The sequence below is a fragment of the Elephas maximus genome, chromosome 16 (assembly GCF_024166365.1).
Source record: "Elephas maximus indicus isolate mEleMax1 chromosome 16, mEleMax1 primary haplotype, whole genome shotgun sequence".
In the NCBI taxonomy this organism is placed as follows: domain Eukaryota; kingdom Metazoa; phylum Chordata; class Mammalia; order Proboscidea; family Elephantidae; genus Elephas; species Elephas maximus.
The window spans coordinates 17,247,707-17,482,999 of record NC_064834.1 but is presented as its reverse complement, the minus strand read 5'-3'; the positions used below and the strand labels follow the sequence as shown (position 1 = coordinate 17,482,999).

The 235,293-nt window shown below is 47.4% G+C and overlaps 3 protein-coding genes and 1 pseudogene across 10 annotated transcripts; 3 read left to right on the top strand and 1 right to left on the bottom strand.

Moving 5' to 3' along the window:
* Positions 1-31,769: 31,769 nt before the first annotated feature.
* On the top strand, positions 31,770-52,848 carry EIF4EBP2 (eukaryotic translation initiation factor 4E binding protein 2). Its single transcript, XM_049855833.1, has 3 exons — positions 31,770-32,222; positions 49,297-49,482; positions 50,725-52,848. Exons 1-3 carry the CDS (start codon positions 32,078-32,080, stop codon positions 50,754-50,756), a joined length of 363 nt encoding a protein of 120 aa, XP_049711790.1. The 5' UTR covers positions 31,770-32,077; the 3' UTR covers positions 50,757-52,848.
* Positions 52,849-61,291: 8,443 nt separating this feature from the next.
* Positions 61,292-69,075, bottom strand: NODAL (nodal growth differentiation factor). Its single transcript, XM_049855820.1, has 3 exons — positions 68,880-69,075; positions 62,994-63,691; positions 61,292-61,444 (listed from the first exon to the last, which is right to left on the bottom strand). The coding sequence occupies exons 1-3, from the start codon at positions 69,073-69,075 to the stop codon at positions 61,292-61,294; spliced, it is 1,047 nt and encodes a 348-aa protein (XP_049711777.1).
* Positions 69,076-82,600: 13,525 nt separating this feature from the next.
* On the top strand, positions 82,601-201,569 carry PALD1 (phosphatase domain containing paladin 1). 8 transcript variants are annotated; one of them, XM_049855797.1, is made up of 21 exons: positions 111,418-111,464; positions 147,508-147,625; positions 150,119-150,332; positions 154,513-154,615; positions 155,950-156,129; positions 157,411-157,575; positions 158,431-158,591; positions 158,823-158,898; positions 160,190-160,341; positions 160,689-160,788; positions 160,972-161,076; positions 164,016-164,111; positions 164,517-164,645; positions 165,168-165,284; positions 165,378-165,533; positions 165,811-165,993; positions 167,349-167,489; positions 167,844-167,915; positions 168,734-168,874; positions 196,875-197,030; positions 199,719-201,569. In XM_049855797.1, exons 3-21 carry the CDS (start codon positions 150,148-150,150, stop codon positions 199,866-199,868), a joined length of 2,568 nt encoding a protein of 855 aa, XP_049711754.1. In that variant the 5' UTR covers positions 111,418-111,464; positions 147,508-147,625; positions 150,119-150,147; the 3' UTR covers positions 199,869-201,569. The 8 variants fall into 8 exon arrangements, with proteins under 8 accessions (XP_049711757.1, XP_049711753.1, XP_049711754.1 ...); XM_049855795.1 differs by lacking the exon at positions 111,418-111,464 and adding an exon at positions 111,588-111,876; XM_049855800.1 differs by lacking the exons at positions 111,418-111,464; positions 147,508-147,625 and adding an exon at positions 82,601-82,620.
* LOC126059832 (60S ribosomal protein L9-like) lies at positions 125,436-127,431 on the top strand (annotated as a pseudogene).
* Positions 201,570-235,293: the final 33,724 nt, after the last annotated feature.

The following is a 235,293-nucleotide window of genomic DNA, read 5'->3' as shown; positions in this document are numbered from 1 at the left end:
GTAGCTGCTCAGCAGGCCTTGCTTATGGAAGGCTCACCATCTGCCCTTTACTGGGCACTCTGGGCGAAACAAAAGGTCGGCAGTTCGAATCCACCAGCTGCTCCTTGGAACCCCTATGGGACAGTTCTACTCGGTTCTATAAAGTCACTGTGAGTCAGAACTGACTGTATGGCACATAACAACATGGGGAAGACCACTGGAGGCAGGGAACACAGTGATTAAAGAGCGTGGCAGCTAACCAAAAGGTCAGTGGTTTGAGCCCACCAACCATCCCATGGGGCAGTCTGCTTCCATAAATATTACAGACTTGGAAACCGTACTCTGTCGATAGGGTCACAATAAGACGGAATTGACTCCCAAAGGGTTTGGGTTTGGATGCGGAAGACCACCATCATCTGTCAGTTTGTGATACTGTGGTGGCTTATGTATGGCTGTAATGCTGGAAGCTATGCCTCTGATATTTCAAATATCATCAGGGTGACCCCTGGGGGACAGGTTTTCAGCAGAGCCGCTAAACTAAGACAGACTAGGAAGAAAAACCTGGTGATTTACTTCCAAAAATCATCCAATGAAAATCCTATGGATCACAACAGAATATTTTCCGATATAGTGCTGGAAGATGAGCCCCCTAGGTTGAAAGTTACTCAAAATACACACTGGCTGCAACAATGGGCTTGAATATACCAAGGATTATGAAGGTGGCACAGGACTGGGCAACATTCTATTCTGTTGTATGTGGGGTTACCATGAGTCAGAGCTGACTAGACAGCACCTAACAACAACATGGGGAAGACAAAGGAGAATGCGGCCTCCACCTCGACCACTGACCATGATGTTGGAGCATGTGTCAAATGCACCAATAAATAGAAGTCGGTGTTAAATGCAGTGGGAATCCTAACGAAAGAACATTTAATGCCACCTCTGGGGTTTGGGCAGTCAGGTGAGGAGCACACATTCCCGTAGGCCTTGACAGGTGAGTAGGAGTGAGAATTGTCTCCAAAGTTATTCCTTCAAAACTGAGTGCCTTATGCCCAAAGCCCTACATCTTGGGGCATACCAAGATGAATCAGACACAGCCTGTCTTAGTTATCTAGTGCTGCTGTAACAGAAATACTACAAATGGATGGATTTAACAAAGAGAAGATTATTCTCTCACAGTCTGGTAGGTTAGAAGTCCAAATTCAGGTCATTAGCTCCAGGGAAAGGCTTTCTCTCTCTGTCGACTCTAGAGGAAGGGCCTCGTCATCAGTCTTCCCTTGGTCTAGGAGCTTCTCTGAGCAGGAACCTCCGGTCCAAAGGACCCACTCCTGGCACTGCTTTCTTAGCGGTATGAGGTACCCCTGTCTCTCTGCTTACTTCTCTATTATGCTCAAAAGAAATTGGCTTAAGACAATCTAGTCTTGTAGATTGAGTCCTGCCTCATTAACGCAACAGCCACTAATCATCCCATCTCATTAATGTCATAGAGATAGGATTTACAACACACAGGAAAATCACATCAGAAGACAATGGTATGGTTTCAGGGGATATCTAAGTCAATTGGCATAATAAAATCCATTAAGAAAACATTCTGCATCCCACTTTGAAGAGTGGCGTCTGGGGTCTTAAACGCTAGCAAGCAGCCATCTAAGATGCATCAATGAGTCTCAACCCACCTGGCTCAAAGGAGAATGAACACCAAGGACACAAGGTAATCACGAGCCCAAGAGACAGAAAGGGCTACATGAACCAGAGACTACATCATCCCAAGACCAGAAGAACTAGATGGTGCCTGGCTACAACTGATGACTGCCCTGACAGGGAACACAGAGAACCCCTGAGGGAGCAGGAGAGCAATGGGATACAGACCCCAAATTCTCATAAAAAGATCAGATGTAATGGTCTGACTGAGGCTAGAGGGACCCTGGTGGTCATGGCCCCCAGACCTTCTGTTGGCCCAGGACAGGAACCATTCCCAAAGCCAATTCTTCGGACATGGATTGGAGTGGACAGTGGGTTAGAGAGGGATGCTAGTGAGGAGTGAGCTTCTTGGATCAGGTGGACACTTGAGACTATGTTGGCATCTCCTGCCTGGAGGGGAGATGAGAAGGTAGAGGGGTTAGAAGCTGGCAAAATGGACATGAAAAGAGAGTGGAGGGAATGAGCGGGCTGTCTCAATGGGGGAGAGTAATTGGGAGTATGTGGCAAGGTGTACATAAGTTTTTGTGTGAAGAGACTGAATTGTAAACTTAAAGCACAATAAAATTATTTAAAAAAAAAAAAGGCAATGGTAGATAATCACACAATACTGAGAATCATGGCCTAGCTAAATCGATCACATATCTTTGCAGGACACAATTCAATCTATGACACAACCCCTGCCCTAAAGGTGTTACCAGTTAAGTGGACACCTGAGCAGCCATGTTTTCTGACCCCTTGTACCTTCTCAGGAAGACTCTGGGGACCTCACCCCAACCTAATCCCTCATCACCACCCTTACCTGCCACGTATATACCAGGTACCAAATATGAATAATAAATGGATGGAGTCCTGTTTTGCCTAGGCTGAGATGCTTTGTACTCTGAATAAAGCAGATGCTGCCACTTCTGACTTAAAACCAGCCTTACATTTATGGCCAACTTCCACACGTGGACGTCTTCTCTCCACAACTAGGTGATACGCAGCCCTGAGATAGACCCCACAATGCTTCTGTGCGCATAGTAAGGACTCAGTAAATACTGACACCGCCCTGATTTCCCAACATTCCTGACTTACCTCACTCAGTCCCCTCCCTGAAATTTCATTCTAGACCCCGCATGGACAAGACCCCTCCCCAGCTCAAATGCCACCTCCTCTATTCCCACTGTGTTTGCTTTATACCCAGTATTATACCATCCCTGTTTAAGTCTTCTCTACCTGGTTTCACTTACCAGAGCCTGGCACATGGTAAGTACTTGTATCAGTTAGCTTTTGCTGCATAACAAGCCACCCCAAAACCTAGTGGCTTAAAACAACAACCATTTATTTAGCTCATGATTTTATGGTTAAGCAATTTAGGCTGGGCTTAGCTGGGCAGCTCTTCTGGTCTCAGCTGGACTCCATTGCATTGGCAGTCAGTTGTCAGGCAGCCAGGAGCCTCTCCTTCTGGGGGGTGACTAGCTGTCAATTGAGGCAATGGGGGGCAACTGGGCCTCCAGCAAGCTAGTCCAGATTTGTTCACATGAAGCTGCAGTATTCCAAGAGCAAGAGTGGAATCACGCAAGATCTCTCAAAGCCTAGGCTTAAAATGCATTATGTCACTTCTGCAATTGTGTTGACCAAACCAAGTCCCAGGCCAGCACACATTCAATAGGTGGGGAAATAGACTCCATTGCCTAAGAAAGGAGCAGCAAAATCACATTGCAAGGAACAGAGAAGGGTGAGAACGGGCACTAGCTTTGTAATCTACCACAGCCCTCAATAAATATTCCCATGATACCTAGCACATAGTGGTACTCAGTAAATATTTATCAACAGTGCTAAGACTTTCAGTCATAATGTTTACAGACTTCATTCAATGGATTCAGTTGGAGACATTTTATCCCCCACCACTGGACTCTATAACCATCCATCAGCACCTGCAGTTTCAATAAAAAAAAATAAGGGGATCAGGAAGGTGGGGCAGTGCAGAGAGAAGCCCCACTGAAACTCCTCAGTGGAGAAGCTCGGCTGGTCTCAAACAGACTCCTCTGAAGAGACCCAGAGCATCTTCGGATACCTGAGCCCCTTAGAGACCGGGCCCAAGCCTGGCCATGTGAGTTGGAAACCACTCCACCTTAACCTTTGAACATAAAGAGACTTGGGTATCTGTCAGGGCTTAGAGATAGTCCCTGTTGATGGCTTGAAAGCCTTGTGGGCTAACTGTCAAATGGGAAACCTCTTGTGCAATGACAAATATTATCTGACTGTTTCTGGAGGGCCTGCCCCTCACTGAACAGAACAAATGCTTAGGGCGTTTGTGGAAGCAACACTGTTCTCTAGACAGCCAGCAGTCCAACTCCTATGACTGAAAGCCCTAATGGGGACCACTTCCCATCAAAGAATTTCCAGAAGCTGTCTCAAGGCCTTAAACCTCTCCTTTCCCACTCTACTCGTATTTGTCCTCATCTCACACCTCTTGAGTGAAAAGTACATTCGAATGGAAACAAAATTGAAGTTACACCCAACATGCGACATGCGTGAGCCAGGCACCCATGCATCATCCTACTCCTTCCTGGGGCCACACCTGCCTGGAGCTGAGTCACCAATAGCCAGGAACTCAGGTCACTCCAAGTCACTACCATCCTAAGGCAGAAAAGCAGTTCACCCAGTTCCTCTTCCAGAAAGTTCTGCCTGGTGAAGTGTGTCCACCATGAAACCCCTGCCAGGTACTGCAGGATTTGCAAAGATAAGCAAGAAGCAGTAAGTACTCTCAAGGCACTTGCACTCTAATGTGGGAAATAAGATTCAAACAAAAAGTGAATGAGCAACCAAGATGCCCTTCAATACGTGAGCAGATAAACTGTCATACATCCATACAATGGAGTATTATTCAGTGATTAAAAAAAAGACATGAGCAATCAAATTACAAAAAAGACGTGGAGGAGTGTTAAATTCATATTACTAAGTGAAAGAAGCCAGTCTGGAAAAGCTACATACTCTGATTCCATACAGTATGATTCTAACTACATGACATTCAGAAAAAGACAAAACTATAGAGACAATAAAAAGATGAGTGGTTGCTATTCTCAAAGCCAACTGTTCACACAAAGATTAGGCTGGACTATAAGACATAAAATGATACTTGCGAAGGGAGCACTTCTTAGCTCAAATAGCTGCATGCGACTAGCTGGGCAGCTCCTGTCCAGAGGCGAGATGAAAAGGCAAAAAGGGACAGGAGCTGGGTGAATGGACACAGGAAATCTGGGGTAGGAAGGAGGAGTGCGCTGTCACATTATAGAGACAGCAACTAGGATCACAAAATAATGTGTATACATTTTTGTATGAGAAACTAACTTAAAATGTAGACTTTCACTTAAAGCACAATAAAAAATAATAATAAAAAGATGAGCAGTTGCCAGGGGTTTGAGAGGAAAGAAAGGGTGAATAGGTGGAGCGTGGAGCATTTGAAGGGGTAATAAAGCTATTCTGTATGATACTGTAATGGTAGACACATGACATTATGCATTTCTCAAAACCCATAGGACTGTACAACACAAAGAGTGAACTCTAATGTAAATAATGGGCTTTAGTTAATAATGCATCAATATGCGGTCATCAGTTTTAACAAATATACCATAGGAATGCAAGAAGTTAATAGGAAAACCACTGTGCAAAGGGTAGAAGCGGCATATGAGAACTCTGTATTTTCTGCACAATTTTTCTATAAACATAAAGCTACTCTAAAAATTAAAGTCTATGATTTTAAAATGTGAATATAATAACCCCCCACATGTCTGTCACTTTGTCCTACTGTGGGGGTTGTGTTTTGCTGTGATGCTGGAAGCTATGCCACCAGTATTCAAGTGCCAGCAGGGTTAAGTGCCATGGAGGACAGGTTTCAGCTGAGCTTCCAGACTAAGACATACTAGGAAAAAGAGTCAGATGGTCTATTTCTGAAAAGAATTAGCCAGTGAAAATCTTATGAATAGCAATGGAACATTGTCTGATATAGCGCTGGAAGATGGGCCCCTCAGGTTGGAAGGCGCTCAAAATACAACTGGGGAAGAGCAGCCTCCTCAATCTAGAGTCGACCTTGATGACATGGATGGAGTCAAGCTTTCCGGACCTTCATTTCCTGAAGTGGCATGATTCAAAATGAGAAGAAATAGCTACAAATATCCATTAATAATCAGAGTGTGTTATGTACAAAGTATGAACATAGGAAAATTGGGAATCATCAAAAATGAAATGAAATGCGTAAACATCAATATCCTACGCATTAAAAAAATAAAATAGCATTAGTGAGCTGAAAGGACTGGTACTGGACATTTTGAATCAGACAGTCATACGGTCAAATATGTCAAGAATGACAAATTGAAGAGGAATGGCATTGCACTCTTCATCAAAAAGAACATTTCAAGATCTCTCCTGAAGTACAACACAGTCAGTGATAGGATAATATTAATTTGCCTACATAGAAGACCAGTTAATACGACTATTATTCAAATTTACCCATTAGCCACTAGGGCCAAAGATGAAGAAACTGAAGATTTTTACCACCTTCTGCAGTCTGAAATTGATCAAACATGCAATCCAGATGCATTGATAATTGCTAGTAATTGGCATGTGAAAATTGGAGACAAAGAAGAAGGATTGGTAATTGGAAAATATGGCCTTAGTGATAGAAATGATACTGGACATCACATGACAGAATTTTGCAACACCAATGACTACTTCATTGCAAATACCTTTTTTCACTAACATAAATGGCATCTATACATGTGGACCTCACCAGAAGGAATACACAGGATTCACATCAAATACATCTGTGGAAAGAGACGATGGTAAAGCTCAATATCATCAGTCAGAACAAGGCCAGAGGCCGACCATGGAACAGACCATCAATTGCTCACGTGCAAGTTCAAGTTGAAACTGAAGAAAATTAGAACAACTCCACGACAGGCAAAGTACAACCTTGAGAATATACTACCTGAATTTAGAGACCATCTCAAGAACAGATTTGACACGTTGAATGCTAATGTCTGAAGGCCAGATGAGTTGTGGGATGACATCAAAGACATCATACATGAAGAAACCAAGAGGTAATTAAAAAGACAGGAAGGAAAGAAAAGGCCAAAATGGATGTCAGAAGAAACTCTGAAACTTGCTCTTGAACATCGAGCAGCTAAAGCAAAACGAAAAAATGATGAAGTAAAAGAGCTGAATAGAAGATTTCAAAGGGCAGCTCGAGAAGACAAAGTAAAGTATCATAATGGCATGTGCAAAGACCTGGAGGTAGAAAAAGAAAACGGAAGAACAAGCTCAGCATTTCTCAAGCTGAAAGAACTGGAGAAAAAAATCGAAGCCTCGAGTTGCAATATTGGAGGGTTCTACAGGGAAAATATTTTTAAGAAGTAGGAAGCATTAAAAGATGGAAGGAATACACAGAGTCACCATACCAAAAAGAACTAATTGACACTCAGTCATTTTAAGAGGTAGCATATGATCAGGAACCGATGGTACTGAAGGAAAAAGTTCAAGCTGCACTGAGGGCATTGGCAAAAAACAAGGCTCCAGGAATTGATGGACTACCACTTCAGATGTTTCAACAAACCAATGTGACATTGGAAGTACTCACTTGGCTATGCTGAGAAATTGGGAAGACAACTACCTGGCAAACTGGAAAAGATCCGTATTTATGCCAATTCCCAAGAATGTTGATCCCACTGAATGTGAAAATTATCAAACAATATTGTTAACATCACATGCAAGTAAAATTTTGCTGAAGACCATTCAAAAGCAGCTGCAGCAGTATATCAACTGGTAACTTCCAGAAATTCAAGCTGGATTCAGAAGAGGACATGGAATGAGGAATATCATTGCTGATGTCAGACAGATCCTGGCTGAAAGCAGAGAATACCAGAAAGATGTTTACCTGTGTTTTATCAACATTGCATTAGGCCATGTGGATCATAACAAATTATGGATAACATTTTGAAGAACCTGTACATAGATTAAGAGGCAGTCATTCAACAGAACCAGGGGACACTGTGTGGTTCAAAGTCAGGGAAAGTGTGCATCAGCATTGTATCTTTTCACCATACTTATTCAATCTACATGCTGAACACATAATCCAAGAAGCTGGACTATGTGAAGAAGAATAGGGCATCAGGATTGGAGGAAGAATCATTGACAACCTGCATTATGCAGATGACACAACCTTACTTGCTGAAAGTGAAGAGGACTCGAAGCACTTACTGATGAAGATCAAAGACCACAGCCTTCAGTATGGATTACACCTCAACATAAAGAACACAAAAATCCTCACAACTGAACCAATAAGCAACATCATGATAAATGGAAAGAAGATTCCATTTGTCAAGGATTTCATTTTACTTGGATCCACAATCAACACCCATGGAAGCAGCAATCAAGAAATCAAATGAGGAGGCAGGGCCAAGATGGCCGAGTAGTCAGATGCTTCTGATGATACCTCTTATGACAAAGACCTGAAAAAACAAGTGAAACGACTATATTTATGACAAACTAGGAACCCTGAACATCAAAGGCAAAGTTAGAAAATAGACCGAGCAGCAGGGGGAGGGAGAGACGATTCAGAAGCAGCAACCAGTTGCCAGACCTGAATTGCTGGGAACCCTCAGGCACCATTCCTGGGAGTGACTGCAGTGGGCCGGTGGTAATGTTCGACCGCAGTTTCCTCAGGGAGAAACAGTCACCTGCACAGCCTACACACACCACCAAAACCAGAGAAGAACAGTGCTTTTGGCAAAAGCTGTTAACGTATATTTTACCGTGCCCCCAGGCCCTAAGCTGGGTTCAGTGGCTGTCGATTTCTCTGGGCCTGAGATAGGTTCTGCTTAGCATCCTGAGCCATTCTCCTAGCCTTGGAGAAGGAATAAATTCACAATTAGGGGAAAAGATAATCTGCCAGCTCCACTAACCTGCGGAGCTCAGGACAGAAGAGGCTCCTGTCCAGGCATAAACGGTCAGTGGATTTTGAATACCTCTCCCCCCTGGCATGGACCTGTGTGGGCCTATTTTAGGAACATAGGCCCTTGTCAGCAGACTGCAACTGTTTCAGCTGTGCAGTGGAGAGGTAGGTGTTTGATGTTTGACACCGCATTGTCTATTAAGCAGAGTCCTCACCTACCGACATCAGGGGCCTAAGGACTGGTGGTTCCACTCAGGTCACCCAGCCACCCGCAACAGGTATCCAAGGATAATTGGTACCTGCCAGTCTTTACAACCAAAAGCATTCAGTGCCCGTGGTCCATCTGCAGAACCCACCCACCTGTGCGCTGTAGGGAACAGGGATGCACTTTCCTCACAGACACTTGGGGAACAGTTGTCAACCCCTGCCTTGTTCAGAGCATGACCCTCTGCTGCAACCAGATACCTGTACCTACATCAAATCACCCCTGCCCCTCTAAGACTGTAGGACAGTGCCTGTACCACACACTAGATGACTAAATACCTGGACACCTGAGCTGAATCCATATAAGAAAAGTGAACAGACTCCTAGGCTCATATACATGATAACATCTCTAGCCATCTGGTGACAGGACATTAGAGCTTCAAAGGTGAAAATAATCAAGTTAGCTCACTCAGGCAACTTATTTGGGCATATCAAAACAAAACAAAGCAAGAAGTTAGGATACAGTAAGCAAACATAAAATTAACAAATACAATAACTTATAAAGGGCTCAGAGAGAATAGTCAATGTCAATCACATAAAGAAACAGATCATGATCACTTCAACAAGCTCTCAAAACAAAGAATCCAGGGATCTTCTGGATGAAGGTGCCTTCCTGGAATTACCAGATGCAGAATACAAAAGATTAATATACAGAACTATTCAAGACATCAGGAACAAGATCAGGAAGGAGATCAGGCAATACGCAGAACAAGGCAAGGAACACACAGATAAAGCAGTTGAAGAAATTGAATAGGTTATTCAAGAACATAATGAAAAATTTAATAAGCTGCAAGAATCCATAAAGAGACAGCAATCAGAAATTCAGAAGATTAACAATAAAATTACAGAATTAGACAACGCAATAGAAAGTCAGAGGAGCAGAATCATGGATGTGGAAGGCAGGATTAGTGAAACTGAAGAACTTGGCATGAATATATTTGAAGAAAAATCAGATAAAATAATTTTTTTTAAATGAAGAAACCCTAACAATCATGTGGCACTCTGTCAAGAGAAATAATGTATGAGTGTTTGGAGTACCAGAACAGGGAGGGATAATAGAAAATACAGAGAGAATTGTTGAAGATTTTTTGGCGGAAAACTTCCCTGATGTCGTGAAAGATGAGAAGATACCTATCCAAGATACTCATTGAACTCCACATAACATAGATCTTGAAAGAAAGTCACCAAGACATGTTATAACCAAGCTTGCCAAAACCAAAGATAAAGAGAGAATTTTAGGAGTGGGTAGGGATAACCGAAAAGCCACCTACGAAGAAGAGTCAATAAGAATAAGCTCGGACTACTCAGCAGAAGCCATGCATTCAAGAAGGCAATGGGATGACTTATATAAAGCACTGAGGGAAGAAAATTGCAAGCCAAGAATCATATATCCAGCAAAACTGTCTCTTAAATATGAAGGCGAAATTAGGACATTTCCAGATAAACAAAACTTTACAGAATTCATAAAAACCAAACCAAAACTACAAGAAATAGTAAAGCAAACTCTTTGGTTAGAAAATCAATAATATCAGATATCAACCCAAGACTAGAACACAGGACAGAGCAACCAGATGTCAACTCAGATAGGGAAGTCACAAAAATAAATCAAGGTATTAAAAATGCTCAAAACGGAGACAGCAATGTCAATATGTAAAAGAAAGCAGCATTAAAACAATAAAGAGGAACTAAGAAATGTAGTCATAGATCTTCCATATGGTGAGGAAGACAAGGCAATATAAAGAAATAAAAGTTAGGTTCAAATTTAGAAAAATAGGGGTAAATATTAAGGTAAGCACAAAAGAGACTAACAATCCTACTTGTTGAAATAAAATACAAGAAAAAAATAGAGACTCAGCAAAAACAAAATCAATTAAAAAACGAATAAGAGGAAAAGACAATATATAAACTACTCAGCACAAAAAATTAAGTGGGAAAAAGAAACTGTCAACGACACACAAAAAAAGGCATCAAAGTGACAGCACTAAACTCATAAAAAAAAAAAACTCATACCTATCCATAATTATGCTGAATGTAAATGGACTAAATGCACCAATAAAGAGACAGAAAGTGGCAGAATGGATACAAGAACACATTCCATCTATATGCTGCCTACAAGAGACGTACCTTAGACTTAGAGACACAAACAAACGAAAACTCAAAGAATAGGGAAAAAAAAATATCAAGCAAACAACAATCAAAAAAGAGCAGGAGTGGCAATATTAATCTCTGACAAAATAGACTTTAAAGTTACATCCACCACAAAGGATAAGGAAGGACACTATATAATGATTAAAGGAACAATATACCAGAAGGATATAAGCATATTAAATATTTATGCACCCAATGACAGGGCTGCAAGATATATAAAACAAACTCTACCAGCATTGAAAAGTGAGATAGACAGCGTCACAATTATAGTAGGAGACTTCAACATACCACTCCCGGTGAAGGACAGGACATCCAGAAAGAAGCTCAGTAAAAAACACAGAAGATCTAAACACCACAATCAACCAACTTGACTTCATAGACGTATACAGAACTCTCCACCCAACAGCAGCCAAGTATATTTTCTTTTCTAATGCACATGGAACATTCTCTAGAATAGACCACATATTAGGTCATAAAGCAAGACTTAGCAGAATCCAAAACATCAAAATATTGCAAAGCATCTTCTCTGACCGTAAGGCCATAAAAGTAGAAATCAACAATAGAAAAAGTATGGAAAAGAAATCAAACACTTGGAAACTGAACAATACCCTGCTTGGAAATGGCTGGGTTATAGAAGACATTAAGGATGGAACAAAGAAATTCATAGAATCCAATAAGAATGAAAACACTTCCCATCAGAACCTTTGGGACACAGCGAAAGCAGTGCTCGGGGTCAGTTTATATCAATAAATGCACACATATAAAAAAAAAGAAAGGGCCAAAATCAAAGAATTATCCCTACAACTTGAACAAATAGAAAGAGAGCAAGAAAAGAAACACTTAGGCACCAAAAGAAAGCAAATAATAAAAATAAGAGCAGGATTAAATGAAATAGAGCACAGAATAACAATTGAAAGAGTTAACAAGACCAAAAGCTGGTTCTTTGAAAAAATTAACAAAATTGATAAACCATTAGCCAAACTGACAAAAGAAAAACAGGAGAGGAAGCAAATAACCCAGATAAGAAATGAGATGGGCAGTATCACAACAGACACAAGTGAAATTAAAAGAATCATATCAGATTACTATGAAAAATTGTACTCTAACAAATTTTAAATCCTAGAAGAAATGGATGAATTTCTAGAAACATACTACCTACCTCAACTAAAACAAACAGAGGTAGAACAACTAAATAAACCCATAACAAAAGAAGACATTGAAAAGGTAATCAAAAACTCCCAACAAAAAAAAAAAAACCTGGCCTGGATGGCTTCACAGCAGTTCTACCAAACATTCAGAGAAGAGTTCACACCACTGCTACTAAAAGTATTTCAGAGCATAGAAAAGGATGGAATACTCCCAGACTCATTCTATGAAGCCAGCGTATCCCTGATACCAAAACCAGGTAAAGACACCACAAAAAAAGAGAAAATTACAGACCTATATCCCTCATGAACCTAGATGCAATGATCCTCAACAAAACTCTAGCCAATAGAATTCAACAACATATCAAAAAAAAAAATTCTCCATGACCAAGTGGGATTCATACCAGGTATGCAGGGATGGTTCAACATTAGAAAAACAATTAGTGCGATCCATCACATAAATAAAACAAAAGACAGAACCACATGATCCTATCAATTGATACAAAAAAGGCATTTGACAAAGTTCAACACCCACTCATGATAAAAACTCTCAGCAAAATAGGAATAGAAGGAAAATTCCTCAACATACTAAAGGGCAATTATACAAAGCCAACAGCCAACATCATCCTAAATGGATAGAGTCTGAAAGCATCAACCTTGAGATCGGGGACCACACAAGGATGCCCTTTATCACCACTCTTATTCAACATTGTGTTGGAGGTCCTAGCCAGAGCAATTAGGCTCAATAAAGAAATAAAGGGCATCCAGATTGGTGAGGAATAAGTAAAAGTATCTCCATTTGCAGATGACATGATCGTATACACAGAAAACCCTTAAGGATCCTCAAGAAAACTACTGAAACTAATAGAAGAGTTCAGCAGAGTATCAAGATACAGGATAAACATACAAAAATCAGTTGGATTCCTCTACACCAATAAAAAGAACATTGAAGAGGAAATCACCAAATCAATACCATTTACAGGAGCCCCCAAGAAGATAAAATGCTTAGCAATAAATTTTACCAGAGATGTAAAAGACCTATACAAAGAAAACTACAAGATACTACTCCAAGAAACCAAAAGAGACCTATGTTAAGTGGAAAAACATACCTTGCTCATGGATAGGAAGACTTTCTGTTCTACCAAAAGCGATCTACAGATACAATGCAATTCGGATCCAAATTCCAACAACATTTTTTAATGAGATGGAGAAACAAATCACCAACTTCATATGGAAGGGAAAGAGGCCCCAGATAAGTACAGCATTACTGAACAGAAGAACAAAGTGGGAGGCCTCACTCTACCCGATTTTAGAAACTATTTTACCACCACAGTAGTCAAAACAGCCTGGTACTGGTACAACAACAGATACATAGACCAATGGAACAGAATTGAGAACCCAGACATAAATCCATCCACTTATGAGCAGCTGACATTTGACAAAGGCCCAAAGTCAGTTAAATGGGGAAAAGACAGTCCCTTTAACAAATGATGCTGGCATAACTGGATATCCAACTGCAAAAAAATGAAACAAGACCCATACCTCGCAGCATGCACAAAAACTAACTCAAAAATGGATCGAAGACCTAAATATCAAATCTAAAACGATAAAGATCATGGAAGAAAAATAGGGACAACACTAGGAGCGCTAATACATGGCATAAACGGTGTACAAAACATTGCTAACAATGCACAAACACCAGAAGAGAAACTAGATAACTGGGAGCTCCTAAAAATCAAACATCTATGCTCATCCAAAGACTTCACCGAAAGAGTAAAAAGATTACCTACAGACTGGGAAAAAGTTTTTAGCTATGACATTTGCAATCAGCATCTAATCTCTAAAATCTACATGATACTGCAAAAACGCAACTACAAAGAGACAAATAACCCAATTAAAAAATGAGTAAAGGATCTGAACAGGCAATTCACTAAAGAAGACATTCAGGTAGCTAACAGATACACAAGGAAATGCTCACGATCGTTAGCCATTAGAGAAATGCAAATCAAAACTACAATAAGAAAAAACACAAAATAATAAACGTTGGAGACATTGTGGAGAGACGGGAACACTTATACACTGCTGGTGTATGTAAAATGGTATAACCGCTTTGGAAATCTTTTTGGCGCTTCCTTAAAAAGCTAGAAATAGAACTACTATACGATCCAGCAATCCCACTCCTTGGAATATATCCTAGAGAAATAAGAGCTTCTACACGAACAGATATATGCACACCCATGTTCACTGCAGCACTGCTTACAATAGCAAAAAGATGGAAGCAACCAAGGTGCCCATCATTGGATAAATGGATAAATAAATTATGGTATATTCACACAAGGGAATACTACGCATCGATAAGGAACAGTGATGAATCCCTGAAACATTTCATAACATGGAGGAATCTGGAAGGCGTTATGCTGAGTGAAATTAGTCAGTTGCAAAAGGACAAATATTGTATGAGACCACTATTGTAAGAACTGGAGAAATAGTATAAACAGAGAAGAAAATATTCTTTCATGGTTATGAGAGTGAGGAGGGAGATAGGGAGAGGGGTGTTCACTGACTAGATAGTAGATAAGAACTATTTTAGGTGAAGGGAAAGACAACACACAATATAGGAGAGGTCACCACAACTGGACTAAGCCAAAAGCAAAGAAGTTTCCTGAATAAACTGAACGCTTCAAAGGCCAGCGTAACAGGGCCGCGGGTATGGGGGCCATGGTTTCAGGGGACATCTAGGTCAATTTGTGTAATAAAATCTATTAAGAAAACATTCTGCAACCCACTTTGGAGAGTGGTGTCTGGGGTCTTAAACTCTAGCAAGCGGCCATCTAAGATGCATCAATTGGTCTCACCCCATCTGGAGCAAAGGAGAATGAAGAACACCAAAGTCGAAAGGTAATTATGAGCCCAAGAGACAGAAAAGTCCACATAAACCAGAGACTACATCAGCCTGAGACCAGAAGAACTAGATGATGCCTGGTCACAACCTATGGCTGCCCTAACAGGGAACACAACAGAGAACCCCTGAGGGAGCAGGAGAGCAGTGGGATGCAGACCTTAAATTCTTGTAAAAACAGACTAGAAAGACCCCGGAGGTCATGGTCCCCAGACCTTCTGTTAGCACAGACAGGAACCATTTTCAAAGCCAACTCTTCAGACAGGGATTAGACTGGACTATGGGGTGGAAAATGATACTGGTGAGGGATGAGCTTCTTGGATCAAGTAGACACATGAGACTATGTGGACAGCTCCTGTCTGGAGAGGAGATGAGAGAGCTGACGGGGTCAGAAGCTGGCCAGATGGACATGAAAATAGAGAGTGGAGAGAAGGAGTGTGCTGTCTCATTGGGGGAGAGCAACTAGGAGTATACAGCAAAGTGTATATAAATTTTTGTATGAGAGACCGACTTGATTTGTGAACTTTCACTTAAAGCACAATGAAAATTAAAAAAAGGGGAGAAATCAAATGACACATGGCATTGGGCAAATCTGCTGCAAAAGACCTCTTTAAAGTGTTAAAAAGCAGAGATGTCACCTTGAAGACTAAGGTGCGCCTGACCCAAGCCATAGTGTTTTCAATCACCTCATATGCACACAAAAGCTGGACAATGAGTAAGGAAGACCAAGGAAGAATTGACATCTTTGAAGTGTGGTGTTGGCTAAGAATATTGAACATACCATGGACTGCCAAAAGAACGAACAAATTTGTCTTGGAAGAAGTACAACCAGAATGCTCTTTACAAGCAGGGATGGCGAGACCACATCTCACATATCAGGAGGGATCAGTCCCTGGAGAAGGACATCATGCTTGGTAAAGTAGAGGGCTGGTGAAAAAGAGGAAGACCCTCAACAAGATGGATTGCCACAGTGGCTGCAACAATGAGTTCGAGCATAATAATGTTTGTGAGGATGGCACAGGACCAGGCAGTGTTTCATTCTGTTGTACGTAGAGTTTCTATGAGTCAGAACCAGCTGGATGGCACCAAACAACAGTAATAAAGTGTTTCTCAAGTTTTAGCCATTGCCATACTACCTTCCTGATTTTTGCTGACTCCGAGCCCCACCCAGCGGTGAGTTGCAGTGATTGTAATGGCTCCACAAGCTGAACCTGCATGTCTTTTCCCAACTCTCCACTTAGCGACATCACCTTGGTTGCTTGAAATAGGCCACGGTGGGAAAATTTACACCATGGAGATCAACAAACACTACAAACCAGTACCGTTTTGTTTGGAGAGCTTGTTTACCAGCACATCATACTACTATTTACTCCTTTTTTCCTTTAAATTGACTCATGTTTTCACTGGAAAACATTTATTTTTAAAAGGAAACTTTATATCATTACCACAAATGGAAAGGAGTATCATTTGCCATAAATAAAAAGTAACCTTAAAATAACTATAATGAGAATGAAATAATTATTAAATTCTAGCAAATCTGCTAAAGACTGTATTTGAGGCCAGCTCTCTTTGTTACAAAAGCAGTCTAGCAAGTATTGGGAGACAGTAAAGACACACCAGTGTCCTCTATTCAAAATAATAAAAAAAATTTTTTGAAAAAAAGAAAAAAGATTACAGCCAAGAAAACCCTATGGAGCAGGTCTACTCTGTATCACAAGAGGTCACCATTGGTCAGAATCTGCTCAATGGCAACCAACAACAGCGTATATATACATGTGGCACAATGATTAAGCAGCTTGACCACTAACCAAAAGATCTGCAATTTGAACCCACAAGCATCTCTGTGGGAGAAAAGACCTGGTGATCTGCTCCCATAAAGATTCTAGCTTAGGAAACCATATAGAGCAGTTCTGTCCCATAAAAAACGTATAATACGCATTTATTACTTAAAAAAAAAATTTTAAGGGAATAATGCTCTCACATCAGTGCTCCATTACCACCAAGAATATAGCTCCCACCTTGAGAAAGACTGTTCTATTGCAAAAAAGACAACTTGGGGAAGAAAGACTCAAATAAGAAACTACTCTACAGGACTAATAGCCCACACGAACCACAGCCTCATCTATCCTGAGACCGGAGGAACTAGATAGTGCCCAGCTACCACTGCCAACTGTTCTGACCAGGGACACAATAGATGGTCCCAGACAGAATGGGAGAAAAATGTAGATCAAAACTAAAATTCTTAAAAAAAAAAAAAATGGGATTCTTGGTAGAATTCTCACCTTCCACACAGGAGACCCAGATTCAATTCCTGGCCAAGGCACCTCAAACACAGCCACCATATGTCATCTGTCAGTGGAGGCTTGTGTGTTGCTATGATGCTGAACAGGTTCCAGTGGAGCTTCCAGACTAACATGGACTAGAAAGAAAGGCCTGGAAATCTACTTTTGAAAATCAGCCAATGAAAACCCTATGGATCACAACAGTCTGATCCCATTGTGCATAGGGTCACCATGTGGTGGGGACTGACTGAAAGGCAGCTATCAACAATGTTGTTGTTGTTGTTAGGTGCCCTTGAGTTGATTCTAACTCACAGTGACCCTATGTTGAACAGAACAAAACACTGCCCGGTCCTGCACATTCCTCATGATAGCTGTTATGCTTAAGTCCATTGTTGCAGCCACTGTGTCAATGCATCTCGTTGAGGGTCTTCCTCTTTTTCGCTGACCCTCCACTTTGCCAAGCATGACGTCCTTCTCCAGGGATTCATCCCTCCTGATAACACGTCCAGAGTATATGAGACGAAGTCTCATCATCCTCGCTTCTGAGGAACATTCTGGCTGTACTTCCTCCAAGACAAATTCGTTCATTCTTTTGGCAGTCCATGATATATTCTATATTCCTCACTAACACCACAACTCAAAGGCATCAGTTCTTCTTCAGTCTTCCTTATTCATTGTCCAGCTTTCATGTGTGAGGCAATTGAAAAGACCATGGCCTGGGTCAGGCACACCTTAGTCCTCAAAGTGACATCTTGGTTTTTAACATTGCAACGAGGTCTTTTGCAGCAGATTTGCCCAATGCAATGTGTCACGTGCCGAGTTCTTCACACAGTCCAGCTCCTTGGGTTATTCGCTCAGCATACAGATTGAATAAATATGGTGAAAAGATACAACTTTGACGCACACCCATCCTGACTTTGAGCCATGCAGTATCCCCTTGTTCTGTTTGAACGACTGCCTCTTGATCTATGTACAGGTTCTTTGTGAGCATTATTAAGTGTTCTGCAATTCCCATTCTTTGCAACGTGTCTTAGCCATCTAGTGCTGCTGTAACAGAAAATACCACAACTGGATGGCTTTAACAAAGAGAAATTGATTCTCCCACCGTCTAGTAAACTACAAGTCCAAATTCAGGGTGTCAGCCCCAGAGGAAGGCTTTCTCTCTCTGTCAGCTCTGGAGGAAGGTCCTTGTCATCAATCTTCCTCTGGTCTAGGAGCCTCTTCACACAGGAACCCCAGGTCCAATGGACCCACTCTGCCCTGGCACTGCTTTCTTGGGGGTATGAGGTCCACCTGTCTGCTCACTTCTCTCTTTTGTATCTTGACAGAGATTGGCTCAAGACACAATCTAATCTTGTAGATTTCATCAACATAACTGCTGCTAATCCCATCTCATTAACATCACAGTGATAGGATTTACAACACATAGGAAAATCCCATCAGATGATAAAATGGTGGACAATCACACAATACTGGGAATCACGGCCTAGCCAACTTGATACCCATATACTTGGGGGACACAATTCAATCCATAACATAATGTTATCCATAATTTATTACGATCTACACAGTCGAATGTCTTTGCATAGTCAATAAAACACAGGTAAGCATCTTCCTGGCCAGGATCCATCCGACATCAGCAATGATATCCCTCATTCCACATCTTCTTCTGGACCCTGGTTGAATTTCTGGCAGCTCCCTGTTGATGTGCTGCTACAACCACTTTTAAAAGATCTTCAGCAAAATTTTACTTGCAGGTGATATTAATGATACTGTTCGATAATTTCCACATTTGGTTGGATCACCTTTGTTTGGAATAGGCATAAATATGGATCAATGATAGTACCAAGTATAGGATTCAAGAACAGGTTGCTCCAATTTGCTCACCTACTAGAGGAAAAGATGATATTTGAATAAGCCTTAAAGAATGAGTTGAAGTTCAATAGCCATGGACAGCCCAGAAGGGGAGAGAGTGGTAAAGGAGTAGAGAAATTCAGTGTTCAAATCCTATCAGTCAGACTGCATTCACAATGGTGTCAAGTAGACTGAGCCTGTTAGCTGCCATCAAGTCTATTCAGACTCATGGCACTTCCATATGCGCAGAGTAGAACTATGCTCTCCCTGAGGTTTTCAAAGCTGTGACCTTTTGGAAGCAGATCACCAGGCCTGTCTTCCTGGTGCCTCCCTCTGAGTAGGTTTGAACCACTAACCTTTCTGTTAGTAGGCCAGCGCTTAACCTTTATGCCACCCAGGGACTCCTAGTCTGAGCTATGCCTAGGAATAAGTCCTGGGGAAGAAGTGGGAAGAGAAGGGTCTCTAGCACTGCACCGTGCCTTTTTTTTTTTAATAATATTTTATTTTGTTTTTGATGAAAATTTACACCAAAAATTAGGTTCCCTTTTAACAATTTCTATACATATTGTTTAGTGACATTGGTTATATTTTTCAATGTGTCAACATTCTCATTATTTCCATTCTGGTTGTTCTGTTTCCATTAATCTGGTTTCCCTGCCTCACCGCTTTAATTTCTCATCTTTGCTTTAGGGTAAATGTGGACCATTTGGTCTCACATACATGATTTTTTTAAAGGAGTGCAGTACTTATGGGTGATACTGTTTATTTCTGTATACAGGTTATTTCAGCCATCTGTTATTTAGCTGGAAACCCTGGTGGCATAGTGGTTAAGTGCTATGGCTGCTAACCAAAAGGTTGGCAGTTCAAATCTGCCAGGCGCTCCTTGGAAACTCTACGGAGCAGTTATACTCTGTCCTATAGGCTCGCTATGAGTCGGAACTGACTCAACAGCAGTGGGTTTTTGGTTTTGGGTTATTTAGCTGAAAGGTGACCTCCAGGAGGGGTTTCAGTTCAAAGTTTCAAGAGTATCTCAAGGTGAGAATCTCCAGATTTCCTCTAGCCTCTACTGGTCCAGTAAGTCTGGCCTTTCTTTAAGAATTTGAATTTTGTTTAACATTTTTCTCTCATTCTATCAGAGACCATCTATTGTGTCTTGGTCAGAACAATCTGCGCCTTGCCTTTAATCGTTTCCCGCCCCACAGTGCCCTCTGAGCACCTGAGGAACAGAGAAGACAGCACCCCCTACTGGCTTGTTCCAGCCTGTCTGTAGATTCTGGCAAGTCTGGGCTTGTCTGAGAGGTATGTGGGCTGAAACCCTGTGGGGCTATTTGCATAAGGGATCAGAGAGCCTTCTGGGAAGGTGCTTACCAGAAGGGAAGATGACAGCTAGGTGCTTAGTCCAAGCATAATAGTCACTTTTAGAAGAGAGAGACACTTTAAAAAGATTTTTATAACATTTTTTTCCTCTAGCTACAAAAGCCCCATTTGTAGAGTGCAAAAAATTTGCAAAACAAACAAACAAAAAACCACAATGGAAAAAAACCACTGGTAACCAGGGGCAGATTATCCAACAAGCAAGGTAAGCAGAGGCTTACTTGTGCTTACTTACTCATCTGTAGTGAATAATTTCACATGAGTCATTGTTCACTACAGATGAGTAAGTAAGCACAAGTAAGCCTCTTCTTACCTTGCTGACTGGGTCATTCATCCCTGTCCAAAACCAAAACCAAACCCATTGCCATCGAGTCGATTCCAACTCATAGAGACCCTATAGGACAGAGTAGAACTGCCCTATAGAGTTCCCAAGAAGCACCTGGTGGATTCGAACTGCTGACCTCTTGGTTAGCAGCTATAGTGCTTAACCACTATGCCACCAGGGTTTCCTCATCCCTGTCAGGGGTTTTAAATTTGAAAAGAGGCTTCGATTCTGAAGGAAGTTGCTGTGGGGTTGCAAGAGAGACAGATACCAGCCATACCTAGAAGCAGAATCTTTGATGTGGTGAAAAAATGTGAAATTTTTCACTACAGATGATCTGATAAGCAAAGTAAGCACTGTGTTTACCTGGCCTATTATATAATCCACAGCTGCTGTAACCCTACCTCCCAAAGGTAATTACTGCTATCATTTGTATAGCCTTTCAGCCTTTTTTTTTTTTCAAGAAAACTATCATTTTGTAAATATGGTTTAGAAACCCATTTGTTTATTTCCAGGGGAAAGACTCCCAGCAGAGAAATTCTAGCAGTTAGGTCAAAGAGCAAGCATATTTTAAAATCTTTTAATGAAAGTGCTATGACTTCTGGCAGGGCTGGGACTAGAGTAAGGTAGTAAGCAAGGTGTCTGTCGTTGTTAGGTGCCGTTGAGTGGGTTCCAACTCATAGCGACCCTATGTACAACAGAACAAAACACTTCCCGGGGCCCGCGCCATCCTCACAATTGTTGTTATGTTTGACTCCATTGTTGCAGCCACTGTATCAATCCATCTTGTTGCGGGTCTTCCTCTTTTTCACTGGCCCTCTACTTTACCAAGCATGATGTCCTTCTCTAGGGACTGATCCCTCCTGATAACATGCCCAAAGTATGTGACAAGTAGTCTCGCCATCCTGTCTTCTAAGGAGCATTCTGGTCGCACTTCTTTCAAGACAGATTGTTGGTTCTTTTGGCAGTCCATGGTATATTCAATGTTCTCTGCCAACACCACAATTCAAAGGTGTTAATTCTCCTTCCATCTTTCTTATTTATTGTCTAGCTTTTGCACGCATATGAGGCGACTGAAAACACCATGGCTTGGGTCAGGTGCACCTTAGTCTTCAAGGTGACATCTTTGCTTTTCGACACTTTAAAGAGGTCTTTTGCCTCTTTGCCCCATACAATCCGCTTTTTTATATTTTTTATTGAACTTTAGATGAAGGTTTACAGAACGAACTAGTTTCTCATCAAACAGTACACACATTGTTGTATGTCGTCGGTTAACAACCCCACAACATGGCAGCATTCTTCCTTCTCAACCCTGGGTTCCCTATTACCAGCTGTCCTGTTTCCTCCTACCTTCCAGTCCCTGCCACAGGGCTGGTGCACCCCTTTAGTCTTGTTTTGTTCCATGGGACTGTTCTATCTTTGGCTGGAGGGTGAACCTCAGGAGTGACCTCATTACTGAGCTGGAATGGTGTTCGGGAGCCATAATCTTCGGGTTTGTCCAGTGTCTGTCAGGCCAGCAAGTCTAGTCTTTTCTTTTTGAGTTAGAATTTTGTTCTACATTTTGTTTTTTTATTTCTTGACTGCTGCTTCCATGGCTGTTGATTGTGGATGCAAGTAAAATGAAATCCTTGACAAGCAAGGTGCCTAGGTTACAAAATTTAAGAAGGCACTCATTCGCTGGTGCCAACCCAACACTTGTATGAATCTAAAAATGAATGCCTCCTTAAATTTTGCTCCTGGGTGCCTTGTTTGCCTCATCCTAGTCCTGCCCCTAGTTTCTGGGTCCTAGTGAGAAACTGAAAGCCAGAGAAAAGACTGTACTTACGAGATACATCAGCTTGAACGGTATTCCCCTTGACAGTGGTAGAGAAGAACTGTGTTTGCAAGCACACATGGGACACCCTGACTTTATTCTCAGGGAGTATATTAATTAGGTGTAGTTAAGCTGCTGTAACAAAGACTTGAAAATTCTGCAACTGACATAAAATTGTTTGTTTCTGCCTCATAAAACAGGTGATCTAGGGAAGGTTAACAGCTCTGCTCCAAAGGGTCATCCAAAAACCAAGATGGCTTACTCTATCATCTTCAACATATTGGTTCTATCTCTGGGCCCAAGGCTACTACAGCAGTTAAGGGGGAAAAAAATGTTCAAGGCAAGCCACTTTGCCCTTAAGGAGTTGACCCAGATGTTGCACACTTCACTTCCATTGACATCCCATAGCCCTAACTTACTCACATGACCACACCTAGCTGCCTGGGAGGCTGGGAACGTAGTCGGTGGCTGGCTGACCATGCACCCATCTACAGCTAGGGGATATTGTTGCTAAAAGGAAAAAGGGGAAAATGGATACTGAGGAACATTTAGCAGTCTCTGCCAAAGGGAGGGGTTTGAGGTAGGGGTTCTTGCAATTCAGCAAGTAGGGACTGAGGCAAAGGGGGGAAGGAACTATTTTTCAGGCTCAGGTTACTGGTACCAGGAAATGAAGTTTATGACTATAGTTCTTGTGTTTCCATCCTACTTATGAGCTCCTTGGGGGTAGTACTAAGACTGATTCTGAAAGCTTCTTCCATGGGGCACAGGACTGGAGATTTTACATGCTTAGCAAGTGTTTACTGATCAATTGTTTAGTCATCAACAGACCAGAGAATCATTAATTCATTCATCCTCTGTGCCCTTTCTTATAGATCAGTCTTTTTTGCTCCTGACTTGCCAGGATGTTAACAGATACTATTGGTGTCTATTCCAATTACCACCTCCCTCCTCTTTTTCCTTGCTAATAAAACCAAACCAAACCCATTGTTGTCGAGTCGATTCTGACTCATAGCACCCTTATAGGACAGAGTAGAACTGCCCCATATGGTTTCCAAGGAGCGCCTGGTGGATTTGAACTGCCAACCTTTTGGTTAACAGTTGAACTCTTAACCACTACGCCATTAGGGTTTCCTCCTTGCTAATAGAATCCTTATTTTGTTTGGGACAGCAATATGCCAATTAAATACTCACTTTCCCTGCTTCTCTTGAAACCATAGGACACCGTGTGTTGTGGTCTGGCCAATGAAATAAAAACAGAAGTCAGCTGGTGGTTTCTGAGCAAGTGTTTGCTTTCCTGATAAAATGGGACAACTTTCTTCCTGCCTTGAATGTAACTTGATAGCTGCAACCTCAGCAGCCATCTTCTGGCCATGAGAGAGAGGCCCGGAACCAAACGTGTGGACATCTGGTTCAAGCCACTGAAAGAGAGTTTATTCAAGCCACTGAAAGAGAGTTTTCTGTTACCTGCAGCTGATAGCATTCCTAACTGACCCAGTCTTTCCCTGAACTGTCTCTAGTTTATCTAAATCTGCTAGGAGATGCTCAGTACCTTACATAATAACATCCCGATCATGTGTCTTCTGATGTCTCGTTTTAAAAAGTCATGCAAACTCCCAGAGTTTGGCAAGACACAGGTATACATGCTCTGCTAAAATACCTGAGAAAAAGAAAGTAACGCAACAGTCCGGGCTCTGAGGCGACACAGTATCGGAATCAAGTGGGCCTCAAAGAGAGCTGAAGACCTGAGCTAGAGGAGTATTAAAACAGGAAGATGGCTAGGTCAGAGCTGCTAAGTCTGGTTTTTTCAAGAGATGCTAGAAATCTATTTTTACATAGAAATCTCTAGGTTTTTTAGTGTTGGCAATTCATTAAATAATTTTGAACAATATGTGAGCCAAATAAAATGCATTTGTGGCTTCGATATGGTCACCAAAATGCCACCTCTGACCTAGTCCCACCTCATGCCCAAAGCGGGAGTCCACACTACAATCTCCTATACAAGGATCTGACCATACCCCCGACCTTTCCTTGAATGTCTCCAATGCCAGAGAGCTCTCTAACTAAGTCCACTAAACCCTACAACTCCAGACATTAACTCACTTTTCTGCCACAGCTCTAGAAGGGAGAAAAGACCAGTTCCTCGGTGTATCCTTTGCCCTTTTCCCTTTTCCCTGTGTTTTGTTTTGTTTTAATGCCATACAGAAGCAACAGGTACATCATAGTCCTTCAGCCTTTCCATACGTAAATAAGAGGCAGAAAAGACAGAAACAGGTAGATGCATGTGGATATTTAAGAGGCAGAAAGAACAGATCATTGTGACTGATTAGATTCGAGGGGCAAGGGAGAAGAGGAATAGAGGTTGACCTTCTGTTCTGGCTGGAGTAACCAGGTGGATGATGGTGCTATGTGCTCAGAGAGGACATGGAGGAGGGCAGGCTCTATTTAAGAGACAACAGTTAGATGTGCTTGAGGGACACCCACGGACAATTAGGTATATGAGTCTGGAGCACAGTAGGAAATCTGGGCTGAAGCTATAGATTTGGAAGCCATTGGCAGAATCTGCAGCAGTGGGAATGGAGGAGCTTACCTGAGGGTAATGTGGAGTAGAGAGGAAAGAGGGCCAAGGACAAAACCTGGGGAACATTGACGTTGATGTGAGGGGCAGAAGAGTAGCAGATGGTGGATGAAGCCAAGAGGGAGACACCAGGAAGGAATGAAGAAAAGCAGAAGAGACCAGTGTCCAGAAATCCGAGAGAGGAAAGAAGGTCAAGAAAAAGAACCATCAAATGGTGACCAAATATTTTCCACTGGATTTGGACATCCAGGCAGTTTCTGTGCCATGGCAGGGTAGAGGCCAAAACAAAGTGATTGAGGAAAGAATGAATGGAAATAAGAAAAAGATTGGCAAGTGTAAACAACTCTTTCAAGAAGCTTGGCTGGAAAGAAAGGAGAAAAACGTAGTTATATCGAGGAAGGGCCTTAGGACCTAGGGAGGGAAGTTTAAAGCTGCCCAGAGTTAATTGCTGACACCAAAAAAGCCAAGGAGACAGAAAAAGCCCAGATGGGGGTACAGGAGAATGCGGGGCTAAGAACTCTGAAGTCCACCAACTTTATTGTCATGCTAGAAAATAGAGCCTTTTGGATAACCCCATGTGTTCACCTTTCTGTCTGTTACCGGGATAAGCTACTTGGCATTTTGTAAGCTTTATTAAAACTCTCCACCTGGAGCATCCTCTTCCTTACCACACCCTCTTCTCCTCCCCCAGCATTTTCCCTCCTCTGACTATGAAGGTGGAAACTCAGAAGTAAGTTCCCTAGAATACAAGATGTTCTTCTGGAAGGAGGAAGGAGCTGGAGTTTCCAAGAGAAAGCCACTCTTGCCAAGCCCTAGAGAGGCTCAGTGTGGGAAGGTTGTGTGGACACATATTATTCCCATCCAGGATGCTCCAAAGTACACTTTCAGCTTCAGTTGTACAAATACGTTATGTCACAATAAAAGATGGGCTTTAGGACTAAACCATCCATGTTTCCCCCAAGTCACTTTAGTCTCTAGCCACTGAACAATTCAACCCCCATCTCTCCACTCCTTATCACCCTGAATGTCCTGCAAATCATCTATTTATTTATTGGTCGAGGTATTTTTTAAAAATTGTGCTTTAGGTGAAACCTTACAAGAGCAAATTAGATTCACATTCAACAATTTACACACAAATTGTTTTGTGACGTTGGTTGCAATCCCCACGATGTGTCAACACTCTCACCTTCCACACCCCAATTCCCCATTTCCATTGGTGCGTTTTTCCTGTCTGTTCCTGCCTTCTCGTCATTGCTTTTTGGCAGGTATTGCCTTTTGGCCTCATATACGTGATTGAACTAAGAAGCACGTTCTTCACGTGCGTTATTGTTTGTTTTATAGACCTGACTAATTTTTGGCTGAAGGATGAACTTCAGGATCAGCTTCAGTTCTGAGTTAAAAGGAACAAATCATTTATTCAACAGATATTCTCTGGGCACCTACCATATGCCAGGCTCTGTGCTAGGCCCTGGAGGAAAGCAGAGAACATGACAGGCAAGGTCCAGCTCTCATGGAACTTACAGTCTAGTGAAGGACAGATATTAATTCAATAATCACAATGATAACTGTATGTGTCATGTGAGGGAGAGGCACACAGTAACATGAGAGCCTATAACAAGGGGATTGGGACTAGGCCGAGAAGGTAGGGGAGGCTGCCTGGGAAAATAAATCTGAGTGGGATGGGAATGAAAAGGGATGAGTAGGAGTCAACTGTGTGAATACATTGGTATTCTATGTTGAGTAACAAACTACCACAAGGGTAGCAGTTTAAAAGAGCACACTTATTATCTCATAGTTCTGTGGGTCAGGAGTCCAGCCATGGCTTAGCTGGGTCCTCTGCAAGACTGCAAACAAGGTATCAACCTGGGCTGAGTTCTCAAGTTTGACTGGGGAAGTGTCCAATGCCAAGCTCACTCAGGTTGTTGGCAGAATTCATTTCCTCAGGGCTTGTGGCAGCTTGATTCTTCAAAACCAGCAACAGAGAGTAAGTCTGCTAGCAAGACGACATCTTAACATAATTACACATGTGACAGCCCATCCCTTTTGCCATATTCTATTGGTTAGAAACAAGTCACATGTCCCACTCGCACTCAATGGTGTGAACACCAGAAGGTGGGGGTCATGGCCATTACCTTAAAGTCTGTTCATCACAGAGAACAACCAGGCAAAGGAAATAGCATGTGCAAAGGCCCTGTGACAGGAGGGAGCATGATCCATTTTGGGGGTAGAAGCACAGAAAGCCAGGGGGGAAAAGGTGGGAGATGAGGCCAGACCATGCAGGGCCTTATTCAAGATTTTGATCTTTATTCCAAGAGTAATGGGAAGCCATGGAAGAAAGAGTCGTAATGCAATTCAATGCACACTGCCAGACATTGCTACCCTCGATCTTCTGACTTTAATTCAGTGTGAATGGATAAACAACCCCATCAAAATCCATCCAGAAAACTTGGCTGCAATGAGTTATTAACAAGGTGGTTGAACCCTTTCATTAAATAGATGCTCCATGAGGTCTGTCCTGTTCTTCCCTGAACCCACAGCTGGGGACATACCAGGAGCTGAGTAAGTACTTATGAATGGCTGAATGAATTGGTGGATAGACAGAAGCCAGGTAGCTTGTGCAAAGCTGCCACTGCCCAGAGCTAGCATGGAGAATCAGACCGCCAGTAACTGAGTCAGAATCTTCTACCCTGAACCCGACAGCACCCATCCAGTCATCATGAAAGATTTCCCATTGAAAACTCTGGACTCCACCCAAGAGAGGGCGGAAGTTTCCTGGGGCAGAGCACTTCTTGACTTAACTTGGCAAGCACCCACTTTTGGCTCCCAGGTTCTGTACACCAGGTGCCCTGCCTCTGGGCTGTGGCTGGCCCACAGTGTGACACATCATTCGCTGTTTTCATAACAGCACATTTCCATTTCAAAAGTGTTCTCTGGTTGCAGCTCCAGCAGATGCCACCAGAAGGAGTGTGGCATTAAGCACGTTGCCCCCTCCAACACGGAGGTCACCCTGCAGGCCAGGTAGTAGAAAGAAAGTTGTACCCATGAAACATCTACTAAATATCAGGATGGAGCTGAAGAAAGCAACTACAGGTGCTGAATTGTTGTAAATAGGCAGGTAACAAACTGGTTTCAACAGACGACTTTATTATGCCTAAATAACTTTGAACACGCCCTATCTCATTTTCCTAAGTCTGCAACTACAGAAGGAAGGCATCACCTGACAAGACCTCAAAAGGAGTAAATACTGAGCCCAAGCCCTTTGCCTGTTGCCCCTGCTCCCTTTGGTTCTGTCTTTCCCAGAGGCAGCATACCCGACAGATAGGCAGATGCTGCTATTCTGCTGCCTCTCTCCAGCCCTGAGCGTCCCTCCTTGGATCCATTTTCGTGGCTGACTGTAGTCCCATCAGAAACCCTGGTGGCTTAGTGGTTAAGAGCTACAGCTGCTAACTAAAAGGTCAGCAGTTTAAATCTATGAGGCGCTCCTTGGAAACCACATGGGGCATTTCTACTCTGTCCTATTGGGTCGCTATGAGTCAGAATTGACTCAACGGCAACAGGTTTGGTTTGGTTTTATAGTTCCATTCGAGCCCTGGTGGCACAGTTGTTAAGAGCTATGGCTGCTAACCAAAAGGTTGGCAGCTCGAATCCAGCAGTTGCTCCTTGGAAACCCTAAGGGGCAGTTCTACTCTGTCCTATAGGGTTGCTATGAATCGGAATCAACCCAATGGCAACGAGTTTGGTTTGATATTACAGTCCCATCAGCCAGAAATCTTGCCTAGGCTTTACCTTTAATCCTCAGAAGAGCACTCTGAGAGTGAAGGATTACACCTATTTTTTTTAGATGAGAAAAAAGGGTCAGAGCTTATGGGCACTCAGCAAGTAGGCAAAAGAGCCAGCATTTGAACCAAGGCATGTCTGATGTTAAAGCCTGTGCGTGGTGGACAGCTCCCAACAACAGGGAGAGGCTAAAGAAATTTCTAGAATGTATAGCAGGTGACCTTGGGCAAGCTAGCTTCTCTGAGGCTGCTCCCTCATCTGTAAAGTAGACGTAATAATACCTACCTTGTACGGCTGTTGTGTTAGAGATAAGATCTCTAAAAGGCCTAGTACACAGGACTTCACCTGCCACTGCCCAGGTGCTTATAAATGTTATCTATTATTATTATCCCCTTCTCAACACATCCTGTTTCTTAAGTTTCAAGAACTCAGGAAATGGATGCTGTTCACATCTCCAATGAGTTCAGCACATGTAATGACAAAGGCTGGTGCCCAAGAGGCACCTTGCTGTCTTTATAAGTGTAACAGGTCGGGGGTACAGTGGGAAGAGCATAGGACAGCCACCAGAAGCTTGAGTTCTAGTCCCAGCTCCACAGCCCTAGCTATATGACCTCTGAGAAGTCACTTACCCTCTTGAAGCCCCAGTTGCTTCACCTGTAAAATGATAAGGCTAATAGGGGGCCTGCCTACATCACAGGGCCGTGGCTCAGATTAAATGAGATAATGGTTATGAAAGTGCTTCGCAAAGTGGAAAAGTGTTATCCAAACATAAGGGACTATTACCTTTATAATGATAGAGATCTACTGTGGGCTGGCTGGGCGGCTACACAACAGGGAGTGGGGACCAGCCTCCTCTGCCCTGGGAATGACAGAACCAAAGGGAGCGGGGCAACAGGCAAAGGGCAGGTGAGTTTGGAAGAATGAGTTTTGGGAAGCTGGGTGGTTAAACACTGAAACAGGCAACTCGAGGAAGGACACCCCAGAGTCTGGAGATACCCAGGTCACCCTCATTTTTTGAAATTCCAGTTATATTAATAATTAAAAAAAAAAAATTCAAGACAAGCTTGCCAAAATTGTACGATATTTTACATGCTCAATCCTGGCAATACACCGGGTATGGATCTAGAGGTCTCTGTGTTTGTGGGGTCACAACCGCATTCGCAGCTTCCTGATCCCCAACTATATAGATAACTTCATTCGGAGACTATACCCAGAGTGTACTTTTGAGGCCCCGTGAGGTCTTCCTAGTTCCCCATGGTAGGCCCTAGGTAAGCTGGCAGAGATATCTTTTTCTTTTAAATTTTCATCTGCTAAACAAACAAATTGCAGTACATCCATTACTCAGCGATAAAAAGGAGTGAACTGCTGATAAAAGCAACACATTATGCTGAGTAAGAGAAGCCAGACATAAAACAGTGCATACAGTATGATTGTATTTATATGATTCCATTTACATGGCGTTTTAGAATGGGCAAAACTAATCTACAGTGGTAGAAAGCAGATCAGTGACTGCCTGAGTCTGGGGCTGGGGGCAGGCATTATCATAAAGGGGCATGAGGGTACTTTTTGGGGTGTTGAAAATGTGCTATATCTTGATTGTGGTGATGTTTACAAGGATATCACAAACAGCTTGCCTTCAACTGCTAACCTAAAGGTTGGTGGTCTGAACCTACCCAGGGATAGCGGGAAAGATAGGCCTGGAGGTGTGGCTCCATTAAGATTACAGGGGGCAGAAAGTGTAAGTCAATGTATTCAAACAATACGGGTAGAGAGAGTGAGAACGCTGACACAACGTGAAGGATGTAACCAATGTTACCGCACTGTACATTTAGAAACTGATGAATGAGTGTATGTTCTGCTGTGTCTATTTTCACCAAAATTAAAAAAAAAAAAAAAAAAAAGATAGCCAAGAAAACCCTATGGAGCAGTTCTGCTCTGAAACACATGGGGTCGTCATAAGTTGGAATCAACTGGATAGCTCCTAACAACAACAAACATTTGTCGAAATCAATTGACACTTGAAAGGGGTGCATTTTAATGTATGTAAATTGTACTTTAAGCCAGTTGATAAACAACACTCTCATTTGAACAGGAATCCTAAAAAGCCTCTTGCCACCCCAGACCTATCTGTCCGTGACTGTCTAGTGTTTATCTCTCCACCATCCACAAAGGCTTCGAAACGGCTGTGTGACAAACTTCGACCACGGCTTGTTCTGTGCCAGGCCCCTTGGGGATACGAGGTGAAGAGGACCCAGGCTCACCCTTGCAGAGTTGACAGTCCTTCAGGGGAATCAGATGCATAGGTAGAAGATGCTCACGCAAAGAGTGGGTAATGGTCACCACAGTGTGCACAGGGGCTATGGGTGCTCAGGGGGAGGGAAGCCAACAATGGCTGGGGAGGGGAAAGTCAATGTAAGTTCCACATTGTCAAGCAAGCTGTCTTGTTTACTGCTATATTACTTCTCCCCCAGGACAGTGCCTAGCACACAGTTAGTGCTCCGTATTTGTTGTTAATGGACGGTATAAACTAAAGCTGGGGTCTGCAAACTACGGTCCAAATCCGTCAAAACCCGGTCAGCCACATGTTAAGGGTTAAGTCCCACCCCGCCCGAAGCCCCGCCTTCTCAGAGCTTAGGCCCCGCCCCAAGCCCCGCCCCGCCCCTCGGCGACGCCACTTCCGCCAACCCGCTTCCCCGAACTCCCTCTGGCTCCCGCCTTCGCCAGCTTCCGGTTGTCCTCGTCGCCGCTGCTGCCGCTGCTGCTGCTGCTGCTGTAGCTGCTCGCGGAGGCCGGAGGAACGGGCGGCGGCGGCGGCGGCGGCTGAGAGGGCGGCGGCGGGAGCGGAACGAGAGGAAGCGAGCGAGGAGGGAGCGGAGCGCGCTCAGACCCGCCCGCCGTTCCGCCCGCCTGAGGAGCGGGAGCAGCCCGGGCCCCGCAGCCCCCGCCGCCGCCGCCGCCCGCCCGCCCGCCCGCCTGCCTGTCGGACAAAGCCCGAGAGCCCGCGCCCAGAGCCATGTCCTCGTCCGCCGGCAGTGGCCACCAGCCCAGCCAGAGCCGCGCCATCCCCACCCGCACCGTGCCCATCAGCGACGCCGCGCAGCTACCTCATGACTATTGCACCACGCCCGGGGGGACGCTGTTCTCCACCACGCCGGGAGGTGAGCGCCGGCCGCCTCTCCGCAGCCCCGCAGCGCGCGCCCCTCAGCCCCCTAGACCTGCGCCAGCCCCCCCTGGTGTCCCCGCGTCCCCCCACGGTCCTGCGCGGCTCGGCCCCGCCGGGCCGCTTCGGCCTCCCCCTGCCCCCGCTGCACCGAAGCCCCCGGAGACTGCCTTGGGGGCGCGTCCGCGCTGCGGGAACCTTAACTTCGCCTTCTGTTTCTCCCGCAACTCGATCCACCCGGCGCGAAAAAAACAGCCCTTGTGCCCGCTTCGTGGCAGGTTTACGCGCTCGACCCAGTTTTCTTTTCCCCGTCGGCTCCTTCTCCGGCAAACTCGTCTCCGCTGGCCTTGCGCTCGCCCCGTGTTACCTCTGCCTCTTGCAAGTGGTGCATTTGTGCACATTAATGTTTGATTTGGGCGCTGCCTTCCGGGCCTTTTTAGGGAGGAACCTGAGGAGAGTAATTTCGCTCCTGGAACCCGGCGATGACTTGTTTTGCTGCTTTTAGAACACAAGGAGGAGGCTGGAATGCGGAGTTTGGAAGCCTCGCCCAGCGTTATCCTGCTTTGACAGCATTGTTTACTTTGCTGGACGAGGCCCCACGGTGGGGGGAGCCCTCCGGCCGGGAGGCGAGGGCGATAAAATAAGGCTCTGCAGCCAAGGTGGGGGTGGTGGGGCGCTGGCAGCCTGCAGGGAGAGGTTTTGGCCCCGCGCCTTTGGAGATGGCTTGGAGGGGCATTGCCAGGCAGGACATCCTGGTCGGGTGGGGTCGCCTGATCCCTGGGGAGGGGGCATGTGCAGAGAGGCGGTGCAGAGGGAGGTGCTTGGGCATTGCTTTTCCATGTAGGACCAGAAACTGTTTACAAGTAAGGAACACTGGGGTAGAGGTGAGGCGTGTTGAATTGGTCACGGGAAAAGGGAGCTCAAAGGTTGTCTGTTCCCTGACTGGGATGTTCTCCAGAGGGACGAGACCCGAGAGCGGGATTGCAGGCCGGCGTCGAAGGGAGTGGTGCTTCATTTCTCACTTGAGAGCTTTGCCTTCTTTTGATGATGGCGGGCTGCTCTAGCTAGGGACTTTGCCGGCAGCCCCTGCAGTTGACAGGACTGCTAGGGAGGTTCCTTGGGCTGGGCTCACGGTCGGACTACAGCCACCCCGTGCATTTAGGCCTGGGCCATCTCTTGTGCACAGTAGCAAGGCCTGGAGAATGAGGAGACTTCCTTGCCAACCCCAAGGGGTAAAAATCACAGAGGGAGCTTTTACAGAGGACTCTGGCCAGGCCACTCTAGGGGCAGGGTGGCTGCCTTGGAAGACTTGAAAATGACCCAGGAGGGGAAATGCAGCAGTATATGTGGAGAGCTGGGCTTAAGGAAGTGCTAACTGTGCAGAACAGTGGAGTTGTAATGACGCTGTTTACCTCACTGATGAAACCTCCTTCCTGACCTGATCTATTCAGGACCAGCCCCTGCGTTTGCGTGCTGAGACCTCGCTTTTTAATCTTGAAAGGTTTCGGCAGACCAGAATTCACTCCAGAGTTGTGTTGAACTTGAACTGATAGCTTTTAAGAAATGGATATTGTCTACCAGGGTGATGAAAGGGGATTTATAACTTCTTCCAGAATTCTTTGTGGCATTGGCCAGTAAATTCCCATGTTTCAGCAGTTAAGAACACGTGTCACAGTGACAATTGTACTCAGCCGTAATTTATTTGGGGAAGGAACTGAATTTCTAGCTATATATTAATCATTATTCCCCTGAGGGAAAAGCCACAGAGGGAAATCCTTTTGGCATATTTCAAACAGCCAAGCCTAATCTTTAAACATTGCTTTAAAGATAGAAGCCTGTCTCATAGTCTGGACTAGTTCCTAAAATGCTTGGAAAGATTTCTGCCAGAAACACTGATTCATTTACACCCGCCCCCCCAACACACATACTCACCACTGCTTTCTCAAATATCAAATTAACCGGCCTCCAAATAGTTTCTGCACACACGGTTTTTTGTTTCTGATTCAAATACCCATCATTTTGGCTCATCTATAGTGTTGAGTCTGTATTTATTGGTAGAGCACATTATAATCTTTGGATTTTTAATGCTAGGCCTTACGTAATGTGTTTAAAGGATACAGCGCTGTTACAGTTGGGTGTAATCACTTCTGTGGCAGTTAATGTTGTTTAGGTGTTTGGTATTTATTGATTTAATTTTTCCCCCTTTGGAGTTTTTCTCTTCTGTGATGGTTTGCTTGTCTCATTGCTACACCCCTCACTGTCTCCTCATGTAATTTTATTTCCTTGAGCCAGGGTCAGATACTTCGTGGTGGTTTGGTCACTTCCAGTCACCTGAATGAATGTGGTTAGGAATCTTAAGTGAGTTTTATGAGCCCAGTGCAGTACTTTGCACAAAAAATGGCAACAGACCGAGGTAGGAAATGTAATCCGTGGTCTGAATGGGCTCCCCTATGTTGGCTGGGGGAGAGGAGGATAAGATTTTTAGTCCCAAAACAGTTTAGAGTCAAGTGCTAACTGATACATTTCAGACTTGAAAACATTTAGAAAAATGATAGCAGGCTTGTATTGGAAATCTCTGTTTAGTGAGGGAGATTAGCATTTCCTGCCTCAAACTTCAGGAAACCTTCTGGAGTGTCACACACATGGCAGAGCATGCCAGGGTAACAGTTGATGTGCTGGACGCGCTCAATGATCAGACGGGGCAGGGACATGCACGACATAGAGAACTTATGATATCGCTCCCCTTGAGAGGCCTCTTATCCATTAGGGATCGGAGGATACAACCTGCCTTGAACGGGTTCCTCAAAATTGCCTTCCTGTGGTTTGGGAGTCCCTGGGTAGTGCAGATGGTTAGTGCACTCAGCTGCTCACCAAAAGGTTGAGGATTTGAGTCCATGCAGAGGTGCCTCAGAAGAAAGGCACGGTGATCCACTTCTGAGAAACCAGCCGTTGAGAACCGTATGGAGCGCACTTCTCCGCTGACGCACGTGGGTGCCGTGCCTCAGAGGTGACTTGACGGCAGTGGGCTTCAGTGGTTTGGGAAGGGAGAGGTAGGTCAAAACACACTTGCTGCAACCTCTTGGATTTCCCGTGTTGCTAGAAGAGTACTTTTTCTCATTTAAGGAAGAGGAAAAGTCTTGTTGAATAAATACAAGGAAAAAAATCCCCTTTTATGTTTTATTTTATTTTTTTCCTAGCTGCCTGTGGAGGAGTAGGAATATTTGGTTCTTCTGTTGAGAAGCTACTTTAAGCCTCAGCGGAAGATAAGGTTGCTGTAGTCGGCTTCACTTTTACAACACTGGTTAGCTTGAACCTACGGATGCTTTCATTTTATAATTGAGAGAAACTGAGACTCAGAAAAATTAAGTAACTCATTAGTGTCATACAGCCAATTAACGTCAGTGGGTAGCCTTGAATTTAGTGTCCTGATCACTCTCCCGGTATTTTCCTTCACTGTCTTAAGATGCTTATCTTACTTGGAAAGGAAGTTTGTGAACATTCAGAGAGATTGCTGTTTTTAACCTTTGGGATGCTAGCTAATGGGATTCCTTCTGCGAACTGATTTCTTTTGTATGTGCTGAACTGTCTCCTTCTGGGAGAGTTGTGCTCTGGGGAATAAGTAGAAACATAGAGGCCTTTCTTTTGGCCTTTCTTTTCCTGCCTAACATCCTCATCAGCTGTGGAAAAGTATGCTGTTGCCATAACAAGAGCAACAGAGGGGAACTAACTATGATGGTCTAACATTGTGTTCTTCCTCTCTGCTAGCTGGGCAGTTTGCTGTGACTGGTTTGCAGAGGGAGAATTACCTGAAGGCTATTAGAAGGATCTAGAGATAAAGGAGAAGGCAGGAAGAAGGGGAAATAACCCACTTCGAGGGAGCTGTATCAAAATAAGAGTATTTTGGGGGTAGTCCTCATTTGTAATCTGGTTCCTTTCTTGGGCGAAATGAATGGAGCACTGTGTGCAGATAAGGAGAAGGAAGGCCAGTTTCTGACTATGTCATAAAATTTCTAATTTGGTGATTTGTGGCTGGATTTATTCTAGGCCATTAACTCCTGAGCCAACAAATATACCTATTTGGCTCTCTAGCTTCAATTATTAGCCAAAGAACTTCATTTTTACATGTGAGAAGTATATGAAAAACAAGAGGTGTACAGTCACCTTGCCTTGTGATTGAGGAATATAGAGAATGATGCAAATTAACATATGGTATCATTCCTTAGAGGACATTGGTGGTGCAGGGATAGAATTCTTCTATGTGGGAGGCCCAGGTTCAATTACCAGCCACTATTTTTTTTTTTTTTTTATCCATCTGTCAGTGGCGGTTAGCGTGTTGCTATGATGCTGGACAGGTTTCAGTGGCTCTTTCAGACTAAGGTGGACTAGGAGGAAAGGCCTGGAGATCTGCTCCAAAAAAGCAGCCAGTGAAAAACCCCTGTAGATCACAATGGTCCTGTCTGCAGCTGATCATGGGGATGGTGCAGGACTGAGTAGCATTTCGTTCATTGTTCATGGAGTCTCCACGAGTCAGGGGCCGACTCAGCGGCAGCTAACAACAGTCGTTCCACAGGAGATTCACATTCGTCAGCTGTCAAAATATACATTGGAGAAGGTACACTTCTTTAGTTTTTATATTGGGTGCATTTTTGCTGGCGAGGGACTGAGTTTTGAGCCTGGAAGGGCAGTGGTCCCCATCCTCAAGGCATAAAGCAATGTACTGTGTAGAAGTGAGAGCTCTGCCTGACTTAAGTCAGGTACAGCCTAATGGGAGAAGACAGAACTCTTAAAGGTTGATAGTGCAGGCAGGCACGATGGGCCTGGGCACAGCTCCCTTCAGCATGTCGTGAAATAGGAAGGATGAAAAGGGATGCACCTGTGAACTGGCACTACCAAGGTTATTCAGCAGAGACCTTTGGAGGATTGGCATCTTGAAGACAGATTTTATAGAAGGAGGTCTTAGGTGGTTTGGAGAAGCTGTAGGTTTGATTAATGGTGCGTATGTGAAGATTCACAGATCAGACAGGGTAAAGTTTAATGTGGCGAAAGCTGCTTCCTCTGGTTGGAGAGGAAGACTGCCTGAGCTCTTTGTTGGGTGAATGGAAGAAGAACTTCATTTTGATCATCTCGGCTCCCAATTCTTTAGGTGAGCAAATGTTTGTCCCTCTACTTATAGGAGCCCTGGTGGTGCGGTGGGGAAGAGCTCGGCTGCTAACCAAAAGGTTGGCAGTTTGAATCCACTAGCTACTCCTTGGAAACCGTATGGCGGATTTCTACTCTGTCCTGTACGGTCCTTATTATAGAACAGAAATACGTTGAGATTTACAGTTTTCCAACTTAAAGAATAGGTAAGGCCGAGGCTACCGTTTTCAAATTTGTTTGCTGTGGTACTTTGCTTTGTGAAGACCTTAAAACCTATGTGCTCCTTGATGTATGGCCAGTTTTTAAAGGCCCCTTCACTGCAGCTTGAAGGCAAGAAATCAGAGTGTTTACATCTGAATAAACAACCTTTCAGATCTCTAGGCCAAACACTCTGACAAACAGAAGCTGTTCTTTTCTTTGAATAATTTTAAAAAGTAAAAACCTTGAACAAGCAAGGGTAAATTAAATGGGAGGTACAATTCAATTTTTGTGGATTTCTTGGGGTTTTCTATATACAAGAGCATGTCATCTGTGAATATAGTTTTACTTCTTTCTAATCTGGATGCCTTTATTTATTTATTTGTCTAATTGCCCTGGCTAGATTTTTCTTTTTTATTCTATTGATATATTACATTAATTGATTTTGGGATGGTAAACCAACCTTATATTCCTGAGGTAAATCCCATTGGGTCATGGTGTATAGTCCTTTTTATATGTTGCTGAATTGAGTTTGCTAATATTTGGTTGAGAATTTTTGTGCATCTATATTCATAAGAGATACTGAACTGTTGTCTTCTTTTCTTCTGATGTCTTTGTCTGGTTTTGGTATCAGGGTAATACTCACCTCATTCATTTTGATTGTTTTTTTTAGAAATGGCCTGCTGTTTGTAGCAGCAATGCTGACTACTGACTGATAAAGAGAGGCCATTGCTCTCTAGGTTCTAAGAGGTCCTTATCAGAAAGTGTGAGAGGCTTGTGATTCTGCATTTCAGGATGTCGAGATTAATCATTAGGGCCTCAGAGAACAGCTCCTCTCATCACCAGACACTGTTTATGTTAGGTGTTGGACTGCTTCTCCATTGACATGAAACCTCTCTGGTCTTGATAAGTTCCCAGAGATGTTATTGAGTAGGCAGCAGCTAAAAGCCATGACCTGGACCCATGATCTCCGATAGGATTTTGCCTCTTACGGACTTTGTTGATAGAGTTCAAGCTCCTTAACTATAAATAAAAGTAGAAAGTGTTGATAGAAATCCATTATTATTATTATTATTTTAAATAAGCCATGCCAGTCAAAGAGTACTGAACTTGAGAGGGAAGCAAATAGTTGAAATGGAAGCCAGGCTTGGATCTGAGTGTTTTCCCCATACCAATAGCAGTGATCCTTCATTAATTGTTAGCATTACAGACAGAGGCTTAACCTCACAACTGTGAAATCGAATCCAAAGAATTGGTTCAGGATGCAGACAGCAACCTGGCAGGTACAACCTGCATTTTCTTGGAATCAGAACCAGGCATTTCTTCTTGTGGAGAAAGTGTATTTCAAGGTGAATATTCGAATCCAAACAAGAATGGGCATATGTGATATACTTTATTTTGACCCAGATTTTCTGAATGGTTCAGGCTAGATAGACTTAAAATCAGTTGACATTTATTTGTTAAGGTTGGTTTCTGATTCATATACCATTTTGGAGCTGGTAAAACTTTAAAGATCATCCGGTTCAACTCATTTTGCACCTGAGATTCAAGAACTAGTTTTGTCTAGACTCCCTAGCTTGTTTGTGTTGGTCTTCTGACTCCTATGTCACAGTGACCTTTTGCAAATACTTTCAACTTCTCTGGACATGGATTTCTTCGTCTGTAAAATGAGAGGCTTCCACCAGATGCTTCCTTAGGCCTCTTCTGAGGCTAGACCTTCTGACAAGGAAAATAGCCGTTAGCAACTTCCCTTCCAGCCTGGGTGTGTGTTCTGTTATGCCAGGGTCCTACGTGATTGTGCACGGAGCCATCCTTTGACCTTACTATCTTGGAAATCTATGCTCCCAATTATTGAGACGTGGAGCTTATCAAAGGAGGGTGGGATTGGCTTTCCACAGATCGTGGGTGTTTTTCATTTGCCGTAATATTTAGACATACTAAGTTATCAGGTCCTGAGACTCCCGTTGCGCCATTTATTGATGTAAAAATTATCCCTCGCTTGATTTTATTAGCAGTTTAGGGATTCGGTGGTTGGGCGCATGGACTATGGTTTGGCCGCCATCAGCCCCCCTGAAGGATGCTGGGTTAGTCAGCTTTTCATTGTCTCTGGGTTATCTGGTTTAGAGCTTTTTAGGAGTCTGTCTTTTCGTCCCAAGCTTCCATGAAGAATAGATGTTGTTGAAAAGTGAAGTTTGTTTCCAGATGTTTTCTAATCCAGTTAGTCAGACACAGACCTTGTTACCACCATCCCAAGGTGGAAGAAAGAAAAATAGAGAAAAACAATTTCTTTATAAGTCTTTTTCTATATTTTCTATTTTTTTATTGAGCTTCAGATGAATGTTTACAGAGCAAGTCATTTTCTCATTAAACAATTAATACACATACTGTTTTGTGACATTGGTCGCCAACCCCACAACGTGTCAACAGTCTCTCCTTCTTGACCTTGGGTTCCCCATTACCAGCTTTCCTGTCCCGTCCTGGCTTCTCGTCCTTGCCCAAGGCTGATGTGCCCATTTAGTCTCGTTCAGCTTTATGGGCCTGTCTAATCTTTGGCTGAAGGGCGAACCTCAGGACCCTTCTGTGTTTCCCCTCCTTAAGATTATAGGCAGGGGGAGAGAGTGACTTTTTTTCTGAGTGTACTAGAAGCACGTGCTGCCTGTTTCTTTTATATCTGTTTCTGATGGGGGGGGGGGCTTACATGAGGCATAGGTGTTATTCTTTTCTGTTGCTGAACTTGTACTTCTTTGAGAATTATCAAGAATTCCTAATAGAATACTGAGATGACTTGCCAAGTGCTTTGTCTCTTTTAAACTTTAATTTCTAGGTTTGAAGGATACCCTTCCTCACGGTCCCTGCCGCCCTAGCAGTGTTGGTCTCTTGTGTTTTTTTTATATTTACAAGTAATTTGCAATTACCTTTTTATTTTGCTTTTTTTTTTTTATACTTATGAAAACAACACAGTTTTAAAAGTCATATAGTATTTCTTGGAGCCCTGGTGGTACAGTGGTTAAGTGATATGGCTGTTAACCAAAAGGCAAGCAATTCAAATCTACCAACTGCTACTTGGAATCCCAGTGGGGCAGCTCTACTCTGGGGTCTCTATGGGTCAGAATCCACTCAACGGCAGCAGATTTTGGGGAGTTATAGTATTACTAGACAAAGAACAAACAGCCACGTTCCCATGCTTTTAAACTCTTGCGGCTATTTCTTCTGGTGTTTACCAGTGACTATCTAGGTAACATGATTTAATGCCGTTTCTTCGTTTTCAATATTAGCAATTAGTTTCCTACTGTGGAAGATGAGGATTTGGTTGCTGTATACACCCTTCTCCCGATAGATATACTTCTACCTCCCAATTTAATTTTTTTAGCCCACTTTGGTTAGATAATATATATATGTAATGTTTATTAAATTTAGGTAAATATTAAACACGGATGTGGCTGATACTGTTGGTTTCCTGTCCAACAGCCATTTTACAATGCTAACTCAGATTCCCTCATTATTTTTAACTGACAGTGTGTCCAGCCCCAGGATATACATCATGACTATTCTAAGCCAGTTATGGCTTCCCCAGTGTTTGGCCTGGTGGATATCTGACCCAGTTCTGGACAAATGAAATGTCAGGGGAAGCCTGCTGGAGGTTTTCTGAGAAAGATTTTCCTCTTCGTGGAGGGAGTCCCATGAGGAAACCCTGTTTGACTTCATGCATTCCCTTCCTCTTTGGAACACAGTTAGTTATATGAGGATATAGGCCTGTTTCAGCCTTCTTGGAGAGCTTTCTTTCTAGTTTATTGAAGCTGTGCAGTTTGGGCTGGTTAATCTTTGTTATTCTGAGCTCCCTATTTGCACGAGTGGATGCTTAATTCTGATTCTGGAAGCAGTTTTATCATGGGAGGCTGTAAAAATGGTGGCGTGTCATCAGGCCTTGTCTAACTTCTCGATGCAGGAGGAGAATCAAGATCAACATCAGCCCAAGGCTGATTCCTGTGAGGTGGAGGTCAGACATACCTCCACTCTCCAACGTTTTTACCAATTCTGATACCAGCCATCCCTCCCACAGCACACTCTGATTCTTGCTGAATTTGATAATTTGTTGCAGTAGCCACACAGAATTCACAGACCATACTCACAATTGTGGGGTTTATTAGGGAAGAAACAGGTTACAGTTCAGGATTAGGATCAACAAAAACAACTCAGGATACAGTTCTTCCATCAGGGTATGTATTGGCAGGCAGGCCTCTGCCACCGGGTCCGGCTTGGGCCTGGCCTCTGCCTTGCTCAGGCAAGTGTTACAGCTCTTTAACTCTTCTGATAAGTGACTGGAGGCACCCCACTCCGCTAGGAAGCCCCCTGCCTGAAGGCACTTGGCTCTCTTATTCAGTGGGTCAGCACACCCACTGTAGCCACCTTGCTCTGTGGGCCAGGAAACCCACTGCTCCTCCTGCCGCTCTCCTGGTTCTAGGAAGTTCTCAGCTCAGGGCCTTGAGTCCAAAGGGTGCCCTTCGTTCCTGGATCTTCTTGATGGTAGTGAGGTCCCCTTTCGAACCTCTGGGATCAGCTCCCTTTTAGCCTAGCCGGATGGCAAAACTGGCCAATCCACTCCAAGGGTTTCCATAATTTCCAGGTGCCTTTTTCAGTTGTTAATACAGTTCTCATTTTTCAAAGCAAGAAAGATGAAGATAAATTTCTACTTTTCTTGTTCTAAAATTATGTTTAAAATAGAATATAAGACTGTGTCATCCTTCATCCAGGAATAAATGATTCCAACTTTTTCAGCTGTTCTTCAAGGACTGGGGGTTGGAGTGGGCATGCAAAGCTTTTCTGCTAAGGTTAAGATCATGGTGTCAAGTCCAGTCACAAATGGTTTCTGCCATGCTGTCCTTCAGAGTAGAGATTACCATCCCCTTTTACTACCAGTGTTTTGTAATGCCCCATGTACTATTCAGAAATAAAAATTTTAGATTGTATAATTTACCAATTCACTATACTTTTTAAAAAATATTTTGATGTGTTTTAGGTGAACGTTTACATAGCAAATTTGGTTCCCATTTAACAATTTTTATACAACTTGTCTGTGATATTGGTTACATTTTTCACGATGTGTCAACATTCTCATTATTTCCGTTCTTTTTGCTCTGTTTCCATTAATCTAGCTTCCCTGCCCCTCCTTAGCATCTCATCTTTGTTTTAGGGTAAATATTGACCCTTTGGTCTCTTATAGTTGATTATTTAAGGGAGCACAGTATTCACGGGCGATATTGTTTATATTACAAGCCAACATATTATTTGGATGAAAGGTGAGCACCAGGAATGGCTTGAGTTCCAAGTTCAAAGGTAGTCTCAGGGGTTCCTCTAGTCTATCAGTCTCATAAGTCTGACCTTTTTTAGGAATTTGAATTTTGTTCTGCATTTTTCCCTCTTTCTGCCCAGTACCTCCTAGTGTGTTGCTGGCCAGAATGGTTGGTAGTGGTAGCCGGACACCGTCTGGTTCTTCTGGTCTCAGGCTAGATGAAGATGTGGTTCATGAAGGCTGTTCTGTGGACTGATATCTCCTTTGAGTCTTTGGTTTCCTTCGTTTTCTTTTGTTCCAGATGAGTAGAGACCAACAGTTGTATCTTAGATGGCTGCTCACGAGCTTTTAGGACACCAGACACTACTCACCAAACTAGGAAGTAGAACATTATCATTATGAACTATGTTATGCCAATTGACCGAGTTGTCCTGTGAGGCTATGGTTCCAAGCCTTCAAACCCATTAATGCAGTCCCACAAGGTGTTTGGCTATATTGAGGGAGTATCTGTAACTGTGCCTCATGTGGTTTATTATGTATATGATTTAGTGCACATAGACCTGTATATCCATACGCCTACAGGTATACCAGTACATTCACACCCATATACTCATATGTGTCTTCCTGTACACATATATGCGTACATGTCTACCTATGTAATCACACTTTTTTTTTTTTTTTTGGTGGTTATTGTTGGAAATTTTTGTTAATGGTGTTTACCAAAATTGTTCCTTAATTCGCACGTACTTCTTAGTGTCTTCATTTACCTTGGACAGGTTGTGCAGGCTTCACCTGTATTGGGTATTGCCTTTCCCATCACCAAAAATAACAAATGTCTACTATCTAGGAAGTGATTCCCCCTCCCCTCCCTGTCATCCCTAGTAACCATCAGAGAACATTGTTTTCTGTATATATACTTGTTCTTGACTTTTTATAAAAGTAAGACCATACAATATTTGTTCTTTTGTGATTGACTTATTTCACTCAGCGTAATGTCCTCCAGATTCATCCATGTTATAGTTGGACTCCTCATTATTCTTTATAGTTGTGTGGTATTCCATTGTATAGATGTCCACGATTTGTGTGTGTTACAGTTTCATGGACTCCTCGTTATTCTTTATAGTTGTGTGGTATTCCATTGTATAGATGTCCATGATTTGTGTATCCATTCATTTGTTGATGGGCACTTAGGTTGTTTCCATCTTTTTGCTATTGTGAATAATACTGCAGTGAACATAGGTATACATATGTCTATTTGGGTCACTACTGTTATAGCTCTAGGATATGTCCTGGGAGTGGAATTGCTGGATCATATGGTATTTCTATCTCTAGCTTTTTGAGGAAGCGCCATACTGTTCTCCATAGTGGTTGTACCATTTTACAGTCTCACCAGCAATGTATAAGGGTTCCAATCCCCCCACAGTCTTGCCAGCATTTGTTGTTGTTTTTTTTTAATCATTGCCGTTTTTGCAGGGGTGAGGTGGTATCTCATTGTAGTTTTGATTTGCATCTCTCTTATGGCTAATGGGATCCCTGGTGGCACCATGGTTAAGAGTGTGGCTACTAACCAAAAAGTCAGCAGTTCTAATCCATCAGCCAATCCTTGGAAACTCTATGGGGCAATTCTGTATTCGGCTGTGTCCTGTATGATCCTATGAGTCAGAATCAACAGCAACAGGTTTGCTTTTTTGGTTTTTTATGGCTAATGATCATGACCATCTTTTCATATATTTGTTGGTCCCCTGAATGTCCTCTTTAGTGAAGTGTTTGTTCATGTCCTTTCCTCATTTTTTGATTGGATTGTTTGTCTTTTTGTTGTTGAGTTGTTGAAGTTGTCTTTGTATTTTAGAAAATAGACCATTGCCAAAGATTTTTTCCCAGTCGGTAGGTTCTCTTTTTACTCTCTTGGTAGAGTCTTTTGATGAGCATAAGGATTTAATTTTTAGGAGGTCCCAGTTATCTAGTTTATCTTTTTTCATTCATACATTTTTACTTTTGTTTGCTAGACTATTTATGCCAAAAGTTAGGTCTGCTATTTTTATTCTGTGTTACCTTCCAGAAACTTTACAGTTTTAGCTTTAACATTTAGGTCTTTGATCCATTTTTGAGTTAGTTTTTGTGCATGATGAAAGGTATGGATCCTGATTCATTTTTCTGCACATGGATATCCAGTTTTGCCAGCACCATTTGTTAAAGAGACTGTCTCTTCCTCATGGAATGGACTTTGACCCTTTGTTGAAGATCAGCTGCCTCTAGATGAATTTCCTTCTGGGTTCTCAATTCTATTCCAGCTTTTCCAGCTGTTCTTCAAGGACTGTAGGTTGGAGGGAGGCATGCAAGGCTTTTCTGCTAAGGTTAAGATCATGGTGTCAAGTCCAGTAACAAATGGTTTCCACCATGCTGTCCTTTATAGAGTACAGATTACCATCCTCTTTTATTACCAGTATTTTGTAATATTCTATGTACTATTCTGAAATAAATTTTTTAAATTGTATAACCTACCAATTCACATAATTTTTTATTTTAGCTTTTATTGTGATTTAGGTGAAAGTTTACTGAGCAAGTTAGTTTCTCATTAAATAGTTAATATACAAACTGTTTTGTGACATTGGTTGCCAACCCTTTGATGTGTAAATACCCTCCCCTTCTCTACCTCAGACTGTTCCCATTCGTCCAGTTTTCCTGTCCCTTCCGGCCTTCTTGTCTTTGTTTTTGGGCTGGTGTGCCCATTAGTCTCACACACATGATTGAACTACGAAGCCCCTCCCTCATGTGTGTTATTGTTGGTCCTGTAGGCCTGTCTAGTCTTTGGCTGAAGGGTGACTTTGAGGAGTGACTTCAGTACTGAGTTAAAAGGGTGTTCTGGGGCCATGCTCTCCGGGTTTCTCTAGTCTCTCTCAGACCAGCAAGCCTGGTCTTTTTTTGTGTGTATGTCTGAATTTGAGTTTTGTTCTACATTTTTCACCTGCTCTGTCTGGGACCCTCTATTGTGATCCCTGCCAGAGCAGCCAGTGGTGGTAACGGGACACCGTCTAGTTGCTCTGGACTCAGTCTGACAGAGGTTGTGGTAGTTGTGGTCCATTAGTCCTTTGGACTAATCTTTCCTTTGTATCTTTGGTCGTCTTCATTCTCCTTTGTTCCAGTTGGGATGGGACCAGTAGATGTATCTTAGGTGGCTGCTCACAGGCTTTTATGACCCCAGTCACTACTTACCACAGTCAGGTGTAGAACATTTTCTTTATAAACTGTGTTATGCCAGTTGAGCTAGATGTCCCCTGAGACCATGGTCCCCAGCCCTCAGCCCAGTAGCTCGGTCTCTCAGGGCATTTGGATGTATCTGTGAAGCTTCTATGACTTTGCCCTGGTCAAGTTGGCAGTTCACATAATTTTTAAAATTGTGCGTTTCTCTGTCATATAAAAAGAAATATAGGGATTAGCTAACTTACAAAATAGGGACGTACTCAGGCCTTGCCCAACTAGAAGACCAAAACAAAACAAAAACCATGTCCACCAATTTCTATAATACTCCCTAGGGGACAGTAACTCCCCGGTGGAGAAGCAGTGCTTCAGGGCAGATGCTTGGCCCTGTCATATAAGTAGCTCTTCCTTGCCATTTAATATGTAAAGCAGTTACCTTTCCACTCCTTTCACTTCGGACAACTTAATCTCACTCTTGGAGGTCATAGAGACTGTGTGGTAGAGTAGAAAGAGTGCTGGGCTAGGAGTAAGGAGACCACAGTTTTAGTTCTGGTTCAGCCTCTAATTAGCTTTGTGACCTTGATTTAGTCCCTTCCCTGGGTCTCACCGTCATCTGTCGAAATGAGAAACTGTATTAGATAATCACTGTAGCCCTTTCTATCTTTCTCTTACTAATTCTTTAATATTGCATCTTTTCTCAAACCACAGTAAGTAGGATTTGGGAAGAAGAATGAAGTTAGGTCCTTCTCATAGTATGGCAATCTTCAAATTTTAATGAACATAAGAATCACCTAGAGAACTTGAAAAAAATATGGATTTTCAGGCTCTGCTCGCAGAGATTACAGTTCGGTTGGAGTCTGTTTTTTAACAAACATTCAAGATGATTCTGGTGAAAATATCAGTAGATCAACAAACAAAAAAATACTGTCCTAGTGGGTTCCACTAATGATACAGTATTTTGCTTAGTTTATTACAGAGAGACAGAGCCAGATATTTTATTTTGACTTCTTAAAAACTATAAATATGATTGTGGGTGCAGTGTAGTTACAACAGAAATACCAAAAACCAAACCTAGCGCCATTGAGTCGATTCCGACTCATAGCGACCCTATAGGACAGAGCAGAACTGCCCCCATAGAGTTTCCAAGGAGCGCCTGGCAGATTCAAACTGCTGACCCTCTGGTTTGCAGCCGTAGCATTTAACCCCTATGCCACCAGGGTTTCTGACAACAGAAATAGATAGTAAAAAAGAAATTCAGTATCTTTTGGAGTTGGCTTGAAAGCCTTAAAGGTTTAGTTTTGAAATGCCTTCATGTGCTAATTGGTGCCCGTTTGAGAACATCCTGGGTCCATTTCCATTCTGAGAAATGTAAGTCATTCTTTTCCTGTTACTGACTGACTTCGTTGTATTACCTAGAGGAGAATATGTTTACTGCTTAATTGTAGTTGTTATTGCAAGGATATATATGTGGAGGGGGAGGGATAGAGTCTCCATCTGGCCATTTTCTCAAAAGCAGGAAGAACTAGTTTGACTCTTTTTTCCATCCTGTCAAAAGAAGTTATTTACTAGCATTTGTGCAAAAGCCAAAAAAAAAAAAAAAACCCTTGCCATCGAGTTGATTCTGACACATAGCGACCCTGCCAGACAGAGTAGAGCTGCCTGATAGGGTTTCCAAGGAGCACCTGGTGGATTTGAACTGCTGACCTTTTGGTTAGCGGCGAGCCCTTAACCACACTGCGCCACCAGAACTCCAGCATTTATGCAAAACTGGATGTTAATGCTAAGAAAATCATTGGGCTTTTAATGTATTTCCCAACTATTTAAGTGTTGGCATTATTTCTTCAGACTACGTATTAGTCTCCTCCCTTCTTTGGGAAGACTCCAGAGTGTCTATTCCTCTTGCTTTGCCTTTTTTCCACTTGCTCCCTCATATTTCAAATAGATTTGTCAGCTGTTCCAGTCTTCTGTTTCCCAGGATATAGCCATCACGTGTTGTTGGAGGAAGTAAGTCTGAGCCAGACTATCCTTTATGATAATGACGGGAGTTTGTTCTTTTTCACTTTAGAATATAACGTATTTTATGAGCATATAGTATTTAGAGCCTACCCCTTTAAACTGGGTAGCTTTGTACACAGTTTTACTATTAGATAGAATAGGTCCTTTCGCTTGGATAGCTAAACCCTTTTAAGGCAAGTTTTTCTTGTCTGGGTTCAAGCCTATTGTGAGCAAGATACCTCCATGTGACTCCCTGACTTTATTTGCTTAGGCAGGATGGCAGATAAGCTGGGCTACCAGCCCCTTCCAGTCCTTGCTCCCTTAGCAGACATCATTAAGTGATCACCACACTCTTTCTTTACTGAGTCACGTATAGACTTAGAGTCAGCGGTAGAACTCCAGGTTCCCACTACATTTGGCTAACATCCCAAAATCAAACCCACTGCCTTTGAGTCAATTTCGACTCAGAGGCCAAGGTCACATCTCTAAACTGTTACTTAGTTGTATGTCTTGTTATAGCCATTCTTAACCTGGGAAAACCATGACAGAAAGGATAGACAGCAGCAGGTTTTCATAACTGCTTATGAGATAAACAGTTAGCAGTTAGCAATAATCAGAACTATTGTTGTTTCTAAAACATGGTAGCACTTACAGGTAAGCAGGTTCTTCTGTTTTATAGAATAGAGAGAGCTCCAGTTTCTACCATAGTTCTGCCTGGGAAGAATGTCATCTCCGTGCTTCTTTGAAAGCCTTTAACCTAAAGGTGGGTTATCCATCTGTTGACTGTTTTTTCAAATACTTATCTATTCCTTCATTTAAAAAAATTATTTTGAAGATCTGCTTAATGTTAATGACATAGACCTGGCATAAAGAACGCACAGTCTATACAGGCAGACAGATAAACTGACAATTTCAAGTATAGTGTGAGGAGTCCTGTAATAGTGATGTGTATTGACTAAGATATGAGAATGGGGAAAGTGTTTAGAAAAGGGGAGGGGCTTCATAAAGGAAGTGATGCTGGAACTGCGTCTTGAGGGATGAGTAGAAGTTTAACTAGGAAGAGGAAGGGGCATTTCAGACAGCAGGGAAGCCTGGTCAGAGGCTGTGAGCTTAGAGCTTGCCCATCCTCTTTACTTGAATTGTAAAATCCTTAAGGGTTAGGACTAGATGGGGTTTAAACTAAATTCCTGGTTATTATTATATGTTGATAGCACCTTAATTTGTTTCAAACTGTTTGAAACCTGTTTTCCAGGAACACGAATCATTTATGATCGAAAGTTTCTGTTGGATCGTCGCAATTCTCCCATGGCTCAGACCCCGCCCTGCCATCTGCCCAATATTCCTGGAGTCACTAGCCCTAGCACCTTAATCGAAGACTCCAAAGTAGAAGTAAACAATTTGAATAACTTGAACAATCATGACAGGAAGCACACAGTTGGTAAGAGAATGCCGGTGTTGGGGACCAAGAGGGTGGCCCTGGGAAATTGAATGTCAGTCTGCAGTAGGTTAGAAAAACATTGATGGCTTCAATTACAACTGTTGTTCGGTTATAAGTCTCAAAGATTTTTTACAGCTCCCCTGAAGGTTTATTGAAACGCTCTGAGACCCTAAGCTCTCAATCATAATCAAATATAATCTACTTGGTCGGGGAGGGGAAATCCAAAATCAGGGAACGGGAAACTCCAAAAATGACTCCTTAAGCCATGCCTTAAGCCATGCCTTAAGCCCTGCCTAGCCTAGACTTGACTAGGATAAAAGGCACACACAAAACAAAACAGAATTTACTAACACTCCCCCCCATCCCCCTGCCGCCCACCCGTTTATCACCTTCAGTAAATAGACCCTATTTCTTACAAGAATAATGTCCTTTTTATGGTGTGGGGAAAAGCAGTGTGGTTTCCAGAACTGCCTGTAATACTTACATGAGCATCCCTACACACACTGTAGTGATGAGTTGTCTTGAACTCTGTGGAGCAGAGTAGTGGGGTGGAAATGGCTAGCTCCTGAAGTAAAACTCTGCGCTTGCATTTGGTGACCTTTGTACCTGAGCTGCATCCTGCTTCCTCAAATCCCCAATGAGTTTTTCATGGACAAAGTGACAATTCAGAGCAGGGCCAAAGTTCAGAGCTTCGGGAAGAGTGTGCTGACATGATACATGGCCAAGAGCGCACCAGGGGCTGCTGGGTAGTTTTTTTTTGTTTTCGTTTTTAATTGTGGTAAAATATACATAACAAAAAAAAAAAATTGCCATTTTTAAGTATACCAGTCAGTGACAATTACATTCAGTCTGTTGGGCAGTCATTACCTCTCTCTACTTCCAAAACTTCTCATCACCCAAACAGAAACCTAGTACCCCTTAAGCAATAACTCCCCGTTTTCCGCTCCCCCAGCCCCTGTAACCGCTCTTAAACTTTTGTTGTCTCTGTGCATTTGCCTAGTTGAAATGTTTCACATCAGTGGGATCATACAATATCTGTCCTTTTGTGTCGGGATTGTTTTACTCCACAGAACGTTGTCAAGGTTCATCCATGTCATAGCATGCACTAGTTAATTGTTTTAAGGCAGCAGAGAATGGGGCAGTTTGAATTATTTTTTGACCCTCATATAGAGGGAGCGACAGTTAAAACTGCTTTACCTTTCCTTTTTGTGCTAAATGTTTCATTTTCTTCACCCTGACTAGGGGACGACGCTCAGTTTGAGATGGACATCTGACCATCCTGCAAGGAACAGAGGAAAAGCAGCAATACTGATGCCTGTGTGTCCCCGATTTGGTCAATAGGATCAACGATGAAAAGACCGATGAGGCAGTACCAGCAGTCCCCATTGCAGTCCCGTCCTCCTCCTCTTCCGGGTGCCAAATGATGCGAAGATGAGCTTCATCTGACCGTTTCCTCCCTGTTTCCTGTTCCTCTTCCCAGACAGACAGATTGGATTGAAGGCCCTTAGCATATTTCTGTAGAAGTAAGCAGCCTCAGAGGAAAACAGTAAATTCTGGCCTCCCTGGTCATTTTTCTATGAAGACCGAAAAAAAAAAAAAAGTCCCCAAATCAACTATCAACCTACCAATTCTTCCCTGGCTGGGAAGTCTGGGGAAGAGTCCAGAGGTTTGAGGGGTTCAGCATTACTCATATTCCTTAGCCTCTGCCTCACTTGCTTGTAACCTGTGGTCCAGTGCTGCAAGAGTCTGGGTTTGGAGTCTTTAAAACCATTAGGGGAAAATAATGAACAAAAGGAGAGCTGCTTTCCCTTTGACCTTGGGGTGTTTGTCCTTAGGGACAGAGCACAGTTTGTGCAACTCTGGTAGCATTACCCTCTGACACTGTTCTGAGGTTGCTTCCCCTCCTTGCCCAGGGAGGAGTGTCTTCTGTCTTTGCTATTCACCTTCCCATTCCTTAGTGCATTTGTGCAAAATTTTTAAACTCTCTATGTCAGAGGGAAGCCCTCGGTAACCAGCTGTTCTTTCCTCTTCCTCTCCTGTTCCTCGCTGCTTGCATCTTGCTGCTTGCCAGGTCCTCTTGTGCTCCCTCTCAGATGCCCAGAGCAGGTCGATCCCAAGTAATAAAGGCACTTTGGCCTCCATTTGGTGGATAAGGCCTGACCATAGTGTCGTCCCATGTAGTACTTAAGAATGGCCTCTGAAGAGTACTGAAACATTTGAGTTCCCAGTCTTGCCCAGTAAGCATCATATTTGTTGTCTCAGATTTCAGTTTCTTATGTTTTGAATTTAGAGTTGACTTTCACAGTGTTCTTAGAGAACTGATTTTTTTTTTTCCTTTGTGAGCCTGCTTTGTTTGGCTGCTGGGATAGATAAGCGTGGACTTACAAATGTGTTTTTCCCAGTTTTCTTTCCTTCCCTGTTAACTCTGAATGTTCCTTTTTCTTCTCACCCTCCTTCCCTCTCTCCTTCCTTTTTCTCTGGCAGGCCATTTTTCCAATTTATATCAAAGATACCTCAAGTGTTGGTATCTAATAATACCTGTCACTCTTCTCTGAGGAGCGACCTTTTATTTTTAAGACTACAGACCTATTTTTAGATATGTTTTCAGTACAGTTTTGAACAGCAACTTTTTAATTAAACATCTTCCAATGTCAGGGAGGTGAGAACTGTCTGTGGAAGACGGCTGTTCTGTGTCACCATCCTCTCTCCCAGTCCCTAGGAGCTCTTTCCTTCTCCTTTAGTGCTGGGTGTGCGTGTTTGGAGTTTGTAGTGGGCGGTTTGTAAAACTGGACCATTCTGCCTCGCTGTGGGTTGTTCATGAAAGCTTCATTCTTTTACCACTTTGCTCTCTCGTTCCCCTTCATACCACCCCACTTTCCTGTGACTATTGACTGGCACAATAATTGCAGGAGAGTGACTCTACTCGAAGACAGACGAATGCACCCATTCCCTACTAGAAAGAAAATGAAGTGGCCACTGGGGTCCTGGGAATCTCTGGTTGGATTTGGTGCCCTGAACTCTTTAAAGAGATCACATCCCAGGGTGAGAGTAACAGGCCAATTGGCTAAGAAAGAAAGCCGTGTGTTTTTCTTTTGAACTATGAAAAGACCCGGTTTGTGAACACATTTTAGACAGAAGGGAGGAACGATGTCTAAGCAACTTTGTTCTGTTATCTGCTACAAAATGTGAATAGTTCAAAGATTGAAAACTTTTGTGATGGTTGATGTCTCTCAGGAATAAGCTGGTTCTCCAGTGTTTTAGAGATGCTTTGAGTCTCAAAATTTGATGATCAGAAAAGTATTTTTGTTTGTGTGCTTAATGTACCCCGTTCTGATTTCAATTAAACTCCAAATTTTGCTTTACATACTCTTGGGAACACCTAAGTTGCACTGTAATTTGCATTCGAAGCTTGCCTAGGACCTCTTTGGGAGCTGTCTGGAGAACATGATTCTTTGGAAATGAAACTTCATCCTTCATACACTGGCTTCGGCATCCTGTGGAATCCGACTACAACTAGCAGCTAGTCAGTCTGTCAGTGAGCAGAAGTGTGTGCCCTTCTTGATCTTTATTGCTACAGATGAACACTTGGCTTTCTCACTTAACAATGGGAAATGGATTTAAAACATGAGAGATTGAGTAGTATCTCGGGGAATCTGCACTCAGCCTCCTAAGCAGAGGACATGTTTTAGTATTTCTTGGGGGTGTTGGCTGCGGAGTCCCATACCCTTCTCTGCAAGGACCTTCTTACTGCTCATTGCAATTCTTTTCTGGAGGCCACTACTTGTAGCGATACTTGGACCGCCATAACTCAGCATTTAAAAAATAATTCCATAAGGCAAGAGACAAACTTCCAACTTCGTTTCATGCCTCATGGAATCATTTTCAGGGCAAACCAGAGTCCAGTAGGTGGTTTTCTTCTGGATGTTTGGCAGGACTCTCACAGGTGAAACCCTAAATGAATAGTCCATCCTGGCTTTTTCTTAGGGTTTCTTAAAATCTTATTGGCCATTTGTACTTTTCTTTTTATGAGGAAACCATGTTTCTAGGCTTCTGGGGGAAATCTGTCTTAATAAGAAATGACCTTCTCCCAGTGACCTCCTCCGAATGCCAGCAGGAGACCTGTGTGGTCGTAGTTGTACCTTCTTTAGTGTGGCTCATCAAGTTCCACTTCCTCCTATTCTGCCTCAGTATGTGAAGTGTTCTCAAGAGCACAAGTGTAGAGAAGCTGCCTTCTAGGTATTGGCTTCCTAGCCAACAGCTTCGTCTGTCTACCTGTGTTCTACCATGTAACACGTTGTCCCAACACTCAGTATATTACAGCAGCAGACATCATGGGACAGTTTCTGTGGATGGCGAACTGGAGGGCAGCTGAGCGTGATGGTTCCAGCACAGGGAGGACTCAGGAAGTTGCAGCCAGGATGTCGGCAGGTGCTGCAGTCAGCTGGGGCTGGAGGATTCACTTCCAAGCCCTCTCTCTGTGACTGTCAGCAGGATGCCCCTGGCCCCCATGGGCGTCTTTCGCTAGGGCAGCACAGGTGTCCTCATGGCATGGCACCTGGCTCCCTCCAGAGCGAGTGATGCCAGAGAGAGGGCAAGGAGGAAGCTGCAGTGCCTTTAATGACATAACCTCCAAAATCATCTACTGCCACTTTCTCCTTGCATTCCTTAGAAGCAGGCCACTAGGCCCAGCCTACACTCAAAACCAAAAACCAGACCCGTTGCCATCAATTCTGACTCACGGCAACCCTATAGAGAGAGTAAAACTGCCCCATAGGGTTTCCAGGGAGCAACTGGGGGATTCAAACTGCTGCCTTTTTGGTTAACAGCTAAGCTTTTAACCACTGTGCCACCAGGGCAACCTATACTCAAGAGGAGGGAAATTATACCCTAATTTTTTTCTTAGATGGAACAGTATCAAAGAATTTGGTATCAAAGATGGTATGTTGAGAGAGATGTTATCACTGAAAACAATTCTTGCTTCACCAAACGGATAGCAGGCAGGCTTTCTCTTTCCCCAAACCCACCTGTTGACTTGGAGAGGGATAGCAAGAAATAGAAGTTCCCAGGAGAAGTATAATATCAATACCCCTGCCTGATCACCAGCAGCCCAGGGAAGCTTATTTGCAAGTCCTAGGCTTAGTGTCTCTAAGACTCATTACCACGTTATCTGTTCTCTCCCTTGGCTAGACATTCACAAAGAAAGGGAATTGGATTCTTCCAGCTGAGCCACTAAAGCTGACTTAATTGGAATCAAGATTGTCAAGCAAAGGGAGCAGATGTGAATTAGACGTTAGGTTATTCAGGTAAAGAAAACAGATCGTATTCGTGATTAAACCGATGATGGTAAGAGGAAGCCAGGTCCCACCAGAATCTGTGCTTGGTACCTGGTCTCTCCAGCCACACCAGCTTAAATAGACTTGGGTTAGGAATCTTACCCAAGAAGCAACTTTTCAATAAAGTAGGGACCATCTGGCATTATAAATGTCTGCATGTGCTTGACTGCTCTTTTAAATCCTGTGTGCAGGTAAACTGTTGCCCACCTGGTCCTGGGCTTCCTGATGGAAATGTGTGATTAAAGAGAGCCCGTCTGGTCTTCACCTTCAAAAGAGAAACTTAAATGAGGCTTCTCAGTTCAGTAAATTCTCACCGACTGTCTGCTGTGTGTTTCTGACACCCATTCCCAACCATGTTTTAGACATCTTAAAGGTGCGAGTCTTAATTTGCATTTAGGCTGTGTGTCTCCCCAGCGTTTTCCTGTCTGCAGCCCCGCGTACTTTAGAGCGTACTTGCATAAGCGGCACTGCTGCTGAGGCAGCTTATGTAAGAGGTACTTCTTCTAGAGGTAAAAAACTCGTCTTTAAAGTACCTTCAAATTAATTTTGTTTTCCCTTCTTTTGAGGTGGAGTCAAAGTAAAACCAAATCGGTTGCCGTCGAGTCAGTTCGGACACACGCGACCCCATTGTTGTTGGAGTAGATCTGTGCTCCGTAGAATTTTCAGAGCATGATTTCTCAGGAGTAGATAGATCTCCAGACCTTTCTCCTGAGGTGCCTCTGGGTGAACTCAAAACCTCCAACCTTTTGGTTAGCAGCTGAGCGCGTTAACTGTTTGTACCGCCTTTTTTGCTTTCTGGGTTACTTGCTCTTTGGCACCCTCAGACCTTGTCTTCTCAGTTCAGACACTGCTGAAGTCCCACATTTCCATTAGAATGCATCCTGCTTCATATGTGGGTTTCAACCCAGAGTCCATTATTCAGCCAGTGTATATGCAGTGCCTGCTTTGAATCAACGCAGCTGGGGTATGGGGGTCAGCATGTTGGCAGCAGTATCCCAGAGACTGAATCTTTTTCCTTTCTCCCCGTTTGGGATACTTGCTGCTTGAAGCCAGGCCCCTTACTCCTTCACATTGCTCTTTGGAGAGGATGACCCACTGCCTTCTCCACCTGGTTCAGAACTTTCCCTTCTTGGCCTATTTTCTGGACTACGTGCATATGGGCAGCTATTTATTAATCTTGAAACCTAATCATTTACCCCCCTCCCCATGACACCTGGGAGGGGGTACTATTTGTTTTAAAGAAGCATTGTTTCTTTGGGAGGTCAATTTATATCTGGACTCTTAAGGGGCATAGTTCCCCCAGTTCTTTACCTCTGCTTTTAATAAAAGATGAAATCAAGATTTTGATGCAGTTGGTCACAGTTCTTTAGAATGCTTATATTCCAGGGGTGTTTCCTGTTTTAGTAATGGCTTTCCAGTTTAATGTTGGTGTTTCCTTGAGGCTAGCTCAGAATAGTTTCTTGCTGATGGTTGTAAAGATAATTGGTACACACTGATTTTTCCAATTAATCATCCACTTTTCCCACCTTCTGGAATTTAAATTTCTTTCTCTAGGCTGCTCCTGGAATTTGGTACCATTTCTCAAAGCATAGATTTAGGGAAGGTCTTTTGAGTCCCTGTGTAGATGGTCTGTGGTTTCCTCTTTGCTTAGCCTCTGCCCACAGGCCTGGCAGACTATACTGTATGTCACGTACGCCATGTGGAAATCTTACTGAGACAAAATCCCTAGGGACTTAAACTCCTGCTCTGCCACCTTTCTAAGGGTGGGAGGCTGGCAGAGATGCTGCAATGCTTGATAATCATTTGGCCACATGGAAGTTTCCAAGGGGAGCTCTTGGTGGTGCTTAAACTTAAAATTCCTGGGCACCCCAAGCTTAGAGGGTTCCAGGAATCTAGCACAGAATGTCCATTTTAGCCCCAGTGTACCCCCCACCCCCTTAATCTTCAAAGGAAAAGAAGTCCAAGCCTAGGCCGGGGTAATTTTTACTTGAAACCATGGGAGTGTATGTGGTGGGGGGGTGAACGTGAGTGTAGTGGTAATGGGCGAGTTGTGTGGGTGAGCCATCCTCCTGAGGTCGCGTCCATGTCACCCAGTACTGAGAGCCAGTGCCTTTCCTTCACCTAAATTGGGGCCCATCTCTTTCCTCTGCTACCCAGGGGTTAAACCTTAAAGAAGGTGTCTTGGAGAACCCAGAGGACATTCAAGTATTCAGGTGTCCATTTTGAGCATCTTTAAAATATTTTGTAAAGAAAATGCCCTTCCTCGTCTTGGTGCCACAAATGGCCCATGCCATCCATTCTGAATGGAAAGCGGAGACTGCCAGTACGTCCCTTGGTCTTCTCTGCATCTCCCCAGTGTGGTCATCCCTTCACCCCTCCCATCCACTTCACCGTTGTGGATGGATAGCAGACGGCATCGTGCAGTCCTTGAGGCAGTCCTGAGTGATTTCCTGATCAGTCTGTGTTTTAACTGTCCTTCAAAACCAGCAAGTTGTTTGGAAATTAAGAAAAAAGTTAAATTCTCACCAATGGTTGCTGTTACAGTTAAATCAATAAAGATCTTGAGTTCAAATTTGTGTTTTAATTAAGATTTTTTTTAGGTAAAATCCTACTGAGGGTTGTTTCACATTTTGGGAATTGACTGATGAGGGAGCTGGACTAAGGTAATTGGCCTTTGTTTCAGCTCTACTCAATACTTCCAGAGCACCTGCCTTGTCATTCTGATCTGTATGTGCAAGGAAATGATGTGACCCTTCTCAAGGAGCAAGAACCTGGTCCTGTGCTCAGGAGCTGGGAGGTGAGGTGTGCATGCTGCTGAATATGTGCACCAAGTCCTTTCTAGGTCCCAGCATTGAGGCCTCGGCGACGGCCTTTCCTTTTTTCTGAAGGGGGCTGCCTCCATCCCCCAGAGCACTTGTTAGACATCCACCACATCTTAGGTCTAAGAAGAAACGAGGCCATGCTGCATAAGCGTCAGATCCCTCCCTGTTGTTAATCCAGCAAGTCGCACGTGTTGGTGTAATGAGAATTTCGCCCTTTCATGTTTTGGATTTTGTGAACTGGTCCACAGAATAAAACGCCTTGAAGTGTTTTCTCAACAGGATAGTATAGAAGTTCAGGGCACAGCCTTTAGAGTCGGCCAGGCTTGAACTTGGGTTAGCTTGAACAGCTTATTTAATCTCTAAGCCTCAGTCTCCTCTGAAATGGCCTTAACCAAATCCAAAAACCCAGTGCTGTTGAGTCGATTGCCACTCATAGTGACCCTAAGGGTCACTGTTTTAGGTGGTTGGGAGGGCCAGGTAAGGTAAAGCACTTTAGCCCAATGCCTGGTACGTCAAGAGTAAAGGACTCCAGCACAGCCTAGTCGGCATGAGCAACCAGAGGTCATTGAGTTGGGTCTTTTCCCCAGTCTGGGACTGGAGCAGGCTAGAGGTCCCTAGTTATGGAACCTCTAGGACTCCAGTCTACAGAATCTCTTAAAGGGAAGGTGGGGCCAGAATAGTTTTGAAAGCACTTTCGTAATCCTTTACTCTGTCCCAAAGATAATTTAAGGTAGAGGGATAAGGATTTTATTCCTAATAAAATTAAAGACTTTTCAAAGTGGAGATAACCCTTGGCTATGGTGCTCTTTGAAGGTCATGGCCACTTGTGTACCCTGTTTCTGCCTCTCTCCTCTTAATGTTATCTTTCCTTTTCTCCACTCTGACCTACTGCCTGGCCCACCCACTTCCAGCCAAGGAGAGGAATGCATTCAATTTTTCCCACTCAACTACTGACTTGGCACTGTTCAAGGGACAGCAGACCTCTGCCTTGAGACCAAGTTAAAATAGCTGTTAAAGACCCTTCCTGGCCTCAGGTTAGAGCAGGACACAGTTCTAGAGGCAGCATTTTCTCTGATTTACAAAGCCTTCAGCCAGCACATGTGTCCAGAGCCATGGAACTGTGCTGCTAGGCTCAGGTAGGTAGGCGTTGCCCCAAACCCCTCTGGCCAGGCAGCAGAGTGGCAGTGCTGCTGGCACACCAAATGTGGAGCTTTCAGCGAGGGTCAGGAGGATGTCATCTATAGAGTTTAATTACTTTGCGCCTGCATCTTCTGCTTTGTTTGAGGCAATGCCTTGTCATCAGGGAGTGTTGGGAGTCAATAGAGCTGCTGCTAACTCTAAACACTCCCACAAACGGTAGCCACAAATAGCTTGACCTTTAGCTTTCCTGGCCCCAGCCATATAAAAAATGTTGGGGCACCACTTAGTAAAGAAGATGCTCTGAAGGTGCTGGGATGGGGTTTTCACTGCCAAGAACTTCAGTTCAATGGGTTCAAATCTTTGTTTCCAAAGGCTAAGGCTTTGACCCAAAGCAGAGAGCAAAAACCTCTCCATGCTATTAGGAACAGTGCCTGTGGGACTTGAAAGACTGAGTTCAGCTCTTGGCTCTGCCACTTCCAGCAGTGTGGTCAGTCCACTCGGCTCTCCTTTTGGAAAGAGGATCCAACCAGCTGACCTCACAAGGCTGCCCTGGTTCTACTGTTCTCTAAGGAGAGTCAGATGTAGGAACCTATTGTGATTCTGGTTTGTGGTCAAGGCAGACCCTGGGCAGGTCTAACTTCTAGTCCGGGAAATGAGCAGCTGAATCAGCTTTGTTGCTGAATCACGGAATCGAGGCTGCTCAAGCCCAGGCCTGGCTAGCAAATCTAACCCCTGCCTGGGCCAGGATTACCACCTTGACTCAGCCAAGGCTGTAGTTGAGTCATGTCTAAACTCAGCAGGGGTTACCACACAACTGGCATCATTTTCCTAGGCTCAAACACAAGTGGATGAGGTTCCTGGGAAAGCAGCGTGGTGTGGGGGGGGTACATTTATTGTGGACTCGTTCCCAACCCCCACCCCCACCCCCCCCCCGAAAAAACCCTAGCCCCTACCTTGGCAATGCTCACTGAGTTCATCAATAAGAACAGAATTGCTACCTTTGGGGTCCTTCCATCCAGGAGATGAACTCTTAACGCTCAGGTCATGGGTGGTAGGCAGAGCTTCCTACAAGAAAGCTCAAGTCTCTTTTTGTTGTCCTCCTAAGTGGAACCTGGAATTAAGCCCATTTTAGAACCCTGAGCAACAAAAGATAACCAAAACCAAATCAGTTGCCATTGAGTCATTTCCAACTCATGATGACCCCATGTGTGTCAACAGAACTGTGTCCCATAGGGTTTTCAATGGCTGTGACTTTTCAGAAGTAATCTGCAGGCGTTTCTTCTGAGGTACCTCTGTGTGAATCTGAACTGCCTACCTTTTGGTTAGTAGCCAAGCACTTTAACCATGGACACCCAAGAAGGGCTGATGAAGATTAGGTAAAGGGGATATGGCTGGAGCTGGACTTAGCAGGCTTTAGAAGCCTTAGAGGCAGGCCGATGGGGATAGGTCCAGTAGACAGCCCTGGCTTCAATCTCTTGGCTCTTCTGAGCCCACCAGCAGACATTTCACAGGTATACCATAGGATCCCTCCTTTAACAGGAAGAAGCTGAGCAGTAAATCGCTTACCTGACGTCATAGTTTCTCAGTGGCTGAGCTGCAACCATCACCCAAGTCTTTCCTGGCACCCAGGGCAGGGCCTTCACCCCTGCTGGACAGAAAGCTTGGGGCCTCATTAACAGCACACACTGAGAGACTGGGGGAAAATATCACTGACTTTAATAAAGACTCAGGTTGGGTCTGCCCAAGCCAACTGACTAGGGAACGCCTGAAAGGCTTCAGTTTCTACTGTCCAACACGACCAGTTCTCTTGGATGAGTTCCTGCTTCTCCTTTCAAAGGCACCAGCTGGCTTAGGAGAACTCTACAATGGCTTTATTGTTTGTGCAACTCATGAGCAGAGACCCACTTGAGGGAGCCTCTGGACAAGGCAAACAGGCTGCCACTGGACAGCCAGAAAGACATGGAGGCTCCCCCAACCCAGCCTGGGTCAGCGAGAGCAGACAGACTCGATACTTAAGAGCGATAATCTTTTTTTTTTGGGGAGGGGGGAAGGGGGTGTCAACTTGGGAGTATATAAAAGCTGTAGACCTTGTCCCATACCTCAAAAAAAAAATTATATGTGCCTCACCTTTTACACACAACTTCAGGGAGACCAAAAAAAAAAAAAAAAAAAAATCAGTAAAGAGCTCTTGTACTAGTGCTTTCACTCGCCACTGTCTTCAGTAAAGAGAAAACCCAGCAACCCCCTCACTAGCTTCCTCTTCTCTTCCTGACAGCAGCCTCTGTCTGTAGCCAGACTCCACTGAAGAGAGACTTATGAGGAAATTCTTGTGGGATTTGCTTCACGAATCCCTCCATTTACAAAGTGGGCAGCCCTTCCTCTTCAGTTCTAGTGAACAGAGCAAAATTTTTGCCCTCTTTGTTTCTCCTCATTGGATTAGATGGTAATCGTGTCATCTAGGAGTTTCCCAACCTTCCGGGGTACAGGTGAATCCAGCATCCCTTCAGGATCTCTTCAAAGGCACCCACATTCTTCCACTATCATGTCTTTATGATGGTCTAGAAGGACTCTGCCATTTTCCACATAGAGCATACTCAATGGCTTGGTCTTCACGGGGGCACAGCAGGTAGAAGGGACTCGGTGGGGCTGGTAATGTTTCAGCAGACTCTGTAAAAGGGAGGAGAGGAGGGTCAACTCACACTCCAACGGTAAAGAGTAAAAGAGAAAATCAGTGTCTGGATGCAAAAACAGAAGACAACTGTTTGTAAAGGAATCAGCACACTAATACATCATCAACTTTAGTTGCTTTGCTTTTAAACAGACTTCAGAAAAATTCAAAAAGTTAACTTGTGTCTGGGTAGAGCCATACCTAACTCATATGTTCTCCTATTTTGTAGTCTAGAGTGAATACCAATTTTCAAACCATTCCCAGAAACTCCCTGGTTTAGTTCCAGAAATATGAAACCACATAGGGAGTTAGGAAGAAATTCTTGTGGGATTTGCTCTGTTGCCCAGAGAAGGGCAAATGAAGTCAGTAGGAGAAAAGTAACAACCCCCTTGGCATTCTGGACCTGGGCCATGTCCCTGAGGTTTAGCAAAGTCTCTCTAGGTCAGTGTCAGAGCTGGCGATTGGAATTATCTAGATTTCTATGGTTCCGTTTAATCATTCTGCAAGTGGGTTGGTGAAGTGAGTTGAGGCTCAGAAGCCCTTTGCCCAGGACAGGACCTCTGAGGACCCTGACCCCCACCTGTACTTCCCTTGCGTGAGCTCAGCTCACATGGGCATGTTCCCCAGACTCTCCGAACCCAGCCTGCGGCTTGGCACAGAGGATGTACTGCAGGTTCAAGAGATGCTCATCCCAGGCTTCAGAGATTAAAATAAATAAAAACATTTGGTCCCATATGACCTTTGAGGGAAGATCAAAATCACTTGTAACATCAGGGCCACCATGAGGCACTCTATTCTTCTACCTCATTCTCCTTCCTAACTCATCCATCCTTGCGTTCCTCTCCTTCCACCATCTCCTAGACCTTAGGCTGGTCCTATGAAATGGGTGGCTAACTCCTGTTTTAGGCAGCAAAAGTACAGGGGCTAGACCAGTATTATCCCAACCATGGTGCCATAAATGTGGCCACCATTTCAAGAGACTCCTAGAAAAGATAACAACCTCAAACATGACTACTACCCGGCAGCCATTATACATGCTTTATGCGCACCACCACATTTAACTCTACGACACCCCTATGAAATATGGCATGGCCATCTCCATTTTACAGGTGGGGAAACCGAGGCTTAGAAAAGTGAGCGACTTACTATCACAGAGCTAGTAAGTAGGAATCAAACCCAGGCCTGCTTCTCCCCAGATCTCAGATTCTGAACTTCCTTTCCTAGCGTGTTAGGGCCAAGGAAGACTGCGACCCTCTAGTTCAGCCCCCTACTTTTACAAAAGGAAAAGGCTCAGGGAAGCAGTGTGCTCAAGGCTACATGACGAGACAGGACTATAGGCTCTATGAGAATGTTGTGATTGGTCATCTCCATATCCCTAGTACCAACCCAGGACTGGCAAATTGTAGATGCTCAGATAACTATGAAAGAACACAGTGATTTAATACCAAAGCTGAGGTTGCATTCCACCTGATCCAGCAGTATGGCCACTTCTTGCCCCCTGCCCCCACAGCTTACTGCCTCCCCCACCCCCATGCCTTGGCATCACACCTGGATGTATGCATGGTTGGTCGGATGAAACTCCTCCCCGACAGGGTTGGGACACTCGCCCTCGCAGCGATAGGCATTGTACTGCTTGGGGTAGATGATCCAGGAGCCCCATCCGATCTGGTTGAAGTCCACCTGGAACTTGACCTTTCTACACAGTTGGCTTCCATCTGGCAAGCGGTGTCGACGGTGCCGCCTGCTTCTCTCCTGGGACAGCTGTCCCTCCTGCGCCCGCCAGGAGCTCTCAGCCTCCCACAGCAACGTGGAGCCACCGAGCCGCCTCTGCTCCTGGGAGAGGTTGGAGTAGAGCATGAGCAGAACGTCGGTGATGGGGGGTCTCGGTGACCGCTGCCAACACTCCCCAGCCTGCCTGGCCATCTGCTCCTGCAGCTCCCTGGGGTGCTTCAGCCACTTGGAGAGTGGCCTGGTCACCTCCAGGACCATGCTGCCCGAGGAGAAGGTGACGTGGGATGGAGTGACAGAGAATAGGTCCATCCGAAGACGCTCCTGGCAGCTGGTTGGGTCCTGTTCCATATCCAGCTTTGGCTGGTGGAAAATCTCAATGGAGAGCGGGGCCTCGGAGGGAAGGTTCACAGGGCTGGACAGCTGCAGCCGAAGCTCAGCCCACTCCAGATCCTCTTCTTGGCTCAGGAAGGAGAAGTCAAAAGCAAAGGTCCATTTCTGCCCCTCCACCTCCACATCTAGGTGGGAGAAAGCCAGGAAAGAAGGTGAATGGGGGATGAGGAGTGGCTCTCCCAGCCTCGAAAATCATAGTTCACGCTCAAGCCCTGACAGTATTATTCCTCATGCCAGTCTTACAAGTTGTAATGTTATTGAGTCCATTTTAGAGATGAGGAAGCTGAGGCTCAGAGAGGTTAAATTACCTACCCAAGGTATCATCCTTGGGAGTTTTTTGGGAATAGTACGTATTCATGGATTTTCAGGTCATGTAAAAGTGACATTTAAATTTTTTTCAAACCCGGTTTCCTCCTCTTTGCAATGGGCATGGTAATGCCCTACCCATCTCTGCATTAACATGAGGACCAAGGGAAATAAAGACGTTTGAAGGTTTATTGCTAAATAAAACCCAGTTGCCATCAAGACTCCCAAACCTGGATTTACATAACTCCAAAGCCCAAACTCCAAATCACTATTGTGCCACTCCCCCTCAAAGATAGTCTGCTGCCAGAGACTGGTAAAAATGTGAAGATTTCCATCTCACCCTCTCCACTCTCCCCTCACACATGTGGTCTAAGGTCAGCCCTGAGCCCTCTAACCTAAACACTAGTCTTCCACGTACCCTGTGGAGCAAGTTACCTTCGCCAGACTGTTTTCTCATAAGAAAGCGTGGCCTAGTTTCACAGGCATATTGAAGTAGATACTCGTATTGTGGAAAGGCTCGGGCTTTCAGAGAAGCATGGACGATAGATGTCAAAGACAGCCATGCTCTCCCTCACAAGTTTACAAGGCAGGCAGAAACTTAAGGAATGTTCTGGCAACCTTACAGATAGGTTTCTAAGGCATGCTAGGCAGGATTCTGCACAGACCTGTTTTCCACCCAGTGGTCTTCCCTGTGTTTCCACGTGGCGCCCACCCCTTCCTGCCCAGGTCGTTCATACACACCTAACAGCTATCTAGGGCTGGCACCCAGCAATCACATAAACCCCCCCCCCCCCCGCCCCACTTACCCAAGAATGCCAAACCCAAGCTTGATGAAAAGGGGTGGGAAAGCACATTCCATTTATTTTACTTTTGGACTAATTTGGTCTGATGTTTGGGAACAGCACACATTCATAGATTTTCAGGTCACGTAAAAGTGACATTTAAACTTTTTCAAACCCAGTTTCCTCTTCTTTGCAATGGGCATGGTAATGCCCTACCCATCTCTGCATTATCACCAGGACCAAGGGAAATAAGGAAGTTTGAAGGTTTATTGCTAAATAAAACCCAGTTGCCATCGACTAGACTCCCAATCACGGCAACTCCATGTGTGTCTGAGCGGAATTGCGCTCCGCAGGGTTTTCAAGGTTGAGCTTGTTAACCGTTTGCACCACCCAGGGATTCTTGCTAAATAAAAGTCAGGGGGTTTTCTTCAGAAATGAAAAGAGAGTCTGGGACCCTTTTTTGAAAGATCCTGGAGATAGTGGTGATCTCCAATTCAGGTCCACTCTGGGCAGACTGCATAGCATTTTTTTTCTTGTCTCACAGAGCATCTTTTGCTGGAAAATCCAGCCTGTATTATAAGGGTACAACTCCCAGCTTCAGCTCCCTGGCAGCTAGCTCCTCCCAGTCCAATCCAGCTGTCCTTTTCACTTAATTTCCACTTCTCTCCTTGTTAGCAACTCCAGGGGGAATAACCGCCCCTGACTAGCAGCTCTTCCCAGAGGTGTGGGAGAGGAGGTGGCATTACCCATTACCCATTGGAGTACCACCTGGCCACCGGGGATTACGTAGGTCATTAGGTGCTACTAAAGGTGGGACATGTAGCAAGTCCTGGCCACATGACCCAGGAGGCCTGGGGGCAGTGATTTTAAAAATATTTTATCTCAAGTATCTGCAAATGGCCGTTTAGAGGCAGGCACTCCAGATCAAGGGGACCTAGAGTCTCATGGTGATGGTACAAGTTCTGGCTCTGCCAGTTGCTAGCTGTTTGACATTGGGCCTCAGTTTCCATGCCTGTAAAAGGGACAGGGAAACAGCATCTATCTCTCAGGGCCACTGTGAGGACTAAGTGAGATGTTGTTAGCTGCCTCGACTCAAGAGTGAACCCATCCATGCACAAGGGACAAAATGCTGCCAGGTCCTGCTGTCTTAAGTTTGGAAGTTCTGCTGAAGCCTGCTGAGCTCCCTAGCTGGGCATGAAGGCGCACGGGCTAGGAATCGAACCTGCGTGGAAGGTGACAATTCTACCACTGAACCACGACTGCCTCACATTAACAGATAAGGGAGGCAAGTAAAGAGCTTCGCCAACACAACAACCAAAGTTTAATAAAAGCTGGCTGTCACCAACACCTCCTCATCACTCCCCACCTTCAGAAGTTAGAAGTGAAGGTGCCGGGCCAGGCAGTGGTGGGCCTGGGCAGGGGAGTGAAGTCCTCTGTAACCCGGATGGGCAGTGTGCCTGGAGGGGCAGGACAAAAACTGCTCCTTCCAGCTGGAAGAGTCCATGATTCCATGACCTGGCTCCTTCTCCCCTGCTGTGGGCTCCCTGGGACACATGGCTGGCAGGTTCTCCTAGATCTAGCTGTGGTTCCTCTTAGGAGTAAAACCCGTTGCTCTTGAGTCAATGCCAAATCCTGGCGACCTCACGTGTTACCCGGTAGAACTGAGCTCCATGGGGCTTTCTTGGCTATAAACTTTATGGAAGCAGATTGCCAGGCCTTTCCTTTGCAGTGCTGCTGGGTGGGTTTGAACTACCAAGCTTCTGGTTAGTAGCTGAGAGCAAACCGTTCACACCACCCATGGGCCCATTTTAGGAGTATGGGTTCCTAATCTTTTGGGGGTCACCAATGCCTGATACAAGCTAAGAATGCTCTCCCCCCCCCGCAAAAAAATGGATCCACCCACTTGTACAACAAATGTGATTTGGGGGGTAAAAGGAAGGGATTCATGGACACCCTGAAAGCCATCTATGCATTGAAGCAAATTTGAGGACACAGGACACAGGGATACCTTGACCCACCTCCCAATTCAGAAGAAGGAAGTTCTCCGGCTCATGTGCTTGGGTTTTCTTCCCCTCACCTGACACCTCCTCTCCTTATCAGGGCAGTGAGGCTGAGGAAGAATTAGGGGCTATGGAAGAGGGTGGGGGTATGACCCTGAGCACCCACCCTACGTTATTATAAAGTGTCGGAGTAATTCCCATTAACTGCTTCCCTGGTGCCAAGTGTTCTACAAGCATTGTCTCCTTAAACCCCCCCCCCCCCGTGTTATCACCATTTGCAGAGGAAGTCGGTTTCCTCAGGTGCCCAAGGTGAAGGGTAAATTAACTAGTTAAACAATGACAGATGGAAATGAAAACTCAATGCTGTTTTGATTCCAAGACCCATTTCACCCTGCGGTGGTGCAGCTTACAAATAAACCCAGTGTAGGACACTCCAGACAGGCTCTGCTCGCTGCCCTTCATAAATGAAGCCGAAAGGAAAGAGGAAGCCAGAAAAGCTAAGGGTTTGAAAAACCAGAACCCAGTTTTCCAGACTCAGGGTCTGTCGAATCACTGCACAAACCTAAACGAATTTTCCGGGAGGAGGAAGTGAACTGGAAAAGCTACACGCCCCGCCCCCCCCCCCCCCCCCACTTGCCCCATGCCACCTCCGGCTGCTTTCTGGTGGAAAGGCCAGAGCCCACCACCTACTTTCTCTTTGCCCCGCCTCCAGGGTGTCCCCCGCCTGGGCTGGTCCCCAGATGACCCTTCTGGAGAGGGTCACCAGCAGTCCGACCCCAGACGCGGAGGGCAGGGGAGGTAGGAGTCCCCGCCCCCAGGCCACGAGGGGCGGCCGGCGATCAGATTAACGGATGTGGATTGCGCACGACCCGGGGGAGGGCCGTCTGGCCCCCGGAGGCAGGGGAGGCGCGGGCGGCAGGGGTTGCCTGGGTGGCGGGATGTGGATTGCACAAGGAAAGGGGGCCCTGGGGCAGGACTCCCTCTCCTCAGCACCCACACGCATGCCCGCGCCGGGTGCCCAGAACCCACCTGCACGCCCGTGCCGGATGTCCAGAACGGGCTGACCTAGGCCCTGATGCACACGCGCGCGCACTCTCTCTCTCTCTCCAATCTAGGCCCCGAACCTGGTGTCATTGTCACCCGGGACGTGGACACGTCCCCAACCCGGGCTCGAGAACCCAAGGTTGCCTCAGTTCTCAACTTCGGGCGGGCCCCCCATCCCTAATTCCGGATCCCTTACTCTCTAATCCCTGATGTTACAGGCCTGAACTTGGGTTTCAAAGCACGCCTGCAGCCAGAGATACTCCTAACGTGTCCCAGAACACACTCACCCTCATCAAAAAATACATATAGAGAGCGAGAGAGCACACTGGTGGCGCAGTGGTTAAGAGCTACGGCTGTTAACGTCGGCAGTTCGAATTCACCAGCTGCTCCTTGGAAACTCTTTGGGGCAGTTCTACTGTCCTGTAGGGTCGCTATGAGTCGGAATCGACTCGACGGCAACGGGTTAGGCTTTATATACATATAAAAAAAAAAAAAATCAAACCCGTTGCTGTCGAGTCGAACTCGAGTAGAACTGCCCCATAGGAGCGCCTGGTGGATTCGAACGGCCGACATTTTGGATAACAGCCGTAGCTCTTAACCACTACGCCACCACGGTATGTGTGTATGTATATACATATACATACGCACACACAATAAACATAATACGACCGACTTGGGCCTAAGCGTTTTATGTACTTTGCCGTCTAGCCTTCTCAACAGTTTTATAAGGGAGGAACTATTACCCCTATTCTACAGATGCGGAAACTGAGGCACTGGGAGGTTTTAAGTAAGGTAAATAAGATCGCAGATAAGAATGACACAATCTGGCTCTCACCCTAAAGCACTGCGCTCTACCCACCCCGAACCTAGACCCAGGACGCCAGAATCCGCTCCCTACCTCGGCCATGGATCCCCTCCATCCACCAATGCTGCACCCCGAACCAACGCAGACGCCGAAACACCCTGTCCCTGGACGCGCCCTACCAGCGCAATTGGACCCTTGGACGGCCGGGGCCCCACCACGGAGCTCAGACGCCACCCGCTCCGGCGCAATTCCGGAATCCGCAGTAGGGCCGTAGCCAGAGGACCTTCGGAATCCGGAGTCCAGCCGTAGCGGGAGGGCCCCGCCGTGCCCGACCCAGGGCGTCCCGGGCCGTCGGGGCTGGAGTGGCGCAGCCTACCTTGCGCCTGCAGGCTGCGGATGATGTCGGCCCGGAGCAGCGGGTCGCGGTAAAGCCTCAGCATATACGCCAGAGGGGACGGCGACGAGGGCTGCCCCAGCGTACGCAATGGCAGAGTGGCCCCCGTCTCGGCGCCCGCCTGGAGCAGAGCCCCCCAGGCGTGCAGGAGGAGCAACAGCAGGCAGTGGGCGTGCATGGTGGGCTGGCCGGACCTGGGAGCTGCGCCTCCGCCCCTTATATCCAGGCCTCCGTAGCCGCCCCGCCCCCGTCCTGCCTCCCTCCCTGGAAGCTTTAAGATGGCAGGCCCCCCCCCCCACGCTCCATGGGGGGCGGTGGAAAGGGCCCCCCTGCTGGAGGCGGTGAGACCTGAGCCTGGTGGCGAGGATGCGAACTGGGGGAGGCGTTAGGTCCTAGGGCCGGTTCTGGGGCTCCTGGTGTGCCCGGCGTGGGCACCAGAGCACCCTGGAACCCTGCTACTTTAGGGACTAGAGACCTTGTTCTGAGACAGAGCAGACTTTTCCCTGGCAAACTCGCAGGTCAAAATTGTGGCTTCCCTACCTCCGTCTCACCTGGAACCCCTGGCCCTTCCTCCATACGGGTTCCTCATCAGGAGCAGGTAGGGGATGTGGGGGATGCGTTGCCCAGCCTGGCTGTACAGCGCCCCACATTGTCCAGACAGCCTCTGGAGCACCCCTGGCCTTACCTGTCTGGAGAGTCAGCCTTTGGAAAGGCTGGGTCCTGGGAGGATGCTGGACAAAGAAGGTGAGCTCCAGGTGAAGGCCCATGCTCCACGCTGGGGACATAATACCCATTGCCATCTAGTCGATTCCAAGGAGGGTCTGTGGATTCAAACTGCCGACCTTTTGGTTAGCAGCCATAGCACTTAACTACTATGCTACCAGGGTTTCCCAGGACATAGTAACATGCTTTCAATACTGAAGTGCTTCCCCAGGGAAGATGGGGCAGGAGTACCCAGGACTGTCTTTGCCATCTGAAAAGGGAAGTGTTGGCAGAAGCTGGAGCACAGCTGACAGGGTAATGCTGGCCCCTAGGTGTGAAAGTCTCCCTGAGGTCAGGCTCTCCCCTTCTTGGGGACACATCGTCCCCAGGGATCTCAGGGAAAAAGCTGTTGTCCATGTTCTGCAACCCCTGCCCACCATGGCAGGACCACGGGAGACCTGGGCCCCGGTTTCCTTATCTGCAGAATAGTGACAATAGCGAGCCTTGCCCACCTCCCTTCCAGGTGCAAAATCAGGGCAGGGCTGGGATTACCTTTAAAGAAATGTAAATCCCTGCCTCAGTGTTAGGCTGATCTGTTTTCCTCAACATAGGAGGGCTGTTTCTCTTCCTCCACCCCCCATGCCCTTCCCTGGCACACAAAAAAAAAAACAAAAACACATTGCTGTTGAGTGCCCTCCAGTCAATTCCAACTCATCGTCCTATAGGACACAGTAGAACTGCCCCATTAGGGGTTCCTAGGTTGTAATCTTTAGCGAGAAATGGCCAGGCCTTTTCTCCCTTAGAGTGGCTGGTGGGTTCGAACCATCAGCACTTAACCACTGCACCACCAGGGCTCCTTGACAAGCACAGTAGCAGCTGGCTAACATTTACGAAGCACGGACTTTGTGTCAGGCGCAGTGCTAAGTGCTTCCCAAACCTGACCCCTTCATATGATGCTCCAGCTGAAAAGAACCACAGGATCAGACCTGAGCAGCTGTTAGAAAATAGAAGAAACCCCAGACCCTTGTCCCCTGGGGAGGCTGTCACGCCCAGCAGGAAGGGGCCTCCCCTGGGAATCCAGAGACCTGGGTGGCAGTCCCATTGCCAGCCACGGGGCCTCAGATAATCTATTGTTCAGCTGACTGTTAGCTCCTTAAAGCTGGGACTGCCTTGTTGATCCCAGCTCTCCCCATAACGCATATCATAGTTGGGACCCAAAAAATCTTAGTCGTGTAAATAGATCAGTGAATGGCACAGTTTCCAGACATACCTGAAGATAAATAGTATCACCTGAGGTGTTTGTTGGAAACCCTGGTAGTGTAGTGGTTAAGAGCTATGGCTGCTAATCAAAAGGTCGGCAGTTCGAATCCACCAGGTGCTCCTTGGAAACTCTATGAGACAGTTTTACTCTGTCCTGTAGGGTTGCTATGAGTCGGAATCAACTCCATGAAAATCGGTTTGGTTTGGTTTCGGGGGGGATGTTTGTTAAGCTATTGATTCCTGAGTCCCAACCCAAAGCTTCAGAATTAGAATTCGGAGGGAGGGCTTGGGAATCTGTATATTTGACAAATGCCCCAATGATTCTTAGCAGACAACTTTGGGAACCTGGGTGGCCGTGGTTCTACCTGAAGTTCATAAACCACCTCTCTGGTCCAGTTTCCTTGTCTGTAGAACGGCTGGCATGGTGGTACAACGTGATGAAAGTAATTCATGTCACAAAATTGTACATGTGAAAAATGTTGAAATGGCGAATGTTTTGTTACGTATGTATTTGCCACTGTAAAAAGCAGACAGACGTGGCTGAGGGTACCTCCTCCCATGCAGATGAAGTGAAATGAAGGTAAAAATGCATTGCAAGCTCTCAGACATTATGTAATTGTAAAACGTTATATATAAAAAAAAAAAAATTGCGCTCAAGTTAATTCTGACTCATGGTGACCCCACGTGTATCAGAGTAGAACTGGGCTCCAGAGATTTTCAGTGCTGGTTTTTTGGAAGTAAACCACCAGGCCTTTCTTCCGAGATGCCTCTGGGTAGCTTTGAACTGCCAACCTTTCAATTAGTGGCTGAGCAAGATAACCGTTCTTACCCAGGGACTGCAGGCATTACGCATGTGGGTATTACTATGGGTGCTCTCTGTTTGTCATCTGACTTCCCTAGTCTGGGGGCTTGCTGGCTGGAGGGCTCAGGGTTGTCAGCCTCAGCTCCCAGCATAAGACCTATTTCCAGAGGCCAGAGACACCCTCCCCCGATTATGCCCATATAAATAAAACAATGGTAGATTGTCAGTGCTGTGGGAGCCCTTGACAAGGACAGGGGAACCAAGAATGGCAACACAAGGGCAGTGCAGACAGCTCAAGAAAGTCAGCCTGGGTGGGGTCAATTTTGAAACTCAGATCTCCCGAATGGCAAGGTCTCCTAGAATTCAGGTGTTCTCTGTTTAAACAGAGCAGCCTGTCCACCAAGATTAACCAGGGTAGCGGAAGGGACGATAAGTCTACTTTCCTTACTGGGCCAGAAGCTTCTTGAGATTAAGGATAAAGGTTTTATTCACCCTATGTCCATTGCACTACGTGGCCTGTAGTAGGTGCTCAATAAATGTTTGTTAAATTGAAACAAATGGTGATAACCACAGCTAACATTTATGGAGCACCTAATACACCAGCCACTCTAATCACTGCATTGATCACACCATCATCCCGCTTCAGAGATGAGAAGACAGAGGCTTAGAGAAAATAAGAAGGCGACCAGCTCAAGGCCATGCATTTACAAGTGGGAACAGCCGATGCGTGCAGGACAGACTCGTGCTTTTGGCTCCTGTTGCTTCCCCATAGATGAGAGGGTGAAAAGGTTTCTTATACTAAGACTTTAACTCTCTCAAATAAAATCCTACCTTTCCCAGGGTCCGGCAGCTGGCAGACAGAGCTCCTTTCTGATGTGTATTGGGCCAGAGCTGAGTGGGGGCCTGGAATGGCTGTCTTACTACAAGAAGGACTGTCTGACGGAGGCTGTCCACCTCTGGAGAACCTTCTCCGGCTCTGGGATCCTGGAAGAACCGGAATCTCTGTAGTCTCTCCGGGACAGAGGCTAATAGTCATCCTTCTCATTTTCTAGGGACATTAATTAGTCCAGGATCTGCTTCCTGTAAGAAGGTCCAGAAGTGCCCTCTTCCCAAGGGGAATAGCACCTTCCAGATTGCCCTGGCCCAGACAGACTGACCGACAGATTACCTGACCTGGGAGATAACCTTTGAGGGCCATCCCAGCTGGCTGGACAGTGGGGGGCAAAGTCCCTCACAGTTCTCGACTGCTTTCTGTCGGGCCATTTGGGACCCTCCTTTGACATGAGCCACAGCGTGTGGTTCAGTGCATGGACTCTGAGGTCCGGCTGCCTGGGGTCCTTCCCCAACACTTGCCACCTGTGTATATCCCATCTCGAAGTGTCTGCTTCCTCAGCTATAAAATGGAGATAAGTCAGTATCTACTTGATAGGGGTGTTGTAAGTAGTAAACGTGGGTCTATGGCAGGTTAACTCAGTGGTATCTACAGAGAGTGGGTTCTCAGGGAGTCAGGGAAGAAAGGCATTTCAATTGTGCACATATTTAACGAGCATTTCCTATCAGCCAGGCATCACATTGAGTATGTTAGCTTATGTCATCCTATTCGCCCCCGCTGAAGCTCTGTGAGGCTTGCAAGGCACTTCGGAGACGAGGAGACTCAGGTGCAGAGAAATGAAACAACATAAGCTTTGAGATGGCAGAGGGCATCTGCTTTCTCATATCCCTCCAGTGCCTAGCACGGGGCATTGGTGGTTTAGTGGTAGAAATCTCACCTTCGACGTGGGAGACCAGACTTGATTCCTGACCAGTGCACCGCACGTGCAACCACCGCCCATCTGGCAGTGGAGGTTATGTGTTGCTATCATGTGGAGTAGGGTTCGGCAGAACTAGTCTGAGATGGACTGGGAAGAAAGGCCTGGCAATCTACTTCTGAAAATGAGTTAATGAAAACCCTACGGATCATAACAGTCTGATCTGCAGCTGATCGTGGGGATGGCACAGGACCAGGCAGTGTTTCGTTACCTTGTGCATGTGGTTGCCATGAACGGGGGGCTCGCTGGACGGCAGCTAACAACATCAACAGCCAGCGCCTAGCACAGTGCCTGATACGAAGCTGTCAATAAGTTTGCCAAGTGATTGGATGAACCCTATAGTCCTGAAGCAGGCTCCTATCCCACGCTTGCTTTTCACGTTCTCTTTCCTCTGTCTGCAGCCTCCTGCCATTTCCACTTTCTCCCCCGGTAAACTGTCACTCATCTATCAAGACAAAGGTTAAAAAGTCACCTCCTCTACAAGCCCTTCACTAGCTCCCCGCAGCAATTCAGCAGAGCCCTCTTTTGAGTAAGCTTCCTAGCGCAGCTGTCCACACTAGCTTGGGTGACTGCCACAGACTGTGAGCTCTTTGGAAGCAGGGATGACTCCTGACTCATTTCTCTCCAGAGCCCCAGTCTCTGGTTTCTAACCACCCCCTGCTTGCTACGATTGGCAGCTGCAATAAATAAATCGGATCATGTACATGGTAGAGGCGGGTCTAAGCAAAGGCTCGTTGCTTCCACCCTCAGTACATGCCTTCCCTTTCTGTTAGGCTGCACTGCTGGCCTTGCAGGCTGGCACCTAGAGGTGAGAGGTACTGTCTAAGCTCAGCTGGGACTTTCCACCAGGAAGCCTGGGCCCTGTTTGCTCTGTTTTTCAAAGGACTGGCACTCAGTGAGCACTTGGCAAACAGAGGCTACAAACCATGCCTGTAGCCAGCCTTGGCTGATAGCAGTGTTTTGTCTGCCTCCACCCTCCTCCCCACAGTGTTTTGAAAAGATTTTATTTAAGTTGCCAACAATGAACATTCTTGAGATTTTGCACAACTTTTTTTGCTTCATTTGAGAAATGGTAATGTCTGGCCCTCATTTCAATGTGGCAAATGTTCCCAAAGCTGAACAGTAACTGTTTCCCTCAGGCAGGGTCTGTTCTCTAAAATGTGCCACAGTCCCCATCACACCTTAATTTGTTACACCCAATTTTCAGGCCCTAAACACAGATGAGTTCGAGACCCCTGTTGTATGCTGGTTGGGAGAAAGGCACTCTAGAATCAGTTGGGAAACACAGACTTAAGAGTGTTTGGGTGGGGCCCACCTCATTGCCCTTGTTGTGTAGGAGCTAAGCCATGGATTGTGGGTACCAACAGTTAATGCACTCAGCGGCTAACTGGAAGATCGGAAGTTTGAATCCACCCAGAGGTGCCTCGGAAGAAGGACCTGGTGATCTACTTATGAAAAATCAGCCATTGAAAACCCTGTGGAGCACAGTTCTGCTCAGACACAATAGTTCTTCTCTGAGTCAACTCGATGGCAACTGGTTTTTATGGGTACCTGGCCCAGGCTGCATGAGATGGAAATAACCTATCATTTACAAGTCCTTGCCATAATGCACTCGCATGATTTAATTTACCCCTCCTATTTTCTGGGTTTTTATCAATCCTAAGAAGCAGATTGAATACTTACTTCCATGTTACAGGTGAGGTAACTGAGGCAGCTTGCCCAATGTGGAGCACCTGGCAAGTGGTAAAGCTGTGACAGACCCTAAGTCATTCTGGCTTCAGAACTTAGACCTGACGCTACCATGTCCCAACATAGTCCTTGTTCAAACAGCCCTTTCCCGAATGATCCCATTTAATCGACCCCCTGCACTCTGCCACATCACCCTGTTCATTTCCTCCGTGGCACTTCTACAATCGGAAACTAACTTGTTTTGTTTAGTACTGTTTACTTCTCTTTTTGTCTGTCCCCCCCTCCCAGCACTAGAATATAAGCTAGATCCCCTGTCTGTCTAGTTCATCGCTGTATCAGGGCTTAGCTCTGTTCTTAACACATGCAGGTACTCAATAAATATTTGTTGAATGAATGCATTTAACCCAGTCTCTGGACCAGGGGACACAGAGGTAAGAAAGCAAGGATTGTGGAGACAATTCTTGGTCCTGTGGCCACCAAAAGGCCATAAGCCCTGGAGTCACCAGCATCCTCTGGCTTCAAGGCTTTCTACCTTGTTCTCTTAAGCACATACTGGGGTACACAGTGGATAATAAATGCTGGGTGTCTTGACATCGGCAAGACAATGCTTAGTGCTCCTGATTCCCGATGAACGTGATTCACGCTGTTGCGCCTTCTGTGTGTTCACTTATGCCGTCCCCCACCTCTGATCTCTCCCACAACCCTTGCTGGAGCTGGGTTGCGGAAGCAGGGCTGGTACCATCCTCAAGAGGGTGCCGGGCCCAACATCACACAGCGATACAGGCCAGGGCCCTCCGACTCTGAATTTCATGCTGCCTCCAGCTCATGTGGAGAGGCTCTTCTCCCAGGCCCCCTGGGTGGAGTCCAAGGCCCAACTTGCTGGGCTTCCCACAGGGTCAGGAGGTGAAGGCTCAACCCGCCCTGGGAACCCCGCGGAATGGGAGTGTCTTGTGAAACAAACAAAGAGACCACCAGGAGGATGCCCTCTCCTCCCACCTCAGAAGCTTCTCAGACATTCCCACAGGCCAGCCACATTTGCCTCCTGCCTCCCACCTCCCCATTTCCTCTCCACCAGGGGTCACTAGTGCTGAAGTTGAACAGGAGTTTAATGACCCAGTTGAGCCTGGGGCTGAGAGAAAGGCTGTGTGTGTGTGTGTGTGTGTGTGTGTGTGTGCGTGTGCGTGTGTGTGTGTGCGTGTGCGTGTGTGTGTGCGCGTGTGTGTGTGTGCGCGCGCGCGCGCGCGCGCACGCGGACTCATGAGCACAGGGGGCCTGTGTGCTGGGTACTGACTGTGCTAAGAGATTTACAGGCAGTATCAGCTCAGTGTCTCCCGAAGTTGCTTGATCATAATAATCACAGAGGGCTTTTATAAAAAATAAAATGTGTCCCCTCAGGGGGCACTGAGTTTCTGTTAATTACATAAAAAAAAAAAAAAAAATTGCTATCAAGTCAATTCCAACTCATAGCAACCCTATAGGACAGAGTAGAACTGCCCTGTAGGGTTTCCAAGGAGCGCCTGGTAGATTCAAACTGCCGACCTTTTGGTTAGCAGTTGTAGCACTTAGCCGCTGAGCCACCAGGGTTTCCTTCTGTTAACAGTGGTGGAATAACTTGGAAACGGATAGTGGTGATGGCTTCACAACGTGAATGTCATCAGTGTCATGGAATTGTACATGTAAAATTTCTTGAACTGGCAAGTGTGTTGTTATATATATATTTTTACCACAATAACAAAATTTAAAAACAAATTATCCTTATATTTTTTTTATTAGAGATGTATAAAAAATATTTATGAGTGAAATGAAAAAATGTTTGGGATTTGCTTGGAAGTACTCTATCTTTCCAACCCAAAATTCAAGGGTGGGAGGGAAGGAGGAAGGCAACAGATAAATCAAAATTGGCAAAATATTCCTAAAAAGGATATAATAAAATTAACATGACCATTGCATTGGTCATCTAATGCTGCCATACCACAAGTGGATGGTTTTCAATGAAGAGGAATTTATTTTCTCACAGTCTAGTAGGTTACAAGTCCAAATTCAAGGTGTCAGCTCCAGGGGAATGTTTTTCTCTCCCTGTCAGCCTTCTCATCAATGTTCCCCGAGACTAGGAGCTTCTTCATGGAGGGACCCCGGGTCCAAAGGATGCGCGCTGCTCCCAGCAAAGCTGTCTTGGTGGTATGAGGTCCCCAACTACACTTGTATCCCTTTCCCTTTATCTCTTGAGAGAGAAAAGTTTGTGCAGGCCACACCCCAGGTAAACTCTCTTTACCTTGGATCAGGGAGGTGACCTGCATAAGGGTGGTGTTACAATCCCACCCTAATCCTCTCAACATAAAATTACAATCACAAAGTGGAGGACAATCATACAATACCAGGAACCATGGCCTAACCAAGTTGATACACACATTTTTAAGGGGATGTAATTCAATCCATGACAATCATATACTGCTGCTGACATTATATTAAAAGATTTTTAAATGTTTCCCAAAAAGAGTGTCCCAAAGTCTTAGTGCACTTTTTACGGCAATTTTAAGCTTAAAGAACTTCAGAAGTATAAAGTGAAGTTGAAAGTAAAAAATTTCTATAAAATTTTTGTATAGAAATTTACAAAAAAATTCTTTGAAAGCTTATTTAATTTTTACACTTACTTAGTTTCATGAATTTTAAAGAATACATTTTTGTTTCTGTCAACATTTGTCATCTTGAAAAAAACATTGCAATTAAAAACGTATTATTCACAACTCAAAACAGCCCAAATGTCCATCAGCTGGTGAATGGATAAACAAATTGTGGTCTATCCATACATTAGAATATTACTTGGCAATAAAAATAAATGAGCTATTGACACATGAAACAAGAATGACTCCCAAAATAATGAGGCTGAGTGAAAGAAGCCTGGCAAAAAAATAATACATGCTGTATGATTTCATTTATATAAAATTCTAGAAAATGCAAACTAATGTATAGAGACCGAAAGCAGATCAGTGGTTGCCTGGGGGGAGAGGAAGAGATCACAGAGGGACACTAGGAAGATGTTGGGGTAATAAATACGTTCGTTATCTTGATTTTGGTGATGGTTGTGTACATACGTCCAAGCTTACCGAATTGCACACTTTAAATATTTTCAGTTATTCAAATAAAAAACATTGAGGTGTATCAATTAAACTTCACTAAAGGTGTTTTTTTTTTTTTTTTTTTAAGGTGTAGATGAGTCGGAATCGACTCGACGGCATTAGGTTTTTGGGTTTTAAAGGTGTAGAGGAGCCCTGGTCGTGCAGTGCTTAAGAGCTTGGCTCCTAATCAAAAAGGTCAGCAGTTTGAATCCACTAGCCTCTTCTTGGAAACCCCGTGGGGAAGTTCTTCTCTGTCCTATAAGGTCGCTACGATTGACTTGATGGCAACGAGTTTGTGTTTTGTTTTTAAGCTGTAAAAGTTAATTTAAAAATAATAAATGTTTAAAAACATTACATCGTTATTCAAAATTCATAAAGCTAAATAAACATCAGAGACATTTAAATAAACTCTGAAGTTCTTTGTAAGTTTGTAGTACTTATGCTTCTGAAATAGAAATATTCGTAATAGGATGTTCTTCTATTAAAGCTTAAAATGCACCAAGGCCTTGGGGACACCCTGTATATAGACTCAGAGGATCTGGAATGAGACCCAGGAATCTATTTTTAGCAGTTCCCCATCCCCACCCTCCCAGGGAGATTTATGATTACCATTAGGTAAAATGGGAAACACAGCATAATCTCTCTCTGTCTCTCTCTCTCTTTTCTTCTCTCTGGCTTTCAACAAACCGATGAGGAAGGTGCTTCTGTCATCTTTTTAAATATGAGGGATCTGAGGCCCAGAGAGGCTGGGTGACTTGCCCAAAGTCACACAGTTAATTTAACAGCAGTGCTGGGATTGAGGCCAGGCAGACTGACTCTAAAGCCTGCACGTGGGGTAACTTGGTTACCGAGGGACGGCTTGCATCCCCCAAATCCCCAGACCCTGTGTCCTGTTGGCCACCGACCACAGGGCTGGCAGGATCCCCAGGCTGGTGCACCCCCACTCACATCAAAGGGCCCCACACTTCAAAGGCAGCTTGGGAGAGATGCACATAGCAGGCTGGGTATGCAGGGAAGCCTGAAGCCTGGGAGAGCTAATGGGATTAACCCAATGGGGCAGGAAGTGCTTTCAGCGAGAGTTTAATTCCCTGGGAATGACTTGACTACATTCTCACACCACCCACCGTTGGAACCTCTGGGCACCTGGGAATTGGGGGTGAGATGGGGGCTGTGCCAAGTGTGTCTCTCTTTCTTGGATGGAAAACCCTGAAGCCAGGTGTTACGAATTTTGTGCCGGTCATAGCGTCCTGTGCTTTAGATACCGGCTTCATTTTTATCCTGAAACCAGGCACAGAGCTACCATGTTGCACAACTCCAAGGAGCAACTTTACATTGTATTTTATAAGGATAAGCAAAAACCCCAAACCTGTTGCCCTTGAGTCGATTCCGACTTATAGCGACCCTATTGGACAGAGTAGAACTGCCCCATAGGGTTTCCAAGGAGAGGCTGGTGGATTCGAACTGCTAATCTTTTGGTTAGCAGCCATAGCTCTTAACCACTGCTTCACCAGGGTTCCTGAGTCTATGGGACAGGTGTAATTATTCCCATTTTACTGATGAGAAAACTGAGGCTTGGGTTGCTTAAGTACCTTCCAAGGGTCAAGTTAGTACTAAGTGACTAAGCTGGAATTGGAGCCCAGGTCTTTTCTTCACTCTAACCCCAATTCCCCATTTGTTGCTCAAGAGGGGGCAAAACAAGTAAGACCCAGGGTTCCCTTGTGGACCTTTCACTTCACTGTGGGCGTGAGGTGTAGCAGGCCATGAGGAGTAGCTCTGTGCCTATGCCTGTGTGCCCACTTGTCACATATGCACATCTTTGGGGAACAGGGATGGGGCAATCTAAGCCTGACATTATGTCCCCAGGATTCAAAATGTTATAAAGCCACAAGGGCCATCCCTCATCCCGTGGCTCCCATATCCATCCCACTATATCCCAGTTGGAACCCTGGTGGCGCCAGTGGTGGAGCATTCAGCAGTTCAAATCCACCAGCCGCTCCTTCGAAAACCTATGGGGCAGTTCTACTCTGTCCTATATGGTCGCTATGAGTTGCAATTGACTCAACAGCAACAGATTTGTATCCCAGTCATTTTCCTAACAGCCAAGCCCCAAACACTCCCCTGACGAAGGCTGCTGTTTAGATCCAGAGAGGACAGGGTTTATGAAGTCTGAGGATGACCTGAGCTCTGGACCACCTCTCCCCAGCTCCAGTCTTGGCCATACTGGCTTCCTTCTCAGGGGAGACCCAGCCCAACCTCCTTCCTGGGCTACCCTCAGCTCCCAGGACCCTTGCCCTCCCACTCCACCCTCAGCTCCCTTTTTTTCATCCTCCCTGCAGACTGGGCCCCTTCGAATTGGCTTCCCTGCTGGTAAGATCTAAGATCACAGGACACTTCTTCCATCTGGACCTGCCCCAGGTCCTGGGCTGCCTTGGCAGGGTTGGAGGGGCTAGCAACAGAAATGTGGAAAGACATGCCCTGGTGGGAAAATCAGGAGCCCTAGTGGTGCAGTGGTTAAGTGCTTGGCTGCTAACCAAAAGGCTGGCACTTCGAACCCACCAGCTGCTCCAAGGAAGAAAGATGTGGCAGACCGCTTCTGTAAAAATTACAGCTTTGGAAACCCTATGGGGCAGTTCTCCTCTGTCCTGTAGGGTCACTATGACTTGAAATTCACTTGATGGCAATGGGTTTTTTTTTTGGGGGGGGGAGCGGTTTACTGGGAAAATCTTCTTTGCTGGGGAAGTCCAGCCAAGGAAACCTCCTGAAGGGAGGTGTGTGTGCGTGTTTGTTTAAATTAGTACCAGCTATGCCTGTGGAGGCGATGGGACCTGGGACACCTAGGTCCTCCTCCCAGGTCCATCCGCATGTGACTTCGGCTGAGCCACCTGGCCTTGTCGAGCCTCAGTTTCCACATCTGGGATGACCCCCAGGCCTGTTCTTGCTTTGGTTATCCTGAGCTTGAATATCTGAGATCAGCGGGTAGAAGTGTTTCCTAAACCGTCACGTCCTGCACAAATGATTTGCAGCTTTGCCCCCTCTAATCACCCCTCTTTTAATCACCCCACTCCTCAATGAAATGCAACCAGTTTTTGTCTTAGATCTTATGTGTTGTGCTTTTCTGGGTACAAAGTCAAGGCACATTCACTGTAGAAACTTTGGAGACCACATAACAGTTCACAGAAGTAGAGAAAACCCCCCTATAACCCGGTGATCTAGATGCAACCATGGTTAACATTTTGGGTTCATCCTCCCTGTTTCCCCCCATTGGGTGTTTTTTGCCCGTGTATCTTTTACTCAGAAGAATCACTGTGTGAACTGCTCTGTAAACCGCTTTTTCATGTAACCTGAACATCTTTCCAGGTCAGAAAGCATTGTCTCCACTGCCATTTGAAAATAAAAGTTGCTTAGTCTTAAGGCCTCCTCCTCCAGGAAACCAGCCTCAATTTCCCCAGCCCAGTCAGACCCTCTCTCAGGTTCCTTGCTCCCTGCCCTCTATCACCCACCCCCTGTTAGACTATGAGATTCCAGGGGGCAGAAACCTCCTTTGGACCCTGGAACTGAGTGTCCTGAGTACATAATGTTGGTACTGGTAGCCCTCAAGTTGATCCCGACTCATTGCGACCTGCCCCACAGGGTTTTCTAGGCTGTAATCTTTATGACAGTAGATCGCCAGGTTTTTCTCCCCCAGAGACGCTGGGTGGGTTCGAACCCCCCGACCTTTCAGTTAGTAGCTGAGCGCTTAATCATTGCTCCACCAGTGCTCCTTGTGTATACAGTAAAAAACACCCGTTGCCATCAAGTTGGTTCCAACTCATAGTCCTTATAGGACAGGGCAGAACCTCCCCACAGAGTTTCCAAGGAGCACCAGGTGGATTCGAACATAACAACCTTTAGCACTTAACCGCTACACCACCAGGGCGATCGGAACTAAAGCTGACAAGAGTACGTTTCTTAACAGAGAGCTTGCTTTCCCCAAGAAGCTTGAGTGCCATCATTGGAAGATGGCCGAGCCCAGGAAAGGAGCCCTGGACTTGGGGTCCCAGGCGTGCCCCCTCATCGGCGCCTGCCTGCTCTGGCTTTGCTTTCTCGTCTGCAGATGAGGCTGCGGGCCCTTCCCGCCTAACGGAATGTGCGTGGGGCGGCGCCCAGTCCCGCCCGCGGCGCCTGCCCTGCGCCTGGCACGCCGAGGCCCCGCGGAGGTCTGCGGAGGGCGGGACTCGGCCCGGGAGGTGCGCGCCCGGCCGGGCGGGGGTCCGGCGGCCGCCCCCGGGAAGGCCGCGCAGGGCGCCGGGGCGAGGCGGCGCGAGCAGAGAGGGCCGCGGAGCCAGCCCCGAGGGTCCGAGGCGGCGGTGAGTGTTTCCGGGGCGCGGAGGGCCCCCCGACCTGCCCGGTGCGGCCCGCGTCCCCACAGCCCCGGCCTGAGCGCGCCGCCGTGGTGTCTGCTGCGCCGGTGACTTGGCGACGCTCCGCGGGCAGCTCCCGGGACTCGGGTCCCGCCGTGGGGTCCTAAACACGAGCCCCGCGAAACCGGGGCTCTCTGAGGTGGGTCCGCAGGTTGGGACGGGGTGGGGACTGCCCAGGGCTCTGCAGGCGGCTGAATATGCCCCACCCGACCGGTCCCACCCCGCCGCAGCGCCTCCGTGGTCCCAAACGTTGACTAGCCGAGCTCTCCGTGGCTGCTGGCGGGGAGCGGTGGGTTGTGCCGGCTTCCTAAACTGGGGAGCTAGCAAGTGTGGGGCGGGGGAGAAGCTACAGCTCAAGGCCAGGTGCCCTGTAGAGCGCTGAGGGGATGAGAGGGTGGGCAAGAGAGACGCCGGGTCACACACACCACCACCGCCTTGCAAATCCCCAGTGCTTCGGAAAGGTGGGGGTGGGATGTGTTACTGAGCCACTAGGCTCAAAAAGAGGGGGAGGCTTTTCCCCTCCATCCCCGCCTACCCCCAGGGGAGCCTAGTTTACACTACACTACCTCTGGGCAGTTCATCCAGCCTTCACCGGGAGCCAGAGCCAGGGTCAGGGTCAATGCTTTGCCCAGTTATCTCATTTAGGGCTCAAACGAGTGGGTTCTGTTACTGCTCCCACTTTACAGAAGAGGAACCGGATCAGGGAGGTGATGTCACCTGCTCAAGGTCACAGCAGCCAGAGGTGGCAGTTACCCTGAGGCTAATGAAGTTTTCCTTAAGAAGTTCCCTCCCTCAGCAATATAAGTTTCAAACCCCACAAAAAGTGGATCCCTGCCCCTTGGTGGTACCCTGGTCTGTTTATGGCCGCTGCCATGCTGTGTTGGGTGGAGGTGGGGGATTGATGGGCTGGGCAGTGCAGGCCTGGCAGGGAGGGCACCCAGACCCAGTCAAGGGACCCACATGACCTTGGCCCGATTCTTGGCTTCCCACGACTCCAAATAGCCTGGCACACACACACCCTGCCCTTTGCCTGCTGTGGAAGGAAGCAGCCCAGGCAGAGCCCTGGTGTGAACTCAGGCCTCCCTCCAGGCTGAATTTCCCTCATCTGAGGAAGGGATGGTCTTTACAGGGATGACTACAGAAACTGGGGTAAAGGGTGGAGAGAGCAGAAGAGGCTGCAGCCCTGGCTAAATCCCCCCATTCCTCTCCCCTGACCCTGCCCCCTCTGAACCCTCCCCATCAGTGGACATCACCTGGTCCCCCATTTTTACACCACACCCCGCATCCCCTTCCATCTACTCCATCTTTTCTCAGCCAAGTTATTGATGGTGGGGTCTTCCTATGCTCCCTGCCTCCCTGTCCCTCTTCACCCCCATTCTGAGTGACTCCCACCCCCACTCCCCCATGGAATCTGGCTTGAGTTGCTGGTGACTTGGTGTCACCAAATTGTTTCTAGTCCTACTTGACCTCACAGCAGCCTTTCACATGGTTAAGATGCTCCCCTACCCCTTGGCTTTTGGGCCACCGTGCTTCCATCCCAGCTCCCTGGCCGCTATTGCTCAGTCCTCTTTGTCCTCTTAGCCTCTGCCCCCTTGGTCCCCCATGTATGATGGAGCTCCTCACACTCCACCTCTCCTCCTCTGCTGTACCATCTTCCTGAGGGTCTTACCTATCCCGAGGTTGTCAACCCCATGTGGGTGGTGATGATGAATCTACCCCAGACCACTCCTCTGAGCTCAGGACTCCTATAGCCACCTGCCCACCGGGGCATCTCCTCAAGCTCTGCTCATCCAAGACTGGACTCTTTATCTGCTCCTTCCCCAGTGTTCCCACTTCTGGGAAACACCCACCTTACTCAAGCCAGACATCTTGATTCTTTCCTCCCCACAACATCCCAGCATCCAATCCAATACCAGCCCTGTTGATCCTATTTCCAAAACAGTTCTCTAGAATCTGTTTTTCTCCATCTCTTCTGTCACCACCCTGGTCCAAGCCACAATTGCTTCTTGGCTGGACAGCTGCAGTGACCTCCTCACTGGCCTCCCTGCCTCCACCCTGGCCACCTACCACCCAGTCTTTCTTTGGTAGATTGGATTGCATCACTCCCCTCATTACCTCATTAAAACCCTTTAACACAAAAGGACAAATATCATATGATCCCACTTATGTGAAATATCTAGAATAGGCAAATGCGTGGAGACCAAAGCTCATTAGTGGTTACCTGAGGTAGGCGGCGGGGGCGGGGGGCGGGGGCGGGGGGGCAGATGGAGAGTTATTATTTAAGGAGTACTGAGTTTCTGTTCAGGGCAATGCACAAATTTGGAAACACAGTAGTGAATGCTGTGCAACGTGGCGAACATAATTAATGTCACTGAAGTGTACATATAAAAATGGTTGAAATGGCAAATGTTTTGTTACGTATGTTTTACATATACGTGGTTAACGTGCTCAGCTGCTAACCAGAAGTTTGGAGGTTTGAGTCCACCCAGAGGTGTCTCGAAAGGAAGGCCTAGCTATCTACTTCTGAAAAAGCAGCCGCTGAAAACCCATGGAGAGCAGTGCTGCTCCGACACACATGGGGTTGTCAAGAGTCAGAGTCAACTAGGTAACAACTGGTTATACATAATATATGAATAGGTATATTGCAATAAAACAAGAAACAGACCAAAAAAAAAAAGAAAAACCTTTCAATGCTTTTCATTGTCGTAGTGAAAAATACTCCTGGCCGGCATGCCTTCTTTTGGTTCTGGAATTTCACATGCTTGTTCCCACCTCAGGGCCTTTGTCCTTGCCGTCCCTCTGCCTGGAATGCCCTTTCTCCCACTCATTGCTTGGCAAACACCTACCCAGCCTTTGAGTCTTAAGTACGACTACCTTGCAGAAGCCTCATCCCTCTGCCCCCATTTAAAGATGACTCCTTCCCACACTCCCTCAGTGCACCCTATAGTTTTCGTTCGGATCCCTTCTTGTCAGCTGTAATTATATTTTTTGTGTGTGGCTATTGGTTAATGTGTCCCTGGGTGGTGCAAACAGCTAATGAGCTTGGTTAACTAGAGATGCCTTGGAAGAAAGCCCTGGCTATCTACTTCCAAAAAATCAGCCATTGAAAACCCTATGGAGCACAGTGCTACTCTGACACACCTGGGGTCTCCATGAATTGGAGTCAACTGTATGGCAACTAACCAGTCGTTAGTTAATGGAGGTTCGTCTGGTTTACCGTCTGTGTACGGTGCAACTAACCAGTCGTTAGTTAATGGAGGTTAGTCTGGTTTACCGTCTGTGCACGGTGCTCACGGTGGGCGCCCAGGAAATCCGGATTGTGAGGGACGAGAGTGTAGGCTGGATGCAGAGGCTGTCCTGCTGTGATCTGTCCAGCAGGTGGCATCCTAGGGCTGCAGAGCTTTGTCTCCAGAGCTGCGTGTCCACCTCAGTCCTCACATTGCAGAACAGCTCCTGCCCCAAGTGCCCAAGTCCATGATTCAACTGGCAGGTGAGGGAGCCAGGCTGCCCTCTTGCCTTCCTGTCTCAGAGAGCCCTCTGCACTTCACTTGCTTCTTTGAGACTGACAACTCTGCATTGTGATTATTTACCTGCGTCACCTGCAGGGGCTGGTGGCTACTTGAAGCCTTCCTTTTTCCTCCCTGCCAGTGCAGAGCTCAGGAAGCTGAATGGCCAAGTGGAATGACTCAGTCCCATGGGGAGGCTGTACGCTTGGTGGTTAATGTCAGGGCTTTGGGGTCCTAGTGCCTGGGTTCTAATCCTGACTGTTGTTTACTAGGTGTGAGACTTTAGGCAAGTTACGTGATGGCTGTGTGCCTTAGTTTCCTCATCTGTAAAGCGGGAATGTGCCTGTGTCATGGGGTTGTTGTGAGAACACAATGAGGAAATACATGAAAAGTATTTAGAATGGTGCCTAGGATGTAATAAATGTTCTGTAACTGATGGCTTTTGTTTTACTTTATTATTGAATCATCCTTTAACTACCCCTTACAGGGGCCCCCACGTCCAGCTGGGGGAGAGAGTGCCTGCTGAGGCACTGGACACAATCGCACATACTTGTACATGGCTTGCACATGTACACATGAATACACCCACACAAGAAAGAGTGCAAGGACAACACATGACTCTGTCAGCTGCGGCTCAGGCAGGCCGAGGTGCCTCTCTGCCCAGGATGGAGAAGCCCGGCAGATGCCCAGGCACCTGCACTGAGTGCGGGTGGCTTGGCAGGATACGTTGCCATGGCAGCAGGTGACCAGGCCTGCAGGCAGGGACAGCGGCTGGCCTTGGCCAAACTCTTTGGCTTTTCAGAAGGGGGTGGCATCCTGCCAAGATGCAGGCCCCCCCTGCCGCCCAGACGTTCAGCTGGCTTGGGCAGTCATGGCCACACCCAGAGCCTACCTTGGGCTCCTGGCACTGGGAACTGGGAGGATGTACCAGTTGGTCACTTCTGGGCATTTCCCCAGCCCTGAGCAGGCACATGTCCCTCGTGCCCATTCCTCACGCTCCATTAGGATGGTCTTGCATGACCTTTCTCCTCTACTGCATGGTGAACTCCCTGGGAGCCCGGATTGCACCTGGTGCATAGTGGGCCTCTGACAAATGGTTGTGGGGTCAATGAAGAAAAAAAAACGAACTTCCTCTCACCACCTTGAGAATAGTCTCAAGACCTGCTCTATAGGTGTTTCGCCTCACAGTTATTTATTGAGTACCTACTGTGTTCCAGAAATTGTTCTAGGTGGAGCCAGGATTTGAACCCAAATATATAGACAAGTTTCTGCCCTTGTGGAGCTGACATCCTAGTAGAGGGAGACAGACAATAGAACAAGGAGCAATCAGGTAATGAAAGCCATGCTGAGAATTACGGTAGCATTGGCGTAGTGGGAGACTGAGAGGCTACTTCATATGGGAGATCAGGGAAGGCCTGTCTGAGGAGGTGACACTTGAGCAAAGACCTAACTGACGAGAAAGGAAGAGCATTCTAGGAAGAGGGACCAGCAAGTGCAAAGGTCCTGAGGAGGGACCAGATTTCGCCAGTTTGAAGAATTAAGGAAGTAAAATTGGAACTTAGTGGGTGAGTGGTGAGGAGTGGTGGGTTAACCTCTGGTAAACTGAGAGCATTAACTATTCCCATCACCCAAGGGCACGTTAGCCAATTGTTGTTAGGTACAACCGAGTCGGTTCTGACTCATAGTGACCCTGCGTACAACAGAACGAAACACTGCCCGGTCCTGCGTCATCCTCACAATCATTGCTACGTTTGAGCCCGTTGTTGCAAACACTGTGTCAATCCATCTCCTTGAGGGTTCTCCTCTTTTTCACCGGCCCTCTACTTTACCAAGCATGATATCCTTCTCCAGGGACTGATCTCTCCTGATAACATGTTCAGAGTATGTGAGATGAAGTCTCGCCACCTTCTCTTCCAAGGAGCACTCTGGCTGTACTTCTTCCAAGACAGATTTGTTCGTTTCTACTGGCAGTCCGTGGTATATTCAGTATTCTTCACCAGCACCTTAATTCAAATGCATCATTTCTTCATTGGTCTACCTTATTCATTGTCCAGCTTCCACATGCATACAGGACAATTGAAAATGCCATGACTTGGGTCTGGCGCACCTTAGTCCTCAAAGTAACATCTTTGCTTTTCAACACTTTAAAGAGGTCTTTTGCAGCAGATTTGCCCAGTGCAATATGTCATTTGGTTTCTTCACTGTTACTTCCATGTGTGTTGATTGTGGATCCAAGTAAAATGAAATCTTTGACAGCTTCAGTCTTTTCTCTGTTTATTATGACGTTGCTTATTGGTCCAGTTGTGAGGATTTTTGTTTTATGTTGAGGTGTAATCCAAACTGAAGGCTGTGTTCTTTGATCTTCATCAGTAAGTGCTTCAAGTCCTCTTCACTTTCAGCAAGCAAGGTTGTGTCATTTGCATATTGTAAGTTGTTGCTGAGCCTTCCTCCGATCCTGAAGCTGTATTCTCCTTCATATAGTCCAGCTTCTTGGATTATCTGCTCAGCACACAGATTGAATAAGTCTGGTGAAAGGACACAACCCTGACGCACACCTTTCCTGACTTTAAACCACCCAGTATCCCCTTGTTCTGTTCGAATGACTGCCTCTTGGTCTAAGTACAGCTTCTGCAGGAACATAATTAAGTGTTCTGGAATTCCCATTCTTTACAATGTTACCCATAATTTGTTATGATCCACACAGTCGATTGCCTTTGCAGAGTCAATTAAGCAATAGCTACACAAAAACGTAATTACAGTGGGCTCTGGATGATTGCATATTTGATACTTTTCTACAGTTTTGTCAGAGTGAAAATAATACGGTAAAGCTGGAATCGCCTCAACGGCAACGAGCAGCAACGACAGAGCACACTAATAAGGCTACATGTTGATGAACTTTTATGTAAGTATCTATCCGTGTGACCCCTTCCCAGGTCAAGACAGAGTATTCCCGGCACCCCAGAAGCTTCCCCTGTGCCCTGTCTCAGTCACTGTCACCCTTCACCAGGTGACTACTCTTCTCATCTCCATCATCCTAGATTAGCTTGGCCTCTTCTAGGACTTCATGTAAATGCGGGAATCTTATGGTATGTTCTTGCTTGTATCTGGCTTTTTGCACTCATCAGTGAATCTGTGATCTTCATCCACGATGTTGTGTAGGTCAGTAAAGCATTCGTTCTAGTTGCGGGGTAGTATTCTGTCGTGAGACCATACCACAATTTGTTTACCTATTCTCTTGAAGGACATTGGAATTGTTTCCAGCATTTTAGCTCTTGTGAACAAAGCTGCTATGAACATTCTTGTACGTGGCATGTCCTACGAAGTATACACACACACAGGTAGTCCCTGACTGATGACATATTCCAGTGACTATGAGCTGCACTAGAAACCCTGGTGGCATAGTAGTTAAGTGCTACAGCTGCTAACCAAAAGGTTGGCAGTTTGAATCCACCAGGTGCTCCTTGGAAACCCTATGGGGTGGTTCTACGCTGTCCTTTAGGGTCTGTATGAGTCAGAATTGGCCCAACTGCAATGGGTTTTTTTTTGGTTTATGAACTGCACTTATGACTGTCTTTTTTTTGTATCTCTTGTCGTTAGTAATATGTAAAAAAAAGAAAAAAAAATTTTTTTGTACTACGCACAAATGTTGCAGTGCATAGTTTGTTGATGTTATCATTCTCAGATGTTCAAAGATCAGGTATAAGAAGATACTGATAATGAAAGGCAATAATAATGAAAACTAAAAAAAAAAAAAGAGTTATTTAACTTACACCAGATCCAACTTACGACAAAGCCATCATAACAGAACCCTGTTGTAAGTTGGGGACTACTTATATAATTTTAAGTATATATGTACGAATGTGATGTATACATATAAAATCCGCACAGCTGGACCAATAAGTCACATAATGATAAACAGAGAAAAGATTGAAGTTGTCAAGAATTTCATCTTACTTGGATTCATGATCAACATCCATGGAAGCGGTAGTTAAGAAATCAAGACACATTGCATTGGGCAAATATGCTGCAAACGATCTCTTTAAAGTGATAAAAAGCAAAGATATTACCTCGAAGACTAAGGTGCACCTGACCCAAGCCACGGTGTTTTCAGTTGCCTCCCGTGCATGCGAAAGCTGAACAATGAACAAGGGAGACTGAAGAAGAATCGATGCCTTTGACTTATGGTGTTGGTGAAGAATATCGACTATGCCACGGACTGCCGAAAGAATGAACAAATCTGTCTTGGAAGAGGTATAGCCAGAACGCTCTTTAGAAACGAGGATGGCAAGACTTCGTCTCACATACTTTGGACAGGTTATCAGGAAGGATCAGTCCCTGGAGAAAGACATCATGGTTGATAAAGTAGAGGGTCAGTGAAAAAGAGGAAGATCGTCAATGCGATGGACTGACACAGTGGCTGCAACAATGGGCTCAAGCGTATTGGTGGGTCATTTTTTTTTTTAATCCATTCTGTCACTCTCTGTCTCTTTACAGATGTATTTAAGCCATTTACATTCAGCGTGAGCTGTTGCTGTCATTTTGTAGTGCTTTTTTTTGGTGGTGCTGATGTTTTCTTTGTTCCTTTTACTCTCCCATGCTGAGTTCCTTTTGTTTGTGAAATTTCATTTCGTTTCTTTCGTTATTGTAGATTTTATGTTTACTAAGACTTTATGTTTTTCTTCTTTATTTTGATGAGTAGGTTTGTTAACTTTCTTTGTGATTACCTTGAAATTTATCCTTATCTTCCTAAATTTGAACCAGTCTTTTTTACTTGATATCGTCTTGACTTCCTTTCCATTTGAAAGTTCTATACCTACACCATGTACTCCCCCTTTTATTGTTCTGACGTTGCCATCATTTACAGATTGACATCTCTAGTTCCCTGTTTTGAGTCTTTTAGTTTTATTTTATCCTTGAGAGTTCATTACCTAGGTCGGTATTTGGCTGATACTAACCTGTGTCCTAGATTCAGGTTGTTGGTTCTTCAACTGAAGGACTCCCTTTAATAATTCTTGTAAATTTGGTTTGGTTTTTACAAATATCCTTCATTTGTGTTTATCTGGAAATGTCCTAATTTTGCCATCATATTTGAGAGAGAGTTTTGCAGCATATGTTATTTTTGATTGACAATTTTTTTCTTTCACGGTTTTACATATATCATCCCATTACCTTCTTGGCTTCATCATTTCTGCCTACTAATCAGAGCTAAATCTTATTGTTTTCTCTTTGTATGTGACTTTTCATTTTTCTTGAGCTGCTTTCAGGGTTCTTTGTCTTTGGTTTTGGCTAGTGTGATTAGAATATGTCTTGGTGACTTTCTCGTGGGGTTTATCCTATATGGGGTTCATTGAACTTCTTGGATGGTCAGCTTTTTATCTTTCATGGTATTAGGGAATTTTTCTGTCAGCAGATCTTCAATGATCCTCTGTGTTTTCTCCCCATTGTATAACTCTGATCAAGTGCAGATTTTTGCTCTTGAATGAATCCCATGTAGTTCTTAAGTTTTCTTCATTTTTCTCCGTTCTTTTCTCTGATTTTTCCGCAAAGTGGCAGCCTTGGATTTGTCTTCAGTATCACTGATTCTGTCTCCAATTGTTTCAGATTTGCTCCTAAAACCTTCTGTGGCATTGTCCATTTCTGAAAGGATTTCCAACTGCTGTTTTTGTATGATTTCTAATGATTTATTTTGATATTTTGTTCTTCTATTAGTTTTATTAATTCTTCTATTGTTTTGTCCGTGTTTTCCATGATTTTGTCTGCATTTTCCTTGATCTCTTTCATAATCTCTTAAAGTGCCCTGAATATTAGACTTTTGAATTCCCTCTCAGGTAGTTCCAGTACTGTTCTTCTGCTGGAAGGTCAACTGGTGCTTTATTCTGGTTGCTCACTGGAGCCATCTTGCTCTTTTTTTTTTTTTTTAAATATGTTTTGATATTGTTTGCAGTCTCCAAGACATTCAGGCATTATTTTCTTTGTTTATTGACTTTTTTTTTTTTTATTGATTGTAGGTTTGTTCATTTTTTGTTTTGTTTGGTTATGTCTGGGTGAGTGAGTTGGGCATACTTTGTTGCTTGCTCATTCATGGGCATGATAGTTCTCACCACCTTGTCTGGGTGTGCAGGGCCAGTCACCCAGCTATGGTGCAGCAGGGCAGGTCCAGCAGGGGGAGATGGGTCATTTGTCTGCAGTATGAACCGGGCCAGGGGCTAGAGTGGGGCTGTGGTGGGCAGTGTGGGGTTCCCGAGACAGAGGGAAGGGCCCCGGGGCCCAGGTCAGGTCCCGTCAGGGCTGTGGTGGGTGGCGGAGGGATCCAGAACCAGTGGGGAGGGGCCTGGAGTCTGGGCCAGGCCCCTTCAGGGCTGTGGTAGGGGGTGGGGAGATCCAAAGGTGGCAGGGAGAGGCCTGGGGTTCAGGTTGGGTCACCTCAGGGCTGCAGTGGGCATGGGGACAGGGTGTAGAGCTGGTGGGGAAGGGCCTGGAGTCCAGGCTAGATCCCCACTGGGCCATGGTGGGCAGTGTGACCACTTGCCAGTCTCCACAACTGCTTGAGCCATTTCCTTGAAATAAATCTCTCTATATGTATGTATATTTATATATATATATATATGCTTCACTGGTTTTGCTACTCTAGAGAACCCAGCCTAAGACATTTGGGACTGAGAGAGTGGTTATAGAGGAACAAAATCATAAGGATGAGTTTTCTGAATTGGTTCTCAAGTCTGGCTCTTCTTATAGGCGCTGATGACCCTGCCTCCAGTAGTAAAGAGGGTACTGCTAATCTGTGGCATGAGGTGGCAATAGAAATATGCAAAATAGCACCACCAATGGATCAAATATTTGTGAGAGACAAGGCTCTGGATGATTGCATATTTGATACTTTTCTACAGTTTTGTCAGAATGAAAACTATAAAAAGTTGGATGGTTTGTCCTCTTTTGGTGGACAAAGTGGTGAAAGAAAGATAAGCTCAAAGCTTCAGAGACACAACTCAAGCACTGCATATAAGACCTGAAAGTTAACACTTCCGCTTTGAAGGAAAGTCTTATTTCTTTTTGTTATGGAGCCGATATTGCCCAAAACCAAACCCAGAATCTTATTGTAAGAGTGGCTGAATTATAATGCCAATGGATTCCCAACCTTGAATGGTGTCTGAAGTTAAAGTGAGGACGTTGATTGGGAAGAAATGGGATCCTGAAACTTGAGATGGGGACATATGGGTATATAATCAGGAAGCTGGGGAAATTGAACCCCCAAATTCCATTGAATCACCGCTGCCAACAAAACCAGTCCTCTTACTCCCATCTGAAGAGATCAATCCATCTTTGTCTGCTAAGCCACCCTCCCCAGTAAAACCATTATCCCTTCCATCCTCATCTGATGAGATTAACTCAGCTGTGTCTGAAGAGTCTTTATCTGAGCTATTGCCTCGGGCAGCACCTGGGGCGTTGCCTGGGCATTGTCTGAGTAGATGCCTTCTAAGACATTGCAGAATGTTCCCAGGACCCACCCCTCCACCCCCTACATTTTTGCTCCTAGAGCTATAACTATATGTAAGTCCCAGTGAGTCCCAAAAGGTGAAGTACAAAATGTGACCCAGCAGGAGGTACACTACACTCCAAAAGAACTGCTAGATTTTTCTAATAACATACAAACCAAAACCTGGGGAATATGTGTGGGAGTAGCTATTAAGGATGTGGGATAATGGTGCAAGGAACATAAAGTTGGATAAGTTTATTGCTATAGGCCTACTAAGCACAGATTCTTCATTTAATGTTTCAGCTCAAGAGGTTAGAAAAGGATCTAATAGTTTATTTTGTTGGTTCACTGAAGCATGGATTAAGTGGTGGCCTATACTAAATCAAATTGAACTTCCAGACCTGCCTTGGAATACTGTAGCAGAAGGTATTCAAAGGCTTAGGGAAATTGCCATGTTAGAGTGGATTTATCAGGTTGGACTCACAGACCCACCCATGGAGTACCCACCTTTTACCAAAGAATGAGGAACAAATTTGTGAAGGGAGCCCCAGCATCCTTGAAGACTGCTATGATTGCTATTTTATGTAAGTCAGATTTGACGGCAGAAACTGCCCTAACTGAATTATGATACCTAACTACAAAGGGGCTGATTGGGCCCAGTGGTGGTAGGGGCCACGTGGCAGTACTTAACTGACAAAAACAAGGTGGGTGCGGTTACTGTAATGGACAGCAGAGTCAAAGCAGTAATCAGAATAGTCTGATACTTGTATGGACTTATGGCGTTGCCTACTTTGTTATGGTGTCCCCAGGAGTGAAACAGAGGGGAAATCTAGTAAATATTTACTTGATCTGTACAAGCGGAAGAATTCTAGGTCAAGTAAATGACAGTCTAACTTGACTCTCTGGAGTACAGATTCATGGCCCCTCAATCAATTCCCAGATTTGAGCCAGTTTACAGACCCACAACCCTTTGAATAAAGGGGAGGCCAGGTCCCCTAAGGAAGGACTCCATTGTACTGCCAAAAACTTACTGTTAATCTTTCTCCTAGCCTTCCCCAAAGGGATCTTTGGCCTTTTTTAATTGGGGGAAAAGGAAATAATCAGACTTTTTGTGGATTACTGGACACTGGCTCTGAATTGACACTAATTCCAGGAAGCCCAAAATGTCACTTGGACCCACCAGTCAGAGTACGGGCATATGAAGATCAGGTTATTAATGGAATCTTGGCTCAGATCTATCTCACAGTGGATCCACTGGGTCTCTGAACCCACCCTATAGTGATTTCCCCAGTTCCAGAATGCATAACTGGAATAGACATCCTCAGCAACCGGCAGAACTCCCACACTGGATCCCTGACATGTAGAATAAGGGCTACTATGATAGGAGAAACCAAGTGGAAGCCATTAGAACTGCCCCTGCCTAGGAAAACAGTAAACCAAAAACAGTACTGCATTCCTGGAGGGATTACAAAGATTAGTGCCACCATCAAGGACTTGAAGGATGTAGGGGTGGTGGTTCCCACCACATCCACATTCAACTCACGTATTTGGCTTATGCAAAAAACAAATGGATCTTGGAGAATGACAGTAGATTATCATAAATTTAACCAGGTGGTCACTTCAATTACAGCTGCTGTTCCAGATGTAGTTTCATTGCTTGAACAAATTAATACATCTCCTGGTACCTGGTAGGCAGCTATTGATCTGGCCAATGCTTTTTTCTCAATTCTTGTTTTGAAGGAACCCCAGAAGCAATTTGCCTTCATTTTTAGCAAGGCCAGCAATACACTTTCACTGTCCTACCTCAAGGGTATATCAACTCTCCAGCCCTATGTCATAATTTAGTCTGCAGGAACCTTGATCGCCTTTCCCTTCCACAGTATGTCACACTGGTCTATTTTATGGATGACATTATACTGATTGGATCTAGTAAGGGAGAAGTGTCAATGACTCTAGAGAGACATTTGTGTCCTAGAGAGTGGGAAATTAACCTGACAAAAATTCAGGTGTCTTCCACTACAGTGAGATTTCTAGGGGTCCAGTGGTGTGGGGCATGTCTAGATATTCCTTCTAAAGTGAAGGATAAGTTGTTATGTCTGGCTCCTCCTACAACTAAAAAGGAGGCAAAACACCTGGTGGGCCTCTTTGAATTTTGGAGGCAACATATCCCTCATTTGATTGTGCTATTCTGGCCTATTTATCAAAAACAAACAAACAACGGAAAACATTGCCATTGAGTCGATTCTGACTCATAGAGACCCTATAGGACAGAGTAGAACTACCCATACGGTTTCCTCAAAAAGCTGCTAGTTTTGAGTGGGGCCCAGAACAAGAGAAGCCTCTGCAACAGGTTCATGCCGCCATGCAAGCTGCTCTGCTATATCATCTGGCCGATCCAACGGTTCTTGAAGTGTCAATAACAGGTAGAGATGTTGTTTGGAGTCTTTGGCAAACCCCATTGGTAAATTACAGAGCAGACCCTTAGGATTTTGGAGCAAAGCTCTGCCATCCTCTGCAGATAACTTCTCTAATTTTGAGAAATAGCTTTTGGCTTGTTACTGGGCCTTAGTAGAGACTGAACACTTAAGCATGGGTCACCAAGTCACTATGTGGCCTGAACTGCCCATCATTAACCATCTTACTCACAAAGTCATAAAGTTGGACAGGCAGAGCAGCACTTCATTATTAAATGGAAGTAGTATATATGAGCTTGAGCTCCAGCAAGACCTGAGGGCATAGTAGGTTACATGAGGAAGTGGCCCAAATGCACATGGTCCCCACTCCTGTCACATTACCTTCCTTCTCCCAGTCTGCACCTGTGGCCTCATGGGGAGTTCCTTACTGTCAGTTGACTGAGGAAGAGAAACTCATGTCTGGTTTAGGGAGGGTTCTGTGCAACATGCAGGCTCCACTCAGAAGTGGACATTGGCAGAACTGCAGCCCCTTTCTGGGACCTCCATGAATTAGCAATGATGAAGGAAAATACTCCCAGTGGGCAGAACTTCGAGCAGTGCACCTGGTTGTTCATTTTGCTTGGAAGGACAGATGGCCAAATGTGCGATTGTATGCTGGTTCATGGGCTGTGGCCAATGGCTTGGCTGGATGGTCAGGGACTTGGAATGAACATGATTGGAAAATTAGTGACAAGGAGGTATGGAAAAGAGGCATGTTGAATAGACCTCTCTGAATGGGCCAAGGAAGTGAAGATATTTGTGTCTCATGTGAATGCTCACCAAAGGGTGACCTCAGCAGAGGAGGATTTTAACTATCAAGTTGATAGGATGAAGTGTTTGGTGGATAACAGTTAGCTTTTTCCCCAGCCACTGCTGTCATTGCCCAATATCCTTATGAACAAAGTGGCCATGATGGCAGGGATGAAGGTTGTTATGCATTGAATTTTGTCCCCCCAAAACATGTGTTTTAAATTCTAGCCTCTATGCCCAGGGGTTATAATCCGATTTGGGAATGGATTGTCTTTGTCATGTTAATGAGCCAGGATTACTGTAGGGAGTATTTTGAGTCAATCTCTTTTGAAATGTAAAAGAGATTAAACAAGCAAGGGAGAGATGGGGAAGACTGATGCCAAGCCACATGGAGATCTCCAAGGAACCAAGAAGCAGAAGCCGAAGAGACAAGGACCTTCCTCCAGAGTACACAGAGAGAGAAAGCCTTCCCCTTGAGGTGGGACTCTGAATTGGGTTTCCAGTTTGTAAAGTGTGAGAAAGTAAATTTCTGTTTGTTAGAGTCATCCACTTGTGGTATTTATGTTATGGCAGCACTAGATAACTAAGACAGAGGTTATGCATGGGCTCAGCAACACAGGCTTCCATTCACCATGGCTGGCTTGGCTATAGCCACTGCTGAGTGCCCAGTCAGCCAGCAGCAGAGACCAACAACACTGAGTCCCTGATATAGCAACATTCCTAGGGGCAATCAGCCAGCAACCTGGTGGCAGGTTGATTACATTGGGCCACTTCCATCACGGCAAGGGCAGCATTTTGTTCTTACTGGGATAGACAGTTACTCTGGATATGGATTTGTCTTCCCTGCATGCCGTGTTTCTGCAAAACTACCATGTGTGGACTCCCAGAATGCCTTATCAACCATCATGGTATCCTGCACAGCATTGCCTCAAATCACAGCAAATGAAGTGTGGCAATGGTCCCATGCTCATGGAATTCACTGGTCTCATCATGTTCTCCATTATCCTGAAGCAGGTGGCTTGATAGAATGATGGAATGGCCTTCTAAAGACACAATTAGGGTGCCTACTAGGTGGCAATACCTTGCAGCGTTGGGGTAATGTTCCCCAGGAGGCTATATATACTTTAAATCAACAGCCAATATGTGGTGCTGTTTCTCCCATGGTTAGGATTCATGGGTCCAGGAATCAAGGGGTGGAAATGGAAGTGACGCCACTCACTATTATCCCTAGTGATCTACTAGCAAAATTTTTGCTTCCTGTCCCCACAACCCTATGCTCTGTGGGTCTAGAGGTCTTAGTTTCAAAGGGAGGAATGCTCCCACCTGGAGACACATCACTGATTCCATTGAACTGGAAGTTAAGAATGCCACTCGGCCACTTGGGGTTCCTCATGCCTCTGGATCAACAGGCAAAGAAGGAAGTTACTGTAGTAGCTGATGTGACTGATCCTGATTACTAAGGGAAAATTAGGTTGATATATCATAATGAAGGTAAAGAAGGGTATGTCTGGAATGCAGGAGATCCTTTAGGGCATCTCTTTGTACTACCAAGCCCTGTGATTAATGTCAATGGAAAATCACAGCAACTCAATTCTGTCATTACTACTAATGGCCTAGACCCTTCAGGAGCGAAGGTTTGGGTCACCCCACTAGGCAAGGAACCATGACTAGCTGAGGTGCTTGGGGCAAAGGGAATAGGGAATGGGTGGTGGAAGAAGGTAGTTTTAAATACCAGCTCTGACCGCGTGACTAGTTGCAGAAAGGAGGACTGTAACTTTTGTTATACATGTATGTGTGTGTATATATAAACACATATACACATAGCAAATATCTTTGTTTTCTTTCCTCCCTTGTTCCATCACTTATTATAAAATATAAGGTGTAAAGGGGGCTAGTATGTTTTTGGTTGTATGGACCTTTGTTGTATCATGTTAGGCACAAGAATGACTTTATAATTGTCTTTATTTAGAGATTATGTATGGTTTAAGGCATGGCACTAGAAAAAATTAAGGAGATGTGTACCCACGCCAAGTTGACAAGGGGTGGACTGTGATGGTTAAGCATATGTGTCAAGTTGGCTAGGCCATGATTCTCGATGGTTTGGCAGATATTATGTAATCATCCTCCATTTTGTGATCTGATGTGAGCAGCCAATCATTTGAAAGGGAGGCCTCCTTGGGGGTGTGGCCTGTGTCCGATATATATAGATGTTCTGGCAAAACTTGCCCTCTCTCAATCCTGTATCCAACTCGTCATCCTCTGATCTCTGGTGCTTGGGACATGACATGACAGTAGTCTGTCATCTGACCTGCAGATTTTTGGATTTGCGCCAGCTCCTGTAGCCCCATGAGCCAGCAGCCTGCTGTCTGACCTGCTGATTTTGGGCTCCTGCAACCATGTGAGTCAGGAGTAGCCTTCAGCCTAATGCCTGTCCCATGGATTTGACACTTACCAGCCTCCACAACTGCATGAGCCATTTCCTTGAAATAAATCTCTCTCTCTCTGCTATATACTCAGTGCTGTTGAGTTGATTCCTGACTGATAGAGACTCTATAGGACAGAGTAGACTGCTCCATAGGGCTTCCAAGGAGCAGCTGGTGGATTTAAACTGCCAACCTTTTGGTTAGCAGCTGTAGCTCTTAATCACTGTGCCAACAGGGCTCCTCTCTGTCTCTGTCTCTGTCTTTCTCTCTCTATATATGCTTCACTGGTTTTGCTCCTCTAGAGAACCCAGCCTAAGACAGATGCAGATTGCCAGGTCTTTCTCCCATGGAGCAGTTCTTTTCTGTCACGTGGGGTTGCTGTGAGCCGGAATCAACTCGACGGCACCAACAATAACAACAATATATACTGATGAAGGGTCAGCTAGTTTGACTTTCATTTTATAGGTGAGGAAACTGAGACCCAGAGAAATGAGTAGACTTACCCCTAGTTACTCAAGCAAGCTGAGCGGGGATGCTCCTGACTGTGTACAGCCTCTTGTGCTAGAGAGGAGGTAGGGGTCCCAGGGCGGGAAGACGAGAGAACAAATATTTATCAAGCTTCTACTGTATATGAGGTCCTCATTTGCCATAGTCTTCAAAATAACCCTGCCATTTAGATGTTATTATCCCCATTTTATGGATGAGTGGCCTGAAGCTAGGCAATATTTCCAGGTGTGGGATGGGGACTCAGGCAGGTCTGTCTGAACCTAAAGCCTGACCCCGTACGTGACATCATGCTGCTGCCTAGGGAGGGGCAAAGGCTCATGTGCCAAGGCTGCAGAGGCGGGTGCAGAGCCCATGCATGGGGCAACAAGAAACCCAAGGGGCTTCTCAAACCAGGCTGGTCCATGGTGGGATGGGGCACAGCTAGAAGAGAGAACTAGGTTACCCCATTTTGATCCCCTTCTAATCCCCCACAGACCTGGGTTTTCCTTCTGAGGCCTGCTCAGGGTTGGGTCAGCTCATGGGGCCTCAAGCCCCAATTTCCTGGTTAACTTGCTCTGTGACCTTGGGCCAGATATGCCCTCTCTGGGCCCCTGGCTCCTTCTAGCTCTGCTCTGAGCTGGGGCTGGGGCTGAGGGTCTCTTGGCTTCCACTGTGCTAATAGGTGAAAGCCCCTTGCCCAGGCCTGCTGCCCAGGGGCAGAAGGGAGAGGTGGCTTTGGGGCTTCCAGGATCACCCCTTGGGGCTGGGTGGGGTCTCCGCCTCCCACACACTGGCCTTCCTCATTCAGAGCAGATCTCCGGCCCACTTGGGACTTTGGGGAAGCTTTTTAAATAATGGCTTTTGGAGAGGAGGTGGGAGACTGCCTCCCTGAGTAATCTGGGCCAAGTTATGAGAGGAAGTGAGAGAATACAGAACCAGCTGGAGAGAAACAGCAGGAATTTGACGGAGAAACCCAGGCCCCAGAGGGGGAGGCTTAGCATGCTCACCTCCAAGAGGCTGCTGGGGGCTTTCTTGATTCCCTAGACCAGGCCCTTCACTTCCTTCCTTCTTGCCTCTAATGCCCCCACCACCCACCTCCATCCTGGCTTCTCTCCCCCTACAGAACAGTGGTCATTTTAACCATTTCACTGCCTCCTGTGAGTAGCAGTTCAGTACCGTACCCCCTTCAGAGACTTGAAGTGTGTGTGTGTGTTGGCGGGGGGTGGGGGGGGATGACAGCCTGGGAAGTGTGGCAGGGGGCCTAGAAAGGAACTTGTCCACAAGTTTCTAACTGGAAATGTCAGCTGGGTGTGAAGTCAGAGCCAGGAGACCAGCTTTCTGGGGGATGTGGGGAGGGGGCTGAGTGGGGAGAGAAAGAAGGGCTTCATTCTTCTCTGGACCTCATGGGAAAAGTCCCCCTGGGGGGTCTGGAGGTAGAATAACAGCTATGACCTCTTCTGGTCCTGAGATTCCCACTGACCTTTGAAGCCCTGGGGGTGTTTAGCTGGAGAAGTCTGTGGGGGGCAGTGAAATGGCATTTCTCAAATACTTGAAAGGCAGCCCCCTGGGAGGAGGTCCATGTGCTCTGGTGGTCCCAGGGTGAGGAGAAGGACAGGACCAGTTGGGGACTGAGGGAAGTGACTGGGAAGTGTGTGTCAGATCAACCAGAGGAAGTGGAAGTCCTAATACCCAGCTCTGTTCTGCAGGGAAGCCTCTGCCTCCTGAGGGAGTTATCTCCCTGTCCCGGGGGGCACTAAAGTCAGGCAGCAGTTTCTTGGCTGAATGCAAAGGTTCTGGAGTCAGAGAGGGCTGGGGGACATTGGGCAAGTTCCTTGACCTCTCTGTGCCTCAGTTTCTTCCTTTGAAAAAGGAGGATTAAAAAAAAAAAACAAACTATTGCAGTCAGGTTGATTCCAACTCACAGCAACCCTATAGGACAGAGTAGAACTGCCCCATAGGGTTTCCAAGGAGCGGCTGGTGCGTTCCAACCGCTGACCACTTGGTTAGCAGCTAAGCACTTAACCACTGTACCACCAGGGCTCCTTAAAATGAGGATTGTAGAAGAATGTACTGGAGGAGGATTGTGAGGAAAGAGGTCGTGGATTTGAAGCCTAACACAGTGCCCGGCACTCAGGAAACACCCAGTAAAGGGTAGGGGTACTGTGGAGGGGGACTCGTGGGTGAGGTGGGGAGTGAGGCCAAGACACCGCCAAGAACCCTTCAGCCCTGATGTCCTATGAAAGAACACTGTTCCTCTTATGTGGGTATAGAGAGTCAACTACTATATTAGTCTATACTTTTGTGTGTACATAAAAATGTTCAAAATAAAAGTTAACAGTGATTTAATTAACAGAATACACCATAGGTACAAAGCTGGGTAAAAAAAAAACCAGCTTTACAAAAGGACAGCAAAAGGCAAGTCTGCCTTCCCTCCTCCAGGCCCAGTCCCCCTCTGAGGGGTTGGCCTTCCTTCCAGCATCTTGTATAACCTTCTAGGACTGACCAGGTGCGTTAAGCCTGTGAGTATAAACACAACTTTTACAATTTTTATTACCTTAGAACACATAACACATCCACATGGAACAAAATTCATATGATCAAGAAGGTATACAGTGATGGTTCCCTCCTGCCTGCAGCCCAGTCACTCTGTCCTCCCTGAGGCAACTCATGTTAGGGTTTCTTATGCCTCCTTCCAGAGACATTCAGTGCAGGCATAAGTATGTGTGTGAATGTAACATACACTTACCGTTTTTTTTTTTTACGTAAACATTAATTTATTGATACATTTTCACAGTTTTACATTTTTTATTATTCTGTGTATTTTTCTCTAACTTCTGTTTCTCTCCAAGTTAGTACTAGTAATTTGACTGAACAAATTAACAAGAGTGAACAGAATACTAAGGAAGTAATTTTTTTTTTAAAACCTGTCAACAGTATTTACTGCTTTTACTCAGTAAACACTTATTGTGTGCCTGTGTGGCTGCCAGAAGTGAAAACACAACTGCTATCATCTAGATGCTCACAGAGGGAGATAATAAAGTGACCTAACTGGATGTGTGCTATGATAGAAGTACGTGCACAGAAGGGGGGCACTGGAAAGCCTGTGGTAGGTGACCAGAGGTACTCAACAGATTGTTCTTGTGAGCACGCAGTCATATGTTTATGCTAGTGACAGACATTAATATTTATCAATATTTTATGATTTTCAGAACCCTAAATTCCAGGCCCACCCTACTGAATCAGGTTGAGAAACTGTTCTAGGCTCACTTAGGTAGTCTCTAGATAGTGTTCCCTTTTAATCAAAGAAGTTAGTGTTGAGATTTTCAGGGTACCAAGTGCAATTACAGGGTAAGTGAAGATGCTACCTCAAATTATAAACCTTATCAAAGTTAGGACCCCAGATCAAAATAAATGCAGAAGCAACGGGAGATACTTTCTAACTCAATAAACAAACCACTAGGGTCTTTTTTTTTTTTTAAGTATGATTTTGATAGGTACCTTGATTAAATTGTTATTACCTGTTTTACATCAAATATCAGATTGGGTATTCAAAAACAATTTATTTTTCTTTGTTAAGAAATGTAGGTGCAATTTAAAATTTCAGCCTGGTAGATTAGAATCTTTATTGCATTTTGGTTGGATTGGTACAAGAAAGCTAAAGGGAAGTTAAGATTTACTTTGGGAGTAAAATACTGTGTTAGAGGTCACCTACTTCCCACCCAAAACAAAAGTCTTCTCTAATATCCTTAGATGAACTTCTAATCTTAAACACTTTCAATGAGATGCTTACCGTTTTTATACCTCTTCACTGCTAGAATATTAGAGATCCTGTTCTGTGATTCCCTCTCCTCTTGCTCTTTCCCCTTCCTCCCTCCCTCCCTTCCTTCCTTCTTTTCTCCCTCCCTCCTTCCCTTCCATTCATCCTTTTTCTTCCAACCATCCTTTTATTCTTCCATCCTTCCTTCCTGCCCTCCTACCTCAAGAGCAGAGTTGAGTAATTAACTTTCCTTAATCCATAGTATATCATCATCACCAACATATAGGATGCTTTTCTCTTGTTTTATTTGCCCTATTCCTTTTTCTCAGAGGACTGCATGGTAGTGTGTTTGATGAATGTTTTTACATAATGTACATATCCTTATTTACTTTTACCCCTGTATACTATGTTTCCAAGCTCTCCCCTCATTTCTGTGTATGCACCTGGATTGTTGGGTGTAACTGTTGGACAAGGGTCCATGGCTGGAATTCATGTTACTTATCTGCTCTCCTAGAGGTGGATGCTGAGGTTGTCTCCAGCACCCTACTCTCATGGACAATGCTACCCCTGAACGTCCTTGTCCATATCTGCTTCTAGTTCTTCAGCAGATATGTGTGCTGCATGATATTTCTATTTCCGGGGTGTTCCATAGTGTATTGAGCCAATCGTCTGTCAATAGACCTTTCAGTTATTTCCAATCTTTCACCATCCTTCACCAACTATGAATAACTTTGTACATTTGTCAGTTTGCACACATATAAGCATGGTATTTTCAGTCACCTCATATGCATGTGAAAGCTGGATAATGGATAAGGAAGACTGAAGAAGAATTGGTGCCTTTGAATTATGGTGTTGGCGAAGAATATTGAATACACGGAGTGCCAGAAGAATGAACAAATCTGTCTTGGGAGTACAGCCAGAATGCTCCTTAGAATTGAGGATGGCAAGCCTTTGTCTCACATACTTTGGACATGTTACCAAGAGGGACCCGTCCCTGGAGAAGGACATCATGCTTGGTAAGGTAAAGAATCAGTGAAAAAGAAGAAACCCCCAACGAGGTGGACTGACACAGCATCTGCCACAATGGGCTAAAGCATAGGAGCGGTTGTGAGGATGGCACAGGACTGGGCAGTGTTCCGTGGTGTTGTACCTAAGGTTGCTGTGAATCAGAACTGACTCAGTGGCACCTAAGAACAAGCATATCTCTGGACTAAATTCCTAGAAATGGAATTGCTGAGGCAAAGGGTCTGTGCATTTGTTGTTTCTATAGATGCTGCCAAAATGTATGAGGGTGTCTCTTCCCCACCCCTCATCAAAACTATTTCCTAACACTAACGTTCATGAGACTCAGACAGGCTGGGTGACTAGGCTGCAATAACATAGCCAGTTAGTGTGGCCGTGTGTCCCAAGTTTTATAGAGTCTGGGAGCTTGCCTGTAAGTCTGGGGGCCTCAGCCGCTCATCAGATGGTCTGATGAGCAAGCATTTACCCTGCCCACCCGTCTGTGAGGGTGAGAGCAGGAGCTCTGCTTCTGGGGCCAAGGAGCCCACCACAGGAAGGTTCTTGGGGTCCCGAAGGAGGCTGTATGTAGCCCCTCCCTGCCCCCACCCCCCTGCAGCATCTTCATAAATGGCCCTGTCAGAGTGAGACATCCTTGCGAGCCTCGAGTGGCGTTGCTTGGAGACAACTGGGCAACAGATCTGGGTTATTTAAAGGAGAGAAAGAGTGGGAGGGAAGGGTGACAGACTGTTTATTCAGGGATGGATGGTCTCCCTGCTGCAGGGTTTGGCAGTTTCCCTGGTCCCCATTCTTCTCAGTGTCCAGAGCCTGGGATTCTGCAGTGGGGTCGGAGGACTCTCTGCATGTTGGGGGCACTGTAAAAGTGCTGGCTAGGGGAGGGAGGAGGTGACGGCACAGGGATGCAGCCTCCCAGGGCATCTTTGATGGCAATAGTAACCACAAATATTACTATGGATTGAGCTTCCTTTCCAACAGCCGTTTGTTAAGGGCTTTAAATGGATTAGTTCAGTGAGTCTCAAAACCCTTTTGAGGTAGATATAACTATCCCCATTTTATAGACATGGAAACATGCTGAGAGAGTTTAAGCAACTTGCCTGAGGCCACACAGCTAATAAGTGGCGGAAATGTAATTAAAACTCAGCTCTGTCTGTTGCTGAAGCTGGAACGAACCATTGCACTTCGCTAGAGTTAGCAGGGCCCTAGGAAGCACCCGCTTTCACCCCAGCTGACCCAGGAAGGGCGTGTGTCTGCTCAGCTGAATGCTCCCATCTCTGTTCCACCAGCACCCTGATTCTACCTCCCCCTGCAGCAAACATTGCTCTGAAATGACCACTCACCTGTCTGCCTCTCCCATGGGAATGTGAGTGCCTGAGGGCAGGGCGGGGTCTTGCTCACCTCCGTGTCCTGAGCTGAGGGTTAGAAACTTCCAAATCGATGTTGCATGGAGCTGAGACACTTGAGCAGCTCCTCCTGAGACAGGGCTCAGCTGTCTGTGAGCCCTTAGTCTCTCCCCACAGCCCTTCAGAAACCAGAAGATGATGTCTGGCGTCCTGGTACCCTGCCCCTTGAGACTCTTCTGTGCCCGGATGGACAGTAGCGCAACCTTTTAATCTAACCCCAGGGGCTGGGGTTCTGCCTGGGACACAGACCCCAGGCATGGTCAGATCAGCTGGGAGTCCACTGAAGCTGGAGGAGTGGAGTGGTGAAGGCTACTGGGGTGTGGGGGCATGGGGTAGCTGTCCTGTGTGGTCTGAGCCACCCCACCGGAAAGAGGTAAACTCTCCAGTGCCCCAGCCTTCAGAGAGAGGACAGCTCGAGCTGGCTGGGCTGGGTTGCAGAGGGAGGGACAAACCAGGCCACTCTTGCAGAAGAAGTCAGGTCACCTATGGGTCCTGGCTTGGCTGTAGTCAGCACTGTCCCCTCACCCTCTGAGGGGGAGTGTGGAGGTGAGTGGGGAAAGATCCTGAGCCGTCTAGTTTCTGAAGTCCATCAGCTATCACCACTATCCATTTCCAAAAGTTTTTCATCACCCCAAATAGAAACTCAGTATCCATTAAGCAACAATTAGTATGGAAGATATGATCAATACAATGAAGAATCCTGCTGATAACTATGTTGCCAAGTATTGAGCACCTATTCTGTGCCAGGCTGGGGCGCTCAGGTCTCAGGACCCTGCAGGGCAGTGAGGGTGGAAGCGAAGGAGTCCAGAGCAGAGACCCCAAGGGTGGGGGAGGGGAGGGGACCAGGGAAGGCTGCCCAAAGGAGGTGGAACCTGAACTCATGAGCTCAGCCTTGAAGAGCCTCACTGCCCCAGCCTGTTCTGGGCTGGATGGAGTGTGAGCTTGCCTGGCAATAAGAGTAGACACAACAGCAGCTGCCATCAGGGAGCCTCACTGAGTGCCAGGGACCCGTTTAATTCTCCAGACACTCTCAGGAGGCAGGACCTGCTCTTCTGACCACTTTATGGATGAGGAAAATGAGACTCAGCAAAACAGGGTGAAATGTATCCTGTCTGTATTAGTTTCCTAGGGCTTCTGTAACAAAATATCACAAAGTGGGTGGCTCTAAAGAACAAGAGCTTCTTGTCTGGTAGTCTGAATTCATGGTGTCAGCAGGGCCCTGTGTTCTCCCAGGGCTCTAGGGCAAGGTCCCTTCCTGTCTCCTCCAGCTTCTGGTAGCCGCAGGCGTTTCCTTGGCTTGCAGCTGCGTGTAACTTTCTCTCCCCGTGGCTGTCTTCCCTCTGTCACTTTGTGTTTCTTCTCTTTTGTAGAACACGACTCACATTAGATCAGGACCTGCCCTATTCTAGTAAGACCTCATGTTAATGGATAACACTTCAAAGATTCTATTTCCAAAACAAGGTCCTGCTCACAGGCACCAGGGTTTAGGACTTCAACATTAATTTCTGGGGGACACAATTCAATTCATAACAAGGTCACACAGCGATAAAGTTGCTGAGGTAAGATTCAGGCCTAGGTCTGTCCTGCTCAAAGCCAGTGTCTTTAACCCCCAGACATCACACAGAAGGGGAGCTGAATAAATGTGGGGCTCTGGGTCCTGGGAGTCCCTGGGTGGTACGAATGGTTAACGCGCTTTGACTGCTAACCGAAAGGTTGGAGGTTCCAGTCCACTCAGCGATGCCCTGGAAGAAAAGCCTGGCAATGTACTTCAGAAAACCAGCCACTGAAAACACTGTGGAGCACAGTTCTACTCGGACATACTTGGGGAGTCAGAGTTGACTTGATGGCACCTGGCTTGGCTGAGTCCTGGAGGTAGAGCAGTGGGCCTGAAAGGCAGATAGGCAGTGAGAACGGCAATGTGGCGGGCAGAGCAGACAGCAGGGGATCATCTAGGTTGGGACACAAGTACCAGGAATAAGTTACCTGTGGCTCAGAGACCACCTGACTTGGGGGAAGACTGCTATCCCCAAGATACCCACCTGGTCTGTGTTCCTGTTTTTAGCGATAATAAGGCCACGAGGAGCAAGGCCAGGTCAGCTCTCTGCCCTGACGTTGTCCATTCCTCGGGGCTCAGTTGGACTCAGCCTGTGGTGACTGAGTGGAACTGGGAGCAGAGCAGAGCAGCAGAGGCCTGGTTCCCATCTTTTGTCAAGTCTCATCTTTGCTGGTTCGAAACCAGCTCCTCTGCCTTCCGGCCAATCATTTGTGCCTGTCAGGAAACAATTCTTGACTGGTGTGATTCCACGAGGGAATTTGGGGTTCCCACAGCTTATGTTTCTGCACAGGGACTCACTGAGTTGCTCTCTTCAAAGAGCACTAACACCTTGCTTGGGCAGAGGAGCCTACAGACAGCCACAGGCGATTCTTCTGGAAGTGTGAGTAATGGGGTTACTCATTATTCTTGGTGGTAGTAGCTCATCTGGTTTTGGACTCTGGTGAGTTGGTGTGTGGGTGCCGCACATACCCACATATCCACACACACTCACTTGCACATCCACACTCCCACCTGCCTGCCGAGACACCTGCACAAACATGCATACCCTTCTTCATACCCCTGCAAACAGGAGTTCACATACAAGCAACCCAACAACATATGTGTGCACACACGTTCACACACCAGCACCTATTTATGTAGGTACCCACAGGGTCCGGGCATTTTTTTTTTAAATAATTTTTATTGTGCTTTAAGTGAAAGTTTACAAATCAAGTCAGTCTCTCACACAAAAGCCCATATACACCTTGCTACACACTCCCAGTTACTCTCCCCCAATGAGACAGCCCGCTCTCTCCCTCCATTCTCTCTTTTTGTGTCCTTTTCGCCAGCTTCTAACCCCCTCCACCCTCTCATCTCCCCTCCAGGCAGGAGATGCCAACATAGTCTCAAGTGTCCACCTGATCCAAGAAGCTCACTCCTTGCCAACATCCCTCTCCAGCCCATTGGGTCCTGGTATTTTTTAGAAGATGAAGTGCTGTTTTGGGCGCTTGTGCATGTGGGATGAGGAATGGTGGTAGTGCCGGCAGGGAGCGTGGAGGTGAGTGGGGGGATGTCCAGAGCCTTCTAGTTTCTGAGGTCCAGTTCTGGGACCATGGATCCTTTCTCAGGGGTCTTTGGACTTCTGCTCTGAGCTCCAGCCTTCTCAGGGAGCCTTGCTGGCCCACTTTGCCAGCCCAGTGGGTTCTTTCTCTCTACCCGTCTGGCCAGGACAGGGGAAAGAGGGCAGAGTACCTTCTTCTGGGTGTGCCTAGGGCTACCCTGTGTCTGTTCCTTCTTCTTTCCTCCAGTGATCAGCTCCCTTCCCCCTCCTAGGCCCAGGGTCTGGGAGATCTGCTCCTGAAGGCTTCTTATTGTTGGGGGACCCCAGCCCCAGGCTGCTCGCTGCTGAGCAGGAACTTGGCAGTCCCTCTGCGGGCTGGGGAGTAGACCACGAGGCTGAGGACTGTGGTTTGGATGCAGTCTGTGGACCTTCCCTGAGATGCCTCCAAGCTTCTGGGGCCTATCACCCGAGCCCTGAGGCTGCATGTTGGTGCCAGGAGGGCCCTGATTTCTGGCTCTTCCGAGAAATCTCTGCCCTGGGCTTTGCCGCTTCATTCGACAAGAGCACCTAGTGTGCATATGGTGAAGACAAGTGAAAGAATGAAGATGCGCCAGGCACTGTACTGGGGACCACAGGACAGGTCAGACCTGGCTCTTGTCCTCCAGGAGCTTGGTCTAGATAGGCAGACATCCAAGCATGCAGCATCTGCTGGGGTATGAGAGGAGGGTGAGGGGACCAGATGCAGTGTGTGGGTGTGTGTATGTGTGTGCTTGTGTGCCCCTAACCTGGTCCCAGTCATTCGGGCGAGGGGGGGCATTATTCTGTAGTGCAGCTTCCTCAGGATGGCAAGGGCATCAGCTGGTGAATCTGAGGGGTGTGGGATATGGGGCGTGGTCAGAGGAGGAAGGAAGGGAACCACGCTTAAGGATAGAGCCCCTAAGGTGCCCCATGCACTACACCTGGGCATCACATGTGCTGGCTCATTGGCTCCTCAAACACCTGTTTGAAGGAGGATGGGCTGTTTTGGGAATGAGGAAGTTGGGATCAGAGAGGTTATGTCACTTGTCCCAGATCACACAGCCAGTAAACTCTGAGCCCATTTGACTCTAGCTCTGCTGAACTCTGAAGGTGAGGTCTGCTTCTCAAGGCCGCTCCTGGAGTTTCTCTGCTGCTCTCCTCAGGCACGTTGGATGGGGCATGGGGAAGCCTGGGGCTGAGGTAAAGTATGTTTTGGGCCTCAGTCTCCTCATCCATAAAACGGGAATAATAAAGTACTTGCCTCTATGCCTCATAAAATAATCCAGGCGAAGCCCTTAAAGTGGTTCTAGGGACATGGCCAGAGTACCACAAATGACAGCCAGTCCTCTTGTAGTCTTTATTAGGAGGGTCACAGGAGCAACGTCCTCCCAGCCCAGCGCCCTCTGGTTGACTTTGGAGAGAGGCAGGGCCAGCGCTGCCTTCATCTTGGAGCTTCCCGGTCCGGTTGAGTCCCGCTCCAGTCCTGACTTCCGGGACTTGGGAAGGGGCGAGGCAGGTAGTGGTAGGTGAGGAAGAAGGATTTCCCGAGTGTGGAGCTACAGAAGGAGGAAATGACTCACCAAACACAACAAAGCCCGTCTCCCTGAGAGGAAGCAGCGACGAGAGAGTGAACGCACGCGGGTGCCTGCGGGGCGTGTGAGCCGAGGGTGGCGGGGGCCGCAGGAGCATCGGGGTGGGTGCCAGCCCGGCGCGGCGTGGGAGGCTGGGACAGACTCTCGTGGGGGCCAGAGATTGTGGGTGTCACTGCCAGGAGCCGTGAGGGTGGGGGCAGAGGGACTCCCTCCCCTCCTGGAGGTCCTCTACTGCTCCCTTTTCGCCTCCAGGGTCTGAGGGGGCAAATTTCCCTGCGTGTCCGGGAGTAGCCCGAGTCCAGAATTAGGAGAAGCCCACGGTTGATCGGATACTTCGCTCCTTAGGGACTTGGCTTTTGACAGCTGGGGTGGCTCGGGCCCAGAGAGGGCGATCACCTGGCTCAGGTCGCACAGCACAGAGAATAAGACGGAGCCCAGAGCCCGGATTCTCGTCTCGGTCCCGCCGGAGCTCGGCCTGGCTTTGAGCAGAGAGGGCCAGGGTAGCCCAGGCCCGCCTACCTCCACGGAGCTGGAGTCTGGGAGGGGGTGTGGCGTCGAGAGCCTGTGCTGCGTTCTCCCGCGAGGAAGGCTGGATGGAGCGCTGGGGCACCTTCCAGAAGGAGCCGAGCTAATGACAAGGGAAGAGGAACTGGTTTCCCGGGCAGTCTGCCCCCGCCCCAGACTCTTCCTCCCTGCGAGGGCGGCGGGTTTGGGGGGCGGGTTTAGGCAGGAAGCGCGGCTGGGGAAGTTGGGGCCCGCCGCTCCATCCCTGCCGGGGAGCGGCGGCTCTGCGCTGCCAGTCCGTCCCGGCCTGGGGTGAGTGTGTCTTTAAATCCGAGCCCCCCGCCCCTCCGCAGCCGGGGCCGGGGTTCCGCGGGCCCCGCGGCTGCGGGCGCCGTGATTGGCGGCCGGCTGGGCCCGCCCCTCGGCGTGGGGGACGCGGGGGAGCGGCGCGGCGCGCTCTGGTCCAGGCGCGCGGCTCGCACAGCAGGCGAGCGCGGGCACCGGCTTTCGTGGTCTTGGCTCTCTTGGCCTCGCCTCGTACCGCCCGGCCCGCCCGCCCGCCTCCGGAGCCGCCTCTGCCCACGAATGGGCTGGGGAAGTTGGGAGGAAGGAGCCGGAGCCCGCGCCTGGCGAGCCCCCCCGCTGCCTAACTCGGCGCCCGCAATTCGGGCGCAGCGCGTCGGCCGCAGAAGCGCGGATGCCCCCGGGAGCCTCGGGCAGGCAGGTACCGACGCGTCCGGATCCTGGGCTGGCGAGGGGAGGGCCGGTCGGACTCCGCGCACCCCAGCCGGGCTGCTTGGACCGCCCACTCCCCCACCCCTTGAGCGCACATTTCTCCAGGTTCCCCGGAGGGGAGTGGTGCTGGCTACCACCATTCCTTCTCACCACCCTAAATCGGCACGGCGTTGGTGCCAGGGAGGGAAGTGGGAGCTCAGATGTGGAACAGCGAACCGTTATTGAGTCGTTTTGTATATGGGGCCTGGGGAACTCTGTTCTCCTGCGATTTCCCCCGGAGTGGGTAGACCTGGGCTGGTGAGACCCCCACTCTTCATTGCCAGGCCTGGTCTGGCAGCCCACAGCCCGGCTTCCTGAGAAGTTTCAGGATCCAGAGACAGGCTGCTGGGCTGCTCTCTAGAGGCCCACAGAGGGGTCCAGAGGTTTCAGTGGGCTTTGGCTTGGATCCAGGGCCCCATGTGGCCTTCCGCTTCAGTCGGCCTGAGTATCCCAGGAGAATGCCTTTTCAACTTCATAAGGGGCAGTGACCTGTCAGGAGGCAGAGTGTGGTGTGAGAGTGTGGTGTGAGAAAGGCCGTCTGCACCAAGCTCTTTAAGGTGCCAGGATGCTTGGAACAGGTTTGTCTCTTGGGGAGTCAGAAATGAAAAAGAGCTTTGGGGCCTCGAGAAGCTTCTAGGCTTATTGACTCTTCCAACCAGAGGTGCAGGCACCAACTCCTTGCAGAACAGTGGGATCCAGTTACTAAGCATTTCTTAACTGCCAGGGAGGGCTCTGCCTGGGGGGGCATGGGTGGTGAAGGACCGGAGGGGGTCTGTCCTCATTTGGCTTAGCTCTGTGGGAAAGCAAGACAAACACAGAAAGTTGGCTGATAGGAGGTTTGTTGCGAGTCCTGGACAATGGTAGTGGAAATGCCAAGAGGCTACACACATGATTAATTGCTAAAGGAGTGATACTGGTTGTAATTGGTCACGGGGAGCTAGCATCCAGCTCTCATGACACCATTCAGATGTGTTTAAAGTGCTCTAGCTCAGTACCCACCTCTCCTCAGTTTTTTTTTCTTTTAGTAATTAGGACCGCTCACCGCCTCCAAGGCCAGTGAGCAGTGGGAGAGCTGGGGAGTGCTTCTGGGTATGTGTGTCCCCCACCCCCAGGTTATATTTTTCTGCAGGTGGGTTAGGCTGAGTACGGGACTCTCCCAGTTGCCTTGAGGCTCCCGAGGTTTGACGTCTAGAGCCAGCCTTACAGGAGGTTCAGAGGCAAGTGGGAGGAAGTCTCACTTCCTTTCTGAAGCGCCTCCATTGCTGGGGGTTGGGGGTGAGGCTGGGAGGCTGAGAGGCACTGGGCCAGACGCTGTTTCCTGTGAGTGCAGACAGGCCTCAGGTAGAGGTTCTGCCATGTCTGGGGCTCTGTCCCCCCTTCCAGGACTGTGCCCCCCCCCAATGTCCCTGGCAGGTTTCTGCTTTTCTGGAACACTGCGGTGGCAGTGTGCTTGGGCTGTGGCCTTGGGCACTGCTCTGCTCTGGGTGTGGGAGTTGCCAGCTCGCTTGCAGCCCTTGCCTGGCACTGCGAGAACTTGGGTGAACACACCCACCTGCCTCCAAACAGGTGGCCCACGTTGACCTAGTTCACCCAGCCACAGGTGGGTGATGCTTGTGTGGACAGAGACGTGTGTGCGCGCTCAGGTTTAGACACACGGTCAGAAACATAGAGGAAGTGGATACAGAAAAGGCTGAAGACAGACACAGGGAGGCAGTAGTACAGGTGGGCAGGAGTCCAGAGACACAGACGTGCATGTGACCAGGTGGACAGATGCAGTCATGCACACAGGGACACAGACATGTGCAGGGGCAGACATATATAGGAAGTCCACATAGATCATATCTGGGACACAGACACATATACCTGCCAGAGTCACCTGACAGCAGAAGCCAAAGACAGACTGAGATAGCATCTGAGGCTCCATTGCTCAGTTATCACTATTGCTCTGTGTGGCGGCAGTGTCCAGAAGCTGTTCTGTTGGGTGCACCTGTGTTCAGGTTGTACCTGTCATGTGGCCTCGTGTCTGGAATCCCACTTTGAAGATGGGGGCTCAGTATCCTCCATTATACTTGGAGAGCCATTTGGCCTCCCACTTTCAGGTTCTAAAAAAACTCTTTGCCGTTGAGCCGATTTCCAACTCATGGTGTGCCCAAGTGCTTTAGGGTAGAACTGTGCTTCACAGGGTTTTTAATGGCTGTAATCTCATACTGCAAACCCTGGTGGCGTAGTGGTTAAGTGCTACGGCTGCTAACCAAGAGGTCGGCAGTTTGAATCTGCCAGGCGTTCCTTGGAAACCCTATGGGGCAGTTCTACTCTGTTGTATAGGGTCACTATGAGTCGGAATCGACTCAACGGTAGTAAATGGGTGGGTAATCTTATACTTGATGACAGCTGGTTTGTTTGTTTTTGAATCTTATAGAAGTAGGTCACCAGGCTCGTCTTCCATGGTGCCACTGGGTGGGTTCGAACCACCAATCTTTTGGTTAGTAGTTTAGTGCAAATTTGCACTACCCAGTTCCAGGGCTGGGCTATGCCTAAAGTACCATCAAGGGTTCCTTGAACCTTTGATTCTTATCTTCCCTGGGTGTCCAGAAGCTTCCTGAAGTGAGGTGGTGTGGGCGGGGTAGCGTGTTCCAACTGATTTTTGCCTCCATGGATAGGAGAACTTGGCGGTAGGTCCCTCCTTTTGAACCCAAGCTTGAGGGTCTTTGGCAAGGATGGGAGAAGCTCTAGGGGAGGGGAAGAGTAGAAATGCAGTTGGGTCTTTCATGAGTGGCATTACTCCCTGGTGTGGACTCCTCCCCTAAACCCTGGGTTTGGACAGGGAGGGAGTCTCCTACCTTCTGGCTACAGGAGTGTTCCCTCTGCCCACCCTGGGCGTTGGGAGCCAGCCCAGATTCTGGATATAGCTTGACCTCTACCTCACCATGTGACCTTGGCCAAGTTATTTATTTTCTTAGTTTCCTCATCTTTAAAACGAGGGGCAGGAACTCCTACCCTTGGGATGTGGTGAGGGTTAAATGTCGGACAATCTATGGAAAGCACGTTGCCCAGTGCCTGGTGTAGACTGAGCACGCAGCCCATGGGACATTGATTATGGGCCTTTCTTCTGTGGCCAGACTTTCTACAGCTTCTTCAGCAGCTAGGTGCATGGCTCTCAGCCTGGGACCTGGGCAGAGGCTCTTGTCTGCCTTGAAGGCTGGTCAGGCTTGCCAGAGGCAGAGCCTAGGGGAGGCTGGACAGTCCAGGCTGCCCCTCTTGTGAAAGCTGAAGGCTTTGTCCCCGCCTCTTGCCCACCAGCCCTTCTCCGCCCTGTGGAACCTTATATGCAGGGTCAGGAGATGGTAGACAGGGTGTATGGCGGCTTGGCCTGTGCCTGCCAGGCCTCTGGAGTGGGAGCCAGTGATTTGCTAAGAATAGCCCCAAATCATGGCTCTCGCCTCCCAGCGGGCAGCTGTGTGCCTCCCTGGTCTGGACCAAGGTAACTGCAGATGGGGCTTTTATGTTTCCTGTAACTAGCACTGGGCACAGGGATGGTCCTGGGCTGGCCTTTCAATGGGGCCACAGCTGGATGGGTCTGGGGGGATGTTCTGCTTCCCCTGGGCCTTTGCTTGGGAAATGGGGACAGAGGAGGCCTGGGAGCACTGGCCTTCAACGGCTCTTGAGTTCATCTTCCATGGAGGGTTGGGGTTTGAAGCTGGGAGCTCAGTGTCTTTTGTTATACTTGGAGGTCATTTGGCCTGACCAGTGCTCCCCTGAACATCCTCCTGCCCCCAGTGGACCTGTAATGAAAGGAACCAGCCCACTGGGCTCTGAATTCCGTTCCTTTCCTCACTAGCTGTGTGCCCCTGGGTAACTCACTTAACCTCTCTGCCTTGTTCCTTTGTGTAACAGAGTCAATGACAGTAAAAAAAAAAAACTGTTGCTGTCAAGTTTATTTCGACTTACACAGAACACAGTAGGATTGCCCTTTAGGGTTTCCAAGGCTGTAAGTCTTTACAGAAGCAGACTGCCACGTATTTCTCTCATGGAGCAGCTGGTGGGTTCCAGCTGTCAACCTTTTAGTTGGCAACTGAGCGCTTAACCACCACACCACCACTCCTTTATAAGAGTGTTACAAGAATGAGAGAAGATAGTACATTAAGGGCCATCTGGGTAGTGTGTGGCCCATAGTAAGTGCTGGATAAACACGAGCTGCTGCTGTTACATAATTAAGTTTTCTCTGCAGAAGAAGAGACCCGGGGGACCCAGATGCTTCCACAGTGCCACGTGGTGAGAAGGCACCAGGCAGCATCTCGTTCGGGGTTCCTGGCTTTTCCTGACCCCTGGGTTCGGCATGAGGTGCAGAGGACCCATAGGTGAATTAGACTCACCCCTGCCAGGAGGTGAGAGAGGCCATACACTCTACCAGGAACCACTGGTGCCTTGTAGGTGGAAGCTGGAGGGAGGGAATGGCTGACCTGGGGGCAGGGGTAGGTGGCAGGGGTGACACTGCATGAAGTGTTTGTAAGGTGGGGGAAGATTTCTCAAGCAGGAAGAGCAGCCTGTGCTGAGGGGTGAAGATGTGACAGCTTGGTGTGTTTAGGGAACAGAGCAGGTCTGTGGGCCTGGGGAGGGGCCCTGATCAGCACACCCAGCTGGTCAGGAAGGACCTTCCATCCCTTCCACTCTGGTAGGACGCAGAAGCTGGAGGCCCACTGGAATTCTGGACCTCTCACTTTCCCTTTTCAGAATCATATTCCCCCCCACCCCACCCCAATTCTCCAGAGAACCCTCCTGCCCTCTTGTTAGTGCCCTCCAGCCCCTGGGGCCCTTCTTTTTGGAGTTTGGGGCTCCAGACTGTGCTCCAGCGTCAACATACCTGTTTTTGCTTTTATCTAAGATAGGCATGAGTTAATAGATCCTCTCCTTTGGAATGCCTTTGAACAAAAACTTTTATAGCCATTCCCAAGAGGTGAATGTCCAGTGGTGGAATTCCTGGACCTTGGGAGGTATTTGATGTGTTTCCTGTAATCGGCACAGGGACTGGCTTTGGCTCGAAGGGATGCTCCTGTGCTTGGGCTAGAGCTAGGGTACTCGGAGACAGCATAGGGCATCTGGGGTCACCTGTACCCCAAGGCAGGCAGTAGGGAGTGTCTCATTCCCCAACAGGGTCAAGGGCTTTGGGCACTGGTTTTGTCACTGCTGACCCTGTGGGATCCCTGGGAACTACGGCTTTTGGAAATTCCAGGAGGAGGGAGGGTGTGGTGCTGGGAGAGCTGTGGGTCCACAGCTGCCTTCTGGTCCTTGCCCACAGAAGCGGCCTGTCTGCCAAGAGGCTGGTTTAGGGGCCGTGCTTGGGGAGGGGTGGGTGCCCTCAGACGACCCTGGCCCCTGCCAGCCACTGGTCCTGCTGAGCCCTGGGCCCTGACTGTGCAGGCAGTGCTGGCCTCTGTCTGGCCCCCCTGGAGTGGAAGACAGGGACACATGGCGTTTTTGAAGGTTCTGTTTAGACAACACAGAAGGAAGCCCTCCTCCCCTTTTCTTTCCCTTTTCCTGGAACCAGAGTACCCTGTGAAGGTATTAACCCTACTCCTCCTGGCCTCAGGAAACTCTGGTGGCGTAGTGGTTAAGTGCTATGGCTGCTAACCAATGGGTTGGCAGTTCGAATCCTCCAGGTGCTCCTTGGAAACTCTATGGGGCAGTTCTACTCTGTTCTGTAGGGTTGCCATGAGTCAGAATCGACTCAGCGTCACTGGGTTTGGTTTGGGTTTTTGATTTACTGGCCTCAAAGTGGCCAGTGGGTATGGCTCCTTTGACTGCTACTCTCCTAAGGCCGCTGGAGTTGGTGCTGATGCCTTTACTCCCCAGGGCCAGCGCCCATCTGAGCCCCGGACCCTGCCTGGCAGGGCCTAGAAGCCCTCTTCTCCAGCCTCTGTCTGATGGGGGACCGCTCCCTCCTCTTGTCCTTGCCAGTGGTGGTTTAGCTTTAGCTCCAGCGCCTTCTTGACGGGGGCTCCCTCCCAAGGCAGCCCTCTTTGCGATGGAGCTGGTAGACTTTTGGAGCCTCCTGCAGGTGTAGCTCCGCTGGGCCAACTCCAGGACTGTTGGGGAAGCTCTGGTTTCCAAGTGTTCCAGAGAAGGGCCCTCCTGGAGATCAGGCCCCAGAACTGCAGAGCCCTGGGGTGGGGGCGGGGGGTGGGGTGTGCACAGAGCCTCAGATGGACAAGCCCTGGGCTGGCAGTTGACTACCTCCTCTGAACCCACTTTTCTCATCTGTGAAAAGGATGCAGTAATTATGTTCCTGCCTACCTTACTTAAAAAAAAATTGACCACAACTACCACAGCCTCCACCAGACTGAGTCCAGCACAACTAGATGGTGCCCGGCTACCACCACCGACTGCTCTTACAGGCATCACAATAGAGGATCCCAGATAGAGCTGGAGAAAAATGTAGAACAAAATTCTGTATCACAAAAAATGACCAGACTTACTGCTCTGACAGACTGGAGAAACCCCAACAGTATGGCCTCTGTACACCCTTTTAACTCAGTACTGAAGTCCCTCCTGAAGTTTACCCTTCAGCTGAAGATTAGACAGGCCCATAAAACAAAATGAGACTAAAGGAGCACACCAGCCCAGGAGCAGACGAAAAGGCAGGAGGGAACAAGAAAGCTGGTCATGGGGATCCCAAGGTCGAGAAGGTAGAGCGTTGACACGTCATGGGGTTGGCAATCAATGTCACAAAACAATGTGTGTGTTTCATTTGATGAGAAACTAACTTGTCCTGTAAACCTTCATCTAAATTACAATAAAAAAAATGTATATCTACTCTGCAAAAAAAAAAAAAGGAGGGGAAGTTCATAACATGAATTAGCCATTTTAAAGTGTACAGTTCAGCGGCATTTAGTACACTCGCCATGTTGTGCAACCAGCCGCCTCTGTCAAGTTCCAAGACATTTTCATCACCCCAAAGGAAACCCCATGCCCATTAAGCAGTCACTCCTCATTCCCTCTGCTACTTTTTAAAAAGCAGCTTCAAGGGGGGTGTAATGTACAGCCCGTGAAATCCACCCATTGTAAGTGTACTGTTTGCTGAGTGTTGGTAAACGTATATGGTCACACCACCACCCCACAGTCACGTGTTAGGACACGTCCATCACCCCAAAAAGTTCCCTTGTGCTACCCCTGGTCCCAGGCCCACTTCCCTCCGCTCCATCAGTATGGTTTTGTTTTTTTCTAGACTTTCATGTAAGTGAAATTACATACCATGTAGTTTTTTGTGTCTCGCTTCTTTTATTCCGTGTGCTGTTTTTTAGACTCATCCATGTTGTGTGTGTAGTTTATGCCTCTTCTATTGCTAAGTAGTATGATGTACTGAGCTTGCTTCTCCATTTACCAGTTCATGGGGGCCCTTATTACTTTTAAAGATATTTAAATAAAAATCAAATAATTATCTCTACAAAAGATACAGGCAGTAGCTTCATAGAGAGAGTAAAATATAAAAGCTCCCCTTTCCCCGTCTGGACCACCTCTTCTCCCCAGGGTAACGGCAGTTTGCTGGGTGTCCTTTTATCATCTTTGCTGGGCCTGTGTGTGAATTTGTATGTTTTTCATTTTTGGATATATAGTGGACTCGTGCTTGGTCCATGGCTCTGAGGCCTGCTTTTTTCCCCTTAGCTGTCTGTCTTGGAGCGAGGATGTTGGTGGTTCAGTGGTAGCAGTCTCGCCTTCCACAGGTTTGATTCCCTGCCAGCGCACCTCACGTGCAGCCGCTGGAGGCTCGTGTGCTGCTGTGCTGCTGAACAGGCTTCAGCGGAGCTTCTAGACGAAGATTGGTTAGGAAGAAAGGCCTGGCTATCTGCTTCTAAAAATCAGCCGGCGAAAGCTCTGTGGATCATAGTGGCACACTGTCCCCGCAGGACTGGGCACCAGCCATTTCATTTCGTTGTGCGTGGGGTCATCGTGAGTTGGGTCTGACACAAGAGCAGCGAAGAACAATAAACTGTCTTAGAGTGACACCTGCTCCCCCCAGCGCTGCCATCTGAGCCCCTAGCATGTCCCTGGGACTGGGTCTTTGGAGCTGACGCCCAGAGAGTTGGGAGCCTGGGGTGCACGAGCAGCCTGGCTTCCTTCTGGATGGGGCATCTTGTCCACCTCCCGCTGGCCTTGAGCTGCGGCTTGGCGAGGCTTGGGGGAGACAGAGTGAAGGCTTCCTGGAGTGGTAAATTTAGAGCAGGTTTCTGGAAGAGGGTGGTATTGGAACAAAAGGCATTGGTCTGTCCAAAATCGGCCTTTTGGCGACTGGTCCTGGGGGCAGACAAGTTGGTGGCTGGGGGTCTGGGTGTGTGGGTGGACGTGCACTTGAGCTGGCTACAGCGCTGCCCCCGCATCCCAGCCGGCCAGTGGGGCTTCCTCTTCCTGCCTCTGTGAAGTGTCCTTGGCGTAATAGGCCCGGGGAAGGCTGTGTTGGGTCCACAGAAGAAGGGCTCTCCAGACCCATCTTGTTGCCCTGGTTGGCTCTTTTTTGGGCAGTGTGCTTTGGGTTTCACCGGTAAGAATCCTTTCTTTGCCTGGCGTGTATGGGTGGAGGGTGGGGTGTCTGCGGCCTTCTGAGGCAGAGAGGCTGCCTTGGTTAGATTTTCACGCTCCTGACTCTACCCTGACCTAGCCAGTCAGATCACAGAGGCACCGAACCTATATTGTCACCTTTCTTTTCTTGACAGTACCATCCAAGAATAAGCGAATCACTGGGGGCTTCCACTGTTGTGAGTTTTTCCTAATTTAGTAATTCAAAGTAGTGCCTCCACATTGTTGTACTGAGTGGGTTCCAGGGGAGAGGAATGCTGTCTTGGGAGGTGGCAGGGCAGCCACCTGCGCACCTAGCGATGGGGTTGCTTTGTGACTTAGGGGTTCATCGTGGCCTCATTCTCCTTCGCCCTTGGGGCGCTGTAGGGGGAGGGTGAGGAGAGGAGGCGAAAGTGGGCTTCTTGATTCCCAGCATAGTACTGCTCAAACCTGGGTAGTATAGGAATCTCTCCTCCCTTTTAACAGCTTTGTTGTTGTTGTTGTTAGGTGCCCTCAAATCAGTTCCGACTCATAGCAACCCCTGTACAACAGAACGGAACACTTCCTGGCCCTGCACCATCCTACAGCCGCTGCTATGTTTAAGCTCGTTGTTGCAGCCACTTTATCAGTCCTTCTCTTTGAGGGTCTTCTTGTTTTTCGCTGACCCTCTACCACGCATGAGCTCCTTCTCCAGGGACTGGGCCCTCCTGTCCCTGGAGGAACAGCTTTATTGAGATATAATTCATATGGCACACAAGTCACCGATTTAGAGTGTGCAATTCATTGGCTTTTAGTGTCTTCAGTTGTGCATCCATCGGCACAATCAGTTTTAGAACATTTTACCAACTGCCGTCGAGTTGGTTCCGACTCATAGCGACCATATAGGACAGGGTAGAACTGCCGCATAGAGTTTCCAAGGAGCGCCTGGTGGATTCAAACTGCCAACCTCATGGTTAGCAGTCGTAGCACTTAACCACTGTGCCACCAGGGCTTCCAGAACATTTTAATCACCCCCAAAAATACCCTGTACCCCTTAGTAGCCACTCCCCATGTCCCTGGCTAGCCTAGTCATCCACTTTCTGTCTCTGTAGATTTGCCTATTCTGAACATTTCCTATAAACGGCATCATACAAACCTATTCTGGACGTTTCATATAAACGGCATCATACAAGCCTATTCTGGACATTTCATATAAACAGCATCATACAATAGGTGTCTTTTGTGGACTCCCTTTTAAAGGGAGAGAAAACAAAAATCTCACAGGTTTCTCTTGTTGATTTATTATTTTTATAAGAATATACCTGAAGTGTGTACAAATGTAAAACTAGGCATAAAGGCCTTATACTTACAGGTTTTGCATAGCTGTAACACAAAAGTTAAATACTAATAAAGCCAGAAAGCCAACCTATTTCCAATTAACCATGTGAGTGTAATTGGATTGATATGAACATTTTGCTGCAGTTAACTTGCCAGTGTTGGGGCGAGAGGAGGGAGCAAGCCCTGGGCCCTCTTTTGTGTTTGCCTTGGCCTTGTTCACTCCACCATGCTGTGCGGTGGGGCGTCCACACTGCCAAGGCTGGTGGACTCGGGTAGAGTCATCTGACCTCAGATTTGCCCAAACTGCCCATGTGGGCCAGTTCTACTCTGTCCTATAGGCTCGCTATGAGTTGGAATTTGACTTGACAGTAATGGGTTTTTTGGTCAATGAGGAATCCCCAAATGCCTGGTTTAATAGAGTATTGCCTGGTAAGTGGCAAGCTGTCTTGTTCACTCAAAGATAAGGGTGGAACGGTGGTGTTGTTGAAATCTGCATGTAGCGGGTATTAAACCCATTTATTGTGGGAGCCAGGAAGTTGGCGCAGATAGAGATGGGCTTTGCTTAGTTCGCACACATGTTGTCAGTGTGAACATGGTCCCGACTGGACTGCTAAGAGGCTTGGCTTTTGAATTCGGCACACCCTGGCTGCCGTGGGCTGGGGTAGGGGGGCGTGGGGGGCTCAGCCTTTTCCTCCTTTTTTTCTATTTGAATCACAGCCTCTCTTTGTTTGTGCTGTGTGCAGTGATGTCACTTGGCCTTCATGGAGAAGGAACTGGATAGGAAACACAGGAGCGAACTTGAGCCCAGAATTGCAGGGCAGTGCTTGTTTAGGAGGTGGTCATTTCGCCTCGTATGCTCTCGGTGCCTTTAAAAAATTTTTTTTTATTGTACTTTAGGTGGATGTTTATAGAGCAGATTAGTTTCCCATTTGATAGTTTGTCCATAAAGTGTTCCCTGATGTTGACTGCATTCCCCTCAATGTGTCAGCACTCTCCCCATTTCCGCCCTGGGTTCCCTGTTTCCTTTCGTCCGGATTTTCTACCCCTTCCTGCCTTCTCATCCTTGCTTTTGGGTAAATGTCCTTTTGGTCTCGTATTATTGACTGCTCTAAGGAACACATCCCTTGCGGGTGTTACTGTTTATTTTATGGGCCTTTCTATTGTTTGGCTGAAATGTGGTGTCCGGGAATGGCTTCATTTCTGGCTTAGAAAGGTGTCTTAGGCCATACTATCAGGGGCTCCTCCATTATCTGTCAGAACAGTAAAAAAAAAAAAAACCAATAAAAAACCTGTTGCGGTCAAGTTGATTCTGACTCATAGTGACTAGTTAGTCTGGTCTTTTTTATAAATTTGAATTTTTGTTTTATAGTTTTGCTCTGTTTGAAACCCTCTGTTATGATCTCAGTCAGAGCAGTTGGTAGTGGTAGCCGGGCACCATCTACTTCTGGTCTCGGGGCCATGTAGGCTGTGGTTCATGTGGTCCGTTAGTCCTTTGGACTAACTGCTCCCCTGAGTCTTTGGTTTTCTTCACTCTTCTTTGCTGCGGACGGAAACAGGCCAATAGTTGTATCTTAAATGGCCGTTCGCAAGCTTTTAATACCTATTCATCAAAGTAGGACGTGGAACATTGTCTTTATGAACTATGTTGTGCCAATTGACGTAGATGTCCCCCGAGTCTATGGTCCTTCACCTTCAAGCCTAGGAACTTCATCCCATGAGGTGTTTGGTTATGTCTAAGTTTCCATGACTGTGGCCCTTGTGTGGTCTGTTGTCTATATTAATATACATGTAGCACCTACATTTTATATGTAGAAATATCCACAACCAAACGTGTATTTGCAGATGAGTGTGTTCCCTTAAACACCCTCCCACACTTGTTTAGCATACCTATCTACCTATGTATCCATTCATAGATTATTATATGTTAATACTATTGTTGCAGGATTGTCTACATTATAGTAATTACTGTAGTTGCCCTTTATTCTTGCTTTCCTCTCAGTGTCTTCTTTTGCCTTAGTCATGTTGTGCTGACTTCACCCATATTGTGTATTGCCTTTCCCTTCACCAATATTAACACATGTGTTCTGTCTAATTAGTAGTTTTCCCTCTCTCCCCTTCCCATCCCTGGTAACCATCAAAGAATGTTTTTTTTTTTTTTTCCTGTGTGTCCTAGTCATCTAGTGCTGCCATAACAGAAGTACCACAAGTAGATGGCTTTAACAAAGAGAGATTTATTTTCTCACAGTCTCGTAGGTTACAAGTCCAAATTCATGGTGTCAGCTCCAGGCGAAGGCTTTCTCTCTCTGTCGGCTCTGGAGGAAGGCCTCCCCTGGTTGAGGAGCTTCTCAGGCGCAGGTACCCCAGGTCCAAAGGACGCACTCTGTTCCTGGTGCTGCTTTCTTGGTGGTATGAGGTCCCCAACTCTCTGTTTGCTTCTCTTTCCTTTTATCTCTTAAGTGATAAAAGGTGGTACAGGCCACACCCCAGGGAAACTCCCTATATATTGGATCGGAGAGGTGACCTGAGTAATGGTACTGTTACAATCCCACCTTAATCCTTTTAACATAAAATTACAATCACAAAATGGAGGACAATCACACAATACTGGGAATCATGGCCTAACCAAGTTGATACACATATTTCTTGGAGGACATAATTCAATGTATGACACTGCGTGTAAACCTTTTCTTGTTATTTCATAATAGTGGTCTCATGCAATATTTGTCCTTTTGCGATTGACTTATTAATGTCCTCCAAATTCATCTATGTTGTGAGATATTTTGTGGATTTGTCATTATTCTTTATTGTTGTGTAGTATTCTGTTGTGTGTATGCACCACAGTTTGTTTATCCATTCATCCGTTGATGAGCATTTAGGTTGTTTTTATCTTTTTGCTGTTGTGAATCGTGCTGCAGTGAGCATGGGTGTGCATATGTCTGTTTATGTCAAAGCTCTTATTTCTTCAGGGTATATACCAAGGAGGGGTCTCATTGCTTTTAAAACATTCCAGTAGAATAGCAAAACACAAAAGTACAATCTACATTAAAATATAACAGATGTTAACAAATGATGAATCTGGACTATGGATATGTAGGTTGGGCTACTCTTTCAACTTTTCTGTAGAATTTTTCATGGTATGAAGTTGAGGAAAAAAAGTCCATGTAAAAAAGCTCTTGGAAACAGTTTAGTAGTTTCTCAAAAAGCTAAACATGGAGTTATCACGTGACCATACTCCACTCCTAGGAGTATACCCAAGAGAAATGAAAATGAACATCCCTGCAAAAACTTGTACATGAATTTTCGTACCATTATTCTTAACAGCCATAAAATGGAAACAATCCAAGTGTCCATGAACTGATGAATGGACAAACAAAATGTGGTACATCCATACAATGGAATATTATTCAGCAGTAAAAAGAATGAAGTACTGATACATGTTACAACATGGATGAACCTTGAAAACATCATGCCAGGTGAAAGAAGCCAGATATAAAAGGCCGTGTATTGCATGATCCCATTTATGTATGTCCAGAATAGCAAATCCATGGAGACAGAAGGTGGATTACTGGGTGCCAGGGGTTGGGGAGCGGGGGGGATCGGGAGTGACTGCTAATGGGTATAGTGTTTCTTTTGGGGCGATGCAAACGTTCTGGTATTAGTGGTGATGTTGCACACCTTTGTGAAAATACTAAAAACCACTGAATTGTATACTTTTTAAAAATTTATTTTGTTGTTGAGAATATATACATTAAAACATACACCAATTCAACTGTTTCTACCTGCACAATTCAGTGATATTGATTATATTCTTCGAGTTATGCAACACCTCTCTCCATCCTTTTCTGAGTTGTTCCTCCCCATTAACATACACTCACTGTCCCTTAAGGTTCTTATCTGATCTTTTGAGTGGCTGTTGTCAGTTTGATCCCATACAGATAGTTCTTAAAAGAGCATAATGCTCGAGGCAGACCTTTTTTACTAGTTAAGCTAAACTTTTGTTCAGTTTTAAGATGTCTTCAGCGGATATTTTTGGTTTAAGGTTTGAAGATTATCTCAGGACAATACTTTCAGGGATTCATCCAGCCTCCATGGATCCAGGAAGTCTGGAGTCCACGAGAATTTAAAATTCTGTTTTGCGTTTTCCCCCTTTTGATCAGGATTCTTCTATGGAATCTTCGACCACAATGTTCAGTCATAGTAGCTGGGCTCCATCCGGTTCTTCTGGTCTCACAGCAAAAGAGGCAGCTGTTCATGGAAGTGATTAGCCACACATTCCGTAGTCTCCTCCTGTACCTGATTCTTCTTCTTCTTCAGGTGAATAGAGACCAACTGTCATGCCTTGTATGACCTCTTGCAAGTTTTTAAGACCTTGGGCCAGTTAGGCCAGTTAACTGAGATGTCCCATGAAATCATGACCCTAAAACTCCAAACCAAGGAATCAAATCCCATGAGGTGTTTGGTTGTACATAAGCAGCCTCAGCAGCCACTCTGTGTTTTTTTGGTCGTTGTTGTAAATATATCTACCACACAACTTTTGCCAGTTCAACTTTTTACAGGAGTACAACTATTGAGAGCAATTATGAATTGTATACTTTAGGTGGGAGAATTTTATTGTATGTGAATTATATCTCAGTTAAAAAAATGCTCACAGCAAATCCGGAAGGTGACACCCCTGCATAGAGTCATACTTCCAGCTCTTGAAGACCCAGAGCCCTGTGTCACCTCTTAGGGCTCTGGAGACTTCCTGGGTGAGTGGGGATGCTGGGCCTCAGCCCCATAGTCCATGCTCGGGGGCGATAGGTGGCAGCGTAGGAACCGAATGGGCTAATAGCTGTCGTTGTATCTCCCTGCCTTGGCCCGTTTGGCCCTTTCTGGTTTCTAAATAAGAGATGCTTGTTGTAGAACCTGTAAGTCCCTGGGTGGTGCAAATGGTTAACGTGCTTGGCTCACCAAAAGCTAGAGGTTTGAGGCCACCCAGAAGTGCCTCAGAAGAAAGATTTTTCAGTCTACTTCTGAAAAATCAGCCATTAAAAACCCTATGGCTCTTTTTGCCCCATCTACTGTGAGAATAAAGACCATTCTCAGTGACCAGACTGTCAACATTCCAGAAAATGTTGACACCCTGAAGGGATGCACGGTTTTGTGAAGGGCCCCAGGGGAGCTGTGCGGAGGGACTTTAGTCAAATCATAGTAGAACTCAGTCTCTTCGGAAAGAAAATGAAGAGGCTACGCGTTGACAAATGGTGGGGAAATAGAAGGAACTGGCTACAGTGTGTACAATCTGTAGTCATGTACAGAACACCATCAAGGGTGTTACACTGGGCTTCCAGTACAAGGTGAGGTCCGTGTATGCTGATTTCCCCATCGACATCATTAGTCAGGGAAGCGGGTCTCTTGTTAAAATCCGAAACTTCTTGGGTGAAAAATACTTCCGCAGGGTTCAGTTGAGGCCAGGTGTTGCTTGTTCAGTGTCTCAAGCTCAGAAAGCTGAGTTAATTCTTGAAGAAAAGACATTGAACTTATATTAAATTCAGCTGCTTTAATTCAGCAAGCCATGACAGTAAAAAACAAGGATATCTGAAAATTTTTGGATCATGTCTATGTCTTTGAAAAAGGAACCGTTCAATAGGCTGATGAATAAGATCTAAGAGTTGTCCAGCTACGGAAACAAGGCTGGATGATTCCTAAGACTTATGGGTGATATTTTTAAGATGCAGTAAAATTCATCTATTCAAAAAGAAAGCCCTGTGGAGCACAGTTCCACTCTGACACACGTGAGGTTGCCATGAATCAGGATCGACTCCATGACAACTGGTTTGGCTTTGGTTTTATTGCTCCCTCTGTTTCCCCACCTGGGAAGTGGGTTGGTGAGCCTGGGCTCTATGGGCAGATAAGTCTGTAGCAGGTCTCAGATGTGCTGTGCTGACTTCCCCTCTGGGTCCTCTTTTTCCCTGTCTGTGATGTTGCTTTTCACAAGGACCCACATTCGGGCCTCAGGGCCAGTTCCTCCTCCTCCTGAGATTGCAGCAGGGGCCGAGACGCAGCCCCCAGCCTGACAGTGCCCTCCTGTCTGCCTATGTAATCCTTACTGCAGACTTGCTTCCTTCAGCTGCCCCATCTCGGTTAGTGGCTAAGCCACAGTCACTTCCTCCGCCCTGTACCTCTGACTCCAGGAACAGCCGTGTTAAACCTCCTGGGTCTGAGTGTTGTAACCCTTTTAGGAAGTTCCTCTTGTTAACCTAGTATTTATGAGATTACTGGCATTGGTACACAAATGAAAGGAGCCCTCGTGGTGCAGCGGTTAAGTGCTCAGCTGCTAACGGAAAGGTCAACAGCTGCTCTGCGGGAGAAAAATGTGGCAGTCTGCCTCAGTAAAGATTACAGCCTTGGAAACCCTGTGGGCAGTTCTCCTCTGTCCGGCAGGGTCTTTGTGAATTGGAATCCACTCAACGGCAGTGAGTTTGGTTTGGTTTTTTGGTATAGAAATGATGGTAATGGCCCCCTCCCTGCATTTGCTGAGCACGTACTCAGTGCTAGGTGCTGTGCTCAGCAGGTTAGATGGAGTTCTCAGACCTCACAGCAGCTAGAGGAGGAGGAGCTGGCATCCCCCCCATTTTACAGACAAGAAGTAGGGAGTTTTCATATGGACAGAAATGAAAATGATGAATAACGTCGCATACCAGTGAGGATGTGGGGAAACGGGCACTCTTAATAAGCAACGTTGCAACCTATTGGAAAAATAATATGGCCATTAAAACTCCTTAAATGCACGTACTGTTTTATCTAAGCATTCCAACTTTTGGTAACCTGTCCTAACGAAGTAAAACCTTCAGCACCTAAGGGTGTTTGCACAAGGATTTTGTGGCAGCTTTGTGGCCGAGCCGCTGGAAACCACAGTCTCTTTTCATTTCCGTGTTCTTTCCCACCTCAGGGCACTTGCACGTGCTGCCTTCCTGCCTGCTCGGCCGCGTCTTCCTGTTCTTCAGAAATAGCCCTTCAGTTGAGTATCACATCTCAAACATGCCCTTTTCCTACCTTTCTGGTTTGCATGGCAGCCCTTTGTCAGCTGGCTTCATAGCCCACACCACAGTGTATACAGCGTATCATTATTATATTTCTTTGTTGCCTCCGCCTCTTTCTCTCTCTTGCTAGAATTTCTGCTCCAGGAGGAACAAGGGGCATGCATGTCTGGTTGACTTGTTTGATACTTAGTAGCTCTTCATTGAAGGCATCGACCCATTGCCTTCAAGTCTGCCACTCATAGCAACCCTACGGGGCAGAGTAGAACTGCTCCATAGGGTTTCCAAGGCAGTATAGTCTTTACAAAAGCAGACCGTCACTTCTTTCTCCTGTGGAGCCTCCAGTGGGTTCGAACCGCTGAGTGGTTCGGTTAGCAGCTGAGTGCTTTAGCACACTGCGCTCCCAGGCCTCCATTGAATACCTAGTGACACAATAAAATGGCATATGCCGTCATTCAATAGACAGCGTCAGAGTTACACTTACTGACTGAGGGGATGTTTGTGTTGTTTTGTTAAGGGGTAAGAGAGCTTGCTGTAGAGGGATGCTGTAAGGGGTGGGCTTGGAGGGAGATGGGGAGGGTATAAACTTTTTCTTTGTACATCTTTTGTTTGTCCTGTGAAAGTAACTGTAAATTACATTTGTAATGAAAAAAAATTTGGTAAACAAAAATCAAAAACGGGAAAAAATTTAGTCAGAGGGAGCGTCAAGATTTGCATACTGTGATGGAAAAATTTGGAAAGTTAGTGGTGATGGATGCTTAACAGGGTGAACCTAATTAACGTCACTGAATTCTACATGTTAAAAATGCTCAAATGGCACGTTTTCTTATGTATATGCTTACCACAATACACAATAAAAGATTTGAACCCTGATCCTTCTGACTGCCAGACCCTGTTCTTACCCAGGACCTGACCCTCTCCACACATAGACTCTCTTATCACATTCCTGCAGTCCTGAGAGGAAGCCCGGCATTAGCTCCTTCTATTTTTTGTATAAATTGAGATATGATTTACATTCCATTAATCAGGGTATAGCTTTATGAATTGTTACAGATGTGTCACCTGTGAGGCCACTACCCGGATCAAGTTATACGACATTTATAGCCCCTGGAAAGCTCCCTCATGCCCGTTCCCAGTCAGTCACCCTCTCCCCGTCCCCCTAAATGACAGCTCTTCCGAGTTAACTTCAACAAGGGTTAGTCTTGCCTGTTCTTGAACTTTATATGAATGAAATCATTCTGTCTAGATGCCTCTGACGTCCTTGAGCATGAACTCTGAGATACATCCGTGTTGCTGCAGGTATCGGTAGTTTGTTCCTTTTTTGTAGCTGTGTAATATTCCACTGTATGGATTTATTACAATTACTTATTCTTTTTCTTGTAGATGGACTTTCACCTTGTATTTTGTTTGGGCGATTCTGAATAAAGTTGCTGTGAACATTCTGGCATGTCTTTTGATGGACGTAAACACTTATTTCTCTAGGATGTATGCCCTGGGTGAATTGCTGGGTGGTGGTTGTTAGGTGCTGTTGAGTCAATTTTCAACTCATAGTGACCCCATGTGACAGGGTAGAACTGCCACGTACGGTTTTCTGGGCTGTAATCTTTATGGGAGCAGATTGCCAGGTCTTTCTCCTGTGGAGCTGCTGGGTGGGTTTGAACTGCTAACCTTCTGGTTAGCAGCCAGTGCTTAACTGTTGTGCCAGCAGGGCTCCTTAATTTCTGGGTGAAGGGGTAGAGTCCATGTTTTATCAGAATGGTAACTGAGGAGGCTCCAGAGGGCCTGAGAGGGGAATTGACTTGCCGAGGGTCACCCAGTAACTCAGGCTGCACTCAGCCTATGTAACCCCCATCTGTCTCACCATCTGATGTTACCCACCTCCTACCCCCTGCTTCTTTTTACCCCAGCCTTGTGGGGAAGAGACTCAGCCTGGGTCAGGGCTGTGCCTCCAAAGGCCACATTTCCGGGTCTCCTTGCACTGGTATGCCCACCGAGCAGCTCTCTTCTCCTCCTTCCTCACTACCTCCTTCCCAGCCCCTGTCCTGAACCTGGTGGCCAGACTACACTTTGCCTTCCTTGGTGGTGGGTACAGGGAGAGATGAGGAAAGCATCACTGTTTTTTGGACATGGGTGCCCTGGGGTGGCCAGGCACAGGCTAGGATTGTCATAAGGGTGCTGCATGGGTGCTGTGGGCTTGGTGCAGTGTGTGCATGTATGTGTGTGTGTGCGCGTACATGTGTCAGACACAAATGGCACCCTGCGTACTTCATACTCATTGTGCTCCTGGTGAGTGCAGGAGTGTGCGAATGCCTTGCTCAGAGCCCTGCTGGGTACCGAGAGGAGCCTGGCTCAGGTACACACCTGGCTCAGGTGCACACCTGGCTCAGGTGCACACCTGGCTCAGGTGCACACCTGGCTCGGAGCCACCTCCTCTTGAAGCCCTCCCTGTCCCCTGAGGCAGCATTTTCATCTTCTCCTTCAGACCCCATTACAGGGTTCTCCTGACCATACCAGCTCCCTGGGTGTCGTTAGCTGTTTCCATGTCTGTCCCACTTGACCCTGAACTCTCCAAGGGTGAGCAAAGAAATGAATATTGGCATCAAAAAATTAAAAAAAAAAAATGAGCTCTTGTTATTATATCCTATATCAAAGGCACCTCAGATCTTCAGGACTGAGTGAGGGTATCAGCTTATGGTGGGAATGGGAATCAGGAATATTTCTTCACATTGCTGTGTGCTGGCCCTTCCCTGAGGTTGTCTCATTTACATCTCACCACACGCCTGTGAAGTAGGTACCAGTATTGTCCTATTTCACAGATAAGGAAACTGAGGCTCAGAGAAGTTCATTCACTTTGCTAAGGTCACCCAGTGAGTCCTTGGCCAGCCAGTATTGGACTCCAGGTCTGCCTGACTCCAGGCCTGTCCCAGCACCACACTCGGCCCAGGCTCGGGCCCTTCTTCCCTCAGTGCCAGGCTGAGAGCCATTTCCTCGAATCCTTCTTGTCACCTCTCCACAGCCCAAGTGCTAGCTGGCGCAGAGGAGGTGGTGGCAGTGGAGCCTCCTCCCCGGGCCAGGCCTTCTCCTACCTTGGCTGCTGCTAAAAGTCCCTTTATACAGCAGCCTCCCTGGGCCGGGCAGGGGTCCGTAGGGAAGTGGACCTCAGTGCCCCCGTGCAAGGCTGGCAGGGTGGCCTGCCCCAGGCAGCCACACGGCAGGATGTCCCTCTTGGCAGGACTTTTCCCTGAATAAACAGCTACCAGGAGTTTCAGGATTGAGAAGGTAGATAAACAGGAAGAGGGAGAAACTTCAAAATATTTTTCTTTCCCTCCTGAGCCCTGGTGTTTTCGCCCTGCTCTGACCCCAGCCTGAGGTTTGAGGCGATGGAACCCTTCCCCTGCCCGAGACTGCCCAGAGCCCTGCAAAGCCAAGGCTGGGCCTGGGTTTCAGGGTTTTAGGTTTGTTTTGAGGGATGGGTCCAAAAGGCCTGAATTTGAATCTTGGCTCCACCACTTCTTGCATGGACTGAGGCCACATCATTTAGCTTCTTTATGGGTCAGATGGCCATGATGTGTAGCCCGGGGGGTGTGAGGAGAAGTCTTAGCAGCAGTGAGTATTTATTAAGTGCTGACTATGTGCTGAGCACTGTTACCTTGGTGAACCCTCACAGCCCTCAGAGGTAGACATGATCACTATGTTCATTTGACAGACGTGGAAGCACAGAGAGGTAAAGTGTTTTGGTCAAGGGCACACAGGGTGTTGGGGCTGAGGCTGGAACTCAGGCAGTCTGTGCACTTAGTGCTCTGCAGTTGTATTGAAGTGGCACTTAGTACACCTTGGCACATGGGACTATTGGCTCTATGAATTCCTTTCTGTTTTCTTTTATATAGAAACCAAATCTAGTTTGGGAGGATGGGGTGGTGGGTGAGGCCTGTTAAAGTGTGGGCCCCAGTGCCCCCTGAGTAATACCCAGCTCTTGCTCAGGGGGTTTCCCACATGCCACCTCATCTATGCAGCCCTCTTAGGTTGATGCAGGGCATGGTCATGCCTCTCCTCTGTTGCATGAAGCAGCACATCACACCCTGTAGGCAACATCCCAACTTCTTGGCATAGTTCCTAGGGCACTCGGGGTTCAGCCAGACCCCACCCCATCCCTACCCTCTGTATGCTGGCCTTGTTGCTGAGGTTAGTTGTTGACTAGTTGGCTCCAACTCATGGTGACCCTATGCATAACAGAACAAAATGCTGCCTGGCCCTGTGTCATCTTCATGATTACTGGTATGTTTGAGTCCAGTTGGACAATATTCTGTTTTGACCCATAGGATTTTCATCAGCTAATTTTCAAAAGTAAATCACCAGACTTCTATTGCTAGTCCATCTTAGTCTGGAAGCTCCGCTGAAACCTTTTACTGTGGGTGACTGCTCATATTTCAAATACCGGTGGCATAGCTTCTAGCACCAGAGCAACACGCAAGCTACCATAGTGTGACAAACTGACAGATAAGTGGTGGACACTGGCCTTACAAGTGTCTCAATACATCCTAGCAGGCTTTGCACAGTTCTAAGCATTTCTCTTGCCTTCCTTCTGTGCAACATGCTGTTCTCTCTCTCTGTCTGTCAAATGTTGCTCACCCTTCAAGGCTCAGTTCAGTTGCCTCCTCTTTCAGGAAGCCTTTTCTGAGTTTCTGACCCTGAGTTAACATCTTCCTCCTCTGTGCCGCTCAGTGTGGTAGGGAAAGACTCTGGAGTCCCTGCCCTGCTGTGTGCTTGGGTAAGTCAGCCCCTCTGAGCCTCAGTTCCCTCATCTCTGGATTGGGAATAACAGGAGTGGGGGAGAAGAAAAATCTGTGTCTCTTGCCCTGGCCTGTGTGGAGTGACCAGGCCTGGTGAAAGGCAGCCCTCTCAGGATTTACACCCTTCCATGCCAGGGGCGGAAGTGAGAAGGACAGAGTGTGAAATGAAGTCACTTCCCTGCCGGGGCTCTGCCGTGTGCCTGGCCTTCTGCAGTAAATCCTGTTTCCTCTTAGCCTCCACATGCCCATGCTCTCCCGGCTCCCATGACCCCACAGGTCCCCAGGTGGGGGATCCCCATGGAATGAGGGCCTGCCCTTCATCTGTCCAGGTGATTTCCTGTCTGGATAAGTACCCACCTTTCCTGCCCTGCCTTCTACACGGGGGGTTGGTGAGAATGACGGGTGTGGGGTCTGGGGGCAGCATCTGAGGTCATGTCCAGTGCCTAGCCTGCTCTTTTTACTCCTGGGGACACTGAGGCCCAGGGAAGGGATGGGACTCTGAGAGATCAGGACTGGGAGTTAAGACTCTTAACCGTAGTCCATTTGTGGGGACTCTGTGGGCCCCGGGGCGATGGGAGGAAGGAAGTTGCTCATTCTTTTAACCTACTCAAGGCTACCCCATGTGTATCAGAGTAGAGCTGTGCTCCATAGGGTTTCCAATGGCTGATTTCTTGGTAGGTTGCCAGGCCTTTCTTCTGAGGTGCCTGGGTGGACTTGAATTTCCAAACTGTCAGCTAGCAGCCGGGCACATTAACCATTTGCAGCACCCCGGGACTCACGTGTATCCTCCTAGGCCTCCATTTCTTCTATGCGTAAGAGCTGCCCTCAGAACTGAGGTGGTCAGGCACCTGCTCAGGTCAGGCTTGGACACCTGTGACCCCATTTAACCCCCATCCACTACAAGGAAGTCTCAGAGGAAAGCGAAGCTCAGAGAGTTTAAGGAACTGGCCCAGGGCCTCTTGTGCGGGACAGCGCTGGCAGTCTACCCCAGGGCTTTGATGCCAGTTTCCTCGCTTTTTACCACAGAAAGGTGTTTGGCCTTTGGCCAGTGGCAACTCCCAGGGGCGTCCTCACTCCTCTGACCTTTTTCCTGTGGCATCGGGGTCTCTTTGGGGTGCAAAGTTGAGATGGAGCCATGATAGCTAGTATCATGGCTGTTCTCTGTGGTTCTTTTTTCCTACAATTTGTATATGTTCCTTGTAGAAAAATCAGGGAAGATATATGTATGCAGGACAATTAGAAAAATCACACGTGATTCCATGTTCCAGAGATAACAGTGGTGCACCATTAATGTTTTGAGATTTATCCTTCTAGACATTTTACCCCTGTGTGTGTGTTTGCATACAGGAATCCACCCCCTGCTTCTCCTTTATTAATGGAACAACACTCTAAAATACTGTTGTTTTTTTAAATTAAATATACAGTATGTATTTTTCCATGTGGTATAAATGGTTCGCTCACTCACCTGCTAACTGACAGGTTGAAGGTTTGAGTTCACCCAAACGTATCTCCGAAGAAAGGCCTGGCGATTTGCTTCTGAAAAATCAGCCATTGAAGGCGATTTGCTTCTGAAAAATCAGCCATTGAAAAGCTGTGGGAGCATATTTCTACCCTGACACATGTGGTCACCAGGAGTTGGAATTGACTTGATGGCAACTTCTATTTTTGGTTTAGTGTCTTAAAGATTATTTGAAATGTGGAATCTGAAACCACGTCAGTGAACTTCTTATACTTTGCTCCATGACGACTCATTGGACTGTGGTGCACTTTGAAGGGATCTTTTACCCAGGCATGATTTTGTAACCTGCATTGGTCATTTGGAAAATACTGGTCCACTGAGTTATGGACATCTTCCAAATGTGGACACCTTTCATGATACCAAAAATTTACCTATCTATGTCATCACTGATACCATCCGAAAAACCGTTACGTTTTGGGAAGCTGTCAGACTCACAGCGGTCAATACAAGTTTTCCAAAATTCTAACTTTCCCTTGAAAGCTCAAACTTTATCATTGACGGCACATACTGCCAGTTTTTTGCTTGACGTGACAGGCTTACTTTGTTCGTTTTGGAGAAATGCACGCCAGATAGCCAAGCCTGCATGACCGTAGCTGGTCTGACAGTTGTTCTTGCTGCGGACAAAGCGGCTGGTTCAGCTCACAGCGCAAACCACCACCAGTGCGTCTTCCTTGGGACGGCGACGTGCTTCGGCGAGCAGACCACATGCTCGGTGGGCGCTTCCTGTCTCAGCGCAGAGTATTAGATATTTATCAAATAGCATTAACATTAAGTTAATGTGATATTAATAGTATAGTTTAATATTGTGTTTAATGGTATATTAAATATAAATAGTAGATATTTCAGCACAGAACATTAAAAAGGTATGTACTTAAGCTGAGATTTAATGAATTTCCTAATTTTTACTGCTTCATCAGGACATTCCTAAGTGAAACTGGGGTGTGTTTGTGCTGGAAGTGTAAGTCTGTGAAGAATACAGTGACTAACAGCACTTTTGGGCCCTTGCTTTGGGCTAAGACTCCAGCAGGTTCACCCCCCATTGATTTTGCACCATCACCGAAAATGTCTTCACGGTGAAAAAGGAATCAATCATGTCCTAGTATTGTTTTGACCTCGTGGACCCCTGGGACGTGTTGGGGACCCCTAGGAGAGGGTCAGGAGGGCTTCCTGGAGGAGGAGATAGGAGTGAGCTAGGCAGAGGGGAGCAGAGGAGGGATGGCTGAGCCAAGTGGAAAGACGTGAAATGAGTGAATGTAAGGCTGGCGTGTGGTCCTTAAGCTTCATCTGTAGCATCTCTCCATTGCTGGAGGGAAAACTAGCTGATCGAGAGATGACCCAGCCTTGTTTTTTACGGGCTATCTTAAGGATTTTTGAAAGTAATTTGGACAATTTCTGCCTTATATAGACTAGAACACATCCTCTTCTCCCAGCCCAGTAACGTATACCCAGCCCAGTGCCGTCGAGTCGATTCCGACCCATAGCGTATAACTCTGTTTAATTATTATTGTTGTTAATGTATTTGGAAAGGCCCGTTAGTATTTTTTGCCAACACCTGCTGAGATATTGCCTGTTCCAGGGATTGTAAGCAGTTTAGTTTGGTTGGAATTTAGAGCACAAGGGCAGGAGTTGGGATACAAGAGGCTGGAGAGGGAGGCTAGGCCTGCTTAGGGGAACGTCATGGATTGCCACGTGGGTCTTCCTTGAGTTTAACTTAGTCTTTTATGCTGGACCCTGTCTCCTCTGCTTGGTGGGCTCCAAGCTGGAGAACTTACTTGGTTAGGGTCTTCCCTGGCCTTGGGAGGGTGTGCTCAGTGGAGCAGATGAGCAGGGAAATGGGGCAAGGGGCAAGAGACCCTGGTCCCAGCCATGCTGCCTGCCGGCTCTGTGAGTGTGGGCAAGTCTCTGGCCTACTCTGGACCTCAGTTTCCTCTTCTGTAAAATGAGAGGAACAGACAAGGGTCTCAAAGGCATCTTTTGGTTCTCTGACTCTCAGATTCACATTGGTGTCCAAGGAGGACTTAGATCCTGTACTGTGTGTGTATGCATGCTAGGAGTGGGGAGACAGGGCTGAGGGCAGGTGAGGGGCTGGTATGAACCCTTCCCCTGGGTACAGACCTGAGAGTTTTATGCCCCCGCCCCAGGCCCCACAGTGGGGGAACCCTACGGTGTGGTGACTTCCTCTGTGTTTGTTCAGCAGCTGGGGCAGATGTTTCCTGCAGCTGGCCACTCAGTCCCCTGCTGTCCCTCAGATGACCCTATTTTTAGCTCCATTGTTACCCGTCCTGGGGCTTCTGGCTGCCAGGGGTGTGGGGGAGGCTGTGGCCCTCAAAGAGAAGCTCTTCCCCTGGGTTGGGCCTGTTCTGGACCCCAGGGGAGGGGGAGGAGAGATTTCTTTGCTTTCTGTCAGGCCCCTGGTTTAAGCTTCCAGATGTCTTGTTGAAAAAACTGGGGGGTGGCTTCAGGCAGGGAATGGAAGTGTGATGGGAGGAGGATGCAGTAGCAAGAGACTGGGATGTGGAACCAGAGGCCTGGCTGTCCTTAGGTCATGTGGTGAACTCTCTGAGCCTCAGTGTTTTCATCTGCTAAATGGGAATAGCCTTCGCCTCTGCCTTCCTCATAGGGTTCTTCTGAAGCCCAGATGAAATAGTGAATGTGAAATTCATTCAGCAAAATGATGTTTGGAACCTACGACTGCCGTGGGTTCAACCCTTATAGGGGGGACTAAAGTGGACTGTGGGAAAAGGGGAGATGAATCATGTTCTTACTAATACACCAGGCCACTGGGGTCAAGGCCACAGTTGAGTGGCGCACAGGCTGAGTATGGAGAGCTCTTGGAGCGGTAGAGATCCTTTTGCCTGGAAGCCTTGGAAGGGGAGGGGCTTGGATGAATAGGTAAGGGGGACGGTGGGTGTGCACGGTGGTCCTGGTTATGGGACCGGGGAGGGCAGAAGTATGGTGGCCAGAAGTCCCAGAGCTGCCCCTCCGTAGAAGCGGTCTAGGGATGGCTCAGGGGCACAGGGCTGTGCAACCCCTCCCAAGCCTGCCAGCACAGCAGCTTTGCTTTGGACTGTTTTATCCACTGGAATTTCTTGAAAGGCTGGTTTTACACAAAGGCTTCCACTGCTGAAATGCTTGAAAACCACCCATCTCGTCCTGCCCCTCACCTGACAGATGGAAATAAACTGAGGCCAGAGAGGGCTGTGCTGACCCTAGGCCTCTGAGAAAGTCAGTGATGGGGACAGACCCTCCTGCTGGGGCACTAACTGCTTCACATCATAGGGCAGGCGGGAACACAATTGCCTGCAGGTCGGGGATGTAGAGGGCAAATAGGGGGTGATGAGGATGGAAAGGGGGCCTTCAATGTTAAGCAAGGGAGTTTGCACAGAAGGCCACAGGGGGTGGCAGGGATGGGGACAGACCCCAGGATTGGGTTGTGGTTCTTCCCAGCTGCTCAGAATGCTTGTTCAGGTTTTGACGATGTTGGTGGAGGTCAGAAGTGGGATACTAGTCTAAGTTCCCACTGGCCCCCTTGGACCCAGCCCCTGGTAGCAGCCAGGTGAGTATCTGTAGGGTCAGGGCTCTGAGCGGGGTCTTGGAGGCTCTGGGTTTCTGCTGACCTCCACGTACCCAAATGCCTGCCTTGGAGCTGAGTGCAAGGGCGTGTGCCCGTACTCTTAACCCTGTTCTCCCAGGGTTCTCCCCTGCCGAGTGCCCCCTCACTGCCCCCTATGGTACTTGCATAAGGACAGAGGCTTCAGGTTCTTTTACGAGTGAGTGCCCTTCTCAGAAGTGATTGACTACTTCCCTGGGCATTTTTACCCTTCCCTCCTGTTCCTCTCTGAAAGAACCAACAGGGCAGGGTCCCTTCCATACAGACCGTATCTTCTTCCAGGGAGTTCCCCTGCTGAGAAAGGCCCCTGGAGGGGCAAGGAGAGACTGTCCTCCAGGCAGGTAGACTGAGACTCCTGTAGTCTCCCTCTGCCTTTTGGGAGTAGTTGAGGCCAAGCCTTCATTAGTTGCATGGAACAAACATTGAGCTGGTTGGAACTTTCTGAATCTCTGCAGTTGAGTTGGGGAGAGCTGTGGCCCTGTGCCTTTTTTCAGTTGGTGCTGCTCTGTTTCACGTGTGGTAAGCAGGATTATGTCTTCTGTATTTTGTGAACCCCTTGGTCCCAGCAGGGGCAGGGCCCACAGGCCCTTGGAATTGTTTGGTCCAAGCACAGAATCTCAGGCCCACAGCGCAGCCTGGTTTCACCAGCAAAGAAACTGGACGTTCTTCTGTAAGAGGAGAAGGAAGTAAGTTCTGTCCTGTTGCCATGTAGCATCTGGTCACCGAGGGTCAAACCTAAAAATAATGCCGTGCGTTAGTCAGGATTAGATTTGGCTGCAAGCAATAGGAAGAGCCAACGAACAGTGTTTTACACAAGATGGAATTTTATTTCTCTCTCCTGTCCAAGTCCAGTGCTTTGTGATCCAGGCTGGTGTATGGCTCCACTCTTCAGATTCCGCAGGGAACTTGATTTCCACCCTTCCTAGGGTGTGGCTCACATGCTTATGGTTCAAGATGGCTGCAGAACTTCAGCCATCACATCTGTGTTCCAGGCAGCAGGATGGAAGGAGGGAGGACAATGGTCTCATAAGGAAGGATTCCAGAAGTTGCCACGTAACACTGCCTCTTATATCCCATTAGCTAGTCCATTACCCCACTCAGCTGCCAGGAGATGGGCAATGTAGTCTCAGGCCTGGGTGGCCATGTGCTCAGCTAGCCGTCTCTGCCCCTCTTGGTATAGATGGTCTCTGCTGGTTCGTCTAGTACAGACTACAGGGGTGGGGATGGAGGTGTTGTAGGCATTTTGATCTAACTTCAGGATGCCGTCAGGCTGGGAAGCTGGGCCAGAGCTGCGGGAACTGTAGAGTCTAACCCAGGGAGATTTCCCCAGCGGAGGCCAGTCCTGCCTCAGGCCAGAAAGCCACCTGCTCCAGTCCAGGATCGGGGAGCAGGGACTGAGCCAAGAGAGACAGACTTTGGAGGTGTTAGCAGACAGCTCCGTGCAAACAGTCAGAACAAGAGGGTGGGGGCCCTCTTCTCCGTGTGGTCAGAGCATGCTGGGAAAGGGTGCTCTGTGTCTTGGCTGCTAGGGGCCTTGAGAAAGGCAAGGAAGGGCTGCAGGGACTGCAAGACATGACAGATGCAGACATGCAAGAGCTGTCCCAGGAGAAGGGTTAGACCAGGACGCCCTCCTCAGCTCCCAGAGGTCAGGGGAGGGCCTAAAGGGATTGTAGGGCACCTCACTGGAGGGGCAGCCACTCGCCACCCCCGATAGTGCGCTGTTGTTGCCCGTCTTTGGATTCTTCAAGGGAAGCCAGAGAGCTAGATGTTTATTTGAAATCTCTGGACTTCTGACTGCTGTCAGCGAATTAAAATAGAAAATACAAAACTATGCTGATCAAGCAAATCGCACATGGAGGAGTGGGGAGGATTATAAATTTTCACCCTCCAGATGAGATGAATTCTCTGCGTCTTCCAGGGGGAGAACCAGGAGAAATATGTAGAAAACCAGCTTCTCATATGAGACAGAGGTTGTTTTGTTTTTTTAATTTAAAATTTTATTTAAAAAATATTTTACTCAGAATTTTTATTTTGAGAAGTTTGAAACCTACAGAAAAGTTGAAAGAAGAGTACAGTGAACACCTGTATGACCTCACAGTTGTTATCGTTTTGATCCGTTTGCTTTCTCTTTCTCTCGTCCAGACGCTTTATCCTTAAACACTTCTGTCTGCAGCTTCTGGGTCTAATCAGCATTCCACCCTGTGGCCTCTGCTAACCACTGGCATTGAGCACTTACTGGCCAGGCCCTGTTTTCAGGGCTTTGTATACATTTTATATATATATGGATGTGTGTATTTTTATGATATAAAATATAACTGGGTTTCACTGGGTGGGTTATGTATAATGTGTATGTATATATATATTTAATGTATATTATATGTAAAACTGGCAAAGAATATTGAATATACCATGGACCGCCAAAAAAACGAGCAGATCTGTCTTGGAAGAAGCACAACCAGAATGCTCCTTAGAAGCAAGGATAGCGAGACTGCGTCTTACATACTTTGGACATGTTGTCAGGAGGGATTAGTCCCTGGAGAAGGACATCATGCTTGGCAAAGTACAGGGTCAGTGGAAAAGAGGAAGACCCTCAATGAGATGGATCGGCACAGTGGCTGCAACAATGGGCTGAAGCATAACGACGATTGTAAGGATGGCGCAGGACCTGGTAGCCTTTCGTTCTCTGGCACATAGGGTTGCTGTGAGTTGGAACTGACTCGACGGCACCTAACGACAGCAACAACAATATATAAAACTCATTACTGTCTAGTAGATTCCGACTCATAGCGACCCTATAGGACAGAGTAGAGCTGCCTTGTTGAGTTTCCAAGGAGCGCCTGGTGGATTTGAACTGCTGACCTTTTGGTTAGCAGCTGTAGCAGCACTTAACCATTACGCCACCAGGGTTTCCATATTATGTATATGTATTTATAATGCATATTACATGTGTATAAAGTATATTATATATATGTATATATAATGTATATTGTGTGTGTATACACATGTAAAATGCACATAACACACACATATTTAAAATAGCAACTCTTTATTTTTCTTTCCATTATATCAGTGCAGCCCATTTTTCCGGCAGATAAACTGAGGCAGAGATCAGGGAAGCAGTTTCTCAAAGGCCATACAAAAAGGCAGAAGCGGCCATTGATTAAAACAAGCCACCTTCCATTTGTGCCCCATCCTCAATGCCCTGGGCGCATTCCCAGGGACCCCCTTCCCACCGATGTATCATGCACTGAGTCAGCCTTCTTCAAAGTGTGTTACCCGGCAGCTCCTGTGAGGTGCTTCTCTGTGAAAGATGCTCTGGCACTAATACAGTTGTGACTGCTTCATATTTAGCCTGAAGGCTCCCCATGCACTTTTTTTTAATTGTGGTAAAATATATATAACATAGACTTTGTCATTTTAAGCACTTTTAAGTGTACAATTTCAATGATGTAGTTGTTACATTCACAATGGTGTGCAACCATCACCGCCGTTTATTTCCAAAACTTTTTTTTTTTCTTTATCACTCCAAACAAAAACTCAGTATCCATTAAGGAATAACTCCTTCTGACTCCCTATCCCCAGCCCATAGTAACCACTCATCCACTTCGGTGTCCATCCTTTTGCTTATTCTAGATATTTTATATACGTGGGATCACACAGTATTTGTCCTTTTGTGTCTGACTTATTTCACTCAGCATAATGTTTCCTAGGTTCATTTGGGTTGTAGCATGTAGCAGAGTTTCATTTCTCTTCATGGCTGAATTGTATTCCATTGTGTGGATAGATCACATTTTGTTTATCTGTTCTTCTGGTGATGGACACTTGGGTCTTTTCCACCTTTTGGCTGTTGCGAATAATGCTGCAGTGAACATTGATATACAAAGATGATATTATTTAACGTTCACAGCAACCTGAAGAAGGAGGTAATATTATTGTCCCCATTTCACAGAGGTAGCAAACTGAGGCCCAGAGAGGTAGCTTGGCCATGGTTGCACAGTGGGTGAGTTGTGGAGCTGGGTACAGAGATGTGGCTAGAGGGGTGAGCACACTGTGGGACAGAGGAAAGGGAGCGCCTCTCCTTTTAACAGATCTGTTGAAGTAAATGTCATATAGTAAAATTAACCATTTTAAGTGTCCAGTTTGTTGAATATTGGCAAAGGTATCCAGACCTGTACCAACACACTCAAGATGGAGGGCAGCTGCATCACCCCAAAGGTGCCCTGTAGTCCCTGTGCAGTTGGTCCTCTTCCCCACCCCTGTCCCTGGTGGCCACCGATCTGCTTTCTGTCCCTATAGTTTTGCCTTTTCTAGAATGTTCTGTAAATGGAGGTATACAGTGTGAAGTCTTTGGGACCTGGCTTGCTTCACTTAGTATGTTTTTGAGGTTCATCCGTATCTTGGCGTGTCCATTAGTAGTCCATTCCTTTTTATGGCCGAGTAGATTCCACTGTACAGATGTGCCATCTTTGATTCATCTACTCACCAGTGGACAGACATTTGAGTTGATTTTAGTTTTTCACTGTTATGAACAGTGCTGCTATATACATGTCCTTCTGTGGACATGTTTTCACTTCTCTTGGGTAGATACATTCTTAGGAGTAGTGTTGCTGGGTCATATGGCAAGTGTATGTTTAAATGTATAAGAAACTACAAAACGGTTTTAAAAAGTGGCTGAACCGTTTTACACATCACCAGCTGTGTGTGAATGAAAGTCCAGTTATTCTAACCTTACCAACACTTGATATTGTCAATCTTTTTAAGTTTGTCCCTCTAGTGTGTTCCCCTGATGACTAATGATTTTGAACACTTTTACATGTGCTGTTTTTCTGATATTGCCATAACAGAAATAGCATAAATGGGTGGCTTTAAAGACCAGAAATTAATTTTCTCACAGTTCTGGAGACTTCCCCTTGAGTGTGTCTCTATGTCATTCTGTTCCTTATATAAGTCAGAAGTGTTTAGGTTTAGGACCCACCCTGCTCTGATATGAACGCATTAACATAACAAAAGAAAACCCGTTTCCAAATCGGTCATATTTACGGGTACAGAGGTTAGGACTTCAAAATGTGTTTTTGGGGGACATAATTCAATCCATAACATTTACCATCCATATGTATCTTCAAATCATTTGCCCATTTTTTTCAATTGGGTTGTTTGCCAACTTGCTATTGGGTTGTAAGAGTTGGCATCTCTTTCTTCAGGATTAAATGAAATAATTTATGTCAAGAGCGTTGCGGTCAGATCCACCCAGTGGCCCTCCTGGCGTCCCCCTATCTGCATTTAGGGTCACTGGCTGTCTATCGTAGTTGGTTGTTGAAATCCCACCACACCTCCAGCAAGTCCCACCTGGTGGGCTCGTGAATCACACGCTTGTAACCGGCACATGCTGAATTTCCCTAGTGAAATTATACACTAGTGAAATGTCTGCTGAACACAACCTTTGTGTGCTGCTAACTGAATCTTTCCTTTTGCCTCAGGCCAGAGACAGCGTGGACCAGCTGGGGGCCTTGATTTGGGAGGAAGGAGCCCTGGGTTCCGATTTCATCCTGTGACCGTTTGCCTGTAACTTGGGGCACACAGCTTCCCCTCTTTGGGCCTCAGTTTCCTCATCTGAAAGGGCTGGACTAGATGGCCTCCAGTTGTGTGGCCAACTCGAATCGCTGCTCCTGTGGACTGCGGGGGACGGGAGGGGTGTGCGTGGTGGTTAGCCCTCAGCAGCATGGGGCCTGTGGTGACAGCTGTTTGTGGAGGTTCTTGTGGTTACAGCAGCCCCTAAGGCAGGACATGGGATTTTGCATGAGGGTCTGAGATCCCGGTGGCAGGGACAGCAAGAGAAGAGAATGGCGCCGGGGTGGTGGCTGGGCTTAGTAGCAAGTGCCCAGCTTTCTGCTTGAGTCCCAAGAGCCAGCTTCTGCTTTGGAAAAGCTGTCGTCCTTTCCAAGTCCAGAGGGGCTTGGCAAGCCTGGAAGTTGTGGCTGTTGCTCCAGGACAAGGACAGAGAAGGTGGCGACCTTTGAGCTTTGCATTAGAGATGGGGAAACCGAAGCCAGAATGGTGACAATTCATTTCTGCCAAGAACCATGTGAAAAGAAATGGATGTGGACCCTGAGATATTTAGTGGTGGGCCTTAGGAATCGCATTGCTCCCAAACCTCTTGCCTGTCCTCCCTGAGGCCCTGGAATGGCCAGCTCCCACCCCTTTGGCTTGAATATTGCCATTGGCTAGAAGCTGACCATGCTGGCAGGTTAGGCCACCCCAGGTGGACTTACAGCTGCAGCGTCAGGCAGTTGGTTGATGAGTTGGAATGAATGTCCCAGCTTTTGAAGTTGGATGATTCTTGAGGAAATGAGGTCACTTCTCTGCCAGGGATTCTACAGGGCAGCTCCTCCTCTCCGGGGACTGGCCATTGGAGGCGTGTCTGTGTGCAGGATTTTCTCAAATGGCCTCGCAGCTGTGCCTAGATGGTTCTGTGGTTTCTTAGCTGGCCACCTAGACCTTCTGTGAGTAAAACAGGACACGGTGTCTCCCTCTCTCCACTGAAATAAACGCCAGAGGAAACCGGTGTCTGCCTCTAGGTGGGGTGTCTGGGGTATCCTGGTAGCGAGTGGAGTGGATGGGGGTCCAAGGACTCTGAGTGGGGATTGTACAGATCCAGTAGGGACAGGGGAGTGTGGTGAGGTGTTCTTGTTGCCAGGGTCGACCGTGAAGAAGCAGGAAGCAGTTATCACCTGCTACCACCTGCCAAAGGCTAGTCGCATTTATCTGAAAAATGGGCACAAAAAGTCTTGAACTTCTGGGGTTGTTGGGGGGTGATGTGACATAAAGCACTTAGCGTGTGCCTACTGCTTAGTAGGTGCTTGGAAATGTTAATAAACAGAAGCAAAGGAGAAGGTGGAAGCGGCCCGTGTTTGGTGGGGAATGTTCATCCTTTAAAGCAGGGGTTCTCCTTTTTGGTGGGCCAAGGACGCTTCTAGCAGTCTAGCAGAAGCCCATGGACCCCTTCCCAGAATAATATTTTTAAATGCACAAAGTAAACTGTATGCAATTACAAAGGAAACATTTTCTTGAAAGAGCTATCCAAATGCTAAAACGCAGATGGAGAATCCCTCGTGGCTCAGATGGTTTGCACTCGACTGCTCAGCTAAGGAAACCCTGGTGGCATAGTGGTTAAGAGCTACAGCTGCTAACAAAAAGGTTTGCAGTTCGAATCCACTGTGGAAACTCTGTGGGCCAGTTCTACTCTGTCCTATAGCATTGCTATGAGTTGGAATCAACTCGACAGCAGTGGGTGGCTCACCTAAAGGTTGGCGGTTCAAACCCGTCCAGCAGTATGGAGGAAGAAAAAGCCTGGCAGTCTGCTTCCATTAAGATTACTGCCAATTCCTGGAACTGTGGAGGTTGGATGAACCCCTGAAACTATTGCCCTGAGGTAATCTTTAAACCAACTCAAAGGAGGAGCAACTCAGAAAAGGAGGGTGAGAATGTAATCAGTGTCACTAAACGGTCCATATAGAAACTGTTGAATGGGTGTATGTTTTGCTGTGTATATTCTTAACAACAACAAAATTAATAAAACTCCTTAAAGATTACAGCCAAGAAAACCCTACGGAGCAGTTCTACTCTGTAACACATAGGGTTGTCATCGACTTGATAGCAACCAACGACAACAATATAGTGACGTAGTAATATACGTCCTTAGTAATTATTGCATTAAGAAGATAGTCCGTTAGGCAAATTCAAGTTAAATTTTGTTTTTTAGACACGCCTGTGACAAAGCTGTTGTTGCCAAGTCTAAATAAGAACATTAAATCAATCTGACATGTCTTTGAGAAGGCACACAGGGGTCGTGTTGGACATCCAGGCCATTGGGATTTTTTATTTTGCTGATTCCAAGTGTTGAACATCCCAGTTTGCGAATGGAATTACAGCTTCCTCATAGCTCGCTTTATAAGGCAAGATTGACTTCTCTCTAGACTTCTCTCTAGGGTTACCAGAATTCTCCAAGTTTATTAAGTTAAACTTAATTGTCAGAACCCGGATTCCATCGTCTGGGGGCTGAATGACTGCCAGGTGCGGGGTTGCCTGCAAGCTGCCCGGTTCTGTCACGCCAGCATCTGTGGACAGGGGCCGGCGAACGTGTGTGGTCTAGCGTGGGTCTGATGACTACTGCCGTTCCCAAGGAGTTCTGCGCCACTGCCGGCGTTGCCTTGACTCGTAATGGAGGGAAAACACCGATTTTCTTAGAATTTAGGAAAATAAAGACATAATTGTTCACCCACCCAAGCTCACAGACACCTTGTCTTATAGTCCTCAGTCAACCCATTTCCCACTTCAGCCACAGTATCCCCCTAGCAGAGGTTTGAGCACTAGGGACCCCATCCACACCCCTGTCCTTGCTGACCACTTTCTCTTGGTAGTGGACAGCAGAGGGTGGCCATGAGGACTGCCAGTCTTAGGCTTGCAATCCACTTGGAGCTGGCAGGGGTGTTCAGACCGCTGTCATTTTACAGCCCAGAGAGGGGAAGGAAGTTGCCCACGGCCCCGCAGCATGTGGTCAGCAGGGTGAAGGCTCTTGAGTGGTGAGGCTCACTTTGGGTGGGTTTGAGAGAGGTTTTGGGTGAGAGGGCAGAGTAAGGGGCTGGGGTCACTGAGGCTGTGCCCCTCTCTAGACATTTTGGAGGAAAGCTCAATTTTCACAGCATCACTGTCCCTCCCCCACCCTAGGCGCCCTTCTTGGCCCTCGCAGTCTGCAGCTGTGCCCGTCTGTATTGTCTTACAGGACACCGGCTGGGGCCTGTCATTGCCTGTGGAGCCGTGAGAGGCAGGGTGGCTGGAGCCATGGGGGACATGACGGACAGCAGAGGCTGAGGCATCAGGCCCAGCTCAGCCCTTTGGTGGTGAGTCCCAGGCCTGGCCTTGGGCTCACAGCTGTGCCCTGCTGTTGCCTCCTGCAGGCTCTTCCCATGTCCCATCCATCACCCCTCCCCTCAGGAGAACCCTCTGTACCCACCTCCTCAGAGGCTCTTCCCACACAGGCCTTGGCCTGGTCTGCTGGGAGGGGTCTGGGAAGCCTTGGTGAGCGGGTGTTTGGGACCTGTCAGGCAGGCCAAGTGGAGAAAAAGTTCCGGCTCTGCTGTCGACCAGCTGAGGTCTCCACTGTGGAGCCCCTATCCCTCTCTGCACCGCCTGTGTTTCTGTTTGGGAACATAAAGGCTCATTCCCTCCACCTTCAGCCAAGAAAGAGAAATTGGATGGTGTGTGGAAAGCAGTGGAACTGGGGCCTTGTAAACACAAGGTGTGTGTGTTAGTAAAGCTGTCAGGCCGGCTGCTGAAAGTTTTCAGGGATGTCAGGGCAGGGCAGGAGAGAGGAAGCCCTTTCCAGACTGGAGAGGGACAGGAGTCGTCTGGGAAGGTTCTGGCTGGGGGTGCCCAGGGCAGGAGCTGGTTCTGGGGAAGAGGACCCAGAGACCTGGGAGCATCTGCCTGGGTTTTGGGAGCTCTGATTCAGGGTATGGGGCAGAGAGGGAGACCCTGGCTTCATGCTGACCACCTGACTCCACTGTCCACTTCTGAGGTGCTGCTGGTTGTGAGAGGGGGTGTGGGAGTGTGGATTGTTGGGAGCAGAGAGTCACCACCCATGCAGAGCAGCCCACGCCTGCCCGTTGGATGCAACGTTTCGTTCTAAGGACTGCTGACTGTGTGTTTGTACAGAATGGGACGTGGGTGAGGTAGGGTTGCGGGATCTGGCAGAGCAGGTTGCTCCCGCTCATTCCTGCTCCTGGCCCATCGATACTAAATGGGACTGGCAGCTGCTGAGCTCCTGGAAAGTTCTGTGAGCCTCTGTCTCCGTGTCCCTCACCCTCTGCTTGGGTCTGCGTGGAATCCCCAGCCACTTCTCTTCCCAGCAGCCCCAGCTCTCGGACCTCAGAGCCACTTCTCCCCACACCCTCCGCCAACTTTTAAAACGTATCCTGGCCCTCTTCCCAAACCATTCTTTTTTTTTGTTTTAATAGGTTTTAACTTTATTACACAATGATCAGAGGGGAAAAATCAGAAAACACAAATGAGCAAACAGGACACAATAAATGGTCCGCGATCGCTTTACTTGGAGATGCCTTACGTTAGCATCTCGATGCACTTCCTCCAGGCTTTTCTCTGGAACTTTTTAATGAATTCAGATGTGATTGTAGCAGGTCCCTGCTTTGCACCCTGCTTCTTCCATATCTGTTTCCTAGATGTCTTCCTACGTCAGTCCATATGACGTTTTTAATGCCTGTGTAACATTTCATCTTAGAGATGGCCCGTAATTTATTCACCACAGCCCTGTGGTTGGCCATGGGGGTCATTTCCAGGGCTTTGTTATCGTAAACAACACCTGCACCCACAGAACACCCTGTAGCTGGCTCTCTGCACACATCCTTAAGTATTTCCTTAGGAGGGATTCCTCCCAGAGAACTGCTGAAGGGTGAGGATGCCTGGCATTCTTCATGTGGGCAGGAGCTTCCGGCAGCTGACGGCCGGGTCAGGAGCTTCGTGTGTTCCCTGAACCTTGATCCACAGAGAGCACCGAGACTAACTCACTCACCTGGTTGGACTTCCCCGGTTTCATCTTGTGCTGTTCATGGCAACAACACCCTCCTGCATCCTGTTCCTATCCATATCCCTCAAGTCCAAGTCCGACCCCCTCTTTGCATCTGCCCTTGGTCCTCCCTTCGGGTGACTTCTCCCAGGCCCCAAAGCCCAGCCTCTATACTGCCTGAAGCTTATAGTCTTAGATGCTGTACCCATTCCACCGCTCTGCCTTTCTAATGGCCTTTCTTTTGTAAAGAGCATCAAACATTGGCTCATGAGCTCCGGGGGACTGTGCCTTATTCATTGTTAGAATCAGCACAGTACCTTTTCTGTCTTGAGTGGACAATAAGTCTTCTTGAGTATTTGAACCTTACTGTTGGGAAACCCTGGTGGCGTAGTGGTTACAGCTGCTAACCAAAAGGTCAGCAGTTCGAATCCACCAGGCACTTCTTGGAAACCCTGTGGGGCAGCTCCACTCTGTCCTGTAGAGTCGCTATGAGTTGGAATTGACGGCAACAGGTTTGGCTTTTTTTTTCTGATTCATGTAGGGCCCTAAGTACCAGCCAGGTGTGGGTAGTCAGTCTTCTTCTCACTGCCTTATCTTTGCAAGAGGAGTCTAAACTCTTAAGAGGCCAGGGCTGTGTCTTTGTTTCTTTATGTCCGTTCCTCCCCCAAAGCGTCAGTAAGGGCGAGGCACAAGTTGGCACCCAGCCACGACAGCTGCACATCTGTAAGGTGAGGGAGAGGGGTAAGCTAGGGCACCTCTTGTGGCACCGTTTTCCTCCCCCTCCTTCACTGCGTGCCCTCTCACCCCACAGGTCTCGGGTCCTGAGGCTGCTGTCGGACTATGGGTACAACGGCCAGCACCGCCCAGCAGACGGTCTCGGCGGGCGCCCCCTTCGAGGGCCTCCAGGGCAGTGGCATGATGGATGGTCAGCACTCAGTTAGCGTCCACTCCTTCCAGACCATGGGCTTGCACAACAGCAAGGCCAAGTCCATCATCCCCAACAAGGTGGCTCCCGTCGTGATCACGTGAGTGGTGGGGCAGCTTGACCAGGCCTTGCGGCTCTGATTTCTTGGAAGACACGGTCAGGGGGAGCTAACTGGAGGTTGGGGGGCGCATATAGGAGTTAACATTTACAAAGTGCTTTCAGTTTCGCAGATGGAGAAACTCAGGCCCAGAAAGGTTAGACAGTTTGTCTGAAGCCACATAGCAAGTGGGTGTCAGAGCTGGGTCTCTGTCCTAAGTCTCTGAGCCCATGTTACTTACCATGTCCACGGTCTGCAGCGGAGAAGGAGGAGTGGGCTGGAGGAAGACCTTCATAAAAATGATCTTTGGCTGACCATTTTTCAAGGAAGTCTGTATACTTAAAAAGAAAAAAAAAGCAAACCAAACCTGTTGTCGTCAAGTTGATCCTGACTCATAACGACCCTATAGGACAGAGGAAAACTGCCCCATAGGGTTTCTAAGCGTCGCCTGGTGGATTTGAACTGCTGACCTTTGGGTTAGCAGCCATAGCTCTTAACCACTGCACCACCAGAGCCCCGTTTATACCCTTAACCCAGTCCCAGTGCCATGCGTTTTATACCCTTAGATGCATAAAATTTAGATTGTTTTTTTTCACAGTCAGTAATTATGGTTTGAAACTGAGGTTAACACCAGGCAGTTTAAAGGCTTTGGGTTGTAAAAACTGGAAGCTGCTGAGTCGAGTCTCCTAACTAGTCCTTCAGCGACATTTCCTGAGGAGGCTCAGGGTTGGTTCTGGCAGCACATTTTGAGAGAGACCTAGACACAAGTGTGTGTCTGGAGGAAGCAGGTCAGGAAGGGGGCCCGGAAACCCTGTCCCGGCTAGAGTTGCAGTGCTGGTGAGCCTGAGGCAGGAAGACAGCAGGGATGTTGGATACCGTTTCCTGGTGAGCTGGGGACCTTGTCCTTTACAGCACATCTGCCTGCCGCGCTGCCCCGCCTCTGGGCCCTTCCAGGACGGCAGGAAGCAGGACACGATGAGCTCAGAGTTAAATACGTTCCACACACAGAAGTTTGGCAGAGATCTCACAGACGGGGCCTCCAGTGTGGCAGGAAAGTGGTCGTCATCATAAATTACTGTGGTCACTATAAGGGGAAGGAAAGATGTTACATAAAAGAGGCTTGAGATTTAGTCTCTGATGGCAGACGCAGAGCTCTGGTGGCGCAGTGGTTAAATGGTTAGCTGCTAAACGAAAGGCTGGTAGTTCGAATCCACTCTGCAGCTCCGTGGGAGAAAGACCTGGCAATCTGGACCTGTAAAGATTACCGCCTAGAAAACCCTGTGGGGCAGTTCTCCTCGCTATGAGTTGAAATCAACTTGATGTCACCCAACAACAACGATGGTGGATGACAAAACTAGGTAGAACTAGGTTTAGGAATTGAAGTCAGCATTGGGAGACACGTGTCCTCGGCCTGGCTCTGCATCTTACTTGCTTTGTGACCTTGGGTAAGTCTTTCCCTCTCTGGGCCTCAGTTTCCTTCTCGGTATAAGCAGGGATGACTTTGGAAATATTTACCGAAGTGCTGGGGCTCAGAACGGTTAGTCGCTGACCAGCTGTACAAGTTCAGCACCACGGTGCTTACTCGTGTCCCGCCTGGAGTCAGCTGTGAGTGCAGGACTCCTCGGGTTGTCGAGTATTTTAGCTGGAAGGGACCTTAACTAACCCGTTGCCATGGAGTTGATTCCGACTCATGGTGACCACATGTGTGTCAGAGTAGAGCGGTGCTCCGTAAGGTTTTCGATGGCCGATTTTTTCAAAGTAGATCAACAGGACTTTCTTCCGAAGTGCCTCTAGGTGGACGTGAACCTCCAACCTTTCGGCTAGCAGCCAAGCATGTTAACCATTTGCACCACCCAGCAATTTCAGAAGGGATCTTAGAACTCATCTGATGTCAAACCCACTGCCCTCAAGTTGATTCCAACTCATAGGGACCCTATAGGACAGAGTAGAACTTCCCTGTAGAGTTCCAAGGCTGTCATCTTCACAGAAGCAGACTGACACATCTTCCTCCCATGGGTTAGCTGGTGGGTTCAAATTGTCGACCTCTGGATTAGCAGCCAAACGCTTAACCAGTGTGCAACCAGGGCTCCTTCTCACCTAATGTAGGGGTTGATAGATGACTGCCTGTGGGCCAAGTGTTGCGCACCACCTGTGTTTATAAATAAAGTTTTATTGCAACACTGCCACTCCCACCCATTTTCATATTGTCTGTGGTTGCTTGGAAACCCTGGTGGTGTAGTGGTTAAGAGCTACAGCTGCTAACCAAAAGGTCGGCAGTTCGAATCCACCAGGCACTCCTTGGAAACTCTATGAGGCAGTTCTACTCTGTCCTATAGGGTCAGTCTGAGTTGGAATTCACTTGACTGCAGTGGGTTTGATTTTTGGTTTATGGCTGCTCAGTGCTTCAGTGGCAGAGTTGGGTAGTTTCAACAGAGAGCGTATGGCTCACAAAATGTAAAATGTTTATTAACTGGCCCTTCACAGAAAAGGCTTGCTGACCCTTGATCTAATGCAGCTTCCTCAATTTACACATAAAAAAACTGAGTTTTGTGGCCGTTCAGGAATTTGTCTACCTCAGGTCATGTGGTGAGATGATGGCAGGAGAGTGAGCTGGAGGGAGACCTTTTTGAGAATAATTTTTGGCTGAATGTTTTCAAAGGAAGTTTATATCCTTAGATGCCTTTCCTAAACGCCCTTGTTTTATAAAGAGGGTCAGACACCAGATCGTGAGCTCCAGGAATCTGTGCCTTATTCACTAGTAAAATCAGCACGGTAGCTTTTGTGTCTTGAGTGCACAGTAAGTCTTGCTTGAGCGTTGGAACCTTCATTTGGTTTAGCATCTACAGAAATCTGGAGTTTTACCTGTGGGCTTTGTTAGAAATGGCCCTGTGTGGCAGGAGAGCGGCTACTAGTAATGGTGATTGTATTGATAAGGGCTTCCTGTGCCCCAGCGCTGGGCTAAGCCTTACATCCATTATCACATTTAATTCTTACAGCAGCTCTAAGAGGTGGGTATTATGGGAAACTGAGGCGTAGAGAGGCTAAGTAACTTGTCCAAAGCCATAGAATTACTAAGCAGTGGAGTTAAGGCTCATGTCCAGGGCCCCTGGCTCCAAAGCCTGTGTTCTGAAGCACCTCCCGGTGCTGGGGAGTTGAGTGTGGTGAGTGCTCTCAGATACAGCCTGATGGAGGGGCCGTCTGACTAGACGGAAGTGTGTTAGGGTGCAGGTTAGGCTGCTGGAACGAAGTAACCCTCAGATAAACTAGCTGCTGTACAGTCAGCTCCCGACTCACGGACCGCCCGTGTGTGTCACAGCAGAACCGTGTTCCCTAGGGTTCTCAGTGGCTGTGATCTTCCGGAACTAGATCGCTAGGCCTTGCTTTGGAGGTGCCTCTGGGTGAATTTGAACCCCTAAATAAAGTACCTCAAACAGGACAGAAGCTTATATCTTTCTCACACAAAAGTCCGTGAGGCAGTCCATGCTGGTATGGCTGCTTCATGATCATCAGGGACCCAGCCTTCTTCTTTCTTCTTGTCCCACCATCCTAACATATGATTTCCATCTTGTGGTCCCAGATGGCTGTTCTACTTCCTGCCATGATTTCTAGATTTTAACCAGGGAGGGAATAAAAAATATGGGGCATGCATCTTCCTTTTAAGGGAATGACCAAGAAGTTGCATATAATCACTTCTCATATCCCATTGGCTAGAACTTAATCACATGACCTTATGTTGCTGCAAGGGAGTCTGGGAATTATAGTCTTCAGCTGGGTTGCTCAGTAGCCAGTCATAATTGGGGGGTTCTGTTGGAAAGGAGCTCTGGTGGCATAGTGGTTAAGCACTTGGCTGCTAACTGAAAGGTCAGTAGTTTGAACCCACCAGCCGCTTTGTGGGAAAAAGATGTAGCAGTCAGCTTCTATAAAGATTGCAGCCTTGGAAACCCTATGTGGCAGATCTACTTTGTCCTGTAGGGTTGCTGTGGGTCACAATCAACTCAATGGCAATGGGTTTGGTTTCTTTTTTTGTTGCTGAGAAGAAGGGGAGAATGGATATTGGAGAGCAATGGGCAGTGTTTGCTACAAATGGCCAGCTGCATGGATGGAGGTGGGGTGACTCTTTTGCAGGTAGAGAAGGCCCTGGCCATGGGGGCTGCCTGACTTGGCCTCCATCTGCCCCATGTAGGTACAACTGCAAGGAAGAGTTTCAGATCCATGATGAGCTGCTCAAGGCCCATTACACGCTGGGCCGGCTCTCGGCTGCTACCCCGGAGCACTACCTGGTGCAGGTGAGGTCAGGCCTGCCCCATCCCTGGGTCCTCTTTCTCATGGGCTCCCTCCCTCCCCTTCCTCTTGCTCTCCCCAGTCCCTCTGTCTGCTTTACCGCCTTACCTTCTTAAAGGGCCATACCCTTCCTTACACGCTCCCGTGTACTGATCCCGCTTCCTCTTGCCCTGTGTTCCTAGAGCCCCTTCTTCCTGCCCTTTCGAGTCCCCTGCTCCTCTGTCCCTGTCTGTCCACTGCCAGGCCCCAACCTGCTCACGCCTCCCCCGGAACATCCAGGGGGACAGAGATGGGTACCTCCCCCAGGGCCCAGGAACCCCAGCCTCTGCTTCCCCCAGGCTTGGAATCTCTTCTGTTCTCTTTCGGGACATAGCTAGTCTGGTTTAGGGGATTTGTTTTGTTTTGTTTTGTTAGGCCTTAAATGTCCTCTAGAAAATAAAGTTTGTGAGGATAAGCGTTTTTTAATCTATCTTGTTTATTTCTGTAGTCCCAGGGATATAGTGTAGGTGCTTGATAAATATTCAAGGAATGAAAGACTCAACGAATAATCGTGACGATGAATCTATACTTGTTGAAGGAGTCCCTGGGAATCTCAGGCTCTTCTGGAAGAATGGGTCCCACTTCCTGTCTGTCAGGCGATATAGGTGTGGGGCCTGCTGGAGGCAGGGGGATGGACGAGGTAACCTTGGGGTTCCTTTTTACCCGGGAATTAACTCTTTTGGTTCCCTCCATTGTCGCCTGGCTGTCTGCTCAGTGCTTTGCTCTTTTCTCTGCAGTCATTGTGGCCTCCCTACCTCAGCCTGAGAAGGGGAGAGGACCGCCCCCTGCCCCGCCCATGCTCAGAACTGTCTCTAAGGAAAGGGCTGGCACAGTTTTCCTCTAGTTTATTCCTGGAGCCTCAGCTGTGACTCCCTATTCTGGCCCCTTTCTCCTGAGTTTCCCATGGGGTGAGAGACATTTTCCTTCCCCCTGGGGTGGCTGTGGGCCCCACCCTGGAGCCAGCTTTGGTTTCCTGCCCCTTGGAGTGCCTCTACTTGCTCTCTTTCATGGACCTGGCTCTTACATAGGTGATGCCACCTCCTACATGAAGCCTTCTCTGATTTCCCCTCAGGAGGAGTTCTCTTTCCTTTCCCCAGCACACTCTGACACCCTTCCACTGATCACAGATGGCCACATACTTTGTCTGTTTTCTCCATGAGCCTGCAGGCAGCTTGAGGGCAGGACCATGGCCCCTGCCCCTTCTACTCTTCTTCATGCTTGGGCCTGAGACAGAGCCCAGCCTGCAGACGATACCCCTGGGGCCATCTGAATGACTCCCTGTGGCTGTCCTCCCTGCCAGGGCCGCTACTTCATGGTGCGAGATGTTGCTGACAAGATGGACGTGCTGGGCACTGTGGGAAGCTGTGGAGCCCCCAACTTCCGACAGGTTCGGGGCGGGCTTCCTGTGTTTGGCATGGGACAGCCCAGTCTCTTGGGTTTTGGGCAAGTCCTCCAGACACTGTGGAAGGACGGGCACAGGGTAAGCATGGGCTGTCTCCAAGGCTAGCCCCAAAACTGAGAAAAGGGCTTCTGGGAGGGACAACTTTAGAGGCTCTGGAGGGGTCTGGCTGCCTTCTGGGAGGGTGGGCCTTGGATGCCAGGATGGTCAGCGTGGTCAGCGTGGCTGGGAGATTCTGGGTCAACGCTGATTCCATTGTCTTGTGTGGACATGGGCGTTCCTGATGTCAGACACCCATTATACATCCTGTTCTGAAAGCCTTGGAGGAAGCGAGGAGGGTAAGAGGTGGACCCAGGTCTGATGAGAGAGCCCAAATGATGGGTGCAGTTAGCACTTCTAAAGTGCTCACCTGTGCTAGGTCTTACCTCAGCCCCATGCCAACCTATGGGGGGGGGACAGTTATTCTCCCATTTTACAGAAGAGAAAACCGAGGTGCAGAGAGGATAAATAGCTTCCCCCAGGCCACACTGCTCGTGAGTGGTGGCCCAAGACTCAAACCCAGGCAGCTGGACTCCAAGAGCCTGTTTTAGCTGCTCCTCTTTCCTGCTCGATGTTTTGGGTGTCTCCAGGACAGAGGCTGAGGGTCTCCTGCGATCCCAGGCTCATCGAGGGCAGGCCCTGGGGGGTTAAGGTAGAGGGGCCTTGAGTGGGCCAGCAAGGGGTGGGGGTGCTGGCTGTATCTGGGTCCCCTCTTCCCAGCTTGACTGTGAGTTTCTTGAGGGTGGAGCCTGCCTCCCACCTCCCTCTGCCTGTTCGTGCTCAGCAAGTGAATGATTGCATAGTGGTGAAGGCATACATTTCTTTAGCTGGTACTTTTCAATTGCCTGATCGTGCCAGGAATCATGGGCATATGAAAGTGAACAGCATGTGATTCTACCTGCAGGGAACTTGTCCGTTACTGGAAGAAAAATGTATTCATGGATAATGTTAATATAAAAAAAAACATTGCTGTCGAGTTGATTCCAACTCATAGCGACCCTATAGGACAGAGTAGAGCTGCCCCATAGGGTGTCCAAGGAGCAGCTGGTGGATTCAAACTGCTGACCTTTTGGTTGGGAGCCGTAGCTCTTAACCACTGCGCCATCAGGGCTCTAATGTTAATATAAATAAGGACCATTGGCACTGAGAGGAGGGGGGCTCAGAGGGAGTGTCATCGGCATTGACCTTGCTCCTTGGGTAGGATTCAGGCTGCAGAGACGGGGTGGGTGGTGGGCCTTGGAGGAAGGCGGACTGGCCTGGGTGGAGGTCTGGAGGTGGCAGGTAGAGGGCAGCTGATGGTTCTCGTGGCCCTGGGCCCTGCAGGAGTGCATCACCCTCTGTGTGCGGGAGGAGCCCGTGCTATTTCTGCGTGCTGGTGAGGACTTCATGCCTTACACCCCTCGAGACAAGCAGAACCTTCACGACAACCTGCAGGGCCTTGGACCCAACGTCCAGGCAGAGAGCTTGGAGCTGGCCATCCGGAAAGAGGTGAGGGTAAGGGCTGGTGGAGTGGGTGGGAGCCCCTCAGACCCCAGCCCAGCTTTACAGACACGTTCCCAGGGCCAGCCCAAGTGGCTCACACCAGCCCGCAAGCCCTTACTTTTCTGCCTTGCCTGGGTGAGTGGCTGGCTGCAAGGCCAGCTCACAGGGCAGCTAGAGGTAGCACGTCCTGTTCTCGGCTCTCTGCCTCTGTCCCTTTCCCAAGGGGTCTGGTGGAGTGAAAAGAGCACTAGACTAGGAGTCCCAAGACTAACGTCCACGAGCCATAAGGCTTTGGGTGAGTCACTTCTTTCTAGGCTTCTGTTATCTGTTTTTGAGGTTCCTCTGGCCTCCTCCTTCTCTGCCACACAGAAGCTTGTCAAGGTCACTGAGCCTGTTGACATACCGCAGAGGTATGGGGTCACAGTGCCCCCCCAAGTCCAGCAAGCAGGAGTGAGGCCATGCTAGGGCCCAACCGTCTCTGGGCCCCTCCAGGCCTCACGTGCTCTCTGCTCCATCCTCCGGCAGCTCCCAGCTGCCGAGCCTCCGGTGTCCTGCGGCCGGGTGCTTGCCTAATTCCCACTGCCCTCTAGGCAGGCCCTTCCTGCCCAGCCCCAGTGTGGGCCATGGTAGCCCAGGCATAGGTGGGCTGCCCTCAGGCCAGTGGTCACCTGGTTCTGTCAGCACACCGAGGGCCTAGATAGCTTCTCTGGTCACCAGGTTTCCTCCCGGAGGGAAAGAAGCCTGCCCGTGGCCTCAGTGTAGCCTGGTCACTCCAGATCTCAGCCAGGAAGGTCAGGGAGAGGACAGGAAGGACTCAGGTGGGTGGGTAATGGCCCTGTGGTCCCCACACCTCTTGTCTAGATTCACGACTTTGCCCAGCTGAGCAAAGACACATACCACGTGTACTACAACCCCGAGGACCTGCGGGGGGAGCCCCATGCCATGGCCATCCGGGGTGAGGACGACGTGCGTGTGACTGAGGAGGTGTACAAGCGGCCCCTCTTCCTGCAGCCCGCCTACAGGTACCCCAGTGCCCCAGGCTGTGTGGGACCCTGTGCTGGCGTGGGTGGTCTTTGCCACTACCCTCCTGCCATGGCCTCTGTTTCCCCATCTGCAGGCTGGACTGAGCTCCCCACACCCTTCTTTCTCCATGGTGGCAGCGTTTATGAACTTTGCTTGGCAGTGGGCGGTGTGGGGGGGCAGTGCCCAGGGTGTGAGACCTACCTGACGGGCTGCTCCCTCTCACCTGGCAGGTACCATCGCCTACCTCTGCCAGAGCAAGGGGCCCCGCTGGAAGCCCAGTTTGATGCCTTTGTCAGTGTGGTCCGGGTAAGTGGGGTTGGGAGGGGTGATGGGGACATGGAGTGGGGCAGGCGCTTCCGAGAGTCAATCGGTGTCTAGGCTCTCTCCATGGCGATGCTCAGGGTGGGCGTGGCCTTTGGCTTTCCTCAGAGGAAGGCCATGTTCTGTGTGTGTACCCTGTCGTGGGTGACGGGGCGTGGGGTATATACACCCCTGTGTGTGTGTCTCTGTGTCTGTGTATCTGTGTGTCACTCTGTGTACATATGTGTTTGTATGTGTCTGAGTGTGTATCTGTGTGTCTCTGTCTCTGGGGGGTGTGTATGTACACATCTGTGTGTGTCTCTATGTGACGTCTGTGCCTCTGAATGGTTGTATCTCTGGGTGTCTGTGTGTTTCTGTGTATCTCTGTGTCTCTGGGGTGTGTATATACACAGTGTCTCTGTGAGGTATATATGCATATGTCTTTGCGTGTCTGTGTCTCTGTATGTGTCTCTGGGATGTGTATGTATGTGGTGTTTCTGACGTATGTGTTTCTCAGTAAGGTAGGTATGTATATGTGTTTGTATGTCTGTGTATGTGTCTGTATGTGTCTCGGGTGTGTATGTACACCGTGTCTGTGTGACATCTGTGTGGGACACGTACGTCTTTGTGCGTCTCTGAATGTGTCTCTGCATGTCTGTGTGTGTCTCTGGGGGGTGTGCATGTACACGTCTACGTGTGTGACATCTGTGCGTGTGTGTGTCAGTGGTCTGTGTGTGTGTCGGATGTCTGTGTGTAGGTGTGTGTTTGTATGTTCTCTGATGACAGAGTTCGGCACTGTCTGTCTGGAGAACTGAACTCTGGTTGCAGCTGGGCTGCTGATTTACTGTGTGCTCTTGGACAAACCACCTAAGGTCTCTAGGCCTCTGTCTCCTCATTTCTTTAGTGGAGACTCTTCAGCTCCTATTTCCTGAGCATTGGCTGTGTGCCAGCTTCTGTCCTAGCTCCTTTCGGGGCATTTGTCAATTTGCATCTCATGAGATGTCCAGTACAGGCCTTGTCCCCTCTAAGGGGGTCTCTGTTCCTCCAGCACCTGCTCACTGAGCTCCATGGGGCTCAGGGCAGAGGCTGTACTCATGGGGCAGGTGGGGCTGTGGGGCTTGGCGACTTGCCCGGCGTCCCAACTGATTTGGGGAAAGAGACAGAATCACGTGTCTGACCCATCTTGCAGATTGTGGAGTGGGGGTGGACGTAATGTCATGATCCCCTCCCAAACTTGGTCCTCGGCTGAGGGGTTTCTGGGCCACAGTGTTGCCTGATGTTCACGGTCTTTCCTCAGGAAACCCCCAGCCTGCTGCTGCTCCGCGATGCCCCTGGGCCTCCCCCTGCCCTCCTCTTCAGCTGCCAGACGGGCGTGGGCAGGACCAACCTAGGCATGGTCCTGGGCACCCTCGTTCTGTTCCACCGCAATGGGCCAGCCTCACAGCCAGAGTGAGTGACCTGGGACCCTGTGTCTTGAGGGGCTGGGGATACGGAGAAGAGGAGGTGGGATGCCTTGGGGATGACAGTCCAGGAACTGGGAGTCAAAACTGGAAAGTGAGTCACCTGGGATTTGTTTCCTGGTTTGCCGTAGACTTGCTGGGTGACCTGGACAAAGCTACTTGACCTTTCTAAGCCTCAGTTTCCGCAGGGGTAGAAATGCCCCTTGCCTCCCCAGCCTCATTCAGAGGGAAGACTTGTGGTGTCTCTCACTGGCTATATGAGCAGGAGGGAGTGGGCAGTGTGGCTGACTTGGAGCCCCTGGGGGCCCTGACTCGTGCTATCACCTTCCTTGTCAGGGCTGCCTCCCCGCAGACCAAGTCCCTCCCCATGGAGCAGTTCCAGGTCATCCAGAGCTTTCTCCGCATGGTGCCCCAGGGAAGGAAGATGGTAGAGGAGGTGAGTGAGGGGGCTCACAAGGGGCTGGGCCGGGGCCTGGGAGGGGGCAGCCATGCTGCCCACTGCTGGAGTTGTCTTCTTCCCCCGGTGCTCCCATCTTCCCCCTGCTGACCATTCACTTTCTGTTCCTCTCTCCTATTTTCTCTTCTGCCATCTTTCCTCCGCCTTGATCCCGGGTACCAGGTGGACAGAGCCATCACTGCCTGTGCAGAGTTGCACGACCTGAAGGAAGTGGTCTTGGAAAACCAGAAGAAACTGGAAGACATCCAGCTTGAGAGCCCAGCCCAGGTGAGGGCAGGAGGAAAGGCATGAAAGCCTCTGCTCTTGCATCCGCCCCGCTGCCTGATTTTGTTAGGCCTGGTGACTGGTTTCTTTCAGACTGACTTTTCCCGGCTGCTGCTTCTCCCATGAGGAGAGCAGATTTCAGAGGAAGGGAAATGAGAGAGCTGGGCCTGCAGGAAGGATGGACAAGGAAGAGGGAAGTTTACTTTCCCTGGACAGGTCCCTTCAGCTGCAGGATAAACAGGATGGAGGAGGGGCTGCTGGCTAGGGTGCTCCCAGGGGGCCTCTGGATGCAGATACTTCCCAGACCACTCATGGCTCCCCCCAAAATAAAGCCCTGGTGTTTGTTCGGGAAGGCTGGGGTTTGGTCCAGCCCGCCGCTTCTGGAAGAATGACGGGCCCTTGGCTCTCTCAGCAGACCCTGTCCCCTCACTCTGGGGAGAGGAGGTCAGCTTGACAGATGTTTGCTCACGGTGCCTGGAGAGAGTCTTAAGTCTGCAGAGCCTTTATTTTAATATTTTATTTTATTGTTGTTGTTGAAATATACACGACAGAACATACACCATATCAGCAGTTTTCTACATGTACAGTTCAGTGACATTGATTACATTCTTCGAGTTGTACAGCCGTTCTCACTGTCCTTTTCTGAGTTGTTCCTCCCTCATTAACATACAGTCACTGCCCCCGAAGGTTCCTGTCTAGTCTTTCGAGTTGCTGTTGTCAGTTTGATCCCACACAGATAGACCTTAAAAGAACATGATGCTCAAGGCAGACAGTTTTGACTAGTTAAGCTGAACTATTGTTTGGTTTTAAGATGACTTCAGGGGATATTTTTGGTTTAAGATTTAAAGATTATCTCAGGGCAATTGTTTTGGGGGTTTATCCAGCCTTCATGGCTCCAGAAAGTCTGGATTCCATGAGAATTTGAAATTCTGATCTGCATTTTCTGAACCTGTTTCTTCTTTGGTGCTTTTTCCTAAAAAGAAAATTTAAAAGCAGTATCATACTACAGAAAACTGGGAAATAGGAGGAAAGGAAAAAAATCACCCACGAGTCCAACACAGCCACTCTGAGCATTTTTCGCTATTTCCAGCTTTTTTATGCTTAGGTTTTTTTGTGTAGGGTGCCTCAGTACACTTTTGACATCCTGGCTCTTCCGTTTGACCTCACAGCATCAGCCTCTTCCATGTCAGTACTGGTTTTTGTCCTTGAGGTTTTTAATGCCTGTGCAATTTAAGCCCATTGGGTGGTTCAGCTATCATTGGCCTGATAAGAGCGTGGGCTCCACACCCAACTGCTAGGACTCTGGTCCTGGCTCTGCTGTCTACAGGTCATGTGGAGTTGGGCCATCTGCTTAACTTTCTGTTCCTCAGTTTCCCCATTTGTAAAATGGGGGCCAATAATAGTAACTACCTTGGAGGGTTGTTACAAGGATTACCCAAGATAAAATATGTCACGCTATCAGTATACATCCTCCTGAAGGGAGTATGACATCATGCTCTTAGGACAGAGCCAGGTGCAGAGCCTGTGTCCCTCGATGTCACCTGCGATGACTCACTAAACTTCGCCCTATCGTTGGACAGTTGCGTTGCTTCCAGCTCCTCATCAGTGTAACTGCTATTATGATGAGCGTCTTCATTCAGTGACACTAGGAGTTTTTTCCTTAGTCTAGATTACCTGTTGCCATCGTGTCGATTCCAACTCATAGCGACCCTATAGGACAGCGTAGAACTGCCCCCTACAGTTTCCAAGGAGCAGTTGGTGGATTTGAACTGTTGACCTTTTGGTTAGCAGCTGAGCTCTTACCTGCGCCACCAGGTCTCTTAGTCTAGACTAGGGGTCAGCAAACCACGGCCCAGACCCAGCTTACCACATGTTTTTGTAAATAAAGTTTTATTAGAACACAGCCTAGCCTTTATTTACTAATTGTCTCTGGCTGCTTTCATGCTACAGCTTCAGGGTTGAGTAGCTGCCGCAGAGCCCACGCAACCCACAAACCTAGTATGTTTGTTATCTGGCCTTTTATAGAAAACCTTTGCCTGTGGCTGGTCTGGAGCCCTGGTGGCACAGTGGTTAAGAGCTTGGCAGCTAACCAAAAGGTCAGTAGTTTGAATCCACCAGCTGCTCCTTGGAAACCCTATGGGGCAGTTCTACTCTGCCCTTTGGGGTCGCTATGAGTTGGGCTCAACTGCATGGCAACGGGTTTGGTTTTGGTGTATCTCTGGTCTAGGTTCCTAAAGGTGGAATAAAACTTCACCAGAGGGCCTGGCGTTTCTTAGGACTTTATGATCATCTGGGTGGTACTTTATACCCAAAGGGTGGTACTGATCCAGTGGGAAAACCTGGGATAGTAAGGTTGAGAGGGGACCTTTGGGATAATCTCTGGCAACCCCCTGCTCAGAGGATGCTAGGCTGAGGTTAGGAGACTTACATGGGGAGGGGGGGACCCAGCGGCATTTGTCATTGGCTGTGTGACTGTGAGCAAGTCACTGAATTTCTGTGAGCCTCAGTTTCCCCCCTTTTTGTTTTCTCGTGGGGGAGGTTTGCAGTTCTCAAACAGGCCTCTGGCTCCCGGAAAGGGTGCTCAACATCTGCTCCTCCACCACTGAGGGTGCCCAGCCCCGAGAGGGTGGGAGGGGCTGGAGCAAGGTGGGAGGAGCTCGGCCTGCTCTGGGCTCCCAGCCCCTGGGGAGGCGTCCCTGTGAGAAATGTGGGGCTTGGGGGCAGTGGCCAGCAGCTCACCAGGGATTAACTGTAGGACATGGAGTAGGGTTAGATGCTTAGAAAAACTTCAGCCTGGCAGCACTGTGTTATGAAGGGAGGAGTAGACTGTCTTCTTAAGATTTCTGAGACTTAACTCCTGGCCTTCCAGAGATGGGAACCAGGTGGCCTGGGGTCCCCTATCTTTAATGTCCGCCCTGCTCTCCTGTTCCCCCTCCTCCCAGGGAAGCAGCAGCCAGCACAGCCTCTGGCAGAAGACGCTGCAGAGCCTGGAGCGATACTTCTACCTGATCCTATTTAACTACTATCTCCATGAGCAGGTCAGGCCCGGGGATGCGTGAACCTGTGCCCCCTTCTCCTCGGGCCCCTCAGTTCCCACCACGGAGCTGGGAGGAACGTGGTGCTGTGTGTGCTGGTCCCAGAGAGAGGTGGTATGGGTGATTTGGGGACACGCGACCAGAGGCCCAGATAGAGAGGTGTCCCTGAGCAGCTTGTTAAAGGGAGGCCTCCCTCTCTCCCCTGGACCCCAGTCTCCGTAACCTTGGCTGGGACATCAGGGCCTGGAAGGTTCCAGCTTCAGCTGCCCTGGTCCTCTCATACCCACCTTTTCTCCCTCCCTGGGGTCCTGGTGGATTGTTGCAAGGCTCCCCACCATGGGCGGGCAGGGAGAGTTCAGGATGGCCTTGTGCCCCTGAACCCCATGTCTCTCTCGCCTCGGCCTGCAGTACCCGCTGGCCTTTGCCCTCAGTTTCAGCCGCTGGCTGTGTGCCCACTCGGAGCTGTACCGCCTGCCGCTGACGCTGAGCTCGGTGGGGCCCTTGGCCCCCAGGGACCTGATCGCCAAGGGCTCTCTGGTGAGTGTGGCTGGCTGTCCTAGGAGAAGTGGAGTGGGTGTGGCTTGGCCCTGGGCCACTGGACCCTTGATGCCTGTGGGATTTGGGTTAAGCATTGCCCTTACTGGAGGCAAAGGGGTGATGGCCTGTGAGGTAATGGGCTCCTCTTGTGAGGGAAATGGGATTGTTCTCAGGTCCGAAGAAGCTCTTACAGCTTTGGCTGCCCCTCTAGTACTTCTCCTCAGTCTCAAACCCAAGAGCTTTGGGTAAGGAGCCAGGGACCTGGGCTCTGAGTTGAATTAGAGCCAGGTTCTCATCTCTGAGCCTCAGTTTCCATATCTGGAGAGTGGGCACCATTCCTCTTGTCCTCACCAGGGCGGTGGTGAGGTACCAAGCATGTGAAAGTACTTTGTGAACTGTTGAGTGCTGGTTCTGTCCATCCTCTTGGCTCTGTCCAGAGTAGGGTGGCCTCAGGCCAGGCTCTGGCCTTCTCTGAGGCTGCTATCGGCTGCTCTGGGTCCCAGGCTTAGTGCTCTCCCACAGGGGGTGGACGATCTTATCTCCCCGGATACGCTCAGCACCGTCAGAGAGATGGATGTGGCCAACTTCCGGCGGGTGCCCCGCATGCCCATCTATGGCACAGCCCAGCCCAGTGCCAAGGTGACTGCTCTGGGGGTCTGGGTCCTCTTGCAGGGTAGGGGGAGGGTTGGGTTGAGCCCTTCTATTTTGCTGACCACCTGCCTGTCTCCTCAGGCCCTGGGAAGCATCCTGGCCTACCTGACTGATACCAAGAGGAAGCTGCGGCAGGTCGTGTGGGTCAGCCTGAGGGAGGAGGCCGTGCTGGAGTGTGATGGACAGACCCACAGCCTACGGTGGCCTGGGCCCTCCTTGGCCCCTGATCAGCTGGAGGTGAGGCCTCCTGCCTGCTAAGCACTTCCTGCCTCAGAGGCCTTCTGGGGAATTGGCCTGGGAGCATCTTTAAAAGGTCCCATGCTTCTGTTGTATAGATGGGGAAACTGAGGCCTGAGAGGGGCAGTCTCAGGGAGTGGCTGATTTGGGAAACCCTTGCTCCAGTGCTCTTGCCACCTTCTTGGATTCAGATGTGGTTATGGGAGCTCGGGGTGGGGGACAGGGCTGATCCAGGCCCGTCTCGGTGGCCTGAGCTGTCAGTCCCGCTCTTCCCCAGAACTTGGAGACCCAGCTGAAGGCCCACCTGAGTGTGCCTGAGGAGGGCGCGAAGGGCTCGTGGACCCCCAGGTTCCAGACGTGCCTCACCACGCAGGAGGTTTTCATCCGGCAGCGTGGGGCCTGCCCCGGCCTCACCTACCACCGCATCCCCATCCCAGACTTCTGCGCCCCCCGAGAGGAGGTAAGGGGCTGCGAGGTAGAGGAGGCTTCCTTTGCTCGGCCTGGGCCACCTGCAGCGGCTGGGACGTTATCTCGGGTTTTCAGATTTGGCCCGAGGAGTTTCTGCACGTCCCTTCCAATCTTTGTGTTTGCTTGCTTGTGTGTGTGTATGTGTTGTAGGCATGGGGGAGTGGGCATGTCTGTGGCATTTGTGGTGTATGTGTGTCTTTGTGGGGAGAATGTGTGCGGATGTTTTTGTGGAGTGTATGTATGTGTGTGGTGTGTGTTTCCGTGGAGTTTGTGGTGTCAGTGTTGTTATTGGGGAATATTGTGGAGAGCGTGTCATTTGGGAGGTGTGTTTGGAGGTCTGTGGAGGAGAATGTGTGTGAATGCTTGTGTGTGACTTTGAGGGTGTTCGTGTGTGTGGCAGTTGTAGGTTGGTGACGTGTTTGTGGGGCATCTGTATAATCTAATGACTTTAAGAGATGTGTATACACGGGGTCCTTGGGTGGTACATACAGTTAACATGCTTGGTTACAAATTGAAAAGTTGGCAGTTTGAACCCACCCAGAGGCATCATGGAAGAAAGGCCTGGGCATCTACTTCTGAAAATCAGCCATTGAAAACCCCATGGAACATAGGTCTATGCTGACACACATGGGGCCACCATGAGTTAGAATTGACTTGATGGAAACTGATATACATGTGTGTGTACCTGGCAAGTATTGTAGGTAGGGTGATGTGTGATTTGTGGTGTTGGGGTGATATGTGTGTGTTGCTGTGGGTCTGTGTGGGGTGTGTGTGGGCCTGTGGTGTGCTCTGTGTGCGAGATGGTGACAGGAGCTTGCATTTCCTGCCACACTTTGCTCTGTGGGTCTCATTGTCCGTGGTGTGCTGCCCCCTGGTGGTTGTGTGCTGCAGCGATTGTCTGAGGTCAGGACCCTGCCCTCAGGCTGGGACCTGGGTTGAGTCCAGCTCAGGTGGGTGGCAGGGCAAGTGAGGCTGTGGGCGAGGGGGCTGTGCTTTGGGGACTCCGTGCTGGGTTCCTGTACAGCCTGGGGGCACAGAACTCAGGAGTGGAGTACACCTGTGCGTGTCCTGCCTGTGGTAGGTGGGCCGAATGAACCCCAAGTGCCTGTCCCTGTTCTGGGTGCCTGCGGTGAGGGGGTTATGACTGTACGTGAGGGTGAAGCTGTTTACATGCTTGTGGTGTTGTGTGTATACTGTGTGTGTACAAGGTGGTACACCTGGTACAGTGTCTAGCGTGGGAGAGCGCTTAGAGCAGCTGCTGGTATTGCCGTTTGGGTGGGTGGCCATGATGGGAGTGTCTGTGTGGCCAGGAGCCTCCCTGACTCAGCCCTCTGTCTCCCTGCCCAGGACTTTGACCGGCTGCTTGAGGCCCTGCGGGCTGCTCTCACCAAGGACCCGGGCACTGGCTTCGTGTTCAGCTGCCTCAGCGGCCAGGGCCGTACCACAACCGCGATGGTGGTGGCTGTGCTAGCCTTCTGGCACATCCGGGTATGTGTGGCCTCGTGTGGGGTGGGGTCTACTTGGCAGCCACGGGCACTGGGTATGTATGGCCTTGTGTGAGGTGGGGTCTGCCAGACAGCCACGGGCACCGGGTGTGTGTGGCCTCGTGTAAGGTGGGGTCCACTCAGTAGCTGTGGGCATCAGGTCCCTGGCACACTAGTCTATGGCAGGAGGGTATGGGGGGCAGAGCTGGTGTCTGGTGCAGCACTGAAGCCCCCTCTCACACCCAGGCAGAGAGCATTTGGGGCTGGCAGACCCCAGGCCAGGGACTCCTGGTGGGGGGGGAGGGGCGAGGTCAGGGGGTGCCCCGTCCCAGCGGCTGTCCCCCCCCCCCGCCCCCAGGGCTTTCCTGAGATGAGCGAGGAGGAGCTCGTAAGCGTGCCAGATGCTAAGTTCACCAAAGGCGAGTTTGAGGTGAGCTTGCCCTGTGGCGTCAACCAAGGGGTCTCTTTTCCCTGCGGGGGCGGGGGGGATGTGCTCAGAGAAAGCCATTTATGTTGTTTGTAGGGGGTTATAAGTGGGGCTAGAGAGGCAGTGGGGCTTGGGCTGTGTGGGCCTCGGGGAACTGGGTGAAGTTATAGTTTTTACATTGAGCACAAGGACGCCATGAAGAGATGGAAACTTGGGAGACATGCTCACATTTATATTTTAATAAAACCTGTTTGGCAAAGAGCGGGGGCAAAGGAAAATATGGGGAGACGGGGGCTACTGCCATCACGGTGACAAGTGACAGAAGTCTGGATTAGTGGCTGAGGAGGGGTACGGCAAGGACAGATTTGGAGGTGGGCTCAGCAGGGGAGGGAGGAGGGTCGGGGGGTCAAGAGCCTGACCTTCAGACTGACCTCCACAGGCCCGAGTTCCCAGAGCTGGGGGGCTGAGGTTCCATAGGGCTAGTGTTCCCCAAGGGGCATGGCACCTCTGCAGAGGAGGGCCTAGGGGCCCTCTATTGAGCTTCTATCTGTTTCATAGATTAGAGTTCTAGGTTAGATTTTCTTTAAAGACAATTTCTGCTGCTTAAGAAAGAAGCATCTTGGAAGCTCTGGCCTCAGAGATGTCCAGAGCCCCCCACCCCCCGGCCCCAGCTGTCAGGCTGAGGAACAAGCAGGGCTTGTGGTCAGGGCCGGGCCTCAAGGCCTGGTGTGCCCCTTGGCGTGGGGTGTGGAGGCCCTGGCCAGCTGCCCCCCACCCACCCCTGCTGGTTTTCTGTCTGCTCATCCCTGTTCTGGCCCCAGGTGGTGCTGAAGGTGGTGCAGCTGCTGCCCAACGGGCACCAAGTGAAGAAGGAGGTGGATGCAGCGCTGGACACAGTCAGCGAGACCATGACACCCATGCACTACCACCTGCGGGAAATCATCATTTGCACCTACCGCCAGGTGAGCCCCGCCAGCCCCTGAGGCTCAGGGAATCTCTGCAGGCCAGGTGACCCTGAATGGAAACACCGCAGGCTGTGTCTTAAGGTCAGAGGTCAGTGGGGAGGGGAGTTTGCAGAGATTAGGAAGATGCCGTATGTGGGGAGGGGAGGGTGGTTAAGAAGTTTCAGAAGATAGACCTTTCGTAATTTCAAAAGATGGACTTGTTTTTCCTGAGGGCCGACAGCTGGACTGTACATCTAGGCACCTTTCTCTGCCCAAGTTACCTTGAGTTACAGTGGTCCTGCATGCTGCCACCAGGTGGCAGCAATGAGCTAAGAGGGTGAGCTTCTGCTCTAAGAGAGCACTGCCCAGGTTGCGGCTGCCACTGGTATTTGCCTAGCCCTGCTTCCCAGCCAACACTGCCCATATCATAGCCCACCCCCCCCCCCATTCCCTTCCTCTCAGCTCTGCTAGCTCTTCATTGCTTCCCAGGCATTCCTGGCTGATAGCCTCCCCCCCACCACCGCCTCCTCTGAGCTCTGCAGCCCTGGGTGTCCAATGTGAGGCATACAAGGGTGGAGCAGGGAACATCTGCTGGAGAAGCCCCACAGAGTTGACCTTGAACAATCCCACCAGGGTGAAAGCAAGGGGAAGGCACCCCCGGTGGGAGGACTGCATGGGCAAAAGCCAGGAGGCAGCAAGGTGCAAGGTGAGATAGGAGGCAGCGCAGGTGGTTTGGTGCCTCCACAGTTTTGTGGGAAGCTGTCAGAGATGAAGTTGTATGGGCAAGTTGGCTCTGTTCCATTGGAAGTGGAGAGGGAAGGGTGGCGTGATCAGGGTTACATTTTGTAGTGGTTGCTCTGGCTGCCTTGGGCCAGGGTGGTGCTGATCTCTGCAGTGGGAAGATGAAGATCTTTGAGCCCTGTTTTAGGACCACCTGGGTTTAGAGGGGCTAGGGGCAAGATGTAGAGTCATTCCCCAGTATGGCCACCAGGTGGCTACAGTGAGCTGAGCTTGGGCCAAACTCTTAAGGCGCTGAAGAGCAGTGGGCCAGAGAATCTCACGTGGCTCCCGGTGGCTCTCACAATAGATTTACCTGGGAGCTTTTAAAACATACCCATGCCTGCTCCCCACCCCCAGAGACTCGATTTAATTGATCTGCTGTGGGGCCCGGCTGGGGGTGTGTTTTAAAAAGGCCTCAGGCGACTCCAATGTGCAGCCAGGGCTGAGAACTGGGTACTCTAAGCCATGGTCCCTCCCTTAGGTGAGCTTTGGAATTACCCAGAGGGCTTGTTAAAATGCAGATTGCTGCCCCCTTCCCCTCCTGGTGGGGCCCCAGAATCTACGTGTCTAACAAGCTCCTAGAAATCTAACCCGATACTGAGGCTGCTGGCTGGAGACTATACTAGATGGTCTGACCCCCTGAATCTTACTTTTCTTTTTTTAAAAAGTAACAACTTTATCGAGCTATAATTCACATACCGTATAAGCCACCCATCTAGTGTACAATTCAACAGTTTTTAATGTATTCATAGTTGTGCAACCATCACCCCAATGAATTTTAGAACATTTCCATCATCCAGAAAAGAAACCTCACACCCATTGGTAGTAACTCTTTGTTGCCTGCCCCCACAACCTCCCCAGCCCTGGGCACCATTAATCGATCTGTCTCTGTAGATTTGCTTGTTCTAGACATTTGATATAAAAGGAGGTTTACAATATGTGATCCTATGTGACTGGCCTCTTTCATTTACCAGAATATTTTCAAGGTTTATCAATGTTATAGGATGTATCAATGTTTTATTTTTTTATAAGGGTGAATAATATTTCATGGTATAGATATGCCACATTTTGTTTATCCATTCATCAGTCGATACATATTTGGATTGTTTCCACTTTTTGACTCTTAAGAACAGTGCCACTGTGAACATTTGTGTACAAATTTCTGTGTGGACATATGTTTTCGTTTCTCTTGCATGTATGTCTGAGAGTGGAATTGCTGAGTCATATGATAACTCTATTAATTGTTTGAGGATCTGCTGGACTTTTCCAAAATGGGTGCACCATTTTACATTCCCACCAGCAGTGTATGAGGGTTCCAGTTTCTCCACATCTGTGTCGACACTCATTGTTATCTGTCCGTTGATCCTAGCTGTCCTGGTAAGCTGATGTGATATCTCATTGTGGTTTTTTGATTTGCATTTCCTTGTTGACTAATGATGATCTTTTCACCTGCTTATTGGATATTTGTATGTCTTCTTTGGAGAAATGTCTGTTCAAATCCTTGCCCATTTTTAAATTCAGGTATTTGTTTTTTATCATTGAGTTACCGAAATTCCTTATATATTCTAGATATTACCTGTTGCCATCGAGTTGATTCTGACTCATAGCAACCCTATAGGACAGGGTAGAACTGACCCATTGAGTTTCCAAGGAGCATCTGGTGGATTGGAACTGCTGACCTTTTGGTTAGCAGCCGTAGCTCTTAACCACTACATCACCAGGGTTTTCATTCTAAATATTAGAATATATAATTTTCTGTGTATTTTCTTATATTCTAGATAAAAGTCTCTTAATCGATTATGATTTGCAAAAAATTTCACCCATTCTCTGGGTTGTTTTTTGTTTTCATTTTCTTATTGGTATCCTTTGAATTACAGACCTTTTTAGTTTTGATGATGTCCCATTTATCTATTTTTCCTTTTTTGCATGTGGTTTTGGTGTCATGCCTAATTCAATGTCATGAATATTCACACCTATGTCTTCTTTTAAGGCCCAGTACTCCTCCCTCCAGACTTGCCCCACCCCCGCCTCCCACCTCAAAAAAACTCCCAGCTGCCCACCGACAGTTGGGCATGAGACCTGGAGTGCCCTGGGCCCCCTCATATACAGCCTCCTCCATAAACGGGCTTTGTTTTTGCATTATTAATATGCTTCAGGTGTTGGCAGTAAATACGTAGGGCTGAGGGGGTCAGGAGGCTCGGCTGGGTTCCAGGCCACAGGCATCTGGCACCTGGGTAGTGGGGGCTCTGGCTGGAAGCTACACTCTCAGTCCAGGGCAGATTCTCAGACTGTGGGAACCAGAGGGGTCTGAGAGAGACCTTTGTGCCTACTCATCACCTGTGGGGGACAGACACTGAGGCCAGTGAGGCATGGCACTTCCCCACGTGCACCCAGCACAACTGAACTCTGGACGCAGCAGTCCCACCTCCCTGGAAAGACACTCAGAGAAGACACTCAAGGAAAGAATGTTCCAGAAAGGGCGAGCTCACCCCCGCCCCCCCCCCCCCCGCCACCCTCTGAGAGCAGCCTGTGGGCCCCAGCCCCTAAGCAGTCTCTCTCAGGTCTGCTGGCCTGGGCTCCACGGTCAGGGTCTGACCTGGGGTCTGTTCAGGTGTGGTGGATGGGGCGGGGGGTGTGTGGAGGGGCTGTAGGGGGAGGTTTAGCCTTGTGCAGCCAGGTGCCCTTGGAGAATCAGGCACCTCCAACCATCCCTACCCCAACCCTTCCCAGACTGCTGAGGGAGGGTTGGCAGGGGCCAGGGCGAGGCTGGGGTGGAGGCTTCGGACCCTTCTGGACCCTGGGAGGGGGACTTGAGTTAAGTTGGAACATCTCCGAGAAAACACATGTAGAGATCCTGGGAAGTACGACCCTTGGGCTGTGTGCTTTGCATGGAGTGAGTGTGGGGCCACTCACATGATCTGCTATTAGTCCTGCTTCACGGATGAGGCAGCTGCTAATGGAAAGCAAGTCAGAGCTGGTGCCAGGCCCCTTACACCTGCTGTCTCTCGTAATCCTCGCTGCACTCCTCAGAGGAGCCCTGGTGGCACAGTGGTTAAGTGCTCGGCTGTTAACTGGAAGGTTGGAGGTTTGAACCCACCTAGGGGCTCTGTGGGGGAGAGGCCTGATGATCTGATTCTGTAAAGATTATAGCCAAGAAACCCCAACGGGGTAGTTCTACTCTGTCACACGGGGTCCCTGTGAGTTGGAATTGACTTGATGGCAACTGAGAACACACTCCCAAGAGGACTGTGAGTCACCCCAATTCAGTGATAAGGCAGGAGGAGGGAGGTAGTACATGTTGAGGGTTTAGCTCATTGCTGCAAACTTAGTAGGAGTGATTCATGTTAGCTGCTATGATGGTGGTGGCGATGGTGATGATAACGGTTCTATCAGAAAGCCCGGATTGTTGGTGAACAGAGCCAGGATGATGCCGGTGGCCAGCCCAGATACTACCGATTGTTCTCGCACCCCTGCCGAGGGCGTTGATTCTGTATGCCAGCATATGGCCGGTGTCCTCAGTACAGCCAGGACCTGGCCAGTCTCCCAGCTCCAGCCGGGGCTCAGTAAGAAGGAAGTGACTGGCTTTCAAACCAAGCCAGGGGTCTGTGGTTCAAGCAGTCAGAGCTTGTGTGTTCTCTCAGGCCCTGAGGGCTTGGGGTCTTTGACTGGAGCCGGAGGTTCTATGGTCCAGCCAGGCCTTTGTTTCAGCAGCCTGAGGTTTTGGCCTTGGCCAAGGCTGCCTTAGACTGCACTTCTCTTGAGGGCTGGGCAGGGCTGGCAGGAACTAGGCTTCCTCCCCTCTTGTCCTCTGATTTATATCCCCTTAGGTGTGTGGAGGAAGTTGGTGGGCAACTCTGGCCCTCTGCTCTGTGATTATCCCACCCTTTGCCACCGTCAGCCTGGGGGAATTGGAGGCCCCCTCTCCGGGGCCATGTGCCACCACTTGGAAGGAGGCTGGGAATTCCATTTTCAAGTTTTGTTCGTGGAACTTTTGGGCAGCATGAGATACCCCAAGCCTGCCCAGTCAGAGAACCTTGGAAGCACTGCTGGAGAACCAAGGAAGAGCTAAAGGGACCTTCATTGCAGCCGGTGGGATTCTACTGGCCAGTTGTAACAAAGAGGTGAAGGGCCTTTTAGGGTTGCCAATGTGTAATTTTGTTAAATGTGTCCGTCTTCAAGAAAGGAGGGAAGGAAATAAACACAATTTTAAAACCTAGCTCACACCTCATAAATTAAAAAACTCAATTCCCATTTCATAAAAGAAAGAGTATTTTAGTCCCAGAGAAGTACAGGGGCCATCATCTCAGAACAGAGAACAGTCCTTTAAAATGTTTATCTTCTAAATCCTTCGTGGACCTGTGAAAGTGATCATGGTCCACGCCTGCAGCTGTTGGTGACCAGGGCAGTGTCTTCTTTAGCCAGAAAGTTAGGATGGTGCTCTAAGGTCACCCTGCTCGTCCTGGTCTGGCCGAGCCTGGGACCGTGTCCTGGTCCTGGGGTCAGAGTGTGCTGAGCCCAGTGGCTGTTCTAGCCGCTCCCAGATCAGAAGGGACCTTAGGCCAGCTCTGCACGTGTGTCAGGGAAACTCTCGGTTTAACATCTCTGATTTGTGGAAATTCAGTTTTTACAAGTTCTGGAACATGTGTGGTTGGACTGGACATTGGGATGGACTGTATTCTGGCTGACGTGACCCGGCTGCCACGCCCCCTGCCTGCTGGTCAGCAGAAGGAATGTGAATGATGGCGGCAGGGGCCCTTGTACTGCCTGGCAGGGTCGTGTATGAGAATTCCGTGAGAGAGTGCAAACAGCGCTTGGCTGACGCACAGGAAGTGCACAGCCGCAGCAGCCGCTCGGAGGATTAATTTTAGGGCGAGAGTTTCCCATAATGTTCTTGTAGCTTCAAACCGCCCTATTTACCTTCAGGATTTAGTGCTATAGGAACTCAGAGAGCATCTGACCCCTTCTTTCGGGCCCAAAGAGGGAAGGGGTGTCCAAGGTCCCACACGAGTGTGTGGCAGAGTGGAAATGAGAGGCAGGGAGCCTGGTTCTCTGCTGGGTGACCACGTCGCCCTTCGAGATGCGTGTAAAAGAACGTCCTCAACTTTAGGAAAAGCACACCTGGATTTAGGCGTGAGGTGTCATGGCGTCTGCAGGGGGAAGGTGGCTCCACAGTGCGGAGGGAAGGAGATGAAACCGAACAGCAGACCAAACCACTGCTTTTGAGGCGACACGGGATCCATTACACTCTGCTGTCTACTTTTGTACGTATCTGTAGAGTACAGTTCAGGGGAGTTTATTCACCCCCGGTCTCCATTCGTGTTGCCCTGTGGGCTGCAGGGGGCTTACTGAGGCCCTAGAAAGGCAGCTGCCTCCCCTACGCCCCTCCAGTGGATTCCTCTGCAAACTGGCAGTGCGTCCCACCTATGTCAGATACCACTTTTACTTAAACCTCTCCAGGCAACCTCCAAGGAGCCCTGGTGGTCCAATGGTTAAGTGCTCAGCAGCTAACTGAAAGGTTGGTTGTTGGAACCCACCCAGCGGCTCCGTGGGAAAAAGACATGGTGATCGGCCTCTATAAAGATTACAGCCAAGGAAACCCTATGGGGCAGTTCTACTCTGTTACACAAGGGGTCGCTCTGAGTTGAAATCAACTTGGACGACGCCAAACAACAACAGGTGACCTCCAGTGGAGTCTGTAGTTCTCTGCTCTAGCAGGCCAGGAGGCTGTATGTGCAGGTGACGCATTTCAGGCTGGGTGAAGCCCTCAGACAGTGGGATGGAACCGGACCGGAGCCCAGGCTGGGGGGACGGGAATTTATCACTGCCATTGAAAAAAATTTTTTTTTTTTTATTGATTGGAACATGATGTTTGTTGGCTGGAACATTCCAGGTCTGGTCAACATTGCAGCCAGCTGGTGCTTTCCCCCCAGGAATCTACAGCCTTGGGATTCTGAAACCCCCAACAGCACGTGACTCCTCAGCTTCCTGCCTCTCTTCCCCCAGAGCCCCAAATGGTGCATTTCACTTCCCTGGCCCCTGCTGGGCTCAGCTGTCACCTTACACGTTAATAATAAGCAGGAGAAATAGCTCCTGGAACTTGGCGTTTGTGCTTCCTCTAGCAGCAAAGATGTTCCGAGGCCCTTGGCAGAGAAGAGCGGAAGGACCTGGAGGTCACGTCTCTGTTGTGGGTCAGAAAGGGGACTTCAGAATGTGCTGCCAATCTCCATGTGCACAGTGAGGTCTCACAGCAGGGACGATGACTGTTTGTGGTTTGGTTGTTGTTAAAAAGACAGTATTAGGCCGTTACCCAAAGCTCTCCTCCAGGGACAGCAGAGTCTTCCAGGATCCCTCTTAGCCCAGTGATGATTTCCTGTTTGGTTTTCTGCTTTCTGGTCTTAGTGCACTTACTTGCACGCGCCTTTGTAGGTGTGGTCGTGGTGTGCACATGGGGAGGTGCTCACCTGAGTTAGGTTCATCCATTTAAACGTTGGTTTTTTTTTTATTGAGTGCCTGTCCTATGCTAGGCCTTGGCTGGGGATAGACCAATGATTAAAGCTTCATTGGGCTTTTATTTAGGTTCTTGGGTGGCACAAACGGTTTTCACTCGTCTACTAACCTAAAGGTTAGTGGTTTGAACCTACCCAGCAGTGCCTGGGAAGAAAGGCCTGGCAATCTGCTTCCATAAAGATTACAGCCAAGAAAACCCTATGGAGCAGTTCTAATCTATAACACATGAGGTGGATAAGTTTGAGCTTATGTTCTAGTAGGCTGAGTAGAGGCAGGAAGCAGCAAGTTCATGGAGTCAGCTCATGGACACTGTATCATGTTTGCTAAAAAGCCTTTACACTGTCATATTTAATGTACGTGTGCTATGTGCTCGTCTCCTGTGGGGACCCCTGCTTTCATCTGCTGTTCCTGTGTGTTTGGGCCCTTTGATTGTCTGCTGTCATTCTCCAGGACGGGATGTGTGGAGAACACTTGGTGGATGCTGCTCCGTTATCCATGTGGATTATTTCATTAGGCTGATTCAAGTCGGTTCCAACTCATTGCAACCTTATGTACAATACAATGAAACATTGCCCGGTCCCGTGCCGTCCTCACCATCGTTCTCTTTGCGACTACTGTTGCAGCCGCTGTGTCAGTCCCATCTTGTTGAGGGCCTTCCTCTTTTTTGTACTCCGGCTTCAGTAATTACCCATCGTGCCCAATCTTAGTTCATGAAAGCCCCCCCCCGAACTCTCACTGGTATTTTGAAACAAGTCCCAGACTTGACATTATTTCATCTACAAATTTCAGCACATAGCTCTACATGAAAGGGGGTCTTTAAAAAAAAAGATAATTGTAATGCCATTATCACATCCAAAAGAATTAACTGTAATTCCTTATCATTAAATATCTCATCAGTTTAGGTTTTTGCAGTAGTCTCATTAAAGTCTTTTTATAGCTGGTTTATTGGAATCAGGATCCAAGCAAGATCCACACACTGCATTTGGTTGATATGTCTCATGAGTCTCTCTTTCTCTCTCTCTTTTCAATTGTGGTAAAATATATTAACAGGAAGGTTGCCATTCTCACCATCTGAAGTATACAATTCAGTGGCCTTCACTATGTATTCATTACATTCACCCATTACCATTACCCATTTCTAAAACTCTTTTATCACCCCAAACAGAAGCTCTGTACCCCTTTAAGCAATAACTCTCCATTTCCCCCCTCCCTGAGCCCCTGGTAACCTCTAATCTACTTTCTCTATGCACTTACCTATTCTAGATATTTCATGTAAGTGAGATCATACAATATTTGTCCTTTAGTGTCTGGCTTATTTCACTTAGCACAATGTTTTCATGGTTCATTCATCCAAGTTGAAGCATGTATCAGAACTTCATTTCACTTTATGGCTAAGTAATATCCTCTTGTTTGGCTAGACCACATTTTGTTGATCCATTCATCCATTGATGGACATTTGGGCTGTTTCTACCTTTTGGCTATTGTGAATAACGTTGCAGTGAACCCTGGTGTACATGTATGTGTTTGAGTCCCTGCTTTCAAGTCTTTTGTTTATATACCCAGGAGTGGAGTTGCTGGATCATATGGTTATTCTAAGGAACCCTTGTGGTGCCATGGTTAAGCACTTGGCTCTAATTGACCCACCAGCTGCTCCGTGGGAGAAAAGACTGGGCAGGCTGCTCCCGAAAGATTAAACCCCAAACCTAACTCATTGCCATCGACTCGATTTCCACTCATAGCGACCTTGTAGGACAGAGTAAAACTTCCCCATAGGGTTGCCAAGGCTGTAGTCTTTATGGAAGTAGACTGCCACATCTTTCTCCCCTGGAGTGGCTGTTGGATTTGAACCATTGACCTTTTGATTAGCAGCCGAGTATATGACCACTGTGTCACCAGGCTTCGCTCCCATAAAGATTACAGTCTAGGAAACCTTGTGGGACAGTTCTGCTCTGCCCTGTAGGGTAGCTATGAGTTGGAATTGATTCAACGGCACACAATAACAATAACATGGTAATTCTATGCTTAATTAAAAAAAATTTTTTTTAACTGTATTTTAGGTGAAAGTTTACAGTGCAAGTTAGTTTCTCATTTAACTTGTGATATTGGTTGCAATCCCTGCAGTGTGTCAGCATTCTTCCCTTTCTGTTTACACCCTGGGCTCGTGTCCATTCATTCAGTTTTCCTGTCCCTTCCTGCCTTCTTGGCTTTGCTTTTGGGCCCATGTTGCCCATTTGGTCTCGTATACTTGACTAAACCGAGAAGCACCTTCCTCATGTGTGTTATTGTTTGTTTTATAGGCCTGTCTAATCTTTGGCTGAAAGGTGGGCTTCAGGACTTGCTTCAGTTCTGAGTGGCCGGGTATCCAGGGGTCACAGTCTTAGGGTCCCTCCAGTCTCTGTCAGACCAGTAAGTCTGGTCTTTTTTTGTGAATTTGAATTTTGTTCTGCATTTTTCTCCTGCTCTGTCTGGGACCCTCTGTTGCTATCCCTGTCATAGCGGTTGGTCAGTGGTGGTAGCCAGGCACCATCTAGTTCTTCTCGGCTCAGGCTGGTGGAGGCTGTGGTTCATGTGGTCCTTTGGACTAATGTTTTCCGTGTATCTTTGGTTTTCTTCATTCTTCTTTGCTCCAGATGGGATGGGACCAGTACGTGTATCTTAGATGGCTGCTTGCAAGCTTTTAAGACCCAAGACCCTACTCAACAAAGTAGGATGTAGAACTTTTTTTTTTATGAACTATGTTATGCCAGTTGAACTAGATGTCCCTGAGACCATGGTCTCCAGCCCTCGGCCCCAGTAACTTGGTCCCTCAAGGTGTTTGGTTGTGTCTAGGAAGCTTCTATGACTTTGCCTTGGTCAAGTTGTGCTGACTTCCCCTATATTTTGGACTGTCTCTTCACCAAAGTTAACACTTGTCTACTATCTAGTTAGTGATTCCTCCTCCTCACTCCTCCCCTTCCTCGTTATCGTCAAAGATTGTTTTTTTCTGTGTTTAAACATTTTCTTTGGTTTTTGTAATAGTGGGCTTATGCAATATTTGTCCTTTTGTGATTGACTTATTTCATTCAGCATAATGCTTTCTAAATTTGTCCATGTTGTGAGATGTTTCACGGATTCATCATTGTTCTTTATTGTTGCCTAGTATTTCATTATGTGTATATGGCATAAATTGTCTATCTATTCATCTGTGGATGGGCACTTAGGTTGTTGCCATCTTTTTGCTATTGTGAATAATGCTGCAGTGAACATGGGTATGCATATGTCTATTTGTGTGATGGCTCTTATTTCTCTAGGATATATTCCTAGAAGTGAGATTGCTGTATCGCAGGGTATTTCTATTTCTAGCTTTTTAAGGAGACGCCATATTGTTTTCCACAGTGGTTGTCATGGATTGAATTGTGTCCCCCTAAAATATGTGTCAACTTGGTTAGGCCATGATTCTCAGTATTTTGTGGTTGTCCTCCATTTTGTAATTGATATAATTTTCCTATATGTTGTAAATCCTAATCTATGCCTGTGGTTCAGGAGGCAAGATTGGATTATGTTGAAGAGGATTAGGGTGGGATTGTAACACCCTTACCAGGTCACATCCCTGATCTGAAGTAAAGGAAGTTTCCCTGAGGTGTGGCCTGCAGCACCTTTTATCTTACAAGAGATGAAAGGGAACCAAGCAGAGTGGGGGACCTCATACCACCAAGAAAGCAGTGTCGGGAACAGAGTGTGTCCTTTGGACCTGGGGTCCCTGTGCCTTAGAAGCTCCTCGACCAAGGGAAGATGACAATGACCTTCCTCCTGAGCCAACAGAGAGAGAAAGCCTTCCCCTGGAGCTGATGCCCTGAATTTGGTCTTATAGCCTACTAGACTGTGAAAAAATAAATTTATCTTTGTTAAAGCCATCCACTTGTGGTATTTCTGTTATAGCAGCACTAGATGACTAAGACAGTAGTAGTACCATTTCACATTCCCACCAGAAGTGCGTAAGAATTTTAATCTCCCTACAACCATTCCAACGTTTGTTATTTTCTGTTTTTTGATTAGTGGCAGTAATGTTGGGGTAAGATGGTATCTCATCGTAGTTTTGATTTGCATTTCTCTAATGGCTGATGATTGCGAGCATTTCCTCATGTGTCGGTTAGCTGCCTGAATGTCTCCTTTGGTGAAGTGTCTGTTCATATCCTTTGCCCATTTTTAAATTGGATTATCTGTCTTTTTCTTATCGAGGCATTAAATATTCTGTAGGTTTTAGAGATTACACCTTTGTCGAACATGCTGTAACCAAAAATTTTTTCCCTGTCTGTTGGTTGTCTTTTTACTCTTTGGTGAAATTTTTTGATGAAAATAAGTGTTTAATTTTTAGGAGCTCCCAGTTTTCTAGTTTATCTTCTAGTGTTTGTGCATTGTTAGTTATGCTTTGTATTGTATTTTTGCCATGTATTAGGGCCTCTAGCATTGTCCCTATTTTTTCTTCCATGATCTTTATCATTTTAGGTTTTATTTTTAGATCATTGATCCATTTTGAGTTAGTTTTTGTGTATGGTGTGAGGTATGGGTCCTATTTCATTTCTGTACAGGTGGATATCCAGGTTTGCCATCACCATTTGTTAAGAAGACTACCTTTTCCCTATTTAATAGACTTTAGTCCTTTGTCAAAGATCAGCTGACTATGTTATTGTTGTTTTTGTTAGGTGCCGTTGAGTTGGTCCCGACTCATAGCAATCCTATGTATAACAGAACGAAACACTGCCCGGTCCTGAGCCAGCCTCACAATCGTTGTTATGCAAGAGCCCATTGTTGCAGCCACTCTGTCAGTCCATCTCATGGAGGGTTTTCTTCTTTTTCACTTCCTCTCCACTCTACCAAGCATGATGTTCTTCTCCAGAGACTTATCCCTCCTGATATCATGTCCAAAGTATCTGAGATGTAGTCTCGCCATTCTTGCTTCTAAGTAGCATCCTGGTTGCTCTTTCTTTCAAGACAGATTTGTTCTTCTTTTGGCGGTCCATGGTATATTCAATATTCTTTGCCAGTACCACGATTCAAAGGTGTCACTTCTTCTTCAGTCTTCCTTACTCATCATCCAGCTTTTGCATGCATGTGGGACGATTGAAAACACCATTACTTGGGTTAGGTGCACCGTAGTCTTCAAGGTGACATATTTGCTTTTTAATACTTTAAAGAGGTCTTTTGCAGCAGATTTGCCTGATGTGGTACGTCTTTTGATTTCTTGACTGCTGCTTCCATGGGTGTTGATTGTGGAGCCAAGTAAAATGAAATCCTTGACAACTTTGGTATTTTTGTCCATTTTTCATGATGTTGCTTATTGGTCCAATTTTGAGGATTTTTGTTTTCATTATGTTGAAGTGTAATCCGTACTGAAGGCTGTTGTCTTTGGTCGTCATCAGTAAGTGCTTCAAGTCCTCTTCACTTTCAGCAAGCAGGATTGTGTCATCTTCATATCACAGGTTGTTACTGACTCTTCCTCCAATCCTGATGCCCCGTTCTTCTTTGTATAGTCCAGCATCTCGGATTATTTGCTCAGCATACAGATCGAATTAGGTATGTGAACAGATACAACCCTGATGCACACCTTTCTTGACTTTAAACCAAGCAGTATCCACTTGTTCTGTTCAGACAGCTGCCTCTTGGCCTATGTACAGGTTCCTCATGAGCACAATTCAGTGTTCTGGAATTCCTGGTCTTCGCAATGTCATCCATAATTTGTTATGATCCACGCAATTGAATGCCTCTACATAGTCAATAAAACACAGGTAAACATCTTTCTGGTATTCCCTGCTTTCAGCCAGGATCCATCTGACATCAGCTATGATATCCCTGGTTCTGGGTCCTCTTCTGAATCTGGCTTGAATTTCCGGTAGTTCCCTGTCGATATGTTGCTGCAGCCACTTTTGAATGATCTTCAACAAAATTTTACTTGTTGTGATATTAATGATATTGTTTGATAATTTCTGCATTTGGTTGGATTACTTGTTTTGGGAATAGGAATAAATATTTGTCTCTTCCAGTTGGTTGGCCAGGTAGCGGTCTTCCGAATTTCTTGGCATAGATGACTGAGCACTTGAGCACTGCATCAGTTGGTATTCCGTTAATTCCTGGAGCCTTTTTTTCAGCAATGCCTTCAGTGCAGCTTGGACTTCTTCCTTCAGTACCATCGACTCCTGATCTCATGCCACCTCCTGAAATGATTGAACGTCTAACAGTTCTTTTTGGTATAGTGACTCTGTGTATTCCTTCTGTCTTCTTTTGATGCTTCCTGTGTTGTTTAATATTTTCCTTGTAGAATCCTTTGATATTGTGACTTGAGGCTTGAATTTTTTCTTCAGTTCTTTTAGCTTGAGAAATAAATATCAGTCTTTTGAATTCTATATCAGGTAGTTCCTCTGTCCTTTATTCTACTGGAAGGTCATTTCATTCTTTATTTTGGTCACTTGTTGGGATCTTCTTGTCCTACCTACCTTTTTATGTGTTTTGATATTGTTTGCTGTCTCTAAGACCTTAAGGTATTATTTTCTTTCTTTATTGAGCATATGTTCATTTGTTTTGTTCTGGTTTCTTGTTCTGTTTTGGTATGCTAGGGTGAGCAGGGCAGGCATGCTTTGCTGCTTGCTCATCTGTGGGCACAATAGCTCTCACCACCTTGCCTGGGTGAGCAGGGCAGCAGCAGGCAGGGAGAACCTGCTTTGTTATACACTGGTTGGGTGAGATGGCAGAGGGTGGACAGAGGGTGCTGCCTGCCTCCTGGTGTAGGTGCAGCAGTGTGAGAGCGTTCACAGCCCCTCACCAGATAGGTGGGGGTATCAGACAAGGAATAGTGCAGGCTTACTTCCCACCATGCAGCAGCTGGTCAAGTGGTAGGAGGGTAGAGGTGGTGTGGGCCTGGTGTAGCAGCAGGGCTGAGCACTGGCGACACTGTAGCCATGGTGGCATGGTGGAGGCTGGTGGTGGGAATGGGGGTGGTATGTAAGGCTAGGTGGGGGTGGGTCGGACCTGGGGGCTGGCGGGAAGGGGAGGCGGTAGCATATGGGGCAGGTGCTTTCTCTCCTGTTTGGGGCTCCATGAAGTTGTCTTTCTGTACTCCCTGTCCAGGGGCTTTGCTGGGTGGATTCCAAGATGGCAATGCTGTACTGTATTAGTTAACAGGGACCTGCCACACTGTATCTCTCCTTGTACTCTGTTTTCCATCAGTTTCTTCTTCCATTAGGTGTTTGATCTACTTCTTTATCCCTTCATTTGATGCTTAAGGTTCCAGGATTAATGTTTGTACCTGTTTTACTTAGTTTTTCAGGTCTTTGCTATAGAGGGTCAGCATGGCGCGTCTGTCTACAGCACCGTGTTGGCTCAGCCTCCGTGTTTAACTTTTTGAGGGACCTCTGAAATGTTTTTCACAGCAGCTGTACCATTTTATATTCCCCCCAGCAATGCACAAGGGTCTTAATTTCTCCACTCTTAAGTCTCTTTTAATCTATTACAGCCCCGCCCCCAATGTATTTGTTGCAAAAACTGGGCCATTTGTCTCACAGTGTGGATTTTGCTAACCGCATCCCTGGGCTTAGTTTAGTATGTGTTTGTCCCCGTGCTTCCTGTGAGAGCCGGAGGCTTGATCTGGTTCTGACTTGGTTTTTGGCAAGAGACCTCCCAGGTGGTGCCGCGTGCAGTCAAGGGCACAGGAGGTCCTATTGTCTTCTTGTTGTGATGCTGGTAGCCGCTGGTGCTTGTTGCCTGAATTCTTTATTTCTTTAAGGGTTTGCAAAATGGTAATGTACTAATTTTGTCATTCCTCTGCATTAATTAACTACAATACTCCTGGAAGGCGGAAATCCCCTGAAGTATAGTTGGCACAGAAAAGGCAAGCTCAGTGCTTGCTTTCTCCCTTTTCTTATCTGTCTTCAGAGATCGAGTTGGTTTGAGAGGCATTACTTTAAAGCTGAGAGGAAAGATGGTGGATTAAACAACCCTAAAATTCTGAGTCCCCGTGTGGTGCAAATGGTTAACGCAGCCATCTGCTAGACAAGTTCAAGTCTATCTAGAGTTACCTTGGTGATCTGCTTCGAAAATTCAGGCAGTGAAGACTCCACGGAGCACAGTTCTGCTTTGATGCACGTGGGGCCATCAGGAGTTGGAGATGACTAGACGGCAGCTGGACTGGAAGTGTTCCCTTGGATTCTGATAGAGCTGGAGTCTTCTGATGAGGTTGCGGCTAGCTGAGGGTCTGGGTGGTTGAGATGGGGTAGGAGAAGGGGCCCACGAGGGGAGGCTGGGAGTCATTAGAGGCCAGTGTCGGAGTCTGGAGGACCCAAGCTCAGCGTGTCCTTATGTTTTCTCAGCCAACCAACTCAGAGCTTGCTCAAGAGGCTGCCCATGCCAGGCTGGTGATACCTTCCCCCGTCCACAGTCTTGCTCAATCCTTACACCATGCCTGTTGTGATGTAGGGAGGGGTGTAACCTTATTTCCATTTCGCAGATGAGGAAGCAATGCTCAGAGAGGCACTGGGCTTGCCCGAGGACACACAGCTGGCAGATGGCAGAGGTGGGGTGAGACCCCAGACCCCGACCTGTAGATTGTAGCCCCCTCTACCATACCATACTGTCCCCCCAGGAGGAGGAGGCACGGTTCCAACTCTTCCCGCCCACCTCAAGCCCTGCTATGGAGGAAATAAGAACTAGAGGCCATGGTCCTTGCCTCTGAGGTGCTTCCAGACTGATTGGGGAGAGAATGCCAGAGGACAAGAAAACATCACAGACAGGATCACGGATACAGCTTGGATACCCAGGCTATTTTGTGTGTGTTGGGGTGATGGTATCAAGGCTACACTCACATTTTCGAGCGGGACAGACATGCCCTGGTGTAATAGTCTCGACTTCTCTCTCTGCCTAGGCCTGTCTTCAGTGGCCCAACCTCTGGGGGTGTAGCCCACAGTGATATCTCCTCTATTCTCTAGGGTGTCAGTGAGATTGGGTGAGGGTCTGGCCACCTCATGTGTGTGAGAGAGCAGCATGCTTAAGGTATTTTTAAAAACTGCCTCAAAAGGAAAAAGAAAGAAAAAACCCTTTGAACTAAACCACCCCGTTATGTTGGGATAGCGGTGAGAAGGCTGAGCCCAGGCTGAGGAAAATTCAAGATGGCCAACAGCCTATGTTGGTAACACCATCTGGTGCATTAGTTGTTTCCTGCTGGGCTTGAAAAGGGAAAATATTTGTGACAGAAACCAAGGTCAAGGCTCCTGAAGGAAGGCCTGCTAGAACCCTTAATGCCAAGGGCACTTCCCTTTGGCCTGGCTGCTGACGATAATTCTTAGTGCTCTGCACTCAGAACAGTCTAATATGTCTCCCATCTGTCCCCTGAAGTTTGAGGAAAAGCTGAGGTAAAGGTAGCCACACAGAAGTAAAATGTTCTTTGGTCTCAAATTGGGATTTATTTCATAAAGACTCTAATGCTTTCAACTTTGAGTGCTGCTTTTCAATTTTTCTAACAACTTTCTTACATTTTGTCTCCTCTGGTCCTCAAAGTAGCTGGTGAGATCAGGGTGGGTTTTATTAGACCTGTTTTACAGAGGAAGAAACTGAGACCTACTGAAATCCTCTGACTGGCCAGAAGCAGGACCAGAATTCATCTCCCAACTCCTTACTTAGCCTATTCCTTTTGCTCCACCGTGGTGGCCACAACCACAGGAGGCAATGTTGTGGTGGTGGAAAAGAGAAGAGATGGCAAGGAAGCTGCCAGCATTGGTTGAGCACCTACTGCATGTGCTGCCCTGGGTTGGTGCAGGGTAGGCCCTACAAACAAAGGAGCTGCCAAGAGGTCAGCAGAGATCCAGCACAGCATAGTGGGGCTGAGGCTATTTCTTAAGAAAAGTGTAAAGTGAGACAGCTCTGGCTCTAGGCCCCAGATGGGGTCTCTCTCAATCTCCCCAAGACTCTGGCTGGGCCACACTCCATTCCCAGAGACCTCAGTCCACCAGTCCCTAGGTCTGGGGCCCCACAATTAGAGCAGCCCTGGAATGCTGTGTGCTGTCTCATGAACTCTGATGCAGGGAAAGGGCTGCCTCCCAGGCACCTTCACACGAGCCCAAAATAGAGCACTGGGTCAGTGGGCGGCTGCCAAAATGGAGTGTGTGTGTCTGTGTGTGTATCCATGTGCACCTTTGTGACTGTATCTGTGTGTGTCTATTTGTGTGTCTATCTGTGTATGTCCGTATCTGCGTGTCTTTCTGTGTCTATGTGTCTGTGTGTGTGTATGTGTGTCCCTGTGTTGGAGGGCACATGTATCTCAGTAGCTAAGACCTTTCTTCTTTCCCCTGTCAGGCTGAGCTGGAATTTCCTCCCTCTTTGGGGAGTTTCCTGGTTTATTCAACAGTAAATATCCGTTGCGCACCCATGGTATGCCAGGCATGGTTTCTGAGTGTCCACCATCTGTCTTGGAAGCTCCAGTTGTTTGGGAGGGATTTAAGTATCAGCTCCAGCCTCCCCTCTTTAGGGACTGTTCCGGCATCCTCCCTGCCTCCAGCTTACTCCCGACCTATTGAGCCCCTGCCTCTATGCCTATGTCCCGGTGTGGCTGTTTCTGCTGCTCACCTCTCTTCTACCAGGCAGGGGCTCACCTCTGAAATACCAGCCCCAGAGCCCATCCCAGCTCAAGTAAGGGCTCCATAACCGTCTAGTGAGTGAGTAGATGAGTGAAAGGTCCAACAGATTATTACATAAACAAGTAGGAGAACCTGACCCCTGTTTCTGTGTATGCCTCTTGGTTCTTCCACATTGCTGGTCTTCCACGAGCAGACACTCTTCTCCAGCAACCAAGAGCCCTGGCTTGGTGGTTGGGAAGCCCAGGCTTTAGCCCTGGCTCTGCTGGGAACTCCCTGTGCAACCTTGGGAAAATCGCTTTGGCATGTCTGCTTTTCCATCTGTCAACTGGGATCGTTTTCCCTGCCCTGCCTGCCTTTAAGGGTGGCCGTGAGGACCAGCCTGGGTCCTGTGTGAGACGGGAGTGGGGTGTAGGGTGTAGGGTGTGTTGGCAGGCTGGCTGGGACACCAGGGATGCATCAGGTTATGGGCAGGGACAGTGAGCTCTTTGAGAGGCTGGGTCCCTGTCCTATCAGTGCTGAATTCCCAGTGTGTGACCTAGAGGGGCTGTTTAGCAATGCCACCTGTTGAATGAGTTGAATGAATGGTGTACAGAGAAGCCCACAGTGCTGGGTTTAACGCCTTCAAGCTTTGAAAACACTGAACAAAATATGACGTCTTTGGAAAACCAGTTACCTGCAATGGGCTGAGGGCCATTTTCCCCCTTACAGGGACTAGGTACAGAAAGCTCCTTGTGCTCGAGGCCTCCTGCCAGCAAGCCTGAGGATGGAGTTTGTGGGGACTCAGTGGGAACCCACCAAAGCAGCTGGTGCTGATTGCTTGGGGGCCATTGTCTGCCAGGAGAGGGGTGGTACTGAACTTGTGGGAGGAGGGTGAAACCTGAGTTCTGGGACCCCCACCTCCCATTCAACAATTGGCCATCCTTGAGGACTATCAGCTTTCTATGCAGCCTGGATCCTTCAGCTGGAGGGCAAGGGTCACCAGGCCATGGGTGGGGGAGAGGGCAACAGGGAGGTTCTAGAAATGGGTGGGAGTGCCTGGCATGGATCGATGCAGACCCTGCATCTGGCCTCGTTGCTCCTCTCATTTCTCTGGGTCTCAGTTTTTCCCTGAGCCTGTGCTGTGCCCAGGGCTTTAAGAGCAGGAGTGGACTGGAGCCCTGCTGCCAGCTGTCCCTGTGACCCTGGCACATCCATTACCCTCTTTGACCTCAGCCTCCTTTTTTGGAAAGTGAAGGGGTTGATCTTGATAACCCCAGGCATTTTCTGATGCTGTGATTAATCAAAATGTAAGATGCAAGCATTCAGTCATTCATTGACTCAACAAACCTTTATTGTGAACCTACTAAGTACCAGGTACTGTACTAGGTGTGGGACGTGCCGCATGAACAAAATGCAAAAGTCCCTGCCCTTATAGACACAGTAAACAAATGTAAAAGATGGGGCATGTCAGATTGTCGTATGTCTGTGGAGGAAAGTAAAGCAGGGAGTTGGGGGCCCTGTGGGTTGTACTTAAAAAAGCTTTTTTTGTTGTAAAAATATATAAACAAAAATTAAAAATTAAATTTACCATTTTAACTTCAAGGGTACAATTCAGTGGCATTAATTAAATTCACCACGTTGTGGGACCATCACCACTGTCTATTTCTAAAATGTTTTCACCACTCCAAACAGCAGCAGTATCCATTAAGCAGTGACTCCATTCCCTCCAGTCCGTAGCCTGCTGGTAACCACTAATTTAGTTTCTGCTTCTATGAGTTTGCCCATTCTGAGATTTCATATAAGTAGAACCCTAGAATGTTTGTCCTTTTGTGTCTGGCCTGGTTCACTCAACGTAATGTTTTCAAGGTTCATTCATGTTATAGCATGTATTAGAACTTCATTTCCGCTTATGACTGAATAATATTCCATTGTATGGATCCACCACGTTTTGTTCATACATTTGTCTGTCGGTGGACACTTGAATTGTTTCCACCTTTTGGCTATTGTGACTAATGCCGTAATGAACTTTGGTGCCCTAGCGATAATGGAGCGCCTCTTCCTGTGCTTACTGGCCATTTGTGTATCTTTGCTAGAGAAGTGTCTATTCAAGTCCTCTGCCCATGCTTTAATTGGGTTGTCTTTTTGTTGTTTCATTATAGGAGTTCCTTTATATACTCTGGATATTAAACCCTTATGCTTTGTAAATTTTTCCCCCATTCTATAGGTTGTCTTTTTTACTTCCTTGATAATGTCCTTTGATGCACAAAAGTTTTTCATTTTAATGAAGTACAGTTTATTTATTTTGTATTTTGTTGACTGTGATTCTGGTGTCATATCTAAGAGTCCAGTGCCAAATCCAAGATCATGAAGACTTAACCCTGTTTTCTTTTAAGAAGGAGCCCTGGTGACGCAGTGGTTAAGAGCTTGGCTGCTAACTGAAAGGTCAGCAGTTTGAACCCATCAGTTGCTCCGCAGGAGAAGGCTGTGGCAGTCTGCTTCTGTAAAGGTCGCAGCCTTGGAAACCTCATGGGGCAGCTCTACTCCATCATATGGGGTTGCTAGAAGTTGAAATCGACTCAGTGGCAAAAGATTTTTTCGTCTAAGAGTTTGATGATTTTTAGCTCTTATACTTAGGTCAGTGATCCATTTTGAGTTAACCTTTGTATATGGTGTGAAGTAGGGGTCCAACTTGATTCTTTTACATGTGGAAATTCAGTTGTTCCAGCGTCATTTCTTGAACAGACTTGTTCTTCGGGTTAAAAGGGTAGTTAGGGAGGGGCTCATTGAGAAGGTAGCATTTGAACCCAGGCCTGAAGAAGGTGAAGGAGTGAGCCACACTGATATCTGGGAAGAACATCCCAAGCAGAATATACTGCAAGTACATAGGCCCTGAGGTGGGAGCTGCCTAGTGTTCAAGGAGCAGCAAGGGGGCCAGTGTGGCTGGAGCAGAGTGAGGGAGGGGAGAGGAGTAGTAGATGAGGGCAGGGAGTTATGGGGGTGGGAGGCAGACTGTGAGGCCTGGCCAGGGATTGCACTGGCCTCTGCTTCTGCCGTCAGTGTGATGGGAGCCAGTGCAGAGCTCTGAGCAGAGGAGCAGGGTCAACCTGGCTGCTGTGTTGAGAACAGACAGTAGGGGGTGAGGGTCACAGCAGGGGGGCTAGCGAGGGGGCTGTTGCTGAGATGATGGTGTTTGGACCTGGGTGATATAAGTAAAGGTGGTGGGAAGTGGGCAGGTTCTGGAAGTACTTCAAGTACAGCCAATGGGATTTCCTGATGGATTGGACGTGGGGTATGAGAAAGAGAAGAATCAAGAAGGAGTCTTGGGTTTTGGCCCGAGCAGTTGGAAGGATGGAGTTGCCACTCCAAAAGAAAACCAAACCAAACCTGTTGCCATTGATTTCAACTCCTATCTACGCTATTGGACAGAGTAGAACTGCCCCATAGGGTTTCCAAGAAGGCTGGTGAATTTGAACTGCCAGCCTTTTGGTTAGCAGCTGAAGCCTTAGCCACTGCCCCAGAAAGGGTAAATTGTAGGTGTAGCAGGTTCTGAGAATGATCAGGTCAGCTGGGGAGATGTTTTGTAAGTTTGAGAAGCCTGATAGAGATCCATGTAGATATTTGAGTGGGTGATGGCACAGCTGAGCCTAGGGTCCTAGCTGGAGGTACATGTTTGGGAGTCCCCTAGAATCTGGATGGTTCTTAAAGCTGAAGACAGGATGGGGTGACATAGGGAGCAAGTGCTCATTGACTGAACACCTGCTGCCTTACTGAGCCCTAACCCAGACGCTGGGCTGGGAAGGGAGGGAAGGTAAACCTGGCCGTAACCTGGTACCCGCTGAGGGTTTATCATTTCCTCAGGAGACAGAGCGCACCTTGCCAAAGCAATAAGGAACTCTTAAGATGGAATGCAGTACAATTTTAATTAAATGGCTCGGACTGAGAGCAGAGGAAGCTGAGCAGGGTGTGGTTGTGGGACTGGAGTGCTCAGAACCCGCTGCAGGAGGGTGGCTTGTCCTAGGCCTGGAGGGACAAGCTGAGCATGGCCAGGCCAGGAGGAGGGGAAGGGCATTCCTGGCAGGAGGAACAGAGCAAGTAAACAGGCAAGGATGCGCCAGGGAGGAGATGAACTTAACTGTGGCCAAACGGCCTGGGGTTGTAGGAAGAGCTTGGATTTTGAAGTTCATGTCCCTGCTGGGTACTTAGGGCGGTTGCTTAACAGCTGAGGCTCGAGTGCAAAACGGGACATCCCGCCTCCTTCACAGGGTTGCTGGGAGGGTGTATTAGAACGTAACGGTTGATCTGGGAGATAATAACATGCTCAGCCCGGCACGTGGCACACAGTAGGCACTCTGCACGCTTGTTGCCTTAGCACAGTCAGCCTCAGAGGCTCACCCACCCACCCCAGGGGGCCACCTCCTGGTGGCCCAGCAAAGAGCAGAGCTTAGAGAGAGCCACCATGGACAACACTGGGCCAGCGTTAGTGCCAGGCAGACCTGCCCGCTGTCCCTCACTAGGCAGACTGGAGGTTTGGGAGGACTGCAATGCCCGGAGCCCTGGCCACCTTTCCTGGGCCCTCTTCTATTTTAGGGTTTAGTCCCAATGAATGAGGAAGCCTTGTCTGGCCCCGCCGCAGCTAATGACAGCCTGGCCTGCCAGCCATTTAAAAACAGCTCCGCTATTTTTACTGACAAGCGGCAGCTGGCCAGTCCTTCCCAGGCAGTGCCGACATGGGATGATTTTAGGAAACCGAGGCCTTGCTAGGAAGATGGGTCATTGTCTCAAATCACAGACCTGCGATTGGGCAGGATGTGTCCCTGAGCCTTCCGGCGGGTGCCAAACATCACCTTTATACAATGATCTGAATTTAGAAATAATTCTACCCTTGCCAGTGGGGCTCAGAAGGAATTGCACAACCTGTCCACTCGAATCCTCGCCGGTGTCTCTGGGAATGAGGAGCCTCTGTCCCCAGGGAAGGGGTCACAGAAAGGATAGGGCTGGTGTGGCCATGTCCACAGGCCAAGTCCAGAGCCAAGGGCTTTTTATACCCGCAAGACATTTCTCCTTAGCTCTTTAATTGGAGGTAGTTTAAAATGGCTCTTACCAGGTGAGAATGCTGGTGATTTCCTTTCCTTCTTTCTAAGAAACTTTTTTTTTTTTTTTTTTTGCCAGCTCTTAGCCTCTTTCTTTCTTTTTTTTATTGTGCTTTGAGTGGAAGTTTACAATTCAAGTCAGTTTCTCATACAAAAAGTTACACACACATTGTTATGTGACCCTAGTTGCTCTCCCTATAATGTGACAGCACACTCCTCTCCACCCCGGATTTCCTGTGTCCATTCAACCAGCTCCTGGCCCCCTCTGCCTTCTCATCTCACCTCCGGACAGGAGCTGCCCACATAGTCTCACGTGTCTACCTGAGCTAAGAAGCTCACTCCTCACTAGTATCGTTTTATGTCCTACAGTCCAGTCTAATCTTTGTCTGAAGAGTTGGCTTTGAGAATGGTTTTAGTTTTGGGCTAACAGAGTCTGGAGGCCATGACCTCTGGGGTCCCTCCAGTCTTGGTCAGACCATTAAATCTGGTCTTTTTACTACAAGTTGAGATCTTAATCCCACTTTTCTCCTGCTCCATCTGTAAGAAACTGTTTTAAAAATGGCTCCAGGCCTCTACATAGAGACTGGGGAAGAATAGAAACAGCCTAAGGATGGGGTGGAGTCCTTGAGTGGTGCAAAGGATGAACTTGTTTGGCTGCTTATGTTGGTTCTAGTCTGCCTAGAGTGTCTCGGAAGAAGGTCCTGACAACCTATTTCTGAAAGATCACAGTCATTGAAAACCCTATGGAGCACAGTTCTACTCTGACACACTTTAACCGCCCTCCCAAAACAAAACAAAACGAAACCCACTGCTGTCAAGTTGATTCCAACTCTTAGTGACCCTTAAGGACACAATGGAGCTGCCCCATAGGGTTTCGAAGGAGTAGCTGGTAGATTTGAACTGCTGACCTTTTGGTTAGCAGCTGAGCTCTTAGCCACTGTGCCACCAGGGCTGCCAACACACAGTAAGGGATGGGGTGAATGCCCCATGAAATCTCTGTCCTTCCGGTAGGCAGGGTTGTATTGTATTGGGCACGGTTTGTATGTAAGTAAAATAATGCTTTTTTGGTCCACTGCCTATTTCTAAACAAGATTGCATTTTTTTTTTTTTTTTTTGAGCAGTTGCATGATTGGTCCTGAAAGCAATAGTCATCCTGCCCCCACCCCTGCCCCCATCCTCTTCTCTGCAGCAGTCAGGGGGCTGTTCTCAGCCTCACAGCCACCAGCCCCTTTGTCTGCAGGGTGCTTCTTGGCTTCCACACCCTTTCTGTCCCTGACCTGCCCTGCCTCATGCCCCCATCCCCTCCCCTCCCCTCCCCTCCTGCACAAGCTCCTTGCTCTGTCTGTCTACCTGACACCCCTCATTCTTTGACCCATTTCCTGATTCGCAGGTGGCCCCCTTCCTAGAGCAGAGTCCCATTCTGCCTCCTCTTCTTCCTGTTGTTGGGTACTGTCCAGTCAGTTCTGACTCAGAGACTCCATGTGACATAATAGAACTGCCCCATAGGATTTTCCTGGCTGTAATCTTTAAGGGAGCAGATTGCCAGGTCTTTCTCCCATGGAGCTGTTGGGTGGGTGCTTCATGTTGCATCATCATGGCCCCTTCTCTTCTTTCTAAACTACCTCAAACATCCAGCTACGTGCCTTCCCTCTCCATCCTGCGGTGCGGTGGCTTATTGCTTTGCGAGTTTTCCTGTGTCTCTGAGCACAGGGCTGTGCCTCTCAGCACAGGGCTGTGCCTCCCTCATCTTTGGTGACAGGCATGTTGTAGCCACGTCCCCGTTTGATGAATGAATGGCTTTGTGGAGCTCTTCCTGGTTTACAAGATACTTTCCCATCCCTGACTTTACTGAGCGATTCTACCTCCATAATCTTGGGGGCCAAGAGTTTAAGCAGCAGAACCAGGACCAGAGCCCAGCTTGTGGCACCCTGTGTCTCCCTGTGATTGGACCGCCCACCCTGGTCTCCACCTATTCTGGTCCCCTCCACCCACTCTGATCCCCTCTGCCTGCTCAGTGTGGCCTGCCATCCCCTTCCACATCTCTGAGGCTCCCAGTGCTCCTTCAGGATGGTGTGGGCGGCTGGCTTTGCAAGTTACCATTCACTCACACGACCCTGGGAATAAAGAAGGCCTGAGCCACCCAAGAAAGAAATGCTGACTGGGCGAGCGCAGGCCCCATGAGCGGGCCCACTCTGGCCCTGATTCTTGAGGCTGTGGATAATGTCGCATCTGGGGTGGCGGGGCCCACTTGGGTGTCTTCCTGCAGCAGCCGAGGGGGAGACACAGATGTAGGCAGATGTTGTGGGCCTGTGCAGAAGGGCTTCCAGCTGTGGCCCAGCTGTTTGGGAGACCAGCACTTCCTGGCTCCCAGAGGCCCCGGGGCTTGCTGCAGCCTCTCACGGATGTTGCTGGCGCCTAGAGGAGCAGCCTTGTGCCAAGCTCTCTTCTAGAGCGGCGGCTAACTGCCATGGGCCTGAGCGGAGGCCTGAGCGGGTGGTGAGAGGGAATTCATACAAGGTGAGGGTTGTCGCCACGTCATGTTTACTCTCCATGGGGGGTGGGATGCACGGCACACCTGTAGGGATTAGGGGAGGAAAGTCAGGTGTGGTGGCCACGAAATCCTGCAGAAGGAGCCTGTCTGTGTGTCCCCAGCCTGCTCGCCAGCACCCACACTGAGGAGAACCGCAGGAAGACCCCCTGTCAGTCCCCTTCCGCCTGAGCACTAATCTTTCCTGAGTCTCCTGTTTCCAGGGCACTCCCCCTAAAACCTTCAGTGGCTCCCGTGGCTGCTCAGCCCTGGCTACAGAGACTACCGAGGAGCTCTCTTTTTTAAAACTTATTTTTGGTGGTTGTTGAGAGTATACACGGCAGAACATATACCAGTTCCACAGTATCTACATGTATAATTCAGAGGTGTTGATTGCATTCTTCAAGTTGTGCAACCGTTCTCACCCTCCTTTTCTGAGTGATTCCTCTCGCATGAACATTAATTCACTGCCCCCTAAACTTCCTATCTAATGTTTGGCCTCATGTATAGTTCTTAAAAGAGCACAATGTTCAAGGCAGACATTCTTTTGCTAATTAAACTATTGTTTGGTTTAAAGAAGACTTCAGGGGATATTTTTGCTTTAAGGTTTATATCTCAGGACGGTAGTTTCAGGGGTTCACGCGTCCTCAGTGGCTCCAGAAAGTCGGATTCCATGAGAATTTGAAATTCTCTTCTGCATTTTCCCCTTTTTGATCAGGATTTTTCTGTAGAACCTTTGGTCAGAATGTCCAGTAATTACCCAGAAGCTTTTAACCATCCTGATGCCCAGACCCCACCCTTTAGAGGCTCTCATTGGATTGGTCTGGGATGGGGTCCAGGCATCTGCATTTTGCATGGGGTTCAGGGTGTTAACCACCACCCTAGAGGATAAATTTCCAGGCATCACTGGGGTCTCCCAAAACTGGGTCCCAACCCACAGTTTCCCTTCTTGTCCCCCAGCCTCCTTGGTCCAGCTAGGCCAGCCTTTTCACAGCCCCCAGTGCCAGGCACTACCCTGCCTCTGTGCTGCCCCATCTGGCATCCATTCCCTCCATCCAAATCAAATTGGCCTGCGTGCCTGCTGAGCCCCCATGCCCTCTGGGAAACTTCCCTTCAGTTAGTTTTGCTGTCCCTGCTCTCCCACCAGGTGGCCTGGTGCCATTTTCACAGTAGTTGCTAAGGTTCTTATTAAAAAGACTGCCACCTCCATAAGGTTAGCCATCACTCACACCTGAGATTTCGTCCCCCTGAGCAGCTTCATGTCTTGCTGGCCCTTGTCCCCCAGGGCCTTTCTGGTATTTCCCCAGCCTGGGAGCCAGGGTCACAGGGCTGTATGCATGGTCCTCTGGCTCTGAGTCTTGAACCATGTGAGAAACAGGCAAAGAAGTCAGGCAGGGACCAGTTAGGGTCAGAGGCCAAGATAGGGGTCTCCCCTTCCCACCTGAGATGGGCTCACCCACCTGGGCCCAGACTGAGCAGCTGGAGGCCGCAGACCAGGCAGAGGGCAAATCAAGAAGGGAGATGGTGCACTGCCCGGGGCAGAACTCAGCCTGCTGTCTTCCCAGGACAGCAGTCACACCCATCGCACACCTCGCTGGGGAAGGCTGAGGGGGCTGGAGAGAGGAGCTGAGAGCCTTCCATCCACAGTCCTGGGAGGCTAGGGGTGAAGGGGTAGATGTCACACCTCAGGGACGACAGGAGTTGGCAATGAGGGTCCTTGTGGTTAGAGCTTGGCAGAACCTACACCCTTCACCAGAGCTTCCACCCTGGGGCCTGTGACCTGTCCACACGTCGTCTGTACGGAGCTTTCCTGTTGAAAGCTCCTTCTTGTCAGGCATGCTCAGTCACCCTCAGGACAGGACAACAAGATGGTAGTTATAGTTCCGTGGTGAGGAAATGGAGGCTCAGGGAGGTGGGGCAACTTGCAGGCCCATGCCTCACAGGTATATGTGTGTGTGGGGGGGATGTTCCTGGCACCCAGGCACCAGCCAGGCCCCTGGGCAGGGGTAACACCCTTAGCCTTGCTCTCTGAATCGCTTTCTTCCCATCCCACCTCTGGTGCCCACGGCAGTGGTGTGTGTGTGCATGTGTGTATATATGTGGGGTGTGTGTATGTGTTATGTATGTGTATATATGTGGCATGTGCATGTGTGTGCGTGGTATATGTATGTGATATATGTGTGGTGTATATATGGGGTGTGTGTGTCTGTGTTGTATATATGTGCTGTGTCTGTGTTGTATAAATGTGCTGTGCGTGTGTTAATATATGTGTGGGGTGTGTGTTGTGTATATATGTGGTGTGTGTGTTTGTGTTGTATATATGTGAGGTGTGTGTGGTGTATGTATGTGGTGTGTGTCTGTGTCGTATATATGTGGTGTGTGTGTGTGTGGTGTATATATGTAGTGTGTGTGTGTGGTATACATATATGGTGTGTGTGTGTGTGTGTGTGTGGTGTGGTGGGGGGCAGGTGTCAGTGTAATTATTCTTGTCCCTTCTAACTCTCCCCATGCGAACTCTCACCTGTCCCTTCTTCCAGGCGAAGGCAGCCAAGGAGGAGCAGGAGGCACGGAAGCTGCAGCTGAGGAGCCTACAGTACCTGGAGCGCTACGTCTACCTGATTCTCTTCAATGCTTACCTCCACCTGGAGAAGACCAACTCCTGGCAGAGGCCCTTCAGCACCTGGATGCGGGAAGTGAGAGAGGGCCCGTGGTGTGATGGGTTTACACAGACTCAGCATCACCCCACAGGGTCCCTGCTGAGTAGGGGAGCTCCCATCTCTCAGTCTAGAGGAAGCATCCATTTTGCTAAGTGTCTGTGCTTGGCAGTCATTGAGTCAAAGGTTGAAGAGTGAGTGAATGAATGAATGAATGTGGAGGAGGGAGGGGACAGGTGTGTTGGGAACAGGGCAGCACAGAGTGCTGGGCGGGGTCCCTCCTGGGATGTGGGTTCTCACCGCCCTCCTGGCACCAAAGAGGAGAAGGGAACTGACCCTGGCTGGGCACTGTATGCCCATAGCCCTTGTTAGTGTTCTTGTGAGAGGCAAGGTGGCTTGGTGGTGAAGGGTTCTACCACCACCGCTGCCCAGCTGTGGCCGTGGACAAGTTAGTCAACCCCCCTGAGCCCACTGTCCTCAACTTTAAAATGGGAATGATGTCGGCAATGTTACCACTACCACAAAAGGCTGTGGTAGAGATTCAACGTGAGATACGTAGGGTGCCATCTTCCAGGCCCTGTGGTAAGCGAATGTGCCTTAAACAGTGTTATATTCTTCTCCCATTTTTCAGAGGAGGAAACTGAGTACAGAGAGCTTAAACAACTTCTTCAGGGTCAGCATTAGAGCTGGCTGGTTGACTTTAAAGCCCCCGTGTTCTTGCTTAAGATAAGCTACCCTGACCGTTCACCGTCTATGGGTCCTCCCTGCCTGGCCTCCCCGGCTCTTCCTCAAGCTTGACAGTTTTAGAGGCAGAGCTGTTGCCTGGGCCCCTCTAGGTCAGAAGAGAGGCCTCCTTTCGCCCCTAGGCAAAGGCACCTGTAATTACCCCTCTGCCGGGAAGCTGGCCCTTCCTGACCTCGCCAGCCCAATATTCCAGGCTGGAATTAGTTCCCGCCATGGGCAGCCCTGGTGGCATAGTGGCTAAGAGCTTGGCTGTTAACCAAAAGGTTGGCAGTTCGAATCCACCAGCTGCTCCGTGGAAACCCTATGAGGCAGTTCTATCTACTCTGTCCTATAGGGTCGCTATGAGTCGGAATCGACTGGATGGCAACAGGTTTGGTTTTTTGGTTTATGGGCTGTCCACTGGTGGTGGGAGAGCAGGAGGCCAGTGACCTAAGCCAGGTGGTAGAGGAAGGGCACGGGTTGAGGCAGATCTGGGGTGGACCCCGAGCTGTAGGGAGCGCAGGCAGGGAGGATCCTGCAATGCCAAGACAGGAGTGGTGGCGGCCAGGGACCAGCCTTGAGGGTGGACTTTGGCTGTCAGGGTGGGGCTGCATTTGAAATTCATGACCCACCGCATGGAAACCCTGGTAGTGTAGTGGTCAAGAGCTATAGCTGCTAATCATAAGGTCAGCAGTTTGGATCTACCAGGCGCCCCTTGGAAACCCTGTGGGGCAGTTCTGCTCTGTCCTAAGAGGTTGCTATGAGTCAGAAATGACTCAACGGCAGTGGGTTTGGTTTTTCTTTGGGCGGGCCGGCGGGGGGAGTGGTGGTTCACACATGTGGATGAGTGTTGAGCCAGGAGACCTGACAGGGTCATACCAAGGCCATGTCAGGGCCACCCTCTTAAGCAGGACTAGGGTCAGTGTTCTCACAGAGCCCTGGGTGGGGCCTGGGGGTGGTGGGAACTAAGACAGCTTTGGTTCTGTTTGGAGAGTAGAAATTGGGGGAACCAGAGCTGGGGAGGAAGCTGGATCCCCGACCAACTGAGTCTGGGTGGTGGGCATTGGGGGATGCCAAAGAAGGAGAGAGCTGCTGGCCCAGGCAGGAGAGTGAGTTCCAGCCCCAGGGGCCCCCAGCCCCTCTCCCAGGGGCGAGTAGAGGGTAGGGCAAGGGTTTCCTGGGGACAGGGGAGAGGGACAAATTGATCCTTTTGTTCTCTGTGGAGCTGACATCCTCCTCATCCCCCAGGATGGCGGGGGACAGAAGGGAACTGGCGGTTGAATGGTTTGAGTGTGGGGCCAGGGCCTGGGCCACTGGGAAGCAGAACCAGTTCTGTCTGGCTCATGGTGGGCCCCACAGCCTGGCCACACCCCAGGGGCCTCTGGTGGCTTCTGCAGCCACCTGTCTTTTCCAGCCCTCTTGGTGGGCCCAGCTGAATACCCGAAGCGAGGCTGGCCTGGGCTGTGAGTGACCACAAGGGGCATGGGAGCCACAGAGGCCACAGCAGGTGCTGCCCCTCCCACCCCCCAGTGCTCAATGGACAGTGGTCCTCATTGTACATCTGTCCAGCACTTACTATCTACTGAGTGCTGGCCATGCTTTAAAAAAAAATTTTTGTCATGGTTCACAAGTACGTAACAAAGTTTACCATTTTAACTGTTTTTGAGTATACAAATCAGCGGCATTAAGCGTATTCACAGTGTCGCATATGCATGACCACTGTCTGCTTCCTGATCTTTTTTACCATCCCAAACAGAAACTGTCCCCATTAATCCATGCTACGTAACCCTCCTGGTGACACTCCTAGGAGGCAGAGACTGTTACTCCGGCGTAAGGAGTAAACAGCTCAGAGAAGTTAACAGAATCCAGAGAGGAAACTTGCTCAGGCCGAGGAGCTGTGAGGCCTTGGTGCACAGTGAGGGAGGGACGACACGAGGAAGTGGACAACGGGCTGACAGTGCCCACCCTCCTGGTAACGCCGCCCCATCTCTGCTTCCCTCTCAGGTGGCCTCAAAGGCTGGTATCTACGAGATCCTCAACCAGCTGGGCTTCCCTGAGCTCGAGGACACGGAGGGCCAGCCCTTCTCGAGGCTCCGCTACAGGTGGCAGGAGTGGAGCCGAAGCACCGAGCCCCCTGCCGGGGATTCCTCGTAGGGGGGCACTCCTCCCTGTCCCCATCCTCTCTCAAGCCCCCACGCTTGCTTGCCAAGAGCCCCAGGTGCTTTTCCCTAGGAGTGGCTTCCAGGGGTCCCAACCTTGAGGAAAAGATTTCCCAGCTTCCTGGAGAGAAAGTGGGGTAGAGTTGGGACCCCTGTTTTGAAAGAGCTTTTTGTAGGGACATTTACTGCACACGGTCGTGCCTTGTAAATGACAGGAGCGTGTGGGTGGCCCTCCAGGATGGCCAGGTGTGTGCACTGGCAGAGAGCTGGGCACTCAGCCCCAAGGAGCTCACTCCTTGAATTTCCCCCAGAGTTACCTGCTACTTCTGTCCCCTCCTAGCACCTCTGAGAACAACACAGTACAGGCACTGGCCAGTGTGAGCCCCCTTCCCTTTCTGTCTACAGGCACTGGCCAGTGTGAGCCCCCTTCCCTTTCTGTCTCGTGCCTCACTCCCCGTTTGCCGCTCTGTTTTGCTGCCTGAGCCCTGCCCTGGGCAGGTGGTGGGGAGTCCCTGGCTACCTGGGGGTGGGGGCGCTCTAGGTGGGTTTATTGCTTTAAAGGCAGCTTCACACAGCCTCCTTGCTTCTCATGCTGCACCTCCAACCTGGGAGACTTCTGGGACAGCCATGTGGCCGTTGGGGCTGGCCGGGGCCCTTGCTGCTGCTGCTTCCTTTTCCCTCTCCCTTCCCCCTGGAGCTCGCTGGCTGGACTGGGGAGGTTTCCTGAGGGAACTGGCAACGTGCAGGGGAAGGAAAGAGCCTCTGGAAGGCGGATAGAGCACTGTGGAAGAGGTCTGCTCGATTTGCCTGGGAGCCTGGGTGAGGTGCTGAGGAAGCCAGAGCCTCCAGCCGCAGTTCTGCCTGTGCCTCCTCCCTGTCCCAACAGCCTGGGATGGCCCTGGCCCCCACCTACTGCGGCAGGAGCCCCAGAGATTGCTGAGCTCAAGTGTAATCGGTGGGGTGGCCCTGAGTGAATAGTAGAGTGTGTGAGGGTGGGCTCGGGAGAGAGAGAGGGAGTCGCCTAAATTCCAGGCCATCCCTCCTGAGAACCACTGAGCTGCCTCCAGTGGGAACAGAAAGGGCCAGGCCCTGCTGAGCTAGAGGCTGTCATGGTCCACTGCCCCGTCAGTGGGGAGACTGCTGCTGCCTCGGAGTGGAGCCTGGCAGCTTCTCTGTCAGGGACTGGTGCTGGCTGACATACAGGAGTTGAGCAGCCAGTGGGCTGTCCACCTGGCCTGGGCTCATCAAGGCCAGGGAAGCTTCTCTTTGGCCTTACGGGCTTCTGCAGAAAAACGGAGGTGTCATTAGTTTGAAAAGGCTGAAGTTCACATCAACCCCCTTTTGGGAAATATTTGACCATCTTGGCTGAATTCTTTTTGCGAAACTACTGTATGTTCACTACCTTTTCAGATTTGTTGTTGTTTTTGCATGTTTTAAAGAGTTTTAATTCTTTACAGACAAGGTCTTGATGAGGGGTCAGAGAGCAGGGCTGAAGTGTGAGGGATCTTAGCGTTCTCACGATTGGCCTTGACTTTCTGCTGTGCTGGGACCAATGGCCGGTCACTTCACCTCTCTGCCTCAGTTTCCCCATCTGTAAAATGGGAGACTAATACTTGCCTACCTCACAGGGGTGTTGTGAGGATTCGTTTGTGATTTTCTTTTTTTTTTTTGTACAGAGCTTTTGAGCATTAAAAATGGCTAAATGTGAAACATGCCTGGTTGTTGATTTGTCTTTAGCACGGGGGGAGAGGTTATAGACCTGACATAAGCTGGGGTCCCTGCTCTTTCAGAGTAAGAAGGGGTGGGCCAGGCGAGTCAAAAACACTTATTTGGGACAAGACCTCCATTCTCAGAGAAGGTGGGATTTTCCAGACACTGCTTTCTTCCCCTCAGATCCTCAGTAGGGCCTTCCCCTATGTCATGCTGAGGCCCTCCTTGAAGAAAGCAACATAATTCACACTGAGGTGTGAGGGACTGATGTAGCACCACCTTAGAGAAAGAGACTGACCTGGGACTTCAGAAGCTGTAAAAGAGACTGAAGTTCAGCCTCTACTTCCTTTCCCTCACACCGTGGCCCTGCTGGGCCCCTGCAGCTGCCATGGCTGAGCTCACTTGAAGCGCTGAGAGATTAGTGTGTAAAGAGCCAGTGGGGAGAGTGAGGCAGAGAGAGCACCGCCCCAGTGCTTCTCCCCAAGCACCTCCAGGGAATTAGGGGGACAAGGCCCTCTGGGTTGTAGTTCCAGGGCCAGCTAGGGGTGGTCAGAATGGAACCCAGAGCCTCCACTGCCCATTGGGATAGTAATCTCTGGCCTGTGGGAAGAGGCCTCCTGGGTTATTTCCTAGCCCAGCAGGGTGTGTGAGTTGTCATTTCTGGGTCCCCGTGGCTTCCGAGTGTCAGCGTAGAGGGGTGTACACTGGGCAGGGGTGGGGGCCGTCTTTGATTCTGCTTAGAGGGAGACTGGGTAGGTGTCCATAGGAGCGTGTGTGTCCCCCGTCTCCCCCAGGCCTTCCTTTGTCCTAGGGGGTCATCTAGCAATTAAACAGCAATATGAGTTTACTCTTCAGGAGCTCGTGCCCGTCTGATTCAACAAGTTCAGATGTGTAGAACCTTTAGCACAACCCTGATACAGTAAGCACACGATCTGTTTTTCTTTTAAATAATATATTATTGTGTTTTCAGTGAAAGTTTACACAGCAGTTTGAGTCCCTTTCAACAATCTCTACCCAAGTTGTTCAGTGACTGGTTACATTCTTCACAACGCATCAACATTCTCCTTTCTATTCTGGTTGTTCCATTTCCATTAATCTAGTTTCCCTGACCCATATGTTCTCATCTGTGTTTTAAAGTAATTGTTGACTGGTCACATGTAGGTGATTTTTTAAAAGCACAGTACTTATGGGTGATGTTATTATTTCTAATTTTTTTTTACACAGCACAGCATACACCAATTCAACAGTTTCTACATGTATAATTTAGGGTATTTATTATTTTTTCAGCCAATTTGTTATTTAGCTACTAACCTCAGGGGTTCAATCAATTTTTAAAATTTTAATTTTACTGTGGTAAAGTACATGTAACAAAAATACCTTTTTAAACATTTTTTAAGGGTACAATTCAGTGACATTAATTATATTCACCATGTCGTGCTACCATCACCACTGTTCATTTCCAGAAGTTTTTCATCACCCCAAACAGCAACTCTGTACCCCTAAGCAATGGCTTCCCAGTCCCCTGCCCACCCGCCCCGGTAACCTCAAATAGACTTTGATCTCTATGCATTTGCTTATTCTAAATATTTCATCTAAGTGGGATCATAGAGTTTAATCCTTTTGCGTCTGGCTTATTTCACGCAGAAGAATGTTTTCAAGATTCATCCCCGTTGTAGCACGGTCACGGCTGAGTAATCTTCCATTGTATGGATACCACATACTGCTGAATCGTTCATCTGTTGCTGGCCACTTGGGTTGTTTCTACCTTCGGGCTATTGTGAGTAATGCTGCAGTGAACATGTGTAAAAGTATCTCTTTGGGTCCCTGCTTTCAAGTCCTTTGGGTACATAGCTAGGAGGCGAATTGCTGGGTCTTATGTTAACTCTGGTTTAAACATTTTTGAGAAACCACCAAACTGTCTCCCACAGCAGCTGCACCATTTTACTCTCCACCAGCAACAGATAAGGGTTGCAGTCTCTCCGCAAGCTCACCGACACTCGTTTCTGTTTTTCTGATAATAGCCATCCCAGTGGGGGAGAGGTGTCAGCCTGGTTTGCCACCATGTCCAGACCAGTCAGGCCTTAGCTTGGGTTCAGGGAGACCCTGTCTGACTGATGTGAAGGGGGCGAGCACAGTCTGATATGAGGGAGCCTTGCAGGGTGGGTATATATGCACCTGGCTGTGACCAGTGATTCAACAGAAACTGGGCAGCTAAATGTACCCGGCACCATGCTACCATCAGGGAGCTGTGTGCCTGCTGTCCAGGAGCCTGTGGCATTTCGGGGAAGAGAGACAGTGAGCAAGTCATTCCCAATAGGTGTGGCTCATGAGCGCTGGATGGTGCGGGGGTGCCGCAGGGCAGAGGCCAGGCCCAGCTTCCATTACTCCCTTTTTACAGAGCTTCTTGAACAAGGAATCACTGATGTCATGGACCTGGGCATGGCATGGGGAGAGTGGGCAGAGAGTGCCTGCATGGGGCCACCCCACCCCAGGAAACCATACAGCACCAATAACACGGCTTGTTCCTGTCTCAGCTCTTCATCCTACTTGCCATCCCATCCGTTGACCAGACTCCAGGAACTGGCTACACCCTGGGAACTGGTCAGACCCCATGGGAGGGGCCTTGAAGATGCTGAGGATGAACGATGAGCTGGAAGAAATAAGCAGACTACCCAGATGTTGTCTGCTGATGCATTCCTGCAGTGTACATCCCAGAGACCCAGAGACCCCCAAGTTCACCTGCAGAATCAGCATGGTCATAGCTTTTAACCTGTTTTATCTTAGAGAAAGCTGTCATTTTTTCATCACACAAGTAAGGTATGATTGATTACACACTAGCTGTGAAAATGCTAAGAAGGTCTTTATCCGCCTGTGCCCACTGCCATTTCCCTCCCTCTGGTTATAAAAGATACCACTGTGATCAGTCTATCTTCTGCATGTGTGTGTGGCTTGTTTTTTTACATAAACGGATTATATATATTTACACTACATATATGGTCTGCGACTTGCTTTTTTTTACTTGACAGTATGTCTCAGAACTTTTATCCTCACTAAGCTTAGATCTTCTGCATTGTTTTTAACTTCTGAATCACCTGAGGAGTTTGTGAAAAATGTAGATTCCTGGGCAGCATGTTTTATAATAGTGGTAAGTTGGAGACATCTTAAATATCCATCGTGGTGTAGCCAATGTGGAAAACAGTTTGATGGTACCTCAAAAAGATGAACATGGAATTACCACATCGTTGTTATTAGTTGGGTCACAGATTGTTTGGCCTGTCTCCCAAGTTGCCTCTGGATGGGTTTGAACTGCCAACCTTTGGCTAGTTGTTGAACACTTAACCATTTGTGCCACTCAGGGACTCCTGAAATTACCATATGGCCCATCAAATCCATTTCTAGCTATATACCCAAAAGACTTGAAGCAGGGACCCAAAGAGATACTTGCACACCAATGTTCACCGCAGCATTATTCACAATAGCCAAAAGGTGGAAACAACCCAAGTGCCATCAACAGATGAATGGATCAACAAAAGGTGGGATATCCATACAATGGAATATTTATTATTCAGCTATAGCAAGAAATGAAGTTCTGATATATGCTATAATATGGATGAACCTTGAAAACCTTGTGTTGAGTGAAAAGTCAAACACAAAAGGACAAATACTGTATGATCCCACTTATATGAAATATCTAGAATAGGCAACTGTGTAGAGATCAAAGTTTATTGGTGGTTACTAGGAGCTGGGGGGAAGGGGAAGTGGGGATTTATTGCTGGTGGGGCTGAGTTTCTGTTTGGGGTGATGGAAAACTTTTGGAAATGGATGGTGGTGATGGGTGCACAACATGGTGAATGTATTAATGTCACTGAGCTGTATGCTTAAAAATGGTTAAAACGAAAAACTTGTTATATGTGTTTTAGTGCCATCAAAATTTTAAAACAACAAGATTTTTAAAAAGAAATCCATTATATGTACAACCAAACACTTCATGGGATTTGGTTTCTTGGTTTGGAGGTCTAGGGTAAGGGTTTCATGGGACATCCCAGTTAATTGGCCTAATACTGTGTTTGGTGCTTCTGTTCTACCTCCTAGTTTGTTGGGTAGCTCTGAGGTCTTAAAAGCTTGCAAGTGACCATCCAAGGTACAACAATTGGTCTCTTTTCTCCTGGAACAACAGAGGAAGGAGAGTCAGGAGCAGGAGGGTACGGAATGTGTGGCTAATTGCCTCCATGAACAACTGCCTCCTTTTTTATGAGACCAGAACTGGATGGTGCCTGGCTACCATTATTGAACATGGTAGTTAAAGATTCTGTAGAAGAACCCTGATCATAGTGGGGAAAATGAAGAACAGAATTTCAAATTCTCCTGGATCCAGATTTTCCAGAGCCATGAAGACTAGATGAACCCCTGTAACTATTGTCCTGAGATAATCTTTAACCCTTAAACCAAAAATATCCCCTGAAGTCTTATTAAAACCAAACAGTAACTTAGCTTAACTAGTAAGGAAGTGTCTGCTTGGAGCACTGTGCTCTTTTAAGAACTATTTATGTGGGATCAAATTGACAACAGCAACTCAAAAGATCAGACAGGAACCTTAGGGGGCAGTGAGTTTATGTTAATGGGGGAGGAACAATTCAGAAAAGGAGGGTGAAAATGGTTGTACAAGTTGAAGAATGTAATCAATGCCACTGAATTATACATGTAGAAGTTGTTGATTGGTGTATGTTCTGCTGTGTATATTCTCAACAACAACAACAACAACAAATAAATTATATAAAAAATATCTGTGTTGGCATCTCCTATCTGGAGGGGAGATAGAAGGGTAGAGAGGGTTAGAAACTGGCTAAATTGTCACGAAAGGAAAGACTGGAAGGGCTGACTCATTAGGGGGAGAGTAAGTGGGAGTATGGAGTAAGGTGTGTGTAAGCTTATATGTGACAGACGGTTTGTAAACGTTCACTTAAAGCTCAATAAAAATTATTAAAAAAAAAATGTGGCAAACAGGAATAACACTGATATTAGGCCTAAGTATTACACTCATTATTGTAAGGCTGATAAGTTTGACTACCATCATGCAGCAGCATTTCTATGCATGGTATTCATTAGGGATGTCTTCTTTCTCTCCCTAATGGCAAGCAATAGTGTCTATATGATTAGGATCCTTTTCAGACACCGGAAAACAGCCCAGCATGTTCACGGTACTATCTGTTCTCCACAGTCCTCTCCTGAAAGCAAAGCCATCCGGACCATCCTCATGCTGGTGAGCTGCTTTGTTTTCTTTTACTGGACCAATACCTTCCTTACTGTTTACTTGTTTTTTGTAAATAACAAAAATTGGCAGCTGGAGAACTTTGGTGGCTTAATTTCATCATGTTACCCAACAATCTGTCCTTTCTTGCTGATTAAAAATGAAAAAAGAATTTCAAGACTGACTTTTATCAAAACAAGGGTCAGAATTTTCTCTTCTTCAAGAAAATTCAGTAATGGCAAGAACATTTTGCACCAAAGGAGTCCTTATTGTCACTTAAAAAAAGGGCATGTTTTGAGTTACATTTTTAGTCACCACTGTACTGAGGTAACAGTCTAAGGAAGCATAATCAATTTATTACTAATTTAAGAAACATTTTAGACATGAAATATAAGTTTTAGATTATGATGCCATAAATTTAAAGTTTTATAAAACAGTATCATATATGTAATGTAAAATGTTATGTAACTTTGGAAATATTATTAAACGGTAGAAATACAGAAATTAATAACCCCCCCAAAAAAAATCCATCAGTAAGGAAATAGTTAAATAAGTTGTGCAGCGTCTTGACCGCTCTCCAGATTTACTCACTCAGCTTACACCTCAGCCCCTTCCAGGCTTAGCCTCTCTGGAAGGGCAGAAGCTAAAATTTGCATTTCCCAGACTCCCTTGCACCAGGGCTTCCACATATGGCCTGGGATTCTCCAAGCAGAAGCAGCTGCCTGAGAGCTGTGACTTCATGCGGAGAGAGTATCTTCTCACAAGTGTAGTGGCAGAGATAGTTGGTTTTTGGAGCAGCAGTGGTGGGGTTCCTGAAGTTGTTTTTCTAGCATCTTAGATGCTGAGTGGTGGGCAGGGGCTGCTGTGGGCTTCTGTTAGGGAAACCCCTTGCTGTGGCTGGGCTTTTCTCCTGTTTGTGTGACATCCCAACCTACCCGTTTCTTTGGTCACCTAATACCGTGTGACACACATTCCCCTTTCTGCTCGGCCAGCAAGAGTGGTGTCAGCACCCATACCTGGCATACAGTGTAGCAGTTAGGTCTTGGGTGGTTCACATGCCTCTCTACACTTCAATTTCCTCAACTGTAAAATGAGATGAAAATACTTACTTCGTAGGGTAGGTGTAAGAGTCCCTGTTGATATGTATAAAGTGCCCAGTGCTGTGCCTCACATGCAGCAGCTTTCACTGCAGGCTTTGCCTTTGTTCTGTAGAGTATGTTATTATGAAACCTGGAGCAAATGGGTCCAGCTGACGAGTCACTGAATTAAAGTCACCGAGACAGGAGACCCCTTCAAAGCCAGAGGACCTCCAACTCAACAACAAAAAGACAAACAACCCAATTAAAACATGGGCAGAGGACTTGACTAGACAATTCTCCAAAGAAGATATAAAAATGGCCAACAAGCACAGGAAAAGATGCTCAACATCATTGGTCATTTAAGGAAATGGATATCAAAACTACAATGTCATACAAGTTCATACCCACTAGAATGGCTAGTATCAAAAAATGAGAAAATAACAAGTGTTGGCCAAGGTGTGGAGAAATTGCAACCCTCATTTGTTACTGATGGGAATGTACAATGGTGCAGCTGCTGTGAAAAATAGGCTGGTGGTTTCTCAGAGAAGTTAAACATGGAATTACCACAGGAACCAGCAATTCCACTCCTAGGTATGTACACAAAAGAACTGAAAGCAGGGACTCAAACAGATACTTGTACACCAATGTTCACAGCAGCTTTACTCACAATAGCCAAAAGGTGGAAACAATGCAAATGTCCATCAAAGGTGAATGAATCAACAATATGTGGTGTATCCATACAATGGAATACTATTCAGCCATAAAGAAAAATGAAGTCTTAATATATGCATGAACCTTGAAAACATGCTGAGTGAAATAAGTCAGGCACACAAGGACAAATATTGTATGAGTCTACTTATATGAAAGATTTAGAATAGGCAAATGCATAGGGTTACATAGTGGTTACAGAGGGCTGTGGGGAGGGAAGATGGGTTGTTGCTTAATGGATACTGAGTTTCTATTTGGACCGATGAAAAGGTTTTGAAAGTAGATATTGGTGATGGTTGCAAAACATGGTGAATGTAATTAATGCTACCAAATTATACACTTAAAAATGGTGAAAATGGCAAAGTTTATGTTATTTATATTTTACCACACACACACAAAGCTAGTGGAGCCCGAGAGAGTAATTGGCCTAAGAAACAGCAGGGGGCCGGGGGGAAGACGGGTGCTTCCTCCTCCCAGGGATGCAACAAGCCTGGCCCAGGTCTCCTCTGACTCTGGAGGAGCCAGTAAGAGGGGGTCAGAGGCACTCCTTAGGATCTGCAGGTTTCTTCTTGGTGACAGCATGCGTAGGAGAAGCACGGAATGGAACTTGGGCGAGGGAGTCAGTGGGACTGACTCGGTGGTTTTCCAGAGGAATCCAGCAACGGAAGAGCCCCTTGCAAGCCTACCTTGGGAAAATGCAGAGGCTCAATGGCAACAACAATTATGTATGAACACAACACATTCATTATGTTTTATAAAATTAGGGCCAGAAAGTTTTATTATCCCTCCTTGCTTGGGGCCTCCCCATCAGTCTGGCCAAGAGTTCCCCAGAACAACACTGGAGTGGAGGCTCTTCCTTCCCTCTCTCCTTTCACAGGCGTCAGACCTGCATTGCGGTTTGTAGGCTCTTCCCGCCGTCTTCTACTGCCTTCTTTTTTTTTCATCCTTCAGAGGTGTTTCCCCGAATAAATCTCTCACACATTGAATCCCATCTGGATGTCTACTTCTCTGAGAACCTGATTCTGCACATCCTTACTCTTGTCTCTGTCTCTGGCCATCTGGTTCCTTCTTCTTTCTGGTGAAGGTTGGCTTTCTTTGTCACTGGCTGGTGACACCCCTGTCTTGCGCTGCCCTGCCCTCCTCTCAAGTGAGGGGCCCCTAGTCTTGTCAACTATGGCCAGAGGGCAGGAAATTGTTTGCTCAAACTTCCCCGTGGATGGGGGTCAGGGGAAGAGGACTGGGAGGGTCTTAGTGATCCAGGTAGATACCCCCGAATCTGTGTATGGCAGTGGAAACCTCTGATTATTTCCTAGGTAACAGGGATGCCCATTTCAAGGTTTTGTTCCTTGTTGTTGTTAGGTGCCATTGAGTTGATTCTGACTCATATAGACCTCGTGTTACAAAGTAGAACTGCCCCATAGGATGTTCTTGCCTGCAATCTTTTTTTTTTTTAAGTGAAAGTTTACATATCAAGTCAGTCTCTCATATAAAAATTTATATACACCTTGCTATATACTCCTAATTGCTCTCCCCCTAATGAGACAGCACACGCCTTCCCTCCCTTTTCTCTTTTCATGTCCATTCAGTCAGCTTCTGACCCCCTCTGCCCTCTCATCTCCACTCCAGACAGGAGATACCAACATAGTCTCATGTGTCTACTTGATCCAAGAAGCTTATTCTTCACCAGTATCATTTTCTAGCCCATTGTCCAGTCCAATCCCTGTCTGAAGAGTTGGATTTGGGAATGGTTCCGTCTTGGGCTAACAGAAGGTCTAGGGACCATGATCACCGAGGTGCTTTGGCTATAATGTTTACAGAAGAAGATCACCAGGTTCTTTTTTCCCTTGGAGCTGCTGAGTGGGTTTGAACCGCCAACCTTTCAGTCAGCAGCCAAGCTGTTAACCATTGTGCCACCAGGGGTCCTTAGGTTTCCATATGTACCTTCAATTTGTCCTCCAGAAATGTCCTATTTCACAGTCTCACACAACAGTTAGTAAGCACGCCATCTCCCAGCCCTTGGCAGCACTGGTTATTAAAAAAAAAAAAATCTTGCCAGGTTTTTGGATAAAAATGGATTTTCATTCTTTAATTAATAATGATAATGAACTGTTCTTTCATGTTTATTGGCCATTTATTTATATTTTCTCTTTTATGAGTTGCCTGTGTCCTTTGCTTTTTGTTTTGGGTGTTTGTCTTTTTCTTACTGATTTGTAAAGGGAGTAACACTTTTTATCACGTACATTGCATTCCTTTTAGCTTTAAAGTATCATCAGACACACAGGCTCCTTTACAACTTCTTCTCTCCATTTCTCTGTGCCTCAGCCAACACTGAAGCTAATCCATTCTCAGATCAATAATCTTTTGTTACTGTATTATGTTCTTTATATATATATATACATAATTTTATTGTGTTTTATGTGAAGTTTATAGTGCAAGTTAGTTTTTCATTCAAAAATTTTATACACAAATTGTTTTCTGATATCAGTTGCAATTCCTGCAATGTGTCAGGACTCACCCCTTTTCCCTTTCCACCCTGGCTTCTCAGTGTCCACCAGTTTTCCTCTCCCTTCCTGCCTTCTCATTTTTGCTTTTGGGCAGGTGTTGCCCATTTGGTTTCCTACAGCTGATTGAACTAAGAAGAACGTTCTTCACGTGTGTTATTTTTTGTTTTATGGGCCTGTCTCATCTTTGGTTGAAAGGCGGACTTCAGCAGTGGCTTCAGTTCTGAGTTAGCAGGGTATCCAGGGGCCACAGTCTCAGGGGTCCCTCTAGTCACCATCGGCCCAGTAAGTCTGGTTTTTTTTAGTGAATTTGAATTTTGTTTTACATTTTTCTCCTGCTCTGCCCAGAACCCTCTATTGTAATCCCTGTCAGTGGTGGTAGTTGGGTACCATCTAGTTCTTCTGGGTTGATAGAGGCTGTGGTTCATGTGGTCCATTAGTCCTTTGGATTAATATTTTCTTCGTGTCTTTGGTTTTCTTCATTCTTCTTTGCTCCGAACATGCTAGGACCAATACACGTGTATTTAGATGGCCACTCACAAGCTTTTAGGACCCCAGACACTGCCCAACAAAGTAGGATGTAGAACATTTTCCGTTAAACTATGTTATGCCAATTGAGCTAGATGTTCACTGAGACCATGGTCCCTAGCCCTCAGCCCCAGTAACTCAGTCCCTCAAGGTGTGTGGATGTGTCTAGGAAGCTTCTATGACTTTGCCTTGGTCAAGTTGTGCTGACTTTCCCTATATTGGGTGTTGTCTTTCCCCTCACCAAAGTTAACACTTGTCTACTATCTAATTAGTGATTTCTCTTCCCCATCCCTCTTCTCCCTCATAACTATCAAAGATTTCTTTTTTCTGTGTGTAAACCTTTTCATGAATTTTTATAACAGTGGTCTCATGCAATATTGGTCCTTTTGTGATTGACTAATTTCACTCAGCATAATGCCCTCCAGATTCGTCCCTGTTGTGAGATGTTTCACAGACTCATCATTGTTCTTTATCATTGCCTAGTATTTCATTGTGCGTATGTAGCATAATTGTTTACCCATTCATCTGTTGATGGGCACTTAGGTTGTTTCCACCTTTTTGCTATTGTGAATAATGCTGCAATGAGCATGGGTGCGCATATGTCTATTCGTGCGATGGCTCTTATTTCTCTAGGATATATTCCTAGTAGTGGGATTGCTGGATCATACGGTATTATGTTCTTTATTAGAGTACTTCCTTTGTCAGGCACTATATTTGGGTTCTTTCATAGGCATCATCTCACTGAACCCTCCAGCAATGCCACGAGTATTATGAGCCCCATTTTATAGATTGGCATACTGAGGCCCAGAAAGTGTCTGATTCCAAGCCCTTGTTCATTCAGACCTAGATGCTGGAGTCACCTCTGAGTATTGGAATCAGTCCACTCTGCTATTTTCAGTGACAGGGGAGATAAATGTCACCCTGGAAAAGTCCTGCCTGGGGAGAGCCAGGAAGGGGACTAAGGGGAAATTATGACTACATCGAAACCCCCCCTCAAGTTCTTGTGGTTCTCTGACTCAGTGCTACTCAAGCCCCTGTGTGCTTTCAAGAGGTTATTCTAAACACCCACAAGAAACGCTTGTTTCCTGTGAGTCACGCTGATAAGATTATCTGCAACATATGCTTTTGAAGTTTCACTTTATGTCTTAGCTTATTCTTTTCTTTCCCCCCATCAACCCCTCACCCATCAACAAACGTGTGACAGCATGTCCACACTACCCAAAAGTAATTCTGATTCTTCCTTTGAACTAAATGAGGCTGTCTTCTAGGCTGAATTAAACACCAACAGTTTATGACATTACCCATTTCCCCATCCCCGCCGCAGCATTTTAGCCACCAATCTTTTAATTTTTGCCAATCTGATAAGAAGTCTTTTACTTTCATCTTAATATGACTTTCCCAGATTACTAATGAGATTAGAACATCTTTTCATATGTTTCTTAGCCATTTGTACTTCCTCTGTTATGTATTTGCTCATTTTTCTACTGGGTTGCCTTTTAAAATCAGTATGCATATATTTTTAATATAATCTAGCTATTAATACTATAAATAAATAAGTATATATATATATATTTATACTGGTGGCGCAGTGGTTAAGAGCTATGGCTGCTAACCAAAAGGCTGGCAGTTCAATCCACCAGGCGCTCCTTGGAAACCCCATGGGGCAGTTCTACTCTGTCCTACAGGCTGTGAGTCGGAATTGACTCAAAGGCAACGGGTTTTTTTGTTTTTTTTTTAAGGTTGTGTATCTCTTCCCTATGTTTTCTTTGAATACTTGCACAGTGTTGTTTTTTATGCTTAGCTCTCTAATTCATCTGGAATAAATTTTTGTGAATGACATGAGAGAATATAATATTTTTTTCACGTAAGCCTAATCGGTTGCCATTGAGCCAGTTCCAACTTACGGTGACCCCACGCGTGTCAGAGGAGAACTGTGCTCCAGAAGTTTTCAATGGCTGACTTTTCGGAAGCAGATGGCCAGGTCTTCCTTTCGAGGTGATGTATCCAGTTAGTAGTCGAGCAGGTTAACCATTTGCACCACGCAGGGTTAATATACTACGTTGTCCATATTTTTCTCACTTTGCCCTCAACTAGTGAAAATGTCTCTGTGGACATTTTGGAAGCCATGGTTCTACACGGAGAGTAGCCACTGAGATCTGGTGTCCTCCAGGCTGTGCAGAGGTCATGCAAAAAGACATCTCCTGGAGCTGGCTCTCCTGGGTTCTGTTGGATCCCTGGATGGCCATTCCATGGAGCAGCTGTCAGCTTCTGGTTTCCTGGGAATGCTGGGTGTGTTTCCTATGGGGAGAGTATGTCATTGTCCTTTGAGCTAAATTCTCTTACAAGGGTTTGCAAGAGAATTTGAAGGATGCAGGCTCTGAGTGGCCAAAGCTCCCTCTGGGGAGCCTGGGTGGTGGAGGGGCTGTGGCCTGCGAAGTGACTCCCTCTGGGTTGCCATGGACAGCCGCACCCACCCCTTCTGCACAAGGCTGTTGCCTTTGGGAGAGGCCCTTGTCCCTCCCTGCCTTGGAGTCCCCCATCAGCCCACTGTCTGTTTGGCTGAGGACGGGGGGACCTCAGCTGTGCTAAGAGATTTTCTGGGGAAGCCTTGCTGAGGAGAAACACTGGCCCCAGCAGGAGCCCATCTCTGGGAGAAGAGGAAGCTGAGTAGCAGCAATCCAAGCAGCTTCTCCCAGCCCAGCGCACCAGGAGGGTCTCCACGTTGCTTGAGTGAATAATATGTGCCTGACAACCTGCTTCAACTCTCCAGCCTCAGTAGTTTCATCTCTACAATGGGATTAATAGTGTTTTCCCCTCAGCCATCCCCTTTGAGCACAGTCAGGATTCCCCAGTCAACAAGTGGGAGCTAGGGCAGAAAGCACCAACCTGTAAGCAGGGCCCTTTTCCAATATTGCTCTAACCGGCATATTTGTAAAAAACCAGTGCCATCCAGTGGGTTCTGACTCATGGCGACCCCGTGTGTGTCACAGTAGAACTGTGCTCCATAGGTTTTTCAGTGGCTGATTTTTTGGCAGTAGATCACCAGGCCTTTCTTCCAAGGCACCTGTGGGTGGACTTGAACCTTTACCACACAGCCCAGTGTGTTCACTGCATCACCCAGGGACTCCTCCTACATGTGTGCACATTTGTTGTCTTAAACCTGACTGAGCTGTCAGTGCTGCCCAGCCCTAGAAGGTGGGTTCTGTCCACATGCTCACACCTACCAATAATCTGGACATTGATCTTTAAGAAAGAAAAAGTAACTTTGTTGCAATGTGCAGAGTAAAGAGCCTGGAAGAAGTTCCTCAGATCCGACTCCCTGAGCGACGGGAAAGCAGGGCTTATATGTGATTTGGGCAGCAAGATGGTGGCTGCACAGGCGTACTGGGGAGGGAAAGTTCTAGAAGGAGGATGTTGCAGGAATTATGGTGTCCAGGAAACAAAAGGTGACGTGGCTCTTGTCAGATCTCTCCTTCAGAATAGGGTCGGAGTGATGATTTTCCTTCTGATTCGTTCCACCTGTTGCTGCGTTCTCTGTTGAGGTCAACTGACGACCACAGCTGGCCTTTCTGCCCATGTGGGGTGGGCCAAATCTGGCTTGGGCTAGTTTAGGGCAGTCCCTTCTGACTGATGGAAATTTACTGGCATTCGTAGGGTCAGGTTACATTAGCATGCCCACATGGTGGCAGTGGCTAAGCTTTCAGCTACTAACCAAAAGCTTGGCAGTTCAAATCCACCAGCTGCTCCTTGGAAAGCCTGCAGGGCAGTTCTACTCTGTCCTTTAGAGTTGCTACGGGTCGGAACTGACTATGAGTTGGAATCAACTCGATGGCAATGGGTTTGGGTTTTTTGTTTGTTTATGCCCAGGTGATAAGGGAGAAACTGAGCTCTTAGAGAAGACACTTGCTCAAGGTCCCAGCAAGTAAGAAGCCTTAGGCCCCGCCCCCCTGGCCCCGACACATACACATGTGGCCTGGAAAGGTTTTAGAGGTGTCATCCGCCCTAACCAGAAGAACCCAAACCCATTGCTATCGAGTCAATTCTGACTCATAACGACCCTGTAGGACAGAGTAGAGCGGCCCCGTAGGGTTTCTAAGGCTGTCATCTTTTCTACCATGCGGCGGACTGGCTGGTAGATTCAAACTGCTGTTTGGTTAGCAGCCAAGCACTTAACCGCTGCACCACCAGGGCTGCTTTCATCCACCCTCCAAGCCAAACCCATTGCTGTTCAGTCGATTCCGACTCACAGCGACCCTGTAGGACAGAGTAGAACTGCCCCATAGGATTTCCAAGGAGCAGCTGGTGGATTCCAACTACCGACCTTTCAGTTAGCAGCCGGGCGCTTAACCATTATGCCACCAAGGCTCCTTTCATCCTCCCTAGCAAAAAAAAAAAAAAAATTTTTTTTTTTTTTTTTGAAGGTACTAAGAAGGACTTTTTTGCCCAGTTTTGTTGATACAACAGAAACAACAAGTGCCTTTAGGAAATAGTTGGGGGACATGATTAGGGGAGAAATGAACGGAAAATCTAAATCATTGAAACTTTCCAAGGAACCCCCCCCCCAAAAAGCCAGTGCTTTCGAGTCGATTCTGACTCATAGCGACCCTACAGGACAGAGTAGAACTGCCCCATAGAGTTTCCAAGGAGCGCCTGGTGGATTCGAACTGCCGACCCTTTGGTTAGCAGCCATAGCACTTAACCACTACACCAGGGTTTCCTTCCCAAGGAAAGCCCTCGTATTATTTCCAGATACACTACAAATGATAAACCTGAGTTTGCTACCGTATCACCCAGCTGGGGCCCCTGCAGCACCTGCGTGAAGTAACCAGGCATTACTCATGGTTTATAGCTAATTTGCATGGTTTGTTTTATAAGCAAATTCCCATGGTTTAAATGGTTTCCAAAGGACTTGAAAGTAGTTTAGGTTCTTAAGAAATTTATGTAATTCCCTGCTGTCTCGTTTACCCCATCAGTTTCATGAATCTTATTTCTGTTTGTTTTTTTAAATCATAGACAGATTGTTATGTTCAGACTGCCGGCTCCAGCTTAAACAGACTTTTCCAGCTCTTCTCTGCCCAGCTTGCTCTTTAAGCTGTAGAGAAATGGGTTCTAACCAGCTGGAATCCCACCCTGTAGGTCACTTCCCTGGGCTGCCTCTAGCAACTGGCTGCCCCGTTAGAGTCGGCCTCCTGGAGGAGGGCCCCTTGAAGTTGCTAAGGAGTTGTTGTCGTTAGGTGCCGTCGAGTTGGTTCTGACACCCAGTGACGCTATGTACAACAGAACAAAACACTGCCTGGTCCTGCACCATCCTCACAATCGTTATGCTTGAGCCCATTGTTGCGGCCACTGTGTCAATCCTTATCTTTGAGGGTCTTCCTCTTTTTCGATGACCCTCTACTTTACCAGGCATGATGTCCATCTCCAGGGACTGATCCCGACTGATTAACATATCCAAAGTATGTGAGACACAGTCTTGGCATCTTTGCTTCTAAGGAACATTCTGGTTGCATATCTTCCAAGACAGATTTGTTCGTTCTTTTGGCAGTCCATGGTATATTCAATATTCTTCGCCAACACCACAATTCAAAGGCATGAATTCTTCTTCTGTCTTCCTTATTCATCATCCAACTTTCCCATGCAAACGAGGCAATTGAAAACACCATGGCTTGAGTCAGGCACACCTTAGTCTTCAAGGTGACATCTTTGCTTTTCAACACGTTAAAGAGGTTGTGCTAAGGAGTGGGGCCTGACAATTCAGTGCCTTTAAACATTTAACAGTCCTCCTGGGACAATTCAGGAGTCCCTAGGTGGTACAAAAGGTTAAGTGCTTGAGTACTAACTGAAAGTTTGGGCCCATCCAGGGGTACCCTGGAAGAAAGGCCTGGCAATCCACTTTCAAAAGTGTAAATCAATGGCAACTGGCTTGGATTTTGTTTGTTTGCTTCTGGGCCAATCTGCATGGCCTTAAGCAGCCCCAGTCCTGTCTGCCCTTGGGATTCTCACCTGCCAGCTGAAGGGTTAGAGTGACAGAGAGAAGGAGAGACAGCATGCCCAGAACAGTGCCTGGCACACAGAAGATGCTTGGTAAAATGTCCCTACCTTTTTTAAAAAACTCCCTAGTATCCCTCAATCCAGCCTCCCCACTCTCTTCTGGTCCAGAGGAAAGGCAAGGGAGCCAAACGTGCCCCTAGCTACAGCCCCTGGTGAGGTATCTGTACCCCGTGGGAGTTGTTTGCAAGTGGTGATGAGAGCAGAGAGGGACGGCCATGGTAGGCTGAGACCCACACAGCACAACAGGGCCACAGTGTAGAGAGTGAGGGGACCCCTCTGCCCTCTGGGCACCTGGGCAGCCCCCTCAGGTCCTGCAGTAGCTGAAGGGCCAATGCCAAGGGGGAGACAGATGAGGGGTGTGGAGAGGGGGCAGGAGCAGGGAGTCTACCCAGTGTCTTTGGTGACAGACACCCTTGATTGAAATCCTACCTTTCCCAGCAACTAAGTCACTGGGGGACTTTGGACAAGTTATCAAACCCCTCTTAGCCTCAGTTTCCTCACCTGTAAAATAGGGCTCTTAAGAGAACTAAATGAGCTAATGCATGTTTACACAGGGCCTGTCTCACAGTCAAAAAACCAAATCCATTGCTGTCGATTTGATTCTGACTCACAGCGACCTTAAAAAATGGTAGATAGAGGTAAAAACAACAGCAAAAAAAAAAAAGAAAAAACAACCCTGAAGTCTCTTCCTCGCCTGGGCATTTGTTGCTAGTTTGTACTTCTTTCGCTCGTGAGCCTGAGGGCAGGAGGACCTAGGATAGCTCCGGTCAGAAGGCACTTCCTCCAAAAATATCGGCTTTCCTGAGCTCCAACTGTCTATGGATAAAAAGGGTAGGGGCTAGGGTAGTGTGATGGTTAAGACTGTGTGTCAGCTTGGCTGGTGGCCATGATTCTCAGTGTTTTGGCAGTTGTATAGTGTTGCGTATAGTTGTATATAGTGTTGTGTATAGTTGTATAGGGTCGCTATGAATCGGAATCGACTTGACAGCAGTGGTGGTTTTGTGGGTATACTGTTGTGATCATTTCCCTTTTGAGACTGGATATGTGATCACCCCCATGATGGGAACTGCCAAGTGGTACCAGCAGGGCGGGGTGGGGCTACCCCCTCAGCCTTCATCTCTCCACCACTTAGTCCTTCCTGCTCTGTTTGCCTGGGTTTTGCTTATTCTGGATCCTGCAGCTGGCTCCTATTTGTCTGATCTCCAACTCTTGAGACTTGGGCTAGCAGCTTCCCTGTGATCTTGCCTGGCAATCTTGAGCTTCACCATTCTTCACAGCTTGCAACAGCCCTGCTCTCTGGCCTGCTGATCTTGGGTTCGCCATCTCCTGCAGCTTCATGAATATAGAGAAGCCTCTTTGCTGCTCTACGGACTTGGGACATTACAGTTCCTAAAAACTGCATGAGCCATTTCCTTGATATAAATCTCTCTTTCTCTCTCTATATACGTTACTGGTTTTGCTTCTCTAGAGAACCCAACCTGAGACAGGTAAGGTTGGCCTTTCTGGGTGGGAGGGTGGTAGTGAGGTGGTGAAACCCAGGAAAGTGAGGAAGAGGGAGCTGAGAGCCATCACCTTTTTCTTTTTAGTTAATAAAAATTAAACAATTTACTAACATAGGAGCACAATTAAAAGAACTGTGTTTCTGACTGACTGAGAATTAGAGCAAAATTAAAAAAAATAATAAACCTCTGTAAATAAACTTAAGTATAATTAATTCAGACCTATTGGAGTAGAACTGCCTCATGTGCAAACTGAAGAAACTAGAATGTATAACTTCTTAAATCTCTTCCAGTTCTTCACAGGATTGGTTTACCGGGTTAAAAGTCTTGCGACCATAGTCTCAGGGACAACTTAGCCAACTGGTGCAACATAGCTCGTAAAGTTCGGCATCCTACTTTGGTGTGTAGCGTCTGGGGTCTTAAAAACTTACGAGCAGCCATCTAAGATACAACTATTAGTCTCTACTCGCCTGGAGCAAAAGAGAAGGAAGGAAACCAAAGACTCAAAGAAGAAACTAGTCCACAGGACTAACAGCCCACTTGAACCATGGCCTCTTCAGCTAGAGACCAAAAGAGCTAGATGGTGCCCGGCTACCACTACCTACTGTTCTGACCAGGGACTCAATAGAAGGTCCCAGATAGAATGGGAGAAAATGTAGAACAAAATTTAAATTCCTAAAAAATGCCAGACTTATTGGACTGGTAGAGACTAGAGGAACCCCCAAGACTATTGCCCTAAGATACCGTTTGAACTTGGAACTGTTCATACCGTTTATAGTGAACATACTTCTGGAGATCACCTTTCAGCCACTTGATAATAAGCAGTATCACCTGTGAGGAATGTGCTCCCTTAAACAACCAGCTATATGAGACCAAATGGTCAACATCTACCCAAAAGCAAAGACCAGAAGGCAAGGAGGGGAAGTTAGATCAATGGAAGCAGAACAAACAGAATGGAAATAATGAGAATGCTGACACATTGTGAAAATTGTAACCAACGTCAGAGAACGATTTGTATAAAAATTGTTAAATGGGAGCCTAATTTGCTATGTAAACTTTTCAGCTAAAACACAATAAAATTAAAAAAAAAAAAAATCCTCCAATTTTTTCCTCCTTATTTTTTCTTCCCCTCCTCTTCTTCTCTTTCTCTCACACGCACTGGGCTCTCTCTCTCCTATCCCCTCCAGTCTCCTTTCACATGGTCTCTCCCTGCCCTGCCTCTGGCCAAACCTCAGGGAACATGACGCCCTCCTTCGCTTGGTGGAGCGTGTTCCTCCTCTCCTCACGTTCCGTTCTCAGTCACTTTCATTCACTGTGGTCCAACAAATGTTTTCTTGTTTGTGGATTCTCCTTTCAGACCAGGCTTTGTGCTGGATTGTGGGAATACAGAGATGACAAGCCTCCCCTCAGGGAGTTCATAGTCCTGTGTGTATGGGCGGGTATACTTCAGCACTCATTTATTCATTCATCAATGTTTATTGAGCACCTACTATGTGCCAGGCCCTGGGCTAGGGGCATGATGAACAAGACAGAACAGGCCAGCGTTCCAGGCAAGACAGTCCTGGGACCCGGTAATAGATATCCACCCATTCAGCTATCTATTCTCCACCCCTTGCTTGGGCCCATCACTCTAGGGAGAGCTGTCTTCTAAACTGGGGAGAGTAGGATGGGAAGAGAGGGCGGCGTGGTGGGCAGGACCAGGACCTCTGGAACATAGGAAGCTTGGAGTCACCATAGCCCTGCCATGAGCGTGAGGATGGTTTCCAAGGGGCCAGACAGCTTGAGCTGGATCTGTGGTAGAGTCCTGATTTCATAGGTGAGAAGGAGGGGCACAGGGTGGTCAAGGTGGGGCTCACTAAGAAGCTACCAGCAGAGGGGTGTGTGGGGACTGCCCCCCTGAGAACGTCCTCCTCCACTTTAGGGCATCATGTTGTTGACTGCTATGAGGACTATGAAGGGCAGACATTAGAAGAGGCAGTTCAGAATACACCGTCAACACTTCAAGGGTCATATGGGGCAAGAGAAGGCTCGGAACAAGTGTGAGGGGAAGATATTCAGCTTTCTGAGATGCTTCATTTCTAAAATGAGGATAAGTGTACTTACCTCACAAGGCCCTGGAAAGATTAAATGAGGGAATACATGTACAGTCCTAAAACAGTACCTGCCATGCAGTAGCCTGCTGCCGTTGAGCTGATTCTGACTCATAACGACCCTATAGAACAGAGTAGAATTGTCCCATGGGGTTTCCAAGGAGCAGCTGGTGGATTTGAGCTGCCGGCCTTTTCGGTTGGTGGTCGTAGCTCTTAATCACTGCGTCACCAGGACGCCATCATACGCTCATAAGCGCTCAATAAATGTTATTTATTAGCATTTTGCTTCTGGTGTTTGAGAGAGAAAAATTATGGAAGTGAAGGGGCAGGGAAACGGAGCAAAATCTCTCTCATTTACGCTGACTTGGAAAAATGCTTCACAAAATGAAATCACATGAAGTCCTACAAGGCTTGTTACTATGGAGGAGGGATAGGATTGGGCAGTTACAAGGTCATCACTTAATTACTGCCTCCTGCTGGTGGCAGGACCTTGGGCGAGACGCCCCAAAACTTGATGGCGGTGATTCCTGAGAATAAAGTGGAAAGGGAGATAACAATGTTTTCCTCAGAGTCTGCCTCATCTCATGAGGGTTGAGTCTCACAGGGAGGGTGGGTTTCCCAGGGAAAAATCTGGTACTACCAGCAAGCTGACATCACCGCCATTTTAAGAAGAAACTGGTAACCAGCTGTTGAGGAGATTAATTGTGAGTCCAGATGTACAGTTGGGACGCCACTGTAAACAAATTCTGATTATACAACCAAACAACAGCCGCTGTTCCAGTTCTGGCAGGACTGGGCTGAGAATCTGAGCTTTTAGTAAGAGAAAGGCAGAAGGAACAGGGCTTCTTTGAAGCATCAGAAAGGTGGTGCATCATGGGTGTCTTAGTAATCTAGGGCTACTGTAACAGAAATACCGCAACTGTGTGGCTTTAGCAAACAGAAATTTATTTTTTCACTGTTTAGGAGAAGACAAGTCCGAATTCAGGGTCCAGCTCTAGGGGAAGGCTTTCTCTCTCTCTCAGGTCTGGAGGAAATTTCCTTGTCTTTTTGAGCTTCTGCTCATGGGCATCTTCATGTGGCTTGGTATCTCTTTTCCCCTGTCTCTGTTTTGCTTGCTTGTATAATCTCTTTTATATCTCAAAAGATATTGAATCAAGATATACCCTACGCTAATCCTGCCTCTTTAACATAATAAAGACAACCCGTTCCCAAATAGGATTATAACCACAAAAGTTAGGATTTACAATACATATTTTTAGGGGACATAATTCAATCTCTAATACCCACCCCTTAAAAAAAAAAAAAAAAAGAACCCAATTCTGACTCATAGCAGCTCTGTAGGACAGAGGAGAACTGCCCCATAGGGTTTCCAAGGAGTAGCTGGTGGATTCAAACTGCTGATGTTTTGGTTAGCAGCTGAACTCTTAACCACTACACCACCAGGGCTCCATCCAACTCCTTGGTCCCCCAAAATTCATGGCCAAAGGGGTGTGGTCACCACTCAGAGGGACTAGGAGAATGGGGCCACCTAAAGCGGAAGGAGCAGTTGCCACCCCAGAGGGCCTGAAAGAGTGAGCTGAAGCCCAGGGCCAAGGGGCCACCACCCAGAATGCAAAGGATGTGGTCAACACCTAGAGTCTGGAGAGTGGGGTCATTGCCTAGATAGTCTCAGAGAAAAAAGAGAGGATTATTTTCAAGCCTTGAGAGCTAACGTAATTTGTTCTACTGGGTTTTAGATTTTCTTGATGTCTATTAGACCTTTTTTCCCTCCAATTTCTCCCATTTATAATGGAAATGTCTACATCGTGCCTGTTCTACCACTGTATTTTGGAAGCAGATAACTTGTATTCTAGATTTCACTGGTTCACAGGTGAAGAGGAATTTTGCCCCCAGGGTAGAATAAGCCGAAAGTCTTGCCCATATTTGATTTAGAAGCTTCAAAAGATGAGATTTTGGACTTGAAGTTGATTTGAGACTTTTGCCATGATGTGATGGGGTGAATATGTTTTGCATAGGGCAAGGACATGAATTCGTCCCTTAGCCCCCCAAAATGTAGAATGTAATTTCATTGCCCAATGAAATCCCAATCTAAAGTCAAAAAGAAATTTTTTCACTGAGTCTAAGTAAATTCTATTTCCTTCCCTTTTCTTTTGCAGCTTAAATAAATCAATATATACTTTAAAAAATATATGTATTTTTTAGTTATTGGTTGTTGTTGTTGTCTTATACTGTCGAGTCAATTCTGACTCATGGAATCCCATGCATTACAGAGTAGAACTGCCCCATAGGGTTTCCAAGGAGCGGCTGGTGAATTCAAACTGACACCTTCTGGTTAGCAGCCTAGGCTCTTGGTAGTTGAAATCAAATGATTTTTGCCAGAAAGTCACACCCTCTTTCTTTTACTTATGTTACAGGCATTGCTCTTGGTTTCGTACTAACTCGTCTATGTAATTTATCCTCCACACCTTCTCTAGGGTTGTCTGCTTTATGAAGTGCCTTTGAGTAGATACTATTTGTAACAGCTTTAGAATCAGAGGTCATTCCAGAATGATGCTAAGGAAGTGATTCACTGAGAAGTTTATTTTCAGGAATGAAACACGAAGGAAAGGGATACAGAAAAGTGAAAGAAGATGAGCTCTGGAATTAAAAGAATTAAAATAAATACAGTGTATATTACTTTACTTCAAATGTCTGCTCAAACATCATGCTTTTCAGTCCCCTTTTCCTTATACTCAGACAAAACCAAACCCAAAGTCAAAAACGAAAAAACCTGGAATCTGGGCTCAGCAAGTTTGGGTTTTGGAGTTACAGAGAACTTGGTTCCCCTCTGACTCTCCGATCTCTGTCGAGTCACTTACTCTCCCAAGCCAGGCCTCAGTGTACTCATCTAAAAACACAAAATACTAAGCCTTTTAAAATTGCTCCATAGGGTTTTCAGTGGCTGGTTTTTTGAAGCTGATTGCCAGGCCTGTCTTCTGAGGCACTCTGGATGGATTCAAATTGCCAACATTTTTGTTAATAGCCTAGTGTGTTAACTGTTTGTGTCACCCAGGGACTCCTCCAAGCTGGAAGCCTGTCTAGAAATCATTGTTTCAACTCCCACGTTTTATAGCTGGGGAGCCTGGGGTCAGGGAGGGACAGTTTTATGTGATTGCCATGACTAAAGAGAACTCGATTTGGGCTAATTGAGGGTGGGGTCAGTCTTGGCCCAAAGTCAGAGCTCAAATGATCAGTCCCTACGCCTGGGTCTGGGGTAAATGTGTGGCTAGAGTCATTTCATTTGTGGCCTGGGTTGGATGTCAGTCTTTGACTGCTCTTGAGGGTTCTGTCCATGACTGAGGCATCTTTTGTGCAACACTAACCAATACAGAATCTCATCTGTGGCCTTGGTCTCAACTGCACCAGACTCATTTGTCCATCCCAAACTGTGAAAACCCAGGCAATGATCAACCTTCTCCCTGCCCCTACCGGTACCTGTGGCCAGCTGAGCTGCAGAGGTCTCGGCTGGAAAGGACCTTGTCAGACAGCAGGCAGGAGGTAGGGGTGGGCAATCCCATGAGTGGGCTATAGTGGTGGGCCTGGCCCTTCTGGGATCAGAAACTGCCTAAGCCAAGGGAACACCAGCAATGCCCAGAGAAAAGAGCTATCCCAGGTAGTCCCCTAACCCCAGGGTCCACTGAGAAACAAGCGGTTTGAGTAAATAACAACCAAGGGCCATCTATCACTTCGATCATTAGTAAGTCACACTTCTACCTCAACACAGGCTGTGTGGCTCTTCTGTGACTTGCCCAGTCACACTTCTACCTCAATACAGGCTGTGTGGCTCTTCTGTGACTTGCCCAGTCACACTTCCACCTCAATAGAGGCTGTGTGTGGCTTTTCTGTGACTCCTTCGGGGAAGGAGGAGTGAGAGGAAAAGCCAGCCTAAATTGGAAACCAGGCTAATGATCCTTCTTCCCAACCAAATTAAAGATGGGAGGAGAGGTTTAGATACTTAGACTCTCTGAGCCGTGTCTAGTACCGGATGTTACAAGGAGGCAGGTTTCTGTGCAGCATGAAGGCCCGTGGTTAGAATCTTCCAAATGTGGAATAGCTCCCCCAGGAAGTAATGAGCTGTATGTCTCTAGGAGGGTTCAAGCAGAGTCTTGGTGGGGTTCATCCATCCTTTCATGCATCCATCCATCCATCCAATATATTGTAAGCATCAAATTTATGCCAGGTGCTAGACTAGTTGAATAAGATAGTGAGGCCCCTGGTCTCACCGTGCTGTGATGCAGAAGTACTGGGGACTATGAGAGCAGCAGTTATGGGACCCATGATCTAGACCTGGCAGTCAGGAAGGCTTCCTGAAGAGTGAGGAGGACTTAGTCAGGATGGGGGAGAAAAATGTTCTAGAAAGAAGGCAGCAAGTGTGAACAGCCAGAGAGAGAGTGTGGTCAATAGAAGAAATGACTAAGTTCAGTAATGAGGCAGTGTGATGGGGCTTAGCAAGGTGGGGCAGAGTCCCCCACTTGGGAAATTAGGTCAGCCTGCAGGGCCTATGTGTCCTGTTAGGGAGTTTGTGCGTTAACTCAAGAGCCACAAAGAACCAACAGAGGGAGGCAGAACCAAGACGGTGACTTAGTCATTATATCCCCCTGCACCAAAGACCAAAAAAAGCAAGTGAAACAGAAACAGATAACAATCTGGGAACCCTGAACATCAAAAAAGAAAGTCTCAGACCTGAACCAAATACCGATTAGAAGGAATAAGGAAAGTAGTGAAAGAGGAATAACACAGAATGGAGGAGCTTAGCCAGCTGTCCTGGACCACTATGGCTACCTTAAGACAAAGCCAGCAGCAACCTTGGGTAAAGAAAACAGCAAAACAACTACACGACTTTCCCAAAAGGGACAGAGAACCACTACAGACATACACAGAAAGAAGCAGAGACAGTGAAGGTGCCAGACCCAGAACTAGAGATATTCAGGAGCGGGGACCATTGACCTCAGGGGTGAGAAGTATGCATGAGGAAGTGGACCCGCCGAGTCTTGGCAGGAGCTCTCCCACTTAACCAGTCCCCGAGCAGCTTCCCTCTCGCGCTTGAGAGATGACAGGTCCCGCTTGCTTATTGCAGCAGACTCAAGGTGCTCTGGCACCCCCATATCCTAGCTGGAGGAACACACTCCCCCTCAACCCATCTTCCTGGTCAGAGGCAGCAGAGGGTCCCATACCCAGACCATCTTTCTTGACTGGTGGACAAGAACATGAGCTTATCCTCTTCCCACTACCCCACCCAGCCCCGTTTACCTGATGAACAAGGCTAGGCGTCCCCCCCATGCGTGAGCCCAACTGCCACCTACTCTCCCCCAAGGGCCTGATGTAGGGCAGCGGCAGCAGGACAGCGAGAGACCTCCCTCACCACTCCCTTCTTCTTCCCCACATCCAACATGAGGAGGCACCTCTGTGGGCACATCTGCCAAGTGTGACTCCATCCCTTAACCTGCCCAGTGAGGGTTAGAAGAGCTGTGACCGTGCATGCATCCCCCTGTAGCGCCTTCCTCCTTCCTCCCACCTGACACGAGATGGCACCACTGCACACACATCTGCCAGGGACGATTCCATCCCTTAACCTGCCCAGGAAGGGGCAGAGGAGCTACAACTACATGCACAGCCCTCCAAGGCCTTTGCTTCTCTCTCCTTGCCCAGCACAGGGTGGGAGAAGAGTGACTGCACATGTGCTCAGCCGCTGCACCTTCCTCCCTCTTCCCACCACTAACAGAGACCGAGTGAATATCTGTCTACCATTCCTCCCTACCCTTGCCCAGGAGGAGGTGGCGGTACAGCGACTGTGTGAATGTCTGCCTGCTGCATCCCCTCAATCACCCACACTTCCTTCCCCCCACTAGCAGGAGGTGACGAGTACACCCCCACTAACCCACCACACCCACCACATCGGCCACTCCACCTGCATGGAGAGCACCATTTCCCACTCTTGAGCCACTGAAGCAGGCAAATGGAGGCCAAAGCCCAGCCAACCCACGCTCAGCTGCCCTGCAAAATCAGTAAGAGAGACCCAAGCTCCAACACCTACCTGCCACTCCACTTGCCCAAAGGCAGGCAGGGGGTGCTCCAGCATGGCCAGTCCAGCCATGCCTACCAGGAATCACCAAAAGAAAACAAGCAAACAAACAAAAAACAGGACTCGGCAAACAATTATACAAATAAAAAATAAATACAGGGGGCGGAGCCAAGATGGCGGACTAGGCAGACGCTACCTCGGATCCCTCTTACAACAAAGACATGGAAAAACAAGTGAATCAATCACATACATAACAATCTACGAACCCTGAACAACAAACACAGATTTAGAGACGGACAACGAACTAATACGGGGAAGCAGCAATTGTTTTCAGAGCCTGGAGCCAGCGCACCAGTCAGGTACGGCACAAGCACAGAGACCTGCTCCACCCCCCTGAACTAACCCCGGGAGGGGGACCAGCCGGTTCCACGGGCGGCGTGGGACGCAGCCAGTAGGAGAAGTCCCCGGGAGGCAGTGACTGGTCTTGGAGCAGAAAGAGCAGCATCCAAGCCGGGGAACCGTCATGCAGGGATTTGGACTGGACGCAGGTACGCCATAAACACGGAGAGTTGCTCCACCCCCCTGAACTAGCCCTGGGAAGGGGACCAGCCGGGTCGTGCAGGCGGCGTGGGACGCAGCCAGTAGGAGAAGTCCCCGGGAGGCAGCGACTGGTATTGGAGCAGGGAGAACAGCGTCCCAGCCGGGACACTCGGTCACGGCACAAGCACGGGGAGCTGCTCCACCCATCTGAACTAACCCTGGGAGGAGGCCCAACTGGTTCTCGGGGGCGGCACGGCCACGCGGCTGGAGGGACGAGAAGTCCCCGGGAGGCAGCGACTGATTTTGGAGTCGAGAGTGCACCGTCCCAGTAGGGGAGCCTTGACGCTGGGCGTGGGGCTGGAAGCGGAGGATCTGACCGTGACTCCAGCGGGCCAGACCCCCTGGGGGCAATCTCCACACAGCCAGCACACATAGGCGGCGCGCCCATGGGAATCTCAGATATAATAGTCATTCCAAGCAAGACAAGCAACTCTGGCTATATGCTGAGGTGCTACTCTCCTATCTCTCTGTTCCCTCCCCCACCCTCCCGAGGCGGCTTCATTAACATCTGAATAGCCTGAGCCAGAGGGAGAACTCTGATAGGGATCTGATTGCATTTTTTTTTTTAGCGGATTTTCTGGAAAAACTAGTTTCCCAGTGATGGCTCGGAGACACCAATCCATATCAAACCACTTAAAGAAGCAGACCGGGACAGCTTCTCCAACGCCCCAAACAAAAGAATCAAAACCTTTCCCAAATGAAGATACAATCTTGGAATTATCAGATACAGAATATAAAAAACTAATTTACAGAATGCTTAATGATATCACAAATGAAATTAGGATAACTGCAGAAAAAGCCAAGGAACACACTGATAAAACTGTTGAAGAACTCAAAAAGATTATTCAAGAACATACTGGAAAAACTAATAAGTTGCAAGAATCCATAGAGAGACAACATGTAGAAATCCAAAAGATTAACAATAAAATAACAGAATTAGACAACGCACTAGGAAGTCAGAGGAGCAGACTCGAGCAATTAGAATGCAGACTGGGACATCTGGAGGACCAGGGAATCAACACCAACATAGCTGAAAAAAAATCAGATAAAAGAATTAAAAAAAATGAAGAAACCCTAAGAATTATGTGGGACTCTATCAAGAAGGATAACCTGCGGGTGATTGGAGTCCCAGAACAGGGAGGGGGGACAAAAAACACAGAGAAAATAGTTGAAGAACTCCTGACAGAAAACTTCCCTGACATCATGAAAGACGAAAGGATAGCTATCCAAGATGCTCATCGAACCCCATTTAAGATTGATACAAAAAGAAAAACACCAAGACATATTATCATCAAACTTGCCAAAACCAAAGATAAACAGAAAATTTTAAAAGCAGCCAGGGAGAAAAGAAAGGTTTCCTTCAAGGGAGAATCAATAAGAATATGTTCTGACTACTCAGCAGAAACCATGCAGGCAAGAAGGGAATGGGACAACATATACAGAACACTGAAGGAGAAAAACTGCCAGCCAAGGATCATATATCCAGCAAAACTCTCTCTGAAATGTGAAGGCGAAATTAAGATATTTACAGATAAACACAAGTTTAGAGAATTTGCAAAAACCAAACCAAAGCTACAACAAATACTAAAGGATATTGTTTGGTCAGAGAACCAATAATATCAGATATCAGCACAACACAAGGTCACAAAACAGAACGTCCTGATATCAACTCAAATAGGGAAATCACAAAAACAAACAAATTAAGATTAATTAAAAAAAAATACACATAACAGGGAATCATGGAAGTCAATAGGTAAAAGATCACAATAATCAAAAAGAGGGACTAAATACAGGAGGCATTGAACTGCCATATGGAGAGTGATACAAGGCGATATAGAACAATACAAGTTAGGTTTTTACTTAGAAAACTAGGGGTAAATAATAAGGTAACCACAAAAAGGTATAACAACTCTATAACTCAAGATAAAAACCAAGAAAAAGGTAACGACTCAACTAACATAAAGTCAAGCACTATGAAAATGAGGATCTCACAATTTACTAAGAAAAACGCCTCAGCACAAAAAAGTATGTGGAAAAATGAAACTGTCAACAACACACATAAAAAGGCATCAAAATGACAGCACTAAAAACTTATTTATCTATAATTACGCTGAATGTAAATGGACTAAATGCACCAATAAAGAGACAGAGAGTCACAGACTGGATAAAGAAACACGATCCATCTATATGCTGCCTACAAGAGACACACCTTAGACTTAGAGACACAAACAAACTAAAACTCAAAGGATGGAAAAAAGTATATCAAGCAAACAATAAGCAAAAAAGAAGAGGAGTAGCAATATTAATTTCTGACAAAATAGACTTTAGACTTAAATCCACCACAAAGGATAAAGAAGGACACTATATAATGATAAAAGGGACAATTGATCAGGAAGACATAACCATATTAAATATTTACGCAGCCAATGACAGGGCTGCAAGATACATAAATCAAATTTTAACAGAATTGAAAAGCGAGATAGATACCTCCACAATTATAGTAGGAGACTTCAACACACCCCTTTCGGAGAAGGACAGGACATCCAGTAAGAAGCTCAACAGAGACACGGAAGATCTAATTACAACAATCAACCAACTTGACCTCATTGACTTATACAGAACTCTCCACCCAACTGCTGCAAAATATACTTTTTTTTCTAGCGCACATGGAACATTCTCTAGAATAGACCACATATTAGGTCATAAAACAAACCTTTGCAGAGTCCAAAACATCGAAATATTACAAAGCATCTTCTCAGACCACAAGGCAATAAAACTAGAGATCAATAACAGAAAAACGAGGGAAAAGAAATCAAATACTTGGAAAATGAACAATACCCTCCTGAAAAAAGACTGGGTTATAGAAGACATCAAGGAGGGAATAAGGAAATTCATAGAAAGCAACGAGAATGAAAATACTTCCTATCAAAACCTCTGGGACACAGCAAAAGCAGTGCTCAGAGGCCAATTTATATCAATAAATGCACACATACAAAAAGAAGAAAGAGCCAAAATCAGAGAACTGTCCCTACAACTTGAACAAATAGAAACTGAGCAAGAAAAGAATCCATCAGGCACCAGAAGAAAACAAATAATAAAAATTAGAGCTGAACTAAATGAATTAGAGAACAGAAAAACAATCAAAAGAATTAACAAAGCCAAAAGCTGGTTCTTTGAAAAAATTAACAAAATTGATAAACCATTGGCTAGACTGACTAAAGAAATACAGGAAAGGAAACAAATAACCCGAATAAGAAACGAGAAGGACCATATCACAACAGAACCAACTGAAATTAAAAGAATCATTTCAGATTATTATGAAAAATTGTACTCTAACAAATTTGAAAACCTAGAAGAAATGGATGAATTCCTGGAAAAACACTACCTACCTAAACTAACACATTCAGAAGTAGAACAACTAAATAGACCCATAACAAAAAAAGAGATTGAAACGGTAATCAAAAAACTCCCAACAAAAAAAAGCCCTGGCCCGGATGGCTTCACTGCAGAGTTCTACCAAACTTTCAGAGAAGAGTTAACACCACTACTACTAAAGGTATTCCAAAGCATAGAAAATGACGGAATACTACCCAACTCATTCTATGAAGCCACCATCTCCCTGATACCAAAACCAGGTAAAGACATTACAAAAAAAGAAAATTATAGACCTATATCCCTCATGAACATTGATGCAAAAATCCTCAACAAAATTCTAGCCAATAGAATCCAACAACACATCAAAAAACTAATTCACCCTGATCAAGTGGGATTTATACCAGGTATGCAAGGCTGGTTTAATATCAGAAAAACCATTAATGTAATCCATCACATAAATAAAACAAAAGACAAAAACCACATGATCTTATCAATTGATGCAGAAAAGGCATTTGACAAAGTCCAACACCCATTCATGATAAAAACTCTTACCAAAATAGGAATTGAAGGAAAATTCCTCAACATAATAAAGGGCATCTATGCAAAGCCAACAGCCAATATCACTCTAAATGGAGAGAACCTGAAAGCATTTCCCTTGAGAACGGGAACCAGACAAGGATGCCCTTTATCACCGCTCTTATTCAACATCGTGTTGGAAGTCTTAGCCAGGGCAATTAGGCTAGACAAAGAAATAAAAGGTATCTGGATTGGCAAGGAAGAAGTGAAATTATCACTATTTGCAGATGACATGATTATATACACAGAAAACCCTAAGGAATCCTCCAGAAAACTACTGAAACTAATAGAAGAGTTTGGCAGAGTCTCAGGTTATAAAATAAACATACAAAAATCACTTGGATTCCTCTACATCAACAAAAAGAACACCGAAGAGGAAATAACCAAATCAATACCATTCACAGTAGCCCCCAAGAAGATAAGATACTTAGGAATAAATCTTACCAAGGATGTCAAAGACCTATACAAAGAAAACTACAAAGCTTTACTTCAAGAAATTCAAAAGGACATACTTAAGTGGAAAAACATACCTTGCTCATGGATAGGAAGACTTAACATAGTAAAAATGTCTATTCTACCAAAAGCCATCTATACATTTAACGCACTTCCGATCCAAATTCCAATGTCATATTTTAAGGGGATAGAGAAACAAATCACCAATTTCATATGGAAGGGAAAGAAGCCCCGGATAAGCAAAGCACTACTGAAAAAGAAGAAGAAAGTGGGAGGCCTCACCTTACCTGACTTCAGAACCTATTATACAGCCACAGTAGTCAAAACAGCCTGGTATTGGTACAACAACAGACACATAGACCAATGGAACAGAATTGAGAACTCAGACATAGATCCATCCACGTATGAGCAGCTGATATTTGACAAAGGACCAGTGTCAATTAACTGGGGAAAAGATAGCCTTTTTAACAAATGGTGCTGGCATAACTGGATATCCATTTGCAAAAAAATGAAACAGGACCCATACCTCACACCATGCACAAAAACTAACTCCAAGTGGATCAAAGACCTAAACATAAAGACTAAAACGATAAAGATCATGGAAGAAAAAATTGAGAGAACCCTAGGAGCCCTAATACAAGGTATAAACAGAATACAAAACATAACCAAAAATGATGAAGAGAAACCCGATAACTGGGAGCTCCTAAAAATCAAACACCTATGCTCATCTAAAGACTTCACCAAAAGAGTAAAAAGACCACCTACAGATTGGGAAAGAATTTTCAGCTATGACATCTCCGACCAGTGCCTGATCTCTAAAATCTACATGATTCTGTCAAAACTCAACCACAAAAAGACAAACAACCCAATCAAGAAGTGGGCAAAGGATATGAACACACATTTCACTAAAGAAGATATTCAGGCAGCCAACAGATACATGAGAAAATGCTCTCGATCATTAGCCATTAGAGAAATGCAAATTAAAACGATGATGAGATTCCATCTCACACCAGCAAGGCTGGCATTAATCCAAAAAACACAAAATAATAAATGTTGGAGAGGCTGAGGAGAGATTGGAACTCTCATACACTGCTGGTGGGAATGTAAAATGGTACAACCACTTTGGAAATCTATCTGGCGTTATCTTAAACAGTTAGAAATAGAACTACCATACAACCCAGAAATCCCACTCCTAGGAATATACCCTAGAGATACAAGAGCCTTCACACAAACAGATATATGCACACCCATGTTTATTGCAGCTCTGTTTACAATAGCAAAAAGTTGGAAGCAACCAAGGTGTCCAGCAACGGATGAATGGGTAAATAAATTGTGGTATATTCACACAATGGAATACTACGCATCGATAAAGAACAGTGACGAATCTCTGAAACATTTCATAACATGGAGGAACCTGGAAGGCATTATGCTGAGCGAAATGAGTCAGAGGCAAAAGGACAAATATTGTATAAGACCACTATTATAAGATCTTGAGAAATAGTAAACCTGAGAAGAACACATACTTTTGTGGTTACAAGGGGGGGAGGGAGGGAGGGTGGGAGAGGGTTTTTTATTGATTAATCAGTAGATAAGAACTGCTTTAGGTGAAGGGAAAGACAACACTCAATACATGGAAGGTCAGCTCAATTGGACTGGACCAAAAGCAAAGAAGTTTCCGGGATAAAATGAATGCTTCAAAGCTCAGCGGAGCAAGCGCGGGGGTCTGGGGAACATGGTTTGAGGGGACTTCTAAGTCAATTGGCAAAATAATTCTATTATGAAATCATTCTGCATCCCACTTTGAAATGTGGCATCTGGGGTCTTAAATGCTAACAAGCGGCCATCTAAGATGCAGCAATTGGTCTCAGCCCACCTGGAGCAAAGGAAAATGAAGAACACCAAGGCCACACGACAACTAAGAGCCCAAGAGACAGAAAGGGCCACACGAACCAGAGACCTACATCATCCTGAGACCAGAAGAACTAGTTGGTGCCCGGCCACAATCGATGACTGCCCTGACAGGGAGCACAGCAGAGGACCCCTGAGGGAGCAGGAGATCAGTGGGATGCAGACCCCAAATTCTCATAAAAAGACCAAACTTAATGGTCTGACTGAGACTAGAGGAATCCCAGCGGCCATGCTCCCCAGACCTTCTGTTGACACAGGACAGGAACCATCCCCAAAGACAACTCATCAAAAATGAAAGGGACTGGTCAGCAGATGGGAGAGAGACGCTGATGAAGAGTGAGCTAATTATATCAGGTGGACACTTGAGATTGTGTTGGCAACTCTTGTCTGGAGAGGGGATGGGAGGATAGAGAGAGAGGGAAGCCGGCAAAATTGTCAAGAAAGGAGAGACTGAAAGGGCTGACTCAAGAGGGGGAGAGTAAGTGGGAGTAGGGAGTGAGATGTATGTAAACTTATATGTGACAGACTGATTGGATTTGTAAACGTTCACTTGAAGCTTAATAAAAGTTATTAAAATAAATAAATAAATAAATAGCACCTTAATGTCCCAGAGACAACAGACAATAGCAAACCACCTAAAGAAACAGGGCAAGATGGCCCCAGCAAGAGATCATAATAAAGTACCAGAAATTCTCCCTGAGAAGAAAAGATAATGCAGCTTCCTGATAAGGAGTTCAAAAGGCTTATGTATAGGGTCCTCAAAGGAATAAAGGAAAACACAGACAAAACTGAAGAACATAGACAAAACCAAGGAAAGCACAGACAAAACACTAGAATTCAGGAAAACAATATGACAAAATAAGCAGACAGTTGGAAATGATACAGAAACAGCAACTACAAATCCGGAAGCTTAACGATAAAATTGCAGAAATTGACAACTCAGTGGAAAGTCAGAGGAGTAGAGTTGAAACGATGGAAGACAAGATCAGTGAACAGAAGACCAATCTCTTGACACTAATATGTTCAAGAAAAA

Excerpts from the sequence above, each read along its gene's own strand:
- EIF4EBP2 (XM_049855833.1), top strand. The coding sequence starts at position 32,078 with ATGTCCTCGTCCGCCGGCAGTGGCCACCAGCCCAGCCAGAGCCGCGCC. Across the intron at positions 32,223-49,296 it reads GTTCTCCACCACGCCGGGAG|GAACACGAATCATTTATGAT; the intron begins GTGAGCGCCGGC and ends CCTGTTTTCCAG. Across the intron at positions 49,483-50,724 it reads TGACAGGAAGCACACAGTTG|GGGACGACGCTCAGTTTGAG; the intron begins GTAAGAGAATGC and ends CACCCTGACTAG.
- NODAL (XM_049855820.1), bottom strand. The coding sequence starts at position 69,075 with ATGCACGCCCACTGCCTGCTGTTGCTCCTCCTGCACGCCTGGGGGGCT. Across the intron at positions 63,692-68,879 it reads CCGCAGCCTGCAGGCGCAAG|ATGTGGAGGTGGAGGGGCAG; the intron begins GTAGGCTGCGCC and ends TCTCCCACCTAG. Across the intron at positions 61,445-62,993 it reads CCAACCATGCATACATCCAG|AGTCTGCTGAAACATTACCA; the intron begins GTGTGATGCCAA and ends TCCCTTTTACAG.
- PALD1 (XM_049855800.1), top strand. The coding sequence starts at position 150,148 with ATGGGTACAACGGCCAGCACCGCCCAGCAGACGGTCTCGGCGGGCGCC. Across the intron at positions 154,616-155,949 it reads CGGAGCACTACCTGGTGCAG|GGCCGCTACTTCATGGTGCG; the intron begins GTGAGGTCAGGC and ends CCTCCCTGCCAG. Across the intron at positions 165,285-165,377 it reads CAGCCCAGCCCAGTGCCAAG|GCCCTGGGAAGCATCCTGGC; the intron begins GTGACTGCTCTG and ends CTGTCTCCTCAG.